The 268,854-nt window shown below is 43.9% G+C and overlaps 5 protein-coding genes across 12 annotated transcripts in view; 4 read left to right on the top strand and 1 right to left on the bottom strand.

The window, feature by feature from the left end:
- Positions 1–32,946: 32,946 nt before the first annotated feature.
- Positions 32,947–123,290, bottom strand: LOC115576950 (rho GTPase-activating protein 6). Of its 3 annotated transcripts, none has more exons than XM_030409657.1 (14): positions 122,577–123,290; positions 53,883–54,042; positions 48,616–48,687; positions 44,793–44,941; positions 44,385–44,513; positions 44,105–44,300; positions 43,923–43,978; positions 41,747–41,897; positions 41,479–41,627; positions 39,056–39,235; positions 37,578–37,669; positions 37,233–37,483; positions 36,804–36,887; positions 32,947–36,150 (listed from the first exon to the last, which is right to left on the bottom strand). In XM_030409657.1, the coding sequence occupies exons 1-14, from the start codon at positions 123,063–123,065 to the stop codon at positions 35,564–35,566; spliced, it is 2,745 nt and encodes a 914-aa protein (XP_030265517.1). In that variant the 5' UTR covers positions 123,066–123,290; the 3' UTR covers positions 32,947–35,563. The 3 variants fall into 3 exon arrangements, with proteins under 3 accessions (XP_030265517.1, XP_030265519.1, XP_030265518.1); XM_030409659.1 differs by lacking the exon at positions 122,577–123,290 and adding an exon at positions 84,496–84,945; XM_030409658.1 differs by lacking the exon at positions 122,577–123,290 and adding an exon at positions 83,627–83,832.
- A 3,028-nt stretch (positions 123,291–126,318) lies between these two features.
- Positions 126,319–136,166, top strand: LOC115576951 (male-specific lethal 3 homolog). Of its 2 annotated transcripts, none has more exons than XM_030409660.1 (14): positions 126,319–126,605; positions 127,968–128,050; positions 128,171–128,266; positions 128,563–128,657; positions 128,744–128,841; positions 129,084–129,212; positions 129,354–129,511; positions 129,676–129,834; positions 129,956–130,191; positions 130,309–130,398; positions 130,930–131,039; positions 131,267–131,366; positions 131,544–131,628; positions 134,376–136,166. In XM_030409660.1, the coding sequence occupies exons 1-14, from the start codon at positions 126,507–126,509 to the stop codon at positions 134,473–134,475; spliced, it is 1,638 nt and encodes a 545-aa protein (XP_030265520.1). In that variant the 5' UTR covers positions 126,319–126,506; the 3' UTR covers positions 134,476–136,166. The 2 variants fall into 2 exon arrangements, with proteins under 2 accessions (XP_030265520.1, XP_030265522.1); XM_030409662.1 differs by lacking the exon at positions 126,319–126,605 and adding an exon at positions 126,684–126,813.
- Positions 136,167–140,329: 4,163 nt separating this feature from the next.
- Positions 140,330–225,669, top strand: LOC115577197 (FERM and PDZ domain-containing protein 4-like). Of its 5 annotated transcripts, XM_030410133.1 has the most exons (17): positions 140,330–140,614; positions 196,260–196,382; positions 203,091–203,242; positions 204,224–204,326; positions 205,493–205,538; positions 207,297–207,401; positions 207,638–207,745; positions 209,342–209,473; positions 211,118–211,237; positions 211,794–211,930; positions 213,313–213,439; positions 216,654–216,743; positions 216,914–217,096; positions 217,239–217,377; positions 218,004–219,017; positions 221,197–222,444; positions 223,187–223,298. In XM_030410133.1, the coding sequence occupies exons 1-17, from the start codon at positions 140,343–140,345 to the stop codon at positions 223,189–223,191; spliced, it is 4,104 nt and encodes a 1,367-aa protein (XP_030265993.1). In that variant the 5' UTR covers positions 140,330–140,342; the 3' UTR covers positions 223,192–223,298. The 5 variants fall into 5 exon arrangements, with proteins under 5 accessions (XP_030265993.1, XP_030265989.1, XP_030265991.1 ...); XM_030410129.1 differs by having other exon boundaries at positions 221,197–225,669; XM_030410131.1 differs by lacking the exon at positions 140,330–140,614 and adding an exon at positions 151,813–152,020 and having other exon boundaries at positions 221,197–225,669.
- Positions 225,670–226,666: 997 nt separating this feature from the next.
- Positions 226,667–231,337, top strand: LOC115576787 (uncharacterized). The gene is made up of 6 exons (XM_030409352.1): positions 226,667–227,094; positions 227,465–227,569; positions 227,858–227,982; positions 228,125–228,286; positions 228,577–228,803; positions 230,535–231,337. Exons 1-6 carry the CDS (start codon positions 227,028–227,030, stop codon positions 230,635–230,637), a joined length of 789 nt encoding a protein of 262 aa, XP_030265212.1. The 5' UTR covers positions 226,667–227,027; the 3' UTR covers positions 230,638–231,337.
- A 21,000-nt stretch (positions 231,338–252,337) lies between these two features.
- The window catches only part of LOC115577155 (interleukin-1 receptor accessory protein-like 1), a 290,011-nt gene continuing 273,494 nt past the window's right edge, over positions 252,338–268,854 (top strand). The window contains exons 1-2 of the mRNA XM_030410011.1: positions 252,338–252,354; positions 252,446–252,532. The gene's annotated coding sequence lies outside the window, so the exon portion shown is untranslated. The remainder of the gene's footprint in view (positions 252,355–252,445; positions 252,533–268,854) is intronic.

The following is a 268,854-nucleotide window of genomic DNA, read 5'->3' as shown; positions in this document are numbered from 1 at the left end:
GTCCAACTCCCAGCTATGTCTAAGCTTCTGACCACATCCCACTGTGTCTTCTTTTATGAATGGAACCGGTTCAGGTTTCATCATGCTACCCATTTGTAGATCCACTGAGTGCACAAAATGCTGACGGAGATTATGAGTCTGAAAAGTGTAGCCAATGTCGAAGTGCCCTAAACCTGCATTCTTTCTGGTTTCCCCACTGGTTTCAAAACAAAGTCCGATTATATATAAACTTATGAGAAAATGACCCCACTTCTAATTCGATTTCTTGAAGGACCCCGAGGGACTATTGAGGAGCCACTATTGTTGCCATAATGAGGTGAATAGACACAAGTGAAAATCTGACACGTTGGAATATAGACAGATAAACAAACAGTTGTTACTTCTTGTGACACGGCTGCGCTGATGGTTATTTCAACTTTTTTTTTGTCCTCTTTATTAATAGAAACGTAAGGGTTCAAAGGCAGTGTGTGGGCATGTTCCCTTGATTGACAGGTGTCTCCGACTATCACGATCAAATGTGCTGTTTACCCCAGCGGAGCTCTAACCAGTGCTAGGATTATTTTGGTAGCTACAGCAAAGATGGTGAGAATGGATGTGCCCAGATCCAAGCTTCAAAACACTTAAACCTCAAATATGTCAAAACTTCCAGTCAGTTCTCTGCAGTCTGCGGCAGAAACCTTTTACTGACACACACTGCCCTCCCTCTGATGTCTCCGACCAGACTTGAAGGGACCTGAGGCTGCAAACCAGTCTGCAGGTCGGTGTACAGAGCTATCCACACAAAGCAGGCCAGTGAAATGTAACTCGGCACAAATGCATGAATGAGTCCTTTTCTTCTAGTTGGCATCGCTCTGCTGCCATTATGCAGCCAGGACAAACGTGTTTGTGGAGGAATTCAGATAGTTGGGCATAGAGATTAACCAATTTGCCCATAGTCTGCTTTAGGAAAGCAATTTGGACCCCACCCCCCCTGCTGACAGAGGGGCTGTTGGAACAGCTTAGGTCATTCAAATCCTAAACTAACAACATGATCAGCAGCTAAGTCAAGCTCCACCAGGGAGCCTAAGACTTGCTGATGAGGGCAGGCATGCCTAATCATCTGCTTCAGCGCTGGTGAAAAAAAACACCAACAAAAAAGACGATTAAAGTGAATACTGAATGACCGAATGTGCCATGCCTTTGAGTGACGACCAGTTGGTACCATGAAGATTACAGAGGACGTAGAGCCGATGTCTGAGTCTGTGCCCGCCTCCCTCGTGCCCATGGACATGTAGGGAGATAATCTTGAGATGTGCCGCTTTGCCAGGGAAGTGGTGGGATAATCTTACAGGCCACCCAGGAGAAGGCCTTCGGTCTGCCATGTGTTTCACCAAAGTCAGATTATGCACATGCATCCATTTGCCGTTTTTGCTGAAAGGGTAACTCACCTACAGCAAACGGCCCTTCTGTTGCACACCGGTTTGATAAGGGCTGCCCTGGTGTTCAATAAACAGCGCTGCGGTATCATGTGTGATCACTGAGGGAACAGACATAGCACAGGCCTAGCTCTTATGAAACATTCACACACGTTCCATCATTGCTTTCTGCAGGGTAGCAGCTGTCTATACCTCCCCAGGGCTCATAGATCAGTCTATATGTTGCATGCCAACCTCTGGCACTTTTCTAATGCTTCCATCCTTTCTTTCTTTCTGCAATGGAACATACTGTACTGTGAGAGGCCCGTTGTGTGTCACATTACTTCAACCTCGAGGTGAGTGGGCGAATTGGTTTCATTTTTATAACCAGCGTACCAGCTGTGTCAGGCTGCTGGAGTTTCAAGGTTTTTTTTAAAAAGAAACTTTTGTCACTTGTCCAGTTCTGGCTGAAGATTGAAATGGTGGGAAAAAATACAGATGGTAGATGCACAGTTACCCAGTACCTGAAAAGGTCCCTGAAGGGAAACTGTATGTGTGTCGCAATGAAGCTATTATGACTGAGGTTCAGGAACAAGACCATGCCACTCTGCCACCGTCACAAATTCAATATCCTGTGCAGACCTGTGTAGGTGACACCCTTTTCATCCCTCTCCTCGACCCCAATCATCTATTGAGCACAAGCGCTATCCATGTCTCGAATCTCCTAGAAAATACAAATATACTTTTATGCCATACATTGCTGGGCACTGACTGTAAAACAAATCAATTTTGGAAGTTGGTAAAGTCCTGTTCAGAAGTTCTGGAGGCAAGCTGCAATGCGATCCTTTGTGGAAATTGTGCAACGTCAACACATGGCCACTAAATGTGCCTGTTTTTGCAACAACTGACTGTGTCTGACTGTTATAGTTATATTAGTGTGTCTGACAACATCGTGGAAAGGAGCTTTGCTTGATTTCTTCGCCTCATTGGATGCCAGAAGTAATCTCAGTCAGACTGCAGATTCAATGTGCCAAAGTGCGGCTCGACATTCTGTCGGCGCAATTTGGAAATAAGCAAACATAATTATTTTTACCTTAGATGACACCAACTTGTGCTTTATGTTCTCCAACATTACAAACTCTTCATGGCACCACTCTGTCCAACTCTCTCTCAACTTTCCCCCGATGTCTTCCTGCAAGTTTAGGAAGACTTCAGAGCAATACTTTTCCTTCATGAAAGCTTCCTTAGACACAATAGCAAGGACAAAATCCCACCAAGCGAAAGGCAAAAAATAAGAAAACAAATGATTTCTCCATAGGGTTCTTTCCGTGAACCTGTTCTGCATATATAACTATATGTTATATGGTAATATATGTTAAACTAAATACAAGTGAAGTTAATGGTATATTTGTCCAAATAGAGATTGTTAGATACTTTAAATAATACACTGAAAGTACATCATAACATATTTTGATACATATGAAGATGACGCCTGTGTCAGCATACAACACACAGTGGATGTTGCGCCCTGAACAGTTACATCCCACAATTGCAAAAACATCCCTGGACCCCTGGAACAATTTCACTTCACTTCAACAAAATATGGGAAAAAGTTTGTCCAGATCGAAAACCACAAGTTACCCTTTAAGGTCAACTAAAAATGTAACTTCCTTAGCTTACATTTCTACACCTAAATAACAAGTGGTGGCTGCAGCATCCAAATAAAATGTGACAATGTGCTATAAACACAGACTTAGTGAAATAAATCAGGATTAACATGAAGCATGTAATGTAAACACCACTCATGCTTCCACTGAAGGGAGAATGAAATGAAATGAAAATCAGATCTTTGTGGATGGAAATGTACAATCATTTCATGTCTTTTGGGGATTTTTATGATTACTTGGTCAAATGTGTGCTATGGAAAGTTGACTTCTGTCGAAAGCCATCTGGTAAAACAAACATTTTTGTGTGATCCCTGTGTTTACATTCAAACCCAGCGGCCACAAAGTGAACTTTTCCCACCACACATGTGCGAAAAAAAAAAGGTATGTGTCGATGGAAGAAAAAAGGATGTGTTCTTCAGATTTCCTGGAAGTACAAGGGCAAAAACACAAACTTTTTTATCCCGACAACGTAAGTTGGAACAGAAGCTTCCGCCACATGAACTACCACGAGCCCCTCAGCAGAAACTTAAAAGTCGGGAAACTGCAGTTTAATTACGGCTTGTTTAGTTACTTCAGGGTCCTCGGGTGTCACCGCTCGCTACCCTGCCGCCTCGAGGCGCAAACCTGTCCTCGCACGGCATAGTTTATAACCTCCACAGTGCTACACATCAAAGAGATTAATTAATGCGATCAATATGCTCCAAAGTTAGTTTATTTCGGTGCTGGTGCACGGGTTCCAGCTGTGTACTGTGTACAGTTTGGAAGTGGAACAAACAGGTCAAGGCTGCTTTAAAGTGAGCGTCAGCAGCTTTTTTTTTTTTTTTTGCCTCTGCTGAGTCTCCACAGGCAGGCGGTCAGCTCTTTACCAGGAGGGAGTCACTGACACACATCCACCGTCTGTTGACCCATTTAGCCCATCTGTACGCCAGAGAAAAAGCAAAAAAAAGTGCATCGCTGGTATTTGGAGTTAATACAGTTGGGTCTTACGGGTCATGCTCATCAACATGGGCTGCCACATCTCCCGAATGAAATTGTCCCCTTTGAAAAGCATCCGCGAATGTTTATTTCCCATCACGCTCAGCGGTAGAGTTCAATTGTGGGTATTAAGGTGAGGTAGGGGGTAAACAGAGAATGTGATGGTGATGGGTGGCAACCGTTTAAAGGAGATGTATTGAAGATTTTTGTGGGTTTTTTTGAAAATCGACTAAAATTATCCCCAGAATGTGAATAAATACCAATGTTAATATTATTATGTTCATGTATTGTGTTGTAGAGATATCTGCAGAAGTTAGCATGCTAACCAGCTACCATTCCCAGCCTGTTTCAAAGCTCCAGACTCCCCTGGTTCCTTAGCTCCCTATCCGAACCACTAGCTGGATGGCTAACTGGGCTAACTAGCTCAGGGCAGCTCCAGCTAGTAGCAGTTAGTGCTAACTCTGGTAACTGCAGCACAATTTCAAGGAAACTTGATTCAATGAGAGGCAAGATTGTAATGTGTAATGTCAAAATAAAAGCATGGACATTACACAAGCTATCCACGCTACACTGCAAAGACGTTTCTCTTTTTCCCCTCTGAGAAAATAGAAGCCAATTTGTTTTTGTAACATACATTTACACTTAAACATGGTTACATTATGCCTTGCCACTGGGTCGTCTCATAAATATTCCACATACTGTATCAGCAGTGCTATTAAAAACAATTTCTATTGAACCAGCCAGCACATGGCTGACTGCAGAGGCAGCGGAGCGTCATGGCTGGGGGGGGGGGGGAGGGGGGATGCTGGGTGCAACGAAGGAAGCCAAATGGGAAATTGAATGTTTGTTTATACATTTTTCCGAAGAATTGTGCGACCAGAGACGGAGATGTTTCACATAACTCACATACTCGTCCCCCCCCCCCCCTTCTCCTCACTCCTTTCCTTACATAACTCGAAGAAATCAGCAGGAGTCAAAAGGTAAGAGGGCTGAGGGATGACTCAAAGCTCAAGAAGTCGCACTGTCCTCGGGGACTGATAATGGTAAGTAGAGGAGAAGACGAATGAGGCAAACTCCCAGACATCTGCATGACTGTGTTGCCTGTAGCCCCTGCAACCGCACATGGGTGACCTATTTGCTCATAGCGGTGCGATATGTCTAATTTTATTGTATGAACACTGAAAAACCCCACTCATCCAATGACACAATATTTTGTAAAAAAAAAAATACGAGAGCCGGGAGGTTTGGCAGACGATTCTTCTTCTCAAAGCCACGTTTGCACTATAAATATCGCACTCTGCTCACCGAAACAAAAGGGCAACAAGAAAGAGAAGGAAATGTCAAAAGGGACAAAATACATGAGCAGTCGGATGAACACACATGGTTCAACAAACCCGTGTCGGCCAAACTTATTTGAAGAAGCAAACAAAAAATATACAATAAATTACCAACATTTTGGGATATCTGAGGTATCCCAAAATGGGCTGGGGAGGCGGGATCGGGTAGGAGGGTTGTGGGTACAGAGTAGGGGATGGGAAAACGTCACCCCTGCTCTTCCACTGTCTTCATGGGCTTTGGCGATGGGCTGCCAATTCTTGACGGAGCTGGCCTGCCTCCACCTGCAAGCTAGTCACCACCTGCCCCTGTGGTGAGCACCTGCACAGAGAGAAGCATTGGTCTGTATCAAAAGCTTGCTGGTTCCCTGGATTTTATTGAAACCATTTTTCTGGGTTTTGACAGTGCAGGGCTGCACAGCGTGAGTTTGTAATGACTGTCCCGCTGTCAAAACCATGAGCTTCAGTTTCATACGGATTGGAATCTTTTGAGGCTTCATTACTGCCGACACGGAGCGGGCCGTGCTGTGTCCTGACCTCTCCCTGTCCTGAATGCTTTGGCTCCGTCGCTCTCTCCTCTCGTTCCGCTGCATTTTTCCCCTTCCCTACCACTGCGACGCAGCGCCACAACCGAAACCGGCACTTGCACTCTGCCTCTCCGTGCCCAGTCGTCCGTGGCTTTTTTTTTTCGCTTGCGTATTGTCGAGCGTGCATCTGCCTCCTCCCTGGGCCCTCATAACCCAGGGCGATGCCCCAGGGCTTCGGAACATGTGTAGGGGGGAAGGGAGCGCATGTCATGACCGCTTGCTACTCCGTGCCAGCTTCTCCCGCCCAACTCCCTTGACCCATGCGCCGCCTTTAATTATCCTATATGTGCTATGCTAGCAGGAGGCAGCGAGACTCAGCTGTGAGAGGCGAGCAAGCGAGCTGACCTGGAAAAAAGAATTCCTTCGCTCCGAAAGGACCCGGAGGGTTTAAAGGGCACTATCTAGGAGAGTGGCTGGCAGGGCTGAGAGCATTGGCAATATCGCGCCCATCGGCCCCAGCTGCGTCTGTTCACCATGAAACACGCATGCAAGCCTTCACGTGTTAGGCAGTCGCCGCTCTGCATTCACCCAAAGATTTTTTTTCTTTAATACTAAACCCAGATATTATAGGAGTAAGTGAAGGACTCGGAGGACACTTAAAGACCTTCGAGCGTCGCCGCGGCTCTTGCTCTCATTAGATAAGGGAGCGAACGCTTGCAAGGCTCTGCTTTACAGGCCTCTCTCCTACCGCTTCCTCCTCCTCGAGCGTGCGTGGTAATTTAATTAAGTCCACTGACTTTTCTAAAGGGCAACCGCGGGAACCAACACAATTAATAAAATGGGTGACTCCTCTGCTCTTTGTTGCTCTTTGTTCGCCTTTCCTCATTTGACTGGCTCGGCACAATACCCTCGCGGCCCCCCCGTCTCGATTTGCATTTAGAAAAGTCAAACCCGGCTTCTCTGCTACAATTATTCCTAAACTTTAAGTACAAAGTAAATAGCACACGAAGTATTCAGCGAGTGGAGTTCTGAGAATACTTCTCTCTGAGTGCCGGATTCATTTGTATGCGAGAGGCAGCGCACGGAGGCTGCAAAACAGAAGCTTTATGGTTAAACCCTTTAAAATACATGTGACGGAAGTGTTATTATATGCTAATGTGCGTGATCACACGGGCTCTATGGCGCGATCTAGAAACTTCACTGGCTCGGTGACAAGCGATGGCGTTAATGCCGTCAGATTGCGGCGCCAGCACATCCGCGCTCCTGCGGGAGTCTACTTATCCTTCTCAAATGTCAGCGTTTAACTGATGATGTCGCTACCAAAATGGTCGCCCCTCTTTGGGATTTCGCTCTAAAACCGAGGGTTATTAGCGCGCTGGCTGCGGCTCATAGATGGCCCGGGGGTCCCACAGGATAGTTCAAAGTGTAACGAGGTTAATTAGCAAGAATCACGACCCAGACGAAAGAAAACTGCTCATGATAATACGAGATAATGTGCGTGGGTAATTTATATCTGTTGTGTATTTTTAGACTTTCGACAAGGCGCTATATGAGTCAAGCAATGTGGTTTCAGCAAATGTGAAGTAGGCTTTGGCTGAAATGGGGTATTCAAGGCCACCGACGATATATTTTAGCAATTTATTTTGTTGAAAGTCATATTTTTGCACCGTTTCTCCCAGTTTAGCTTCTTAAGTCAAACAACTGTCACAGACAAATGTGTACTTTACATGATTTATATTTGCATCTAACCCAGCCGAGCACAGCTGAGCAAACATCATCCGCAGTGTGTATAGTGATGCCATACGTCGTTAAGGTTTAATCAACAAACCACTAAAACTGTCTTCCTATCCCCAAATGTCCAATAGATCCATTTCCGTAAGATATTTAGCCCACAACACAGCATTCCATCATTCAATGGTGGTAAAATGGCAAAAAACTGTGATTACAGATCCTTTTTTATGCTTTTTATCTGTAAAAAAAAAAGACTCTCTTGTAGACTAATTTCACAGCAACAGCCATTATCCCTCTACAAAGAAGCTCCTGAGATGAGTGACAGCACATAGTTTTAGCACATAAGAGCTTCTACGCCCTCCCTGGAGCCTACAACAGCCAATTATTATTATAATTATTATTATTGTTAGCAATTTTGAAATGACTTTGGGTGAAGGATCTTGCGTGCATTTCCAGGAATAAGAACAGGTTAAAGCCTCACCCTTACCAAGTGTTTGTTGTGCCTAAGCCTAACCAGAGCACAAGCAAAGGATTGTAACAACATGAAAAAAAAATATTTAACCCAAAAAATCAAAGTTGCAACATAAAGAAACAGAGACGTCCAACATGTCTGTGGTTTACAGGAACTTACATTGCCAACATTTATTCTGGCAATCGGATCAGTATGTCATCCATCATGTCAGACATGATTTATCGCACTTCACACTGGGCCAAAACGCAAATGCACATTTGGGATTAATCAGTGACAAACCAGGAAAAACAAAACAAAACAAAAAAAAACAAAAACAAAGTGCGATGTACAAGCTGTGCAAGTCTGGAAATTCTGAATCCGGACTGCTCATTTATTCAACATAATCCAGTCAGAAATCCCTGTCCACATGCCACCCACCCACACACACACACACACACACACACACACACACACACACACACACACACACACACACACACACACACACACACACAAGGTGGCCTGAGGAGAGGCTGGCCATGCAGTCACCAGTAGAAGGTCACCGTCTCGAGCACTGCTCCCCGTGGCAATAAAGAGCACGGTTCTGAGGTCAAACCCAGAACCAACACCCACACAGGGTCACGGGCAAAATATGCGTGCGGCCCCGTGGTCAGTTATTAACACACAATATTCCCTTCGCTGCACATTTCGGCATCTTGCTTTTTTTTCCTACCTGCGTGTGCTGCAGCGCTGACGCATGCGAGACATGTCGGGAGGATTACCGGTCTCCCGACCTCGCGGTATACCAACATGTGTTTTCCATCGCATGCCTTGAATAATGCAATCCCCCTCGCCTGCTTTTAGCACACAGGCAGCCGCGCCGCCTCACAAACATACAGTACATACGGTGCGTGTGTGTACATCTGCGTGTCTTCGATTCTTTAGTGTCGCGGTGCGCGGGAAAGGTGACTTGTGTTAAGCTTCGGCGGACTTTCGATTCATTATTCAAATCCACAGCGGTTATTTTCCCCCGATCTCGTCAAGCGGGTTTCTGTCGCGAGTCGGGAGCCGCGAAGGTTCGTCTGTTGTACCCATCTCATAAAAAGGCATTTCTATATTTGCTTTCTCGTCGGCCTCCAAATTCCCAATTGAGATCGTGTTGAGAGCTTTTCAAATAAAAAAGAAAGCAAAACCAGAGCATCCACTTCCCTCCATGTATATTTCATGCTCTCTGATTCTTGTACTGTATTTCTACATCTGTATAAGTCTATATTTTTACCTTTACCAAGCAGGTCCCCTGAACAATGCAGCCTCTGGCTCTCAGGAAGCATTAAGGTCTGTCAGATGAATCGGAAAAATCACGCTTGGAGAGGGAATGAAAAGCTCTCAAAAGCCACATGAAATCTTAAACACTTTTTCAGCTTTTCTCTCTTTTTTTTTTTTTTTTTCCTCTCTTCATTTGGCGAGTCAGGCTTGCAATGTACAAACCTCAAGGTCTTCCTCTCAGCGGGTGTGCAACGCCCGTGTTGTGTTTTGTAGCGCGTTTGACTTGTTTTCAGCATCGGGGCGAGAGACGCTGAATGTCAACGAGGCAGCGCTCAAAATCGCGAACGCCGAGAGTGAGCGTCGAATAAAGGGAGTTCGGGGGTTTTTTGTTTTTCTGAGACTCGGAAAAGTGTTTAAACCACTCAGCGTTCATGGCTTTGTGAATAAATTGGAAATCATAGTGCACTCAGTGACACTGACGCCTCAGAGAAATGTAATTGAGTCTTCCCTTTTTCCTTTTAAAAGGCCTCTCAGGGCCAAGTGTGCTCATGTGCAAACCTCTGTCACAATATTCCCCACCTAAATTTTCCACCTGTCTTCATTCTGCTTAAAAAAAACAAAAAAACATTTGGGTTGGATGGTGTCTTGCCTTCTTCAATTCGACTGAGCGGGCTTGCATCCGTTTATCTTTTTGTCCCAACCCTACTGTTAAAGCTTTGTGCGTCACAATCGGGTATTTGGCCTTTTAAAGTTTGTGGTGCCTTGTTTTTAAATGAGCCAGGATTCGTTTGGCAGACACGGAAAACCTGTTTGCAGAGCCTGTAAGTAACAATTTACAATGTCTGATGCTCATGACTATAGAAAAGAGGAGGAAACAGACTGCTGCTTCCTTTGATTACAATAAATTTAGTCGTGGTGGCCATTTTCCTCTGATGTCATACTCAGGGAAGGGAGCTGGAATGCGCTGTTGCGGTGTTCCAGGTTCCGAGTCATATAAACTTAGAGAATATGACTAATTGTTGTCATTTACCCACTTCCCAATAGATCAGCAATCTAAAATATGGTGGGTAGTGGAAAATTGGTAGGTAAAATTAAGGTAAAACAACATATTTGCTAACCAGTCAGCTAACGTTAGCGTTCAGCCACCTTTTTTTAGTAGTTTGATTACGTCCAGTGCGTTTCACTTTCAGGCCTTAAGGTCGATTGACGCGCCGGCGCATCAAAATCACGTGACTAATTTACGATGACGTAGCAGCGAGACGGAGCCTCCGTTCTGACTCTATGTGTTAGAGCAACCTTCAAACTATATGCCAGTTTTTAAATCGTGTTGATAGGCCAAGTAAAACCGGAGTTACGATGTATTATGTACGCCACACTTTTTCGCTAACGTTGCTGTCACGTTTGCTGCGCGTTTGGTGCAGGAAGAGACGGAAAAGAGATCGGGCTTTCCTCACGGACGTGTCCGCAAGCAGAAAGTGCAAGCAAAAAAAACATGTTCCTATTGGTGGAAAAAGGCACCACACCAGCCAATCACAAAATTACATGGCAAATCACGTGATTTGGTTGCTAAGGGCGGGGGGGAAGATTTGGAAGGGTCGGGGCAGAAAAGTGAAAGCAGCATGCCGGTCAGAGAGGCAGCGACAGAGATCGCGAGTTTGAGAGTTGGGAGATTTGTGACATTTAGCGTGTTTGGAGTGCATAGTTAGTGTGTTATGTTGTGTGTTTAGTGTGTAGTGGAGGCGTTTTTTGTGTTTAATGAGTCAAAACAACAAGAAGAGTGCCGAATGTGGAGCAGGCAGTGCAGCTTTTCATTGAGCTGGAGGAGCTCAGGCAGACCTGAGCCTGGGGCGTTGCCTGCATTTAAATGTAAATAGTTACATATAACTTTGTACATTTCAAAAACTTATGCACAGATTTAGCTAATAACAATTTATATTTGCATTATAAGTAATAAAAATGGTTCGTTGAGCATATTTGTGGTTTTCACAGTAAAAAACTAACTTTTTCCTACTCGGATTTTATTTTTTTTGTGAATTTAGGTCCATTGTGTTAATACAGTATGTCAAAATGAAAAAATAACTGTACAGTCACACATGTGAGGTTGTGGTGAAAATAATGACACCAAACAAGGCAAGGTAAACTGTTTTTAAGGTGAAATATAATGGTAAAATCAAAAATGGTCAAAACGGCCAATTATACCCCAGACCCCAGAGGGTTAATAAATGTGTCCAAGATGTGTGCTGAAAACAAACCTGTTCTTAAACCTTGACATGTGTTCACTCTCCATCGTCTTTTCAGTTGTTGATCAATCGGTAATAGGCGATGTGATAACGATTCATCAGATTGTCTAAGTACTTGCAACGTGGATTGTGCAATAGCGCATTTGAGCTGCTCACCCTGAGCATGATGTCCGAGCCGCCGTGTGAATATGCCTTGGACCCTCTTTACCCGTAACCCTTTGTGGTTTTCTTTAAAGCTTCATCAAGTGACCTTTTGGAAAGTGACAGTTCACCCAAAAATACATATTTTTATCTGCAATGCAGTTTAGTTGCCAAGTTTTTGGCATAACGTCCGTACAGATGTCTGCCTTCTCTTGAATATAATGGAACTAAAAGTCACTCGCCACTCGCTGCATTTGACTCTTTAGCTCATAAAAGCTCTTGTATTCCCCAGCCTGTCGCTAACTTGAAAGAGGCTAAAAAGCTCCGTAGAGCCGAGAAGAACTGCAGTGTCAGGTGATCGTTGTGTTTGGATTTGCTCGTACGAGCGACACATTGAACGTCACAGTCAGCTGATCACAGCTCACAAAAAAAGACTTTACTTAGCTTTGAAACGGCTCAGTGTTATCGACACGTTTAACTAATGCATGACTCATTACTTTGTGATTTAAATAGATCATCAGTTACAGAATGTTAATCTAAAGTCACTTTATAGCTTCAATTATACGCGTCAAGTTGCATGCATGAGCTGAGCAGCCCTATAAAGTGTTCCCCTCTATCTTTAAATGTCTGTTTACCTCTCAATTGCGGAATAAACTTACCTGAGGTGTGCAGTCAAAACGCTCCAAACATACCTCTATTGAACTCAACATTCACACATCAGCTCTAAGCGGCTGATTTCTAAATCCTTTGAAATACCTCAAAATATCTGTAAAACATCCCCCGGTGGGTCATTCAAAGGGCAATTTATGCAAACCTGTCCTAAAATTAGTTCCACCAGAAAAGTTTTGCTGAAAATCCTCTCGCAAGTGTTGATTTAATGAGCTTATATTTTTTTTTTCGTGCTGTTGCCACTGATATGGAAATGTTCTTTGGCAGATGGCGCACCCAAATATGTGGCACTCTCTCCGGGCATGCAGGACCTGCACAATATGCTTGTTTCCAGCCCTGATGAAGCTGACACACACACACACACACATACACAAGGGCACCTTCGCATGTCACGGGACACAGGCCAGCAGCTGCAGGCTGTTTGAAGTAACTGCGCAACTGAAGGGAAAATTGTAAAAATGATGTTTGGATCCGTTCGTAAAGAGGCCAAAACATCTGCTTTTTAAACTAACCAGCAGAGTAACACGGCGTTCCACCGCTCCGAGGCATATGGACCCACAGCGAGAGACAGGGCAAAGTCTCTCCACAGCACTGCGTCAGAAAACCAGTCTGTGAAAGATGAGGGGGAAAAAACAAATTACAGAACAAGTGAAAGGTAAAATCTGACCAGATTTAAATGCACATGAGGACGTAATCCTCTCCTGGGAATGATCCTAATATGGGATTCAGATCTTTGGCTCTTTGGACTCTTGGTCACACACACACAAACACACACACACCATGTTAGTCACTTTTTCCACTGTAGTTCCAGGAGCTTGTGGCTATCTAGAGCAGTTTTCTGGCAAGTCCAAAGCCAAACAATTTTCATGCGCTCCGATTTTCCCAGGAGTCATCTTCTGTCAACAATGAAGAGTCTCAAACATGAGGAGTATATCATTTCATCCCAGACATGTACGTTTTTTGGCAGCGCTCCGTCTCTTAGTCATGAATCTGGAATACCGGCGCAGTTGGTAGAGATGGCACAAAAGTTAAAGGATCGGTACTTTGGAAAAAGTGAGATTACCATGTTTTTTGGGAGTTTAAAAAGCAGGTTTAGGTGCTTGGTTAACTCTGTGAAGGGATCTAAATGTTTGGTCAATGAAGCAATGCACACAGCCTGTATTCAGAACACGCGCCTTCAATAAACGAGCCGTCGGGACTTCAGTTGTGACGTTGTGATGTCACAACTATACAGTCACCGCCCCCCCCCCCCAGCAATGTCCTCAGCACAGCCGTGGTTTTTACAGAAACAGCAGCAGTATTAATCTGGAAACAAGGTGGGTGGTGCTTGTTGAGCACCTGTGGTGCCTGTGAGAGCTGACCAATCAGAGCAGACAGGAAGGCTATGGCACAAACATTCTTGCAGTCTTAGCTTCATCATAGGATGAACACTTTTATTTATTCAGTCCTTTTATTAAGACCAAACGGCCCCAAAAATATTACAGACATTAGCACATTATGTTTACTCGACTACTACAAAACTTGTACATTTTAGCATGTTAAATGTTAAAATGAGATGGTAAATATGTTAGCTTTGTCATCGTTAGCCGTGGATCTGTTATGAGAATCAGCTGCTCAGTGGTGCGAGAAGCTAAACGAGGTCCACTTCCCGGGTATAAAAATTACAAAGATCTTCCACACTGTTGGGCCAACATGGCGCGAGCGCTAGAGACTTCAGCCAGCTGCGCCTGCTGACGCCCGGTTTTAACTGCTCCTCTTGACTTTGATGGAATGCATAAAATTTCGATTGTTGAACAAATCTTTCCCTGGAGACTGTGCTGCTCAAAACATGTCAAAAAATCCCTTGAAAGCTCCCCCTGGGGCCTGCTGTCAGCATGTCAATATGCTCAAGTTAGCATTTACCTTAAAGCAGCGCTGCACTTACAGCCTCACAGAGCAGCTAGCATGGCTGTATGCTCTCAAGTCTTGTTTCCTCCAAGGCTGTCGGAATGGGTTTATGTGAAAACAGTTCTAATGCATTCAGGGCTGCCACCTCATTATGGTCTGATGTTTTGTTTCAGAACTCAAAAATTGTGCCGTCTGAAGTCTGTAACGTCAGCTCAGTAGTCGGAGTCATTAAGCACGATCAACACCGGGAAAACTTTCAGCGCAATCCGACGCAAGATGGGTTTTCCCAGCATGTATAATTTAGCTGAGTAAAAGCTTGAACATACAAATTTGTATGAGATTGCACTCCACGAGGACAGTTTCTCACTCACTGAAAACACTGGATGACACTGCAGACTGAGGGCCTGGGAAAACGGCGCGTTGGACACAAATTGTCGACAGATGTGACTTACAACGGTGGGATTACCTGCTGGAACTCCGACCGAATGATCACTTTGGATTTCTGTCAGACGCTGACAGACCGAATGTTTGACATATTCAAACCTACAGCATCATGTGGCCGCGGTCACGGCGAAAACAATGAGTCGGTTGCGCTCTTGTCGGGGGGGGGAGCTGGGAAGCACTGGATGCTGATGCAGCCGTTTTTCGGACTGGGCGAAAGACCACAGATGTGGGCCGGCCCGCCCTGCCGTGACCACATGCTGGATATTTCCACCCACTGAGGACGTGAGGAATTTTAACTGGACTACTACAGGCCAAACTGAAAAAGTAAGGTTAGTGAGGGAGTATGATTTAATGTAACATTGATCATACAGCTTTTGCTGTGACGCATAAGGAGATAAATAATGCAGCAGTGTTCTTGTAATGCTCTTAAGGTATTACAAGCTGGGGTTTTTACTGAAAAACAACCTGGTGCAAAGAGAAAAGTGGTGTACTGTCGACTGAATGTGTATTTAGCGAACTAGGTTTCGATAAGGCAGGACAACACCCTTAAAAAAACTTTTCTGTTTCGCTTTGCTTTCCTGTCATTCATCATCGAATCATAACGTCCTCTGGAATATGGCATGGGATATTTAAAGAGCCCATAGAAGCGGCTTCATCCTCCATTAGCTTCATTCTAAGCTGGAATTCAGGTGCGATTGCAGGCGAAACTGTATCTCGAAAGCTCCTTTGAGACTTGGAATCGAAGGCCGAGGTGGTCTTTTACATGAAGCCGTAAAAGGGGAATACAAGAGGAGGTGTGAGACTGGATGAAAACAAGGTAAAGGTTAGATCAAGCCACAGGCTGCATTCGAGGACAACTTTAAAGTCCTTTTAGCTGAATTTACAGTCGATTTACTCGTCAGCCTCCGCGCTGTTAAGATGCCGACGCTCACTCCGGCTACAGTCGTGCCTCATTTGCACAGACAGAGCTGTTCACATAAATCGCAACCGTTATGGCGCCACGCGTACAACTTTTAACGTCGAGGCATTAATTTCCTGGACGTTTGTAAAAAAAAAATCACTGTAAACAAATAGCGACCTGGCCCAGGAGATCAGCAGCCATTAGTCATCTCGCTAAAAAAAAAAATCCATCCGGTGTCATTTGTAGCCAGAAAAGAAGATTACTGTTTTACAATGCAGGTGATAAACAACTTGACTGCAGCTGAGCTTCTGTAGCTGCAGAGTTTCAGCTTCACATTCGGCCGACCTCGTCCTTGAGAATCTGCTGCCAAAAGCTCTAAAGTCCTCGGTGCCTGCTCTTTAAAAGAAAAAGCGGCGTACAGGTGCGCAATAAGTGCATTTACGGGGAAACGCAGTCTTAAATTTATGAGAAACATCAGTTCCAAAGCTTTTTGTTCTATTTTAGTTTGTTTCTTCGCAGAGGATTTGGATTCCAACAACAGACAAGAATGCCTGGCGGAGAAGAGCAAAAAAATGCTTCGTCTCGTGCAGCACGAATTTAAAATTAAAAGGCGCTGGTGTGTCTCTGCCACTTAAATCACACATTTTTCAAACAAAACTAAGAGAATAGAGCCAGTCTAGTTTCCCTATGAGGCTGTCACGCACAACACTAGAGGAAATTACGATAATTGGATTGAAAAGTAGGGAAAAAATGGTAAAGTTAGGCCAGTTAAGGACGTGATTTACTCTACTGTCAGGTTCTACTATGCATTGTCTGCCCGCTCACCTTTGCAAACCTCAGTTGTCTGGTAACAGGCTGAATTACCAACTCGTTACTCACTGTTTCCGTCCTCAGTCTTGCAAAGCCGCCACTCACCCTGAATCGATATCCCCTAAACCAATCACTGGAGACCAATGTATGCGCCTCGAGACAATCTAATTTTGGTCGACGCCAATGCGTGGCCATGTCAACGTACTGCTTTTAAAAACGAAGTGAAAGCAGCATCTATCTCGCCTGTAGCTTGTTGTCACCATTGCCACTGCCTGACAACCCTTGACAATGGCATTAGTGGTCCTGCGGTGCTGATTGGCTAATCGTTAGTCCCATCCATGGATTTTATTGGGTTGTCTGCCATTTCAGACGGGAAACTGCTGTTTCATGCAACAATGCCAGATGACACAGTCAGCTAGACGGAGAGGACGGATTCGAAAGGTCTGGAGTTAGACGATTTTAGCCTCCACCATGATGGCGTGCATCTGCTACCTTTCAAGTGAAATGACCGGACGAAATGGCAAGAAAAAACATTGACATTGGACCATTTCGCAAAACCCCGACTGGACAAAGGACAAATTTAAATGTCCAAAACCGATTCTTGGTTGCGGTTCCGACAAATAGACAATTGTTTAGGTGTGGTCAAGGTAACTCCAACAAGGTTGAGCTCAGTGAAGGATTGTGCCCGATAGCAGAATTCAAGACGGCACATCCAATAGCTGTTGAAATATTTCACCAGTGGTCCCAAATGTTGGATTTACAGACTGGATGACTGCCTTCGCCGCCTATGTATCCGCAGCACTATCACAGCTATAAATAACTGCAAGGATCATATAAGAGATCACATCCCAGAGGGGAAAACCCCCATGTAAAGTTAGCCGTGCCATAACCAAAAAGCTCCATTGTAGATTACGAGCTTCTGCGGCTTCTATGCCTCACAGTTAAGTAATTCATGAGGAATCCGTTTTTCTTTCTCTTCAGCGAGAGAGCGGAGAAAAAGGGAAAAATTAAAGAAAAGGCGGAGGTTGGAGAAGACAGAAGGAAAAGGAGATGGAAAAAAAAAAGTAGAGAACAGACGACACGCAGCCCGCCAATGAAACATTAATATGCCCACTGTGCATGGCGTGGGCATCTCTGTACTTTTCCGTCAGACTCGTTTCCTGTTGTAAAAATGGAACCGCGCTTATAATACGCCGCACATATGAATCAGTTCAATACATTCCCACACAGCCGAATCTCTTTTACTGCAGGCATGTGCATTTTTGTGCAATTTCCTCAGGCTTCATAAACACGAGGCCCGCTGGCTCTCGGACAATGAAAATGTCAGTAAGTTTCCCCCCCAAACCGAAGAAAAAGCCAAAGCAGACACTTCCCCCTTGGATTCTTCCCCCAGCCGTGAATTCAGCAGCATGTGCTGAGACGCTAATTGTGGATGTTTTTTTTTCGCAAACGATTATTCAGATAGGGAATTGGCAGACGTGCTCGGAGGGTGACGCGGAGGGAGGAGGAAAGTATCGAGTTGCAGAAATAGAGGCGATAAGCGCGAGACATACGCTTGGGTTTTTTTTTTTGCGCAGCAAGTGTGGCTTTGTTATCAGCGTCTCTCTACGCTTGTTAGCATTATGAAATTTGCCGTTTCAGAAGAGATTCGCAGCGCCATCAAAGCGGAGCGTGTTAAGTTTTCCATCATTTGCAGACTGAGAAGATGAAGGGAGGGGGGGAAAGCAACAGAAGGAGTGTGATGTGCAAACTATATCCAGAGAAAATCAATGAGGATACTGAAAAGGATACTGAAAGAGGAGGGGGGGAGGTGTAGCGCAGCGAGGCAGCGTCACTCTAAAAGAGGAGCGGAAGTGACAGCCAGGTTCCTCGGATCCTATAATTATAGTACCGCTATCACTTCTCCTCTCTTCACCTCATGTCCGACCATTCCTCCTTTTTAACCCTCCCCCTCCCACCCGACTCTCACATCCTCTCCACTCTCCTCTCCTCTCCCTGCCTTCACACATCCTCCCTCCACTCCTGCCCTTGTCGTCTGTCATTTTCTTACCACTCGTCCCCTTGGCCTGCCTCTGCTGCTCCCGGTGAGATCTGGGCCACTTGACGTTCGCTGGGCCACTGGCTCGCCCAGCCGGGCGAAGAATGTCTTCAAACTGCGAGAGGGGACTGTTTTGTCACACACAACTGCTCGAGCAAGGCACAAATCGGGGTGAATCGAGGCCGACAGGTGCTCCGCTCAGGGCTCGAAGCCTCCCCGCTTGGGTATTTCCTTTTTGTAGTCATTAAAGGCGCTATATTTCACATTTTGATGCAGATACGTAACATGGCACATGAACTTATTGTTAAATATAATTATTAGAACGATACTTGAAAATAACATTATATGGTGTTTATAAACATGATAATAAAACAATGCAAAATAATTTACATACAATATCTTCCAAACATTGGACATTATATTTTAAGTCTGTTCTCGAGCAAACCTAATATGTATTGTATAGTACATGCACTACACTCAGTTGCCTAGGTTGATTATTTAGTAGTTTTCCTGCAGCTTTTAGTTTTATTGTCTAATCTGCATCAGCAAATTGAGTTATATCAGGAATTATATGACTACATCTCCATTACGTTTGAGGACTTTTTGGCCATGTTAGCAGAAAAGATGAGCTTCAAAGGTCTGTTTATTGGTTGTTCTAGAGCTTTTAAACACATCCCATCATCTTTAAAAGCAGACGGAGTTCGTCAGTTGTCAGTGTGGATGATTCCTAACTTCGACGTGGGGTTTTATTGGCATGATTCTCAACAGTTTCCTTCACCTCCAGGCTTTTGTGCCATTAAAGGGGCAATATGTAAGAAAAGGCCACCTGTCAAATCCATATTCAGAACAAATGAAGGGCGGCATAGCACCACATATCCGCTATCTGCTGCTAATTGTAGCTGCCTATAGCTAGTTAGCCCAGTTAGCTGTGAAGCTAGCGGTCCAGGACTGGGAGCTTGGGGACCGAGTGAGTGTTGCTGTTTAGACTGTGAGCGTTGGACCGAAATTGGCCAAGGCTAGCTAGTTAGCATGGTAACTTCAGTTAATATGACTGTAATGGCGTGAAAACTGTTATTACTTCACAGTCTGTTCATCATTTTAGATCATTTTGGAATGTTTTGAACTAAAAATTCTTCCACTAAATCTGATCAGAATTCAAATGTTTAAAGAGGCATTACATTAAGTATCAATCTCTCTGTACGGACTAATAGGATCTATGTCTTGTTTTGAAGTGTTGAGGAACCTTTGGCCAACATCAGACTAGATGTTTGCTTACCTAACCTAAAGTGTGTACTCTGTGTCTTCAGGATTATTAGTCGATCGGGGTAAAGAACATGAAAACTCCGCTCGCCTCCTACCAGCCGGGCTGCATCCACACAACAACTTTTTAAGTGGTGAATCAATATTTCACAAAGTCTCCTGTGCTGCGCCCTGGGCTGCAGTGGGCCTTCGCCGAACAATAGATTCCTGACCTGCATTATTCATCCCTCACTCATTCACTCCTCTCTGACTCAGACACACGGGGGAATTCAACTTTCCCAAACTAAACTTCAGATAAGAAAGCCTTTCAAAACATCTGCCCCTCCGTCCTCCAATCTCCGCGGTGCTTTGAGTCGCCTCCTACCATCCCTAATGATGTTAACCATGTTGAATAATGCATCGCCGACTCGTATCTCGCAGCCGAGCCCTGCCAGAAACCCCTCGGTTCGAGCGAATATCAATAAGCGCAGCACACAAAATTTCTTTGGACTTTTGACTAAACTCCTTCCCATCTATGGAGATTCCAGTGATTTCACTAGCAGCAAAACATCCATTTAATGTGCAAAAAATCATCCGTCCAAAATCCGTAATACGGATCTATCTTTAGGAGCACTCCAATCATCATTAAATCTAACTTTGGGGATCCAATAAGCGTAACTCTGTTATTACAAAATGGCTCAAATACCGGCAGCAGATTTTTTAATGAACTTGACATTTAATGCTTCATGGCTTTTAGAAGGTTTCCCCTAATGTCTTTTCATAACGTATAATTAGGCACGGACTTTAAATAACGTGTGCGTGCCAAGGTTTCCAAACTGAGGAGACGAGGATAACTCGGCCTCAATCAGTGTATTATCTCTGCTCCAGACCATTACTAAACGTGGCTGCTAAATAGCCTCTGAATTAGATGCGTAGCTGATTGCGCCTTGATTATAAGTGAATGAGGGCGGGGGGGGGTCTCAATGGCAATGTCCAAAGTGACTCTAAAAGACATAAAGAGGGCGACCAGGGGAGGATTTTTGTAAATTCAAAGCTGTGTCAGGATGGATTTTAGTGCTCAAGTCTGCCGCAAGATTTAACCTTATCTTTGATTTTTGTTAAAGTGGGGCCCAGCAGGAGTTAGGAGCTCAGTCTCGCTCTCAAAATTGGTTCGGCAGGAGACACACATTTCACTCTCACGCCTCACGCGGGCTGAAAACCTTCCACGGATCAGCTTTTTTTGTGAAAAAGCACCCAAAATATGCCAAGTACGTTTTTACAGTATAAAAGGTGAAACAGCCACCTATAAGCACTGAGTGTGTATTGTGCAATTAAATCTATATGACGACTTGCATTTCAGACATTCTCATTTTCAGGTTCAAATCTGTATTTTGGGCTGCTACTAAAATAATAACACCCTTTGAAAAGGGCACATTACTTAATATTGGTATATACAGGTACATTACAAAACATTAGTTAATGCAGTGTTCAACATTTAACAGTTAAATAATGTACCCATTAGTCACTAATTCCGTTCATTATATGATGATTTTCATAATATTTAAGGGAAATTGTTTCACAAGAAGGTTTGTTAACAGATATCTAATACCAATTTTCTTACCAAATAAGTGTTAGTTAATGCTTATTACTGTATTAACTAATAAGACCATAATTTTTAGGTCAGAATAGCAGCTGTCTCTTTAACGCCCCCTCCTGGAAAGCCCAGTCTGACCTCTGATTGGTCAGCTTTCACAAGCCTGAGCAGGCACTTGGCAGTAACAGGCAATACAATTTGCAGATGAAGCATGACAGCAATTCCTCTGAAAGTTTTCTTTTTTTAATGTGGAAGAAGAAAAAGTACCTGCTGTTGGGTAACAGGGACCAGATTTTGTCCCAAGTCTTACTTTTTGTTGTTTAAACTTAACCGAATCTTAACCACGTGAGAAAACTCTTCTGTGACTCGTTCTCGCGAGGGTCCTTTAGTGTCACCACTTTCCAAAGATTGCTGACAAAACCACAGATTTTGAAGATGTGAGCTATTGATGAGTGTGCTGCGCTGACAAGGACGGGGGGAGGAAACAGAGAGGGATGAAACGAAATGAGGAAACCTTTCACTGCAATCTGCTGAGGCATCAACTCTTCTCCTCCTTCTCTTTCATGCCCTTTTGTTTTTTTTTAGTCCGTCTTCCTCTCTGTCTCACCTCAAAGAGGAATTTAGAATTTAAGATTGTTTCCCTCTGCTCGGCCTCACAAAGTATATCACTGCAAGCCTCCAACACTTGAGTAATTCAACGAGTTTCTGGCGAGTGTCTCGCAAAGTTTCCGGGGTTAGGAACAGGTGTCACCCATGAGAGAATCAAGCTCATCCAGTGCGACCAAAGGGAAAACCGAGAGGAAGCAGTGATACCGTTGCATCAACATGACACCAGCCCCTGCTTCCTCTTAGCACCACTGCGTCAGGTGACAGGGAGGTGAGGTGACCTCGGCTGAGCTCTGTTTGGACAGCGGTATCGCGGGACACAATGCGAGAATCATAAGCCAGAAACGGGTCGGCTGTGATGATGTGCCAGAGACTCGCTGCAGACGGGATCTACTCGCTATCACAGCCCTGCACACAGCACAGCGGAGGATTCGACAGAAAAAAAAAAGAAAAAACCTAGCTGGCATCTGTGCTTAGAAAGCTCATCCATTGAAAGCGCACTTGGATGCTCAGTTCACAGACAATCTCCAAAAGGACCTTTTTTGGGGGGGAAAATATGTGCTCAATCATATATTTTTTTTTTTTTTTTTTTTTTGAGAATGACCGCACAAAAAAAAATGGCAAAGAGTTATAGAAGTAGATGCGATCACATGCACATCAGTTCATTTACTATATATAGAACGCCTACTGCCAGGAGTGTCACTTTTGCTTACATCAGCACGCGGCAGCGTAACATTGCATCTTGTTGCCTTCAAGTGCTGTGGGAAAAACGTGACAGCATGCAACAGCGGCTCGAATGGAGTAAACCAAAATTAAAACTTGCTTTTTGATGGGCTGTTAGTCCAAATGTACCTCCATAAAACATGCATGCAGATGCTGCAGCTAGTAGTATTTAAGGCTTATAAATGACGATGCTCCTCTTAAACCCTACACATATTAAACTGTGCTGACCCAGCTGTCTAATTAAACAGTCCCGCCAGTGAACTCGTCATCTGCAATTTATGAATCAAATGTTTTATTCAGCTACTATGATTTATTCACGCACATTTACGGATGACTACCAAAGATGTCTCACTTTCTGTCTCCCACACACACACACACACACACGTACAGTATGAATCACCAGCTGCACACATGTACAGGATGTGGAGTGAAATTACAGTCTTCAAGGACAGCAGTGTGACGGCCTTCACAAATGGCCAGATGTATTCTCTACACATGCTCATTTGTTGTGTATAGAGGTGCTACATGTGCTGTCTGCCCAAGGCCACACGAGGTCGTGTATTTCTAGTAAACAACAGTTTATGATCGTTGCTTTAGATTGCACTGTGGGACATTACGTTTTTGTTTTTTTAAATGAATGCTGGAGTTAATGTGTTTTTTTTACTGTAAATACAATATTTCCCTTTGACGACAGCAAAGACGTTTTGCTGTTGGTAAGACATTTATTTTCCATGACTTAAATTGAGACTATATGACTTCTACTGACCAGCAGCCAACATCTGAGCAAAATTAATTTAATTCCAATCCACTGCTAACAAAAGTTGAGGTGCTGTAAGTAGTAAGCGAATCTTGCGTGATGATAATTTGGTCAAACTATCCATTTCCAATGTCACAAATGAACTTTCACCTTAAAGAGTTATAAAGTCAACAAAATTCTACAGTTTAACCTTAGCTAACATTTAGCCATGTCAACCGCCACCGCAGCCTTGTGGTTAAAACACAGAATTATATATATTATATATATAAAGCAGGGGTTCTTACCTGTCCAGCAGAAAAGCAGCTAACTCTGCGCCGCTCTTGAGTCCTTACAAATCCCACAGCTCCCTCCACCTCTGAAATGACGCGCCTATATTCATCCTTGTTTTTTCTCTTGCTTTGTCCAGTTCTTTCTTGTTACACTGCTTTTCTTCGTCAGTCTTCTAATTTCTTCTCTTTGACGTGGGCAGTGGTGGGGCATTTTTCAGCTCTGTTGTTGTTGTCTGTTCTCCGCCATTGTTTACAGGTTGGGCTCGAACGTATCCGACGAGGTAAGAGCAATAATGATGTCATATTTTTTCTCTCACGTGGTTTTCCATCACCACAATGTGTTTTCACTTATTTAATCTTCCTCTGTTTGTCCAAACACACAGATCCACTTACAGCAGTTGCGCCTCCTCTCTCCGCTGAGCGCTCATTGATTGCACCTGTGCCTGGTGTATTCAAATGACCTGGAACAGTGGATCTGTGCGCACTGAGAGCTCTGTTGGCAACATCTCTGTAGTGAGATCAGAATCTCTGAGCAATGAAAATATCCTGAGGCTGTCTTTTTAATGTGTGTGAGGGGGGTCAACGTTTCAGTGGATGAAGCAGCGTCAAATCTGTTTAGTTTTTTTTTCCCAGCCCCTGTACTGCCACGGATGCAGAATGTTCTAACAAGAACACACAAGACCAAGCGTGACCTTGATAGAAACCCAGATGGATGGAAACAACAGATTAATAGTGACAGTTTATCTGTCGGTGTCCTCTAATGGAACTGGGCCATGTGGTCAGTGGATTGGCCCATTATTTTCTACGGAACTAAGCTGCTGACAAAGGCTGTGTGTGTGTGTGTGGGTGTCGGATGTGTGTGTGTGTGTGTGTGTGTGTGTGTGTGTGTGTGTGTGTGTGTGTGTGTGTGTGACAACACGTATTTCCGCTCCTGAGGGCAGATCAGTATATGTCATGGTTGGCTGGACAGTGTCCTCCTGTCATACATGATGATAATTTACACACACTGGTAGGAATGAAGCGTTTCTACAGTCACCTCAGGTTTAACATCACACTGTACACAGGCCAGTCAGTTGTTGTTTGTTATTTTTCAAGTTTGTGTGCCATTTGTCAGCCCAGTCATCTTGACTCATCTGCTCTTTGAAAACAAACATTTGATTGTTGCCATCATTAGATCAATGAATGGAAATTCTTTTCATTTTTAGGATTTTGTGTGCCCACACAGCCTGTAATCTGTAGGTGATGTGCATTGCATACAACCACTGAGGTCAGGTTCCATTTCCTGTGTTGTTAGTTTTTATTTTTTGAGGGGCACTATGTACGATATGAAAGAAAGAAAGTACAAAAGATAGAAAGAAAGAAAGAAAGAAAGAAAGAAAGAAAGAAAAACATTTTAATCATTTACCTTTTTTAGATGCCTGAACAAACTAAATAAACATGTTTTGTTTTCATGACTGAATAAACATCTAACCTTATAGGACAACGCAATGTCACACCGTTTCACTTCGTTTATATGTGGCGGACCCTGCTATTTTTCCAGCTCCGAGTTTTTTTCCATTTAGTCATGGATTTTGTCTGTCTGTTTGTATTGTTACAACGTAAAAATTACTAATATTAAAATTCTGGAGTTTTAATTTCTTCAAAACTAGGTAGTTCCCATTTAAGTCCTCATCTCAGAAGCTACGTTACATAACTTTGTACATTAGTTTAAAAGTGAGGGTACAGGCAAAGTAGAAAATGATGAGCAGATCAGGGAACATAGCCAACAATGAATTTGACCTGTAACAAGTACTGGCCTGACTCATGTGTGTTACAAGGCTTCATTGTTGTCCTTCCCTGGTTACGTAATCACAGATTGTGAGCCTGATGGATTACAAAAGAAACAATGTTTTTTTTTTAAATAGGTGGCTGGATGCCTTTGTTTGTTGAATGTGGTATGTTGTATGTTTTACTGTTGTTATTGATGCAGGAATTTTCCCGATACCCATGACAAATTTCTCCCTGGGGAGACAAAATAAAATGACTTTGACTTTGGCCCCATTTAAAAAATATATATATGGCATACAGATACTGGGCATGTCACGGACAGTGTGGAAGAGGTTAAGCATTGTAGGACGAGCGAACACACTGTGGGTTAGCTTTTTTTCCTTTAAAGGGTAACACCACAGGGGGCTGGGTGTGTGGAGGACTGGATGGTTGGTTGGAGGTTTGGGTGGGTGTTTGGAGGGTTGGAGGGATGGGCGTAGGTGTGTGGGCTGGGTGTTTGGATGGTTAGAGGGGTTGGTGTAGGTGTGTGGGGTGGGGGGTTGGAGGGGTGGGTGTAGGTGTGTGGGGTGGGGGGTTGGGTGGTTAGAGGGGTGGGTGTAGGTGTGTTAACAGGGCTTGGGGAGTACTAGTATATGTTAAAAAAAAAAAAAAAAGTTTTATAAAGCCTCTTGTGTCTCCAGAGGGAGCTGCATGTAATCTAATAAATTGCCTCCAGTGATGTCACTCAAGTTGCATTGTGGGTAATGTAAGAAGACATTGGGGGAAAAAAGGGATATCTCTTGGTCTGCTGCATCAATTTTAATAATTTGATTAAAACTATCCATGATGAGGGGAGAACAGGTGACTGTTTTTTTTTATCAAAATGTGGTGCCTACATTACCCACAATGCAGCACAGATTACAATCGGCTTCCTCTGGAGCCACAAAAAAAAAAAAAAACACCTTCTACTGCTTATTTCACGTATGCAGTCGTGCCTCCCGACACCTGTTAACACACTTTAATGTGTGAAAGTGTAAAAACGTTGTGGAGTTGCCCTTTAAGAACAGCAGCCCTGACCTTTAACATTGTGACAGGATGCTCTTGTACATCCATTTCATTTTCTAAAGAGCTACAAATGCTTGAATGAAAAAGGAAAACTTCCCACAGTCGTCTGGAACAGAGAGCTTTATTTTCTCATCATGTGTTGAGTCGACAGCAGACTGCAGCCTCAGTGAAGGCTGCCGAGCCCTCTGCTGGCTGTCGTCTATCCACGCATGATGGAGGATGCGCCGCCGCCGTGTGATGATCTTTTTCATTTCTCTCAGGCAAGTGATGCGACTCCATTCAACAATGATTTACAGATGGGTTAATTCAGGTCAGGAACCCATACCCGCGCTTCCTCACATTTGCATCCTCGGGGGCCAGTTTTTTTTTGGACTGCGTGACGAGAGCGAGCCGACCGCGCCTGCTAATGAGGACCTTGTGGGTACACATTCCTTTCAGGAGTGTTGACTGTGTGCGTCGGCATGTGTGGGCAGAAGGGAAAAAAAAAAAAAAAAAAAAGCACCGGGGCCCTTCAAAATGTGATAAAACAAAACGGATATCTACATTCTGTTTGCCGACATGCGTTCTCAAGTCTCTCCGGGAGTCGGGGCCGAGTTCTTGTCAATTACAAGTGTCTCTGTGAGGATGAGTTCATGCATGTGTGTGTTTCCCTGGCAAAATTGTCTTTCTCGCTTGGCCAACTGGATAACGTTACTCCGGGCCAAGTCATTAGCCGCTGAAATAAAGCAGCTTTGTTTTGTTGTCACGGTCCACGAAATTCTATTTAAAAATCCGGCTCCCTTCCAGAAACCGGCGAAATACAAAAAAAAAAAAGTGTGGGGTGTGGGGGGGTTAAGGGAAGAACAGAACCGCCACAGAACCTCTTGGAGCAGAACGCGACGTGCTCATTCGGCAACGTCGCAGAAAATGCAGCATTTTAATTAGCGTCGTAAGCCATGGACGTCTCGAGCGAGAGAGGGAAGTGAAGGAAGAGAGGGATCTGACAAAAAGAAAAAAAAGAGGAGAGAAATCCGACTGATGTAAAGGTCCTCGGGGGTCGCTCTGGCGGATCGAAAAAGACGCGTGAAAAGATTCTAATTGCTTTCCGAAGTTCCCAGACTTGATCGGCGTTGATCGGAGCCCCGATAAGCCGCGAGTGAGAGAATAGTTAAATCGACTTTTTTTATCTCATTACTCCCCCACACACACACTCCTGAGTGCATTACCAGGAATGAGAGAACGCAAGTGTCCGCGTTGAACATTATCTCTATTTCAATTATTAGCTCGCTCCCCCCATCTGTCAGTCACACACTCGGAGTTAGGTGCCCGAGCGCTCATCCATTACCTCTCCCAACGCGTCCGTAATGGCGCGCTCGCAGTTAATTCCACATCTCTAGGAGGGTGTGCGAGGTGATTTAATGTGCCATCGGCCGGCTTTAAAAGGAGAATTAAAAAAAAAAACGAAAGCAATGACATCTTCATCTCTTTTCCCCCTCCATCACAAAACATTAGCGTTACAGCGCTTATTCCTTAGTTAAGAGCCGAAGTGACACCTTCTGTAACTAGTTTTGCGTAATTCATTTGTTATCAGTTGCGGCACGTGCGCTTTTGCAATGAAGAAGGAGGGGAAAAAGGGGAGTTCATTTCACAGACAAAAGGGTTTCAAAACTTCCAAAAGCTGTGCAAGGCTCTTGGCCGACCTCTAGTGGTGGATATGCCAAGTTACACTCAAACACCCACTGATTCAGGATCAATGTCACAATGCCTTCCTCTGCTGTTTGAATGAGGCACACCCGTTTTCTATCAGATTTTAGTGGAATTTATTTATTTAGTGTCTTTATTTCATTAATATTTTAATGAAAAGTCTTTTTTTTTTTTTTTTTTTTCCAATAGCTTGTTGTGGAAAGAGCAGAGATTCCCCCAATGTCCTGATGTGAACAGGAATTGCTCAAGATCCAGGTCACAGGTGATCAGAAGCTAGTGGGTGCACCTGTGATGTTCTCCCTCAGCTGCCTGCAATCAGTCAGCTGGGAGGTGGGAGGTGTGGGAGTGTGTGTGTGTGTGTCGGTTGTGGGAGGGCCGGAACTCTACTCGGTAGATTTCGCGGCGCGTTTCAAGTTGAACTCCAGCTGACCTTCTGCAACAGCGAGATCTGCTGGCGACTGCAGGGGCGGGGATACAAGCGCTGCTATGGAGTCGGACACCCTACGTGACGGGGACGGAAAGGGCCGATAAGAGTGGATAGCGCACGTAACACTGGAGTTGAACCTGTGTTGTCTGCATGCAAGACGCACCACTTCTCTATCATCACAAGTAGGGTGACAGAACTCAGCAATTTATTGACGGCATCATCATCATCACATAATTGTAACGCTGTCTATTTATTTATTTTTTAAACTTTTTTTAATATACTTACATTGCACTAATGCCTTGTACTTTTAGCTTGTTCTTCTTACTCTATTTATGTTGTGTGAATAACCGGATGCTGCCAAAACTTCGTTGTACGCGGTGCAATGACAATAAAAAGGATTCTGATTCTGATCTTTCAGGGTTGTTGCGTTAAATGAAGGATTTCATCGGTTTTATTCATGTTGATAATCCCATAGGTGCGGCCACACGGCTGCTACTTATCTGAAAGTATGTGATATTTGAGTAGAAAAGAGGCAGAGGCGCTTATGGATATGGAAATTCATCAAAACACACGTCATGTGCGTCAGCGTAGATGAGAGCCAATTAGGGCAAAGTCCTGACGTCACGAAGGCGGGTCTAGGGTCGCGCAGCACCTGGACTCGCCTAACGCCATCGGAGGCATTGCTGGGAAAGAGGCGTGTGTCGGTCGGAGGCGTGTCGGTGGTGGCTGCGGTCGGAAGCATGTGTCGGAGGCGCGGCTGGGTCGGAGGCGGCTAGGTCAGAGGCGTGTGCTGGTGGTGTGGCTGACAACAAACATGGCAGCCACATTACAAAAGACATCCACCCGTGACTACAACGCCACCCAAAACTTTGAACAGACTTGTCATTTCTCTTTAATTGCCATTTGACTAAATGGGCTCAAATGAAATCGTCTTTCACGCAAACATTTCATTCATGTGAACAAAAGACTGTAGAATGTAGACAGGACAAAAAAAAAGGAAAAGAACTATTACTCACAAATACTCATTACTTTTGCGCATTAAAAGACAAAAGTGCAAAATAATCAAAATAATGACAGAATTGAAAACCATCAACGCCCAGTGGAGGTTGTTGACGAGGACAAATGACAGAACACCGTCGCCGTTGTCAAAGTTTCGCTGCAATAGCGTGAAATAAAAGATGATGATGATGATGATGATGAAGATAAATCTTCTCTGCAGTAAACGAAATCTCTCAGACTTGTTGACCGGCGTTCGCCCCGAGCCCCCCTGCAAAACACTTTTCTGCATTTTCAAGAGATGACTCATCCGACCCCCTGACACACTCACACACACACACACACACACACACATACACACACACACACACACACACACTGCTCACCAGACTATCGACTCCGTTCTGCGCGCCACTTCACTCGCGGTCATGTATCTTTCAGGTGTAATAAAGGGCTTGGCGCCGGCTCACACCTCTCTTTGACATTTACAGCCGAGTGACTCTCAGTTTTTTTTTGTTTTTTTTTTCCCTCGTCTGTTGTCTTCGCATCGCAACCCAGAGGCAGGTTTCGTGACGTATCCGTCTTGATAGGTGGTAACATGGACACAATCCTTCAGTGTGAGTGAAATCACTCTGATTAGAGTCATACATTACGTCGACGATAATGAGGTGATTAGATAAGATGTGCGTCTGCGTCATCCAAAGCATTCAATCAGAATTTAACTTTTTTTTTTTTTTTTTAACGCCTCAACCCATGTGCAGAAGCAAACGATCAGATTACACATTTACGTGGTAGTCGAGCGCCTATATCGTCCTGTTGGATGGATTAATCAAAAGGTTTTTCACTGCCTCTCTCGAAGCTGATGGACATTTCATTCAGATCAGGCCAGATCAGATGAGTCTCTTCCAACTCATGCGGCCGCAAGAGGCGTCTTTATTCAGATTGGGCTGTGATTCAGATTATAAGCGGAACATTAGAGTCCCTCTAAACACAGCTTCAGACTTTATACTGGAGGGAAACAGGGAAAAAACACCAGAAAAGTGAAATATAAGAAGACAGAATCGACAGGAGCGCGACATCATCTCCTCCTGCCTAATTATCCTTACCACCTCATTTCGTGATGAAAAGAAAAAACCCGTTAAGTTCATGCACTTAAGACCACACACCACAGAAAAAACAATGGCGGGGCCACCCCCCGGCAAAAAGTCTCCCAGCTATCCCCGAGCTACTGCAGGCGGACACACCCAGGACTTGTGGTAAATTTATGTCTCCTCGGGATCATGAAAAGTACCGAACGTGGGACCATTTCTTTTTAAAACCTAGTGTCTCAGAGAACTCGACACACTGCTCATTTACAGACCACAAAAGTGAGCGCCTCCGGTGGAAATGACTGGCACTTGTCCTGCCGGATGAAAGATAAATGGCACTGACACTCGCTCTGCGGGATGAAAAAGCGGTTATTATGAAGTCCACATCGACACGTGTGGCTGCCAGTAATACGTGTGTAAAAGTGTGCCTCAGGCATGTGATCTGAGGAAGCTCGAACAGCGTGCGACAGATGATGGACAGGTCGGTGGCAGGATGTGAGAATATCTGATTATAGTGTACCGACACACACGCGCCACATGGCAGCACATCATGACCAGGCCTACATATGCTGCAGTATCGTGGACCTATTAACACTGGTCCACGAGAGGACCTTTTGGTAGTTCCACCTAGGCTTTTCTGCAAGGCTCGGGGGCAGGAAATGACTAACAGGAGTCCACAAAGGTGTCAATTATGAAGCGAACCCTCTCTGTGAAGTGTGGTCTTTCATCATGTGGAGGAGCGTCTTCATCAGAGGTCGTACAGCTTAGATATGTCTGGTTGTCAGTGTGTGTATCCATGCATCTCTCATAGGGATGGGAGGAGATTCGGTGACGTAATGACCGCTCCTTCTGTTTTTTTGGCTTCGTCGGTTTGCGGTGCAGCGGTCCCATTATCTGGTGCTTGCTATCTTTTCATTTTAGCTGAAGTCGGAGCTCCTTTGCGTTGATTGGAGTATATCAAGATCACCTGTTGCACCCGCTGAGTGGAGACTGACCAGTTTAGGGCATTTTAAATCCTCACAGTGTGTTGGCGCCCTCTGGTGGAGGCCTTTCGTTCTTTCTTTCTGACTGAGGAGGACTTTTGAGCGTTCTGCACTCTATTTGATCAGAGCGGTCGCTGTTGAACCTAGATTACCTGCTCCAGGGCCATGCTTTATGGGAGTTACAGCCTGCCACCTGCATGTTTCATGTGTTTGTCTCCCCCTGAAATCCTTTATTGACTTTTCTTTTTCCATTTTATTTGATTAGCGAGACTTTAGAGGGAGGTAAAGAGAAGAAACAGATCTTAGTTTCATTGTTATTTGAAGATTCATATGTCTTCGTCATTGAAAAAACATTTTTTGAATATTAATATATTAAAATATTTCTTTACGTTGTTTGGAACTCCTTCCCAAACTCAGTATGGCATGTTAATTGGTGAGAAAAATTATTTTTTTTAAATCTAAGAATTAAGACGTTTCTCCATGCTTCCAGTCATTGTTGTCATGGTGCGTTCAATTGCAGGTCGGAAGTTGGAATTTTTCTCAGTCACTATTTCCTATTTAGAATCTAAAAGTGAACTTGGATGGCCGTTCCATTGCACTTCTGCATGTCGAGCGTCGTTTTTAGACTACAATGGGACACACTATAAGCGAACTGGCTACTAGCTTTTTATTCCCCTTCACAAAGCACCCTGGTAACCCCTAGAATCTGCCTGCACCAGTCATCTGTGTAGTGCCTGTCAGACTATACAATATTATTTATTAAACATATTACAACAAAGTATCTAAAAGTGTGCAATGGTGTATTGTGTTGTGGCATGCTGCACTCCTTTACCCAAAAGAGGTTTAATGAACTTTTGTCCGAAGCAGGTGTAAACTTTATCATGTTTTAATTCCATTGTAGCATATTGATGATGACACGCAGTACAAAAAGCAAAATGACCAGACATTCCAATTACAACTTGGACCCAGTAAAACCCCACCACAAATATCAACAACAAAACACCATAACACTAAGATTCTCTCAGTTTCATAGTGACGTCAACGAGACGAACGGGATCTCGTTTTTCTGGGGGGGACAAAGCTAGGACCGTTTTTTTTATTATTACCTCTCCTGTATTCCTTCTCCCCCCCCCCCCCCCCCCCCCCCCCCACCCCTTTGAATAAAAATCGTTATATAGTATTTATATATTACAACACTCAACAGAAAACAAGGTAATACAAAAAAAAAAATAAAATATGAATATTGAGCAATGCATGGAGAAAGAGAGCTTTTTATTAAGAGCAACACCTATGGCACGTTTTTTTTTATTGTTTCCTCGCGCATTTTCACAAAAAGGTGCTGATAATCACAAGCCGACTGGTTTTCTAAGCTGAGCACGCACGTGGTTCCGACGATAGATGGCGCCACAACCCCTCCCCACGATCCCCTTCCACTTCCTGCACTTGTAAAGGGGCTCCCTCCCTCCTCGGCATCCCGCACAAGTGACAAAACAAAATCAAAGGAAATTACACATTGACAGATTTAACGCCGACGAGGCTGCGAACGAGCAAATATTACGCCGTGACTTGAGAAAAATGTGAAATATTTGCCAGCAAATACCCACTTGGCTGTGACATTTGAAAGGATCTGGACAGGTTGTGTTCAGAAAGGGTTTGTTGTTTTTGTCTTTCTTTCTGAACAGAAATGAGAACATATCTGAACAAACTTTTTTTTTTTTTCCAGCACCTCAGTTGGACCTTTTTGTAGCTCGAGTCATGTTTTTGATGATTACTAGAAAATCCATCAAGCCTATTAGACAGGGAATGAGTCATACATCGGAGCATTCAGTCCAGTGCGAGGCGGGTGTGTTATATTTTATTGTGTTGTCATGAACCATGGCTCAGGTTAGGATCTTAGCTAAGTGCATACTTTAAATCATACCAGTACTTGCTGTGAGTCTGAACTTCGAACGTGGGAAATGACGTTCCGGACCGTAGTTCATATTTTGTTCCGTTTGCAACCAGTTTTAGGTCAAATGATACGCTCGGATATTTGTCGATTTTTAAACATCTCAGGCGATGTAATGGACAGGACTTTACGCATCCAGTTACAGTTCATTTCGACATGTGACACTGTTTTCCAGATTCTCAAAAATTCTTCACCTCTGGCCTCCCAGACATGATTACACAAGAGTAGGAGCTGAATGTTATTTGGCATGTAGTCAAACCTTAAAGGACAGGCTCACCCCAAAACAATGAAGATTCAGTCTTAATCTGCTCACTCCGAGAAACATTTCTGGAGCTTCACAGTAGAACAGCATTCTGCTAAACAGCTAATATAGATAGACTTGGTTTAAAACTTTAAAAAACCCCTGAAAAATAAGCACAAAATGGCTCCATACAGCTCCTCCAAACTCTAAAAGCCTGGAGATCCCGAAGTGGTTTGAAAAGATGTGATTCGCACCCTCAAGCTTGTGCACTGATCTCAGATGGGCTACACGCTAACACTTTTAGCTTAGCAGCTACGGTGAAGATTTTGGCTGCAGAAACGGCTGTAAAAGTCGGTTTAATTTGGGATCCTGGGGCTTCAAGACACTTGGATTAGCTGAATGAGCTGTAAGGAGTGATTTTATGTTTTTTCTCCGGTCCCCGATTTATTAAATTTGTACACTTTAAAACAAGTCCCCATCGACTTCAGCTGTTCAGGAGAATGGTGCAACACTGTCTTGCAGTGAAGCTCCAGAAATGTTTTGTGGACTACGAAACAAAAAGATGAATGACTGAGTTTAAATTTGTGGGTGAATTGTGGGTAAAACAATTTAAAACCATTTTTGGACATTTTAACATGCATTGCTAGGGCTCAATCTTCCTTTATATTAATTTGCGTCATCATGAAATAATCCCAAATATAATCCACACACCATCCTGAGGATGAAAATCTAAATGAGCCTCCTCATTGTTGTTCTGCTATGCTGAAATGCCAAGCTGTCACGCTATATCCAAAGCTGTCTTTATTCAGAAACTGAAACCAGATGAAGTGACTGTACGACAAATACCTTGAAGTAAAAAATAAAAGACACTTTGGCACACTGTTCCTGCGCTGCAGCAGGCGGCGAGAGCGCACGTAAGCAAAGTTCCAGCCGAGTGCTTTGTAATTAGGTCGAAGCATTTTACATTCAATGTTAAAGATGAGAAAGAGCAGTCCGACAAACACCACCATTTAGACTGCCAGTTAAAGGGCAGACTTACTTTGAGTAGATTTGAGGCAATTTATATACTTTACATGTCAATTTACATATATATCGGTTATGTATGTTTCTCAACAGTGTAACTGTGTATATATACAGCCATACATAATTTGATATTGAAACTCACCATTTGATCTTTTTTTTTTTTTCCGACCGATGTGGCTGAACTACATTACCAGCATGCACAAACACACAAACTCTACACTTAGCAGCAGTTACTAATACGTACATCTTAGTGTCTGTATGCTGGAGAAAGTTATAAAAAAATTTTTTAAAAATGTTGAAATGAAAATACAACAAACGTAAAAAGAAACAAATGCTTTCCTATTGTTCTCCGTTGAGATTTGTCATGGTAAGTTCTGAAGAGTGCTGAAAGGATAGGGGTTTTTTTTTTTTTGAGGTATTTCTTGTGGGCAAAAAAAAAAAAAATGAGCAAGGAACAGAAGCAACTTTTTAACATCCGTACTAAACAGGAAATACTAGTGGCTCTTGGATGTAAAAGTCTGCATAAGGCAGCAGCTGCACACGTAAACAACAACGCCAGGGCGCTAAGATGCAGGAGAATGTACAGAAGAGGGGGACGAAAGGCATGAGAAATATGAAGGTAGGGGGTAAGGAGCGATTGTCATTGGAGGGGGTTTGATCACGCCATCGCAGAATCTCTGCTGGAGTTCGTGGTCTGAGATCACACCAGGGTTTCAGGCAGTGCGTCGGCATTGTCCGAGGACAGCAGCTGCCAGATCTGCCACCGGTCCCTCTGCCAGTCCTGCCACTCCGGGCTTTGCGGCACCATCTGGCCGTCCGTCGTCGAGGCCGAGTTGCTCTGCGCCGCGCTCAGCCTCCCGTGCTGCAGAGGGGGTCGCTGAGCTGCCGCGAGCTGAGGTGAACTTTGGGAACTAGCCAGTCGATGGTGGGCAGTATACGGCGGAGGGCTGTGGCCGTCGTTGAGCGCAGCAGAGCCGCCGTCACCGGTGTTCGCCCCGCCCTGAGGCCTGGAGTTCGGGTTAAGTCCGCTTGCCCGATGGAGACCTTGCGTGCTGTTGAGGTTCGACATCATGGAGGGCTTGATGTTGAGCTGCAGGCGTGGCTGTCCGCTCTCCACATGAGAGCTGGTGCACACCCTGGTGACCGGCGGGTGGGGCCTGCACTCGGTGATGCCAGGCGCCGTTTGGGTCCGCTGGAGCGTTGCCTGCTGCCTGCCATCGGCGTGGAGACCGTCAAGACCTTCCTGTGAGCTGCGGGAGCTTCCTTCTGACATGTTGCCTTGGGAACCTGGAAAACAGAACAGCAACTAGATCAGTCGATTCTCCACCGATGCCGCCATTTTCAGGGCTCTGCAGATAACCTGATTGACCCCAGTGATGTCACTCGGTGGCCAAATTGCATTGTGGGTAATGTAGGCACAATGTTTTGAAAAGCAGTCCAGTGGATCTGGTACTGCACACAAATGATCAAAACTGAAACAGCAGAACCAGAGATCACATATTCCACTCATTCTTCTTTTTCAAAGCCTGGCGCCTACATTACCCACAGTGCATCTTAGCCCACCGAGGGCTGGTCTTGTTGCATCTTCAATGAAAAGATTAAACTTGCAAAATCACTGAACTGTTGCAGCTGTTGCATCCTGTGATAAACTGCTGATCATTTTCGCTCCTCCCAGCTTGTTAGTTAATTGAATGCATTCACCTGGCGTCACAAGTGTAAATCAGCTGCTAATTAGGTGGCTCAAAACGAATTAAAAAAAAAAAAGACAGGCAGAAACTGAAGTGGTTACTGAAGCTAGTCCTTGATTTTGAGTGTTCCCTCAGGTTTCTGTTCCGCCCTCAGTTATTAACCAGCAGCAGGTGTCAGGCTCTTACTGCTCTGGCTCATTAACCACTGGGAGCAAAGCTGCAGACTGCCTGGAGTGACGGAAAACTGTTTACCTGCGTATGGTTGGTCGTTGAGCGACGGTTTCAGAGTACTGTGCCACGTCCCCCAAATGTTAGCATGCTCCTCCGACACAGCGTCTGGAGGGAGCGAAACAGGGTCAGACTCCTCCACAAACTCATTTACAAAAAAATCAAAGAGCATGAGCAAACACGCGTCTTCAAAATTCTTCTGTACAACCGGCAAAGAAATCTCACTTTTAAACGCACCAACGTCCAAAATCAAAAGCCAGACATGAGAGACATTGAAGTTATATGGATAGTGTTGTATGAAATCTGTCAGTGGGACCCCTTTTCTACCAACATGGAACCAAAAATCGCAGGTTTTTCTTGACAAAGGTTAAACAAAACAAAAAAAAACTGTTCAAGGACATACAGTTAATTTTGTGGAAAAAAAAGCCAGAGAGACATATGTCATAAGTTCACCTTTGGAGCCCCAAGTCTCAGCTCCAGGCTCTCTACTCCAGCCGGCCACCTGCCCCACCAGACTGTACTGTTCTGGGACACGGAAGAGCTGCTCACTGCCCGGGCTCCCTGGTTCTCCTCTCCTCTCGCTCAGGACCGGGGAGTTGTTGTCATACGGGGACACCTCGCCGCTGGACGCCTTGTTGGAGTCGCTGGAGGAGCGGCGCTCGCTCAGGGTGAAGGGCTCCTCTGTCTGTAGCAGGTCTGGACTCCTGTGGGTAAGTATGGATGAAAAATAGGATAAAAAACCCCCCAAAAAAAAACAAACGGCTGACCTTACGCGTGTGAACGAATTGCGTAACTCACTGTGATGCTTTTCTCCTCAGGAGGTAATCCACCACATCTGGATCTGTCTCCAACAGACTCATCAGAACCTCATTTTGCAGATCAGGAGGCACCTGAAAAAAGAACAACAATTTGAGTAAATAATGGGGGTTTTCTTCTTTTTAAGGTTATCAAAAGAGATGCCTTTTGTAACTAGATGGGTTGTTTGCTGACGACTACCAAAACAATGGTACGTTGCGGAAAATTGAAGTACAAGCACCTCAAAGTTGTACTTAAGGACGGTACTTGGGTAAATGCACTTGGTTTGGTTAAGTTAGGTTCAGGCACTAAATCTACTTGGTTAGGTTTAGAAAAAGATTCGGGTTTGACTTAAAATGAGCACACTAACTAAAGTTACATGCCTGATTTTGTATATATGCGTTACACAAATCTACAATTGCTACTGACATTTTTTCAAAAAATAGGTCAAGCACAGATTTTCTTTTGTTAATATATATATTGCATTAATCTGAATGTGTCATATTAAAGTATTCTCGATCTCTAGTTAATGAACTCTACCTCCAAGCTCACCAAACATCTTTTCAGCGCTACCTTCAAAATAAGTGGTTTACTGCTCTTAAGAAACAATAAGGCAGCTGAGTGTCCGTCATTTCCAGTGCACTCCTTAATCCGATCTCCCGGTAATAATCAGAATTTCTACGCTCATTATGTGGATTATAAAGCCCAAACATCCACTCTCCACCAATAACTCTCATACCCAAATGCCCTGTTAGTAAAGGTTGCCAGATTTACGATTTAAGCATGTTACAAAACAACTTTCAGATGTCATTCACGGAGCTCCTTACCAATCTGTTTTTACTCACCAAGACTGAGCGAGTCAGTACCAATTCACTACGTGTGATTAATAGCTCTTCATTGGCTTACTGCAGGAATGTAAGCCCTCAGCGGAACAGCAGTGGCAGATTACAAAACATCACGGTTTAGGGTTTCGGACCCGAAATGACCTGAACTGCCTGTCTGCACTGTTTGAGGAACAGAGGAACAAAAGCAACTGATGAGGCACTAATCCGCGTGAAACCATGACCTCCTCTGACACCGCATGAAGGATTTCATGCTTCGATTTTCTGCTTTTTTATTTTGGAAAGACCAAGTTCAAGTATCTCGGTGAAAAGTTCCTGATGTTCCTGTCGGCCAACTGGCGGGACGTGACTTTATTTTTGTATCTACTCGCAAGAATTCTCATACGACTTCGACGGGAAAAAAAAAAAAAAACGCTTCCATCTGTCATCTTGCACTTCTCTTTGTTTTCTCTCACCTTCCTCTGTTTGCATTAACAAAGACACAACCATTGTCTGCTAAGCCAGGAGGGGATTGTCTTACTTTAAGCCTACACAAGAATGTGAGAGGGAAATAGTGCATGAGTGAATGTGAGACAGTGTGTGTTTAGTGGTAGGGTGAAAAGGATGAAAGAGGAGAAAGACACATGCTGAATGACTGACCATGAAGAGGGTCTGGTAGCTGGCGATCATCCTCTGCAGCACGGCGATGACGGCGGTGCTCTCCTCGGCCCGGGCCGAGCTCTGGACGCTGAACTCCTTGTCCGAGCTCTTCTGCTTGTGGAGCAGGTTGGGGCCGAAGATGGTGGCGAGGTTCAGAGACGTCATCTTGTTCCCTGTGATCTGAATTTGGAGAAAGAAAAACAGTGTTTTTTTCGATCAAATGAACCTTGTGGAGACGGTTTGAGCGAAATGTTGATGTCAGCAAGCTATCATTGTAACAATAACCATGCTAAAATGCTAATGTTAAGCAGGTAAATGACCTAATTCACCATCTCAGTGGGATGTTCAGGGTTTTCTCTACTACAATAAGAAACCTTAGTCGATTTGTGCACCACTCAAAACCCAATAAAAAACAAAAATATGCCATTGATGTGCCATGGAATCATTGGGACGCATGTCTCTATAAAATGTTGTGCCAATACATCAAGTAGATGCCGAGATATTTCGCAAATTAGCGGAAACTTTGTCCCGCTGGCGGTGGTGCATGACGTCAAAGCCAGCAGAATTCATCCCGTGTGGATCATGAACGTCTGTCAGAATCTCATGGCAATCTAATAGCTGTTGTGAGATTTCAGTCTCGGCCAAAGCGGCGGACCAACTGACAGACTAACACTGCCGACCGCAGAAAACGAATGGTGTCAACAGCAAAAAGAATTAAAGGCCGTGTTTGTAACACAAGACTGACACGGCATCAATAACAAATATCAATTTCAAAAAATCCTCAAAAGCACTGTAGAAATGACATCATAATGTTTTGCGGGACTTGCACCCTCCTTGCAGACATTTCCTCTCCTCCTCCTGACCTCTCTGCTCCAGTTCCCACTTACTTCTCCTCCTCCCTCCAACATTGTGTCTCTCTTGTCACATCTCCCCTCCCTGTTTTTGTCATTTTCTCACCTAGTGTTTGTTAACACCCGAAGGTGTTGGAGCGTATGACGGCTGAAGCTGTTTCGACCAGGGGTGGGTGATGGTGTGCATCCTGTGACCCAATTAGCAGCCATCCCCTCAGAGCTCGGACAGCTTTTTTTAGCGATAAATTCATTTTTTTCAGATTCTTTTCCTAGTTTCCTCCCTTTCCGCCCCCCCATTCCCAAAGGGGACGACGGGAGCCACAAACGCACAAAAAGTATTGATTGTGTTCACTCCCAGGCGAGTGTGAAGCGCTCCCACTTCCTGTCACGATCTCAGATACAGATACTGGAGTCGTGAAGGGGGGAAAAAAAAAAAAAAACGCGCACACACGTCAGTGTTGGAGACAATTCACATGTATACACACTAGACAACAAAACACACTTCCATCTGTGCTCACACCAGCCAAAACACACTTTTTTTCCTCACACATACACACACATAATGGTGAGATTACACATTGGCAGAAACACTAAAATAAACTTTCAGTCCTCACACACACACACACACACACACACACTGGATGAGTCCATGGTGTCTAAATCAAAAGGGGGTGTGGGACTGGAAAAGTAGAGAGACTATCATTAAACCATTCGGAATCACTGATCACGATGTCACTTCCTCTATTCCGATCTCTACCCCTCCCTTATGTCGACCATCCCAGTTTCTAACGCGGTGTTCCAGTCAATGTCGGAGGTCAGAATTTCCTAGATGAAGTTTCCAACTTCTGACCTCCAAACGTTCCAGGACGCTTCGCGACAACATAACATTAACAGAACACTTGGCCGACACCCTACGCCCATACCCATGGGTGCTGCCCTTGTTGTGTGCCGTCAAGACAACTTCTCCCCCGGTGAAGGCAGTGCAGGAGCAGTGTTCTCCGCACAGAAACGGCTGTTAAATCAAAGTAGGTGAAGCAGAACCGATCTGGTCCTGTCGCCAATTTCATTTAGCTCCCTTTGGCGCCACAAAAAGGCTTTAAACTGCTCTTTTCACATGTGCAGTCGTCTTCCCCAGCACCTGCACTGACCACTCGTGCAGTTTCAAGCCTGCCGGGCACAGAGAAATGTGTGTTCATACCAGCAACACAAACTGATTCCTATCACTTCTTTGGTAATTTCCTCCCAATGAGGTGGAAACACAGGGCAAAGAAAACGCAGCTAAGTGCTCCATATAAGCACGTGTTTGCACGCGCCGAAAAACAACTACATTTTGACGTTTTGGACATGTTTTGTCCTCTGATTCCACTTTTTTTGCGACTTAAAGGTCCAGTGTGTTGGAAATTTGTTTTGTTTATCTCAGAATAAGCCTTTTTTTATGCTACAGGGAAACAAATCTGCAACTTCACCACTAGATGACACTAAATCCTCCACACTGGACCTTTTTAAGTCAAGGATTTGACGGAGGATCTTTCTTTTTAGTCATATGTCCCGTTCGTCAAAATTGCCGCTCACCTCGTGCCCGTCTTTGTCCTGCCGGTCGTGGGCGTGGTCGGTCACGGTGGACAGAAACTCCAAGAGGCGGTGGAGGGTGTCACTGTTGCACGCTGGGAGCAGGTAGACCAGAAGTTGAGTGACATTCTGCTGCTCATCTGAGTCCAACACTGCAACACAGGTCAGGGTGGAGATGGTGAGAATGACACAACGAAAGGAAGAGAAACGGAAGGAAGATAAACACTGCACAAGGTGGAAGTCAGGGAAAGAAAGGGAAGTCGAGGCCTACACGTGGTGTTGATGAAGGCCGTGTAGAGCTCCTTGGTTAGAAGAGGGTCGGGCATGTCCCTGAGGAACTCCTTCAGCAGAGCAGCCACGTCGTGAATGCTGTGCTCCTCGTCCAGCTGGACGTCGACGCCGCGGTCAAACTCCTCGCGGAGCTGAAGGAGGGGACGAGAAGAAAAGAGAAGGAGGGAAATGGGGGGGGGGGGGATTAAGAAACATCCTCTTCATTTTACAATGGGTATTATTTTCTCAGAGGCTGCACACGCCCACGCACACTCGCTTCCTGTCGGCCCTGCGAGTGACCTGGTAGACTCCACGCTCAAACCAGTATTACAAGTGCGCGTTTTTTTTTTTTTTTATCTTTTACCATCTGACCTTTGGATGACTTCCAGAGAATCCGACCGCTGCATATCCATCACCACTGCCAACAATACACTCTCTATTCACTTTTCAGTTTTCAGATTACAAATGGTGGCAAATGCATAAATGTTGACACTGGGTTGTATCAACACAGGCCAAGCAGGGAACGTGGAATGGGTATTTACATTTGCGGCGCATACTGTACAGATGTGTGAATACAGGCAGTTTCAGTTAGTGAGTTTATAATAAAGAGGAGACGCATAAACACACACAGACGTAGAGTGGTCCATTTAACGACAATTAACACATGACTAATTAAGTATTTTATTTATTGGAGCCACTTTTAACAAGTCATTTTGGTCTATTTATTTCTCTTCTATTTGCCTCCTGTTCGTTAAGTGTTGATCTGCAAGTTCCCACATAGTGACAGTTTAGAAACTATATATATTTTTAGAGAGAGCACTACAGGATAGAAGCACAGTGATTGGATTTGAACATCACGTAGAAAGTGTTTAACCACTTTCATTGAGATTAGACAATTTTAATTAAAAAGAAGTCAGGCCTGTTGTCCAATAAAGCACACTTTACTGACATTTCTGCAGTTTTAACACAGATTTTACCAGAACAACCTTTTATGAAAACCATTGCAGAGTTAGTGAGTGGAGAAGTTCCAATGAGAAAGGAAAAAAAAATACAATTCTAAGAAATTGTTTTTTTTTTTTTAATTCTGAAAAATGTCATTTATTCAAAATTATGTTTATTCAAATGAGCACATTCACAGAAACAATTTCATAAAACATTTAGTTTTTTTCATTTTTGGAGTTGTTAAATGTCCTATGTTATGAACATTTTGAGTTTCATAATTTAATTCATACACATCTGGCTGCATTTTTTTGCCCACAATAAATAACACAAATATATTGTTTTTTACTAACTAGAAAGTTATGAGCTAAATAATCTTTTAAATACCTTCTGAAAAGTCAAGTCTGCTCTGATTGGACAGTGCTCATACGCCTGAGCCTACTGTGTTTCTGCAACACCAGCAGACATCATAACCCGAGCACAGTTTCTCAATACGCGCTGTGTGCATTTGTCCGCAGATTGAGCATTTTGATACTTTGACAATACTCATGCAGCACCTGGACCTGCTTCATGTTAAAAACACTGACATCACTTTTCTACAATATGGGAGCTTTTAAAGAGGGCCCCCCTGGACTCTACAGTGGTTAAATAATGATTCAGTTTAAAACAAATTGTACCTGAAGGTCTGTCTCATAGAGCTTTGTCTCCCGGGATCTTTTTGCAATGTGCTGCTCCGCTTTATTACTAAAAAAGCGTCCATGCAGTGTGATCGTACAATCGCATGTAGCCGTTTTATAAGCAACAAGTGTCTTCAGTTCAGTGTAACAGCTACAGTCTGAAGTCAGTGTTATTATAAAAAGATTCTGCAGACGCTAATGCTGCCCACACTGACTGACCCACGAAGCTTAACCCTCATTTACGTATTGTTTCGCTGTGTTTCTTTTCTCCGCCGTCAATAGATAATGAAAGGTGTAGGAGTAACTAGAATAATTTACTGCAAAATGTTGAGTACTGGGCTGGTCAGGATATATTTTCTTGAATAACAAATACGGCCTCAGGAGCGGCTCTGTTGGATCACTTTGTATGTGTGTCTTCAGAAATCCAAGAGGTATGTTGTTGGACCTGTGCTAGGCTCTTCAGAGGAACGTGTGGAGAGCAGTTTTCACGAAAACATTTAACTTTTCTGCAAATGGTGCTTGCAAGACTCCGAGTAAGGGGGAAATTCAGGAAACGCCCACCTGTCGGACTCTCTTCTTGGAGCTCCCCACTCTGAAGATCCCCACTGTCTGCAAACCTGATTGGGGAACAGGAAAAACACATAAAGTATGAAAAGGAGCTGTCTACCAGCTGTCAGTGCAACAGATAAAAGAACTACTGGATGAACAAATACGTTGGCCGCGGCGGTAAAGTAGCTGCTCACCGTATTTCTCGATGTGCTGACAGCAGCTGTCGACCACCCGGGGCACCTGGCGGTAGATGGGATTGAGGCTCAGCCGTTTGTCCCGGTGCTTCTCCTTTTTGCTCGGCGTCTCGGCGGGCAGGGAGAGCTGCAGCGCCTCAAGCAGGCGAGACTGGTTGTCGTCCAGGTCGGTGATGGAGTCCACTGACATGCCTCCCTGGAGGGCAGTAATTGTTTCATTCAGATTCAAAGGCCTTGACGTCGATCCGTTACTGCAATCAATCGTGTCATTCTGCCTTACCCTCCGGCGTGCTCGGGGTGCCGCCTCAGGCGTGTTGGGCGACGTCGACTCATTGGCTGTCTCGGACGTGGAGCTCAGGGAGGAGTTGCTGCTGGATAGCTCCTTATTGGACGGCCGCTTAGTGGCAAACTGCAGGATGGATGAAAGAGTTAGATACGTCAGAATCGGAAAACTAATGATTATTTTCATCATTGATTAACCTGATTATGTTTAGGATTAGTTGAGTAGTTATTTAAGTCTGTAAAATGTCAAAACATTGTGGAAAAAGGGCACATTATAATTTCCCTGAGCCCAAATTGATAATCAACGTTTGAAGTTCCCACACTGAGCATGTCAGAGGAAAATGGCCGTCGTTGTGAATGAGGTCAATTAAATATTGCCATTTAATAGACAGATGAGCTGACAGACCTGTAAAATGGACGAGACGAGGTCGGAGGAGTCCTTGTGCTCCTCGCGCTGCGGATGGTCCTGACGATAGCCGTCCTGGCGCTGCCGGTGCGTTCGGTCGTTAGCGATGACCTGGGAGAGCGGTATACTGAAGGCCTGGGGCATGCATTCTGGGTAAATAAAAATGGAGATGAAGGCAGAGGATCAGGGATGGAACAAAGAGGGTTGAATGAGACTTGCACTAGAAGAACGTTAGCCGCAAGAAGAGGAGGAAAGAAAGCTCTATTAGCAACTCCCAAAAATAGCTCTGAGCCCCTGTGAACATTAAACACCGACATCTAACACATCTTCAATTAAAACTCTTTATTACTTCTGCTGGAGGTTGCGATGAAAGCCGAAAAAGCACACGTTTACTATGTCAGTTAAAACTCTTACGGCACTTCTGCAGTCCTACATCTGTTTTCCAAAATAAGACATCACAGAAGGAAAGCTGGCAGGAACCTGGCAACGAACACCAATAATTACAGCGGCTTTGACCGAAATAACACACAACTTTGATGAATCTTTCCCACAAGTAAAGTCATGTAGGTCATTTTTAGAAGCTGCTCGGCGCTGACGCATATGTTCAGCTAGCATGATTTCTGGCCTGCACTCACTCCTTTGTTCCATTTTCTGTCTCTCGTGGAGTTTACTTTGGCAAGGCGCTGCAGGAGACGTATTCTGTTAGCGAAGCAAACCGTAGAGTTGTCGGAGATACACGCAGGGCTGGCCTCAGAGAGAAATTATGTCATACTGGGGCCATCGCCGGCTATATATTCAATTATACAGAATCCCAAAGGCCGCGCCAACAGCTGAGAGAAAACAGTCCAGCTGTTCTGGAGTGAGTGTGTGCGTTCATGTGTGTGTGTGTGGAGCGGAGGCCAAAGGAAAACAGAGGGAAAGAAAAGCAAAATGCATTCCACAACCACAAGCGGAGGGCTGCGGTTCGTGAACAACATGACCACTAACACCGTGACACAACGAATTTTGCTCTACAGCATCGCGGAGTTGACGCCGATTGCGTAACAGACACACAATCTGGATCGCACACTGCACAGTGATTTGCCAGCATAATGCACAGCACGGACAGAACACATTCATCAGGGCCGTGTCAGATTTTCATAAAAATCTCCGTTTTCCAGGCCTCGGGGTTAACAGCCGTTGGTTTTTTCAGAACTGTCTCATGCCCTTTTCCCATTCACGAGCGTGTAGTGTGGTTACATAAGCTGGATGTGATCCGAGTCCAAGGAGAAAGTCTCTCACCGCCTCGGGAAAGTTTGCAACGAACATGAAACATTTTGTCTTAATGTGCACAAAGTCCCCGATGGGTGAAGTTCACCACGCAGGACAAAGAAAAAGTCAGCGAAAAGAAAGTGCCAGAAAGTATCTCGGAGACCAATTAGTAAATCTTCACTGTGACTGACAATTTGCTTGATTTTATCAGAGGTAGAACGTCACCCATAAGCCACTCAGAGCAGATTATACCGGCCGTTAAACCTCATTCGCGGATGTAGTTTGACTGCGGTCTGGTCACAACATCTCAGAGCACTGTGGCTGCATCAAAAGAAGGCAACTTTCTGTGTCTCTCTCTCTCTCTCGCAGAGAAAAAAAAACTGAGCCTGCTTCAAAGTGAAGTGCGCGGCTGGTATTCAGGGACCCTGGGAGAAAATTAAACTTAGAATTCATTTGGCAAGTTGGACCACAGTTACATCTCAGCCATCTGCTCTGGAGAGGGGTGAAGACAGGCTTGCCGTGGAGGGAGAAAAAACAAGCCTGTACCTAGACCCACGAGCGCTACCCTGAGGTTAAATGTTACGTAATTTATAGAAGTGGAAGTATTTGTTCCAAAATGAACGTTGCTCTGGGAAATAAGGGCTGTTTGTTTTCCCTCATGATAGTCTACGTGTCATCTGGAGGTCTGACGTAACTTCACAATACGCTCACAGTTGCCACAGATGCCGCCGACAATATCGGGTTCCGATTGGCCAAATCATGAGCATTATTTTCAGACGAGGCAGCTGTGACATACTGTAGCAGCTCCATCATCATTCCAATATAAACCTCGGGGCTTGGCAGCTGTTTCTTGTGCTTATCGGAGCAGTAAATAATAATTATTCCGAGGCTGACAGAGAGAGGAATGACATTAGGTCGAATTGCTCCAAAATATGAGCTACTTTTTAAAAAAATCTTTGGCTGTGGTTCCAAGTCAGATGAAAACAGCTTTTTTGAAGAGTTACACACTTGGCTTTGCTCAAGTTACTCTATTTATCTTAGTGCATCTCAGTTAAGCTTCCTACAGCAATACAAAATTGCCTCTAGATTTGATTTTATGCAACTTCTGCTGAACTGCAGCAACTGTGGTGAACAGTAGCAATTAAGGCTAGGCTACAAGCAAATGCTAAAATGTAGTGCAACAGATGAGTAATTAAGTCAGCCAAGGCACTCAGTAAAGTAAGTTGCACAGCAATTTAAAGTTTGCTAGCACTGGCTAACATTAGCCATCATAAGGATGAAGCAACTAAGCAAAGAAAAAAAAAGCTGTTATGTTGTGGCATAATATTATATGGATTTCAGCTTTTTTTCAGCCCTCTTTCTGAAAAAGTAATGTATTAGTCACACTTTAAACCTGAGATTAAATAAAAAATGCCTTTATAACCCTTTACAGGTCACATACCCAGTCAAACTGTGCATATAGCCTATTATATACTATCACTTTTTTGTATTCTTGCATCAAAATGTTCCTGTGAAACACCAATTTCAACCAGCAATCGAAATCCAACCATCAATCAATCTTTAACTTTTAGCGGCACGGAGCTAAGATTCATTCGTTAGCGAGTTAGCTGGTGACGTTGTAGCACTTAGGCTTGTCTTTGGCTACTCAAAACCCCCAAAACTAAACTTAGAATGTATTCACTTTGAGAAAAAAATGCATTTTACAGTGGTCTGTTTCGGCAGCTGTTGCACATGGAGCCTACTAGCATGCCCACTTTTAAACATCAATCGGAAATATGTCACGATACGGAAGCTACTCCCGAAATGCCATTTCATCTGGACTATAAAGCCTACAGGATAGAGTTACTACTCCCCAAAAAAGAACTCTAAAAAAGTAGTAGTAGTAGACAAATTTCAATGCGAATACTGATTATAAGTTGTTATTTGCATACATAAATCACTGTTAGTTTGAATGATGAGATTTTCATAAACTGGTCAGACTGTTAACTACTGCCTTGGCGCTCCTTTTACAGGAGTGCAGTTGCTAAATCCCCCTAAACCCAGAGTATCACATTAATGCCAATTACCATTACTGACTCATTTGTACCGTATTAGTCAGTGACTTGAGAAAACTGCTGGCGAAGCAAAAAATCTGAACTGGCGTGCATGTTTTTGACATCGCGTATTTATCATAAACGAGACCCTTGGTTCAGCACTCTCTCAAACCTGACGAGAAAAAGCCCGACTCTGTTTATATACCTGCTCCTTTGACTAAAGATCCCTTTCTCTTTCTGCCAAATATGCTTGGCTTAGTGCAGCAGAATGAGTGGCCGCTCCACAGAGCCGGTCCCCTTACAAGGAGTCCCTTCACTTAGGCCAAATATAAACTGTCAAAGCCCAGTAAACAGAAACTGTTTTTATAACCTTGCCGTTCACCTGCCCGAGGGGCGGGGACCGCAGTCCGGCCCCGCGACTCACAGGCAGGAGAGCAAGATGTTCGAGTCGTGACAAAGAGAGGCTGAGAGAAGAACACAAAGAGGCAGAGATGGAGAGAAAAACGTTGTGAAGTGCGTGTCAAAAGAACTTGGCGTACCTTTGTCTTTACTCTTCTCCTTCGCTAAAGAGTCCAACTTCCTCCTCAGCGACTTTTTCCTCTTCTGTCCATCTGTGCCGTGGGAGAAAAAAAAGAAAGGAACAACAAGAAAATAAATCATCTGAAACAAATGGCTTCCATATCTGCAGTATCTTATCTGGATTATTTTATCTAATAAGCTTATGTCAGGAATGCAGATGTGAATTAACCACGGGGGGGGGGGGGGGCTGCCTATGAACTCAAATCCATTTAGCTGAAACGCCAGACAGGGTCAGCCACGGTATTAGTCATCCCAAAAAAACCTGTCAAAACATGTTAAATCGCTTATATTGTTTATCCACACTGGCTAATATGTGTCATGGATGTTCTCAGTTTGGATACTGGGAAATATTGCACTGCACATGGGTCTTCATAACATTTTCTTGGCCGGGTGTCCCATGAATAATACATTTTGGAATTTCAACCTTTTAGCATCGCCCAGGGTTACCGCACTTTGCTGCCAATGAAATATCAAAACGTTTCCGAGTTTTTTCCTCTGTGTGTCCTTTTTTAGATATCCTGCAATTACGCAAGTGTTATTTGTAAACTGATGCTCGTAAAACTTCAAAAATTGTTCATAAATAATGTGTAGTTGATCTATAAAATCAGTGACACTAGCTTGTAAGGGCGTGCAATATGTATGAATTTTCTAGTTGTAGACGTTAGAAAATTAACATAAATGATCAAAATAATGTACAAAAAATAGCAGTTTTGTATAATGTTGCAGAAATATTTACTGAGTTAGCGTGCTAGCCAGCTAGCCCCGGCACGTGATGGTCCAAAGCACCTGGGCTAGCAGTGTAGACTAGAACTATACTCCCCCGATCCATAAGCTTCCAGTCTGAACTGCTAGCTGCACAGCTAACTGAGCTAACTGGCAAACAGCAGCTACAGTTAGCAGTTGAAGTTAACACACATCCTTAGAACATAACAGGACACAACCACAACACTCAGAACATGTACAGAAAGTAATAAAACGTAATCTGTTCAGTAACTGTGGATCCACAGTAGCACCACAGCGCCATCTATGGACTAGTTTGGGTATAAACTTCACGCAAAGTCTGTATAACCAGTGTTAGATGATCCAAATGTTTACAAAAAATTAGGGGGGGGTGTCTGTTTACATAAAAAACTTAAAATGTGGCATTTCTAAGTCACTACATATGTATTTGAATGCTAATTATTACATATTTAACCTTCATTAAACACTATAAACCCTTTTTTATTGCTTGTTGACAGTGAAATAACTGGTAACCAAAGTCTAATTATCTCTGAATTAATGGTGCACCATGTAGTTTTGGGAAAGAAACCTCAAACTCAGTAATACTTACTATATTGATGAGGTAATACTACCAGTTCAAGTGTTAACATCCGCTGAAAGACTGGTGTACGTACATATAACAGGTCAACATATCTGATGAACAACAATGGCCAAATATGAAAGACAAATGTGCAAGCAATCACACTGGTTGCCCCGAAAAAGGCTGTTTAAAAGAGTGAGTGCGTGTGTGAGACGGCTGCACATCCAGGTTCTAGACCGGAGTGCTCTGAAAGGACGGGGAAGCCACTTTGTCAGCTGTCAACATGATGAACGACTCCCGAATTCGCTGATTAACGATCAGGAAAATGTGGAAATCGTGGCTTTTAAGTCTCGGGCCAGGATGTCGGCTCTTGAAACCTCAGCAACTTGTAACGCCGCCGCCCGGTCACTCCGCTCTCTTGCGCATCAGATTGTTTTGCGAGATGTCAGAGAGTCTTTTTTTTGTTGTTTTTTTGCCTTGATCTGCTGGTTTGGCAACCTCGGTTTGAACTCCCAGATGTTCCCCTCTCGCTGTATCAAGTGAGTCACTTGCGGTGCTGCAGGAAATTTCATCCAGCTCCCACAACACGCCCGGTGGCAGACTGTTACGTCAGGGAGCCGGTTCAGTCCCCCCCCCCCCCTCTCCCAATGTGTCCGAGCATTTCAGACAAATCTGAACAAGTTCGACAACGCCGCTGTTCTTTGATGCTCAATTTATTGCGGAGTGTAGTGATACGTGAGAAACCTTGCGTGTCCTTTCCGAGACTCTGACCTAGAAGGACGGGATGTGCAATCTTTGGGGTGTATGAGGGAAAAATAGGTGGGAAACAGTGAGGAGGGGGTGTGACATGGGAGAGAGAAAGCAGATGTTGTGATGGAGAGAGAGAGAGAGAGAGAGGGGAGAAGCTCAGATAGGAAATGGTTTGGATTTTTGAGAGATGGCTCCCAAAGCCGTACGGAAATCCCCCGAACCTCCGAACTTCCACTCCTCCCGACCCGTCGTGAAACTGTCTGAGGAACCTTTTTCGCTTCGTCCTTCTCATCGCACCCTCGTCCCATCTCACTTTGCCCTATCTATGTCTCTTTAATCTGTTTTTTTTTTGCGTTTCTTGCAAAAAACACTATCAACATGACCCCCGCCACTCCGGGTAAATACGAGAAACAGCAGGGCTTTAAAGTCCACATTAGTGGCGCTGAAATGGCGCACACACACGGTCTTACACACGAGTTGAAATATTTCTCCGGCGAGCACATGGCGGCCGTTAGGGGCTCTGGAATTCATAAGCAACACAGACAAGTACGTATTAAATCATGGTGGGGAGAGGTTTAACCTTCAGCTGGAATGCAAGGCCCCGGATAATCCACTGGCTGCACTGTACTGCTGCTACGGCGGCCACTCCGCTCCCATACAGTGCAGGGCAGAAACGCTGCACAGTGTGCATCTGTGCGAGCTCAGGATTAAACCTTGAACTAAAAGTTAAATAAAAATGTTGGTCGACCTCGACTCCGGTGTGTTTTTGATGAAATTATATTGCCGCGGGGGAAATGCATCAACAGCACCAGACGAGGGCACGAAACAAGGGCTGAGACAATAAGATGGGTTTTTAATCAAGCCAGTCGTGAGTGGTTCCCAGCCTAGGGGTCAAAAGGAAGATCGGAGGGGTCATGAGATGATTAACAGGACAGGAAAGGAGATATTGTTATATCTGCTACACTAAGTAGTGTTTTAGTTTTTTTCGAAATCTTAATTACTTGATATTTTTACCTTTTCAGACCTTTTAAAGGTGCGATGTGTGGGAATTTTAGCTTAAAACATTCCAAAAATTAACAAAAATGATCAACAGAATGTGACGTTGTTGTTGTGTTAGCGGTATAACCACCAACCCTCCCCTGGCACTAACCCAAACCCACTCCAGACAGAATCCTTTGTGCTAGCTGCACTGCTAACTAAGCTAACAAGCTAACATAAGCTACAGTTCTATGCAGGTAGTGGTTTCTCTTGTGATATGCTGCCCCCCGATTTGTGAGGAGTGGGAACTTGACAGGTGGCCAGTTCTTACTTATTGCACCTTTTTAACGAAAATGTATTTTTGGCCCACTCGTCCCCCGCTCACATCAACCTGTGACAAGAGAGGCCCTAAGCTGATACTGGTTCACTCTTAATATAATAATCTTAATATAACCATGTTATCTGAATGTAAAGGGAACACGCCCAAAAGTGTTTGAACAGGAACACTCTGGGCGCGCACACCTACCACAAGAACAGCAGATCAAAGATAAACCAGGAAAGCATCTATAGACTTATCTATAAAGGATGTTACAGTGATAGTTTGCTTGTACAACATCTTGTGTGGCTCTGGGGGGAGCTTTATAAAGTCTGTTTGGCTAAAGACTGTTTTTGAACATGGTGGCTGTATTACAAAATCAGAAGCATCGACCATCAAGACGTGCATTTATCAGGAATAAAAGATGCTGTTGAATTGCATTATGGGAAATGAAGCATCCCCTTTTTGGGGTATATAAGTCAGAAAAATGTGGCCTCTACTGCTGCCAGCACTAGAAGTCCAATACTAAATACTGGACGACTGTTTTAAGGGAGACCTATTATGCATTTCCAGTTTTTTTCTGTGTGTTTATATATGCTCTTGTGCATGTTAACGGTCTTGAAAGTTAAAAAAAAAAAAAAGCCAGAGAACTCTCCTTTACCACAGAAAAAAACTGATCCTGAAACGCCTCACTCTTGGTCCCGCCTTTAATTCCGTGACTTCTTGACATTTCACTTCGTTATTGCTTTTTTAGCGGTATAAGTGAAGCTAACTCAAAGCTGAAAACTTGACAGAGCCGACCGGAGCCACGGTGTGCTGTGCTGGCTCGGGCGTGTGTGAGCTGACCAATCAGAGCAGACTGGGTCTCCCGGAGCGGGGCCTTAAAGAGACAGGAGCTACGACGGAGCATCTCAGACAGAGGGGGGGATGTACTGCTGCAGTACAAGAAAACTGATTTAAGCAGGTAAACGTATTGTAGTAGTAACCCCAAATAAAAAAAAAAAATAGGTCTCCTTTAAAACTTTTCTGTTAGTCTGATCTCTTGTGTCATGCAGTATGGGACTACAAAAAAAGAAAGAAGCTGAAGTAAATTCCACTTTTGAAATGGGCACACTTGTTTCCTTTAGTGGCGGATTTTTGTGTATTTTTATTATCCATCTATAAACTATGATGCAGATGTAGACGTTTTTAGCATGGGCATGCCCAGTGGGACGCAAACCGCAAACTCCAGCAGCCACAGTGCCCAGCTTATTTCTGTAACATCTGGATTAATCTGTCACATTTATGGTTTGGTTTACAAGACCTAAATACAGCTGTTTAGGTTTCAAATAGGGCCACAAATACAAATACGGCCTGCTTCTGCAACACTTTTAATAGAGTCCACATGGTGACAAGTGGGGTGACTGCACTCAAGCCTCAAGGAAAGGGAGTCGCGTGTTATTACGAGGAGGGGGGTCAACAAATACCAAGTCAGACAGGAAGCGCCCGATCCCGATGTGAAGTGTGGTTTATATCTAGATCCGCATGTTGTCACGACTTCCCCAAACATAGACCCAACACGACTTCCCTTAAAGACACTTGAGGGATGGCAAGAGGATGTGGTCAGAGGCTTTACTTTATGGGACACTTGAAAAGTAGCTGCACAAGCTTACACAGCAAACCCGGGTTAAGAATATCAAATGGGAAGCGTTTTTGCAACAGTTCCGGAGCCGAACGCAGATGTGTTTCGCCACAGTTAACAGCCACGTAAATGTCAGGGGTCTTCAAAGTATGCCGGGGGCTGTAAAAATCCCGCCCCATCCGGAACTAACAAAACAAATGATGTAACAGCGCTTAACTAAGGTTTTGCAATATGCATAAACCAACACACGTGCCGCTCCCACCTTTTGGCATGGTTATCTGACAGCTGAGGTCATAGTCCTGGTGCAGGCGGGTGTAGGCCACTTCCTGCAGCCTGGCCCTCTCCAGCTCCGACAAGCTCTGGATGGCGACTGGCATCAGACGCACGCTCCGTCCCGACAGGCTGCTCCAGGTGAAATCACCCTGGGGTGGACAAAAGTATGAGAATGGTAAGAACATCTGAATATACGGCAGATACACAAACAGCTAACATTGGAAGCATGCTAGCTGTGTGCAACAACAACAACAATGCATGCATAACATTAAAGATGCATACGTCTTTTTGCAAAATATTTCACAAAAACTGGCTTCACACCTGAGGTAGGCTAAGTTAACTTCCTTTTTGCTCTTTTTTGGCTTCCGCCAGCTCCCGAAGAAAACACTTGGCGCATTAGCTGCTAAATGTTCAACTGCGTTAGCCAGCTTGTCGCTTTGTTTGCAAACAGCGAGCTTTTTAAAGGGGCGTCCTGTAGTTTTTAGAGAGGAAATTCAAACTCGAACAGGTGGCAGGGTCCGCCAAATATGAAAAAGTAAAACAGTGTGAAATTGTGTTGCTTATTTAGTTTGTTTGGGCATGAAAAACAAGTCAATGATTAACATGTGTGCCCATAAAACTGCATGGCATTGAGCATTTTCACTGCAGCAAAAGTCACAAAATAACACAAACTAACAAACCAATCGGGGCAGGGGTAGACCAGCGACTCCTGTGTCCTATGAGGCAAAATTACTGCTTTTTTCAATGGAGTCTGGTGGGTCTGAGCAGAGTCGACTTAACGGCTATTTATAGCTATAGGAAAATGGATTTCTACTATCCTCTCCATTATGTTGTCAGACACTTTTAATACAAATCTAAGTGTGCTACTTTGACGTTGCCCCCAAGGATTCCACTGCAGCCGAGGCGGCCCATTTTATCACTGCCGGCTGAAGTGATGTAATGGACCAATTCCACAACCTTTTGAACCTATTAGTCATTTAGACTAATGTAAAGGTATGTAAAAAAAAAAAAAAAAAATAGATTCCGGGTTTAAAAATACCAGAATGGGCCTTTAATGCATGTGAGGCCTCGGGCTAAAAAAAGTGTAATAAAAAAAGACAAGGATGATTTATTTTTTATGAGATTCTCACAGATGAGCAGATTATATAAGATAAAATGTAGTCTGAGCAACAATCCTTAAAAAATGGAGAACATAATGAAATATCGGGGGAAAAGTACAACGTGTGCCGGATGGTTGTTTTACAACAGCGGAACATAAGCCAAACTAAATGTATAAAATACACACAGAGAGATAAACAGCGAGACGGCCTGTGTCTCGGAAAAAAAAAAAAAAAAGAAGAAGAAGAAGAAAAACCCTGTCTTTCTCTTTCAGGTGCAAGCGGGGACATGGAGCAGCACTGATGGATTTGCAGTATGCTTTTCCACGCATAAACCATTCTTGTGAATGCATAGCACATGTGGAGGAGGGGATGCGGTAACTAAGGCGTACAGCAGTCTTGAGTCGCCGCGCTCAGACAGGTTACATTCTGCGGCTTTTGGGATTTTAATCCGTGATCAAGGTGGAACCGAATTGCCAGAGACCCGGAGACCGCACCGGCTTTGTACGCTCGAGTCGTCCCGAATCTCCGGTCATGCATTCCTCTCCCTGTGTCTACTGAGAGAGAGAGAGAGAGAGAGAGAGAGACAGAGAGAGAGGGGTCAGGGAGAGAGGTTAAGAAAGAAGGAGGGGAGACGCTGCTGCAATCTATCTAATGCCTTATCCAGACAGAGGGCTTACAAGTGTCCTCTCTAATGTGTCTGTGTTTATGTTCTGGTCTTGATTTTTGTTGGGTTCAGCTGCGAGCACAGAGAAACCGCTTTGCATCACGGTTTATATCTTTAAAAAAAAAATAAAAATCTAATGAAATCATCGCGTCGCTTTCTCCGTCCTCCTCGAGTCTTCTTGAGCCTTTACGTCAACAGCTTCGCTTTTTTTTTCACGACCGGGCCTCTATGAACAATATTTTCTGGCGGTTCTTCCTCCCCCGCTGTCGACCCTCTTGTTATTTGACCCCACTTAGTGCAGTGGAGCGACGGAGGCGTCGTTCAGCCGTGGACTGGGAAAACAGGACGACCTGGAGAGCCACCTGAGAGTGTGTGTGTGTGTGCACATGTGTCACGAGTCACAGGTCCGGCGGAATAAAGAAAGTTCCATGTTGCCCCTCTTAGTAGAGAATTTCTAGGCGGCACAGCTGTTGTATGTGCGCGCCAGTGTATGCCATTCCTTATCGCTGAGCTGAGGAAACCCGCTTTCCCCCTCCCGCTTGACCTCACACGCAGCTGGAGAGGGCGCACACACATGCACACACACACACACACACGCACGCACAGCAAAAGAAAAGACAAACAGTTTGAAAAGTTAAATAAGAAGGCCTCAACTCCGCGGAGCCCGGTTCTGCCCAGTAGGGGTGAGGATGAGGATGAGCGCCGCTTCTCAAGTGTCGGCCTACGAGACCCGCGGAATGCCGAGAGAAGAGCCGAGGGGGGGGGGGGCGGACTGAACCCTGATTCACAGCTGGACTCTGGCAACAATGAGCCGAAAGCCCGCACGACCCGCAGGGGACGCCATTGAAATCCACAAACCGAGACGCCCGTAAAGCCGACCCGCTCGGTTTGACTTTCGGCGAAAACAGATCCTTGTTTAATCCTGATGTCTTTATTTGTCTTCTACGTCTGAGAGGGTCCAAAAAGAAACACAGAACATCTGTAACCACCGGGTACTCCGTCATATTTCTTCACTCAATGTTAATTTTAGGTTAGATTATTTTGGCCACGGGCATGGTTGATGATAAGACTGTACATTTATCACAGATGGTGTATCAGCTGTCTGCACCCACCGCCATTCAGTCTCACTGCGCCGGCTAATGGCTCGCTACCTCTCTGGCTAATATTGTACATGAGCTCTGTGCCAACCAAAGCTGTTTGGTAGTTTTTTTCTTGATTGTTTACAGTCGCTGATGCATACCTTTACTTTGAAACAGCTAATTGAAACATCCAAATCCTATTTTTTGGTCTCAATGCGGACATAGATTTCACATGTTTTCTGCTTTTTTTCAGAGGCCTCTTCCTTTTAATAACCTATTGTAATAATATGTCATGCATACCTTTGTTTGCTCTCTTGGTGCCCTGAAGAAAACCCTTTTGGTTAGGATATCTTACCAAAACCATGGCTGAAGTGCATGAATTGCCATGAAAGTTGTAAAATATTTGTTTTGATTGATTTAGTTGTTAATTTGCACTTGCACGAATCCTTCTTTGCAGCCTTCTCCAGCAATGTTTCTCTTGTAGAGGAATACAAACACTTTTTTGGGCCCAAAAGTGCAAAAATCAGTCACATTTCTTGAGTGAAAAATGTCTGAAATCAGCCATAAAACACTCACCATATATATATATACATATGTACATATATATATATATATATATATATATATATATATATATATATATATATATATATATATATATTTTTATTTTTTTTTTTTTTTTTTTTTTTGCTGTAGAATAAAGAGAACTTTCCCATACGCTACTTAAACAAACCTCCAGCTCCCAAGACAAAATACCAGGAACATGACCTCAGTGTCCTCGCTGCTAGCTGCGGCCCTGCCCTACGCTAGATCAACAAAAGAAGAAGCCCCTGCAGAGAGGGAGAGACACATGAGTGCCTCGACTTTGTTACGCAAGACACGATGCAGAATTTGTGGAAAGTTACAGATTTTAGCTATAAATAAGAAAAACGAAAAAAACCTTTTCCACATCAGCGCTCCACTTAATGGAGCAAAAAAAAAAGTGCTTTGGATCCGTTTTGGCCTTGAAGGGATCTGGAGTCGAAAGCCAAGTTTACCTAATCGGACATCAGACAAGCCTGCGGCCTTAACAGCAGCAGACACAAACACAGGAGCCACGGCGAGGAGTAACTCTGAGTTCCAGATTAGATGTCTCAGACTGGAGATTCCGTCACAGTCATCTAATCAAGAGCTCATTTTCTCACTCTGAGGATAATGCTGGTCAGCTACAATAAATGCTCATTTGTTTGGCCGTGTCAGTGGAGTTAATGAGCTACAAAAGCACGCGGGTGACAATATTGCAACTGCCGTTGTTGTGAGGCCCGTCCAGGTTAATGAGATCACGCGTCGCTGGACCGCATCCATTCGCCGCTCAGATAGGACCGCTCATCTCGCAAAAAAATGTCACGCCCCAGCGCGCCGTGACGCCTGGACGCCTCTGGAACACACGACCGAAGCATTCATTGTCGGTGTGACGCCGCCGCTTAGTGAGACGCAGCACTGTTTGCACAGCCTGTATAGAGACAGATCTGCCACGCCGCTGCTGTCACGATCCCTTTAACTCCTAATGTTTGTCTCCAAAATATGCCTGGTTGCTAAGCCTTTCACACAACCGCCATCATCTGTTTTCCTCTTAGAACTATCGAACCCCCCTGGTCCCCCCCCACCGCACCGACACGGATGATGTTTGCTGGAATGGGCTGCGCAGATCTAATCAGATGATCCCCAGTTTAACAAATGATATTTTCTGCCAGTTCGCTTCACTTGATCCGATTTTGCGCCAGCAGGCATAAATCAGCACGGCGCAAACAGGACGGAGAGAAAAGGATTAGGACACATGTGGTAAAAGAATGCAAAGAGAGGTTTAAGTGCGCAGTTGCATCATTATATACATTACAAGGACATTTGAGAGTATTTACTGATTCAGTGTTTGTCTTCTTTGGAGATATGTCAATGATTACATCTGCATTTGACCATATTCTTAGTTTTTCATTAATGTTTCTACATCCAGTTACAGAGCTCATGCAACCGTCTTTAGAAATTGGTAGATTCAAAGTTAATTAAACTTTAGTCGAAAGTTATTTCACTTTTAACAAGCAATAACATGCTTTATAAAGCATTTATTAAGCAACAAACGGCTTCCAAATATCAGCCACAACTTCATCGTGGCTATACAAATAATGTTTTATGGAGAATTTGGTAGCGATGTCTTTGAGCGCCTTGTCTAAAATGCGGTACGAACATATTTTTAATGTGTAAGAATGCGCATACATATAACTTGTGCTGTTATAGTAATAAGCGTTCATTGATACTGAATGCATTATGAACATTAGAACAATTTGTTGTATGTTAGTGCCTGTTAAAAAGACAAATTATTGTGTTTTGTGTGCTGTTTTTGCTTTAACTTAATCTTTTTTTGTATTTACCGAAAGAAAAACATGACAACTTGTATTACAATTTTTTTTTTACTTATAACAAACTGTAATGTATTAAATCTGCCTATAACACAGGGATTTCATTACATAACTTAAAAGCACCCGATGGCCTCTTAAAGTAACTTGACATCATATTATAATGCAGTATAATAGTGATTATAATATGTTGTAAAATTGTGACGCTGTATTACAACAATAACAATTATCCTTAGAATTGAGTGTTCAGCACACATACATTTTTTGACACTTTACCTTGTAAGTCATTAAAAAATCATTGAACTGTGTTGTGATTATTGTTATAAATGTTCTGAATGATTGATTATAACTACGGGGTCACAATATTGAATCATAAGTATGTTTTTAATGCATAATGCATTATAGACATTGCTATAAAGTATTATGAGTATTCACAAAGTATTCTCATAACTGTGATTATACAGAGGTATGGGTGCTTTATGATGCATCATAAGAGTGTTTATAAAGTGTTACCAAGCATTTCATATTTGTTTGTTGTGTTTAATTCACTATAAATGTACAATTTATTAATGATGCATATTAAAAAAGTGTTACCTGAGTTATAGTTGTTAAAAAACACCAATAAAAGCTTAACAATTACAACTACATTATAGTCTGTTGTATGTGTTGAATGTAATGATCTGCTTCTAATCTGTATCGAAAATGTTATATAAAGCCTTGTTGTGAAGCTCCAGCTCAGCACGGGATCCATCACGTGTCTCTCCATGACAGATGTTACACCGGACAAATTGGTGACTTTGCTGGCACCAGTCATCCAGAGCTCTGCTGCATGTGCTTTTTTCTGTTCTATTTCTGACAAAGGAACAAATGGCACCAAAAAAATAAAAGCCACGGGGTCTAAAAAAAAAAATAAAAAAAAGAATATGTCAGTTTCCCTGGCAACGCAATACACAGAAAATCAAAAGGGCACAGGGAAGTGAAAGAAATATCGCTATGGTAACGCACCTGCAACACACACACACACCCAGGCAGTTCAGACACTTGTTGCTTTGGTGCACGGTGAGTAACATCTGTGTGTTGACATTGGTAATAACAATTAAACATGTGGATTTGCTGAAAATAAAATTCAATGCCACATGATGATTGTCCTCTCTGAATCATTACTGCGGTTGATGACTTATCGACAGCACTGTTCCGCGTTGCTGCAGACAATAAACAACCCAGCTACTCCTTTGCCACTCAATATTTCACATGCTGTGTGACTATTATTGACCTGGAGCGCCGTGGTATGGACGAGAGGGTTACAGCAAACCTCCTGCGTTATAGAATTATATGCATACTCACGATGCCTTCAAGTGCTTTTAGGTTTATCCGGGTTTACAACCCTGTACAACAGTAAACAGAAACAATTAAGAAAATCCTCTTTTCGTAGGAAAAAACTGTTCTAAAGCTTTTAATCCACTGGCCTGAGCAATGAACAGGGTGTAAATCCTCCAATGAGTTTTGACCTTAAGATCAGTGTCCACTATCCACTGATTAGAGGATTGAAATATCTAAAATTTTGTGCAGACATTCATGGTTTCCAGATGACGAATCCAAATTCCTTTGGTAACCTGCTCACTCGTCATTTAGTGCCACAAGTGAGTCAACGCTTTCATAAATCCACTGAAATATTCCAGCATCTACTTGATGGGTTGGCGTAAGATATTGTGCCGACGTTCATGGTTCCCAGAGGATGAATACCTAGTGACTTGACGTGATGGTATGCAGCTATGAGGCTGACGTTTGTGGTTCCGGGTGAAATGTCTCAACAACTAAGAGATAGATTGTCTTGAAATGTTGTACATACAGTCATGGTCCCCACACATTCAACTCTTAAACTTTAAATCTAGAACCATCACCAGCTCAAAGCTTTAAATTCTCTAATACGTTGGTTTATGACCCTATAACTGCAAGGCTAATAAGCTTCAGCCTCAGCCAATTTGCTAATGTTAGCATGCTAACACCTTAAACTATGATTGTGCACATTGGTAAACATTACACGTGCTGAACTTCAGCATGTTGATACTGTTATCATGAGCATGATAGCGCTTAGCTTAAAGCATTATCATGCAGAGATCTTTGCAGGGCTGCTAGTATGTACTACTAGGAAGACTCTCAGTCTTGTTTACAAAGAGGACTTGAATACATGTCAAATCATACAGTATTTAGCGTCGGAACCCATCAACAATTGTCTTGACCATCATTTAGCCTCCGGTGGATATGGCCAGCTGTTATTCAGATAAAAGATATCCGGGCCAAGACTTCCTCTCCCCGTCTGCAGGTCATCGTTTCAAGTCTGATTAGTGCGATTCCAGCGCAATAAATGCCAATAAAAAAGGTTTGTTAATGCGTTGAGAGATTGCAAGTTTGCTCCCCACGTGGACTGCACGACACCGAAGCCCACTCCAATGTGATTGTTTAAACCACTGACAGCAAGCTGGCTACAAACGGATACCGGAATGCTTCCAATGCCAAATATTTGTCCCTTGGGTTCAGACTGTGCGTTCATATTCAGATGACTGTTGACAGAGATAAAACAGCAGTGAAATTGTATCAATACGTTGACAGCAAGGTCGTCAATTAGATTTGCAGATGTCCCAGTGGAAAGAAAATACAGGTAGCAACTTAAAGGTTTATTTGTAAGAAAGTATATTTTGGGGTTTTTACTCCAAACTCTTCAAGTACTGACGCTTTGGGATGGTAGGTTGGGTCGGCTTCTATCTCAGAGCGTCAGCATTTGGCAAGTTGGGACGTTTAATTGTGTACTAATACTGCAGGAAGGTATCAGAGGCCCAGGAAAAGATCACCCGTGGCAAATAAAGACACAAAAGGAGCTTTCGAAAATTCCTCGCATTGTACTTTGGGCTTGTTTTTCTTTCTTTTCGTGTTGCAGCTGCCTTGAAATGACCCTTGAGCGGAGTTCCTGTGCCACAACACTGATCCAGAGGAATGCACAAGTATTTTTCAACACGTCTTTCTTTCCCCTCCTTTTTTTTTTTTTTTTTTTTTGTCTTTTTTACAGGTTGGCTCCACGCATGCATGTAATAGATTGCTTTCGCTGACCTGAAACCTCCTCACGGTTCACATCTGCTTGTAATTACTGACCACCTTTGCTCGTCAGCCAGTGCTGTGGGAGTGTGTGTGTGTGTGTGTGTGTGTATGTTTGTACATGTATCTGTCACACGCTAACGATTAATTGGCTTCCCCACCTGTTTTGGGTTGTCCCTGACACCGCCTGAGGGGGAAAAACTAACCACCAAATTATAGATCGCTGTTAGCCACACACAAGTTACATAACCCAGTGGGAAAGTAATTCAGTGGTATTAGGCTTATCGTTGGCTGTTAAATGTGAAGTTGTAGGCCTCCAGTATGGGCGGTCATGCAAACCGAGCGTTATGTGAAGAAAATAACCTGTTACGGCTGTAAAAGCAATTATCATTCCACCCGTTCCGATGCAGAGGAAAGGGCATGGTTAGCTGTAGATCAAGTGGATTAAGTCAAGAAGTAAAGGTCATATTGATAAAAAAAAAAAAATGTATGTAGACAAACCTTTCTTTTACATAATACATGTACAGAACTGGCAGAAAGGTGCAGAATAAAAACACTGTAAATCAATCATTTAACAAGGTTTGTCAGCCAATACTATGATGCTAATGATCAAGAGTCTCAATGGTTGCAAATTAAAAAAGAAAATAAAAATGACTGTATGCATAAATTACTGTAAGTCGCTTGGGGACAAAAGTGTCTGCTAAATGTAAACCTAAGTCTGTTGCTTCCAGGTCGTCAAATGTGAAGATTCGCTCCGTTTTTTTTCCTGTTTTCACATCAGTGTCCATTAAGAACATCTAAAGCTGTGACGTGAGGCTCCGTGAAAGAGTTTCTGACATTTGAAGCCAATTTTAAGGTGAACGTTGAGTCAAACTCGCTGCAGAATGTGCAAAGAGTTAGATTTCAGTTCAAAAATTCACATTTGGGTTCCATTTAGTGGATGAAAAACACAGATTTCGGATCAGTTGCGGCCGTCGAGCCAAATGCGGTCGGTGGGAAGGAGTATATGCATTCAGACGAACGTGCGCAGGTACAGACTGTTGTCAAACAGCATATACATTACGATTGCGTAAGCTGCATTTGTCTGGCCAAAAGAACAACGTGCTGTAATGAAATACAATTCCATTAAATCAGTAGGGGAAGAAAAAAACAAAAAAAAAAAACACAACCGCACTCACAAATTACTTACACAACTTTGAGCCAGCTTTTTGTCCTTTCCAGCAAGCATAATGGTGCAGGGGAGGACAATCTGTCCCACATTTTCCTCTAAGAATCACATTCTGACAACAAAAGCGCTGTTTACTTCAGCGCGCCGCCGTGATCGTTCATCTTGTTTTTCGAAGGCGGACTGAAATGCAAAAGCTTGGCCGAGCCGAACTGTCAAAACAACTTTTTTCGTGGCGACTTCCACACTTGATTTTGATTCACTGAGCAGCTCCGAAACATGCTCCGCGATGCACATTCTTCACGAGGTCTTACTGAACGTGTATGCGCTCTGTGGGAGTGTTTGACCGTGTTTTAAGCTTTCTTTTTCTTGCATATGCGACAATCACTGACTTTAGCTCAGGAATGCTCAATTACGACGTTCATTTCTGCGTGTTTTCAGGTGAAGCTGCTGAAGAACAACTCAAATGATCCTCTTTCTAAGTTTTTGGATCAGCTGTCGGGGGGGGGGGGGGGGACCATATACCAGCGAGGAAATCCACGTTTGGACAATTAGCACAAAGCATTCGTGTGGGGGTATCAGCTTTCACTGCGTGTTGTTTTTCCCTCTGCCTTTGCATTTAATGAGGCCCTCCTGGCTCGGTCGCAAGAGCAGAGCAACTTACTGAGTGTGTGTGCCCCAAATATTACTCCCAGTCATTGGCAGGCACATCTAAAGCCTCGGGCGGACTTCAAACATTTTAAAGACAGATTAATGCGAAGGGGGCCTGCGGCAATAATGAGGCCCGACCTTGAAGATTTGGGATCTTGCGTAATGGTTACGTAAGCTGCGAAAACAAAGGAAATCAGGTATTGTATCAACACCACAGTTGATAGTAGAAGGAGAAGTCGAGATAATGTGTGGGGTTGTGTGTGTGGATGGTGGATGGCAGTCCGGCCACATACCGCGTCCAAAAATCTGTCGGTGTATTTCTCTGTCAGCTGTCGCTGGCAGACCGGGTTTATGTCGGAGATGCTGAACTCCTGTTTGCAACAGTGGACTCAAATATGTTGCGTTCATGCTGGAGATCAAACTTGGGTCTAATCGTTTGCCTCTTCCTCACCACTGTCCGATATGCCGGTTCCTCGACTTTGTGATCGCTCGTCCATCGAGTCGAAGCCGGAGTGAGGGAGAGCACAGCTGTGTTGACCATGCGAGTGATTGCTCCTCGCCCCTACTTTGCCTTGCAAACCATTCATTTGCTTGCAAGGCGTGTTTGGGAAACCCTTCAAAATAGCTTTGGATAGTCCAGGAGCCGGACAACAACGAAATGGATAACTCCACTGTTTGATTCCTCTCTACATCCAGCGTTACCGCCCCTCTGCACTTTCTTCCACATCCAAGATTGTAATCTGAGTGAGGGGCTTTCCACTATTCACATTTTTGACCCTCGTTTTTTCACCATGTTTGAAAAAACACAGCAAAAGTGTGCTCCTGGATGGCCCCGGTGGTAGATAAAACGTGACGAAGTGACCCCTGGGGTGGGGGGAAAAAAGTGGTAAAGTACCCCTCAGATACAACTGGTGGCCCTTTTTATTTCTCCGCCCCTGCCCCTTAAACATCCTGAGTCCACCACTGCCATTCAGAGGTGCATTATGCAATTCTGGACAGAGGGAGGTTACTGCTAAATCTCACGCCTAACTCGTCAAACAGGTTACCAACTTTCGGGGCTGGCGAGCCTCCAGCTCAACGCCTCGGAATCTGATTTCATCGGAATGAGATCCAACAATCAGCTGTCTTTCTCCAGAAGCGATGACGCCCAAAAACGTCCCAAAGACTGAAAAAACAGGAACAAACAGACTTCTAGAGGGTCGTAGCTGATGACTGAGATGAATTCTTTCTCATTTTATTCATCTTTTGAGTCCAAACCTAGTTAGTAAAGAAAACCCTGGTTAGTATAGGTGTCAGCAGTCCACAAGTAATTATGAACTATTATGTGCCATTTTTTCATCGGCCAATATGTGGCCCTCTGGCATTGCATCTCGTTTCACACACACACACACACACACACACACACACACACACACACACCCAAGCCAAGCTCTATATATTATCCTCCTCTCTCTCTGACCATACTAGCCAACTGAGCTAATGAAGCTGGTTAATCATTACTAATCCTGTACGGAGAGGAGAGCTCTTATAGTGATTGGTGTCTGTGTGTGTGTGTGTGTGTGTGTGTGTGTGTGTGTGTGTGTGCGTGTGTGTGAGCGTGCAGATTGCAGGTCGGCGTGGTGGATCGTGAGTTTTCAACATAAATAAGTGGAAAGAAATGCGCCGCTCGTTCCACTCCAACTGAGACAAACCGATTGTGGCCTGGTGGCAGCGGTGGAGACGGCCTGAGCAATCGCCACTGACCAGCATGTGTGCGTGTGTGTGTGTGTGTGTGTGTGTGTGTTTATGTGAGTTCCTCCAGGCCTGCACGGTACAATGTGTGTGTGTTACGGAGTGATTTGAAGCTCAAATTAAGGTCGCAACTCAGCGGCAAGCCAAACCGCTGCCAAGCGGAGCTGAGCGGATGACAATCGCAGTCTTTCAGCGACCCAGAGGTGGGCACGGATTTAGTCAGACAGACACTCTGAGGCTGAAGGAATGGAAGGACGACCTGCCAGGAAAAAAGTGCCTCGCTCGGAGTGATGATCGCTATAAGATCGGTTTTCTTCGTCTTTTCATCGGCGGGTGTTTAATTCGGAGGCTGATCTCGCTTTAACAAATTGCAGAGGGATCTGTTATTCCACATTTCGGGCTTCTTGGCAGCAGCTCGAGACAATCAGGAAATAACAATCCCCAGAATGAAACTGCGGCTCATTACGCAGTGATGTAATGGCTGTGGCTCATGCATCAATTTCACTCATGCCATATCGAATTCCGAGACTGGATGGAAGAGACTCGCGCCGCCCCGCCCTGACGCAGCCGGCAAAAATACCATCCCTCGCATGGCCTCCCGGCTGTGCGTAATTACTCTCCTTAGGTGTGGTTGCTGCACATCAGGAACATTTAGCATTAAAAGACATTAAAACATTCATAAAAGCTCCCAGGGCTGTGATGGAAGCCTTTGATTTTACAAAGCTGGCCCCAAAGTACCAAAAGATCTCTGGTGCCAAAACTGAATGTTACTTAAACCTGTCACAATAAAAGTCTCCACTGACTCCCACAACTGTCCTTATTTTCATTATTGTTCCAGGACCAGATTTCACAAATTGAAATTCCTTCTCTTCTGACCAAAAGTTTGGAAACCTGAATAAATTCAGTTAGCTGCGATAGAACACAGGAAACAAAAACAGGAAATATTGACATTTGAGGAGCTGGAAAGTGAATTTGGGCCAATTCTTGCTTTAAAAAGGAGCTTGAAGGAGTCGTTTACTAAATCAAAAATAAATAAGTAATGGTCTCGTGCTCATTTTCAGGTCCATTATTTTATGTAAGATGTTTATTAACAGGCATTCATGTTACTATTAACCGCTTCATTTCCTCTATTTACTCCATGTCAGTGCCTATCTCTTTAAGGCCCTCCTCCTGTGTCTGCTCTGATTGGTCCGCTCTCGCAGGCCCGAGCAGGCATCGCCCACCGTTTTTTTTCCGCATCACCTCTGACAGGTATTCATAACGATCTGTGATCTTTAAGACTGAATAAGTTAGCATCTTTTTTCCTTTTCTGGACAAAACATTCAGTTCCAGCTGATTGGTAGATCAGTTTATCTCATTTTGCGGGCACATCTCTGATTGCGGCCGGTGGTTAGATTTGCTGCATCATTTCTTTTTCTCATCCAATTTTGCTGTATTCCCCGATGAATACCCCCAAAGATGTCTGATGTGAAAATAGCTGCATCTGCTCGCAGTGACTCAACAATTACGCAGCTGCAAAGTAGACTGACCTGGATACAGATAAGACTGTGGAATAGAACAGTCGGAGTCAGCACGCCTGCATTAACACAGGCGTTCAATACATATACAGTACGTGTGTGTGTGTGTGTGTGTGTGTCTGTGTGCTTTATCTGTCAATCAGTCAAAACGCTTGTGTAAGTAGCCCTGTGGGCATTACTTTCCCATCGAAGGTTTTTTTGCTGTCTGAGCACTCGACTATGTCGGCACCGTGAGAACGGGATCTTGTGCGCACACACACACACACACACACACATGCACATGCTTCACAGGAACAACTCCCAGGGAAATATTGTACCACTCCATCAATTCTGGAATGTTTAATAGATAGATCCCGAGATTAAAACTGGCATCTGTGCCAAAAAAGCTGTAACGCGTCAGGCCTCACATGCGAAGCCGGAATGCGACTCATGCGAGCCGGACGCGCCTTCTCTTATCCGCCACAAGTGTGAAGAGCAAAATCCAACATACCTAAAAGGCCTCCGATTGCTATCGTGGCTCCTTAATGTTCCTCGGTATATCAAACACCTTTTAAATGGCCCCAACTTCTTTGATTATCAAAGGTTTAAAGGTACAGTGTGTAAGAATTGGCCACCTGTTGAATTCACATTCCAAATAGGTGCGGCATATCACTGCTAACTGCTGCTAACTGTATTCTGCTTATCCGTCCATGACTATATCTACTGTTTGCTGTTAGCTCAGTTAGCCATGCAGCTAACCGGACTTCCGGGTGAGGAGAAAGCGTTTTTCCAGGCGTGGGGCTAGCTGGTTAGCATGCTAGTAGAAGTAGATCTTCAGTATACACAGTATCTCTACACGACATCACGTGGACGTCTTTGACATAATGTCAACTGTATTGTTTCTTTGCATTCTGTTGATAGTTTGAGTTCATTTTTGAGTATTTCGGACTAAAATTCTCACATGTTGCACCTTTAAAAAAGTAAGAAAAAGCACATGGGCACACACATAACAGAGACTCAGTCAACTTTGTACAGTTACTTCCTGTTGTCCAGACAGACACATGACAGTCGTGATGCTGGGAAAAAGACAGGAAGTGTTTCTTTTTTTCTTAGAGAAGAGCGACTTCACAAACACACAGCTAGCATTAGTGTTCCTGGTGTTCCTCGGAGAAGTCCCAAAGCTTGTAATAAATACGAGGATTTTTTTTTCCAATCAGTTCCTAATTCTAAGCAACTAGTGCCATTAATCTGTCACTTGTGTAACAGCTGCCATCCTCTGAAGACTTCCTGAGACCCTGAAGTCCTCAACATCTTTTCCCCGCACGTCACATCCCACAACAAACCCGATTTCATGCGATCATGTCAGTTGAAGGGGACGGTTTTGTAACCGTGGACTGCGCCTCCTCCTTGCTCAAGAAAGGTTTCCTCACAGAAAAAAAAACAGCCGAGGGAATAGGCTTTACGTGTGGGTTGCGTTCGCATCGTTTGAGGAAGTGGACTTCCAACTGTCGTTTTAAGATAAGCCCGACTCCTGAACCATCTCATCAGCACATTCTCACACTGGATGGATAGGAGTCTCATCCTCCTTCGCACATTTTCTACATTCATCCCAAACACCTTCCATTACAGCCGATCAGAGCGCAAAGTGTATTTACTTTAACACCTCTGTTTTTTACGTTTCCACTGATGCAAACGTGTCCGAGATTCTGATCCTATTAGGGGGATAGTTTGTTTTCCGCACAAATGGCTAGAACATGAGCCAAGAAAAGGTACGGCACATTCTCCTGTTCCCCCCCCCCTCTCTGTGCTTCTTCCACCGTATCCATTTAACACAGTGGGATCAGAGTAAAGTCTCCATAAGACTCTTTATTTTCCACGTGGGTGCCGGATCCCCCCCCCCCCAAACCCCCCTCCCAGTTAATCCTGCGAGGTAGTTAAAGAGCAGGGGGATTATAACTTGCCGAATCCGGACACGATGCTGAAGGCGAAGATGACAGAGTTTAAGGCAGAGCTGTGGTCACTTTGCGAGACACATGGCAGCGTTTTTTTACGCGTGCAACTTGAATGCAACGTGTGCACGGGAGCGTATGTGGAGGGGATTGCAAACGTGTGCTACGCTCCATGAAAAAGTATGTGCAGAGAAAAACATGCAAATGCGCCAATCGTGTCCCTGTAGTTGTATTATATATATATATATATGCATATGTATATGTACATATATATATCAAACCAAAAATATGTTGTTTGTGTTTTGACCACATCCTCACATGTGACACCTCACTCACAACAGCCACCGTGAAACATGTAATAATAGTTCTGTCTTGTGTCTTTGACAACGATGCCTTCACTGTCTCTCTCTCTTGTTGCTGTTATTCAGTCCGCGTCCCTGTGTTTTGCACATGACAATGTGATCAATGTGTTCCACTTTCTGTTTTGACTCCAAACAACATAAAGGGGCCCCTTTTTTCACGCCCCTAGGGCTCCGTCCTGCAGGAGGAGACGGAGTCCGGACTGACTCGGCAGCTTCCGATGGAGATTGAGAGTCTTCCATGACTGGACTGGAATGTATGACCGGGCTGAGACGCTGCAGATCTCAGGCCCTGAGGCTCTACTGATGGCTGGACTCGCTTTTTCTTCATGCTTGATACTCCACATCATGGCCATTACATCTGGCTATAGACTTTTGTCATGTGCATATATATATATATATATATATATATATATATATATATATATATATATATATATATATATATATATATATTTGTAGATATATATATATCTACCTATATCTTACACCTGTCCTTGTTTCTGTTCCTCCATGTTTCTATTCAATCTCCACTGTAAAGTTATAATCAGATAAAATGTCTGAGATTATGCTTGTTGTGCTGCAAAGTTTACGCTTTATGCTACGCTTAAAGCAGAACAATTGAGCACTGGTTAATGTTTTCCTGCGGACACTGTGGCGCATCGATCACAGCGTGTAATGTGTGTGGATATGTGTTGCACACAGAGCGGGACATCATTGGCCACAGGAAACGTCTATCAAAGCAAATAGAATTCAATGAAAGCTAAACTTTTAATATTGACAATATTGATGATGTTATAGTAGAAACTTTGGGCAGGGTCCGCCACACTATGAAATTGTGTTGTCTTGCTTTATGGTCATTTTGTTTATTCACTCTACTCAGTCATGAAAACAAAGACAGTTTGTTTATGTAGTTTGTTTAGAGATACAAAAGAAGCCAATGAGGATCTTTCCTTTGTGATTAACATTTCCTCCCCAAATCTACATAGTGCACCTTTAAATGATCAGTCATTTCTGAACCCGCCTTTTTTTTTTCAATTTCTATCACGTAAAAAAAAAGGAAATCATGCTAAAGTTTGAAGAACACAACAAGAAAAACACTTTGTAGAGCAAGCCTTTCATTTATTTTCCTTATATATTTAAAGGGACCTTGTGTAATTTGCACCTTCAATCTTAAGAATTTTGCAAAGATTTTGCTCGCTATTTTCCACCTTGTTCGGTACATTTTTTTAAGAGCACTGGCACATGAAGGAATCTGGGGATATTTCAATGAAAAGGGGTGAAAACTAAATAAACAACCAGCTTTAAAATACAACTGCACCGCCATAAACCGACTATGTTCAGTCTAATTCAATCTATAACAGTGTGATGGAAACCGGTCAAAAACAACAAAACCACTGCGCACGAGAGAAAACTCTTCAGAAGTAATTAAATTACTGTTTCAAACCGTCAGCCTCGTTTCAGTCCAGGAAGTTTTAGCCAAGTGTAACTTCCTGGACGCCACACCCGCCACTGCCCAGCGATGCTTTGTTCTCCCTGGACAGTGGATGTGACACTGCATGTGTGTGTTGGTGCGTGCATGGATGCGTGCATGCGTAGCACAGGTCAGAGGCGGGTCAGCCGCTCTATTATTGATTTCCTAGTGGAAAGAGGGTGAACCCAGCGCTCCGGTGCTGCCGTCCTGCCAAACACACTAACCAACCTTCAACTGACCGAAACGTGTGTGTGTGTGTGTGTGTGTGTGTGTGTGTGAACAAGTGCCAGCGCTGGATGCTGCATGCTGAAGTGTTAACAATAACGACTAGATGTAGAACACTTTAAACGCAGGCTGATAGGTGCTAATGGGGTGTTTAATTAGCATGGTCAACTACTTATCGCCATTCCGCTGGCACTGCTCCGCGAGAGCAATCAGAAGCCAAACAGAGACTGTTTCTCGCTGTGAGCTGTAGGTTGGATTACCGGTGAGGGCTGGAAACTAAACCAAACACAGTGCCGCGCCACAAGGTTTAAAAAAAAACAGTCCAGCGCTGAAAAACGATGACGCCGAAAATGATCCAAAATGTCTTTCAAGGTCGTTTGGCGACGCTTTGAGTGACAGCCGAAAATCGAGAATGTGAGAATGTTTCAGGGACCGTATGAAAAACATGTGCGGGGTTTCAAGCTAAACTCACCCCAGTGTTATTAACATTTGTCTGAATCTCTCATCTTAGAAAAACTGCAACACCTTCTAAACCCATATCTCACCTTTGCTGCCATTTTAAGCTAATACATTTAGCAGAACAATCACGTTAGCACATTGGGAGTTTAATTAGCAATTACGATTTTTTCTTCTTGTTTTTTTCCAACTTTCAAATTCTGTTTTCCAGCTGCTCTCTCTGGAGAACCAAGAGTGAATAAATAAACAGTTGTTAGCATTGCTACTGAAGAAGCTAGCTTAGACTTAGCATGCATTAGCTCGCAGGGTTTGTGGCTGCTGCTTCACCCACCGGCGCAACTGGTTGGGTTGTGCTGAACACGCATTATGTAACAGGTCGAACGTTACGCGAAGCATTTAAATATAGTTGTGTTATAACGCAAAATTAAGTGAAGGCGACCACCATCTAGAGGCAGACATGTAAGGCAGCGGCCTCTAGTGGCTGGAGTAATTATTACAGCTGCAAAGGAGGACGTTGGGAGAAGACGTCCATATAAGGAAGTCGCTGGTAAACTGCTAAACAAAGGGTCACATGGAAACAGTGAGATATGCTGTTTTCTTTTCAGGTACTGCACTTACATGAATTTAAAAAAAGAAAAAAAAAAACCTGGCACAGAGAAAAGTAAAATTTACACAAGCCACCTTTCCAGGGACTGTCAGTGTTTTCACTCAGGGGCTGTACTTTGAACAACGCTGCTCGTTGATGCCAACTATCAGTCAGCGCTGTGTTTATGAGTTACCGCGGAGCGCGAAGCTATTTACAAAGCACACAGGCGATTTCCCCTCTCCCTTTCCACCTGTTTCACATAATAAATAAACAGATAGAGCCTGGCGTGATCGCAAAAAAACTAAAAACACATTTTCAAAATAAAAAAAAGGACGCCTTGTGAGAATGTTGACACGGGTGGGGGGGGGGGGGGGGGGAACACTTACGAAAGAAGATATTCAGTTTCCCGGAATTTTTTTCACGCCGCAGAGTTTCGTCACCTGGTGTAACCCTGACCTTCACGAGAGATTGCGGGGAGATTAGGAAGAAATTGAAAACCTGTCTTTATCTTTACGAGCCTGTTTGCTCGGTTCTTTCTTGACCACAGGCACGAGATGTTGGTTTGTCGAGAGTATCACCCACAATACCTTCGGGGAGACGCTGGATGAACACACAATGGCTGTATTTCAGGGCTTACGTTCAAGGACAATTGCATTACCTGTGTACCGGTGCCTCTCGTGAATAAAATATGTAAAATAACGCATCATATTAAGTCTGTGAACTGTGAACACAAACACTGCTTGGTCCACTCATCCATCAGTCGACATGTGTAAGCACACACACACACACACACGCAGAGCCACTTCCTGTTTACACACGCTCATCATTTCACTATACACAAGTGTCTTGCAGCGCACGTGGTGATAATGCACCCCGGAGGACTTTCCCATCATTAGAGCTTTTGCATTCAGCCTTCATCATTTTCCGCTCATTTCTGCTCTTTTCCCTTCATGTTCAGAAGCGAAACGCAATGCCGGCGTCTTATTTTTGGGCGATTTTGATAGAAAAAGCGTACTTTTTGCGGAAAAAAAGTTGCTCTCTGCAACTTCACGGAATGAATAACCGACCGAAGTGCCGATAAATCTGCGTTTGCGTCCACGCCGAGCACACGTACACTGATGTAAATGATAAAAATAGCCACTTATTTCCTCTGCCAACAGCGCTGGTTTCATGAAATTCAATTACGCGCCGAGAGAGAAAGTAGACAGCGCGCAAGGGAGTGGAGGAATATTAATAGACTCTAATAGACTGGAAGGTAAACAGTGTGTGTGTGTGTGTGTGTGTGTGTGTGCGCCAAGTTGAAATGTGTGTGTGTGTGTGTGACACGTTGATCCTCACATTCCAGCGGCAGGCTTGAGAGCAGCTAATCCAGTCTTATTTCGAAGCCCCCCCCCCCCCCCCCCCCCGAACTCCGGGGGTCACACTCCTGCACACATGCTCACAAGTTAGGGGTTAAACGCATGGGCGCACGCTTTAAAAACGTCCTGTGTGCAAACATGTGCGTGCCAGGCGCGTCAACGCACCCCCGTACGCCGCGCATCTGCAGAGTGTGTCACGGAAATCTGTTATTCCTGGCACCGGCTGCGTTATTCCCTCTCCTCCGTCGGAACATTTCCTTCGTCGCTGCCTCTCGAGATGTCACCAGACTGGAAATTTGACTTCCAGCTTCGTGGCCTGCCGTCATCCGTCTCTATCTGTCCGGCCCTCGATTCCTATCTCGTCCACCTGTCTCCACGCGTCCCAACGCCTCTCTCGGAAGGCGCTCGCTAATGATGATCAGAGCGAGCGCCTCCAGGCCCCGGTCACGTACGCACGATCGCTGGGGCGACTTTATCCGCTGATCTCTGACAGGCCGGCCATTACTGACGTGACGGCGACAGAGAATGATGAGGTTTATTTAAAGCCGCCCATGCTGCCGTTCGCCTCGTGGCCTTCGTCTCCGCTCGTAGTAGCTCGTGAGATCGCCGCGTGCGCAGCTTTGCGCATTGTCACGTCGAGAGAGGCCGAACATCATTCATTCCAAACGTAGTGCCGACGCGCTGCCATCAGATCAGATGCCAAAACAATACAGCACAACCAGGAAGTTGTACACTGTTGTAAACACTTGGCTTCAGCTTGACAGAGGAGACAATTTTCACTTATTTTCCTCAAAGAAAGTTTCTTGTGATTGTGTTCCGTCCAAAAAATGATGATCACCAGGAGGACACTGTGGCCATGACTCATACTAATACTTGACATTCACCACTGCTGGGCCCTCTCTTTGTTCATGGGAACCAAAACCACCCACACCTCGCTACACATTTTGGTCACAATGGCACAATCCTCGCTGTTTTGGCAGTTTCGTCCACAAGAGCTCTGCCACGCTCCCACAGCAGCGTGGGCTGAATCGACAATAACACTTCGCCAAAATTGCAGGATAAGACGTGCATTAAGAGTTGCCGTCACACAATATCGTCAGGTAAGGGTGTTTTCGTGCCTCTGAGGTTGATTGCGCCTCTTTCCAAAGGACAAGCAATGTTTTGTTTTTCTTCAATGGAGGAGAAAGCGTTGCGAGATACGCTCAACTTTCAGATTCCTTGCCAAGGGTAAGACGAACCCCCCCCGGTCTACCTGCTGTAAAATTACAGAGTATCTATAGAAGCATGTTCAACAACCGATTGTGCGGTTCAAAAACGCAATATTGAACTTGTTTAACACTTTGTCGCTCTTCGGCCAGTCGGTGCATCCGATGCTGACAAATGGAGACATGGGGAGTGAAGACAGCAGAGATTAAAACTAAAAAGTTGTAAAGGTGGAGTTGGAACAGAGGGTAGTGGAAATGATAAAAAAAAAAAAAAAAAATAGGGGAGAAACAGTTTTACGGTGATGGATTACACACACTGCCGTACTGGAAGACCTTCATGGAAACGGCTGCTCCTTCAATACAAAGAAAAAAAAACAAATGAAAGCACCTGCAGATGCTCGATATTGTATTTTATATCTGATATGCAGTTTTTTCCTAACTCATTTTGGCTCAACTGCACGTGCTGACTTTGCAAAAAAATAAACCGACTTAGCCATAATAAAAGCGTCATCTTCTCGGCCTGTCACATCTGCAGAAATCTTCATTTCAGAACAATGCTGGCGCTCATTTTAAAAGCCTTTATCGCCTGATATCGAAGACGTGCCGACGTCTTCCTGCATCCCCTAAATAAAAAGCGGCGCTGAGTTACTGGAGCCGGTAGACCGGCAGTCGACTCAGATGTGATCCCAGGACTTTCGCTCTTATCAGCAGACGTGCTCCTGAACTGGATCTCCATTGCAAGAATAACAATTCCGTCATCCTACTGTGCTGTCCGTCTCATTAATGATTCTTCACGATTTGATACGCAGGCATCCACCCAGAGCTCTTACGGTTTTGTGGCACGGACTCATACGTGAGCGCACAAGAACACATGCACCTTGTTAGAGGCGAGCGCTCGCAGACACACTTCCCCCCCTGTGCTCCCTGACCTTCGGAGAAACACCGACGCAGTGAGACAGATGACACGATCTCTGATGCGAACCCGGTGCTTTCTGACCCGTCGACCTTCGGCGAAAGCTTTCCTGGAAATTTCTAACCTCGGGTAAAGAGTGAGGGTAATTGTTTTCACCCCAGCTTTTGAAATCTGTGAGCAGCACTCTTAAGAACGCTGTGAGATGCAAATACAAAAAAAATAAAAAATAATAAATGCTCAAGGCCGCAGAGTGTGTACGAGATTCAACAGCTTCGGCTGGTTTTTGGCACGGCCGTGTTTTTAAGGTCGACAAAGGGAGCAGCGGCTGTCTGAGGTGTTGAAAACACGAGCAGAGATGTCTCGGCCGGACAGCACGACCCGTTCTCATTATTTAGCATCCAGCTCTGCTGCTTGTGTGCATGACTCATGCGGTATGTGCGCACTCGTGCGTGGCTGAGTGCAAACATCAGCGTGCGAAGGTTACCCGGGATGGTAAACTCGATAAGTCCCGTCTGGCATCCAGTTCATTACACCATTCTGCGGCGCTTGCAAATCAGGGAGAACCTGCTGTAATGGTGCTTTTAAGATTCCCAAACCGTGATGTAATACCTCGGCACTTCACGCAGCAACACAGTGATTGACACCATGCCCTCATGGCTTTCGTACGAACGGGCCAAGAAACACGTCTAACCTTTTCCTGAACCGACCTACCCACTCTCTTAACTTTCCCCTCAAGAAAAGAAACACCTCCAGATGAGGTAATGATGAAACCAGGGCAAGGCTGTAAATCAAACTCCTTTTAAAACATCTAGAGTGCACATTTTTTTGCTCAGGCCCCTCAGAAAGGGCTCCTAGTAGCGCGTCTACCCCTGCGAAACGGCAGATCAGATCTCGCCAGAACTTTCTCTTCTGCGCTTCCTCCGCTGTGTTTTTTCCCCCCTCAGCCTTTCGACCATCTCCATAAAAAGACAAGTCTTGGGGAGGGCGGACTTCTCCTTTCGCTGTTGATAATAAAACAAGTGCCTTTCCCTGACAGGGTCTAGAAAAGAATAACGAGGGACGGACGGTGTTGTCATGACGAGCCAGAAGTGACGGCTGTGGAACGGCAAGAGGCGGTTTTCTCCCTTTTTTTTCCTGCAGGGCTGGAACTGCGCAAATCATGCAACAGCCAGAGCATGGATCCCTTCAAGTGTGAGGTTAATGGATGCAGAGGAATGTCATAACACATGACATACATGAGGAGAGGTCATCGAGCCCTGAGCGGGAGGGGTCATGAGACAGCGGGAGAAACAAAACGTTTCTCCCCCCCCCCCCCGAAACTGGACTGAAAGGCTCGGGTGATGAAACCAGAACAATTTTGAAATAATTCAGCATCCGTGCGCGTTACTAGCAGCCGCACTCCTGCGAACAAAATGTCCACTCCTGCGTAGCTCTCCCTCTGGGTCAGAGTGTGCTTAGGAAAACTTGTGATCAATGTAAATAAACTGCTGATGACTAAGGGGCCGCATGGATGGTTGATGCCATCCACCCTCCCACGCGCCCGCACACACACACACACACACACACACACAGACACACAAAGGCATGAGCACAGCTGTTCATTTCAGTCACTCAAGCACCAACAATGGGCATTCTCTTTTGGAGAACGCTTAAAATCAATAAAGATTGAGGCACAATCCCAATGCATCCATTGCTCTAAACCCTCTGTTTTTGCGTTCACACCCAGGGGGAGGGGTTGTCCTACTCCTTTCTCGGATAGATGCTTAGGGTGATGTGTTAGGGCCGAGAAATTGTGTCGTTTCAATGGCACGCATTCAACTGTGTTGCACAAAAGTGGGAGTTACCACCTCGCAATTGTATGCCTCCGTGCACCATTCAAGATGCTGTTCCTCGGCCACGGCCTCCAAATTGCTGATCAGCTGATCCTCCAGTCTAAGTGGACATTTGAAAGGGGCACCATGAAGTCGCGGTGAATTTGACCTGCTTCTAGTTTGCTGGTGTCTCCGTAGCTAACTGGCTAGAAAGCTAACGTTATTATTGTCATTGTCGAATCCCCCCACCCGTCTTTGATGGCATGTGACACCCATTCATTTTCAATTTGATGACTTGATAGTTATTTAAGTTTTTGGACTTTACGTCCATCTGATACACGGTAAATGGCATTGCGCTAAAACCACGATCACCAAACTGACTAACTGATGAAGTATAGGGTGTTAAAGAGTTGTCCTATTTCATTATGGGGGACTACACCCTAATCCTAAGCCCTGTAACTCTGCTGAGGGGCAAGGGCGAACTTGAAAATGAAGGGTGGGGGTATAAATAAAAAGTGTTACATATATGCATCCGATTATTCTGTAAAACCTGCAAAACACATGTTTCAGTTTGTCCCACGAGTGAAGCCTTCATGGCTTTTTATGCCGGAGCTGTTTGTGCTGGGAGTGGCACGGGAGCAGAGCAAACACACTCACCGCAACAGAACAAGGTCACCGATCGGCAGGTGAGGAGGCGACGGCGTGTTACAAAATGTTTGCTCTCAGCGCTACAGAGTTGGAGGAGGAGGTAAAAGAGGTCCCTCGAAGTTGCGAACAAACAGCGGAGAGCAGCGAAGTCAAATGTCAAGAGCCGCGGCAGAGGGGAGGACAATCGGAGACAAAAGTGGGGGAATTTGGTGCTTGTCGCAACAGGTAGCCGCATTCTGACAAGGGTCCCTGGAAGACAGAGCATTTTCTGTTCGGTCAGTGAAGAGAGACTCAAGCAGTCGGAGAAGAAACAAACGATAGTGGAGGGCAATCAATCATTTCATCAATACTCCCTTTGTGTTGCTCTCTGTCTGCTTTTCTGCTCCTCGGTGTCAGCTCATCTATCAATCCAGTGAAGCCTGAGCTGATTGAAAAGTCAATTGCAAAATCATTATCAATCTCTTATCGCACTCCGAGCTGATCTGCAGAGGGATGAAGCGCTGGCTTCTCAAATAAACCCTGTGTTTGACCGATAACCCACTTTAAAATGTGCACGTCGCGCCACTCTCTACACACAAAAAAAAACAAGACAAAGACGATCCTTATGTTGAGTACTGGCCTCTGCGCCGGCTGGCTCGTCACCAGGATTAGCTCACTCGCATCGAACCCGTGTGTTCTGAAACGGCCTTGTTCATTCATGTCTCTGTTGTCATTACGTGACATATTACTTCATGCCGCACACGACCTACGGCTCAACTCCGGTCGAGAACACTAATCAGTCAGTGCAAAACAGTGATGCAATGGTTAGACAGTTGTTCTTACGAATGCAGGTCAGGAGAGACAATAATTTTCAGTGTAGGCCCTCCAGAATGAACACGGCACATAAGGACAGATCACACATGGAATATTTAGTCGGACAGGACAAATCCTTACAGGAGCAGCTTATATAATCCACCTTGTGTAAGGTGTCAAATGTGATTAGTGTCTTTTTGTATCAGATGACAATCTCCCTGTGTAGCGGACGTACGTTTCCGGCCAGAATCGATGGAGGATTCATAATTTATTTGCAATGTTTGTTAAGCCGCTGAATAAACAAGTTAACAAGCTCGTCTGCGAAAGCTAAATACATTCACTGTGCTGAACAAACAGCTGGGAATTAGGAGGCCGATTCAAACTGTTAGGCTCACGTCGGTTCAAAGATTCATAGCTCATGTGACACGCCAACATTGCTCCGTGTGGCGTCGCTGGTTGAGCAACTGTACAATATGTTGCCATCAAATTGTTCTCAGAAAGTCCTGGTCTCCAGAGGATGAATCTGAATGACTTTTGCCAGCTTGGAGTTGACTGTTATGGGTTTTTTTGTGTGTTTATACAACACATCTGGTGTGGATTGGCACAAAATCTTCAGTAGACATTCATGGTTCCCAGATGATGTATCATGAGGACTTGGTGATCGCAAAGCATGACCATGAGGTTGCACCATCATCAGGTCAAAGTTATCATTTGTACGGTTCGTTGTTTTATAGCCAAACATCTGCAAAACAATGATATTCCCATTAGCGTTAGCTTGACTTTGTGTTTAGTGCTAATTAACCAATGGTAGCATGCTAACACATCAAAAAACATTGGTGGACATGGTGCATATTATTCCCAAAAAAATCTGCAATTTAGCATTGTCATTGTGAACAGGCTAGCATGCTGCAGTTAGCATGTAGTTTCAAGCACCACTCTATGACACACCAGAAAACAAATGGCCAACTGCCTGTTTATAGTCCTGTGACACCAGGGCCCCAATCTTGACTGTGTTTCCTAGAATACTAAGTTCAGTCTGCTGCATCACCACACTGTGATAAACACTAAGATATCTCATTGTTATAAAACCAGTCAATAAGTATATGTGCATGCTCTTGTACCCTGTTCCAACCATCCACAGAAAACCTCAGTGTAGTCTCAGACTGACATCTGTTCAGCCACAAGTTTGGCATTTCTGTGTCCGCAGATGCTCGTCCCTTTACAAACAACTGCACGGGTAGGATTGCGAGTCAGCACCGGTGATTGGTGGACATGTTGTAGATGAAAAGGAATAGCCCGCCTGTGTTCGAAAGCCAACAAGCATCAATTTGCCTCGTATTTTGTTTTCTTTTGCCCTGATAAACCATTTTACAAGGAATGATTTGTTCTTCCTGACGTTTATATCATCTCGCCCGCGTGTCATCCTCGTAATCCACCGCGGAGACCTGCAGACTGCAATACTTGAAAACAGATGACTTGAAAGACAGCAGCTGAGTGATGACTCCATACTGTTACATGTTATCGCCGATGGTGTTCCATTGGTACAATGCCTTGACGCCATGGGCAGAGCACATCACGCGTCACTGCAATTGGAACGAGTGTGAGGCTGGGAAGGAGAGGGGATTAAACGTTTACGCACTGGCGGCCGCAAGGTGCTGTTACACAACAACCCCACTTGCGCTCTGTACTCCCTCTCCATCTTTTCCATCCCTGTGTGTCTCCAGCCTGGTAACCTAGAATCTGAAATATGTATCTGCCCTGGCAGGAATGACGAAAGCCTGCGTTTGTTTACCATCTGCGGGACGGAGGGCGGCCTGAGGAGGCGTAATCACCCCATTAACACAAATGCATTTCGCTTTGGAACAGCTTCTTTGTCATATTTTAACTGCATTCTTGCATCAAGTTCAACTAAGTGTTGAGGATTTATGAGACAGCCGCGAGCAGCCCGGCTGCAAGTCCACTAGTGTTTGATTATGATGCACGGTCAGGACATAACTCTTGTGCCTTTACCTGCTGCTTTTTGCAATAAAGATGTGGTTTAAAGTTTCCTGAGGAAAGATTTCTTATATTTACAATTAATAGATGCTGTCCGAAAGAATTTCTTACCATATAAAGCCTCCACATAGACGATTACCCATCCGTGACTTTTGTTGAGACACATTTTCCAATGCAAACTATAGTTTCTTTTACGGCTTGGCACCGTCACAGTATGCACTCGAGACGCGATTACTAGATTTTTACTGCTTGCTCATGAAATGTGGAGTATCAACAGAAACTTTGCAGACGTGCACGTATGCCTCCAGCACACCCACATACTCTAGTGCGGCCTGAGGCTCAGGGACGGCTGGGAAAATAAGAAACAATCTGATAAATCAAAGAGGTGTGACACTGTCTCTAGGCCAAAGAGGAAAATGTGTTTGAAACTGAGAAAAAGGCACGATGTCTTATCAGATACCAAATCAGGCAACAGGGACAACACAAGTGGCACTGAATCCTCAACTACCCTTCCTAAGTATGTAAGATTTCTGCATTGAAATAACTAAAAACTAAAGGATCAGTTGACACGTCAGACAGAGAGGAGGTAAGCCGGCGAAACATGAACAAAACTGTAGAACATCACCTCGTCGTCCATGAGCATGTCTACCTCAGATCAGTCATATCAGATTGATTTTCATCAGCAGTGGCGGTTGCTTATCAGTGAAGACAACAGCTCACATGATCCCGTGCTACTACGATGTCATCAGACTGTGTCTTTTGTTTTCATTGTTTTGACCGACAGGCCGAGATTTTCGATTGCGGGCTTAATCTTTTTTATCCAAACAAGCACTTTGAGCTGTCTGATTTCCTACCGCAGTCACCAGAATGCAGCCTAGCCATAACGCTCACCTGGGTAATTGAAATTGAAACCTGAAAGTTTTGCTGATTAATCGATCAAAGCAAAGGAATCAGCAACTGCATGGATAACTGGTTGACTGGGTAAGTGATTCTTCAAGCAGAAATAGCCAAAATGCACTGGTGTTAGCTCCAGGGATTCATCCAGGAGACCAATGTTTGTGTCCGGTGTGAAACCAGAAGTCAAAGGTGAGTTCTTTTGACTTAATAACACAGTGAAGTAACGTCACATACATAAGGTGATGCATGTTCCCCCATAACCTAACCAAGTGTCTTTCCAGCCTAAACCTAACAAGTAGTTTTCTTGTGTTAGCCTAACCAAGTAGTCTTTTAGCCTAAACCTAACCTAGCAGATTTCTAGCCTACCCCTAACCAAGTAGAGTTCGAGCTTAAATCTGGCTAAGAAGTTTTCTAGCCTAAACCTTACAAAGTAGTTTTCTTGTCACTGGTAAACAGTTAAAAAAACATCCATCACAGTTTCCCATTGGCATCTTCAGATTTCTTGAATTTACTATAAAAGAGTACAACAAGCCATTACTCAACTGAAGTAGGGTTGTTTTAATCGTAGCACTATAAGTAAAAGAAAGAAATCAACTTTAAAAGCTTCAATCAATTATCAGAAAGTTTCTCATTCATTTCCTCTCGATTGACTAATTCACTTTTCCACTCCACTAAACCACATCAGCTCCACATTCAAAGGGCAACTGAGAGATTGCTCAAAGAGAAAGCTTTAATTGCGATATTGCAAGGCAAAGCAGCCCGCATGGCTTTCCTCGCTTCCCCCAGCTCTTCTTTGGGTATCTTGGGGGTATTCCCAAACCATGCAGGACATTTAATCCCTCTATTGTTTTTCTTGGTTAGCCCCAGGTATCCTCCCTCAACTGGAATACCTCCACATGGCGGCATCCAGCGCGGAACCGCAACCCACCGGATTCCGCTACCTCGGCTGACTCTGCTCATTCTGTCCGTCTGAGCTCTTCATCCTGACCCCGGGGGTGAGCCCAGGCGTTCAGCGAAGGATTTCGGATGCCTGTACTCGCAATCTCTTTCTTTGGGACACCACCCAAAAAAAAAATGTCAGTAACGTGGGGGAGCATGAATCTGCTGCATCTTTCGGCACGATTGTCTTCAGACATATTGTGGTTTTCAGCATGGTGTCGGAAAGGTGCCCTATCGGTTTTGGGCTTGAGTCCAATCAGATCACCCTTTTCGAAAGGCTGTAAGTATTATCAAGATTTAATCTGAACAAACAAATAGGCGCCCAGATGCATCGAGTTTCATTCCTCTGCCGATATGACAGGCAACGTCGTCGGCGAGTGACGCATAAAGAACAATTTGGCCGGAGCGCTGACGCCTCATCAGCCTGTGTTGGATGAATTTTAAAGAGCATCGCTGTGGGCCATGTGGCGACGGCTTTCACACCACACAGCCACGCTCCCAATAGCACAAACCCAGACCACAGCGCTCCGCCAGCCCAGCCAAAGAAAATTCCTTTGTTTTCCAATCAATTGCTCGTAGCTTTTACGAGGGGCTCTCAGCCACAGAAACATAAGTCATAAAGAGGAGACAGACCGCTGGAGCAGCGAAGCCGAGGATTCCTCACCACTGGGGAGGAGGAGAAGAGGGGACAGATGGAGGAGAGAGAGGGCAGATGATAAAGTAACACCACTACTACTCGGTTCCACACATTTGAATGAACCTGTTCTGCAGGCAACCTGTCGCTTCTTCCAGATAAAAGCTCTCCAATCATCGTCGGACGGGTAAAAGGCGAGCTCCGTAAACGCTGAGGGGTTTGGTTTTTGAAGGTGAGGTTCTCATTCCGTCATCGTCCCTCGCGGCCTTGACCCATAGCTGTGTGTTTTGCCCTCATCTGGCCAGGCGAGCTTCGAGGTGTAGAGTGTCAAACAAAACACCTGTGGCTCGCTGGCAGAGAGAGAGAGCAAGAGAGAGAGAGAGAGAGACAGCCCGCTGCAGCTAAATCTCCTCTTTGAGAACCAGGAAACATGTGTGGTCTTGTGTGGCTTGCATGTGTCTGCGCTCTATACGCCACATGTCACTTAAAATGCTCACATCACAGGAAGTTTCTCGCACGTAGGGGCCCCCCTCGAGCTCGGATTTCTATTTCTTTTCTACAGGGGAGATGCATTTATTTTGTTAAAATCCTAGAGTCACATTCACTTATTTCTTGCACATCTTAAAATTCATGCAATGCTTCAGCGTTAAAAGGAAAAGGTTGTGACTGTGTGAAATGGACAGAAATTCTGCAAACGCACTTTGAATGCATGCTGTTTGAGTTCCAGAGAGGCACAGGGGGGGTTTCAGATTCTATATGCAAAACTGTGTTAAAGTCGTCTTCGTGCAGGAAACAGACATCTCTCTCTGTTTCCCACACAAGCACACACACACACCCACACACACACACACACACACTCACTCACACACATACTGTACATGCACGCGCGTACGCTCAACAGACCACAGAAGATGCAAACCCCCAAAGCCTTATCAGTGCGCGCCCGAGAGTCGCTGTAATTAATTTATGGCCCAAGTAAACCCCCCAGTACTTACAAGATAGGAATTTTGCCTGTCGAGGAACACGGAGTCTCCCATGGTCCCGAATAAGTATCCACATATAAACAGCCCTCCTCCCCCCCCCCAAAAAAAAAAAAAAATTGCAGATGCAACAGATGATATCCCGTTTGGAAAACAATAAGTCCAGGAGAAGTGTGTGCGTGTGCGTCGGAGAAAAAAAAAAGAAAAAGAAAAAAGAAAGAAAGTCTCCACGAATCACTTGTGTCTCCCTCCTCTATCTACATTAAAGGCAGACAGAGACCTTGGGCTTCTTGATGTCGCCTGCTTTTAACAGTTCATGGCTTTATGCGAGTCACAAGCGCGTGTCTGGGAAGCATCTGTGCCAGACAGGACACCGCGGTGCGTAATGCGTAACGGATCCATACTGCGCGCTCCGCGGACTCTCTGCCGAAGACAGATGCTGAACCGAGCGCGTAGAAGCAGAGAGAGGTGGAGGGGGGGGGGAGTGTCAAGTCCGCGGGAGTGCGCGGCTTCCGGTAGAGATTTTCAGAATAACATCAGCTTTATTTTGTATTTCTGAACAGTTAGAAGGCAAGACGGTAACTGCGAGTACGACCTGAAGAAATCCTACTCAGTATCATTTTTTCAAATGACCCGAGATGGTGAGACTGTCTGAGGCAATGTCTTCTTCTTTTAAAAATGTATTTCTATGGCATATCTAGCGTATTTCCTGATTGCGTATTTTTTATTGTTGTAAATTTGTAAAATAAACAGACAGCTCGGATACATTGATGATAATAAAATAAATGATAACAACGCACATTATTCATACGAGATACCACGAAAGACACTAGATGTGCTCTTTTGACACTAAATACAGGCTTACAGTGTTTTTGTCGAAAATGATTGATAGTTTGACTTGTTTTTACGGAAGCCCTAAACGGTCATGGTCATGGTTTTTCTTCGTTTCTTCCATGCTAAACAATTTCGATTTGATTTGTTTTCTCAAGATCACAAGTTATCCATGCCACCATCGTAGAATAAGAAGTGTTACCATCCCCGATTAATCCATCTTCACAAGGAAAGAAAAGCTTGTTCCCTCTCATTAGTGAAAGCCTGCAATGTTTAAGAGCGCAGCAGTGCCATGCTGCATGTGCATGAAGAATTACTCGAAAAAAACATTCATGTGGTTTTGCTTTAAAACTACCCAAACCCCGACCCCACAGAGAAATGTGTGTGTGTGTGTGTGTGTCTTGGTCAACTTCTTGCGAATCTCATGGGACCATTTTTCTCCCGAATAACTGTCTCATTATCTTGGGAAAACCACATTTGCTATCTCTTGATAAGGACACAAGCAAGGTTTCCTTTTTCTCAAGATTTCAACAAAACGAGCTGCTTGTCTCTGGGGAGAGAAAAACATTTGGTATTCCGTAATGATGACATGAATTACTTGCGAATCAAATACAATTGAACTCACGAGGAAACTCGGCAAATAATATGTTTACTCAGTATCATAAAAATTGGTACTGAAATATGAATATCTGCTGGTTTTCTTATGGCCTTCTATCATAACAAACTAACTGTCTCTGGGTTTTGCACTAGTGATTGAAAAAGGGGGCTGTTGCAATGTTACCACAGCGTTTGGGACATCGCAATAGCCATTTTAATAGACTGCAACCGCCAATCGGTCTGTTAATCATCGATAATCATTTGAGGATAGTTTGGCGTGTCCATCAGAGATTCGTTGAGCTGAAGTGGAATCTCCAGACTTCTTCTTTAACTCACGATAACAGGAGACGAAGAAAACCTCCTTTCCTGGCTTTAAATACGTAGCTCCTGTCCTGATCTATTAATCGATCTATCCACCGATCATTTCAGCTCGACAGATGGAACGCCGGATAAATACTTACAGTCCCCACCCTCACATGCGCTCATAATCGTCCATAAGCATTTTATGTTCTCCATTCAGGCGCCATGGAAATGTGGCCGACAAGCCGCGACACATCAATGTTCCTTCGCACGCGGCAAACCCGTTAGTTCACCTCGGCCCCGCTTTTACGCATGTATAACGCATTCAGTGCGCTTTGACCGCGCTGATCAGCATATGGCATTTGGGGCTGAAAACTACAGCGAGGCAGAAGGGGGGGGGGGGGGCACCGACGGAGGAAGACGAGGAGCTGAAGAAGCTCTAGATTATCAGCAGCCAGGCCTGCTCGACTGTTTTCATGTGAGTGACCCACAAATGGAGCTTCGGGAGATAAGGTCTGACTCGGGAAGCTCCATGTAGGGAGATTGAAGCTTTTGGATAGTTTACAGTAAGGAACTAGGGCTGTTTTAAGAGTAGAGAGGAGGAAATGGAGTGGAGAGCGGCGTTTTTTGTGTTTTACCTTTTAGATAAGAGACATTAATGACAAAATCAATTCAAGGGGGATTCCTTTTCGTTCTGGGCCGATTCCCGTTGCGTGACGTAATCATCGAGACGAACAATATTGCATTGTAAAAAAAAAAAGGACAGGGACTTTTATTTACGAGCGCTACCCCCCTTTTTGCAAATGTGCTCTTAATGGGGCAACCGTGTCCACCGCTGGAAGAAACCGGAAAAGGAGGCTTGTCTGGGTTTTGCGTAATACTCTATATGGATCCGGCGTTGGGCAATCTGTGTCAAAGGACTCCACTCGCATCCAGCCCTGGAAGTAAAACAGAAGTATGCAAAATAAACACAGCATAAGCAGAGTTAATGAGTGAGAGACTCTGGATTCCTCCCCGCTTATCAGATCGTGCCGCAGCCGTTTAAAGAATGCCGAGAAGTTAAAGAGGAACACTCTGGAAATCTGGAGATAACAGGCTTGAGGACTGACTCAGCTCTCAGCGTGTGTCTCTCAGACAGGTCATCGCCAAAAAAACCCTGCCGTGTTATAAAGTTACGGCTGGAGGCAAACCTGTTCCTGCAGAGAATAGCTCCTTGATAGGCCGGCTGCTTATCAGATCACGTCTAAATGAGGTCCGCTCGAGCATCTGCGGGTGTTGTGTGTCGATCGAAGCGAAATCGGGGCAGGAGGTGGAGTCGCGCCGCGCTTTATTTTTGACCGCTCATTGTAGCTGCTGGCTTATATCCCAGTTTACAAAGCCACGGGTAGACACTCGCTCATATCTCCGTGCAGATCACCTGAATTGGGGTATGTTTGGAATGGGGAAGGAGAGGAAAACAGGAGGAACGTGCAAACAACACATCCGTGAGTCGTTATTTGAGGATGTGAAACAGAACTGGACAACACAATCACACTGATCCTCAGGTTTGGTCACCATTATGGCAAAAGCCTCCTTAAAGAGTCGTTAAAGCAACATTATGTCACTTTTAAACCTTAAAACAACAGCTTCAACGAGGTGGTGGGGCGCTAAATCACACATAATGCCAATTTCTACATAATGTTGCTTTAAAAAGAGTGTTAACAGGGGCCTAATAAAGGGTCGTTTAACGTCAATAAGGCGCTGTTCCGGCTTTACATCTGATCGCTGCGAAAAGTATAGATAACTGTTCATAAGTGCATATTTTACGGTAATCAGTGTTTCCCACACATACAGTTTGCGTGTATTTGGAGACACGTTTAAGCATTTGAAAGGCTACTTTTGTTTATTTTTTCATCCGTCCGCGAGAACGACAACATATGCAATTGATCAACTAGTTGACAATCCACCCTCGCTCCTCCCCTCCAGTCAACTGTCAATCACACATGCTCTGCGGACAGACACAGATACACTGTCTTGTATTTCATCCCTCACCTTGTGTTTATGCCGCTGCTTTGTACAAGTTTTTGAGCGCACCCGGCTGTTGCGATGCTGTTCAAAGCACGTCGGTCCTGATCGGCTATTGACGACGAAAGCAGATTGCGTTGCTGATAGAGAGGTAACAGAAAGGCGAGGCAAGCTAGTGTGCGTTCTTTAAGGTGGACAATTAAAGCACACTATGTAGGACTAATGTAGGCAAACTCTTAAAGCAAGACTGAAGAAAGTTGATTTTTGAGTCCCATTCTCAGGTCGTCATCTCCCCCCCAACTGGCTGCCACATCACAATCTTTTTCCTGTATTTTCAATCATAGGAAGTAATCTTTATCAGCAGCTTCAGTTGTCAGGAAAATGAATGTGGTGATATGTGAGCTCAGTAGCCATTACGATTTTGACTCCTAATCAGCCTGAGCAGGATAAACACAGCGTGACATAGCTAAAAAAAAAAAAATTCGCCATGTGATGCCGTCTTCGGTGTTCGACAAGAACAACATGCAAAAACAAAAATTAGTCCTGAGAAAACGGCGTGGAAAAACAGTGAGTTCCTGGGGATGACGTGGAGTAAGATGTACAGGGTTGTTGTTTTTCTTTTTTTTTCCGCCCTGAAAAACACCGACTCAAGTTCAGTCGTAAGGTTAGAAAGCTGTGTTTTATGGTCTTGTAGGAGGAGCCCATTGTCTCCTAAAATGGTGTTTCAATGGTCCCACTGTGACCATGGCTGACACACACACACACACACACAATACATGGAGCCTGTTGGAGAGAGAGCGAAGCATGGAGGAGAGGAGAAAGAGGCAGAGCCAGTGATACGTGGAGATGCAGTTTTTCATGCGTCTTGCAGGAAGCGGCCGTGACTGCACGTCAGAACGCGATCAAATCGCCAAAGCCGGGGCCGTCACCTCTCATATCATCTTGAGATTGTTAAAATGATGCCGAAATGAGGCTGCGTATGATCGTACATCAATTTCAAAGCACACTCAGGATTTTCCACTGTTGAATTTGGTACGGCCTGTTCGTGTTGATATATCACATCGCCGCTATTAGGTGTCGATCTAGAGAAGAAGCAGCTTGGAATTTAGACAACAGCAGTGAAATGAGGAGTATTTACAGCTATTTAAATCTGCCTTATGAATTTATTTTTTATTTTTATTTGTTTGTCTTTGTAATCCTTAATGTATTCTCAATCCAAAAAACAACAATCGGACACTCGCACGAGGCCAGCCGATAATTCCAGCGTTATACGGGGCTGCAAAACACCAATGTTTACATCGCTCCGTTGGGAGATGCGCCACCCTCCTCCCAGAGGCCAAATGCCTGAGTTGTGAAATCACCCCATCGAGTGGAAAGTATTCTGTTAAAGTGCTTTAAGACGATCCAGTAAATGACACTGAAAAATCCTTGCGAGGCCTTCGACCTGTTTAATAAACACTCGCAAAATAGATGTTGCAAGGCCCGGATCAAAGTGTTTGCATGCGTTGCATCACAGGCGCGACCTTGCCTCGCTCTCGGAGGATGCCGGGCGAAGACTGCGAGCTGAGGGTCAAGAATCATGTCTCATTGTAAATTCATAACTCAGCCCACATGTTGTTCATTGTTCACACTTTCGTATTTTTTTTTGCATTGCTTGTTGCATAGAATCAATGAAGAAAACAAATAAGGGAACAGGTTATTAAAGTTTCTTGTGTTCGTCATGCAGATGATGATCACCCGTTTCTATGGGCCTTAATTTAGTAATGCTAGAATGCATGGCTTTATAGGTGGCCTATTCAGTCAGTCTGTCGATAATTACATCCACTAATTTGGTCCAGACTTTCATGGTCCCCAGAGGATCAATCCTACTATCTTTGGTTTCCCCCTTGCATCACATGAAGGTAGACATTTTTTTTTTTTTTTTTTTTGCTGAAATGTCTTGAGAACTACTGCCAAGCCATGACAGTTGTTAGAGGATGAATCCAAACTATTTTGACAGTCCTCAACATTTCCTTTAGCACCACCTGCAGATTCAAGCTTACGCTTATCCAGCAAATATCGCAACATCTACCGCAGACATTCATGGTCCCCAGAAGTTCAATCCTAATGTCCCTGGTTCTGCTCATGGCTTCCCACAAGAATCACACGGTGCACATCATGAGCATCACATGGAGGTTAACATTTACTTGATCCATTTTTGCCAAATTTTGTGCAGACATTCGTCGTCTCCAGAGGATGAATCCTTATAAATAATGTTGATGATCCTTGACATTTTCAGCACAAGCAAAATATCCCAACATCTACTTGATTTATTGGCATATTTCAACTCTATTGGCGCTCCCTTGAATTTACTCTGGCGCCATTTATGACATTTGTGGTTTTCAGTGAAGCTTCTCAATACTTACATTTATGAGAAAATGTCTGCAACACTAATATGACCCGTTATCTGTTTTATGCTAATTTCTAACAGTTAGCTTGCTACAATACTCAACTAAGGTGGTAACCAAGGTAAATATTACCTGCTCAACATTAGCATGTTAACGCTGTCAATGTAAACATATCAACGTGCTGACATTAGCCCTTGTTTTTTAAAATGGTACAACTGGCTAACTATGGAGCTAACTATCATGTTAGCAATCTGCTCAGCTGCTACAGTAACTCAACAAAACAACAGCCCTGTGAGTAACCTCCACGTCAACAAGCTTCTACAACCAAATATTTTGCAAAGACGCACTGATTTGTTTTCCTGTGCACATCTTTTTTTTTTTTAGCATTTAGCCCGGTTATTATTGAAAGTAATTCACAAGAATTCACTTTATGATCCCATGCCAGTTTCTACGTGTTGCCTAATCAGACACAGCTGGTCAAGTTCAACGAAAAAACCCAAACTAAATAAGAAAATAAGCATAAATGAGTGGCAATGGGAGAGCTGATAAAAATGACAAAGGACCTTCGCCCTGTGTTTTCCTGCTTATTAGCTTTGTCTTCCTAATGTTTTCTCTCTCTCTCTTCCAGACGATGAACTCTGACCTCGGTTTCACAAGACAGCCCGAAGAACGGGTGTAAGAGAAAGAAAATGAGAGAAAGGGGAGAGGGTCGAGGGGGAATGGTAAAAAAAAAAAAAAAAAAAAAAAAAAAAAACTGGGCACACATAAACGAATTTACAGCAGGAGCTGCACAAAGCAGCTCCAGGGGATGACCTCAGAACTGGGGAATGTGTGTGTGTGCGCGTGTATGTGTGTGTGTGTGTGTGTGTGCGTGCGAGAGAGAGAGTAAAAGAGGGAGAGAGAAAGACAACGTGGGTTTGCTCCTTCACTTGGGAGGTAAATAAAGAAGACGCACACGCACACAAACACATTTTAACAAATTGTCTCATCAAGGGCCCCCAGACCGCCGTCTCCCTTCCAGAGACGACCCTCGTCCGGCGGGAAAAGATGTTTTTTTTAGAGGAACTGATCACTCAACATCCACCAAAACACAGGACACGCACACTCGCTCGCACACACAACGTGACGACAGCGCGGGTCTGGATTCAATCTGGACGCTTCCATCGTCAGGCCAGCCCATTTGTCCTAAATCTCCATACTGTGGCCTCAGGGCCAATAGACAGAGGGGAGGGGAGAGAGAGGCAGGGTGGATTGGGGGTAAGGAAGGAATTTTGGGTACTAGCCCGGCATGGCTATACGGCTTTCATCTCCATACCACCTCCATTAGACCATGCTTAAAGCGGCGGGCCAGTCAGGACTGTTCAGCAATGGAAATGCTCAGCTCTGACCTGAGGGCTACTAACCTTCTGCAAGATAGAGAAGTGTGTTTTGCAAGAGGAAGCGTTTAGAATGTGATAATATCAGAGTAGAGGCGTGTTGAATCTTTGGATTTATAGTCGCGGTTTAGATACAGATAACATCCACATGCCTCGGGTTGAATCATTCTTCCAGTGCTAGGTAGAGATACGACGGAGCTGCACAAATGAATCCAGTCAAGATGTAGATCAACAGTCTGCGTCTTTGTAAAGCCGTCTCTGATCTCACTAACACGCATATCTTTGAGTTTCAGAACCTTGGTGGGCCAGAGTGTGTGTGTGTGTGTGTGTGCCCACTCGCTTCAATCTGCGTACGACTTTAGGCTTCCGGCAGATTTTGTGCAGCACCAGCGCCAACCTAAAAATTTGCACGCAGGTGATTCGCCAATCTGATGCATGCACATACAAAGCATAAAACACTTCAGGTAACGTAGCATAAAGAGCGAGGAATGTCCGAGCAGGGCGGAAGTCGAGGTTGATGAAGGGTTAAACAAACAAAGGACCATTATCGAGGAAGGTGGGTGAGATCAGAAGTCAAAGTTGAATTATTTTAACATGAAACATAGCTTATTTAACTAAGTTTGTGTACAGAGTGCAACCTTTTCCTCAACCTAACCAAGAAGTTGTTACCAAAGTACCATTTTCTGTGGAAAAAAACAAACACTTTGACTGTATTCGTAGACATAATGTATCTTTTAAATGACTTTAAATCATTCCTGTCTATCATCTATACAATGTTGACTTGCAGTGCATTGTTGATGTTATCTTGAGTCATAGGTGTGTACTGCCAATTCAGTATGGTTGGCTTGTTGAAGCCAAACATGAGGCTAAAACTATTTCCCCAATGACACACCTGAGTCTTTTTGACATCTCTTTGCAACATCCGTTTGTCAAAGAGCCCATCTGGAGTAACATTCACTTCCATCCCATTTGTTATGTGCAAATGAATGTATACACTTGAGACATCCATTGGATCGCCATCAAAAATATTGTGTAAAGTGTCTAAAATCAACTGTGTCCCGATTTTTGGAAAGTGAATCTGAAATCTATTCAAAACTGCATTTAGAAATCCCCTCATTTAAAGAACCACGTGAAGAAACATTGAGCCTACTTTGCGCAGCAAGCAGAACCAATTCAATTTGAGCACTTTCGCAAAAATTCATCGTGACTAATCTTCCATCATTATTTATTTTCCTAACTGTTGAGCAATAACAAAAAATATCTTGATGTGAAAATTACTGGGGGAGAAATAAAACGGGCATTAAAAAGCCTCTGTAATGGTAAGAGTCCTGGAGCAGATGGATTCAGCATCGAATTCTATAAATGTTTTCAGGATACACTGATTCCATTACTTATTATACTATTCAATGATATAATCAGAGCTGAATCCATGCCAATAGCTATGCGCACAGCTGTCATCACATCAATACCAAAACCTGGAAGAGATCATGCGCAAATGAGCGACTTTATACCACATAGCTTACTTAACAATGACTACAAGCTCTTTGCAAAAATACTTGCAATGCGACTTGAGAGTGTGGTTCCCTCTCTTGTCCATTTTGAACAAGTAGGTTTTATTGCGGGCCGATCCGCCGCAAACAACATAAGACTCTTTCATGTCATGAACAGAGCTGCCTTATCTTATCTAAATGCTGAAAAAGCATTTGATCGGATTGAATGGCCGTACCTGTTCTACACATTAGAGAAATACGGCCTTGGTCCTGTGTGTATGCAGTGGATTCGTGCACTTTCTTACAAACCTCTTGCCCATGTAAAAACTAATGGTATTGTGTCTCAACATTTTGAACTATCTAGGTCAACTAGACAAGGATGTCCAGTCTCCCCGATAATTTTTATTTTAGTGTTGGAACCACTAGCGTGTGCTATCAGAGCTAACCAACAAATAGCAGGCATAAACATACATGGATATGATTTTAAAATAAATATTTATGCAGATGATATTTTGTTGACCCTCTCAAAACCAAATGTATCAATGCCTCATTTACTTACCACCATTAAAAAATGTGGTGACCTATCGGGCTATAAAGTCAAGTGGAATAAAAGCGAAGCAACTCCACTCAACCGCTTGACTTTTCCAATACATCTTGATACAACACAAATAGTGTGGAGGAAAGAAGGACTAAAATATCTGGGGATTACCATTATCTCTCCCATGGAGAAGATATTTGAACTGAATGGGCCCAAAATGTTAAAAATGACTAACACAGGTTCTTTGGGGCAATAAAAAGCCAAGAATTAGCCTTGACAAACTCTCCCATTATGAGAAAACCCTTAGTAATGAGACCTGGAAAAATTACAACATCCGGAATTTGGGTCAGATTGTAAAGCAGAATAAAATAATAAGTTTTCCTGTATTCAAAAACACATTTGCACTTAATGATACTGTTTTCTTACAGTATCTACAGATTAAATCAATTCTGAAGGAATATGTAACAAAAGGAATATCACTGGCTTCAGATGTGGAAACAGATAATAAACTGAAAGAAATCATAAAAAATCAAGGCACAGTATCTAAATTATATAGGTTTATTCATACCTCTTCCTGTAACATCTTGGGTAAAACTAAAACACAGTGGGAACAGGATTTGGGGAAAAACCTAACAACAGAGCAATGGGGAACTATAATGCAACGCACAAATGACTTACCAAAATGTATTAGGTACAAACTTATACAGATGAAAATTTTCCACCGAGCATATATAACACCACAGAGGCTGCATAAAATGATCCCAGATACATCTGACTTATGTTGGCACGGTGGAGAGAGAGGATCTCTGATACATTTGTTATGGCAATGTCCACAAATAAAACAACTCTGGGCCAGAGTGCAAAATATTCTATGCTCAATCCTAAATGTGGATGTATCTGTTTGTCCAGAAGTGTGTCTGTTGGGCCTGAAACTGGACGGAGTGGAATCCAAAGTATTGCAACACCTGTTATCATTGGCTTTTCTTTCTGTAAAAAGGATCATTCCGATGAACTGGAAAATAAGAAAACCAAATTGTTTTTGTTTAGATCATTTTACAGATCTGATAATGATGGAGCAAGCAGCCATTCCCCTGCTGGAATCCTACAGGGATAATGGACTAAACAATTTATGGACTTCTGTTCGGGAATATGTAGAGGAAAGACAATAAAAAAGCATTAGAAACTCGGATTTAATACACACCGAGAAATAAATGAATATCTTTTTGAAATGTAATTAATCTGTGCTCCCGTGACGCATGTACTGTTACTGTTGTGTTTGTATTGTCTGCATTGTTTTATATTATTATTATTAATTTTGATAGATTTTTCTTACGTCGAAGTCTTGTGTTATGCTGGGTTGTGTTAAATCATAAAATGTAAATGAAAAAAAAAACTGTTGAGTAATACTGTCAGCGATAGAAATTTCCAATTTTCCCTGTTGATTTTTTTTTTTTTGTTGTGTAGTTTGACTCATGTTTGCCCATTTTGTTAGCTCTCCAAATATTAGGAAAAAGTTACCACGAATCACGCGCGTCAACATTAATTCTATTTCTACTTTTGGCTCAGTCTTCTTTATTAAAACACAGATAAAGCAAAGTGTTTATCTTCCAAACACGGTCAGGCAGTAATGTGTGCTCGGCGTTGTTCCGGTCGAAGCATACCCTTTTTTAAAAACCAGCGCTGTTGACTCTGTCGCCTGGTCAGTGGACTGAATGAGTTTCTCCCTCAGTAACAGCCTCTCAAATATTGATTATAAGGGCAGTACTCTTAGTTAAGTGTTGTTTTTTTAAATGAATAAAAGTGCCCAACACATCACGTATTTCTACTATAAAAAAGAACAATAATCTGACTTTATTTATTGAAATGCTAATTGGATCCAGGACCAGCATGTGTTTCTCGACGTGTGTGTGTGTGTGTGTGTGCACAGGTGTTATTCATGTCAGCGTGCATGCCTCTCGGCCCCCCGTGTGTTTTCATCGCCCGGCGTTCGGTGACGTCATCGGCACTGCAGAAAAAGGAAATCGGGGGTTTTGTTGGCGCAGTCAGTCTTTCCACTCATCCCTTCACGTGTTTATCCGTGTCGGGTCTCGTCTGTCCGTGTCTTCGCTCGCTGTGTATATCTGGTGATCTGACCTTCCACCCCCTCTGCCCGGCTATCCATCTTCCTGCCTGCTGCTCTGTCAGCTTTGTTTGGCTGGCCGGCTGGCAGCTTTCTTGCTGAGATTCCCTGAGTAATGCTGGGTGGGTTTAAATCGTCAGCTTTGTTTATCAGTTACTATAAATCTTTAATATCCAATTTCTTAATAAGTCTTATTGGGGTTTAGCATAAGTCATACACATGTAGCCCCTGTGTCTATGTGCAGCAACTGAGCGAATAAACAGACAGCACAAAATGTGAAGTGAAGCTAAATCTAAACTGTGCTTGATACAGTGAAACACTTCGCTTATTATATATTCTATATGATTCTACGAAACTACAATAATACAACGACTGAGAAAAAAAAGAAGACAAAGACAGGACGAATACTATGAAGATGAATACTACAAATTCAAAGACAGAGAAGAAGAAGAAGACAAAGAAAAAGAAGAAGATGAATATGAATATGAAGAAAAAGACGAATATGAATAAGGATTCAAAGAGAAATACAAAGGTTACAGTACTGACGTATGCACACGTACAACCCATTCTGAAAAGAGACTGAAAAGGTCTGAATCTGGATATATTATATGGAATTAGTTTTATTCTATGTGAATGTGTGTCACTGTGTATGTGGGTGCCTGTGGGTTCAGTCCAGTGCAAAGCTGTAAAGAAAATAGACACCTTTTAAAAAAGGGGGTGAAAAAAATATCTATTGCATCTTGGGTAACTTGACTTTTGAGCCTTTATCTAAAGAGCCAAAGACAAACTGATGAAAGGTGCGACTTTGATTATAAAACCTGATACACTTGTGTCGTTCGAGTTCAAGCAAGTATTGTGATCAAAATTCCCTGGAGTCTGACAGTTGCCAGCCACAGACACAAGAGGAATTCCCGAAAGAATAATAAAGGAATATTACTACATTTATACATTTCGGTAAATTTGAAGATGTGGGCATTTGAGTTGTGCTTTTGAAATGTATAGGCAACAAAACATTTTAATGTGTTTTTGTGATGTCCATCATAGGAAATCAAGTATTGTTTTTGGCCTCTATGCATAAAAAATAATAATAAATCCCTTCTGGGTTTTTGATGGAACTGTATAAGTGATCCTCTTCTCACGCTGACGTGTTTCCATTTGCCCAGTTGTCCCTGACACGAACGTGACGAGGAATGACACCGCTCGACAAACACAACCCGCTTGTTCCCGTTTCTCACGTACAGATACCTCGTCTTTAAGCTCCGGCTCCTCCACCTTAATGCACACGTGCGCACGTACACACACACACACACACACACACACACCAACGCGCGCAGTGTCCTCCACCTCCCACGCCTCCTTAATGTTTTCTGCCACAACAGTTGCCATGGCGTCTCGGCTCGCCAGCTGTGCCGGACAGCACAATAACAAGGACGTGTGTGTTTCTGTGATAGCGCGTACGCATGTGTTTGCATGTCCACGTGTCAGCGTATCATCCGGTGCACTCGTGTAGTCCAACGTTACATTTATAACCCCGCCATGTGCCGTGATCCATCAGAAACCGTCCATTAACTCACACAGGGTCGGATATTTGCATAATGTCAAGTCCGACAAAATAATTGCAGACTTCTGTATTTTTTATGCCGCGTGATGCGCTTGCCGGCAGCAGGAGGGCAGAAGGCAGCCGTCACTTGTTGCCATAGCGCCGCAGTGAAAGCGTCATTATGGGAAACCGGGGGAGAGCGATGTGAGACCAACACTCTCACATGAGCTTCGACTCGCAGCAAAACGTCACAGAACTGTTGAGGTTTTTTTTTTTTTTTCAAATGGTTCTTAAAAATGATTGAATTCCAAACGTGTGTGCTGGAGTCGAGACACGCGATGAGACCATTCCTAGAAGAAACTAAAGTACACCCTGGGTTAAAAACACGCTTTTGGCTGAAGGGGAAATGACTTCACTCTTACGTCGGAATGCAAATTGGTCTTTCGTGTCAGATCCACAAATCACAGTGAGACATTTTAAGTTGTTTTCTCTCTTTTGCAAATTGGTCTTCTCTGCAAATTCAGACTTTTTTTTTTTTTTTTTTTTTTTTTAATAAAAAGTGTCAGAACTCGCTTCACACCTCAAGTTATCCCCGCTTTGGTTAAAAAACAAAGACAGAAAACTCCTTTTTCTTTTGGCTCTGTCCTCTTTCTTTTGTCACTGACACAGTTCTGCCTGACGTGCGGGGTTAGTGCCAGCTCTTGGGTAAACCGAAGCAGCAGCCGTTGAGGAGTCTCTCACTGTTGAGCAAATCTCAAGAGACGCCTCGGTGGAGGGTTTTGGAATAGCTCGGATAATAGAATAAAAATGTCCACTGAGTGATGTGATGCGAGCGTGTTGGCTTGGCCTCCTCCAGCTGAAGGATAGCGTCTCTCTCTCCCGTCTCTTTATCCAAACACTTTGCGTGACCGTGCGTGCGTGTCTGCACACACTGGCTTTTGTGTGTGTAAACCCCACCATCGTGGATGTTTGAGAGCTATTAGTGACCATTCTGGGACATTTGGAAGACTCTTTTATTCAGAGTGTTTAGCTCTGAGATGGAGGCAGTGAGAGTGTATGAACTTGTTTTACATGAACTCAAAGGAACCAGACCCTTCCTTTTGGTGACTCGGGTCAGATGTTGACCCGGGCCACATTAACAACCGGGCAAAGTTCCCCACGTTCCGGCGGAATCCAGAAATTCACTGTTTGCTAATTGTAATTTTGGAGTTGTTTGTTAAATTTGCTCGGAAGTTTACACTGCTTAAGTACATACTGACATACAACAGCGCTGACATCACTGCAAACACTTTAAGGCTAAAATCTAGTTCCAACACCAGTCTGGCTTTAGATTACATGACAGACTTAACCCAAGAGTAAATGCTAACCAAGTTGACATTTCTGCAAACTACAAACACGTTAAAACTTTACATTTGTTTGAAATTAATGTTGGGACAACATTGTGCTTCGAGGCCCAATAACAAATTGGCTAGGCCTAGGAATATATCATGTTTTGGATTACCTGGTTCCGTCAGTACAAACGCAGCTGGTAAAATGTTCCCCACATCTCGTTAAAAGTACCCAATGGTTTCACGCCTACAAACATTTAAATGCTGTCTTAACCACCCGTTTCTCATTAAAAACACCCACCTGTTTCGCCCTTACTAATGTTGAAATGCCTCCTCAAACACCCATTGCTCGTTGTAAACTACCCAGCGGTTTCGTGCTTACGAATGTTGAAACACCGTCACAAACATGCCGCCTCTTAAAGGTACCCAGCGGTTTCATGCTTCCACATGTGAAATGTCATTGGAAGTTGTGTCACTTGGACCTCTAGCGGTTTAGTCCAGCCATGATGATGACCCTGAGGACTTCAGGACACGACATTGTGCTTCGAGGCCCAATAACCAATTGGCTAGGCCTAGAAATAATTACCTGGATTACCTGGTTCCGTCAGTACAAACGCAGCTGGTCAAATGTTCCCCACATCTCGTTAAAAGTACCCAATGGTTTCACGCCTACAAACATTTAAATGCTGTCTTAACCACCCGTTTCTCATTAGAAACACCCACCTGTTTCGCCCTTACTAATTTTGAAATGCCACCTCAAACACCCATTGCTCGTTGTAAACTACCCAGCGGTTTCGTGCTTACGAATGTTGAAACACCGTCGCAAACATGCCGCCTCTTAAAGGTACCCAGCGGTTTCATGCTTCCACATGTGAAATGTCATTGGAAGTTGTGTCACTTAGACCTCTAGCGGTTTAGTCCAGCCATGATGATGACCCTGAGGACTTCAGGACATGACATTGTGCTTCGAGGCCCAATAACCAATTGGCTAGGCCTAGAAATAATTACCTGGATTACCTGGTTCCGTCAGTACAAACGCAGCTGGTCAAATGTTCCCCACATCTCGTTAAAAGTACCCAATGGTTTCATGCCTAAAAACATTTAAATGCTGTCTTAACCACCCGTTTCTCATTAAAAACACCCACCTGTTTCGCCCTTACTACTGTTGAAATGCCACCTCAAACACTCATTGCTCGTTGTAAACTACCCAGCGGTTTCGTGCTTACGAATGTTGAAAAACCGTCGCAAACATGCCGCCTCTTAAAGGTACCCAGCGGTTTCACGCTTCCACATGTGAAATGTCATTGGAAGCTGTGTCACTTGGACCTCTAGCGGTGTAGTCCAGTCATGAATATGACCCTGAGGACTTCAGGACACGACGTACTGAAAGATTCCTTATTGCACATGAGTATTGCACAGACGAGGAAGGATGGATGGCACAATGGATGATATTTTAGCTGTCTTGGGAATCATTTGAAACAAACCTTTTCCTACGTGAGACCACCGCCATGAGCAATCATTATTTCATTGACAGTGACTGATCCGCGTACATGGGGGGTGATCGGCGATCGCCCACCCAGTCGCCTGCCTGCATGCAAATCAATTAGCCTGTGTTGCCGGCCCTTTGTCTAATCGTGTTTTTTTATGCAAATCCAGCTCAAACAAAATCACGCGCGCGCCACGGGCAGCGGCGGGGACTTGTTGACAATATGGATCTAAATGGCTGGCCGTAACGTGCTTTGTTATCCTCTCGTTTCCTATGGTAATCAGCCCAATCTGCCGGCCGTTTCGCGTGTTTCCAATGCAAATCAGCTCGTCCGTGATCTTTCATGTGTCAGGTGCTGGCCGGAGCTAATGAAAGGGGCCACGTGGTTCCTGTATTTAGAATGATGCAAAATAAGAGAAAGCATCTTGGGCATCTTGGGAAAACGCCGGATTGTTCAAACGTGCAAGATGCGAGGACTTGTATGGGATGGACATATTTTCCACGACCTCTGCCCTCCTCCTCCTCCTCCTCCTCCTCCTTCTCCCTGGAGTTGTATCGCTTTCACCACCACACCTTCTCTTTTTACTTTCTTTATATTCAAACTCATCTGTCTTTCTTCGCGTGCCTTTCCGTCCCCAGCGGTTGGGCTTTCGGCACGGCCCGTCCCACCCGTTTACCCCGTCTCACCCCGTCTCCTCTGACAACTGCTTCTTCTGTTTGCAGAATGGGAGCCGACAGATACCGTATATGTCAGTGTTACACTACAGTTTACACTTTCTTTCTTGCTGCCATTGTTGCCTCGCTCCAGCCCCCTATGGGCGATGAACTCGTTCGAACCGCCGGAGCCATAACAAACGAGCGCAAAAGTGACACTGCTTGGACATTCCCTTCCATCTGTGTACGGATTCCCGAGATTTTTCCACTATTCAGTTTTTTCACTAGCATACGCGTACTGTATGTATGAATGCCCGCAGTGCACGGCCACATGTGTGCATTCACAGTGTGTGCAGGCGCGGCCATGTACAGCGTGTTTGTGTAGCTGTATACACAGTCTGTGAATGCGGCTGTGTGTGCGATCTCCGCGGCGTGTTAAGTCACCCTTTTGCCGCAAAAAAACATATCTAACCTTTATCAAAGTCAAACTGAGCAGCCTCAGTTCTTCTCAGTCCGGGCTGTAAATATTTGGTCCGCAGTATAAACACGGCAGCCTTCTAGGAATGCTCTGTTCAGAAGCGACAGGGACACTTTTATCCCTCCACTGATAATACGGGCGGGAGACGAAAAATTGTTGATTCATCCCAAATATGCAACACGTGCCTGTCACATTAGGTCTGAAGCAGTCCTCTGAGGTATGAGATCTGCTGTAACTTGACGCACGTCACTACCGGATATCTGCAATCTGACGAGAGCACCCACGCTCACTATCGCAACTTCCATACTAATACCTCAACATATGCTATAACATCTTCTTGGTATGATTCACTTTTATGGATGGGGATTACCATTATCTTTACAACGATGAAATGTGAAGTCGTAGCAGCCCCTAAAGATGAACGGTAGGTATTCGTAAATAATGTGTTGCTGATGTGTTTAAAGTAGGCTGGCAGATTCCATGTGAAATATTATAGTCTGAACTACTTTCCTTTTCCTGCTGGACGGCGGTAGATCATTTGCAGCAGCCTAAATTATTCAAAAAATCAAACCTATGAGCCGTAGTAAATGAGTGAATATACCATTTTTGATACAAATGTGTCTACTACAGTGTCAGTCTTTCTAATGCCCCTTTTCCACTGGTCAAAAATACCACTTACCACATACCACTTAGGAAGGAATTTGTCTATTGTTTCTTTTCTGTCACAACAATTTTGGTGGAAAAGCCGTATAACTTACTTTGGGTTATGCTGGTCTATGCTAATGCTCACTGTTTAGGCATTATCTGTTTAGCATCCAATAATGAAGTGAATGGATAGATGTCAGGCCAATCAATTCCAACCGAAGACAGTGAAAATGTGCCACAAATGTATGGTAACTGTGGTTTTTGTCACACGCCACTGAAACAACAGCAAATAGAGCAATTTTGGGGGGACTGTTTCCAGCGGTGGATGAATACACATTCAGTGTTCCTGTGAATATATATGCGGCAAAAGGACAGTGTAGGTGTTATTGACTCAGCCAAACTACAACGGCCCTGGAGATGGTGATGAAAATAAATGTCACATGGCTGAATTAAGTGTTTTGAATGGTTTTTGTACAACTTTTCATAGGAATTTTTCATTTCATAGGAAGATTTTCATGCACACACGCTCAAATGTTCAAAGGCTTTGTGCTCTGAGGAGGCGTTTTTAATTTCCCAGACAGCATTGTCATGTGGTCTGACATGAGCTTAGCCAGGCAGACTCAGTGTTTGTGTGTGTGTGCGTGTGCGTGTGCATGCGTGTGTGTGTTTGGGTGGAGGCGTAGGATGAGTAGAATGAGCAAGAAGTGGCAGAAGAAAGACAGGAGGCGGGGGTGGGTGGGGGGGTTGACGGATGCATCCCATCTCTTTTTCTTCCTCTGGAATGCAGCTGGAATCTAAGCTCAACTCCCCTGTTGGCTCCGCCCACACTCCCACCACCTCATATCATGCTACACACACACACACACACACACACACACACACACGCTGGCTTTGCCCTACTTGTTCCCATTGTTTGGTCATTTTAACCATGAAATACGCGGTTGCCTGTTCTAACCCGTCCAGCTGATATGTACCCTCATGTACTGTTGTGTGCATGTGTGTTCGCGACTGAGTGCCAACAAACTTCACCAACTCACCATTTCTTTCTCCCCTTGTGAACTCGTATTGTACGTCAGATGTTTTTACAAAAAAGTACTTTAGCATTTTTTTGTGGCCCGTATAAATGTCCCAATTTGCAACGCTAATGTGTTTACGACAAACGAGCGAACAATGAGGCCAGTGTGCCGCAGGCCTGAACACATGTGTGGTTTGTAAATCATGTGGAGAGCTGCTCTGGGTGTGGAGACGCAGTCAGGTTCGCATGTATTTCATGTGATTTGCACACAGGTGATAATGATCACCGTCGGATCCTCTGTTATTGTTCGACCCCGCAGCCAGACAGTCATCCATCAGCTTTATCTCAGCTTCTTGGGCGTTAGGTGGAAGATTTTCCCTTTGCGGCCTCGTAATATTTCAGTCAAAGTCAGATGAGTGGGTTTTTGGTGGGTCTTCCATGCTGTCAGCACGACTCGTTCTCAATTTATGCATTTTCTTCACGCAGCTCAATGCGGATTCTTGGTATTCAAGATCGCTGTTGTACGGCATTTCTTTCCGGCCTCAAGAAATTCTGAGTTTCAAATTTGATGTCCTTGAATCTTTATGTCGGACATATCTTTATTTCTGTAAAGGTAAACACAAAATGTCAGCGCCAGGTGGCAATTCAAACTAGAATTTAATGCAGTTAGGCTCTCAGGCATTCTGTATCGCTTTCAAGTATTTATTTTCCTGAGAAATGTTGTATATCTATTATTTATCTTATCGTAGACATTAAGTTACGTACGTAAATTATAATTAAGGAATTTTGAACTTCCCAAACTGTCAACAGATCATACGCTGCTGTTATTTTGACTGTCTTAGGACAGCTGCTGTGTATTTTACCACCACCACTGCTACCCTCAGGTTTCTGTTGGGGTCGTGTCCCCTGCGTCCCCCCCTGAAGTGACCGCCCATGTTCACCTCTGCCGGTTGAAAATCGAATGAGAGTTACGATCTCCCGGTGATTCAGGTTTCTTTTCCCGTAAAGCGTGACACACTGTCCACAGTTTGTTAGGAGTTACAAAGATCTGTAGCAAGAACTATAGAGGTCACGCAGAAATCATTGCCGAACCTGCGCTGCTCAAACCTGCAAATGTTCCATTAAGTGCCACTCTTTATCATCCCTATGCACAATATCATACAGCCGTAACGTCAGGTAAGGCATGAGGGATGGTTGCGGTAAATGGCGTTTTGCACCTCTCAACGTCTTTATTGCTATTTTCGCTTCTATTTATAATCACAGCCCGTGTTCCTCGCGTCTGATTTCTCTTTCCACTGCCGAGAACTCGCACGAACTGCGTCAGAGCCTTTGAACATATAAACTATCTCTTAATGCTTACGTTCGAGGGGGATGCTGTCTTTGTTCTCGCTCCTACAGCCAGGGTCAGCCGTGGTGTTTACATCACTGAGCTGTTGCCGCGGCAACAGACAGAGCCTCAGAGTCAGGGAGAGAGAGAGTGCGGAGGGCGACGCAGAAATCCTTGAAAGTGATGTGAAACAAAGGCAAAACAGGGTGGGATTCAGCGCAAATAAGGACGCTTTTGTGTTAACAATAATGTAGAGGGAAAACGTCAGATATGTGTTGAAAGCTCAGGTCCTCAGGCAGTTATGAGAGAGTAGTTAAATAACTGTTCAATGTTGAACATTTGAGAACTCCTGATCCCTAATGAATTCTGGTATTTGCAGCATAACAAATCACTTTCCAAGTAGCAACTAGCTCCTTGATAAGAGACTTGACTTGACAGTGCAAGTAAGCCGGGGGAAGGGCTGATAAGGAATCGAAGACTCCATTTTCCTATTGATATAAACTAACATACACACAGATTAGGGACCGCTTTTAAATGATGAGCCACATTTTCATTAAATTTGATAAACACTGCAATTTTTACGGCCCATAAACACCAGCGTTTGACAGCTGAGTAACCGCTGGCCAAACCAATAAAACTGCAAACGCAGATTGTCTAGATCAAGAATAGAAAGTCTGATGGATTTAAATTGTGGTGTTGATGGGCGGATGACTGAGGTCGCAGGTTACAGGAACTGCATCAGCATGGTCAACACAATGAGTCACTTTTATCTGATTATAAACAGCATATTGGTCTCCGGTGTTGCTTAGAAGTTACAAGAAGTCCCAGTACAATTATTCCAAGGATGCATTTCAAGCAAGTGTTTACCCAGTGTGACGTCGCCCTCGTGGGCTACAGTTTTGAAACCTCGAATTTGGGATCAGGGCTGTTGCCATCTTGGTTTATTTGAGCCAGATGTGACCATATTTGGTCAAGAGGGGGTTACTTTGGGAGGACACTGATTGGATTTGACCCTGAACCTGAGAACACAGGCGCCTAGTCATTCACAAGGTAGCCACACCCTGAAGTACACTGTCTGTTTACTCAACAATGGGACCATGATTTACAATATGAGCATCAGTCTGTGTTGAAGAAGACCTAACACTGGTGATAGAGACTATAAACTAATTAAGAAACCGTTTACTGACGTAACAAATCAAGTGAAAAGTAGGGTAATTTTCTCATATGCTTACATAAAACCTTCATTTTTCAAACCAGGGCCATTGGCTATACCATTAATTGGTGACAGATCTTTTCCAACCAAATGTATGCTCAATTCTGTTATCTACATCTTCGTTGGCCGGTATTCAATGATCGAATTTAAAACATTGATAAAGACATTTTCCTCAAAAATCCCAAATCAATCCGGCCTTGCTAGAACCACAGTGTACAGCAATGTAGGCTAAAGTATACCAGCACGCTTCAGTCCAATTCAACTTCCCCTATAAAAAAAAAAAAGCCTGTAAACACACTCAATGAACCGGATCCAAAAATCTATTTTGCGCCATTGTGACTGCCCAGTATGACGGCCCGGCGGACGGACGGAAACATGGCAAGTTAATGACTTTTTGAAGTCCGAGAGGCATGAGGACGTGCAGGTAAACACTCGGATCACAAACCCAATCACACGCCGCACATCTGCGCGCACAACGCCGCATGACTGCGGTAAGTCATTTCAGAGCCTATTAAATCTCCATTAACACACAGCCTCCCTGCTAGCCCGAGCTAATCCGACCCAGGTGTGTGTGCGTGTGTGTGTGTGTTTGCGAGTGTTTTTAACCGCCTCTCCCTCGTTCTCTTGGCCTTTCTCTTCCATTCCCTCTAATTTCTCCCAACTCTCTTCATACCTCCCCGTTTCATATCTCCTCTCCGTCAAAAAAAAAGCCCCGTTTCCCACACTCTCCGCTTAAACCTGGCAGCTCCGCGACAGCAAACCTCGTCCAATTAGGTCAAATTAAGGCAAATTGCTGCTCTCAGCGGGGAAACCAGACTGACACACCTCGTCTTGTTAAGCGCAGTCGTCTCTGTAGTCACAAACAAGCCGGTAAAGGCGGCCTCGGGTTTCTCCCCTCGCAGCCCAGGCTGAGGGGCTCTCATCCGTTATTTTACAGGCCTATGCTAATAGACGCCCACGTCTGTCGGTGAGCCGTTTCGACCCTTTTATCTTCGTTTCAAGTGTCTGAGTGGCAGACGAAAAAAACAGAACGAGACGAGGAGCTCGGAAAAAGACAAAGCGTCCGCTCCCTATTCAGCCGAGCGCCCGAATAACGAGGGAGAGAGATGCAACGGGGGTTATAAAATAGATGGAGGGGTGAAGTGAATGGATGTGGATGGACTGAACATAAAAGTGGCATACATAAGTAAAAGCTTCCTCTGTCTCAGGCCACGGTGGCTTTTGCTGCTTGTGTCACCCACCCGCTTCTTCTTCTTCTTCTTCTGTTTAATGCAAACAAACGTAGGACGCACCACTTCCTGCACTGGCGGAATTTGTTTTTTTTCCAGGAATTGATGCCAGGTGCTCGGAGAGGCTCATGCGTTATTGCAATCATCAATATGGGAAGCCAAATGAGCTTTGATTTCATAGAGAAAATAGTATATATAGCTTTTAGCTTCTTCATTTGGGTGTTTACACTTTCCCTATTCTTGGACCCGAGCCCAAACTCAGGCTCCGCAAGAACAAAACATCTTGTTCCACGGCACAAAAAGTAGGCCAGCAGTTCTCTTTCTTTTTTTTTTTCTTCTTCTCTTTTTTTTTATCTTGGGGACTACTGGATCTCAAAAAGTAATATCTTACACACACACAAACTCGCTCTCACTCGAACACACATGCACACACACACACACACACACACATTAATGTTCTGGGAAGGTACTCTGCAGGAGAGAATATGATCTCTGCTTGGAAGTGACGCTGTTCCCTACTAAAGCCGTACAAACACACATTGTTATGTTTGTAAGTGTGTGTGCGTGTGTGTGTGCGTGTGTGTGTGTGTGTGCGTGGACATGTGGGTGTTGGTGACAGTACAAACAGCTCCTCTCCACTGGAGACCTCTTATGAGAATACTTTGCAAGTGTGTAATAATAACAATGCTGTGGCCCCCCTCCACATTTACCAGAAGGGTTTATTGGTTAAATGGTTAGACTGTAAAGGGGGGGGGGGGGGGGGGGTGGGAATATATGCAGTTGTTTGATTGTTTAAGTGCTAGTATGTAAATGTTTGTGGTCCTAACGTGTCGTCGGCCTGTAAAATATCCTTTTAAAGTTAACGCGGGGAGCAAAACGGTCGGGCTTCCCTCGCCGTCCGATTGCATTTTAAACAGTTTGGTTTTGCCCCCCCCCCGCCCGCCGTGAAATATGTTAAGACCGCAGCTGGTATCGGCCATCGTAATGTTTTCATAAGACGCTTGTGACGGGGAGCCGGGCCCGAGGAGACAGATGTGCGCAGCTGTCACCGGGCCGCAAACGCAGCCCACCCACATTTTTACTGTGATTCATCATTTGCGTTCCGTGTGAGTGTTTGTGAGAGATACTTGCCGAATGTTCCCATAAACATTCAACGGAGGCTGACTGGCGCCCTCTGGTGGCGAACGCAACTCTTTACATTGACTCTCAATCTGCACTTTCAACGTAACATGACAATGCAGACTGTACATAATACTTTAATATCATTTCTGACCCTCTCACTGCTTTAAACAAGTCTCCAGGTGTGTGCTGGTGTTTGTGTGTTGATGTGTGCTTGTGGATTGACCTTTGTCTCTATTAGTGTGATACATTTTATAACGGTGCTGCATGTAATTTAATGTATTTAGTGTCTGGTGATGGTTCTGTCTGCACCTGCAGATGTGAGAGACGTGACAGTTGTGAGACACAAGTGGATGATATAGTACAGGGTAAAATGTCACCATTGTTTGACTTCCCGCAGTCAAAGACCACCAGCAAATAGATAAAGCGTATAGATAATGAGGTTGGGAACGCAAGAGCTTAGAGATTTAATAAAGGCTCCAGCAGCATACAGGATATTAATCTGTTTACATCCTCTGCTCCCACCCGTGCCCACGAAAAAAGTTTGTAAAATCCACAAAACATTTCATTCGTTTGCGTGTGCTGACTTAAACTGCAAGGCGCTGGATAGAGGACGAACGGCTGCACGCATGACCGGGAGACTGATCATCATGCGAAATGGTAATGAATGTCCACTAGATGGCATTAAAGCATTCGGCCGCCGCCTCCCACCCAACGCTCTGATCCTCGTGCCTTCCTGATAAGCAAACGCCTCGCAGCTCGCAGTGGTCTGCTCACATTGTTACCGTGCCGCAAACTTTGCACCATGAAGTTCAACTGACCCTAATGGAGCATCGCGTTTTAACAGTATGAGCATAAGCTGCCCGATCCCCAACACACACACACACACACACACACACCTGCAACCAATAGGGCTCTCGCTGCCTCTCCTCTGGAACTCGAGTGTTCCTCCGCTGAGCTATTTTTCTATTTATAGCCGGCGAGCTCCGGCTGTGTCTAAAATGCCTGCTGTCTCATTCTGTTTTCGCTTCCTTACTGTCTGACGGATCTGGGAGGACGGGGGGGGGGTTGGTGGGGTGAGAGGTCTTCCAGTTTAAATCACTTCGCTTTCTAGGGCCCCCGGAGTCATATTCATACATATCCACTCTCACGGAGGCTGCTGTGACGGGGCGGAGAGGCCCTCGGTGAGAATTGGAAGAGTTTGTCATACAGTGCATCTGATTTGATGCCAAACAGATGTTCAAATTACTGTAGAGCCATTAGAAAGTATAGTGTGTCTGCATCAGTGTCACTTCAGGATCTGCCTTAGCATGACTTCACTCCGTTCCTTTCACCCCGCTGACCTCTCGACCCCTTACGAGAAAACCTGCAGCAGATGTACGCAGCCCACCGACTCCCCCCCCCCCCCCCACTTTGTCACTTAAATCAATTTGCAGCAGCGTGGATGTTTATCCTCCCTATTTTATGGCTGGACAGAAATCCGAAAAGGAAAGCCAAAGTTTGTGCTGTGCTCCGTTGCGCACCGAGTTACAAATCAGCGTTGCTTTGGAGGCAGTCCCGAGGACGAGTCCAGCTGAATTTGGTGTTGACCAAAAGTTTGAGCCCTCGTTTGCTCCCGGCAGATGATAGCGTCTCCTACCAGGGCAGCCGAGAGGAGTGAGGAGATAAAAACCAGGGAGGAAGAGGACTCATTCAAGCGAACGCAGTGTGTGTGCGTCACCTTCAACTATTCTGCTCATTGTTTATCGTTATTGAGTCATTTCCTCGCAAAAAACATCCAATATTTGGTGCTCGCATCCTCTCAAATTTGTAAATAAGCTGCTTTTCCGCGTCTTACATTGCAGTAATCTGATTATCTTTAGGTCTTGGACTGAACCTGAACTGAAATAAAAACACCAGTGTGCGCTAAAAACTGTGATGTGACCCTAATCAGCGCCTTGAGATCATTACAAGTATAGCCAATAGTGACTTAGGATTAAAAGGCAAAGCCGTGAAATCAAGAAGATTTATCCACTTGTGAACCAGATTTCAATTGAGTCTGCCAAAAGTAAGATGACGTAACTTCTGTGCATTGTAAACATTGAAACAAAGTCATGCAGGGTCGTCCTCTGAGGAGCTTGAATGCTCAGTAAATGTGATGGCAAAAAGCCTCCAAGGTTTTGATGTTTTTTGTTGACTACATGTGGAGCCTTAGAGGTGCCCAGAAACATTAAGGGTCATCCTCTGTGGAGCTTGAACATGCTCAGTAAATGTAAAAGCAAAATGCTTAAAAGATTTTGATGTTTGTTCTCATCAGCAAGAGGAATTCTGGCTTGGGCGGTCTACTCAAACATTAAGATTTATCCTCTGAGGAGCTTCAACGCACTCAGTAAATATGATGGCAAAAACTAGAGTTTTATGTTTTATGTTGTCTACAGTTGGAACTTTGGCTTGAGCGGTCATCGAAAACACGAAGAGTCATCCTCTGGGGAGCTTGAACATGCTCAATGAATGTAATAGCAAAATGGCTCCAAGAGTTTGATGTTTTGTGTTGTCTACAAGTGAAATTTAGCTCAGACGGTCAACTAAAACATTAAGATTCATCCTCTGAGGAGCTTGCACATGCTCAGTTAATGTAATGGCAAAATGCCTCTGAGAGTTTTATGTTGTCTACAAGTGGAACTTTAGCCTCAGAGGTCATCAAAAGACTTAAGATTCATCCTCTGGGGACCACAAATATATCCACGCACTAACTCACGGTGATCTTGCTACTAATAAATTGAGGTTAGAAAGAGAAAATAGTGGAAGCCACAAAAACACTTTAAAGAGGGAGTTTTACTTGGCAGTTTGAAAGGTGACACTGATTTATCCGCCCTCAGCTCCTCAGCCAGGTCAGTTCAAAGCAGCCTCCATGTCAGAGAACAAATTGCTGCATGCTTTCAGTGTAATCTTCCTTTTGAAAGGGCAAAACTGGATCATTCCAGCAAACTCAGGCGGCGATCCCAACTTGGTTCATGTTTCTTCCAAAGTAGAACCGGGCCGGCGCGAGCTCGTGTTTTTTTGCCTAGGCCGCCTCATTTAGCGTAAGCCGGGGATTACGAAGAAGGAGGGCGTTTGTGAGGACGACATCGCCAGGACGTCTGTAAAAGTGAGTCAATAAAAAGTGAAGAATGGAGATGAGTGAGTGCCTGTGAGGAAAAATGAAACCAGCTGAGAAGAGATGGGTGAAGTGAAGAAGAGAGGAGAGGAAGTCGGCGGGGTCACACAGTCAGCGGCCACCCCACTTTTCAGTGGGAGCCCTGGGGCCTCGCCATGGAGCCCTGACCTGGAATTCCAAATAAATAATTCCTCAAACCTTCCCCGCCGAAGGAGACTCGCACACACATAAAGGAAGGGGTTGCACCAGCAGAAAAAAAAACAAAAACAATATTCTCCCAAACCGTGACTTATTCAGACCGGTTTTCCGAGTATTTGAGGGTATATTTGATCAACGGGCGCTCGATAATTCCGCGAGGTCATATCACACACACGTGCATGCGCCAAAGTGCACACGCTCACATTCTCCGAGCTTAGCTCTCAAAGTAGCCTAAATCCTGCATGTGTGAGCAGGAACATTCAGTTAATCCTTGCTAAATACAGCATGAAACAGTTTTATTCAGTGATAGATATCCGTGCAAAGGGAGGCGTGACATTAAGGTCAAACGCTCTGCGGCTTATACAAGTAATTAATATACACAGGACGCAGAGGGAGAGAGACGGGGTCACCGCCGGCGTCGTCATGGGTAAAACAGGCGAGGCTTTACCATGCAGAACAACAGAGACGATAAAGAAAGACAACGTGTCCTTTGCTGAACTCAAATGCACCAAGTTCACAAAAAAACAAACAACAGCATTGGGATGAAAACTGGAGCTTGATAAAAATCAAAAAACAAAATTGGATTTTGTTCCTTTGGGCTCATTTTTCAGCAACGGGACAGGATATGAAAATGCAGTGTCCTCTTTATGTTCCCTATGAAGGCTCACATGCGCACATACACACACACACACACTTGCTGAAACCTGTCCTGATGCCGGTGCTGCGGAGGGCTGTGAAGCTGTCCACACCGACGATAAAGAGTCAACTGTGGGAGTGAGGTTATTAGAGGCTAGATTTAGCTTGAAATAAAAATTATATTTATGATTGATTATGATAACAGTGTGCTCACCAAATGTGTTAAGATCTAGAACATGGTGACATCACTGCAATAAAGTCAGACAGAACAAGAAACATGGACTGAAACGAGCTTTCCTGGATGGAATGCTGGTATAGTAGTCCACCTGAAACCCGTCTGTTTTGAATATGAACAACCATTACGTTTGGTTACCTTGTTGGTTGACAGTCTGATCGCTGATGTTTCTTCTTAAATTCTGCGTCGAACCAACAACACCTGAGTGGGCTTCGGTTGCATGCAGGTAAACAGTCTATATGGAGAGCCAAGGAGGCAGAAAACATGGCCGATATGCCATCTCTGATCCATTTGCTATCGTTTCACGATGGCTTAGCTTTTTGTTAGCTTCTTAAAATGTTCTGCACTCGTAGGGACATCTGATTAGCCAAAATGTTGTATTGCGTCCAATCTCGTTTCTCAAGTAGCGTATCGAACTGTAAACAGTGACTGGTGCACGGACGAGGAGAGACCTGGCCCTGATATCCATTATCCAGAAGTCTTACCCCAAAACATTGGCCGTTGACCCTGAGACTAGATTGCTAGCTGATGGAGATTGCTCAGCAGTTAACTCGGTTAGCACAATGTTATTGATCAGTCAATCACAATCACAAGCTCTCCAAGTAGGCTAAAGAGTTTCATTCAATCAATCAAACAGGGCTAAAAACATATGCCAGCTAGCTCGATAAATGTCTGTTAGCAAGCTCATTAGCTTGATTGCTAATAGAGCGATAAGTTTAGACAGTTTGTTGCAAAGATTTGTACAATCAGTTCCTTTGTGGAGCACTTTTCCAGTTTCCAGTTTGTTTGTTTTTTTACTCTCCTGCTCTAAGAATGTCTAAGAAGCACACTTCCTATTTAATAATGATCAAAATGGACTTTTTCTTGTTGCATGTTTCGTCCTTCTTGTATGGAAATTTAGAACCACAGCAGTAAAAAAAAAAGAAACCTTACCAGAATTCTGGGGCAACATAAATATACTCAACCTTCTTTTTCTGTTTCTGTTCCAGGATCAGACAAAGACCTGGTGTGTCTGAGATGTTATGAAATGTTTTCACCCAGTGTGAGTATCAAATCGCCGCAGCTTACGCTGATTGAGACAAATACATAAATGGGAAGTTGTAAACTTAACACGCCGTGGCACATGTGAGAGGATCCTTCCCCCCCCGGCCCTTGCCAAACCACATTAGAGGAAACATTAGTGGACATGGGGGTCGCTGTAATGCACACACTCGAATACACAAGGGGGACGGACGTTTCTTTGCCTCCGAGACTCCAAAAAAGCGCGCAATTAGATCATCCTCCCGCTGCCTCTTTCGGATTCTCTCCCACACACACCCGCGCGCGCTAAAAGTAACTCAACACTGCTGCTTTCTCACTGGTGGAGAGGCTTTAATCTGCACCAGACAGAGAGAGATTCTGGCTGCGGAAATTAATGTTTACTTTTCAGCCGTCTCTATTTCAAACTGCTCTCTTTTTTCCCTCATTGTTGAGAAAACATCCCAAAGGAGATGTGAGATTGCCGAAGCGAAAGCGCTGCCAAACAAAACCCGCTGCTTCATATGGTTCTTCTCAAGCCTGTCAAAAAAATCGCCCCGTGAGGTGTCGCGTTTCTGTGTACAGACGAGAACGAGCTGGAGTTTTTTTTTTTTCTTCACACACATTATACAGTACGCCGGGATCCGTCTCAGGTAACTGTTACATCTCGTCGGAAACGAGCGTCGACGTCACGTCCCATTGGCCTCTGAAGTGCATTTCATGCTACGTGCTCTGCTTTGTCTGATTACTTCAAGGCGAAACGGCAGATCGCTTTCAAGCACGACACAAGAAAAGGGCGTTGGTATACTCTGAAAGTATGATTCATGAAACAAAAAATGCGTATTCATACGGCCAACAAATAGGAGGTGTGTATCACGAAAAGAACTGCGAACAACTGCATTCTTTTTAAACATCCAGGATTAGCCTGCTAGCTCAGTTAGCCGTGCAGCTAGCCAGCAGACGCCATCCGTGTGAAATCCTCGGATAAAGAGTTTTTGCTTGTTTTGCTTTGGAGAAGAAAAAAAAAAAATGCATCTGCTTGTGACAGATTCTTGAGTGATTTCCTGCTTTACGAAGTGGCAACATGCAAAGTAATAATCTTATAATAACCGGCCAAATAGCGCACTGTCAAAATGAAATATTCAAAGAGGTTTTTATGAGGTTTTTGCATCCCATTTGCAAGCGGGAGCAACAGGTTTTATGAGGATCTGCAGATACATTTATAGTCGTGCCGTGACGGATTACGGCATATTTTACTCACAGAGCCTATAGCTACACCGGGCCTGCCAAAATATGATTGGTCTGCATGGGTCGCTTGTGTTTTCGCTCACAATTAGTGAAATCTGACGGTGGGCTTTAAATCAAAAGCTACGGAGCGGGGATCCACTGCGGGGCTGCTGCAACGGCCGCCGTAAGCCCTTATAAAGTATAAATCCAGCTTAACACTGCGGTGAGTTAGTGAGGCGGTGAAATATTCTCATTTGTTTTGCTCCGTCATACCAAGCAACCAAGAGCGTTTCGACGGCAATGCGTTATAAATCCATGCACACTGGAAACCGTTCTGTTGCCCCCTTGAAACAGAGATCGGCCTGCTCCGTCAGTGTGCTGCACATGTTAACAACCAGGCCCATTAAATTTAATAAGGGGCCGTAATCAAACTACGGCCCATGCAGACTCGCTCGTATATGCCCAGAGGCTTCTCCCTGGAGGGGAGCTGTACCAGAACACGCCGCAGGGGTCATCTATACCATCACAAGGAATGTACTGCGGCGAGAAACAGTGCTACGCTGTGTGGGACTTGTTGAGTTTGCTCTGATAAAAAAAACTGGTCTTTTCAGCAGCGACACGACTTTAAAGTGAACATTTCAACACATGCAAAGAGGAGATCAAGCCTCGAAATCAGTCAACGCTGACAAGACCAATTAGCAAAGTGTTGTATGAGCGTGGTGGATCTCTAGTTCTCAAGGTCTTTAAATCCCGCATAGACCGGAATAGCTGACGTCGAGTTCCTTTGATTTACGGCGGCTCTGATTCATGATACCGTGAGATCGGACTGTGACTTTGAGGTGACTGTGAACAGATCCGAATCAGAAACCCCGCCGCCGCGGGCCAAGAGCACCAACCTGCACTCCGTCACAGTTTCACTGTTTTGACGGGAGGGCTCTTTAAACGTTGCGATGACATCCTATATTTGACTCCTGACTCTTTGATCGCGGTCCGGTAGCTCTTCGCTCGCTTGTCGCGGTGACGATGTTGGGCCAAAACAAAGCGTATGTCTTGATTTTTCAGGCGCTGCAAAAGTGGTGTGTGAACTTGTTTTGAGTGTACGCGCATTCCAAACATGTTGAACCATCAAGGTCTCATTCCTCCTCCTCAGTTTGAGGGAACGCAGGGAGGAAATCGGGGAGGAAAGGCAAAAATGGATAGCTGCTGAGGTCGCAAGTTCAAGCCTTCTCTGTTTCCCAGAGCACGTCCAAGAGGAAAAATGGATCGGAACAGGGAATCATGCATATCCAAATCTCAAATATGCAGTTTTTGTTTTGTTTTGTTTTGTTTTTTTTTTGTTTTTTTAAGTTGGAGTTGGAGACAGAGCATGTTTTCCAGGAACGCTTTGAAAAGGAGTGTCTCTGGTCATGAAACCGATTCTTAAGATTCATTTTGTGTTGATAAGGGGATATTCATCTAAAGGAGAGACAGACACAGTAGGGGAGAGTGAGTGTGGTCCTCCTTCCGTGATGAACTAGTAATGCCCTGTAGCAGGAGTGTCGCCATTTCAATTCTAAATCAGCAAAATCAGCGTTCAATTTCAATAATTAAAGTGATTCTTGTTTTATTTCTTTTTCAGAGATCCTCTATGCATTGGTACGAGGAGAGGGGTCCGCTGTTGCCTGATCTGAGAAACCAAACTTCGAAACACGCGGAAATTGTATATTTTGCTGTTTATTGTTGAATCCCTGAAGAGCTGTGGGGGTTTTTTTGTTTTGTTTGTTTTCTAGTTGAACTTGTTGAATCTGCATTTTGTGGTGACTAGCAATAGAACTCGCCAGACCCTGGCAAACAAAAAGCCACCAGGATAAACTCAAGCTGCTTTTTGGAAAGTACCCTTCTAACCCATATTTTCCCCAAATGACTGGTGAAAAAAGTTTATAAATTGAAAATTGATTGAATAGTGACACCCTCCCCCCCACCCTTTCAAAGAGCTGTTCAGAAGAAAAGCAGCAATTCTGACAAATGATGAATCAGTTAAGTTCTTTTTCAAGTACAACTGAACAAAATCCTCTGAAAACAGTTTCCAAAATGCAAAGTTCCGGGTTCCCTGTGTTCAAAAGGAGACGTCTGTGGACATCGAAATGCAATCAGGGAGACCGTAAGGGCGATTTAAACTATTATCTGATATGTAATAAACCAGAAGACTAATCAAGAAAATACTAGGCAGGTTATGTAAAGCTGCAGCATATTTCCAATTGAGGTAATAAAGTAGTCTCCAGTGCTCAGCCCCTGTGATATTACTGTTGTAAACACTTCAACGTGGGACTGCTTTTTAGTGAAAAAAAAAACACAACTGTTGGCTCCTGGCAGAGAGCCACGGCCCGTGTCGACGCCCCGGCTTGCATGGTCCACAGCAGAAGCAATGGCGAACATGTGCGGTGCGTTCAGACTGAAACGTGGAGGCCGAATCAGAATGCAAGATTTCTGATAAACGAAAGCGTTGCGCCGGCAGCTTCGACGTGTTTTCAAAGGAAGAGGCAGCTTGCAACACGAAATGTTTTTCGACGGGATGTTTGACATACCATGTGGGGGATTCTATCAAAATATACCCGAGCGATGATACACAGGAACTGGCCAGCAAACTGTCTTGAGATGGACAGGGCCCCCAGGGATGGCTGTGTTTGATTACTGCAACGGAGAGCGCTGTAAATCTTTACCTTTAAAGGAAGACGCGTTCACTCTGTCCTCACCGGTTTACTTTTACAGAAGTGTGCAGAGGAGTTTAGCTCAACGTGTTGGAGCGGTGTTAACCGAGCCACCGCCTTCATGACTGTCGAGGCGAGTCAGTAAATAGCTCATGCACACAGGTTATGAGCACAGTCGTACTTGTTACACAGTCCAGGGTTGACATGTGGACCAAACAGGGCATATGACGTTCATGTTATATGCTTATTAGACGCTGATTCCAGCAGGAGGTGGGGGGGAAGATGGTGGTGTCAGGACGAGCCAACAAGCCCGCCAAACTGGGACACCCTGTTTAAGGACACCCTGTGTAATTTCCCACATGGTATGTCAAACATCCCGTTGAAAAACATTTGTGTTGCAAGCTGTCTCTTCCTTTGAAAACACGTCGAAGCTGCCGGCGCAACGTTTCGTTTATCACAAATCTTGCATTCTGATTCAGCCTACGCGTTTCAGTACGAACGCGCCGTGTAATTTTCACCCATTTCGGTTAAAAGTGGGTGTTTTTTTAAGAAGAGCTGAGGACAATTTTGCCGTCTTTTTGTAGCGACCTCAACCGCGAAGTTGGACCATCTCCATCCGTTCCGGTATTTGAAGCCAAACCATGATGTTTTCCTAACCCTAACCGAGTGGTTGTTGTGCTTGAACCTTAACAGAGCATAAGCACACCACTGTGACAAAACTAAAATAGGATACTAAACCTAAACAAATGGAAATGTGTTTTAACTTTCCTGTGGTTTTGCAGAAAGTGCTAACTCGGCTAACATTCACTCTGGGGACCGCATTTGCCCTAAAAATCTACAACCACATTACAAAATCTGTTTTAGGCGTGGTCGTGCTTTGAGCTAAATGCTAACATCAGCATGCTCAGATGCTCACAGTGACGACGCTTATGTACTGATGTTTAGCTGGTAAAATGTTCAACACGCTCACCATCTTAGTTTTGTGTGTTAGCATGCTAACTAATTAGCCTCTACAAATTGTAGACTGTTGATGGGAATGTCATTAGATTTCCAGGTCAGAAACCAAACTATTAAACACCAAAAAAAATAAATAATAAAACCCGCAAAAGTCAGCAGATCATCAAAGTCATCGGGGTTCATCTTCCCTCTGGGAATCGTGAATGTTTTGACAATCCTGTCCGATGGATGTTGAGATATTCAGTGGCCGACCCGCGCTGCTATTTAAAGTGACGGGGCTAGCATGGCTGTGAAAACAAATTGAGTGATCTTAAGAAAGCAAATAACAGACTGGTTAGGCTTTTCTGCAAGTGTGTTTCTTTACTTCCATCTCCGAGTGCTGAGGGCTCTGACGTGGCCCAGCAGACATCCATAAACAGAAATCAACACGGGGGCATCTGGTGAATTTAAGGAATGCTAACAACGTGCGTGTAGAGCAACTATAACTCCAACTGTTAGCTACCCAAATGAGGTCGAGCGCTTTAAAACACAGAAATGATGTGCTTTTGCAAATGCCATCCAAACGAGCCATCTTCGTGAAACAATATGAAGTTGGCAACAGAAAATTCTAAATTCCAATTATCCAAATTCCCTGTTGTGCTGACCAGGGCTCGGTTACAAAGTCAATAGAAAAACCTCCTCCTGTATTATCGCGGGTGTCACTAAAACAATCAAAACAGATTAAAGTTCTGGATCAACAGCTCTCGCACGCCAGAGGACCAAACTCTGACCTCGAAGAGCCACTGCTGAATCGCTCTAAATCCTCTGTTAACAATCATTTAGTAGTTTTTTTTTCAACGGTGGAGATTTGAATTTGGACTGATTTTCTTCACTTAGCCTCTCCCGTAAAGCATTAAGGGTAAGTGGGTCTAAAAATAGGCCGCACAATGTCAACATTCTGGCGCCCCATAAACAACCCGGATCAAATTAGCCGACCACTGTTTCCTCCCCGAGCCTTTGCCTCACGTCTGTGTGTACTGGCGAGATATTGTCAGAAACTCTGCTCAGTGTTTCACACGCCGAAGTTACAAATTGCAGCGTGTCAACACTCCTGTAAGAAAAAAAAACCTGCGCTGTTTTCATACTTGTGCCGTTGTGCAAGAACGTGTGTTGATGTGACGCCCCGGCTCCAGGGCCGATCAATCCTCGAGGAGGAGGCCCCGACCCTCCTGCTGCAATAACACGGAGGATACTTTCTGATGATTTTTCTGCGTCATTGTTCTTTGAACATCAACAGCCCGGCCATGGAAACGGCTATTAAGCAATCATGGCCAATATAACTGTCAGACGCCTCTTTTTCTGTGTAAACCATTACATCTCCGGCTCGCCTCTGCCTCTGCCTTCCCACTCGATCTCGCTCTCACGTCTCCCTCCTTAAAAAGGCATAGCACGAGACTAATCTGCACAGGTTGCCGCACACACACACACACACACTCACACACACACAAAAAACATACTTAAAAAATCAACAGATCCAACTACTAAAGTGGCATTCATATGAAGATGAGGTACCGACGTCTCCACAGCTTTTAAAATCATGGGATTAGCTCAAATAGACAAGGTTGGTTAAAGGGTCAGTACACCACTGATTTTACAAGTGAAGTTCAGTGTACTATATTCGGCATTTTTAGTTCTATTCAGCTTGTAAAAACTCTCTTCTGTGGCTCTGGAGGAGCTTTATTGTGCCTTGACAAAATAACCCCCGATGATGTCATAGCAATGTCATTAGGGTTACATTGTCTTTGGCACGGACGCGAAACATTTGAGGAGAAACTTTGCGTCAGGAAATGAAGTTTGAAAGGGCCCAGTCCAAAGTGTGCAGGCAGCTTATTCCGTCCCATGTTGGCGACCTCTAGTCAAGGCAGCAAAGGAGGAAGTCGGGTGATGTGGTAGAAATAATGACAAAGTCTGCATGCGGAGGAGGCCATGGTGGATGGACGGGTGAAACAGGTGACACCCATACCCAAAGAGAGGGTCCTTCGCCTACACGATCACCCATTGGCTGTTGTCAGCTCTAGGGCAGGCATAGAAGCTCAAATGAGCTGTCAATCAAATGCCCATCTCAGGATCTCCAGTGTGGAGGGATAATGGCGCCTGCTGTGAAATGAGAAGAGTCTTTTTCCAGATTCCAGACCATTTTGTCACCATTTAATCATGGAATACTGAGCTTTGGACTAAAATATGTTACTGAAATGGATCCATTGGGCATTTTGGTAAGAAGAGCAGTCAGTTTTTGTCCGAGTTCGATGCACTGCTGGAACCCCCAGAGACTTTATTGCCGAGTTGGCAAAACTTAGTCTTTTCTGATGGGATTTTATCTTGAAATGGTTTGCACAAATAGAATCATGAGAATCTAAGCTTTCATGGTTCTGGCGTCCTAAGGGCCTTGGGAATCTCTAAGTTGGTAGAGGTGTGCGTTAAAGGACTGGGAATACGCCTGTAGGTAAATATGTAACCAAGCTTTTGAGGATTTTTTGTAAAGTCACCCAAAATCTCAACAGAATCAGTGTGTTGTGACTGAGAGCTCTCCCTGATGTCAACAAAACATCCTTCATCTTTCTTCAAATGACAGCTGATCAACCGGGCACACCCCCGAGGATGAGGACGGGATGGACACACCTGAACATACACGTGGGAAAAGTTTACGTAAATGTCCCTTGATTGGTACCGTGGGTCAGATTTAGCGGCATCTACGGCTTGCAACCAACGTACACCCCCCCCCCCCACCACATCTCCCCTCCGATGGCAGCCAGAAACGTGGACAGCGCTCTCCAAAAGTCAGCGCCTTTGTTTTACGCTTCATTTCAGGTTCCCGCTTCACACCCAACAGTGTGTGAAGCCTCCCGGCAGACCGGCAGCGCTCCTCGGCTCGGTATTTTTACAAACACCCGGAGGTGCAATAACTTCGCGGTCCAGATTGCGCTAACGACTCCGAACTGATGGCCTCATGTTATCCTCAGTGGGCCGCCGCGAGTGTGGGGGATGGGGGGGGGGGCGATGGAGGGGGAAACAGCATGGAAAAATAAGAGTTACAGCGGTGGGAAAACTCTGCTGAGTGAGAGCTTCTCGACATCTCCGAGAGGAAGAGAGGGAGGAGAGGAGAGTGTGGATGTGTGCCTGAGTGTGTGTGTGTGCGTGTGTGTGTGTGGAGGAAAAAGCGAAACACAGAGAGTGAAGCCGGAGCTGTTCTTTGTAATAGGAAATGATGGGAGAGCTGTTTGAGGGCCGCATGGTTTTGACCCTGTGACTGGTCGCAGTCGTGAGAACCGAATCCGGGGGCCATGTGTCCTCAAGGGCCTTGCATCAGCACACTGCTGCTGCACGTACACACACACACACACGCGCACACACACACACACACACATTATTACACCGAGCGCGGCAGAAAATACAGTTGGTCCGAGAAAGAAGCGGGGAAATTATCATACCTTTTCACCAGTGCATGTGGACTTGTGCCAAGTTATGCAGCCCCCCACCACCCCCACCCGCCACTCCACCCCTGCTGAAAATAAGTCGCCCAAGTATGTTTTGTTAAGGATTTCATATGCTTCTCCATCCCTTTATTCACACTCCATGTGAAGCCTGTGCGAACCAGCGGCAGTGACGACAGCGGTGGGAGGGAAAGGACCACCTTTGCAGTAAAAACCAGAAGCCCCTGTTCCCAGAGGTGTTCTCTAAGGTGTGACTCTCACGGGGGACTGAAAAACACAAGGTGGGTGACGTGAAGTGAAGTGAAGTGAAGCTGTCTCCCCTTCCCCCTGCTTAATTACCCACATGCCCTTGGGCAAGACGAGGATTGCGGGGTTGTAGCGTTACTGGGTTTAGTGCTGGGGACGACTTCCAGGTGCAGATGTCAGCGGCGGGTCAACAACGCTCCTTCCCTTCGTAAATCTTGCGCCATCTCCACCGTCCGACCGTGGTGTGACTGACTCCATACACAGTTGGATTTCAGGCAACTTTTACCGGCTTCCAGAGAATCACACTGCCTTGAGCCGAGGGGAGGTTCTCAGCAGATGTGACTCCTGGCTGACTCGCTTCTGGCTGAGATAAACATGTGTAAGGTCGGCTGATTGCTTTCCTTAATTGTTCCAGGGGCTGTCATAGAGACTTTATAATATGTTGGTCAAATGAAGGGATGGAGATGGAAGGCAGCTCTTTTTCTACACTGACAGCATGAAGATACAGGGAAGAAGACACAGTGGTCCCCTGTTGGTGGATGGTTGGTTTGCCTGCAGGATGAATTAAAACCACAGAAGAAGAAACACTGAAAAAGTTGTTGTTTTTTTACCTCTGACTTCCACACCGCGTACGCGTGAGAGCAGGACGGCTGCACCTTCCTCTGAAGCCACCTCCGCGGGGAGAAGAGCGTGCCGGTGCTCCCGGACGGCGCCGCGCCGGGTCCCCGCACCAGAAACGGTAAATCCCCGGCGGTATTCCTTTTGGCACGCTTCACTATGTCATAGTCGAAGTGGAAGTTGGAGGATGGAGAAACATCCAAAGGTATGGAGGGAGACGAGAGGGACGGGGAAATGGGCTCCTTTAGCGTCGGGATCTTGGTGCGTAAAGCCGGTTTCACGGCCGAGCGCTCCGGGGACGCACCTGCGTCCGCAGCGCTGGAAAGCGACGCGCCGCTCGCCGAATCTGTCCCGGTGCCACAGTGTCTGATGATAGCGGGGTCCAGGCTCCGGGTTTGGCGTAGCCGCCGTTTGGTCATGGCTTTGGACGCAGGAGAGGAGCAGGAGAAGACGCTGTTGAGAAGTCCTTGGGCGGCAGACATGGCTCCGTATTTTGGTTCTCACATCGGTGCTGCTCAGCGCGGCTCTCTAAAGCTCCCCCCCCCCCAACAACTGCGAGACACGAATTCAGAGTTCCCCCATTAACTGCGAGATCCGAGTGGAAGCTGGTGAGGAGCTGGAATGTGCTGCATTTGGCTGCAGACGCTGCGCAAAGTGGACAAAGAGCAAGGCTTCCTTTCCTCCCCGCGCGTTCCTCTGCGCGTTGGTCATTCCCAAACAGCAGTGTGTGCGTGTGTGTGTGTGTGTGTGTGTGTGGGAGGGGGGGGGGGGGGGGGGGTCAGAAAACTTGAGATAAGTGCTTGGTTTTTGTTTTTTCAACCGATTTCAATGTCAGAATAATCTTATCATTCACCACTTTGATTTGACTTTTCCAACTCTCCAGGTGAGTTTACATTTGAAAAAATGTAAACCCCCCTCCCCATGTCTCCCCCTTTTCTCCCTGAATGGCCATAAACGACCTCCAGATGATCATAATTGCCCGAGTCCAAACCCTCATGCGCCAGACTCCATTCACGAAACCCACGATTTTACCCCCAGTCTGACACTTCTAACTTTGTTTCCTTGGTGGCTTCCCAGTCAAAGATGTGAGGGCAGGGTTAAATCGAGTTTCTATAATTAATAAGTTAATTCCCATAAATGTAATTAGGCGAGCAGACACAAGGTCACACACACACACACACATAGAGAGACAGAGATGATTTAGCCAGGGGATGAAAATAGACATATTAATCCTCGTCTCCTATTAATCCACCTCGCTGTCTGGGAATAATAGGCCTATCGGTGGAGCCCTGCTGTGTGCTATTATTAGATAAACAATAAGTGAGCCGTGGGATTAATAATAGACGGTGCCTTTTTTCTTCATACACCTGTGCGAGAGGCTATATTGCAAGAACTTTTTTTGTTTACACAGATGCTTCTTGTGGATGAGGGGGTTTGTTGTCGAGATCGGCCTGAGCGTTGAGTGTGCCGGGAGAGAGTGTGTGTGTGTGTGTGTGAGGAGAGACGAGAGAGAGAGAGAGAGAGAGAGAGAGAGAAAGAGCAGGAGCATGTGTGGCCCCAGTGTGTGAAAGTATGGGGAAAATGAAAAGAGACAGCGGGAGTCCGGCAAGAGGAGGGTGCCCGGGACGGCTGATAAAGGAGCTTATGAAGCTGCTCGGCATGACACACTCTCTCTCTCTCACACACACACACACACACACACACGCGCGCGCACCCCGACACAGCACGACGCGACACTGATAACAGCTGAGATAGATTTGACCCTTCTAAAAACAGTCTGCATGGGGGGGAGAAAGAATGAGAGGGAAAACACAGGAGCAGGACGTGGTGTTTTGCATTAGTTTATGGAGAGTGGATGGAAAGGAGCCAGCGCTCGGGGCATTGTTGCCCTGAACTGTGCCCACCCTACTCCTCCAATGGGAACGAGCCAAGAACAACAGTTTTGTATGGAAACAACAGTGCGAGCGTAACCACAAGATCCCCCCCTTTTTTTTTTTTTTGCAGCATCCCTTCACTTTACATTTCGCTGCCTTCGAAGCTCCTCAACGTAGGCCTACACGTGGAAGCGGCTCACCTGAAACAGGCAAAAAACACATCAGAGAGAGCGGGGAAAACAGGAGAGAGAGCACCTCAACGGGCCCTACACTTCAGCCAGTCACGTTCAGCGTTATGTACACAGCCCATATTTGGTGCACAATGGCAGAGCAGCCGCTGCCTCCGAACCATTTTAAGCAAAATTGGCCCAGATTCGGCTACAGCTGTAGAGCCGCGGTTTCCTGTGCCGGGGGGGGGGGGGGGGAACAGTGTGCATTTCATTGTGCGAGCGTGTTTTCTTTTTTTGACAGATATGAATGGAAAAGGTCACGAGGTCGGGAGCAAAAGTGAATGGAATGACTTGGAGGGGCCTGGATATGGACTGTGAGACGATAAAACCAGCAACACAGGCCCTATTTTTTATCTGTTAAGGACAATTAATATTATATGTGGTGGAAACAGGAAAGAGATTACTATCCTAGATTTGTTACCTACAATTAAGTAATCATATGTCTTTAATTGGAGATGTAATTGAATACGTTGGAACATATAGGGGAGTCTCAAATAAAAGACGCGCTCGGTTTGTGGCCCGGAGCGGAGCAGAGACTCCACGTGTAAACATCCCCATACTGCGAGAGCCGCCATATTGTTCCAATAGAGGAAGATTAGATTATTGAGACATGGTGAATTATCTTGTACTGTATTTTGCCTCGAGGAGAAGGGGCTCTTTCCTTAAACTCTGTTAGCCGATCGCCACAAAAAAAAAAAAAAAACACGTTTTGCTCTGAGGTAGCCGGGTCGTATGATACCCAGGCTGCTTAATGTGTATAGATAGGGGTGGTTTAATATAGACATTTAATCTAAGAATTTGATCAGTGGAGTCCATTTGCGACAGTACTATACATCGCCTGGAGGCTTGCTATAATTCTCATGTCATAGGATCCCTAAACAGGCACAGATGTGGGACCTATTTTTCACATGGATGTGGGGATCTACAAGATGGAATTAAAATGTGAAATCAATAATGTGATAAAGCCCGGCGAATTACAGTTAAACATCTGTTTCCTCTGTTTGTAGGGTAAAAAAACTCCAATGAGATACTATAGGCTACCCTAAGTCGCATGGCTTGTGTTAGTTTATAGTGGAAAAGTGCTAATGAGCAGGCTAAAATCACGTATTAAAGCTAATTAAACAAATTAAACAAATGCAGGCCGGTGTTGACTTCGCAATCGAGGTAAAAGAGTTCATGCAGCCTGTTTTTGTGTTCGCATGCTGACATCTGTTGGCCGTAATTTGACATTGCATTACTAGTACGGTGTCCGCGAGAGGCCACTTCACCTTAGTGAATTGCGTTTCCCATGCCGTCTTCGCGGTTATAGGAAATATTAGAATTAAAAGTTGCGCGTCAATAAATTATCCTGCAAAGGATGGACATGGGGAACAACGGGGTGAGGAAGGGGGGAGAAATGTACATTAGCGTCTTTCTTTGTGTCTTATGAGTCTATTCAACTGCCCTCATAAATGAAATAATAATAATTTGCCGACCTCTTTAGATCTTTACATAAATTCTGGCGCTAATATTGCAATGCGACACACAATTTACGTGTGTGTGTGTGTGTGTGTTCATTTTCAAGCTTGGTGTTTAATAAAACTGTCTGGTAATAAGTCTGCTCCATGTACATCCACAGACAAACCTGGATCCGGAACTTACGAGCAGCCTGTGAAGGCGGCACTAGAATGGTTGCCTCGGTCCCGCAACAGCGCCATCCCTCCATAGTCTGTTTTTGGTGGAAGCCCCCTTTCACAGGGAAGCGTTTTGGCAAGGGAAGGGTTAAGGAGTTTATAGGGTCCAGATCGATGCCCCCTCTCCCACACGTCGCCATGAACAAATGAATTCGCGGGGAATTAAATATCAATTTCACAAAGGAGAAAGAGTCCTGTGCTTTGAACCCGACCCCACCAAGGCAAAAGTGTTGTACGACGCTAAGGTAATGTTTTTTGAGCAAGTAATTCAGCTCTTCTGGGGTTTTTTTTTTTCTTCGTCTTTGTACAAGGGAACAGTTTATATTGGAAAAGCGAGGTTGTTTCTGCAAGGTTTTGGGGGGGATATATGAATTGAGTGTGAAGGCCAAATAAGCCTCCCTGTAGCTCTTCGCGTAACGTTAGCGCGAAATTGATTTCTTGCATTGTTTCCGGGTACGTTTGATTTCACACGCCTCTTCTCGAAGCGCATGATTTGAACTAGTTAAGAAAACGAGTTTTTTTGGTATTTTGGAGCTGTTAGTTCGTTGTGAAACGATGCTGTTTGATAAGGCATTCGGCCCAAACTATAGCCAGTGCATGCTGTAATGTTATTTTCGAATTAACGTTAACATTACCGGTGTTTTATAGCACACTGAAGTAACGTTAGCAATAGCAGTAACTTAGTTTAATGCCAACTGCTAAATAATAAACAAACGCACCAACACATCTGCCCCGCTAACTTAGCCACCACTGACCATCGTAGTGTATCCGTCTGCTAACAATATTTCTGTCTAGCTCTTTAAAGACATTCTATGCGAGCTAAGGCGATATTGTTAATCTGTTTAGAGCAGATAAAAAAGCACTAACGTTACCCAAATTCGTGCATTATGTTGTTAGCGAAGTGCGCAATGCAGTTTCTGCTAGCTGGCTAGCTAACGCCAGGAGTCGGCTTGTTTACATCAACGCGCCCTAGCATGGCGTCTGCTAACTAATGTTAGCTAACACGTAGCATTGAATGTCGTTTAATTGCATGTTTGTGATTTTTGGTAGTGCAATACATTTCGAGGAGTTTACAGTAATCTGCTAGAATGCAGAATATCCAACTAGAAGTATAACGTAACGTGTGCTTTTCAACACGGTTTGCAGCAAACGTGAGCTAACGTTAGTATGACTTAACGTTAACGTTAAAGTGTCGGAGGCAAGTGAGGAGTTCTGTTTATTTTTGTGTAATGGAACATAAAAGCCCATGTCCTCTGATATTCCAAAGTTTTAAGCTCCCAGTTTCAAGGTGAACTGTGAATTAGCCGTAACTTGGCTTTCTCGTGTTTTCCAATGTGACGTTGTGTACATTCCTGATTTGCTAAAAGTATCGTGTAGCTGCAGCTGACAGCATGGCGAACAATGGTGCAAAACTATAACATGCAAATGCACGGAAGTAAAAGTATAAAGTCGTAAAACATGGAAATCCGTAAAGTACAGTGATTCACTTGAATATACATTGATTTGATCTCTCCTGGCTTGACCAAACATAGTGTTTGTGAGTGGGATCACTGACCTTCAAACCACATAAGCCACACTTATGTGCTCATTGTGTGTTCACATTACAGGTCCTTGATGTCTTGATAGGTACAGATGAACATGGAAGAAGAATCCCAAAGTACCTGATTCACTTCAATGGTTGGAACAGGAGGTAACATGTTATTGTGTGTCATAATGTAGCCAGTAAATGCTGCTGTCAATCCATGCAGGTGTGTGTGATTTTATTTATTTATTTATTTTTAAATGTGTGTGTGTGTGTGTGTTCGGGCAGCTGGGATCGTTGGGCTGCAGAGGATCATGTCCTAAGGGACACCGAGGAAAACCGAAAATTACAACATAAACTGGCTCGCAAAGCTCTGGGTCGCATGTAAGTTCATATTATGTGAATTTTTCAGTCACAAAGGTAAATACATCAAAATACGTAACAATTTCGAGTTTCTTACATGTGTATCACTTAAACTCTTGCAGTTTGTTAAGTGATTATAGTCAATTTGTCAATTTCAGACAGGCACAATGCTGTGAGTGAACATGTATGACATGTGTGGCTCAAATCAGTCCAGCGCACTCTATGAAAGTGTCTGGTCCTTGAATTGACCTCTCTGTTAGTTTGTATTATCTTCAGACGAAACTGACGACGTGTGTTTTGTTTTCTTCTGTTGGTAGGAAGAGAAAGGGATGGGCGAAGAGGCGCCGTCGTCAGTCTGGTACTAAATCCTCTCTGAAGACTCTCCCCAAGGAAGATGACAGCGATGACGCGTGTGAGAAATCTTTCTCCGTCTTTGTGCCTCGCTCCCAGGCTCCCTCAGCAATCAAATTAATCCGCTTGTATTCTTCCCGCCCGTAGGTTTGATTTCGTCTTCAGAGAGCAGTGACGGCGACGATTCTGACCCTGAGTCTTCAAATAGCGGGGACAGCACCTTCTCTGAGGATATCAACAAAATGGTGAGGTGGATCTGTTTTCAATTCAGACAAGGACATTTATAGATTAACTTGCATGAGGGCAAACAGAAAAAACACCTTCATTCCATTGTAATATCGAATTATAGTAAACCCACCTTTAACCCAATGTTTTTGAACAATTAAGCTGTTTCAGTTTTATGGCCATGGCTTCTGTCCATAGAAAACCACATCCTCTTAGTTTCTGTATAGCATGTACCTGAACGTTGATATCGCTTTTGTTCCAGAGGGTTGAACCGGACATCAGTGTTAAGAGGGAATGTGAGGAGAAGATCGTCCATGTTGACATCAACATTCCAGATGTTCTGAAGAAGAAGCTGGAGGACGACTGCTTCTACATCAACAAGAGGAAGAAGGTACATGCAGCAAATCTTCAGCACTGATAACACTGTTTTTCACATATTTGATAAGTCTGTCTTAAGTAGATGCAAGTCTACTGTAAAATGGTTGTTGTCATTATGTGTATGCTTCACATTTTCCGTGTTTTTCTCCCCAAGCTGGTGATGGTTCCCTGTCAGACGAATGTGGTGCACATCTTGGAATCCTACGTCAAACACTTTGCCATCAACAAAGCCTTCATGGCCAATGAGAGGTACCGGCGTCAGCAGAACACCACGCAGAGCAGCAGCCCACAGCCCATCCCTCCGGAGAAGAGGTTAGTCCACACACTTAAATAGAGGCAGTTCAGGCAGTAATTGAATATTACAGTATTTGTCTTCCTTTTCTGGTTGGATTCTTATTTTGGTAATTTCTTTATGATGGTTCACGGTTCCATGTCTAAATTAAATGAAATTACAATTTTATTTCCTTTTGTTTAAGCGAGGAGTTGTGTAAGGAGATGGTCGATGGCCTGAGGATCACATTCGACTTCACCTTACCCATGATCCTCCTCTACCCTTGTGAGCAAGCTCAGTTCAAAAAGGTCAGCTCCTCCAGGGTTTTCATGGCCATCAATGAGAGCTCACCCTGCTCCAGCAAGTAAGTGTGCCTCAATAATCATGTCTGATATGTTGTTTTAGAAACTACAGCTCGACTGTGATTTGACTTCTGGACCCTGCCATTAAGCTGTAAGCCTTTTTCCCTCAATTGTGTTTTGAAGTGCCCAACGGGAGCGCAGCCCGAGCCCGCTGGGACACAACCCACCCACCCCACAGTCCACAGACAGCCAACCAGCCCTGAGCGACATCTCTGCCACCACACCCACTGCACCAGCACCCACCCCGAAGCGCCGGCGCCACCCTGACATGGACTGCATCTCGTACCAATCGCAGTCACTCAGGCGCTCCACGAGAAACACATCTGGAGGTGACCGGCCAGCGGAAGGAAGCAGTGGAGGTAATCCATTTTGTGTTTTTATAATATAAAGAGAGTGTACTGTTTTTTATTGAATGCTTTATCTGTGCTGGGACTAAGCACTAAACACATTATTGTACTAATTATTGTACTAATCAGGTGGGGGCAGTGCCACAGCGTCCCCGCAGCTCAAACGCAGATTGATAGACCCCTCAGCCCAGCCCAAGTTCTTCCTCAACCTCGACAGAAGTAAGTTAACACTAATACAAAAATAAATACTTCAGGTACATCTTTGTTTTATTACTCACTGTAACATTCAGACTGGTCTTGTGGAGTTTTCTAACACAAGTACACCTTTTTGTCGGGGACTGTGAACGAGTTGGACTTCTCTCTGTTCAGTATGTGAAAAATCGACGTTTTCATCTTATATAAATGAGGCAGTATTTCCGTTAAGCCTTTACACTGGTTGTCATAGCAACAGAAGCACAGGTCAAGCCAAGCTGTACACAGTGAGACAAATATTTTGTTCTAATCATATCAATATAAAAAAAATGCCTTTCACAAAACAGTCAGTGTAGTGGCATGTTTTTTTTTTATAATTACCAGTTTGGTCCAGTAGATGGTGCTCTCCTACTTCTTTCCTCTCGCATTTATCCCTCCCCTGTCCTCAGAATGACTTTACACCATACAAACTTTTTTGTTTAGCCATGGTCCAGCAGCGCTAACCTACACAGCAAGGGCTTTATCTGTAAACATGTCGCGTTTTTTCCCTTTACCCAGAAACCCCCGTGCACAGCGGCTCGTCTTCCCCGTTGCCCTTGACGCCAAGCAAAGAGCGAAGCGGGCCTTTCTATGGCCTGGAGAGCCGGAGAAACAATGAGCTAAACGAGGTGATGGAATTGTGTGAGATGAATGGGCTGTTGGCTGTCTTGCAAAAGGACACTAGAAACTTTAAATACCCGCCGTCATTACAGAAAGCTGCATGTGTGAATTTAATTAATTTGGATCAAGCAAAATGTTCAGTGGATAATACCGGCTGGTTCTTTGTTTCTGGTTGTCAAAATGGAATATATGTATGTGAAAGTCCCTATTAAAGGTTTTTTTCTCTCCTCTTTAGGTCCTTAGTTGGAAGCTGACTCCTGATAACTACCCTCTGAATGACCAGCTTCCTCCACCCTCCTACTTGTACGGGGCACAGCACCTCCTGCGGCTTTTTGGTTGGTGTCCCCTATCATCTTTCTCTCACTGCTTCACATGTCATACAAGATTTAAGTGGTTGGATTGGAGTGGAGAAGAAAAGTCCCCTCTCATTTTATGATTTTGATCACATTCCCATCAGTTTCCTTCCCTCTGTGGGACTATTTCCACACTCACTGCCACGCTTTTCCTTTCAGTGAAGCTTCCTGAGATCCTTGGAAAGATGCAGATCCCCGAGAGGAATCTGCGAGCCCTGGTCAAGCATTTGGAACTCTTTCTCAGGTAAATCATAATAATTGAATTTAGATAAATTGCATCAGTGTTATTACCTTTTCATGCATCAGGTAAGTGCTTTACAAAGCAAGAGAGGGACAGAAACGAGTTAATTTAAATGGTGTACCGAGTACAGGTTTCAAGTGTCTTCAGGCTGTGCAGATGGGATAGTAATAATCTTCAGTTCACTCAGGCCTGAAGGCTTACAGTTTGTTCCCCGAAACATTCAGGCATAATATTGAAATCTCACCCCATTTTTGAAAAATGGATTGTGCTGTCAGACGGAAAGAAGCTGTGTAAAATCATGCATAATTTCCTCGGAGGATGAATCATTAAAAGTTTAGGTGGAGCATTTAATGAACGGGACATTAACTGAGAAGCATTCCGACTTAAAATATACCTCGCAAATAACCTGCCCGGTTCATTAACCAAGGTTTGACCTCGCAAACCGTTAAAGCTCAGTATTAACTGCCAGCTTTGAGCTGCAAGAAGTTCACACTTCACAACTGGAGAGGACACCTGGAAGCTACTGGTAGTCTCTAGAACAACCTTGACAAATTCATTTAATATCTGATGTAATGAAGTGTTTGGTAGCCTGCTTCACAGTAGCATAGTAAGAGCAAGAGATTTAAGGAGGAGGACAACAATAGTTTTCATCAAAAGACAAAAATATTGATTGTCAGGAAAATATCAGTACACTAGAATAATCCAGAAACACCGAAACAAAAAGGCAAGGAAATGTAAGTAAATGAGAGCGTGGAGGGGAGGGAGAGATGGAGTGAGAAAGAGCATGTGTTAGAGGGAGGGAGATGAGTGGGCGTTACACAAGCGCGGGAGTCTAATCTTTAAATCCTCCCGAGCGATCTTCAGTTCAGCCGGTCCCAAACCTGAGGGATTTAGGTCCTCTCATTCTCTAATCAAACACGCGCACTACCACCTTCTTCCACCGAGCAGTGCTGTGGAGCAGCACCTGAACACAGCACGGAGCGGGCACAGAGTCAAACCTGAGTCCCCTATCCTACCACTCAAGCAAGAGAAATGTATATAAATAAATAAACTGGAGCTCAGTATTTGGTGCCATAAAATCACGAGGTGGTCTTCTGAAAATAGCTCGAGCTGGCGTTCATGTCAGAGTGGTGTGCGCTATGAAAGGATTACGGCATTCAGCTACATATGTGATGCTTCTCCAGATTTATTTTTTTTTCTCACGTCGAGGCCGATTGGTTCTAAAACAGGATTGCTAAAACGGGACAGTAGCGCTGTGCAAATGCAGTGTCATCAGTAGTAGGCTCGGAACGTCTTTAGATTCAGTCCAGTCGCAGCGGACTGCAAATCACTGGTGCGCTTCTTTCCATCGAACATTATTCAGCTAAATGACACAGACAGTAACTTGGATGCAAAGACGAGTGAAGTCCTTAAAAGTGAATTAGTTTTGCAGGGTCGGTCTCCTCTATAGCTCTACTAGGCTGAACTATAAATTGGTAGGGCAGGATTTATGATATTCAAGAAACACTGACTTCTTTTCTTTCTCTGTGACTAATTAATATTTTCTGAGTTTTGGAGGCTCTACAGGACACTGGACACAAACTGAAATCTTTTGGGAAAGCCTTCTTGCCTTTTTTTTTTTTTCTTTCACTGTGAAATCAGCCTCGTGGCAGATTGTGCCGAGCGTGAAAAAAAAAAACCCTGATTGATGTCGCAGAGACTGAAGTGCAATGCATTCTGGGATTTGGCCACTGTTGATCTCTCACTCTCCTTTTCTCCGCAAGAATGATTATGATTAAGTGTGGGGCTGTGTGTGTGTGCACGTTATGCTGATTTACAATGTGTATGCCTAAAGCGGCTTGCCTTGTGTTATTACTGATCTTACAGCTATAAAGATTAGCACAAGCCTGAATTTCTGGCACCGAACTGCCGGGGAAAAATTATTTTCCAATTAATTAATATCCATGGAAACCTGTTCAGTGCATTTCAACGAACCTCTTTGAGTCAACTTTTTGTAGCTGTGCTGAAGAATAATGTTTGAATAAACGTAATTTCTTTAAAGAAAGTGTTTTCACCTTTGATTCATTCACCGCAGGGCTCTCACGTGTCTCCGTTATTGTCCCATTAATGTCGTCTTGTTTGTTATTCGTTGTCAAAGCATTCTTAAATTCTCTGATGAGGATAATTTGTTTGCATTGAGATTAGGAAGGCCGGTGGAGCTAAGATGAGATGGCAAGATTTAGAGGATTTGGCCGAGTAGCGGATACTAAGAAGATTCCGGATTAGTTTTCCCCGCTACTGATTAGATGGGAGGGTGGGGAGGAGGGGGGGCGGGGGATTTTTCACTCTTTCCCTCTCTGACTGTTGGTCGGTCATTCTCATGTTCTCTGTCATACTCTCATAGCGATTGGTTCTCTGGTGGTGGTATAGGGATGGATGAGGGGGCTTTGTCTCTGGCACATATACCCCCAGCAGAGGTCAAGGGGGCTCGGATTTATGTGGAATGAGCCAGGGATATCTAGGAAAACCAGAAGTCGCCGTGAACTGGGACATGTCATTTTAGAGACTTCCCTGTCATTGCTTTTTTTTTTTTTTTTTCTCTCTCTCCATGTAAGCCAGTCGGGTCCGTGCCGTTTTGTCATGTGGCAAACGGCTTATGTTGAATATTTAATGTGAACAGAGAGGACAGCTGAACATTGTCGGAATCAAAATATCTCACCAGATTTTCCCTCTCTTGTACTCCCCGCCCCCTTCCCCGCCCTCTCTCTTAGGTTTATGGCCGAGTTCCACGAGGATTTTTTCCCTGAGTCTGCATATGTGTCGGCGTCGGAGGCCCACTACAGCATGAAACAACCGAGGCCGGTTTATTGAAGGAAACGTCGGCCATTGTGTTTCCTTCCTTTGCTTGTCCCTACCCTGACCTACCCCTCAGTTTGTCTAGACTGACCTGTTTGGGCTCCTGGACAGAGGACTGAGTAACAGCTGTATTGTTTTCCTGGACCAACCTTGCTCCTTCTCCTCTGGTCTAATGTTAGTCTTCCTGCTGTTGCCCTGTGGAACCAGATGCTTTTTCCATGCCACTAACCCTCACCCATGCTCTGTTTTTGTGGGCCTGCCCTGCATGTCAAGCCGCCGTGCGCTGCTTTGCTTCAATGTACTGCTCTAAGGCATGTCGAGTGATGTGTGTTGGGCATGCTTTACCTGTCCGTAGGCCTCATATAGGGCAGGTATTGGCATTTTTGTTACCTGGTCTACACTTTGTAAGACCAGGCTAAGGCTGAAAACGTCTCCCAAGATGCCAAAATGAGACAGTTTTGAGTCACTCAGATGTGGAAGCAGACACAGTCAAAGCTGTCTGGTTCCCTTTTTTCTCCCACTCTGACTTTGTTGCTCCTCATAGCCACAGTTTGGAAATATTGTGACCTATTAAAAAAAGAGAAATGGGAAAACACCGATGGAACAGCCCCATTTTTTTTTTTTTTGTTCTACCTGCCCAATAGACTTATTTTGGAGACTTTGGTTTGCCTGTTTGGTCGCTTAGCTCCTCATTATGTAGTGACTTGAAAGCGCCTCCCCTGCAGCGTCGCCAGTGATCATCTTCCTGATAGGACTCTTCTAATATTACAGTAGGAATTTGTCTCCATTTTTTTGGAGATGCTTCGCTGCCTTCCCCAAGCATTTCTGCTTTACTGACTCTTTCAAACTTTCTATCAAAAATGTTGTTTCCCCTGTGGATTTGACACTTTTTGATGTGTAATGTCCACGGAGCGTCCATCAGAGAAATTTGACTCATTTCTTGAGTTGCTTTTCATGTCGTCCTGAGCATGTCTGATAAATGTCTAGCAGCTTTTTTTCAAATGTATTTTCTTTCTCCTGTCTTTTCCTTTCACTGTTGCCATCTTCTAACAAAAAGAATAATGCACAATGGCAAATGTGCTGTGTGTAACATATCAGAGAGTTAACCACATGTTGCTCGATGTCTCGATTGAAAGGTAATCTTTATCAGTAGGTGATCTAAAGTCGTAAAAAACTTGCGTCTTTGTGTAACAGAAAGATTGGACAATCCCTTCAATGTGGCAAAAACGAGATTAGCATACATTTACAACATAACGACTGACGCCATTTGCTATACATTTTCTAAGAAATAGAAACACATTACTTGTAAATACACCAAAAGTGATTCTTATATAGTTACTTCTCATATTGTGAAAATGTAAATAGCAAACACCTGTTGATCAGAATGTTATTTATTTGTCTTTGCGCACCAATGGCTCACTCTGTTCATATGTTGTTTTTTGAATTGGTTCTAAAATAATTGACAACGCCCTCTCCAGACCTAAAACACAAAGAATCTGTGCTGTTACTTGAACAAATCTATCCCTCTAAACAGCATCATATAAATCGTTGTATTGTAACACACTTGTACATATAATAAAATGTATCTGTTTCCTGTGTTATGTACAGAGGCTGTTTGCGTAGCCTCCTAAAACTTTTCTACCGTGTTCATTTTCAGGGATGTCAGTTTTCTTTAGCCCTGTTCAATAAAGACTTTCTGAAGCTCATCAACTCGCTCAAATATACATCAAGAACCATGATTATGGATGTCTGTACTCCCCTTCCAATTTGGACGATCAGTTTTTCTAATGTGAAGTATCACTTTGATAGATGTCGAGCTTTTCCCGCCTATGTACGTTCCACTGAAAGATGAATCAGCTGGGAGCAGGCCAATGGATTCAAATCACCCAAAAACCTTGCAAAGTACTCCCCTATTAAAAGTTAAAAGCAGGCAGGGGGATTTTATCAGCTACCTTGACCTTCCATGTCCCCGGACTATAGCTTATTATTTCGTAGACCCAAAAAAGGCAGTTGCCACTGCTTGACATTTTGAATCTGCAGTCCTTGTCAGCGTGGCTCTTCTATCGGTCTTCGAAGTGCTTAAAAGCAATCTCCCGTTGAAGTGGCACCCATATATAAAAACTTGACACTGCTTTGACATTATTTAATCAGAGATGATTAAAAGAAAAACTGCCATAATAAAAGCCAAATTGGCGAGACAGGGCTGCTATTCATGCACTGTGACGCGCTCATTGTTCCCCTGGCGAGCGCTTAAGAACAAGTTCAGGTTTGATCAAATTAATGTACCCTTGTCTGCTGAAGATGGATGGTGGCTTCCGATGCTTATTGTTCTAAGCAGACATGGACATGTTTTTGACCGAGATGTAAGTTCAGTACGCTGTGATTCAGATGCTTTTGGAACTGGTTGTCGTGTAACACCACTTTGTCCGGTGTCCAAAGCATTGTTATACTTCATTGATACCTATTCAGTGCAGATAAAGACCTGAAGGGTGTAGGCTTCTCAAACTTCAGACGTTTTTGAGGTTTTGAGGTCTGAGGTCTGGAAAAATTGGCATTTTGATATCTAACTTATAACAGATGTAGGCCTATATAGGTATTACACTAGTACTATATATTATGAGGTGCACTCAAACGCACCATGAAATCCATGTGGGACTGCGCCTGAATGCACTTTGTCAAACTTCAACATATAACAGATAACAGCAGAAGAAGTGTAGATGAATCTACGGAGCAAATTGACACTAAAACATGGTAGAGAGATGTAACCTTGTTCCGTAATAAATGACTTTCAGTGGAAACTGTCGGTGCAGTGGATAGAGATTTAACTGCCAAACGGAAAATATGCACAAATGTGGTGCTTTGTGGACTGTGATTCTGACTCAGACATGTCCTTACAACTACATTTACTCGGGTCGTAGAAGCCGTGTATGCCTACTGGAGAAAATGAGACACATGCAGCGTCTGCGATTTTGAAGCTGACAGCAAATTCTCTGGTGTGACGTGCATGAACTCGGCAGCAGCAAACACACAACACTCTCTCAGTCTCTCCAGCAGTGAACTCACCACAGTATCATGGACAGGGAAATAAGCCACATTAAAGCACAATAATCTGCTGACAGGATCGCTGTTAATGAACTCCCACGGCACTGTGTGTTCTACATCAGTGTAATTTATTGATTAATAAATATAAAATGATAAGGCTTCATGGCGTAGACCCATTTTTGTCCTGATTATACAAGGTGTGGACTAGGTCTGGGCCGAGTCTGTTCTTTGATAAGCTCTGCAATCATGTCATAGTCCCTCTTCGAACATCCAGTATTTTCTCCTCCAAAAGTGAGATGCATGAGGGAGTGAGACATGCACTTGAAGATCTAAGTATCCCTTGGTGGCAAAGTAAAACACTTTTGCCTTCAGGCATGGTAGGACAACACTGGCTTATCTGGAGCATGCCGATCCCTTTGGGCCCTTGTTTGGTTATACTTGAGTTCTGTCACTCTCTATCCAGTATAAAATATGGATGGAGCTTTCCGGACTGAAAAGTGAATCCAGTGCAGAAGTGCCTAAAACCTGCATTGCTTCTCATGGCCAGCAGGGGGTTCCCTTGATTCCAGTTGTTTAAAAAAGAAATCAGATTGTATGTAAGCTTATGAGAAAATGATGCTACTTCTAACTTGATATTTTACCTCAGTAAACAGTTTGTTAATGGGTTGATGATCTCAATTGGTAGTTTCAAGTCTTCCTCATTACAGCATGATATTCATTTAAGAAATAGTGCTCCCATTTAGAGAAAATTAGATAACAAAGTATGCTTTAGGGTGTGGCTACTCGATGTGATTGACAAGCTGCTACCACAGCATGTTACCTGTTTCTCAGTCAGGTCTTCAAGAGACATAGACTGTTGGTATGATAGGAGGCTAATGGCAGGCTGTGTGTTACTGATTTCAAACCCCCCCTTGCTACAGAAAACAACAACAACCTCCAAGCTAGCACCTAAACTCTCAAATTAGCTAAGTTACCCTACCCTAAACTGGTCGCTAATGTTATGAACCTCAACAAGCTAGCAGCTGCTAACTATTTCTTTTGATGCAATTCAGCCAATTTCATGGAAGGGCTTGCCTCACCTCAACAAGTCCCCCAAATAGTATTTTTAAGCGACTCTGTCACTATATCCTCAGCTGATAGCTGCCCAAGGATGATTGTGATAGGCTTAAAGGCCAGAGCGTTTTTTCTTCACCTATACCAGAATGAGAGTTGGTGCAACCCAGACCTTTCTCAAGTGCTGTGGTGATATCAGATGATTGGGATGTCACAGTAGGTTCACACCTGGTCTGGAAATGTGCTTCTTTGCTTGATGGCCACACTAGAAGATAAGACCATACCATTCTCTTGTGTCTTCATTAACTTTGGAGCTCAAGGGAATCAATTAGCTTAGCATAAAGACTGGAAATGGGGAAACAGCTAGCCACAACACCAGTAGACCACTTATAAAACAATTTAATTTAGTTCCAGCAGATAAACCCCAGGAAGTGACTGCAAATGACTTCTTTGCATTTCTGTTTGTGCATGCGTTAAACAAATGAGACAAAGTGTGTTAATGAATTAGCTCTAGAGGCGTTGCAGGGTATGCTTTTGAGGTTTGGAGTGTACCAGGGTAGCTCTTTTCCCCTGTATGCTAAGCTAAACTTAGCTAGTCCTGGCTCCAGCGTTGCCGTCAATGCATATGGATGGGAGAGGCATTGGTCTTCTCATCTAACTCTAAAACAAACAGTGAATAAGTCAATTCCATCCAACCTCATCATAACATAATTTTCGTCCATTTGTGAATTGAGCTGCTTCTCGGAAATATTAATTACAATGTAGAAGATCTGCTATCGTTTTATGTAGTTGGTGCGTCGATGGGGAAAATGGAAGCTGTTAGTGTAATGCCTATTAAACAGCTATCATGTGGATTGTGTTAATCATATATCAGTGTTTGTTTTATACACTCTAAGTACAGGAAATGTCTTATTCTATAGCTGCATGCCATAAAGGTAAGGTAAGTAAGTAAAAATGATCCTGGATGTTAATTTGAGGCATGCAACGTCTCTTCTCTTACACCAGTATATTATATCTTTACTGACTACAGAACTATGCTCTTAGTCTATTAACAGCGTACCTTTGGGAGGCTGGCTATGCCGGCCTCCCCACATCAGGGTCCTAATGGGTTTTAGCGGTGAGCCCTAATTGTATTTGGATTGGTTCAGACTTCTTGCCATGAACCGCTTATCGCTGCAACCCAAGACGGCTCTCTCTTGCCTGCCGCTATCATGTAGCCACAGAAGCCACCAGTTCAAGCCTCTCCATGCATCTCAAATCGATTTCCAGTCCCGCACCGTCTCTATCCACTTACCGCATGATTCAATTGTTGGGGGGAAAAATGGGATGTAATGAGATGTGAGCTATCTCCTCATAAGTGCTCCTGCCCGCACCTTATACCTGATTCCACCCTTTTTGTTCACTCTCTTCCATCTGCAGTGGCTGGTTCCTATCTTTCCGTCCCACTCTCTTGTCTTCGTGTCCGGCTTCTTCATAAGTCCCTGAGTGGTTTTTCTTTTCCTGCCCTTACATCCATATCTTAATCTCTATTGTCTAATGTTTCCTGTGATTGGTGTTTCGTCTTTTCCGTTCCTCTCCTTACTCTCCTCAGTAATGTACTGAGACAGAAGAGACTGAGAAGCTTTTGGCCAATGGGAGAGCACGGACATATCTCTTTTCGTTCATTCATCTAATTTGGAAGTGCCTTCGTTCTTTTCATCCACTGCAGACGTTATACTTCAACAAGACAGTCTTTTCCATCGTTTTTTCTCTTTGTCACCGATCTTAATCCTGTGGTCTCTTGCACCATGGATTTAAGAGATGGATTGCGAGAGCAGAAGATTGACAGCAGCCCCTCTGCCTCCTCTGACTCTTCTTGGACGTCTTTTGAACATAGCACTGACCTCACATCAATCAGCTCTGACCAAGTCTTGACTCCTTTGACAGCTCCCAGTTGCTGTAAACTGTTTGAGGACCAGGACCAGGACCTGAAGAAGAACTCTTCCTCAGCCAAGGTGTCTTCTGGAGTGCAGACCAGGGAGGTTACATGGAGAGAGACATCCTTTCTTGGAGATGATGAGTAAGTACATCATTGTAATAGCTAGGGCATTCATCTGGGACAAGGTGAAAATAAGTGAGAGCAAAACTTTAATGTGCAATCTACTGGTGCAAAAATAGAAATTTGGCAATTTTGTTTTTATCAGTATAATCAGATGACTTCATGCACAGAATATAATGCAAAATTAGTTAGGGCATTCCTGTGATATCTGAATAATTGGACAAATGAGAACAGAAACTTTATAAATCAAAGAACATCTTGGTACATTCCTTGGCAACTTTGACGTCAAATACGCTGAATCATTGCGGACCGAAACAAATGCTTGGTTGATGGGTAGAAAGTCTTCAGTTTGCTCACATGTAATTTGTAATTTGGTATGAGGTTGTAACCATTAACTGTTCACAGAGAGTGACCTAGATTAGTTACAGAAGATATTTATTAGCACAAACCCTGGTAGCAAGTCAGGTAAAGCAGTGTTGTAGTGGTTGTAGGGAATGCAGTGGTGCAGCAACAAGTGCCTTAGTTTTATACAACTTTAAACTTGATGGCGGTGCTTAAAGTCAGGATAATTTAAGTCATTAGGCTTCATCATCTGGCAATCATGAATGTCTGCATCAAACTTGCTGCCAACCCATCTAATAAATGCTAAGGCACATTTTGACTCGCTGATAACTCCAATGGGCACATTTTATTATGGGGTTGTGAGGGATGTAAATTTAGAAGATCACCAAAGTCAGCCAGGTTCATCCTCTGGGGACCCCTGAAAGTACCATAATACAAGGTAATTTGTTCAGCAGTAGTTATGATATTTCGCACCTTAAGTGGTTGACAGGCCAACCAATAGAGGCAAGAGGGACCAAACGGAAGTCAAAATGACTGCACGTCGGTGTCCTTGGGAACAAGACATCCTTCCTTTCACGCTCATGTGACTCCCTCTTGGTAAAATGCATGAGTGATTGCGTGTATTAGATTCAAATATAATCAAGGCAGCATTAAACATGCCATTCTTCACGATGCAGTCAGTTGTAAATAAGTGACCTCGGTCTGACCTGCGATGCTCTTCATCTTGTCAGCGTCTTTTAGTCAGCGCTCGATTACGAGTGCAGAATTATTTCCCTGCATTTTCAACAAAATTAAATCAGTGGATTGAATCTTTGTATGCTTCTCTATTAATATGTCGTGTATTACACTAATGTACACTGCAGTGTAATATAATGAGTCCCTTGTTGCAAATGCAAGGGCTGATCGATGCGTTTTCATGAAGCCCACCAATATCACTCTGTGGTTTTGCATGCTTTTTGAGCTCGTGATGGTACCCCTGTGACATTTTGATGAGGGCGTATGATCGTCTGAATCGTTAAAAAGTAAGTTGTATTCAGTGAAGGCGAGGTGTGTCCTTTTCCCCCTTCCTAATGAGAATTTAGTAGCAAGAAAAATAGCTCGAACTTCTCCAGAAAGGGCGGGAGACGGGAGGAAAAGCGGCATCTGTGCTAAAAGCGCACGTGTGTTCTCACTGAGACTTAGCTTTCAGCCCACAGTGGCGATGATTATCTGTTTCATCTGGTTTTAATCATGAGTGGGTCTGTAATGGGAGTCTGATTCCCAGTAGCAGGACTGTGTGAGAGCGGATAAAACAAGCCCCGCATTAGTTTTAGATAGAGACCATAAATCACCTCTGCTTGAATTCCTCAGAGATGCTCTGTCTCTGGCAAGAGGGAAGACCCAGCGTGTTGTTCATCAAGCCTCTCTCTCTTCTTTTTTTTCTTTCTCTTTGTTTCCCAGCTCCATCACTCCACCGCGCCTCGATATATATATATAATTACCCTTCCACAGAGAGACAAAAGTCTGAACCCACTCCCAGGCTGACACTCTCACCGTGTCTTTAAATCACCCTTAACTCTGCGATGTCTTCACTATCTTTACACGGGCACTGATTAAACTTTGGTTGAGGGGGGGGATACCAGAGCCAGCCGGGGAATATAAATGCATTGTGCGCTTCTTTTCTCTGTCTTTGTGTTCGATCTGTACAAAGGGAATATTTGAATAGAAACGGCAGGTGTCAGCTGGTGACAAAAACAAATCCTGTGTTTTCTTGCCAAGAGTTCAAAGAGAAGATCCCATATCTGTGCTGTTTCGCTTAGCTGAGCACAAAGACTGGTAGTAAACCGACACCTCCAAATTTCATTAAGAAAAATATAGTATCTTCTTTTATTCTCTGTTCCCCTTGTGCTGATGTCGGACACGGTAATGTGCAGGGGAACAGTTGAGGCTCTCCTGCTGTATTTAATGTGTAAAAAAGGTTAGAGCGGTCAGTTCACTTAAGCCCCATTGGATGATGCATTTAGGGAAGCTTAGCAGTAATTGGATCATCTGGAAAAGGATTGGATGCCTCACGTGAGGACGATGAGTCAAACATTTGCATAATTACCATTTTGTAACATCAATTCTGCAACTTACTGTTACTGTTTGTCTCATGTTGTGCCGCGTTTTTACGAACAAAACAAAAAAAACGTATCCCCAGACCTAAAGGAACGGGTTGAGGTTGAGAAAAAAAAAAAGAGGCGGCCTGTAGAGGATCACACCACAGAGGGGAGAGAGCTGGAGATGTGAAGAAAGGACGGCGGAGCAGATAAAGAGATTGAGCGCCTTTCTCCTCGCTGGTAAATCACCTGACCCCCATCATCACTCTTTCGGGGCCCTCTGCCCTTTACCCAGTGCTTTCTCCAGCTCTCATCATTCCCCTTTCTTCTCATTTCGGTTTTTCCCCTCTGCTATCTGGTATCTCGACTCAACTACACTTCATCCGTCACCCCGCCTCAACCCCCCACCACCACCCCGCTGTCTCAAACCTGGAGTCATTTTGCAGCAGTTGTGGTTATTGTTGTTGGAGCCAGCCGCGCTGCTGGTGGCAGCCTGAGGATAAGGATACAGTTGGGCAGAGAGATGCGAGCGCGATGGCACGCTGAGTTATGAGATAAGATACCATCTCATCCTCTGCGGCTATATCATGTACCGATGCGCTTTTTGTATAAGCGTACAGCGACTCTTCTGTCATTTCTGTCATCGATCTTCCTCTCTCGTGTCTTGGCTTTTTAATTCTTTCATTCGCTTTCGATTCCCTGTTGTCAGTCGTCCAGACCTTTCAGCATAAAATGCGGCATCTGTTTCATTTCACAGCGCAGGTGATTCAATCTAAGTGTGTTTCCATGTTTGAGCACACTCATTGCCTCATTTCATCTGATGAGAGGAGTCAAGATGGCCGTCCTGGAGAATTTTTGGGTGAAAGTTGCCTCTGTCTCTTCGGGGCGAGCACATTGTGTGTGGCAGACAGACATTTTCACAGCTGGGTGGAGGCACTCTGAGCGCAGCCCTCCCACTTATCTCGCCGTGCTAACTGCGTTTTCTACTTTCTTTCGAGCCCTGTGCTTTTTTTTTTGACAGAATTTGAGAGGATTTAAGGTCAGGATTTGGTTTGATGCTCCGCAGTGAGTCTGTAGGGCGGCTGCTGCCTAAAGCAGCAAACAGTGTATACACTCCTACTCCACAGCCTGGACTGACACGAGTAAACCGTTTGAACACTTATCACACCCTGTTTCACTTGAAGCATTAAAAATGTGATTGATTAAGTGTTTGATGAGCTTCACTACCAGTAGATAAACTTAACAGTGGGTACTGAAAATGATGTTGAATTGTTTTCTTCCCCATCTTGGCAGTAATTTAGTTTTTTTTCTCTGGTACCTGGTCATGATAAGCTGTTTTTATGAAGCCAAAGAAACCTATAAAACACTGCTTGGACTTAAAGCTGCACCGGCAAATCTTTCTTTTTTTTTTAGCGCTGACCCGAATGCTTTGAAGCTTCAAAGCTTTTCCCGTTACCATGGCAATCAGCATCCAAATCAGTATTTGAATGCTTCAGGGTTTCTATGCTTGTTTGTTGTTGTTTTTTTGAGGAGGAAGGAGTTTCATGCATCGGCTGCATCAAAAAGGGCGCATGAGACTGATAAAGAGTGAGAAATGGGGTTCATCTGTTAGTCTTGAATCCCATGCACATGTGTCCACAAATGTGACCCTAGCTCACACTTCAGGTAGACTTTTGAGACTTTGGGATTAAATGGACAGTGGCTGATTACTCCCTCCTGCCCTCAGACTATAATTACAGTAATAGGAAAGTATACACCAATCAGGCATTTGTGCTAAGGCCCCCCCCCCCAGCAGGACCAGGCACCCTGACACACCACAAAAACAGCTCAGGAATGGACCGAGGAGCGTGACAAAGATGTCAAGGCGTCAACCTGGCCTGCAAATTCCCACATCCCCAACCCGATCAAGTGTTCGTGAGATGTCCCTTAACAAGTCCGATCCATGGAGGGACCCATCGTGGATCAGAATTGGCTCTGTCATGTCACGGCATGGACACGGTCCCCCTGTGGTGTCTGGCACCCGAGTATTGGCATATATGAGATGTGTCACATGAAATTGTCGCTGTAGTGACAAACCCCGGAGAAGAATCACCTAACACAGCCCATATTTTTGGTTTAAGGGTCCACAAGTTTATTGTTTTAGGCCAGTCATATCAACTTGGTTTCTTTCCACAGCAGGCAGCTGAAAGTATCTAAAAGTCCCAATGTATGCTACCTGCCCAGTCCCAAATGTTAGTCACACAAAGATCAGGACTGTATACTAACCACATGTTAGTTGACTCCAGCTCAGAGCTGCAAGGAGATTGGATATTCTTCATCGCTTCACTTCAAATTACATCATTATGTCCAAGGGTCACAACAACCATTATAATTGTCATTACAGTGAATAATGGCAGCAAGGGTACCAGTATTGTGGAGACAGTTATGAAAGGATGTCAGCGAGGAATGGAAGCTGAGCTTTTAAAGACTCTGCCTTTTTACCTTATTAGAATTATGAGACTGTCCTTTGAGGCGGTGTGCTCCTTTCTCAATTAGTCTGAGGTTACACCATTACAATGTGTGCACACTAACATGGTTACACAGTGATATCAGCGTGCCTTATATCATCACGTCACACTAGATAACATTACATGGCAGGTCTTGATGCTTTAAAATCACATTTAGCTCCCGCTGGACGCTCAAAGACAGATATGAAATTGGTCAGACTGGAAGCATGAAACATGAGAGGTAATAAGATAAGTCAAGCATCTGTTTTTTTGGGCAGGGAGATGACTCGATCAGTTTCGTCTGATGCGTCGCATTTAAAATCTTAACCTTTAGTCGCCCTCATTGGACCACCAGTTGAATCTGTGTGCACAGCTCGATGCGTGTTGAATACAGAGTTGCGGGCCTATCAAAATGAGACATCTTGACATTTAATTACAGTGTTTTTTTGGGCGGGGTAATACATGTAAGATTCATCAAAAACTACTATATTGTCTTTTGGGCTAAATCCTGACCTTTAAGCAGCAATTAGATGTAGGGAAAAGATGTCGTAGTCACAGACAGTTGACAGTATGAAAAGAGTAGCACAGATTTTCGGTGCTGATCATCTGGCTGTTGGGTCAGTTAATTCACGGTGTATTATCTGACTAATTGGAGAGGATGTTATGAAGGAGAGAATGAATCTCGGTTCTGTTTTTAATGAAACAGTTAGGACCTTTGGCATTGAGTTATGAGCCGTCTGCCGCCAGATGAGACACTCCAAGGCATGAATGGACAGCTTATTACTTTTATTCTGCACAGTGACGACATCTGATTTTGTCAATCAACATTCCTACTTCCCAACTCCTTATCTTACCCTTCACAATCCATGTAATATTACACAGAATAGAGCTTGCGGTAGTAAATGGATAAAAAAATAAATTGCCTTTACTTAGGAGACTCTTTAGCTTGCTTTTCCCGGTAAACCATCGGGGTTACATAAAGTCTACAAAGCCTCCAGATGGACACAACCGAGGTCCAGTCATTTGGCTGGGAGTCATTTTTCAGCGCAATATGCGCACGCACGCACACAAACATACACACACCCACACACATATACACACACACAGACACACACCTGTATGTGTGTGCTCCTAGGCATTCTAGAAGCTTATTTTCATTCCTTAATCCCGTATTTGTTCCCTAAATGCTCACCTTTGCCAGTGCCTGACATTCACCTTCACAGCAACCTTATATTCACTTCAAATCTGAACATTTGAAGCAGAGGTGAGCGAACACATGCAATTTATTTAAATGTAGCATTCATTTTTAAGACACATAGCTGAATAAAGGAGTTAAGGAAGAATTAGGATGTATTTGCAGTTTTCCCTGCAGCAGTGGTCAGGGAGGAACCTTCATATCTGCAGTGGAACACTAGCCGGTTGAGATCTGATATCTCATGTTATTGCAATACACTGCATCAGCAGATATTTGAGTTTAACCTTAATATTTGTATCATGCTGTATTTTTAAAATTAGACACAGGGGCATCAACCAATCAGTGGTCAGGTCCCTGTAGACATGGCTATAGATAGCTGTTTGGCCAAGAGTCAGTGCCAGGTGGCATCTCAGAGGTAGCAAATGGAGCTGACCTCCTATGAAGAGGACTGTGCAGGGCAAGCATTATAATTGTAGATAGACTATAATAATTTGACTTGTTAGTTGATGGAATATTAAATAAAATTCTCATTAATCAGGACGATAGCGCTGGCCAGAACTGTCCCGTCGTGTCTTCAAAAGGCAGCTGATACCGCTCCATTTCCTTCCACTATAATTCATGTCATCGCATAATTCTGCAGAGCAGCCATTTGCATTTTGTTAGACAAAGAAACTGACACTGCAATATACAGAAGCCAAATTCAGCTGTCAAAAGAATGATGTACTCATCCGCAAAGGGTGACTGCAGAGGACGTCAGACCATTCAGCCATAAATCAGGAGGATAAGCAGACAGCCACACTTTTCACCAGCCGTATAGATGGTATAAAATGCAGTGTGTGAGTTTGAAGGCGCTGTTTATCAGTCGGGCTATCAAAGCAGTGCTTGCTATCCCGGGTGTTTTACCGAATGAAGCCAACAACACCTTGAAGGTGGAACATTCTGGTGTCTGTGAAACTTGCCAAATTAGTTGTCAATGCAGCTAGTCAGCTTCTTTACAGTAACATTAATTGCCGAACATTAGCATTAGCGTTATATCTTTATAACTAAAGGTTTTTCTCAATGGAAAAAATGAGTCTATTTTATCGACAGGGTTTGCTGGTGGTGGAACTCAACGGTCAATCTGATTGCTTGAAGTTAGCCTTGTGAGAGGCGGCGATAATAAGCAGATGGTTCGCCAACCACCTGCCAAGCAATTTTTTGAAAGAACCTGCCTTTCTCCAAACAGTTCCTAGCGGCACCTTCCCAGATCAATCAATCAATCAATCAATGTATTATTTAAAGTGCAAAATCACCATGGTACATGGTCTCAATACACTTTACAATAAAATCAAGTACAATAATATCAGACAGTAGTAAAACACCAGAGGAAAATGATAAAACGGTTAAGAATTAGTTTAAACCAAAATATTGGGTAAAGAGGTATGTTTTAAGACGGGACTTAAAAATTGCAGTGGATATAGCTTCTTTGATATCTAGTGGGAGGCCATTCCATAGAAGAGGAGCACGGTAAGAGAAGGCCCTGCCACCAGCTGACTTTTTATTGATTGATGGGATGACAAGGAGGTTTGAACTAAGAGAACGAAGAGGGCGTGATGGAATGTAGGGAGAAAGTAGTTCAGTTAAATAAGATGGTGCAAGTCCGTTTAAAGCCTTATAAGTTAAAAGAAGAACTTTAAAATCGGCTCTAGCCTGAATGGGCAGCCAATGTAATGATGCCAGGACAGGAGTTATGTGACAGAATGTTGTTTTTGTTAAAAGTCTGGCGGCTGAATTTTGCACAAGCTGAAGACTCCTAGTAGTATTGATGGGGAGGCCAGAAAAAAGGACATTACAGTAATCTAAACGGGAAGACACAAGGGCATGGATAACCACCTCGGCGCTACGCCGGGATAAAGCAGGGCGGATTTTGGCAATATTACGCAGGTGAAAGAAAGCCGTCTTGGTGATTTCCTTGATGTGAGTCTGGAAAGTCAAGGTTGGTTGCAAAGATAACACCTAGGTCTCTAATGTGCATGCTTTCAGAATTCGAACATCCATCGATATTAAGACAGAGACTCTCGGAAGAGAACTTCTAATTATTAGGCTTAATCACCAGCAAATCGGACTTAGCAGTATTAAGCATGAGAAAGTTATGACTTATCCAGATCCTGATTCGGTTTACACATGTTTCCAGATTTTGTATTTGAGAGGGGTCATTAGGCTGTAGTGGAATGTATAGCTGTGTGTCATCAGCATAGAAGTGGAATTTTATACCATATTCTTCAATTATCCTACCCAGAGGGAGCATATAAATACAGAACAACAGAAGGCCCAGGACAGACCCCTGGGGCACATCAGCAGTAACTGTAAAGGATTCAGACAAAGAGCTATTAAAACTAACGCATTGGGTTCTACTAGATAAGTAGGACTGGAACCATGAGAGTGCCAGCCCGTGAACACCAACATAATGCTCCAGTCAGTGTAGAACTACACAATGATCTACGAAGGCCGAACTTAAGTCAGGAATTAAAAGCAAGGAGGCTGATCCAAAGTCAGCAGTGACAAGTAGGTCATTAACTACTCTAGTTAGGGCAGTCTCGGTAGAGTGACAGGAGCGGAAACCCGACTGAAAATTGTCATAGAGATTATTGGCAGAAAGGTGGGCAGTCAGTTGATCAGCAACAATTCTCTCAAGTATTTTGGATAAAAAAGGGAGAGTGGAGACAGGTCGATAATTGGCAAGAACCAGTGGATCGCTATTGGGTTTCTTGAGGATTGGTTTAATGATAGCAGATTTATAGGTTAAGGGGACACACCCCTCAGAGAAGGAAGTGTTCAAGATGGCACGTATAGGGGCATTCAGAATAGGAAAAAGTTCCTTAAAGAGGTCAGAAGGGATGGGATCTAATGAACAAGTTGTTGGTTTTGAGGCGGCAACCATTGAGGCCAAGGCCTCAGCAGAAATGGGTTTGAACTGAGACCAAGATGCAGAGCGCTGGTTGGTCATGGTACTAGTGAGCTGCAGGCTAATGATATTGTTCCTTATTTGGGAGGTTCTATCAGTGAAAAACTCTAAAAAATCATTAGCTGTAAAACAAGGGCTCAGAACAGGTGAAGAGTGTGTAAGCCTGGCCACAGTATTAAATAGGACCCGATGATTGTTCTTATTGGTTTCAATCAAGTTGGAGAAATAAGAAGATCTGGCAGCAGAGAGTGCATGTTTATAACGTTTAAAGCTAAGAGTCCAGGCGACACGAGAGGGCTCTGATTTACAAGTGCGCCATTTGTCTTCAAGTCTACGGCAAGCCCGTTTTAATGAGCGAGTGAGGTCGGAGAACCAAGGCACAGATTTAGTTCGAGTGCCTCTACTAGTTCTAAGAGGAGCAAAAGACTCAAATGATTCTAACAGTGCACTGTTTAGGCTATCTGATCAATGATTGTGAAGCGATTCTCTGCGGTTGGAGCAGGCAACGTGGTTCCATGTAAGAAACGCTGCCGGCGCATCAGGTTATTTCCTCTGGTCAACATAAAACAATGCAACTTTAGAACAAAAATTGATGGAATATAGTATATTTCAGTCTAACATAATTATTTTCTGTCAGAGAAAAAAGATCCAGTCATCAATAAGTGTTTGGGCATTGTTTGTTGTTTGCTTACAGGTTAGACTGTGGGCAGCTGTCATCTCGACTGATCGTCGTAGGCTGAGCGTAAAAAGTAATATAACAAGCAAGGTCAATGGAATTGATTGAACTTCGAGCACAGCAGTGAGCTGTAAAAACCGTGCAGTGCTGCTTTTAAGGCGAGACTTTGTGTCTTCATGTTCTCCATAGAAAATAAATTCAGTGTGCTGCTCCAAACCCAAATCGAATATAAAAATCCAAATAATGAAAAGAAGGACTTGGGTAGTGCGTAGTGACCGCAGTATTTCTAAAATCTTGGCCACAGCCCTTTTCTCCTTTCCTTTGGCTTCATCGCAATTTACTCTGAGTTTTTTCCTGTGCAAACTGTGCCCTTGAATTTTTACATGGAAATGCAGAGGGAGTGAAGATTCTCAGCAATTATCCTCCTACTCTTCCTCTGACGGGCCAGTTATTGGCCAGTGCCCCACACACCCCCGCGCAGACCAGACAGCGTACCCCTGTCTTTAAGTAATTTAATGTATTTTTACGCTCACCTCTTGGCTGAGAGAAAAGGGAGGGAAAAAGTAGTTTATGTGATGGCAAGTGAATACATTTTCTTTCCCACTCCACACAATCAGATTTTATTGTTCCCAGTTCTTGTTTATCTCCTCTACTGAGTCAGCAAGGACAACCGCCCTATTGTGTGTCCCTCTCATATTGTATATACATTATTGTTGTGTTAATCTCTCGACCGCCTGCTGTATGCCCACAGGCACAGCTGACCTCTGCCTGCTCCAACCGAAGAGAATCGCTTCACAATCATTGATTCCCCACACATACAGTATACACACATATATAGCATTAATGTTTTTTCTATATGTCGCACACACACACACATCCTCGCTGTGCGGCATCAGGGTTTTAAGAGCCGCGTCAGACATCTTTGTGTCTGAGATACACACACACATGCTCGCTGTAAGTACAGATGCTGATGTCTGCGCTTAGTAGCAGCTCTAAAGTTGGCACACATCTGTTCATGCATTGATCCATCCGCTCTGTGTTGCAAGCTGTGTGTGGGGAAAGGGCGTGTGTGTGTGTGTGTGTGTGTGTCTCTCTCTGTGTGTGTGCTGGACACACTGTATAAAACACATCTTGTCATCTCTCTGATGCCGTGCAAGGGAGGGGGGGAGGTTTTCCCAGCATTGTCCCCCACGATCTGACACCGCATGACACTCTCTGCATTGCATGTGTGTGCGCCGGTGTCCGCGCATTTATGTGTGTGAGTGAGTGTGTGTGTGTGTGTGTGTGTGTGAGAGTGAATGGAGTTTATCCCCGCTGGCCCAGATGCCCCGGCTAAATCCATCACCAGCGGTGCTGCACAGCGGTGCTAAGCTGGAACATTTGGCACCAAGCTAGGAATGAAAAAAAAAAGAAAAAACAGGGACACACTCAGACATACACATATGCACACACACACATAGAAAATTGAGTTTGGGGATTTTTTTTTTTTTTTAAAGAGATTCAGAGGTGGATTTTTTAGCGGAGGAGTTGGACTCAGGGAGCGGGACAGGAGCTCTCTCTCCGACGCTCTGAGCCTTTTGGCGGTGGTGGGGCCGGGGCGTCCATCCCACTCTCTCCACCTGTTCGCTCCTGCATCTGTCCGGTCCGGCTGACAGGATGGAGCCATGCGACGACGACGACGAACTGGGGATGGTAACCGCTTTCCAGTAAGTCCCGGTGTCCCCTGGCGCTTCTTGTTGTTCGCTTGCTGCGGTCGTCGCACAGAACGCATGTCATCCGCACGCTGGACTCATTCAGAAAGTCGAATTTCTTTGAGTTTGAAGGTGCATTTTCAGCTGTCGCTGCCTCTTTTAACACTTCCTAATCGGGGTGTTAAAGCTTTTTAGCAAGGGCTTTATGTATAAAGCTCTTTGGGAAGTTTACATGGAGTTTGCTGCTGGTTCTTGGAGCCTGTCGGGGGGCCTCTTTCTCAGTGTCACAGATTCTTTATCAAAACTGTTTAAGACAGATTTTTGTTGATTGGTCTTTTTGGTGCCTTCCCTTATTGCTGTTTTTTGTTTTCATCTAAAACGTGTAGTGTACATGGATTATGTGTTTAGTGGATTAAGTGCATGCGTGTTTTTTTTATGTTGTTTGCCGAAAGCTGCTCTGACTTGTGTCGAATCGGTGTCACTTTGAGTGTTATTCAGAGCTAAATACTGAATCGTAAACTCGATGCAGTCAAATGTTTGGGAGCCGTTGACACGCTCTACAAAGCTGAATCACATGACCAAGCAGATATCAGAATGTAGTTATAATCAGTGGTGGAAGTATTGAAATCATTGACTTAAATAAAAGTGATACGACAGACCATTACAAGGGAAGTATTGCAAAACAAAATTACAAAATAGGTCAAAAGCAAAAGCATTGATAGAGTATGAAGAATAATCTCTATTAGTGTAACTCGGTAACATTATTGGATCATTACTGTTGATTTCTTAATATGTAAGCAATACTTTGATCAACTTCTTATACTGTCGGGTCGGCTAATAATGCATCACATTATATCATTGGATCATAGTTTTGTATGTTCTATCCTTAAAATAAAAGTACTTTCTTTGATGTAACTTTAATTGCTATTACTGTAGCCGGCAAATACTTTTAGTGGAGTGAGAAGTAGAATATTTATCTCTGAAATGGAGTTATGTAGAGTTACAAAGTAATTGTAATTATTACACAACATGTGCCTAGTTGCTTTCCATCAATGTTCTGCTTAGAATAGCTTTGTGAACTATTTCTATGTAAATTGTTTGTATTACAACGGACCCCAGTTTACAATTTTGCTTCCCTGATCAAATTGGAATGAAGGGGATGCAAAATGGCATTCACATATTGTCAGTATTTAAAGGTGCACTGTAGAAATTTGTATCAAAAGAGAAAGATCTTCATTGAGTGATTGAAAAAAAAAATGTTATGCCTCGGCAAACCTAATAAACAAACTCACTTCATTTTCATGAATGAATAAACAAACTGACTGTCAACACAATTTATAGTGAACTGCTTGGATATTCAGTTATGGAAAAGATAACTACTTCTGAGTTTTATTACCTTGTTGATATGGTAAATACTACTAATTCTGAGTTTTAATTTCTTCTCCAAAACCCCATACTGCCTCTTTCATAATGAATAAGGTAATTGTAAACTGATGTGTTAAATCCAACATGTCGTACCTGACTGACCGACTCGTGGTCTCCTTGGGGTTACTATCGTCACCATCTTTTCTTCGTCATCGTAGCCGGTCCAAGCAAGCCGATGGATTTAACGCGGGAATGTCTTGCTGCAGGCTTTAAAGCAGCCATATTGTAATCTTCCTCGCCGAATTGACGGCACGTGAGTCGTCTGTTACATAAGGCCGAGGTGGCTCCAAGCAGCGGAGGAATCCAGGACCTTGTAATTACTGAACACACTTGGAGATTACATCATGGATTGAGGGGGGTTTAGCTCGCTGGCTGCTGGGAAGTGTGGCCGTATGTGTGTGTGTGTGTGTAGTGTTGTCCTATAAAATGTTATTATCTTTCACATAAACTTGCATGCACGTTGCTTCCTTTACTGTGCATTTCCAGTAAATGCGCGCTCTATGTATGCGTTGTGTGTGTGTGCGGCAGGCTGTAACGTTACAGGAGTTGGCTTCACTTAGAATGCAGAGTAATTGAAGCTCAGGAGGGGATTTAATTGTTTTAATATTGTCTCTTCAACAGCCGGATGGTGTGTTTACTCTGACTCTGTCATTTGGAGTGATAATCCACAAATAAAACCCATGGAAGCAACAACATCATGTGGCTGACGGACATTCAGCAAAACAAATTTATATTGGAACGGATGTTAGAGGACATCATAACCTGGCAGTGATTCCCAACCATGGACAGATTGTGGAGTCGCTCAATGTATATACAAAAAGAGAATTCATGATTTGATTCTAAAAATGTATGTATATCATATAATTGAACGTGTTGAATTAGTAACACATAAACATGCCATGTTGAGAATGTGTGACAACTGATGAGCAAGCGAGAAACACAGAAACAGTTAGCTCAGAGCAGTGGATAAATGGTTCAGGTAGTTAGCTTAAAGGTGTAATATGTAAGAACTAACCACCTGTCAAATTAAAAAAGCATATCACTAGCTTAATCGCTAACTGCGGCTAACTGTAGTTGCTGTTCACTAATAACCCCAGTTAGCTGTGCAGCTTTGAGTGGGAGCTCAGACAACCAGGGAATGGTTCGTGTTTACACCGCTAGCACATGAGATAGCCTTTATACCAGGCTAGCTGGTTAGCGTGCTAAATGATTATAGATTTGCATTCTGTTTGCTTATTTAATTGAATGTTTTCAACAAAAGTCTTACATATCGCACCTTAAAGTAAAAACCATTGGGAAGGATATTGTCTAATGCTAAAAGTTCGTTAGCCAACCGTAATGGATTAACGGTTAAATTGTTAACAATAGAAAAACTTACTAAAACTAAAAGTAAAACAGTTGAAAAGGAGAGCTAAAAATGTTTGAGAAATCGTAAAATAGTGAGAAGAAATTGAATGCTTAAATAGTTAGCTATAAGCAAGAGATAAATGGTTCAATTAGTTAGCTATAAGTAAGAGATGAATTGAAACACATAGTTATTTCAGGAACTTGTTTGACACTAAACATTAATATACAGTATATATTTATATAATAGTTTATGAAAAAAATCATCACTGTTACAATAACAAAGGCCTAGTTAATATCTGTTAGATAACATCCAGTTTGAAACTGAAATTCAAATTAACATATTTAGAATTTGATATGACCGATGTGATGTGGCGGATTGTTTTGATGTTCTGATTGAGTTCATCTGACAGGGTTGTGGGGGGTATGTCTAAAATATTTATGGTTGGGAACACTGAACGATAGGATGTGATACTGTTTAGTTGCAAAGATATTATATCAATGTCTGAAATAGAAAAATGTTCGTCTAGAACTTGATATGGACCCAGTTTCCCTTGTTCTGGGTCTCACACACAGACGTGATCTAAAAAACATATAGAAAACATGTACAGTAAGTATACAGTATACTGTATTCTTACTTAACCTATGGGGAAAAACATATTTTGGCTGTGGATTAATGAGCACCAGTTGTCAAAGGCACGCACAGTGATGTTTGAGTTAGTGTCACTGGAACACTTACACGCACAAAAACGACTCTACAGTTCACATTGAGGTTGGTCGTATGGAGACGTGGGTTTCATAGTTAATTGGAGAGACTTCTTAAGGCACTTTTACTTGCAACAATGGAACATACATGCAAATTTGAAGCGTTGTAGTCCTGAACATGTTTGATTAACAGCACAACTCGTGTTTTCAGGGGTGGTGTTGATACGCAATTCACTTTACGTTTATTTTAACGACAGCAGTCGGAAGAGAAACATGAGGAAAAGAAGCATTTACCCTTCTGTCTCCCTATTTTTTTTTTCTTTCTACCTAAACATAAACCCATGCAGCTGCTGGTCAGCCAGCGGACTGCGAGATTGAGGAAGCGCCAGATCGCAGCATCATTGTCGAAGGATTACAGCAATGAGGTGATAGGTCATTGGCCAGGAAACATGTGGCCCAGAAAGCAGACAAATGAAATTTGATTCAGATTCAGACCCTGCACTGCTGTGTCAGTCAGACCGACAGACATGCAGGCGTGGACTGAGTTTTCTTTCTTTTTTTTTTTCTTTTTTTTATCTCTTCACCTGCTGTTCCTGGTTTTCAAACCATTGATATTCCAAATATTTGAATGTTGACTCAGCATCTGCAGAATGAGTGACACACATTGTGATCCAAGTGAAATCACCTGCTGTGCCACTTTTCTTATTCCTATTGTGCTATAGAAGGCTTTCAACAAAACAATTTGGTGTGTTTTTCAAACCCAGTTGACAATTTTAGGCTTTAGACATTCTCTTATTCAAAGGGATGTGTGCTAAGTTTTTGTGGTGTGTCTTTTTACCAGTGTCATTTTGTTTTTGGAACCATTTTGCGTTTGGCAGATACACCCGAGATGGCTTCTTTAATCAAAGACTAACATTGTGGGTGAAACTATGTCTGACTTATTTAGTTAATTGTTGTTGTTAATGAATGACATATAATAGCGGCCCAAGAATGGAACCCTGAGGCACACCACATTGTTATCACGCTTTGTTAGATCACAGCATTTAAACAAATTGGTTTTTTTTAGATTGAAAATATATTTGTTTGCACCATACATGTCCTGAAAACCATAGCATTATACAATATCGTGATTCGTGATGAAAAACAACAATTGCTTCACCTTTCTTTGCAGGGCTGTTCATTTAGTTGCAGAATACCAGAACTTAATGCATCTGATACATTTTAACAATTGACACAATAGAGAAGCCCCATAGAGTCTTCATAGAGAAATGAGAGTTCATTTCTTGACTGTGAAGCGCACCGCCAGCCTCCAAAACTCCCTTGGGAGATCTCTTTTTCATTTTTACCCAATTTCATTCTCATTGTTCATAAGAAACTAAAATTTTAGTGAAAACTGAAAAATGTGATAACATTCAGTTCAGAAAAACTCACCTTGGACTCTTTTTCAGAGACCAAATCCAACTCTCTCATTCTCAGCAGAGAACAGAGAAGTTGTGTGTCTAATGAAAGTGCTTGTCCTTTGAGTTTAATCTGCCGGCGCTCCACCTCTGTGCCCTGCTGCACCGCAGGATGTTTGCGCTTGGATTGGTTGGGTCAGGCTGGAAGGGCCTTGAGGCCAAATCGGTCATAGGCCGATTAGTTTGCTGGCAGGCGCCAAGGGTCTAGTCCTCCTCCTTCTCTTCTTCTTCTTCTTCCACCTCTCGAATGGAAATGCATGTAAATTCCTGTTTGGCGGCAGAAAGCAAACGGATATGATTTGGAATGCAACATGAAAGACAGCACCGTGACAAGCACCTACTCCACCCTTCCAGTTCAGGTTTAAAATACCCAGCATTTCTGGGAAGGAATATATGAAACACACACAACAACAATGTTTTAAATTGTCCAAACGCTTTTTGAATTTTATTCAAATCTGCTAACAGAAATGAGGTGTCAGCTTCCACTGTAGCTGTGATCTGATAGCAAGTGTCTGGTAAGCTGCCTGCTGCAGTTTGCATGCACACAGTCTGTGGCTGACTCTGACTGTTAAACTTTATGAATTCGGAAATCCTCCGAAAATTGCTGACAGCTTGCCAAAGTCAAACTCTATATCTAATTAGAAAAATGGAAATAATAACAAATATTGTATGTACGCTGCACGGATGAAAATCAAAACACACGCGATGAAAGTTCACGAAAAGGTCACAAGAACACATTCGACATACCTGCTGACATACAATGAGAAATTGTGGTTATGAATTCAGAAACATTTCTTCGAGTTTAGCATTTTACTGACATGGAGTGGTGCAGTGTTTTCACGCTGTTATCCCATGATGCATTTAGTGAGAAAGGCACAGCTGCTGTGAAAAACAACACCATGGTTAATGACCTTAATTGTTCCCCGAGAGTTTCCCGCTATGACGCTCAAACTCCTGTATCCAACTTCTGTATTAACACTTTCTTTTCCGTTTCATTGTGAGCTCGTACTCTGATACTTATCCCAATCTTGGGGCTAAGAAGTTATATAGTATAGGATTGGGGCATGAACTCAAGTACTTGCTGATACCATCTCCATCATGTTGGACTGCATTGGACAACCATGTATAGGAGGTGGTGATTATGTAGACAAGGCAATCGGAGCACAGTGGTGATCGTTTTGCTTGTCATTGTAGATCTCTCAGATCGCTCTAATTTCTCAGCTCTCTCCCTTTCGTTTCTTTTATTTACGAATTTTCATTTGTTACCTCTGTACTCGAGGAATTTTTGCATGTCACCACTCACAGTGTTACATCCGATGAAAAGGCGGATGACATCTGAAAATTGCCAGTGCTTCGACCATGCTCCTGAGCAGGTTCAATGGATGTTCTATTCGGACTTGTAGGATTAAAATTGCAAATAACCTTATGTGACATGCCAGCATTCACATTTTCTTTCCTTTTCTCTCCTCTCCTTTCTTTCCCTGCCGCAGTATGACGCACGATCAGAATTAAAAGCAAGTTACTTCCAGGCCCCGTGCTGTCTTTAGTGTGCTGCTGCACTTGCGCTGACATTTGTGTATGCGTCCTGTAAACGATGGACTTTTCACAAGACACGCCGTCACCAGAATAGCTGAATGTGCTATTGACCAACAAGACAGAACCATCAATACCAAATTACCAACTGAGGCCCCCTGTAGTGATAGTAAGTAACCAATGCTGGCAGGTATTGACATGGCGTCAGCAGGATGTTGGTTTGTTATGGTTCTGTTTATTTAGACTCATTGCTTTTTTCATCAAGGCCCTAACGGACGCAGATGATGATAATCTCGCTGGAAATGCCACTTATCACACACACGCGCACGCGCGCACACAATATCCATAGTCTGAGGTTTGTGTGTTGACACGTAGCCGCGCGTCGCACTAAGTGGGGGATTTGCGGCGCAAATCTGTCGCCTGTTTCCAAACAGTTGGGAGCTCTTTCATAAATGTCAGATCAGCTAATGTGCAAAGCGGCAATCCTTTAATGACCAAACGCAGATATGGCTCCTTGCCCCGCCGGTTAAAGAGCATTTACATTCAACGGGGGCTTATCACATGATGCTTATCCCGGCATGTCAACCATAGGAAGAGTCAGATTTCAAACATATGCCACTTAGTTTGCTTAGAGCTGTTTTCCCTACCGCAGATGGTTGATTTGGGTTAAGTTTTCTATCACCCTTGTCATTGCTGATTTACATGACACTGTTTTTGCGATACCTTTTATGTCACACTGATTAAAAACACGTATCGTGCGGCAGAGTTGCACTGAATAGCTCGAGCCGCGCTGCAGGAACGTGCTGAAAAAAAAAGAGATTTCTTTGCGTTTTTGCTTTATTAGCATTCAGGCCCGCCATAGAAATTCCGCATCAGTGAGCCGGCGGCAATAGCGAGCATCATTGAAGGTCTTTTTACTGCCCGTTCTCAAAGTCAGTATTTGTGCAAAGGGGGGGAATGTGATTTAGTGAAAACTACCTACAAAGCGAAAATTGCACAATAGCGTGTGCATCTCCTTTCCCCTTTGCACCGCGCCCGTACTGTGGGTGAAATATTCTGCACCTCAGCCAAAATTGAGGTTGACAAGACCATTCATTTTGAACTAAAAGCCGAATTTAGCGGTTGGAATGGAATATGTTTTTTGCTCTATAAAAGTACATGACCTAAGTACAACTCATTCACTTTGCTGCAGGGTATATCATGACCACTCTGGCTCAGATACGGGGCTCAGCGGAGGTGGCGTTCTTTTTGAACCTCAGGTGAATTAGAGATTGTAATTGCCCCAGCAGCTGGTTGTATAAAGATCTGCTAGCTGGTAAAAAGAGCCTAGGTTTACAAGTCAGGGTTCAGTTTACCTTCTTTATATTTTCAGGTATAGTTGAAGGTGAAGGATGCCTAATTTAATGAATCGTTTTTATTTTGGGCTCCATGGACAGGATTAAGCTTTCTGGAGTAGTAACTCTTCATGTGAGTCTTAGTAGCTCGTAGCTGAGAACTGAGAAGTTTAGCAGGTTCATAGAAGGTTAATGAAAAAAAGATAAATGGCATGCTTATTTGCTTTTTTGCCAAGTTAGAAGTGGAGATAACACTCTTAAATCTGTCTGTTAAAAAAAAGTATGAAGTAACCACCACCAGCCAGTTAGATTAGCTTAGCATAAATACTGGAAGCACAGAGAAACAGCTGGCAAAAAAGATAACATTATAAAACTCCCTAATTAACAGGTTAAATCTTGCTTGTTTAATTCATACAACAAACAAAGTGTACAGCTGACTACTTCTTAGACGAGCGCAGTAACTTCTTGGAGTGTGGATGTTCACAGATTCAGGGAATTCACTGCACCTCACCAAGAAACAGTCTCGCACATGTAAAACTCCCCTGTAAAATCACAACTTTTTAATACTTTAAATGTGTATTAAAGGTGCAATATGTGACCCTTTGAGTTTTAAAAATTCAAACGTTATCTAACATTATCAACTGAATGCGGTCGGCGATCTTGGTATTTTCACAGCCGGGAAGTCCAGCTTTTTTTTTGGCTTTAGAACACCACTGAGCAGCTTTATAGGAATGAACAGGGCTCTGCCTCCAACACTGTGTCCAGTAATAAAATGTCCTTAAATAGACTGCATCCCAAATACCTTCGTTATTTTCGTGCCACCACCAGATGTTGATGATGTGTCATCACATCACGTAGTGGAATTTAGCGTGGTCCCCTGGGTCATCCATTTAGATCAAAGCTGAGCTGATCCAGGGTGATAAAAACCTGAGTTTGACATTGCATATCTGATAGTTTCCCCCCCCATGTGCAGCCTTTGTGCAGCGCTAGGCTAACAGACAACTAGCTTCATATTTAGCGTACAGACATGAGAATGCTATTGATCTTACCATCTAATGCTCACGATTAAGCAATGAGTGTATTTTCCAAAATAACAAACTGGTCATTTAGATATGAAAAATTATAAGCATGTGAAATAGCATTAAACATTATGAATACAATCATTAACTAAACCTAATAGTGCCTTCAACTATCATTTACAGTTCATCATCACCACCTCTACATGCTTGGACACGCCTGGTTGTAGTGTATGTTACAGTCTGCCGGCATTTGTGGAAAAGTTCCATCATTCGTGTTGTTGCACAGCGTAACACACACCAGAGCGAACACGCTTCCGAAAGTAAGATTGCTTTTGAAGTGCAGCACAGAAAACATCCCAACATGGCTTCTCAGGTTTTGTTCCAGGAAACCTGTTATTTATTGCTTCCACTCGTGCCCAGAACACTTCCACCACTTCCACTGACTCTCTCTCTGTTTTCTTTTTTTTTTCGCTCTCTCATCACTGGAAGCGCTCCCCGCTTATGTCCAGCAACACTGGGACTGCTGCCCGAAACAAGAGGCCTGCGGGTCCTCTGTCATCACACATTATTGGTCCTCACCCTGGTAATCACACTATGAGTCCCGACGTTCTCCGAGCAGTAGCTTGTCACAAAAAAAAAAAAAAAAAAATGAAAAATTCTACTTGGTTGAGAATGACTGAAACTAGCTGTTACATTGTATTTTCTCATTTTCCATTTAATTAACATGTTTTGTTTTGGCTCGATATTTTCATGGGGTTTTAATTTTTGAAAAATTGTTGCATTAGTGCGCTCTTTATTATGCAGAAACGTCTCACTATAATGAGCTCCCTTAATAAAAAAGTGAGCTGTTCTCACTGAGACAGACTTGCGTGCAAATGTCTGTATCTAATTGCGCGCTTGTTTGTTTGTGTGTGCGTGTGTGTTTGTGTGAGCGAATTTGGCAGTCGGACTATTGGCTTTGCTGGTCGCCTGGAGAGATGTGGCTCATACACACACACACACACACACACACACACAGAAAGAGAAAAAAAAACATCTCTCGTCAGCATTCAAGCTCGGTGAGTGAGTGCATGTGTGCGTAATTAAATGTCACACAGGGCTTGAAGAATAGCTAATAGCATTTGATCAATTTGTTCAGTCTGCATACGGGTCTCCCGCCCTGCATTTTGATGTGCGTGCACACCGGGCATGACGAGAATATGTGAAAGCTCAGAGGAAAATGGAACTCGTGTGGGTTTTTTTTTGTGTGTGTGGAAGTGACCCCGACCCAAAAAAGCTCGGAGCAGCCGGCAGCTTTGCTGATACGCCGCGAGGTGACAAATAGCCCCCGTCGTTTCCCCACTCTGCCTTATCTCCTAAGTGTCTCCGACAAGCTCCCTTATGGAAGAGGGATGTTTAGTAGGCTGACAGCGGGGGGGGGGGGGGGGGGGGGGCGCGAGGAAAGCGGGAAAGATAGACGCAAAAAAAAGGACCCGAGCCAAATGTATTATTTGTTTAAGCCCACATGGAGCACTCAAACTGCGTCTGTTTGCTGCCAAGTACAGCAGGTAGATAAAAACTCTGGGAGAACATTAGACAAACTTTTAATATGAAAACAGGATTCTCACAGGCCCGTGGAGAAGTTTTGTGGGATGTTATCTTGAGGGTTGCCAAAAAGGCCTTAAAAGTTAAGAATGTTTTGAAATGAATTAGTGATATTTTTAATCAGACAACAGCACATGTAAATGTAACTTAACGTTATTTAACTTTTTCTTGACATTATCCAGGGGTATGCACTTTATCATTTACACTGCAAAATTCCCAACACGTGTGCCTATTTTGTGTGACAAGTGATCCAGAATATCTGGAAAAACTCCATTGATTCAGAAGGCTATTGAAACCACAGAAACCGCATGAAGGAAAATAATCTTAGTTGCCTTTTGAAGTCTCGATATTACACACTTCAGTAGTACATTTTACAAATTCTTAAACTTGAGTTTTTTGATTGAATGTGTGCTCTTTTAAAGAGAGTGTATTGATGTGCTTAATGAGTTTTAAGCAGTGCGGTTATAATTTTGAGGAAAGCTTCTTTTTTTTTGTTCCAGGCACAAAAGGAGGCGACGTCTGTTTATTGTGTTACAATAGCCACGAATATCCAACTTGGTTCACGCAATACTATATTAAAAAATTAACCGAAACAACCTTGGAGCAAAATCCGTTTCAAAGTCTCAGTATGCAAAGTACAACTTGCTCTCTGTAGCAACGTGATAGGCTTATAGTAGCTGGATGGCGTAACTGTAGCATATCAGACTGGCTGTGCATCAGATGTGGCTGACTGAAAGCAAAGAAACACCAACTTTGCCAGTATAATAATTATTGTAGAATAATATTATGCTATGTACAGCAGCCTGATCTGACCACTGGCCAGTTTTATTACTCAACTTCCTTGCAAAAGTTCCTATTGAACAAAAAACTGTTTTCAAAAATGGTCAACATTAGCCAAAAAGCTATTTTATCCATAATAATGCAACAGAAAAGTTGAACTTTGCAACACGAGACTGCACTCTCCCCCTCTTGCCCTTTTCCCATCGCTCTCATCCGTCCCATCCTTCATCCCCCTTCGCTCCCGATCCATCATCAACTCCCACATCACACCTCCATTTTACAACCCCTCACTTTTTCCGAATATCCATCTCTCTCTCCATCCATTTATCCTCCCTGACCTTTCTCTCCTCCTCCCGCTCGGCGCGCCTCCCTCTTCCCCCCCCGCCTGTTGTATCACTCTAGTCCACTGCTCCTCTTTCTCACACCCTCCTCCATCTATTCCCACCCACCCTCCCTTTCTTTCGGGTCGTCTGCCCTATCAGATTAGGCCCTGTGTCATAAGGAAAAGAGAGAGAGAGCGAGAGATTGCCTGTTGGATTAGAGGGGGTGCAGGAATGAAATTCTATGATCTCATTGTTGAGACGTGTCACATGAAGTCGGTGTGTGTGTGTGTGTGTGTGTGTGTGTGTGTGTTGGTGGGTGGCTGGGTGGCTGGGTGGCTGGGTGCGTGCGAAGTGCGGGCGCCCACTTTATCCCCTGTAATGACAAGGACCACACGGTTGCATGCTGGGAAAATCGTGTATGCGTGGCGTCGGGAAAGAGAGTTTAATGAATGACTGATTTGCACTTTTATTATATTCATCTATCACTGTGATGCAGTGTAGAGAGGGCAGCATATTCAATCAGTGTATGATGATGGGTCGGGCTGCAGAATCTGGACACTGCACAGCAATCCGGCGTACATTCTGATAATGTAAGGGGAAGGATTTAAGTTAAGGATGAGGGAATATGATCGAACGCCTCATGCTGTGGCGTGACCCAGCAAAGTGTGAAGTGATGTATATATATTTAAAAGAAGAAACTTCCTGTGAAATTCAAAGTGATTACTAAACAAACAGTGCAGTAACAAATTACTTTGAATGACTTTCTTGCCTAATAAAACATTTGTAAAGCCTTTTAAAGGCGCAAGTGTGCCATTTCCGCCACTCGGTGCCTCTCAATGAAAACAGTAACAAAGGATGGCGTTCGGTGACGTTGCGAGGTTGCTTGGGATCATGGGAGTTGTTGTCTTTTTTGTTAAACGAGGGGCATTGCAGATGAAAGTGAATAGCCGTGCTCCATCATGAGAGAGCAATAGAAACAATAGCGTGGCTCGCTAGCTAGTTTGCTGACTTACTTCCTCAGTCATCTGTTTATTTCTGGCTAGTAAGCCTTGGGATCATGGGAGTTGTTGTCTTTGTTGTTTCACAATCGTGAGTGCCTAACTAGTTTGCCCCAAACGAACAACCCCATTGAAATGCACCATTGCGTTGGATGCAATTTCTTACTTGTCTGGATTTAAACGTTGTTGGAGACACTTGGGATAATGTACGAACAAAACTCAACTAGATACGTGACAGGTCTGGCAGGTTTTATACAGTCAATGCAGATACGTCACATATTCTACTTTTAATGATTTTAACTTTGAAGTTGTGACACAACTTGCAGTCCTACTTTTCTCATTGCTAGAGTTATTGCATTGCTTTTCATTTACATATCCAACATCAGCTGCACACAACATACTAACATTACAGTGCATCAAAATATTGCTACTGTAGTGGCCAATTTAGTTACATAACACATGTTATTGTGTCATCAATTAAGACCTTTTTAAACAAATGTGAAATCATGATATAGTCCGATGAAGTGTATGATCTGCTGCTTTCTCCTCTCCCCTGCACCTCAAAACTGTACTGAAGACCAGTTCTTTGGTAACTACTTGGAGCAATTATGAGAGATTAGAGTTAAGCTTAGAGAAAGGTTGTTAAATCTTGAAAAAGCAACCATGTGTACCAACACATCAGACGCAGAATGCTAACGTCGGACAGCGGGGTCCTGTGCTTTGTATGCTCCACCAGCCGCCCCGACCTCCTCTCTGTGACAGTGTAGCGGGTGTCACATTTCATGAACTGATACAAAGCATCGCCAGGTAGCAATAAGGTTTCCGTCAAAACAGGATTTGCGGAGCAAATCAGGAGAACATTTCGAGCAGATAGGGGTTTGGCTCTGTATATATTCGCCAGCGGCCTGCAGAATACAGAGCAAGCAGTGAGGTGGCTGTTGCAAAGGTGACAGTGATTTATGTATGAGCGGCGCCACTCACCGGCTCGAGGGAATGTCAAAGTCATCACGTTCCAAATGGTGGGAAAGAAGCAAAGCTTTCTCATTTCATTATCTGTCATCAGCTGATCAGCCAGATGTTTTATTGTATGCTAGACATGCTTGAATACAGAACATCTCAACTACTTTATTGGTCCTGAAGCAGCCTCTGGTGAAAATCTCATTACAGGATGCTATCGTGACGGTTATTGTGTCGGACCGGCTTTTTTTTAAAGGAGATAGAAGAGATGTCTATATTCAGACACACCACACACGCGCGCACAGGTTAATGATAAACTCGACGTGTGTGTCAACGATCACAGACCCCCAAGGTGAAGGAGCCGCTGAATGCCAATGTGCTGTGTAATAATGCAGCACGCAAGCTTTTGTCTTACCCTGTTCTCTCGCGCACTCACACAGTCACCCACACTCGAATGGTGACCTTGGGCTATATTGTTATTCATTAGTGGACGGAGCGAGCAGACTGCCTCCCCTCCTCTTATCTCTGTGGGACACAAACCAGCTGTGGGATGCCAATGGCGTTCCTATCTGTCCTCACTGTAATAAGCATCGCTGTTTTAAATCAGCAGAGTGGAGAGATCAGACAGCAGCCTTGAGAGATAAAGGGAAGGTCCTGCTGCTCTGTCCGTCAGGTGCCTCACACTTTCATTGCAAAGATTACCTATTTTCTTAGAACAAAATCCTCTTTTCCATGAAGCAAACTTTGGGAAAAGCTGGGGATTGAAGGGATTACTTCATCTCCGTCACACTGAGCGCAAGCGAGCACCCCCGACAGTTTAACAGTCAGTTTTTTTTGTCACTTGCAGCAATAATCAGTGAGATTTTTTTTTTTTTACTTCAACACACTCGTTGATTGTTACCTCAAAATCAGCAAACTCGACACAAAAAGCGGATAATTGCTCATTTAGGTCTGACGAACGCCGCCTGTTTAATGCATTCATGACAAGTGATCGTCGGCATAATCAGCATCCCAAAATTGGTATGTAGGGCTTCCAGCTCCGCTCCACCCGTGGACACCTTTCATTCACAGAGAGGTTTTTTTCCCCCCACCGCAGAGCTCGGAGTTAGTGCGGTCGGAAAATATGCAGACAAAACCACAACATAATTCGCGGCGTCCGGAGCCAAGTGGGACCCGAAAATATGAATATCTTAGTCATTAAAGCATGGCTGTACTGTGACAGACAGGCACTGACATTAATTCAAAAACTCAGAGAGGGTCAAGGCGACTTGGTCACGGAGGTCTTTGAGATATTATGCGGAGGCTGATATAGGTGAAAAGAGGATGTTTCCTAGATAACAGCCTGCATATATCCACTGAGGCAGCTGCCGGAAGTGACAGAAATGTCCTTCTACATGCAGAGATGGATACTTTGCTATGCCTAGATATGAGAAGAAAAAAATAAAAGGCTATATTTAACTCTATTTATTTCGTACCTTGTAAAGACAAAGCTACAAAGTCCTTTACAGTCAGACAAGGAATAAAAAAAAAGAACGCAGCTGGTAAAAAGCCCGTGATGCTTATACAGAGCTAACGATAGCTACTGTTGCTCGTACAACAGGCCTGAAACGCTTCTGGATTTTGTCTGCACCTGAGAAAATGGAACGATCCAAACTCTCTCATATCCCTTTTACGTGCTACTCAAAGAACGACTGTTTGTTCAAGTCGCTCTAGCATTTTGAGCCCTTCATCAAACCAATTGCCGCTGAAACATTTTAAATAAGACACAGCGGGACAAGCGGTGCTGCAGCAATGCATATGAGAAAAATGCGTGTGCACCAAAGTGAGCTGTCGTGAAACAAAAAAGACGATTGCGTGATGATGGGAGCTGATCTTAAAAAGCACACAAAGCCGAAGTTGTAGGAAGAAAGTTGGCACTGTTCGAGTGCCTCTGAGAACTGTTCATCACATTTTTCAGAGGCGCTTTGGAAGTTGGCCGGGCGTGCGAGTCGCTGGAGGTGGATTCACTGAAGTGTGGAAGTAGATTGCAAGTTTAAAAGTAGAGGGGTCCTGCATGTCCTTCAGACAACCCACTCAAAAAGTTAAGAACGCAGGCTTATTCAATAAACCATAGTTGTCTTGCATATTTATTATGCACTTCTGCTCCAGTGTGCGTGTTTCGGTGAAAGGAATCGCTGTCCTTCCTACCTTTGTAGAAGGCAGGCTTGCAAAAAAGAAATCAGCATTGGTGTTACTGGCTCCGAAAGATTAGATTCAAGAAGAATGGGTTCGCCTGCAGTCTGAACCTAAATCTTTACAGGTTTGATTTGATATGGCACAGAGGCAATAGCACCTCACATTCCCTTCAAAGGGGTTAGTGAAAAAAGTAATGGGAATCAACAAACTCTTTGTGCCGTCTTGCATCCCCTTTATGAAACAAGCCATGATAATAAAATGGGGATTTGTGAACCTTGGCAAATGTTCATTCACTCTCCCTCATTTTCTTCAGTCGTTCCTCCCTTTCAGCCCTTATGCCTCTTGGCCCTTATCCATTCTCATAGATCCATGCTTCCCCTTTATTATCCTGTAAATTTAAAAATAGCCAACTCCTTCCTCAATCACTTCACCCAATCTCTAAATCGCGCCAGTACCACTCCTCACACTGACCCGCGCGGGGAACCAATCATTACTTAGCGTTTCTGTCGCCAATCCAATCAGCTCCCCCTGATCCGGACGCGACTTAGCACGAGTCCCGTCAAGACTCCATCTGAAACTTGATTTTGGCAGGGGTTGGAACATTACATTCAGCCGTTTTGGTTTGTTTCCATACTATCCCCCTGACTTCAAGTTGTCCACCCACAACCCAAGAAACATTCACACGAAGATCACAAGTCTGACACAAACATAAAAAAAAAAATTCTCACTTAATTTCAAAGCCAGATGATCGGGATTGATTCCCTGAAAGCTGTTATCCAAAAGCTCCAGTGATGCACAACAATAGATATCTCAAAATAGCTTCTGTCTGTAATAAATTCTGACAGGAAATTGAATGCGCTAACAGATGAAAGGGCCTTCATTCATTTGTCTCTCTTCCTGAGATGGGATGTGACCGAAACCAGTATGAAATTATGAGCGAGCAAATAGGCCTTTTGTATCCTGCCACCCACAAAGTGCATTTCATGTGCTTTCGTGTGTGCCCAAGGGAAGTCTAAGGTCATCAAAGAGTCTTTGCATCAAAGCTGCATGACGTAAATGTGCTGCGTTCTGACATTACTACTCTGCACCCAAAGAGAGGGGACACACATGACGCTTTTCATTTCCAGATATACACCAAACATACAGTAGATTTCCACGGGGACATGGTTAACTTCAACGATTGCACTGTCCCGAGATTTGTGAGCTCATTTACAGTAGAGGTTTGATTGAATTTCTTTCTTACAGGAAGCCAACGGTTTCCATTGATTTCTGTGTCATATGAAAATCTACTTCTGAACACCCAGAGAAAGACTCCTAATGACTTGCTGGTCCCTGACTTCCCCTCAAGTGACATCATGAGGTTGGCTTTTGTGATTTATGGGAAAATTATTTGGGATGGATTGTGATGGAATCTGGTACAGATATTGATTTCCCCCTCCAGAAGAGGATCAAAGATCCCATACGTGGAAAACAAAATTTAAAACTGGCATTCAGATGATCCTCACCTGTACTTTGTAAATAGTGTTAATCAGCCAACGTCAACAAGGCATCTTGACTAGGTAAACATTATGTAACATCAACATGTTGGCATTGTCATTGTTGGTGTTGCTCTGCATATACATCTTTATAATGCAGCTAGCTTGCTGTCAGATAACCTCATCATTCTTTGCTAAAACGGCTAAAAGTATGACTTCAATTAAATACCCATTCTCGACCAAGGCGGTTCAGGTGGCTGGTTTGGAGCCATTGCCTACTCTGGAACCAGTTCTTTGCGTTTCAGCAGTTTTTTTTCACTATGTACACCAGATCGAAGCAACAGTTGTCTGAAGACCACTCATGTTTTGGTGTAGGCATGCTAAGCTGGGAGCCATACTAAAGAGTTAATGTAGTCCGCCATTGTTGTTCCTGTATGACTGGGAAATTGGATATGTATACAGTGACAGAATGATGTGACTATGGTGACTCTCATGCCTGTGGAAAAGCAAATCAGTTCGCAGGTTGGACCAACTCAAAACCACCACTAGCACCAGCCCAGAACTAGCTCTGGTTCGCTTTGGGCGAAAGAGGGTCCCAAAGGTGCAAAGCAGGCCGACGACAGGAGCAAGACGTGACACTTTTTAAATGGGTATAGTAGGAATGAAAACAGATAGTTGCGGAGATGAGTTAATTTCCTGACTCCTTCTCACCTCCATACAGCTAGTGAATCACAGCGTGAAGTTGGTGAAAACTGTGGATTGTCAGTTTGTGGAAAGTTTAGCTGCATTCAGACCAAATCTGGCATCACTGCGACTGTGCGGTGTTGTGGATGGGCACAACTGCGAGAATACCATTGTTTGGACCATGAACAGCACTGGCAGACAGACTTTCAACAAGGTCTGCAGAGTATTTCTCCTCCCCTGCTATGCAGTCTCCTGGCAGCAGGTTGTTCTTTCAGGCACCAGGCAACATCAAAGAAACTCTCCGCAATTGGGTGCATTTCTGAATATTTGTGCAGGGGTCTTTTTTACCCAGTATCTGTTTCAAGCTTTTTGAACATCTGACAAGAACTGGCCCCGTGACCCTGAAGAGACACATTAAGCAAACAGGGGCAACACGACATCCAAAAGATCAGGTCATTACAGCCATCACAGCTTCTTGCGGTAAATTAACTGCAGAAGATAAATGGTCAGCTGAAACTTGTAGGAATGAAGGAAAAAAAAACTAAAATCTATAACACTATAACATGCCCATCAACAGCAACAAAACATATTCAAAATATCATGAGTCTCTGATTATTATGTGAGATGGAACATTGTGTTATGCAGTTCCTGTATCTTCCTGAAAACTTTTTTTCTTAAAAAAAGAATGTCTCGACTCAAACTTTTAATGTGATTGGGCAGTCTTCCATTGCTCCCTGGAGAAACGCTCACACGCTCATAAATAGTGATTAGACTGTGCTAAGCCATCAAGATAACTTTTATGAATTCCTAAATCTCGTGGCGTTCGCCCTGCGGATCTCTCCTTCCATTTCCCATTTATGTCTCCCCTCTGCCGTCCCTGATCTGACAGCTGTGTAACTACAATTTTAAGACAACGCCATGATTGACTCACATAATTATTGTCACTTAGGCTTGCCTGTTGACGTTGGCGACAACGGACCGGAGGGATGAAATAGCTCGCTAGCCTTCCCAGTGCGTCACGAAGTTACAAGCCTATGTCAAATTACGAGAGCAAAGAAAATGTACTGCTGACACTACCCGCCCATTTGAGTTGAGTTAGGCCTCACAGGACAGTAAACATACTTTCCGCCCCCTTTGCATTCAGTTAAAGTTTTATAATCACCACCGAGGTTCATTTGTAGTTCGTCCTTGGCCCCTCGTGGCATGGGGCCAGCAGGAGCAGCATCTCGCTAAGGCTGAACCATCTGTGCGCGTGCACACGTGCAAGCGCACACACACCCGAGGCTCAGACTTGTTGATGGGGTTCAGTGACATGCTCTGAGTGGATGTGTGTGTGTGTGTGTGTGTGTGTGTGTGTGTTTATGTAAGTGTATTTGTGCAACAAGAAAATACGAGCCCTCGGATGCTATTGTCGGAAACAAAAGGCAAGACGGTAAATGATCAACTGTGAGGTTCTTCTCTTGGATTAAGTCAGCGAAGACGCGGCTGTTTGTTTTTAAAAGGGTTTTTGAAATAATGGATAAAGATATCATGACGAGAAATCGCTGAAGATTTTATTTGTGCTTTGGAAACCCATCGAAAGGGGGCGAGAAGGACTTCCATTTCATCCACTCATTTTGAGGAAATGCAGCCTTATTTTCAGACAGAGCCAAATGTTTCTTCTGGAGGAGAATGAAGCTGCCTGTGGTCTACAAGAGCATGCGGCGTTAGTGTGCACATGCTCACTTAGTAAAACCAAACATGGGGGGGGGGGGGGGGGGGGGGGGGAGGAACCTGAGAGACGGGGTCTTGCTCCCATCAGCGTCCCGTTCTGCAGAGTCAGCGTTCCTCTGCCCATCACCGACCCCTCCCTCCTCTGTCTCTCTCTGTTGCTTTCTCTTTACAACCAAAGCACTTTTTTTTCCCTCTCCTCTCCGTCCCTCCTCCATCTTTCATCTTGGCTTCCCTGACTTGTGCCTCTGCATCCTCCGTCCTTCCCCCTGCCCTGCGAAGGGACCTGCAGCTTCCGATGAACGGAGGGCAAAGCCGGAGCCACGGAGCATCCGTCATCCATTCGCTTTGTCCTCCGGCGCCCCCCCCTCCCTCTCTCCCTCTCTATCCCATCCCTCTTCCATTCACTCCCCCTCCTCCTCTGTTCTCCCCGGCTTGCCGCGGCTAGGATCGTTGCACTTCTCCACGCGCTGCGATGGAGAGCGCACACAGTTGGGTTGCTGCAGCTGAGCTGAGCCAGGTGGAGAGCAGCAGGAAGGGCTGACTCGTCCCAGAGGGAGCAGAGAGGTGGGAGGTGACCCTCGCGGTCTCTGTCATCACTTAAGAACACAACACTGCTGAAAGACGGGGAATCGGACTGTCTGCGCACCAGATGGGACATTCAACAAGGGCGATACTTTCTGCCGTAAACTGAGAGAAATCTCTGAATTCTGTGTTTGAAAAAAAAAAAAAGCTTCTGTTGACTCCTGATATGGATCCCGGCTGAAAGTGGATTGTCTGGGTTTTCAGTGTGATGGGACTTGGATGTGGATTAGAATGCTGATGCGAAGCACCTGAGCTTCGGGACATAGCGCTCTGTAGCGGGACCACATGGACATGTTTGGTTTCTCCAAGATGCCAAAGCTGTCCGGGTGAGTGTGAGTGCGTGTGTGTGTGTGTGTGTGTGTGTGTGTGTGTGTTTGCTCTTCTACTGCTGTTTTCTGGGAGGGCGTCAAATCACGTGTTTTCCATTTGTCTATCACAGTTTCTCGACAAATGTTAAGAACAAAGTCAAGACGAGCCGTGCAAAAATGTTTTCTAGGTAAAATCATCCAGCTTGACGGGTCAGTTGCGTATTCAGTTGGGTATGCAAGTCATGTCCCACCCCCCCCCCAAGATTTCTACAGGGGAAAGCACTCTGCATTTACTTTGTCCACTGTTTTGCGTTTCACCCGGAAAGTTTTATGACTCTATAAAGATGGAAATGAAATTGTTTTCAACTGAGAGGCTCTGGCGATGGCGCTGGAAATGTTTGACGAAGGCCGAGCTAAAAAAAACGAATTTGTACAAACCAGACCCGTATGTGACCGGCGTGCGTGAGCAAGCAGAGGCCTTGTTGAGTTTTTGCCTCAACATTTGAGTGAGTAAAAGATAAAAAATATTGTGATCCGTAAGACACAAGTGCAATATCAACAGAAGGTCGGCAAATGCGGGAAGTGGAAGGTGGGATGGGATCAGATAGACCAAGGAACAACCAGATAGGTGCGAGGGGATTAAGAAAGAGATAAACAAGAGGGGACCGACAATGGTTACTGAAAAGGAGTGAGCCCGTGGAGCCAAAAGGAAGAGGTGTAACAAGACTACCAAGCGCTCAAGAGGAAAGCTTGGTTTAAAACTTTGTTCCAGAAAAGAACGTTTAGCCTGAGCAGTGCAAATACTGAGGCATTTTTTTTTTTTTCTTTCTTCCTCAAGGTGCTATTACCTCCTCTTTTTCTTCAATTAAACTACCCGGCGTAGCAGCTCTGCATCCCCAACACGTTCAATTCAACCAGCCTCGGGCCTGAGAAACTAAAGAAACACTAAGAAGTCTTAAGACAGCGGAGACTCTCAGCTGTAATGAAGAGCTCAGCACACAACAATCCCCCCCCCCCCGCTGTAATTTTAAATGCCACTCACACACACACACACATACACGCCGCACGATACGCCATGCGGAGACACGCGTACGTAAATACATGTTTGCATGATCCTTGACTCGTACGTGGTCCGATTGCTAAGCTCACTAAACATGGCTCATGACAAATCTTTTAAACCTACACATATACAGACCCAGAGGTTAGCATCTGGAGCGCTATTCTACTCTTCTCAGACGCCGAAAGAGCGAAAGAAAGTCAAGTCTCACATATTGTTCAGACTTGGTTGCTTCCACAAGTTCTTGTTGCATTGTTTTAAAGACAAATATACTTTGTGCTAACGATCTTAAACAGCTAGTAAGTCTGCCACACATTTTTTTTTGTTTTTTTGTTATTATTACAAGATTCGTCTGCTCATTATCTTCAAAACTAATCATTGAATTCATCCATAAAATGTCAAATTGAATCTCTAAAATGTCACGAAATTGTGAAAAAATGCTCGGCACATTTTCCAAGAGTCCAAAGTCTCTTCGCTTACCTTCACGGACGGCAAAGAAAAGCAGAATTTCAGAGGCTGCAAATGTTGCCACTCTGGCTTTAAGGAATGACTTAAAGGATGAATCAATTATCAAAACAGTTGGCAACTAATATGCTTTTGATCGATTGAGCACTTAATCGACTGAGACGGTCCGAGGAGGATATTTAAATCTCTTTTCACTGGCCGAAGACTCAGCCTGTGGAGGTTTGACTCACTGTACTGTACCTGCCGCTGGTAAATGGGCACTGTGATGCGGTAATGGATTATATTATGATTGCAAAACACGAAACTTAAGCCGACATCAAGATGCAAACTGGAGTGCGAATGTCTGTTTCCTTTAAATTTGAAAGTCCAACAGACTGAATCACTTGAATAAACTTTTAAGCATGACCACCATTGTTCCTTGACATTAAAATGGAACCATTTAAAGACGATGGTCCAGTGATAAATTTTTAATTTGTTTGACATGGACAAACTACATATTTTGTTGCTATGGCTCATGATCTTGTCATCCATCTGTGATTTAGTAACACACCACTCCATCTTTGTCTATCCTGTCCCGCTTTGCAATGTCCCAGAGCTGCAAAACTTTTAAAATACTTTTTTTTGACAAGTGAAACAAAACAAGGCTCCGGTTCTGTTATCAACTTACTTTAAATGCACAGGCGAAGCAAAAGCAACAAACTGTGCTCTCCAGTGCTTTTAATGCCTGCAAGGCATAGTATTACATCCAGAACCTTTCAGAATTATCCCTGTAAATCACGAGGGAGATAAACACTTGCTCAAAATGAGTTTTTCCCGGATTTCATTTCAATGAGTCTCCAAACAAACGCATAAAATGGCGAGCAACCGAATTTTGCACATTAATGCAGATGAATGTGTGACACGGCACAGCGCAAGCGCCCGAAGTGTGCATGCGTTGCATTTTATCACATCTTTATCTTTATTTGACTTCTGATTTGGATAAATAGCTCCCATTTCTCATAAGCGGTGCTTTCCTCCCCTTGTCTTTCCAAAGTTTTGACCTCCCGGGAAACACTTGCACTCCACCTCATGCCTCACCATTTTGTTCTGCCCGACAGTCAGAACGATCGCCACACCCGCTTTCACACATTTGGCTCCATCCGTCTTCGACAGACTGTTAAAATGGCGAAAATTAATCAAGGCGTAATGCTAACAGGCACCAGGAGTGCGTTTGCATCGCTGGCAGCTAACTTAGCTGCACTTTGCTCGCACCCAGATGGCCGCTGTGTATCCATGAGCTGTCATAGTACAATTTCGGAGCCTTCTGTTTGCAGATGGCATACAAGCCAAATTTGCGTCATAAACTTTTATGAGAACTTGTAGATCATTTATCACGTCTTAATTCTTGTGCTAAAGAATTAAGAATCGCATCACAATGAATGATTGTGATGCGAGGATGGGAAATAAAACAGCTGCAGCAGGTGAGAGGGACCTGTGATCTTTCCGGGTTTTTTTGTTTATACTCGAACTACGGAAGAGTTCCGTCATCACACACCTGGCTTTATTTCAGAATCATTAACCTAGTCTCTTTTTATTCCGAGCATCCTAAAAACAAAGACGGGACCTGTATCAGCGTTTGCAGTGTGGGAAAATGTTGGCTGTAGTGTGTCGGCATTTGGCAGCGAAACTAGCCAGCAGGGCTTGTTTGTGTTCTGCATATCAGATTACAATAATGCGTGCCAAATTGCCCTCTGCTTTATGCCAATGCATGCTGCTACTTCAGAGGGCAAAGTTCCATTCTACCGAGGGCCATCTGACAAGTCGTGGCGTCCTAAGGAGTGTTGCGGTTGATTTTCAGTTCTCAGAGTCGGGGCAGTCATCGCTCGTTATCACCTGTAAACATTTTTATAATCCCTTCAGACATTTTGATAAAAAAAAAAAAAAGTTACACATTTATACGGGGAACATCCACCTCCAATGTAGTCAATGATAAATACTTGTGACACATTTGATTATATAACGGCACAAGAGAGGGGAAGGGTTCTACAAATACATAAATGTAAGACCCCTTTTCTTTGTTTACAACAATGCTCTAAAGTTTTATTAAAAACCTAGAATGATAATGAATTTCTTTGGTTGTTCAATTCGCATGACATATTAAACGTCAAAAAGTATCGTCTAAATTGGTGTGACTACAACTCTTCATGGTGATTTACCAGCCGTATGTCGAGATTGTTGCACGATTCTGCAAAATCCACCGAGTGTGTTCAACGGCAATGTTTGGTGATGGTTTTTGAATTCACACTTTATCAGCGTTTCCGCATAGCAATAAAGGTACGTTTGATGATCGTTGATGGTAGATTAATCGGTTAAGGTTTGGTTATGGTAAGGTAATTAAAACACTTGGTTAAAGGCATCCTGCTCGCGGCGCTATTGAGTATTGTTTTCACACGTGGGTCCCCGTTTACCGGTTCAATTGTGTTTTTGTTTGTTAAGTAAAACTCCAAGGAGGCAACTTTAAAGTTAATGTAAGATTGATGGTACACACTCATCTAGCAACGTGACCGCCACACCCATATGTATTTTTCCCTGTCACACATGGGATGCCCTTCTTCCTGCGGCGGGCATGACTATTGGTAATTTTGTTTATCTTAATTTAATCGTACGTAGGTCTCATTGAAATCTGGATCTCCTTTTCAAGAGAGGCCATTGTACAAAACCATTAGCATACGCAGTTTTAGCAAGCAGACGCACATACACGTCCAAAGAAAAACAACCTTTTGGAATGTCCCAGTGAATTAAGAGAATGTAACGGGATGTTTTTTTTCGACCTCACTCCATTTGTATGCGGAACAGTATCTGAACCCACTTTTGCCAAGTTCAGCGTGAACAGCAGGTACAACCAATGCCAAAATATTCCCTGACCCGACATTGTAAGCACTGTGTTATAATTTCACCAGAGAGCAGAGGTAACTCAGCAAAGCAACCTGCCACTCCACAGACGGTGCGCCGCTGCGTTAGAAGTTTATCACCTGGGATGATGCGCCGTGCACACCGGGCTTTCAAAGTGAGAAGCGTGCATGTTTGCAATATCGCCATAATCAAGTGGAGACATGATTCTTTTTTTTTCATCATGTGCAGAATTGTCCAGTATTGGTATAACTCCTTAGGTAATGTAGCATTATTTTCATATCTGTCCAACTTGCCCTCAAATATACAAGTCCTTTCTGGTGCCAAATGGAGGATAACAACTCAGTAACTCCACTATTTACAGAGATATCATTATTAAGGAGGTCACAACACGAGAACAAAAAATGGTTTCCCAAACAATGAGAAAGTGAGGGCCACTTACCATGCCCATAAGTAAATGATAGTTGTTATTGGTTGCTCTCATCCTCCGGCCCTGCCTCCACAAACAGACTTTGGAATAGGAGACAAAATCAGTGTATTAATGCATTCTTGAAAAATCCAGCTACTTGCTTTCTTGCAAAGAGTCAGATAAGGAGATCAATATGGCTGTTTGCTAAATATCGAGCAAGAGCACAGTTCGCTTAGCTTAGCGTAAAAACAGGAAGAAGGGGTAAACAGCAAGGTCTATCTGGACAAACCTACATTAACCTTCCAGCCCTTATGTTAAACTAATGGCCAACTGGCTGTGGCCTCATATTAGTGTAAAAAAACCAAAAGAGTGGTCTCATCACCCAAAATGCCACACCGTTCTTTTACGTTTAGCTGAAGCTAATGTGCGATTAGCTGTGTACCTTCCAAAGTCAGTGCGGAGAAGAAATATGTCAAAACACACAAATATCAGAGAGGAGAACATCAGGTGACATCGCCACCACCACCACCACCACTCCATTTCTGTCTTTCTCACTCTCTGCCTGTAACCCTTAAAGTTGCACGATTTTTCTTGATTTGAGTCTGGATAATCCTCCTAAGGGATTTGGTCGGTGATCACTGCAGGAGGGGCTGGCAGGGTGAACACACTGTTGGCTGTTTTCATTCAGTATATGAAATCACATCACACACATCGCTGTCCCTCTCCCTCTCCCTCTCCCTCTCCCTCTCACCTATCTATCTGCTTTATACGGCAGCACATCCATCCTCTTATCTGTGTATCTACCCCCTGCCTGTAATTTAAACCAGGTACAGTCTGTCTGCCAGATACGATCCATCTCTCAAATTGACAAATTGAAACTGATATTTCCTATTGTGGCAAGGATGCTGAAATACACTTTAAGACGTGTTTTTTTTTTTTTTTTTTTGCAGAACATCCGTTTAAAAAGATGTTTTTTTTTTTCTTATTAGTTTAAAAACATGTTGGAAACTTTCATCTTAGCCCGGTAAAATAACACATTTTTTATCTCTCTGTGTTTATTGGATAGGGAAAAAAAAAACACATCTCAGAAATGCAACGCTTTAATCAGTCCTTCATTCTCTTCCGCAGAGATTCATTTCCTGGCGAACACTAATATTCTGTTATGTTATGATTACCGCATTTCGCTCCCAATAATTTCAGTCATCTCTCATGGCAGATAATACTGAGCGACCGGAGCGACGCGCCCCGTGCTTCCGCTTCTCTTTGACGAGAGAACAAATTTGATCAATTATGCAAATGAGGCAAAAACCCATTTTGTTCCCTTGCTCCTTGCTCGGATCCAAACTTCCTTCCCCATCGTCTCCGCTGCGCAGAAACAAATAACTTTTAGAACAGGCATCACCTCCCAATTACGCTTCAATTCTCAAACGGGGAGCGCACTGACATTCAGATGTGATATGCCAGCTGATCATTAATGCAAAAAGTGCGTCTTATTGAATTCCTGCCCACGGGACTGCGCAGCGGGTTCTGTAAATGTTAAGAGAGTTTGACATACAGCGTGTTTTTTTCTCTGTTAGCACTTTAACGTCTCTTGTATTCCGCATGGAACCTGGTTAGGAGGCAACGGTGCTTAGTGCATTATTCAATGACACGTTGGTACGTAGGCTTCTGCTGCGTAAACAGCCTCGCGGTAACCAAACCGTGACTGTGGAAGTTCGGTTCCAAAGTGTTTATTTCCCCAACGCCCATCGTAACAAGCATGTAAATGGTGCTTGGCCCTAGTTTGAACTCCCCGGGAACAAAGGCAATAAAACCACCGGCGTGTCCCAAGATAATTCAGTCAAGAGACGGATCTTCTTTCTGAAGTTTCTAACAATACAGTAGACTCTAGGTTGAGTTAGCCGGTTACAATACAGCTTTTCACTATTCTATCGCTGATGTATTCAGCGTTCAAATTGCTTCAGGAGGCATAATGTATAGAATGGCGATAAATTCAGGAAAAAAACTCCACTGCCACCAACATCATCAAAATGCAAAATTAAGGATTACGTTTTACAAGGATGATTTTCATCCCTCCAGCATGGTTCCAGAGTAAACCAATTGCCAAACTAAATGTTGGCAATATACGTTTCTGCAAACCTCGATCTGTTGAAACTCTTTCGGTTCAGTTTATTTTGTTGTGACAAGGTCTTGCTTTAGGCTGGTTAGGTTTAGGTTAGGGCGAGGAAAAGATTGCGTTTTGGTTTTTATTGCCACAAACACGGCTGGAAATGGCCCAACCTCCCGTCGGTCCATCAATATCTGCTTTTTGTCGCCACAAAAATGGCTGTAAAATTGTCCCAACATCTCCTTTAATCTATCCAGTAGTGTCACGCTTAGATATGTTCAAACCCCTTAACCCCTCTGCAATAATATCAAGTGGTTTAACGCTTAAGGATGTTAAAAAATGCAGTCATTGGCCTGCAGCCAACTCCTCTAGCTGTCACGTTACCATGGTCCTTCACTCCCTCTCTGACCGTAGATGTCGGCGCATGTTATCTGAAGGTAATATGGTATAGATTGTAGAAATGTTGATAAGAAGAGTACAAATGTAACATATCTGTGGTTTTCAGAAACAATGCCAACATTGCATTCCAATTTCCTGGGCGGTCCGGAGACTTTACCAAGGAGCACTGAAGCATGCTCATGGCGGCCGGACACCTCACCGAGACACTGCCAGTTTTATCTCGTAGTTCAGATTTATTCCCTTTGCACTTCACATAATACAGACTACAGACTTGGCCAAGCTTACCATTTCTTGGCTCCAGCCTCACACTAAGCATACAGACATGAGAGTGATATCGATTCATCTAATTCTCGACAAGAAAGCGATTAAAGTGTATTTCCAAACATCTCGAGCCGTTCCCTCACGCAGAAGAAATGATGACTACATGCGCGCGTTCTATTTGTACTCGTGTCCTATGCATTATGCTTTAAACCCTCGTGTTGTGTGTGCTTTATAGGTCACACAATTGGTCCCTGTACGAGGCGGATTCTCAAGGCAATGCTCACAGAAAACAGCTCTTTTCAAACATGTTACATTTCCAAGCGTGCGCACAGTGAAAGTGCACGCCACAATGTGCGGCGCCTTTGCCCCTCAACTTCCGTACCGTTTACCTTCCACCTGCCGTTGTTCCCTTCTCACACAAATACTCGCGGGTGCATTCACCACTAGCCCGGCGTGTGATAAAGTGTTAAAATGCCGAGGACACGCGGGTGATATTTGCATGCGTGTTCGTGTTATATATCGAGACACGTCAACTCGGAAAAACTACGTATTCTTTCAAGTGATCACGAAAGCGGAAAAATACAAAGATGTCTCCGCTGGTTTGACGACTAACATGCGGACGAGGCTGTTTCGCGAAGCCATACAGTCGTACTGTACGGTCCTCTTGGCGAGTGCACGCTCAATAATTGATCACTCTGGCTGTGTTTTACTACATGGAGTGAGCAATTCTGTGCTTGTAGGACAGCGGACAAGTTAAAAATATCTTCCACAGCTTACATTTTTCGATTCTCTCTCATGCATGCAGTTTGCAGCGGGAAAAAAGGAGTTGGAGGAAATGTTACATCAGTGAATCCTTGTCATTTATCTTTCATGCCGATTGCCGCATACATTTGTTTGTAAGTTTGTAAGTTGCCACTTGTGATGAAGTGGACAAAGTAGACTTTAAAATTCATTCATTTTTTATTAATTTGCTCCTGCTGTCTGAACGAGTGAAGGTTAGCTTATAAAGAAAAAGAGAGTCAGGTAAGAGGAAATGGGAGGCAAAGTGTCTAACAGGTTCAGTGGATTGACAAATGAAATTTGACTGTAGTGGAAACAGTGACGCGGCAGATGATGGACGAGCTCATGCTGACTCCTGCCAGTAGCCTGTTTGTTGATACATCTGTTCGCTAAAGAGGCTAGTGGAGTGATTAGTTCTGCTCCAAATACCATCACATAATACTTAAGTGCCACGGTGCATACTCAGAGCCACACGGTCAGACACACACACACACACACACACACACACACACACCTAATATACTGTAAATCCCCATACAGTACAGTACACAAACACACATATGTATACGCCGGCAAACGTGGCGTGTACATACGTACGTGGCAGCGTGAGGTCGAGATTCCCGACATCCATTCCCTCCACTGATTGAGCGCGACTATTACCTCCCATAACTGGAACCGAAATGAATTGACTAATTCAATTTGAAGCAAATTGAAAAAAGCCCGACATCCCCTTCAATCCCTCCTGCAGCGTGAAGCCGGGTTGGAAATGGATTACGAGCTTGCACATCTGCATTTTTCATGTGCAAGTGCGCAAATTCAAAAGACACTAAAGCGGCGGATCGTTACCAGATCAGAAACCTTGAATGCGTCGGAAGCAAACAGTGAGCAGTGACCGTCACAAGCAGCTGATGTGTAAAAATGCACCTTGAGCCCGTGGTCTGTAAAAGCTAGGGAATTATAATGAAATCAATTCATTTCAGTACTAAGTGCTTACATTGCTATGGCAGCTGCTGTTTTTAACACCACTGACTGTCAAGGGACACGCAGGCAAAGGTGTCATTTACACTGGGGGGACGCTGGGGACATGTTCCCCACCGCTGTTTGAAATGACTGATTTTTCCTCGCGTCGCTTGCTAAAAGCATAACTGTTAATTAAAAATGTGCTTAAAAAAAAATCTGCTTCTGCCAAGGAAATATTAACTAACAAATGATAATTGAGCTGCCAGTATGCAATTTTTTTCTCTCCCCTTAATTATCTACTCCGACCTCGTAGAAAGATTTGCTGAAAATTGCATGGGTTGAAAACTGTTTTTTCACCCGGGCCCTTACGTCCCCGCCCCCTTTCAACACAAGGTGAGGCCTGTGTGAGGTGCAGGCGGTTCTGGAATATAGGCACCTCGGAATTTGCAAGCAATTTACAAATCGACCCCATGAGGATGGATCCGACCGTACACAGATAAGAGGACGAGGGACAAAAAACGAAGCAATGATGCGGATTCCGCTTCAGTCAGTCAGTCCAGTGTTGGAGTTTTCCCCATTTGCCATTCCTCCTTCTATAGAGAAGGCCCAAACGTTCCTCAAAAGCATCCTCAGGACCACCCTGACCACACACGGTCGAGCCATGTGAAAGGTTTAGACCTAATCTTGTTCAGCTTTGGACGGAGTCAAGCTCGCTTTTCACCTTTCCAAGTCACGTCTGCTTGAGACTCCATCTCTCTACCTAACAAACAGACGTGAATTTGTATCCCACTCTCCGAAAGACAAGCAAATAGGCGTATTATGCAAACTTTTAAATCATTGCTTTTGTTTAAGGCTTTGCGGATTCATGTGCATAATTACTCGGAACACTTCGCAGTGCCGTGACATGTTTATCCGTGGCTCATCCGATCCCGCAGCACTTTATTACTTTCCTTTCCTCCTTTGTGCTGCGAATGCGCCAGCGCGCCGACGACGTCTCCATTCCGACATTATGATTCAAGAAACGAGACGTGAGCATAAGTGTTTCCTCATTCATCCTAATGATCACTATCCCCTCTGTGTAATCTTATTTTCGGAGCGTTTAGCGAAGCTTGTTCTGCGGCGGTATTTTTATCCCGCGGAATTATGCCTCAATGTCGGGTGCAGATGTTCCAGCCGGCTGTAACGTCTCTCAGCCTGTGTGTGTATTCGACGTGGGCTGAATGCACCCGGCGACAAATCAAACCACTCGAGTGCATTGAGCTCACAGCCGCAGTCACACACTCTCTGCAGCCACGGGTTCCTTTACGCGCTGCATGCGGCCGTGCGACCGCGCTCATCTTTAACCTTTACGATTGACTTGAACCAAATCGACGGAGGTAGTCAATGCCCGGTCGTCATCGCATCACGCGAGTGCGGCCAACCAACCAGAATCTGACTGGTGGTGAAACTCCCCGTGGGCATGACCTCGGTCACTACTCTGCGGTCCAGATTTGAGCAAGAATTAAGGGGCTTGGATGCAGCAAGTAAAAGTAAGTCAGAGGGAAAATCTGAGCCTTGACTTTTTTCTGTTGTTTACTTTATCACAGACTGGGAGGGGGAGGGCGACTGCTGAGTAATTGCCCTTTAAGTCATCTCTGGGGAGCCATCCGTTTTATCCCAGTCATCTCAGGGCTTATTGTTGATTCCTTAATGGACAGCCCAAAAGATGAAGGCTGCAGTAGAAATACATCATCTTGCTGGACTAGATTGAAAGCTGAACTTCATTTAACACGTGCGATAGACACAGAAAACTGAATGTCTGGGTTTATGTAGTGACACTGAATAAAGCTGCAGACGGATGATTCCGTCGCTGTACACTACTACTGTATGTGTTTTGGCAGCAACAGTGAGTTCAATTGCCGTTCCAGCGGAGCTTTAGGCCAAATACAGGGATCAATCGATTCGACAACGGCGCAAACATAATTCACGTGGCCAGCCACCGTTTTTTTTTTCTTTTTTGGGACTTGCAAAAACATCATTTAAAACTTTGCTCCACAGCCCCTTCATGTTTCCGGGCGCCTTGGCTCCGCCGCACTTTTTATGTGACATTTACAACGGAATCGATGGGGTGCTGTGCCGCGGACTGTGTTGTCCTGCGGAGATGTACCGCTGTGCTGCGAAAGGCTGAAAGGCAACACTGTAGAGCTGCCGCTGATACAGATAGAGTGGGAGCTAATAGTGTGTCACACAGTGGCAGGTTGTTGACACGAGTGCACTACAAGCGGGAGAGTTATTCCTTCAGCAACATGTTTTTCATCGCTTTTATGGAAGTCCGGATACAACCGGAGGCAGTTTTCTTGTCCTCGTTTCCTTCCCGCGACCCGTCCTTGACCCTCCTCGCATTTAGAGTTATTATTGCCAATAACATAAAATCACTAATAACATGAATAAATGCTAAGAAATGAATCAAGGTGGGATTTTTCCAGACAGGTCTTAAACTTGAAGGTAATTTATCATCTGAAGCAATACTTCTAGCTGAACAAGCCCGACCTCGTATTGCACAGTAAGGGTCGCGCTCTTTATCGATTGTTTCAGCTCCTCCGTTTTCATCACGCAGGCAATCCCGCCCGTCAATCAAAGCGCTGGCTTACATGGCTCCCAAAGGGCAACGCACGTTCTTACAATGCGGACTTTCAAAATGCAGTTTTGGGGAAGGCATTTTAATCGGGAGGGAATTTAATACCGAAAACAAACTCCCTTTGCTCGGTTTTCATGACCTGAATGAGCTGGATAAACAAAACTAACCTCAGAAGGACAGCACAATTTCGTACTGTTTCGCATTTGGCGGACCCTGCCACCTTTCTTGCTTCAAACAGCGTTCTGGGAACCTTGTTTATTCAGAGTTTGTGTTATTACCTCAATAATTTTGTGAACGTTAGAATTTGTTGAGATGGAGTTTCTTGCGTAGTGCCCCTTTAATGTAGGAATAAACACACATTTGCTCCACCTTACCAAATTTATCCTTATCCATAAAACAAATAATATGTGCGTTCACATTTAACTGAGTGAGATAAGTGCCCACGCTCTTTTCCCATCTTGTAGTTTATCTGCAATGTCAATCTATTCGACTCCTCGCATCTTTAAGTCCGTTTAATCCATCCGGCTTGTTTATATTCCCTGTCAGCGTCCTTCAGTTTCAGTGCTTAGTGCCCTGTTTCATCTGATATCACCTTATCTTCTAAATGAACACACTCGTAGGCGCAATCCAAACGCACCTCTCCCCCCTCGCAAAAATACTTTCACTCCTAAGTAAAAATGTGACCTTTCGACGCCCTTGCACGCTCGTCTCGAGCCGTCCGCGGTGCAGCTGTGGACTGCCACTGAGCAGAGATAAGTATACGTGTGTGTTGTTTTTTGCTAGAGTCTGGCCGGCAGCCTGTGCAGTCCAAACCTTTGCATTGGTAGAGGACAGGGTGTTCCCAGTTGTTGTCCGGTTACACACAGAGTGTAAACATTTGGAGACAATGGAGCCGGAGCCCTTGAAAGTCCATATTTTAAGTGATCCTGGCAGGGCGAGGTAACGAGGACGCGGTGGCTGGAGGTGTAACCGGGCCGGACAGCTGTGATTGATGCAGCTGACTGTGTACTTATTGATACAGCCCTGACACGTCTTTGTGCTCGTGTATTGCTTGTGTGTGTTTGTCGGGGATAAACAAGGATCACAGATTATGTTCTGCACTGTATCGAGGTAGAAATCAGTATTCCAACCCCGAGCGGGCGCTGTGTAACAGGAGCGGAGCTGTCCGCGGTCCTGAAACCAGCCGAGCAGAGGCAGCTCCCCTCGCTCACCTACTTTGATGTTTTTATAAGGAGTAGCTCTTTATGGCGAGCCTTTTTAATTGATTGCATCATCGCGCGCTGTTGGCATTTTTCCACATCAGCAAGGCCGGCCCGGTGTTTGTAAGGAGCTGAGTTTAATCTTGAGGGAACGTAAAGATCCAAATCCTACTCATCAGCTCAAGTACAGTTCAGTCTTTATGATGGTTTCAGACGACAGTTATTATGCAGGGAAAAGACTTTATAGTGTTCCAGTGCAGCGCGGTGCAACATGACAAATGCAACATCTACTCCCAACCATAAAATAGCACAATGGCGGTGACTCCCTGTCTCTGCGTGTGGCTAAATACAAATTATTGTATATAGTGGAGTGTGGAAACCGTGATCAGATGCCAGACTACAGTGAATAAATAACATTTTTGAAGGAAAATATCTTGAGAAATTGATTTAACATCATCCCTCACATTGATGACATGCTGACTGTGTATAATAGACCTTCTCCAGACCTCTGGATTGCTGCAGATATTTTTTTTAATTTAGAAATTCAAATAGTTCTGGTGTTGTGCTCAGTAACGGCTGTTTCTCTGTTCGAAAAAGGAAATCAAAAAGGGAATATCACGTGCCAGAGCCTGAAAATACATCCTTGAAAAACAGGCTGAGTCCACTCAGGTTTACAGAAATGACAACCCTTAAATCAACGCATTTCTTTGATTTTCGGTGGAAAAAAAATGTTGAGCTAAGGTTAGTGGAATATACTGTATATATCGCTTGACACTATTATTAATATGTTTAGGGTATAAAAGGCCCAAGCACACCATAAACTGACACAGTGACCGCTCACAGGGCTAGTGGGTAAGCTGCTCTAGCCATTAAGCTAATAAATAACTCTGCAGCAGTCAGTTACAGTAACTTTCAGTCTCTTACTGGCACCACACACCCACTGCATTTTGTTCTCGGGATTGTACATCAGTTCAATCAATAAAGAGTTAATGCAGACCTATAGCAAGCTCTCTAATCCACTGAGCTTGATAACTGACAGCTAAAATAATGCTAACAAACTAGCTATCAGGGCGATATCTTAATGTAGCAGTCAGTGAACTAGTTGTCAGTTGCCAATCTTGTTGACATAGAGAGCTATAAAACCCCTTAGGCTGGAGATATACTTACATTTAACAATGCGTTTGTACATTGTCTACACTAACAAATGGTTATAAAGCAACTATGTCAACTTACCCAACCGGCTTGGCAACCGCCAGGTAGCTAACTTACAGTCAACAAACTAGCTAACAGTACAGTAACTAAATAGAGAGCAGACGTCACGGCCCTTCTGGTGGACCACCATGTTGCCATATTCCAGCAAAAGTATTAATGGTAGTGACTGTTGAAAGACGAAGAGAGTAACTCTATGAGAGTAACTCTCCTTTGCCCAGAACTGCAGCTCTCAATAGGTCCAGACTTATTGTTTATGTGCCTAGGAGGCGGCCATGTTGGTATTGGTGGCATATATATTGTGCACAGTGATGTAGTTCACTGAGCGGCTTCACACAAAACTAAATTGTATTTTTAGGACTATCTATGACTTTCTTGACATGCAAAATTACCTCGCAAATTGTCAAACATCACATGTGTAAGTCATGCCATTGGCACACACCGCAAGGGGCGGGACTTTTGATTAAAGTCACTTTTTAAATGTTTGTTTAAATCATAAATCGAGACAACCCCCCTCACAAACAGACTTTGGCTTAAATGAACACAGAATACTGAAGCGAAACCAAATGGCAGGTCAGTCTGATTATCAGGCAGTTGAATGCTTCAGCTTTGTCGATGATCAACATTGTCCAAAGTCCTGATGGCCAAGTGCTAGTCATGGTTGCTGCAACTTGAAGTCTAAATGTGGCCTTTAAATGGTGCATTAGTTTTTCACTTTCAGATGGATGGACAAGGAAACTGGAATCATCTGGTTGGATGGATCCATTAACCGATTTCAGCGAGTCTTGAGTTGTTTTCGTCTGCATCCAGGGAATTTGTGTTTTATTTTGAAGTGTTTGCAAAGCCTCTGCCGCAATTAACAACTTTGTGAAGCTCTTGCAGTTTTTTTTTTTTTTTTTTTTTTTTTTTTTTTATTCCATTATGCTCGTTTAGCAAACATCCTCACTGTGCGGGATGTTCAGAGAGCATGCAGAATGAATCTCAGTGTTCAAGGGGCTACATAAAAAGAAACCGCGCGCGTACGTACTTGTGTGTACTCCCGTGCGCGCCCGGGTGCGTGAGAGCCAAAGCATGTTGTCATCAGGTTGTAAAGCTATATAAAGTGAAAGCACTTCCAGGGCAACTTTTAACAACGTGCACCGATGTTTCATTTATGAACAGCGCAGAGTCGTGGAGGAAGAGGGGGCGAGTAGGAAAAAAAAAAGCCAACAACCAGAGAGAGCATGTTGGATTGGGTGAGGGGATGGTCGGGCGATGGTTTGGAGTTTTGCTAGGAGCCTAGAGTGTGTTAATTTGGAGCATTAACGAGGAAGACGAAGAGGGGCGAAGCTGCATTTTGGAGGCAAATTAGGAAACTTCTTGTGACAGATTGATGCCAAGTCAGACAATTATGTTCTACTGGTTGCAGCATACAGAATGAAACACAGTGTTCAAGGGGGTGTACAGCGTGTGCTCGTATTTACGTGCACGTGTACTTGCCGTGCGGAAATGCACTGAGAGCCAAAGCATGTTGTCCTCAGACGGCGGAGCTATATAAAGTGTGAGCACTCCCAGGCAACTTTTAACAACGTGCACCCAATGTTTCATTTATGAACGGCGCAGAACCGCGGATTAAGAAGAGGGTCAGGCGATCGCCGCGGTTGTCATGCTAGGAGCTTGGAGTGTGTTAAGTCGGAGCATTAATGAGCATAATGAGGAAGACCGAGAGCAAAGAAGCTCCATTAGCAAGCAATTAGGACATTTCAAGCGACAGATCGATGGCAAAGTGGACGGTCCTTTTTTTCTACTGACTGCAGCACAAATCCAGTTAATTCGGCTTTAGGTGCATCCACTGTTCGATGTCCATAAAAGTGCCACATTATGTGCTGCTTATAGTCAACAAATCATGTGATATGAAGCTGCAACTGATGATTAATTTCATTCTTTTACTCTCTCTATCTTGTTAATCGTCCGTTAATTTGTCAATTCTTGGCACAAAATGGTGAAATAAGTCCAAAGTGACGTCTTTGAATTGTTTAAAGTCGAAACCCAAAACTATTTAGGTTACGGTCACATGTGATAAAGAAAAGCAGCAAAACTTAACATTTGAAAGGAAAAGACTTTGCACTTTTGCTTGTAACATTACTGAAAAGAGTACTTTGGCAGTTATGGCTTCAACATAATGCACTCTTGCATTCTTACGTATTGCACCTTCAAGACAACCTCACAGTACGTTGACTTTCTCAAGAAGTCTGCTGTGCTCCTTTGAAATTGACAATCGAGAGCGAAGCTTGGGGGAAATCTTTGGTCAGTGGTCGAAAACGGTGGTCTTCAAACACTTGATTCTCTGCTGCTCTTGTACATTATTGTGCTAGGATCCACGATCTAACATGCCTCGCCTGTTTTGCACGGACGCAGCCGCCTTTTTAACAGACTTGCGTCACAGAATCTGACGTTCAGCAAACCTGCCAGCTGTGCATATGAGGTTTAAGTCAGTTAGACCATTTTATTATGTGTCTCTCCATGGTAGTTTTTTTTTTTTTTGTTGTTGGTCTTCTTATTCTTGAAGTTTATGCCCAGAGCCAGAGTGTTTTAATGGAGCCTCCCGCTGAGTTTGAAGTTGATACACTCTTGAAACCCTTTGTGTTATTTCAGGCAAATAGTGAAGCTTTTGCAGAAGTTGCTGTTTTTCTTTTCTTCACCTGCTCGCTGAGATTTTATGCGATCCGCGGCGTGAAATCACGGCGAGTGAAAGCTGTCCCTTTGCCTCTCATCCCTTGAGCTGCTTGGATTGGAGTAGATTTTTTCTGAAGCACTCAAGTCATTACGCCGGTCCTTAAAAGCCAGACTGAGAGTGAACACTTTTTTCCATTTATTGCAGACTCAGCTGACATGCGAAAATGAATAAACTGGGAAGGAAGTGACCCAAACCCTGATTTACATTTTCTACGTGTCTTTCACACCGCTCCAACCGCCACTTAACGTACATGTCCTTGTATGCTGAGAAAGGCTCCTATGTTCCTCTAGCATGCAGGACACTCAGCAGCCGAGCTTTTAGAAAAGAAGGAAAAAAAAACAGTCTCCCATTGAATCGCGCTTGTGCTTAAATTACCCTAGTTGTTCCTTAGAGTGTAAAGTAGTGCGAATTGGCAGGGGGAGGTGGTTTTTACGCTACAGGCTGTTGTGAGCATTGTCATAATGTAGGCTAAAGCATCAAGGGAGAGCTCTTCGCTTTTTTTTTTTTTCGTGCAAATGCAGGCAGTCTGGGTAAAAGATCTCGAGGGGTTTACAAGATTTAATGTCCCCCGTTGAGAGTGCATGTGTGTGGTCTATTCAAAAAAATGAAGGTCAAGCTGAATCATTTTCACTCCTGGCACACTAAGTAGGCGTGCCATTGGCAGAAACAGTCCTTTAAAATGTCCTCAATCCCGAGGCTGGATTTTCTTTTGAAGTGCAGGAGCGTCTTGTTGAAATTATAAATTCAGTAGTCGGGATTTTGAAAATGTGTGTCAATAAAGGTCAACGCGGAAATGCCCCGGCGACTCTGATCCCTCTCTGGCGCTCTCCTGATGTCCCTTCAAAGAGACGGTCAGACTGATGCTGACTAATGCTAGGGCTCAGAGTCCAAACGTTAGTCACATATCAGGTCAAAACTGAAAAACAGAGAGACTGCGAGACCCCCGGAGGGTGGGAGAGGGAAAAAAATATCCCTACAAATGATCCAGATCTCAAGATTACATCTTAAAATATCTTTTTTGATCCGACCAGCAGCTCACAACCCAAATATATTCCATTTACAATCACGTAAATCAAAGAGAAAGAGCAAATCCTCACAGTGGGCAAGCTGCAACTACGGGATCTTTGAGGAATGACTTCGAGAACTGCCTATTAATTGACAATTTATTTCACAAAATCAATCCATCCAGCTGATGTCGAGTCACTCATCAGTGGACATGAAGACCAAAATTCTAATGGCTCGTGAGTTACATAATACGGAAAGCCACAATAATCATATTTACGGATGAAATGCAATAAATGTCCGAGAAAAGGGGGGATTATAATCTACTCTGATGATGTGTATGTGGTACTATGGATGTTACCCTTTCTGAGCCCGGCGATGGATTACTTTACTGGACAGTAACAATCGGAATCGGAGCTGCAGTGTATGAGAAATGAAACGTTTGCCGGGGATGCGCGCGGAGCTCAGCGTTCGGGGCTGTGCGTTGTTGCTGACTGGAGCATGTGGTGGCTGAGCAGGGGAGGTCCGCGCCAGCTGGCTCGACTGCTTTTCTGCGATAGGGGGGTCTGAAATATGATGCAGCAAAAAAAAACAAAAAAAAAAACCAACCTGACTAGTAGCTCCAGTAACGGCCGTCTTCGCTCCGAGTACGGATCATGTGCTTATGCAAGAGGTTATGCCTTGTTGTGCAGTACTGTGATCCAACCTTTGTTATTGGTGTTTTTTTGAACAACCCAATGAAAAGACAGAGAGGTTCGGTGTTTATAATGGGCGTCTGTTAAGGACCAGCCACGATAAATCAATCAGACAAGGGTGGTTTTACGAGGGGAGCAACCATCAGGATTCTAATTATTTGGAAAACACTGAAAAAGAAATACTGATAGCAAAAAAAAACCCCTTGGAATAGGCTTCATTCTTAGTTTGTCTCTGCTAATTCATCGCCAACTGCGCATATAAATCCTGTCTTTCCAGTGGCATAACTACATTGTGCCTGGAATATTGGATGGACTGACATAAAAGTTGGTTGACACTCATGGTCTCCAGAGGATGCATCACAATGACTTTGGTTATCCAGAAACTTCAGTACTTCAGGTTCATAATGTCTTGACATCTTGTGGATGCTTTGCCATTAAATGTCATAGATACTGAGAGTAAACTGATGGTCTTCTGAACTTTCATTAAATGCCATCATCGGATCAAAATTTTGCTGTTTAACACTACCTAGTAAACTTGTGCTAATTAGCAATTGTTGGCATGATAATACCTTTAACTAAGACGGTGAACATGGGGACAGCAGCCTACACACACGAAAACATCGCCATCTTGGCACTTTCATGGTGAGTATGTTAGCATGCTAACATTAGCATTTAGACAAAACCGACTAACCAATAACTGTTTCAAAAATATGTTTAGTGCTAAGTGGCAATTCATAGCATGCTGACATTTGAAACGGTGACCATTTTAAACACTCTCAGCATGCTAACGTTGCAAATATGAGTATGCTAACATCAGCATGTATCAAGAACTTTTTTCTTGACTTGCAGAATCATTTGCTATTTGTCTCTCTTTGACATACAGGAAGCAAGAAAATACTTACTCTTTTTTTTTTAGAAAGACCACAAGTAAGGAGTGAAATATTTAGTGATGCATTATTTTATGCTCACCTTTGGAGTTAGCTTGAAGCACCGCTCTGCCAAGTACCCTCGCAGGGCCGAAAGCTTGGCAGTAGCCCATTATGGAAGATGTCTCTCTTGTAATGGCAGCGTGTCAAAATTAATTAATCAATTATCTATAAGTATAATGTATCTATTAAGTCAATTACACGCCACAGTTTCAGTTGTCACTGCCTCATTTGCAAATGAGGTTTTTATATGTTACATTTTGTCCATAAATGTCATCCTGAAGCTAACTTAATCTATCGCATGGCATTAAACTTAAAAAACCCATTCGAATATATATTCAAAGATGTTCGTTAAAACCATGTTCCACATTTTCTCTGACGAATTGTGCTTGTCAGGGCATTTTTGTCGAGGAAAGAATGAGGAGTTGATTGAGTTAAGCGTTATGAAGTTCTGCTTCTGAGCAGTGCTGTGAAGGGCTCAGAGAAATTGATCCCTCTTTGAGAGGAGCGTGAATTGATTGTTCGGAAAAGAAAAAGTACTTTTTGAAAGCAGTACACTGGCCTTTGCTGCAAAGGCAACCCTAAGAAACCGGCATCCTGCTGCTTCTTTTTGAATGCATGTATTTGGATTTCTGATAAGCTGAGGGGAAACGGCATCAAACAGAGGGAAGCCGGGGGAAGGGCTTGTGTCAGCACAGCAAGTTTGTGATTCATCAGTTGGCGCACGGTTCAACGAGAAGGCACCTTTCATGGTGTGAAGGCAGGGGTTACGTTGCAACTTTGTACACGGTACTTTGTGCAGAAACTTTCTAACATTGGCACAACACAGATGTTTCAGCACAGCGAACACAACGACTATGTGCCCACATTCAGTACAGTGTGAGAGTGCTCGAACTTGAATCCACGTGTTCATCAACCATCCTAAGATACCTTATCTTATATACAGTTGGGTCAAATAGTGTATTTTCTTGCCACTGGGAATGGCAATGTCAGCCTGTCGGTGGCTTGGTCTGGCCGCGAAATCGGTCCATGCTGAAATGTCCGAGCAGTTATGATTACATCTTGTACACTTAGACCTCCGTGATGTGCAGACGATTTATCAGAATTCCCTTTCTCGTCTGCTACCACCGTGCGGTTGACCTTTATTGATTTTGAGTGAAATATCTAAAATAGCTTTTGGATGGATCACCACAGAATTTTTAGTACAGACACTCAGTGTCCCCGGAAGGTGAATCTGAAACACACAATGAACAGGTTCCATGATGTGACTATAGTATAGCTGCAAGAGGGAATTTGATCAACTCAAACAGATATAATTGAGTTATACTTCAGCCTAGCAGGTACATTTAGATAAGGATATGTAGAGACAGCTGTGGAGGACTGTTGGCCCTCTGGTTGATCACCTGACTTTCCTTGTCCTTGTTTATTTAGTACTTAAACGTCTTCAGATACTGACGCTTTGGGTCTGGCGCCAAGCCGAAGCGTCAGTATCTGAAGACCTGGTTATGAGACTCAACTTTCAACTGCCTTTCTCCGGGAAGTTACAGTTTTGTTGCTTTAATTTATGACCAACTACCCGAACAACTAATTACACTCTCTCTGGCTGTGCCATGTGTTTGGTGCTGATAAGCAAATTTTAGCACGCCAATACACTAAATTACGATGGCGGAAACGTTACCCGCTGAATATCGACGCGTTAGCGTTGTCATTCAGAGCGGGGTTGCCGTCGCAACGTTAACATTGAGCCTGTAGGCAAACCATCTCAAAGACATTTTCTCGACTCAACTGTCATTTTTGTCTGACTGACAAAGCAATCCGCCCTCTTTTAGTGTCATTCGTTCTCTTTTGCCGGAGGGAAAAACATAAGGCGATGAATGACATATCAATTCTACCCAGGTGAACTTTAGGAGTCAGTTTACACTTCCTGCTTCCTGCTGCGAGCCTCCAGCTTCGAGATGCTGCTGTGTTTCCATACACGCCGCCGCTCTCCGAAAATCCTCTTATTCCGCACACACATTCGCACACTTCCTCACATATACATGCACAGCCGCACACCCTGCTGTCTCTCTCTCTCTCATACACATGCATACACAGATACTCATACTTACACACACACACACACACACACACACACACACAGAAACGCACACATACACACACACACACACAGCGTGGATTTGTTTTCTCTGTGATGAGAGGGATTATGGGATAAAGGAGGCGAGGCCACGCCAGTTTAGTTCAGTTTGGACCGAAGCTGCTCTCAGCAGCAGCACAATGACAAACACAGATGAATGTCTGGCCACACACTGGAGATGTGCGCAGCCGTTAACGCCGCGGCCTCTGTATATTTGGAGCTCAGGAGCCTTTGATTGGGATTCTGAAGTGGATGTGTTTTTCTTTCGGATCACTGAAGATCAGAAGAAAAGCAAACGTCTGGCTGAAATCCACGGATGGCAACAGAATCGAGAGGAGCTAAACCCAAAAGCCGGAGTGTTGAAATGGATCTATTGCTTCTCAGGATGTCTTGAATATCAGCTGTTTCGTGCTTGGGTTTTTCTTTGCAGCTGGTGTTGATGGAATCTCTATTCTTTTTTTTTTTTTTTTTTTTTTCTCTCCACTGTGACAACTTCTCGGCGGGATGACTGAGAGCGTCTGACACTTTCACCCGCAGCTTGGCTGTACTCCGGTGGAGCTTGTTACACACTTCTAATCGAAGGCCAATTTTCTTTTTCACACCCTGGAAGCTATGACATGATTCACTGATGTATTCAGCCCATCAGCAGCAGAATATGGGAATCGATCGGCTGGATTGTTACGGCGATGACGTCCTCCTCTTGTACGCATCTTCTCCTTTTTTTTTTAAGAAGTTGTATTAGGAAACGACTCAATTACTCTGGGCCTTGACATGTCACTCTTTTCGACGGTAAAGGCCTGCGATGTTTGATGTTTCTGATGCGAAGCACATAGCGGAGAATATGCTGAGTAACAGAATATTATTTTAGAATCTTGGCACTCGGTTGCCATTCATCATTCCATTGTTACTGCAACTATGCATCAGCTTGCCATCACGGATTTGAGGTCAGGACAATAAACTCGTCCCGGTGGTTTATGGCTGTGGGAGGGAGTGCTCTCCAAAATAAATGAAATATGAAAATGAAGCGCATAGATGCTTAAATTCGGCGGCATTTCTCCGGGCTTTATGATCTTTTATTGCGTCTGTGATTACTGCTGTGGAGACGGGCGCCTTATGGTCTGTGCATGATTAGTCCTCGTGGAGTGTGCGCGAGACGTTGACTCACAGCTGATTCGGGAGGACGGTCTGTTCGGTTCTCACCGAAGCGAAGCTGCTCTCCCGTCTCCCTCCCCCCTTCTCTCGAGACGGTGCCACTCTCCTGACATCCTCATTGACACGGTCTGAGTTAACCGCATTAGCCCAATCAGCTGTCACATCAGCGCTTTTCCCTCGCCGCACGTGAGCAATTTTGCAGAGCGACCAACGCAACGCTGCCCCTACATGCGGCCGCTGATCGCCCTATCTACGAACCCGATGAGCCGTTATTCGGCCGCGGTCGATTGCACTAAGCAGTGTTGTCTTACACTGCAAGCCACACACCGAGAGACAAGAAGTCACACTAATTGGACTGGAAAGGATCAGACAAGCACTGTTCTGAGTTTTTTTTTTTTAACCGAAGAGGGCAATAAAGATTTATTAAATCACCTTTCATTCTTCTCTTGGACGGATTAACTCTTGGAATAAGTAGACACAGGTGCTGCGATGTTTATGAATGAGTTCCGTTCTCTGTGGCTCGCCTCCCCACGTAAAGAAAAACCTTTTAGTTCATCTGAAGGTTTGTTCTAGCTTTTCAGAGACGTCTAAACCAGCGCTTCTGTCTAAATGTGGTTAAATGTCAATTTGCAGGTGGAGAGAGACAGTTCTGTGCGCTCAGTTTCGCGACGATTAGGCACGATCTTCCCAAGATTCAAGACAGTGGTCCTCGTTTCTCCAAAATCCCTTAAACAAAAGTGAAACCGCTTCCGATCAGACGGGTTTACATCACTGCTGAGACGACTGCGGGACTTGATTTCATTATGTTCCTTGAACCAAAAAACAAATGTTTGATCACACGCGATAATCAGACGCTGACTTTCCCTTCCTCTGTCTTTCAGCCATAAGAACAAAATGTCGGGCTGGCCTCCCCCCGGCCCGGGCTCCTGGGGTGGACTGCAGGGGCCCCCGTACAGCTGGGACAGCATGAACAGCACCAGGGAGGGACGGGACGGCCTCACCAGGTACCTACAGTTTGATCGCATGTGTTCCCACAGTTGCATCACGGCTGGAGCGTTACTGTCCAGTCAGGTATTTGTTAATAGATAACAAAGGTGAGATGTCCCAACGGGATAAGATAAGCCGGTCAGACTACACTGTTATATTCAAGTCTTTGTCAGACGTCTACAACCTAAGACCCAAGAGCAAAGAGACATATGGCGTGTGATGATCATACAAATCAATTGATGCACAGAGATATGAATTTACCCTGCATCTGCCATGTATATTCGTTTTTTAAAAATCCTTACCGTTTACTTGTTGCTGTGTTATTCCCCAAAACCGTTCTTCGTAATTATTTCACTTGTATGAAATCCTTTTTTTTTTTTTTCAGGCCGATTAAGTTGCGTAATTGAAAACAATCTGACAATTTCACTGTAGAATGTGCAGATGTAGAAACGGCGACAGTGACAGTAAATTGGCTGAAGTTGAAAGAGAGCTCCGCTGCAAGACAGACTCTGTCAGCGGAGAAATGTTACATAAATCACATTATAAGGATAATTTAGTACCACAATTTCAGACCGTGATGGTTTATGAAAGGCGATTGCGTACGGAATCAATGCTAGATGTATTCTTTTTCGCTCTCACCCCGTCAAGTGGTGTAACGTTCCATTAAATTGTAAACTGAATTGAAATAACAGGATAAAAATCCCTCTGATTATTCACGGCCCTTTTATGTGCCCGTGTATGATAATGAAAGCTGGAGATTATGACAGGGGAGGCGTAGAGAGAGGGGCAACAAAAGGCCGCGGGTCAGAATCAGCCGCACGGGGCGCACGCACAGTTAGTCTGTTCTTACTTATGCTACTTCAGTGGATGAATAATTCATTATCGCCAGTCATGTTTTGTATGCTCACCTTCTATAGCCATCTAATATCTAACCTCAATTAAGTTAGAGACCACTTGAGCTATCGAACACTTCTATGTCCTGGAAAAAAATGCCAAGTTATACAAGCTGACTTTAATAGGAATCAGACAGTACAGATACACTCTTGAGATTTTTTTTTTTTTTGCGAATACTCTTAATGAGCCAGTCTTGTTAGAATGTTTTTTTTTATCTTCCCCTTCCTCCCAACATGCACCAATAGTAGCCATTGTTTCAGGCCATTTCGCATTCTACCTGATGCGTGCAGTACCTGGTTGTGTGACTCTGCCCTGCAGGAGGAAACTTTCAGTCAGGCAAACATGCAGATCTTCAATTTGGACTGGCATCTAAGGCGGCTTAGCATACGGAGCATTATGCATGATAAATCAAGTGCAAAAACAAATCTCTGTATATATGAATAGTGTTCGGAAATACATTGGACAAAAAAATAAAAATCTCATACCCAAGTTGTACTGCTGCTAAAACTTCATGCACGTTAAGTAATGTACTCCTGGCATCATTTCTCTTACTGACTGTGGACGGAATGGGGTTGCCGGCAGAGCCAGTGCCAAGGAATTGCTTTAGGCGGATGTGTCCGATTTTTGATAAGCTGTGCCGCAATTAACTTGTGTCGACACAACGTGTTTTGATACCCAAATTGCTCTACGTGATGTGCATGGTGTCTCCTTCTCCTCTTATTCTTTCTGATGCCTTTCCTCGCCTCCTTTTTGCCCCTTTCACCCTTCTTTGTATCTCCTCTCGTTGTCTCTTAGTTTCATCTCTCGCCTTTACTGCCCCTTTCCCCCTTTTTGTCGGTGCTCCATTAGATTCTCGCCCTCCTCCCTTTGTGACGGGTTAGGTTAATATGACAAGGGGGACAGCTCCTGTTATGTGGCTTTGTTCCCTGAGAAAAAAAAGCTATTGGCTTAAGGGGAGGCGACACAGATTGAGTATCACAATTGGATTTCTGTGCGATGGAGAAAGGGAGAGAAAAGAGAGCGAGAGTGAGCAAAAGCCGATGATTGATTTAACTACATTGGACAGATAGGTTCCCTTAACCTTTACCTATCATGATCTGGCAGGTTTTGCAACGCTATTATTTGCTCAAGTATCAGTATGTTTGAAATCCCTGACTCCATGTTGCATGCAAAACTGCCCCAGTGCGGTCTCTGGCACCTCGTATCGGCTCCCTTTATCCTTTAAGGATTCCCTTGATGTTATATAGTCAGAGGTCCAGTGGGGGGTCTGGCGAGGAAAGTCCTCTCAGGAGATGAGGAGTGTCTGAATAAGTACCGGGGCCAATGTTTCAGTTGTTATCATCACAGGGTACCAACTGCATCCCTTTCCCTGAAGGATTACAACCTAATCTGTGAGTTTCCTCCACCGGGGTTCCAAATTAGAGGAGTGACAGGTTTAGAAGGTCTGCCTGAACAAAGTAAAGGAACTGATGCTAATGCTGCCAATCTAACATCGTCATAATTGAGTCCCTATCATTGATTTGCTAGACAAAGCCACAGAGGCGTGGCTAGAGAAAGGGAGACATTTTTAAAAAATATTTGTCAGGTGATTGGACGAAACTTCCAACACATCCATCTATTATTGTCTATTATCGGCTGAGCCCCAGTTGTTAAATCAAACTCTTACCAAAGCCAGTCGAAGGTAGAGGAAAAAACGTATTTTCCATTGTCCATCATCCATGTCTACTCAGTTGGTTATTCCTGTAACATTTGTCAGTGTCTGTGTAGGCATCTCAAACCACAGGGAAGAATTGACTAAATGACAAAGCTACTGATGTGACCAAGACAAGAGCCTAGGAGAGTGCGCTCCCTATCCCCCACCATGACTCGCAGCACCACCAGAATTTGACCTTTTGGATCTAGTTTTCTCCCTGACCCCCCTGACATCCCAGCCCAGCCCTGCCACGGGATTAAACACCACCGACCCTGACAAGTTGGATGAGCCTGCATCGCGTATTGGTTCCTCGCTCTCATTACGGACAGATTTAGTTTGAGATTTCTGCACCATATGTACAATGCAGATCAATGCCATGATGAGAGATTGAGAGTAGGAAAGCGCAAGAGGGAGGCGAAGGCTGGAGGTTGGGCAGAGATCAGGACTGATCCGGATTGGTTGGAGATAAAGTCGCATCCTGGGTAGGTCGGAACACGATTGTCATCAGGGCAGATTTAGGCAAACCTGCAGGTTTATAACTAGATGAAAAAAAACCATGGGTGAAGCGGAACTGATCATGCAAAATTACCTGATTAAACAAAAGAGGGACTTTCGTTCCAAAACCAATGTAGTGTGCACGAATTTCCGACCGCATTCGCAAACTATTTGTGACAATGTGAAGGATGGGATGTCCGAGCCAGGAACATCATAGCCTCTGCTGTATAGACAGTAATGGCACACAACGATGGAATTGATGTCAGCCAGGTAACAATAGACACAATGTACTGGAGAGGAAGAGGGGAAGCAACAGCTGCCAAGGGAGCTTTAGAAGCTGTGGACGAGGGAGGGAGGGAGAAATATAGATGGAGAGGGAACGAGTTAACCCCACTGAAAGCCCATATCACCTCTTAATTAACAGGCACTCTGCATTCTCAGTGTCCCGGTCGAGACAGACGTCTGAGGTTCAGCGGGCAGGAGGGTTTGATTTAATACAGAGCATTTACATTTTAGTGGTGCTCTCATCCTAAGTGACTTGCAATAAGGAAAAGAGAAGGACAGGGTGACATTTTTGCCAATTTTAACCTACATTTAAGCGGCATTAAACGTTGGTGGCTGCGGCGATCCTCGTAAAAGTCATCCATCGGACAAATCGTCAAGGGGTTTTAGCGCCAGTCCCTCAAATAGATGGAGCAAAAGAAGGTGGGCCCAAGTGCAGGAGAAAGCATGCAGGATGATCAGCGGGGGAAGTTTTAGTCAAGTCGAAACACGCTTAACACAAAGGAACATCAGGAACGGGAAAACGCGACAGCGGGATCGGGGAAATTAAACAGATGAAGAGACGAAGACTGAACAATACCGGACATAAATACAAAATGAACTAATGAGGGGGTGAGGTGCAGGTGGAGGTGGAGGGAGGCGGAGAAACACAGGTGAGGGTAATGAGTGGAAGAACACGAGAAACAGGGAAGGAACTGGGAAAAAACACCGGTTTACCTGCTCCACCTCAGCTCCACCGCTGTTCTAAACCATACAGTACACTCCGCTTTTTGGTTGTTTTAATTGCCCACCTGATATGAACTCTAATCGTTGTTGTAATGCGACCGTGTACTTCACAAATAGAGTCCTGTCCATCTGTGGGACTGCACTCATGGGTGCGTGGTGTGATTAGGTGGGGGCTGAGTACGCGGCCTTGGGGGCCTCCTGTGACGAGCGCTAAAGCACAGGATGTGCGACTGCCAATTTGAACTGTCTTTGGACTGCTTATATTTATTTTTACATTTATTTTACGTATGTGAAGTGGCTGTGGCCCAGGAGGTAGAGAAGGTTGGCCACTAATTGATGGGTTTCCCAGCTCTGGCTGCAGGTCAGAATGTCCTTTGGCAAGATACTGAACCTGAAAGTTTTCCCGATGGCTGTTCCATCTGAGTGTTTGTGAATGGATGAGCATAGAAATATTGTCAGGATGCCCTCATTTGCTCCTGATGAGCAGGTAGGAACTTTGCATGGAAGCCTCTTCCCTCAGTATTGAATTGCTATGTCTATGTAAGTATAAATCCATATACTTGGCTATAATTGATGTCCATTCGTGGATGGAATCAAAATTCGACGCTGCAGAAATTATGTAGTGATCTTTGAAAGAGCAAACCACGACGCTGAACTGGAAGCGTCTTCCTTTATTGCTCAGGCCATGCAATGTCATGCAACATATGGCGAGATATGGCGTTATCTCCATGACTTTGTAAACACACAGTCTGTGGCTGCCCTTTAAGGTTTCCAGCGACTCATTTCAAATAAAGAGCCTTGAAGGCCACATACATGCTATAGTGCCAGTAACGCTCGAGGTAAAGCTGAATGTCTGAGTAAGACAGCGTCAGTTAGCAAGACATGAATGCGTTTTGTGCTTACGTTAAAGAAGACAAATGCACCATTAAATCCATTCCTAACTGTGGAGTGTGATATATTTGTATTCAAATTTACCGCATTAATCGTAGCTAACCGCTGATCATAAAACACTTTCTCCGAAGCGTTCAGGGAAGTAGCGGTAAAGCAGAGAACAGGCGCTTCGAGCACATGTAGAAGTAATTGCCCACCTGATATGAACTCTAATCGTTGTTGTAATGCGACCGTGTACTTCACAAATAGAGTCCTGTCCATCTGTGGCACTGCACTCATGGGTGCGTGGTGTGATTAGGTGGGGGCTGAGTACGCGGCCTTGGGGGCCTCCTGTGACGAGCGCTCAAGCACAGGATGTGCGACTTCCAATTTGAACTGTCTTTGGACTGCTTATATTTATTTTTACATTTATTTTACATATGTGAAGTGGCTGTGGCCCAGGAGGTAGAGAAGGTTGGCCACTAATTGATGGGTTTCCCAGCTCTGGCTGCATGTCAAAATGTCCTTTGGCAAGATACTGAACCTGAAAGTTTTCCCGATGGCTGTTCCATCTGAGTGTTTGTGAATGGATGAGCATAGAAATATTGTCAGGATGCCCTCATTTGCTCCTGATGAGCAGGTAGGAACTTTGCATGGAAGCCTCTGCCCTCACTATTGAATTGTTATGTCTATGTAAGTGCAAATCCATATACTTGGCTATAATTGATGTCCATTCGTGGATGGAATCAAAATTCGATGCTGCAGAAATTATGTAGTGATCTTTGAAAGAGCAAACCACAACGCTGAACTTGAAGCGTCTTCCTTTATTGCTCAGGCCATGCAATGTCATGCAACATATGGCGAGATATGGCGTTATCTCCGTGACTTTGTAAACACACAGTCTGTGGCTGACTATTTAAGGTTTCCAGCGACTCATTTCAAATTAAGAGCCTTGAAGGCCACATACATGCTATAGTGCCAGTAACGCCCGAGGCAAAGCTGAACGTCTGAGTAAGACAGCGTCAGTTAGCAAGACATGAAAGCGTTTCGTGCTTACGTTAAAGAAGACAAATGCACCATTAAATCCATTCCTAACTGTGGAGTGTGATATATTTGTATTCAAATTTACCGCATTAATCGTAGCTAACCGCTGATCATAAAACACTTTCTCCGAAGCGTTCAGGGAAGTAGCGGTAAAGCAGAGAACAGGCGCTTCGAGCACATGTAGAAGTAGACGAACATGGTAAAAATAGATATGCAAGCTCTTTAAACTGGAGAGCTGTGACTTGATAACATGATCAGTGCACTTTTGTTTGGAATAGTCTGCAGACTTTCATGTGGGTGGTAGAGTCAGATAGGTTCAAGATGGCAAATCCAAGGCCTTTTATGAATGCAGGACCTGTGCTCTCTTTTTATAAGTGGCTCTTAAGCATGGAGTGTTGTGCTAATGACCAAACCTTAGCCAAGGCTCTGATTTATGAACCGCTGATCAGATAACTCTAATCCTTCATTCGGAAATTTAATGTTATCTCTCCGAGCTAAAACGTACTTCTCCTGTAGGGACGAACGCATTGATTGGATTTTAAATGTGCACTATGTCATCATTTTTTAAGAGACCTCCCTTTAACACGTCTGACAGGTTCGACCCCCGTAACAGTCATCGTGCCCATTACCCACTGCGCGTCGGCCCGAAGTGAAACTATTTGCTGACTCACTCGACGAACTTCTCCTAGTCACCGCGCTCCTCCTCTCCTGTGTTTTCCAGCCAAGTGTCCCAGAGCAGCTCCCTGGAGGAGGTTCACCTGGACGGGGTCCCTCCCGCCCCTCGCTTGGTGGAGATGAGGCGGGACCCGATCCTGGGTTTCGGCTTCGTGGCGGGCAGCGAGAAACCGGTGGTCGTCCGCTCTGTCACACCAGGTAGGCTTTCTTTCTGCTCTCCTTATTGAATGTAAACTGTTTCAGGGTTTTTTTTTTTACTCTTTACTACAGTCTTGACTTGATCTCAAAACTGCTCCGACTTTGACTCGTCCTTCACTCTGCCGTGGTCCTGATTGCAGCCCTGACTTCAGCTGCATTGGTATTCCCAAAGCATAACACCTGGATCCAGTGACAGAGGACTTTTTAAAGGGATTACTTCCAGATGCTAAAGTCCATTCATTCATATTAATGTCAAATGACTGATGCCAGAATAGTAATATGCAAAAGTCTGTACTACAAACCCTCGACACTGGCTCCATGTTGAAATACTTCACGAACAACTGACAGAAAATAAGATACCTGGAGCAAAGTCCAGGAAACAAAGCCCTGATATCTTAATAAGCCCGACAATCTGAGAGTTTGCACACTGAATGGCTGCGCTGAGCAATTTCATTAGGTCCTCCTCGCTGTTTGAAGAGTCGGTGCAAACAGTTGCTGTAATGATTGTTTAGAAGGAGACCATGCAGACGAAAGTCTTCTCCAGCCTACGACTGAACAATTAAGTGGTATTGATCCAATACAAGAAAGAAAATAAACACAGATTAGTTTGTTATGTTCCTGTTAAGTATTAGATGATTGCCAAATTACTGCCAAACCACTGCTTACAGCCCCTATCACCTGCCAGCTCCAGTGTCTGCACAGACACACACAGTGATTAGGAATCTCAATAATCAATGAGCTGCTGAATTCCAAGCAGACAATTGAGCTAATGCATATTCAATTTCAAGTTGCTGGCAGAGGAAAGGAATACGCAGTATGCGCTCGAGGACACCGCGGTTTGTTAACGCTCCCACCCTATAAGATGTGTCAGCAGACACGCCCAAGCAAGGTCGATGCTTTTACAAAAATGACCCGACACATGTTAGCATCTGTTCCGGCGCCGATTCAGTCATAGATAATCTCTTCTTTGCTTGTGTGTAGGTGGTCCATCGGAGGGGAAGCTGTTGCCAGGCGATGAGATCATCATGATCAACGATGAACCCGTCAGCTCGGCCCCGAGGGAGCGAGTCATCGACCTCGTCAGGTGGGCTCGGAAACCTCGCGGATCATCCAAACCTCGTTGATGACCTGAAATTTAAAGGACCAATTCACTCCCATAAGAAATATATGATGCCCTGCTAGTTCTAATGCATTCCAGCCATGAACATACAGTTGTTTGGGGTTTTATTTGTCTGAATTTCGAGATATTCCCCTCTGAGATTTCTGCCTCCTCCCTAGGCAAACGGTTGAATTAATTTTTGGTGCTCACAGCAGTAGGAAAAAAAAAAAAGGTATACAAAATTCAACAGCAGCATCCATTCCAACCCTTCCAAGGAAAATAATGCCTCAGAAAGTTCTAAATAAAGTGTTTTTCCGGATAGTCTGCAGGCCTTATTGTTGAAATTCTTTCACTGATGTTTCTGAAGAAATGGCCCCAACAAAACAAAAAAAAAAAAACAGCTTACATGGTTTTTGCGGGGATAAGAAGTTAAATTACCACATTAGAAACATTAGAAAGGCCTCTACTCCATGGTGAGTGGGAAATGATTCAACTGTTTAAACCTGTCATAGGCAATAAAATCGTTGGCGTGAGCCCGAGGCATGTTCAGATTTGAAGCATAACGTGGCTTCATGTGATTTATTTAAGGCACATCTGGGCGACATTTGTAATTTAGAAAAATGTAAATGAAATGTCAGGTCTAATCCTGATCAAACATTAAGAACGGGGCCAGATAAAAATCACAGTGAAGCAAATTCATTCTCGTTCATTCGCCTTTGGGATCTTTTTAAAAAAAATCGCATGTTTAATTTCGCAAAAACAATGTGAAACTCTAATGAACTGCCTGCTAAGTGTCAGTCATGCTTTACACCCCGACGCCTGGCTGAAAACCTCGAACTTTTTGCTAATTCGATGCAGGCGATTGCGCTCGGAAATCATGTTTCACGTCGCCAGAAATACTGTCACATGTTTCTTTTAAATGGGAAACTAATGGGTGTCCTGTATGTGTGTGTGTGTGTGTGTGTCTGTGCGTGTGTTTGTGCTTTTAACGGCGTCTTCTAAGCGGTGATTGCCAGAGGCATCTCATTCCATTTCAGCCAAGCTAATCAAGTTCTAGTTGCTTATCTGCCGCTGTTGTTCTCTGTGATTGTTGTTGTTGTTTTTTTCTGATGATTCTGTTGACTCTGTGATTCGCCCTCTTCTCGCTTCAGGAGCTGCAAAGAATCCATCATGTTGACTGTTGTCCAACCGTATCCTGTGAGTAGATCAGCTCTTCTTTTTTTTTTTTGGTTCTCGGACCACAGCGCAACTACTCTATGTATCAGATATACTGAAGAAAAAATAGATTGTCGCTACCTTTATATCATCGGAAACATGAACGGGGTGGTGGTGACTTAGTATCTGTCCCTCTGAATCTTCATAACCTTTCTCTTGAAAAGTAATTTCAGCTCTGTAAAGGACATTATCTGCCCTTGACATTTTATTCGGAGAGGATAGATTTGTGGCTTGTAACTCCAGTGTCCTCTCAGTAAACACAGGCTCGGGCTCCCCTCCAGGCCTGTTAAACTCCTGTATTTAAAGGATAAAAACTGGCGATATTCCATATTTGTCTTGTTCTCAAAACCTCTGGTGAAATCCAGCAAGGAATCGATCCAAAATAGCACTTATTGTCGACTTCGTCTGTGCCATTGTTGTCGCAAAACTGTTATCACACGACAGTGAGCCACTCCATCACACTAGATTTGAAACCCAACTGACGATGAAGACCATTTGTTTTGAGTGAAAAGCTCCAGAGCGGCTCTGAACGTAACCTTGAGGTGAGCGTTTCTTGTCAGCTGCTGCCTCCAAGGTCAAGAATGAAACTCTAAACAGTTGTTTATGTTGATTCAATCCCACTCTCACCGACCTGCTGCTGTAAAAACTCATTAGAGAAGGAAGTGGTCGTTAATCCACGGCTAAAAATAGTCCCCAACAAATGCTAGCTTTACTCACCATTTGAGCAACATTTGCTGTAAAGCACCTTACCTAGAAACTTTAGGAAATGATTGCGGAGCATTGTGAATCCATTTTTTTTTTTCTTTTTTTTTTTGTTTCTTTAATTAAACTACATATTCTACAAATTATTCAGTCACGAAAATACGATAATTTGTTCATCTGGTTTGTTTAAGCATGAAAATCTATTTCTTTTCCGATTAAAATTTCCTCCCCAAAACTACATACTGCACCTTTAAGTCCAACCTTAAGGCACAGTTATTATTCTTGATTACTCTTAATTTCAATTTACATTATTTTATAATTCCACTCAGAAATACAATATTTGCCTCCATATTGTAATTTCACTCAACGACATTTATTTGATAGCTAAAGTCACAAGTTTCTTTACAATTTAAAAAATATTAAAACAAATACAATCAACTCATACATCGCTATAGCTTATATTTATATTCATGTGATGTACACGTTTGTGCGCCATTGGTTATCATTATCGTATTCAATTTCATATTCATCATCTATTACTCTGAAATGGGCCATTCTGCATAATGAGTGCTGTAACTTTTGTGCTTTAAATAAGATCGTGAATTCAGGACTTTTACTTGCACTTTGCTACTTTTACTACAAGAAAAATACAGAGAAACACTTTTAATTAGAAGGAGATGAAAGGACGGCCTTATATTCCTGCTCCATTCACTTTCTTTGACTATGAATGCATTGCACCACGCTTGTGTTTGAGGGAACCAAAATGTAATTGATAAATAAATACATTGCTTGTGTATGGTTTGCACTTTTCCAATTATAAGGGAATTAGAGGTTTTTCTGTTAATAAGATTTGCAAATGTAACATGTTGAGCTAACGTGCTGGAAATCTGTGTTGTTGTTTTTTTTTCCATTCCTCCGTTTGTGCATGTGCAATCTCTTTATCTCTCTTTCTCTCATGTGTCTTCCTCCTCTCTCTCTCTCTCTCCCCTCTCTCCCTATCTCGCCCTACCTCTCTCTCGTTGGACGCTTGCCTCTTAGTCCCCTAAATCAGCGTTCATCAGTGCAGCCAAAAAAGCCATGCTCAAGTCCAATCCGGTCAAAGTGCGCTTTGCAGCGGAGGTCATCATAAACGGCCAGGTTCCAGTGAGTTCTACCACACACACACACACACACACACACATACAAACACACACACGCGCACACCATCATGTATGACCTATATAAGCAGTGCCAGATGGTTGCCACTTACATCATTAAGACAGAGAGTTCAGTGAACGCCAGACAGATAAGACACTTTATGAATTCCTTTTTTCGCATATCAAACCTCATCTGTTCGCTGGGAAACTGAAAAACGCTGATCACATGGCCTCCTTTCGCAGAACCCGGTGAAGGACAACTCTCTCCTGTTCATGCCAAATGTCCTGAAGGTCTACCTGGAGAACGGGCAGACAAAGTCTTTTCGCTTCGACTGCGGCACCTCTATCAAGGTGTGTGCCCGTTGTATTGTGTGTGTTCTACCCCACTTCCACCCCACACCCCCCCGGCAGGCACGCTCAAACGGAATTAGCAGTCTCCGCAGCGTCTATAATTACAAAGGCAGAAATTCATTTGGAGTGCAAATGAGTGTGTCTCGGTGCGCGCACACACAGACCATGAAATTCATTTTTTGAGTTCCGTTTGTTTGAGCGGCTCATTTATTCAGGCGACGTGGCGAATTTTTTTTCACTTTCTGACTTGTGGATTCAGATATAATCCAGCGAGTCTCGTCTCCTCACCCTCTGCATTAATATTCTGATGTTATCTTAACAAGGCCTGTCATCTAATATTGATCAATAAAATCAATTTTTGTATTAAAAGTAAAATTCCGGTATTTTTCAACCCCGGGTCCTAGATATACATATTATGCACAAAATGACAGAATTGGTCCAGTTTAGTTACCTCAGCTGGCAGCTGTGGGCTGGGCTGCAGTGGCCAGAATGTAATTGTGGGCTAAATCCTGGTTCAGGCTTTATTTTTTTCTGCCAAATAAAGAGATTGTGCTGCCCTGTCACGCAATTGTTACCACGGTTACAGCTCGCCCGCTCCCCCTGATTACAGACATTTTCACAGTCTGGATGACCGTGAAAAAAAAAAGGCGGTCTCCAGCACACAATGATATAACATGAAAATAAACGTATGGGTATACTTTTTATATGTAAGGTTAAGCGTGCACAGGAAAGTAACAAGTAGTCTTTGTGTTGTGTTCAGGTGTTATCGTGTAAATATCAAATCCCAGCTCTTAACAGGACACATAGCCCAGACGCAGACAGTACCCAGCGAGCGAAAGACTTCATTTAGAGGGTAGTTGCATCACTTATTATCAGTTATTTCTTGGCCATATGTGTCCCGATGGGGAAGAGTTGGGCACCCATGCTCTATTGTTGGCAGTGGCGGTTCTAGACCAGTTTTAATAGGGGGGCCAGGTTGGGGCCGGCTTTTTTGTTAGGGGGCACATACAACCCGTAAAAAAGGATAAATCCCTCATTCAGACAAAGCAGTGTTTACAATTTCAGCAATTTTGATTGGGTAGTAAACTGCTGAGACACTTTATTTCTGCCTTTCCCTTCAGAACAAAATCATAGCAAGAAATCTGTCATTGTATTATTAATGCAGACTCACTGTCAGGGGGGGCCACAGGGGGGTCCAGACTCAGAGTTACAGGGGCACTGGCCCCTGTTGCCCCTCCCCCCCCCCCCCCAGAACCGCCCCTGATTGTTGGCAACTTTATCCGTTAAAGTGCCTCTTTTTTTTGCCACCGACAGGCTCATATTGTCTTCTAAGTCTCTGACAGCATTAGGGGAAAGGATCCCTACAGAGATAGACCTCCTTAATGAGCTACAATTAGCAATTCTATCATCGTGGAGCTCACATCATTCAGACTAGACAGAAACATCATCAACAATCTTCTTGTTTCACCTTACCACTGTCCTAGTGAAAGCACATGTATGTCTTGTTCCTCCCATGGCAGTATTCTATGATGCACGTGCACACAGGGAGCATGTGCCGTAATGAAAGGACTATCCGTGTGGCATCTTTATTTTCAGGACGTGCTCCTGACCCTGCAAGAGAAGCTGTCGATCAAATGCATCGAGCACTTCTCCCTCGTGCTGGAGCAGAGGACGGAAGGCTCTGGAAGCAAACTGCTTCTCCTGCACGAACAGGAGATGCTCTCTCAGGTGAGGAGATGTTTCCTCTCCTTCTTCTGCTCGCTTCGTCTCATTTTCCCATCTGTCTCACACACACACACACACACACACACACACACACACACTCCTGCTCTGTATTCAAGAAGCATTTGTACCCCGGCGTCGTTTATCAGCACTGGCACAGCAGGGGCGACAGCTCACATTACACCTACCCTCTCACGAGCGCTTGCAGATACCCCACAAATGCCCAGCCGCCACACACACACCCACCCACACACACACGCACGCACACACTCACTCGCCCACAGTGCCCGCTCCATTCTAATGAGGATGCAGGATCACAAGAGGACAATTTTGATATTCACACCGCACAGTTCAGATGTGAAGCTGAGCACATGGCGCACTCAGTGGCAGATGAATGTTTAAGAGTCACTCCCCCCCCCACCCCACCCCCCGTCACGCTTGATAAAACACACAATATACTGTAATACACCTGAGTGTCAATCCCGGTGACAGGTGTAGAGGAGGAAAAACTGCTCGTCCCGGAATTAGAAAATAGACTCTCTCTCTGTCTCCCGCTCTCTTGCCCTCTCAACGCTCGCACGTTAAATAATTCACAAAACATAATCAATATTTAAGAGACGACGCTGGTCTTGTGGTTTTGTCTTGAATAAGAAATGGAGTCAAATGCACAGACGGCCACGAGCAAGCAAGTGCGCTTTTTTTTTTTTTTTCTGGGTTGCTGCTGCTGAATTACACAGCCGGGTCTTGAGGTTGTAGAGTGGTTTGAACAACATCTGACGCCACTGCTATGAATTTATTCTATAGTTGAGGATTTGATTGATGCTAATTTAGACTTTTCATACATTTCAAAGGCAAATATTGTACTTTTTTTACTCCACTGTACTTATATGTCAATTAGTTTGCAGATTTTATAGAATATTATATGTGATGATATGCCGACAGTGTTGTATAAAGTGCCAATCTTACAGTATCTGATATAAGCTGCACTTGCAAATCAAAAGTACAAGCAAAAGTAAATGTTGTGGGTTTCTTTTGTTTATTTATCAGACTGCTGATCAAATAAATCCATTATTAATCATCACTTTGGCTCTGGCGCGGCCTGTAATCTGCAAAGTATCTAGTTACTAAAGTTAGCAAATAAACATTTTAGAGTAAAGTACAATATTTGAAGTATGAAGTAGCAGAAAATGGAAACTTAAGCACAGTGCTTTAGTAAATGCACTCTGTTACCCTCAATCACTGGCTGCTGCTGTTGTAAAACCAGGTGCATCAGCGGACTCGTCTGTTACTCGGGCGACCCTCAAGGTTTTTCAAAATAAGTCCGTCGCAAGATCCTCTCCTACTTTAATAACTCCCTATTTCTTTGTGAAATACTGGATTGATTTAGCCTTTCAGACGCCTGAAAAGATTTTAAGCAAACAATTTGAAGGGGGGAAATCACTTACAACTAACAGACATGTTAAACCTGTGAGACATACAGTGAGATACAAGAAGGTACGCCATTCTGCTGGTACATTTTACTGGACTTGCATTAATGAGTGAAATACGGGACTTTATCTGGTAATGGATTTTGTTTCCATCGCGTTATAGCGAGCGCTTCATCAGCTTTCTATTGTATCTCTCTTCCTCTCGTCCCGTCTGTGTGCCCAGGTGACCCAGAGGCCCGGCTCTGACAAGATGAAGTGTTTCTTCAGAGTCAGCTTCGTGCCCAGAGACCCCGTGGAGCTGCTCCGGAGAGACGCCGTGGCATTTGAATACCTCTATGTACAGGTGGGCAGAAGTCGCCAGGAAGGCTTCTTAAACTGATTCTGATCATGACAGGAACTAAAGCTCGCTTGGCTTCTTGATCAGAAGGTGACAAATGGAAAAACCAGATGTCAACCTTTACAATCTACCAGGCGGTTTGGAAGTGATTTTTTTTAGTTGATAAAAAAGTAAATTGGCTCTTGTTTAAACAAAAAAGCTCATTAGCAAATAAAGTCTTCAACTACAGCTGCTCCCCTATAGATTACTTCTCTCTTCCCCATAGGATTCTTTTGATAATTAGTCACGTCGAGTAGCCTGGGAGGAGAAAAGCCCATCTTTTTTTTTTTTTCCCTGTCAGATTTCACCTTTTTGCGCTTCCCAGTCCTTCATCCAGGACCGGAAACTGTATCCCTTTGAAGGACTCTCGCGCCACAAAGGCCGAGAACTTCATTCAGCTGAGGGAGGATGCACTCCTGCTGCCCGAGCTGCTCGGCGGACAGATGAAACGCTCCTCACAAGCCCTAAAAACAGACGTCGGGATTCTCATGAAAACTTTGCTTTCCCACCTTTTCCCCCGCAGAGTTGTAACGACGTGTGCTTGGAGCGGTTCGGGCCGGAGCTGAAGTACGACGCCGCGCTCCGACTGGCCGCGCTGCAGATGTACATCCTCACCATGACCACCAGGCAGAGCCAGAAGGTCTCGCTCAAGTACATCCAGTAAGTGCGGCTGTGGGTGTTTTTTTTTTTTGGTTTTTGCCACCGCAAACATGATCTGTAATGTTAAACTGTTGTACAACCTGGAGCTGAGCCATCAATAATAAATGACATTCCTCTTCTCTGAGAGTTTTTTTGATGAGTTTAGAGAAGTTTGTCAGGGAGAGACGGATTCACAAAACCTCCAAACACTGATCCTCATGCGAGAGCCACTCATACAGACAGATTTGTTGTAGTGAAATGTGACTAAACTTTATAAACTAGACTACCCAATAGTTTATGTAGTAAAGTAAAGCTGAAACAGGTCATTTTTAGCTATTTTGCTAGATGTTAAAGTGAATTTTCGTGTTGGACAATTTGTTTTTTTTTTGAAAACCTTTCATTCCTTTGTGGTATTATTAATGTTTGGATTGTTGGTTGGACAAAACAAGCATCGTGAAGTTATCAGTTTGGGGGTAATTATTATAATCTTTACAAACCAGAGAAAATAATCAGCTGATGAATCCATAATGAACATGATCATTAGTCACAGTCATATACAAATTAACTAGCTCTGCCTCAGCCAACTACAGCATTGAAATGCTGCTTTTCCATTAATGCAAAAGTAATAATCTAATGATGTTATATGTATATGTAATGTATTGGAGACAGTTTCCTTTTTTTTCGATTGAGCACTTTTACCTGTAATACTTTCACATTATGCTTACATACTTTTGCTTAACATTTTCAGTACAGAACTTTTACTTGTACCGAGCATTTGTACAGTGTGGTATTAGTGCTTTTACTAAAGGATCTGAATAGTTCCTCCATCGCTGCAGGTTTGTTCGTAAGTTGCACTCTATTACTATTTACAATTTTTTTTCTTTTCTCTTTTTTTTTCTTTTTTTTTTTTTTTTTTTTGATCACGATGTCTTAATCTGAATGGATGTGGAGTTTAGTGTGATACAGAAATGGCAAACCAAAACTGAATTACATAAACAAAACACTTAATGGAAAACAATATTTTGTTCACGGGTATCATGGTCATATCATACCATAGTATCACCATTTTTTCACGATTGTTTGATATTTTATAAGCCAAATGATCAATCGACTCATCAGGAAAAAAATCGATAATGTATTTTATCATTATTGCCCAAATTACAGCAAGGTTTACAGACTAGAGTAGTCATTTCAGCAGTTGTTAGAAAGACACTGACATTTTTGTGAATGAAGTCCACTTTCCAAAGAGAACACTCTCCTCCTTAAAGTCACTTCAGCGACTGTCTGAGAGGGAAAGTCATCCAATTTCCGGCTCTTAACCGCAGATATTTAACCAAAGGGTGGAAGAAATACTTCTTCCGAGGGCGACCTCACGCTGAAATCAATCTCTCCCCCCTCAACAGAAAGGAGTGGGGTCTGCCGCTGTTCCTGCCTCCCGCCGTGCTGTCCAGCATGAAGGAGAAAAACATCAAGAAGGCTCTGACGCACATCCTCAAAACCAACCAGAACCTCGTGCCTCCGGGGAAAAAAGTAGGCAGCCCTCTTTTGTGTTGTCTTTGCCCTTGTTAATAAACTTCTGACACGCACACACACACACACACACACACACACACACACACACACAACAAACACACCGTCTCTTTGTTTTCTGATGCAATATCCAAAAATAGCGCCGCTGCCATGCGCAGCCTTGTAAAGGTTCTCACCCTTGTCAACCTAAGACCCTTTGTCGAGCTAGACCTTGAATGCTAATGTGAATAATAAGCAAAGTGCATGTCAAACTGTGTGCATAATAAGATATTCATATTCACACACACACACACACACACACACACACAGAGACATGCCTCCGATCCGACTTCAGCGGAACTTTGTGAAACTACTTTCATAATACAGGCAGCTGCTGATCTCTTTATTCCGCGGCACCCAAATTCACTTCGACGCGCACAAATCAGCCGAGCGGCAAAACAGAATTAACCCGGGCAGCGGTTTCAACGCAATAGAGTGATTTACCATCAGCTGTCATGCAAATGAGGTTAGCCGGTGGATCTCAGTCAGACAATCGGAATAGAGGGATGATGTTTTCGTCCCGGAGGAGACAGAAACTCTTTCCAAACTGAATTATAACGACCTGTGGGCGAGGCGAGAGACTGTACGTCGCAAAAAAGTCAACGGCATGTCCGCGCGGGATCCTCGCTGTTGTTGTGAATAAGTCACGGTTTGTTATTTTTCTTTATTCTCAGACGGCACGAGACGCGGCTGCTCGGTTGCAAAAAAAAAAACCCAAAGTGTTAGAGCCCCGAACTGAACAACAGAAAAAGACACTGAAGCTCAACTGGTGGCCAAACACCGGCCAAGACAGGGCTCCAACAGTCCACTGGAATCCTTCGAGGGGGAGAAATCAACTTCAAAATCTTTTGAATTTGATGTTTAAGTATGTGTGTGAACCCTGCTGAGAAGACGTTGCACTGGGTGACTCGTCCCTCCATTGTGACGAACACGAGCACTGTTTATTTTGAGACAATCCCACACACACAAAGTCCTGCTGCCGAAAATACTCACAAGAGCACCAAATATGAATTAATCCCTCAATATTATTTCTCCTTACTTCTGTGAACCACAGATCCCGGCTGTTTTAGGAAATTGCTCGGTCTAAAAATATGACACTGTATAGTTTTGACCCGTTTTTAAAAGACGGACATCGTTCCAATTGACGACTTTGCCCTTTTTGTGGAATTTTGTAATAAGAAAATGTAGAGTAACAAGTTTTATCCCACGTCTAGCAATTTTTCATCCTGGATAGCAACATTTCACAACATTTAAAGCTCTCTTTGCGTCTGTACTTTTGCCATAAAAATGAAATACGATGTGTATTCAGAGTGCAATCTGCGGTTTCCCATGTCAATAAACCTACAGAGTGGTAAGGTCAACATGTTTGTGCGCTAAAATCCATCAGAGTTTGCGCGATACCGACAGATTAAACCGGCCGTTGTGATAGTGCCACTCTTCCAGCTGAAGCCGGTGGATGTTTGGATGTCAAACCAACGTTACACACACGGTAAAGCATATTTATAGTTGCGGTGCCTTTAAGTGACGGAGAAAAAAATCACGCGTGGTCTCTTAATTTATCCCCAACGTATGCAATCAATGAGCCATGAAGTACTCACGGCAACTGAAACAACATCCCCCCATCAGCAGGCAAATCAGTGCTGCTTCATGCCCAACTCGCTCTGCTTAATGCGGCCTCGTGTCTTGGATGAAGGGAATGCAGTTCATGTTTAAAACACGCCTTTACTCCCTGCATGTGCATACGTGTGTACACAGTGTACATAACGCCGGTCATGCTAACGGGATATCGATTTCTTCCCCTCTGCGCCCTCGAACGGTGTGATGCGCCGGCTCGTCATTTGCATTCACAGTTGGCGCTGGATATCCACTCTGTTCATTAGGGGTGGAGCACTAGCTGAGCAGCGCCAGCGAACCGGCGCGTGACTCAAAACGTCGAGGCTCCAAATTAGCTTTCTCGTTACCGTCTTGAAGTTGTCACTCAGCCCCTCGCGCCAAAAAAAGAGGGCTGCTCGCTCGGCTCTTGCGAGGAGACGGCGGTTGAGACCGGGCAGGAATTTCGTGAAAACAAAAATGGATGTTCTTTTTTTTTTAATGGGGAGGTCTGGTTTTCAAATAGCAAGGTCAGACATTCCATTAGCTCTTTTTTGCTGAGACTGACCGGCGAGGGAAATGATTACAGCATTAGTCTGTGGACTAGTTGTGCTCTTAAACGTAGGTGCAACAAATCTGAGGAGTGTACAGTACTGTAGATGTACCCTCGTAAAGGAGCAGTTCATCTAAAAGTGAAAAATCAGCCATTACCTCCTCACCCCAATGCCAGTGGAAAGTTGGGGGAAGTTTAGTATGACGAGAAGCAGTCCTGGAGCTTGACGTGGCAGCAATCTGAGCTGAGGACTTGTTTTAAAATGTAAAAAATTCAACCGAGGGCTTCCAGAGACTTAGATTACATCAGACAAGCTCTATGGAGCCATTTTATGTTCGATTTATTCAGCTTTAAAACAAGTCTCCAGATACTTTAGTTGTTTTCGGAGAATGCTGCAACCTGAAGCTCCAGAAATGTGTTTTTATGGACTACAAAACCTTGACCTGACTTTCCATCGGCACGGGGTGAAAACATGATGACGGAATTGTGTATTTTTGGGTGAAGTGTTTGTTTAAGGGCGATGAGCATTGTAAGCGGTTGTGAAGCATATATCAGTGTGATGATTTTTTATCCAACTGCTTTTTCCGTCCCTTGGCGTGGAGTAGTTAAATAGCAGATAACGCGCAATTTGCTCTGCGTTAAAGTGAAGAAATGAGCGATGAACATATCAAACGTGTCAGTCAGAGATATGTGTGTGTGTGTGTGTGTGTGTGTGTTATTGCGGTGAAAGCGTCAGTACTTTGCACAAATGATTTCGCTGCTTGCAGGTTCGAGCTTTGAAAAATCCCATTGACCCCTGAATGGCTTGAGAGGCACACACATCCACACGAGCGAACCATAAAGAGCGCTTCGGATTTGGATCGGGTTTAAATGACATGATGGGATATAATGGAAAATCAGCAGCCCACATCAGAATGGCCCAGGAGTGCTTTACATCCGTACATTAGAGGACAAATACGTCTGCTCAGGTTGATGTGATTTCTTTTTTTCGGGGCGATGCTCACTAATGTATTTCACTTCTTCTCTGTGCAGCTGACTGCTTTGCAGGCCAAGGTGCATTACCTGAGGTACCTCAGCGAACTCAGACTGTATGGAGGGAGGGAGTTCAAATCAATACTTTTGGTAAGGCCATTAGCTCTGGAGAGGATCTGTGAAAGCTTGAGAGCAGACTCCAGTTTGGTTTGTCACTGCGTGTCTGTCATCGTTAAAAAACTTTCAGGAAAAGACTTTGCCAAGTTGTTCTTGAATTGCTTTCAGCGGTCACTGACTGCGTACGCGTCTTCTTCTTGCAGCAAGGGGAGAAACAGACGGACGTGACGCTGTTGGTGGGCCCGCGTTACGGCATCAGTCACGTCATCAACGCCCGGACCAACCTGGTGGCCCTGTTGGCCGACTTCAGCCACGTCAACCGCATCGAGATCCTCACCGAGGACGACACCAACGTCCGGCTGGAGCTGCACGTGCTGGACGTCAGGGTGAGAGCGCGCTCTTGCCTGAAAACAGAAACACAGGCAGATCTTATTTTAATCCCGCTCAATTGAAAAGCATCTGTTTTTTTGTTTGTTCTCCCTCGTTACACCTTCCCTCCTCCCTGCCTCCTTCACTTAATATTCACAGCCCATCACACTGATCATGGAGTCGAGTGACGCAATGAACCTGGCCTGTTTAACAGCGGGCTACTACCGCCTCCTGGTGGACGCGAGGAGATCTATCTTCAGCATGCCCCACTGCAATAGCACTGGAGGGGACGACAACAGTGAGTCTTTATTGGCTGCGCGTGCGTGCGTCTGTGTGTGTGTGTGTGTGTGGCCGAGATAATATGGATTCAAATAATCATAATGAAAGCACAGGTCCCTCCGGGGCAAATTATGCTGCCTATTTATCCCCGGCTGCGGTCTCACGCGCTAACACGCAATATGGGAGTAGGTAATTATTTTCTGATTAAAAACTGTTTGCTCTGGTTCAGCTGTTATTTAGATGATCAGGCATGTCTTAACTTTTAATTTCGAGAGGGCATTCACAGTTCAAGTTTTCAGTAGTTAAAAGTTTTTCAAGGAAAAGGATTTGCATTTAGGTGAGACAATTTGTGTTTTTTTCTACCAGCAAAGTTTGGACTTTGGTCTGGAATGATGTAGAAACAAGCTGCGAGATCTTTGTCCCGGAAGGCAGCACGCGCATCGGAGGCTGAGGATTCCTCGCGCTATGACACGTTTTTAGGGAAAAAAGACTCGTGGCTTAAAGATTTATGCTACACAGCGCAGAAAAAAACGCAACAATCTTAAATAGGAGCAGCGAAGAAGAGGCAGACGCTTTAAAATTTAATCAACGTAAAATATAAAACGCTAAAAAAGTAATAAGGCCTTGTGTTGCTGCTGTCCGCAGGTCAGGATCGTGTCTTGGAGTGGCCGTACAGCACATCTTTGGGGAACAATGAGGAGCCGTCACTCAGGCAGGAGGAGGTCTACGGCAGGGACTCTGAGTATCCAGACAATGGGCAGAGAGAAAACAGCATCTCCCCCTACTTCCATGAACCTCAAAACCCCGACCTCGGGCCTCAGAGAAGTCCGCTGCCCCCTCCTCTTCCCCCTGCCACCAGACACAAAACCCAAGACTCGCCACGGAGCGCCAAAGTGTCGTTTATTTTCGGGGGGGACCCGCCCTTGAACAAGGCTAAGAACTTGGGCTATGAAAGACTGCTGGAGAGCCCTGAGGTGCCCGAGCACAGACCGCCCTACATGCACAACAACACAGACTTTCGGCCACAGGACAGGGTGCCATTTCAGTTCAGTGGCCTCACGCACGTCTATAGTAACATTATAAGTGAGGAGGGGGGCGAAGAGCCACTGCTAAGGGACCTGTTTTATCGTGACACAACTGACGACGCGGAGGATGACGACGACGCCTCCTGCGAAGAGGACTCCACAGGTGGAACGCCGGTGGGCGACGACAGAGGAGGAGGAGAAAACTGCGGGAACCAAGGAGGAGGGTTAGCCACGGCCGCCGGCAAATCGACTTTCCTGACGCTCTCCGGTTCCACCGATGACATCATCGACCTGACGTCACTGCCTCCTCCCGAGGGAGACGACGGCGTCGACGAGGAAGACGACGACACCCTTCTGGAGACGCTCAACCTCGCCATCGCAGCTCCGCCGCCAGGCTTTCGGGACAGCTCGGATGAGGACGCAGCCCCCGAGGGAAGGCCACTGAGCACGCGCGACAATGACGACATCCCAGTGTCGTTAATTGACGCCATTCCAACACACGGGGAGGGGGAAGGGAGCATGGGAGGGGAGAGGAGGCTGGAGAATGCGGTCGTGAATACTCTCCAGGCACTGGAAGCTTTGTCTGTCTCCGAGCAGAGGCCTCCCCCGCCACCACCCAACAGTAACAACCCAGGTCTGTTGAATACTAATGCAAGCACAGTTATGTTTAATCACCACAAAGTCACTGTTTATTATTTGTTTTTTGGATCCTTTTACGCGGTGCAACCAACCCCAAATAAAGCACCTTCTCTCTACCATCCAGCTTTAACTCTCAGTGTCCCCTTTAAAGTTCCCATGAAGACAAAGGCAATGTTTATGTGTTTTTTACTACATCTGTCTTGCTCACTATCTCACCTGTACCAGTAGGTATAACAAAAAACATTCTGTATGTATTCTTACAGGCATTTTCGAGTTTGTAACTTCCTGGAAAATGATAAGAAAAGAAAATAACCGTTATTCATCGTGCATCCAGTAAACACTCTCTTGAAGTTTTATGACACTGCCACTGATGTATAAGAGAGGACACCGCCACAGTGCAGTGTTCCTTGGGACCAGGCATCACGGAGTGCTGTACAGAAACACAGCTTTATCACTGAAGGCTTATAACTTCACTTGTTTTGGTGAAACTGAATCATATTTTATGGAGGAACGACTTTCCTCCATAAAATAAATATATCGCCTGCTGTCCTTTGGCTACTCTGCTCTGGACACATAGCTTTACTTGTGGCGAAAGTCACCCCTTACTACTGCCAGCCATTAGCCTCTCAGTGTTCACCTGTGGAACTGGGATGTACGCAACCTCCAATGACAACAACGGTTAGTAAACAACACCAAGTTGATTTATGGAGTTTCCTGATGGACAGATACTAGAGGCTTTGTGGCTCAGGTCGCTCACTAATTGCTGATAAATGTAGCTGCCATGAGGTAGTGGGCTTAGTTAGCTAGGCAGCTAAGTGAGCTGTCGTATTTGCTGACCCAGCTCCAGGGTGTCAGGAGCCAAAGAGCCAGCCTGCAAGAAAACCACACTGGTACTGTTTTCCCTGTTGTCCTGATCCGGTCGTGTTCACCGGTGGGTGTTATTCCAGTGGCATTATTGGCCACACCGAGTCAAACCGAGTTACTGCGATTTTGCATTTCCAGACTGGCAGTTTTACATCGCTGGGTTGGGCTGACCAACGCTCAGGATGTATGCTCTCCAAAGTGTGCCCGCTCTGCCTCATGGTAGCGCCTCGTGATCGCGAGCAAGCCATGAGGACCCGTGTCTGTCCTTCAAACAAAGTGTGATTTCGATTTTTGCAGTATTCGACTGTTTCATTGCGTTCACTTTCACATTCAGCTTATTCAATCAATCAATCAATCAACTTTATTTATAAAGCACTTTTCATACATGAGTATGTAGCACAAAGTGCTTTACACAGGAAACATAAAACAATAATAAAGAAAGCCCCTCCCTCCCACCCTCTGTACTATATACATGCACACATACGTACACACACACACACACACACACACTCACACTCTTACTACAGGAAATAAGGAGACATGGCAAGGCACTGAGGATTGAGGAAACACCACCTTTGGGGCCGTCCACACTGGGAGGAGTCACAGGCTGTGCCACGGGGGGGGCACCAGTGCCCAGGCCCCCCGACCCTGACAGACAACAACTGGCTGGGCCAAAGGGACCCAAGGACAGCACCCCCAGCAGCATCCCAGACACAGCTCCCAGTGTGGGGGACCCCCCTGAGGAAACTCTGGAGTTAACCCTTAAAAACTAAAAACATAAGATAGGATAAAAACCCTGACAAAAGATAATTAAATGAAGTGAACAGTTAAAGGGATAAAATGCATAAGATAATAATAAATAAAATAAAATAGTATCGAAGATAAATTAAAAAAAGAATTATTTAAGATGAAAATAGTTTAAAAAAAAAACAAGAAAAAAAAAACAAGATAGAACTTGTGTTAAGTTACTGCTGGTGAAAGCCCACACATTTCCTAATTTTTCGGAAATAATTGGCTGTGGCTGCTGACTGCTGTAAACGCCAATCAATGTCCACGTTCCTCCCTTGCTGCCTCTTGAAACACATGTTGATGCTGAAGCAAATAGCATACCACCAGCCATTTCATGAGAACTCTAAATGAGCACACTAACAAAACACATCCACGACGCCTGAAAAGAATCCTGTACAACTTTGTGTAACGTGCCTTCTTAGAAATTGCAAATATGGTCATGTGATATGAAATACAGTTCACATTAAACAAAAGTTAACTTTTCATTACCCATATTTAATTGTGTCTCTCTTACCTTTTAGGGGTGTACGTGTCTCGAGGCTTTAGCCCAGAGTCGTCCTCGGATTCTGGCAATGAGACCAACTCCTCGGAGATGACTGAAATCTCTGAATTGGCTGCTACTCACAGGCTCAGTGAGAGCCACATGCGTCTTCTAGTGGCCACAAGGGAGGGGTACCAACCTTTGCTTGAGGAGAAAACAGAATTCCCCGTCTCACCCAGTACGGGAGGAACGATCCAGAAGAAGCCCCGCAGTCCAACACGGCACCTTCAGCCTCCAGCGGTTCCTCCGAGACGGAGCCCCCTATTGGACACCGCATCGTCGGGGTCAAACAGCTTGGAGGTGAGGTCCCAGACCAACTTCTCGTCCACTCTCCAGCGCCCTAGTTCCACCACACCGGGGGGCAAGCATCACAAAAAATCTGCAGACTCCAGCGGGAAATACAACACTTTCAGCACGAGGGATTTGCATCGAGGTGAGAGCAGTGGGAGCCGAAGTCGCCTTGACTTGGACCAGCGCACGTCGTTTTGCGAGCGAGGGGACGGCCAAAGAAGGCAGAGTGCTTTTTTGGCAGAAAATTGTGCGGCCGAGGGCCTCGCCATGAATAGCCTTTCCCGCGACCATCACAGAGCTCCCCGCCCTCCTTCCTCTACCTCTGATAATATGTTAGATGTGGCCAACATGGGAAACTGTAATGTCGACAACGGCGCCTCAGCAGTGGAGCAAGATGAACATCTAGTTGTGGCGTCACTGCTGTCCCCAACCAAAAAATCCAGACCAGGGGGGTCTGACCAGGGATCGGACGTACAGAGTGACCATCAGCCAATTTCTAGACAGCAGAGTGTTGCGCGGCTGTGTGAGTACCATCTAGCGAAAAGGATTTCAAATTTGCAAGGAGAAGCCCACAGTTCACTGCAGGGTTCCCTGTGCTCGTCCCTAGATGCCGGCGGCAGCACAAACAGCAGTGCCTGTGCCACCCCAACTGACTCGCCACTCGGCCCCGGTGCGGTTGAATCAAAACACCACCACTTGCAAAGGCACCCGCTTTCTAGTTCCTCCTCCTCGTTACTCAGGGTGCTAAACTATGACGATAACAAACCTGGAATCCCCCGCGGCATCCCTGTCCAGGGCACTCAGGGAAAGGACCTCCACCCCCATGCAGACCCTGCCCTCCTTCGGAAAATGCTGCCCAACATTCACCCTCCTGCTGCGGGGGGTGAGCCAGGGCGCCCTTCTTCAGCCACGCCGTCTAAGCATAAAGAGACCACAGGTACTGGAAGCAAAAGATCCAACAATGAACTGCATGCTAAACAACAGGCCTGTCTCAAGGGGCTGAACCAGAAGGAAGGCAGTGAGGCCTACAGACAGCTGATTAACTATCTAACAGTCAGCCAGATGCATCAGGGAGGGAAGCTGCATAGTGCAGGCATGGGAGGGGCAGTAAAAAAGGACACCAGGCGCTTTATCACTAGCAACCCTCAGCTTGTCGAAATGGTAAAGAATAGGGGGAATACTATTGCTCGCTGCCCGTGTATGCCTTCCTCCATATCATCCCCGTTCCTCAGTCCAAATTTAGTCAACCCCAATACAGCCGCCATGCAGCTGGCAAATAAAAGTCAACGGCCATACCATTCGGCCACGCTTCCTGCCAAGCTCAAGAGAAGTCCTGACATGCATGCTCAGAGAGTGAATGACACTCTAGATTTCAGGCCAGATACTGCTGAGAGGAGGAGCTCCTTTTCTGGCCTGGAAAGTGAACTAGAGAGGAGTGGTTTGGACCCAGAGCACTTCCTGTCATTGTATAAGAGAGAGGGCTGTATCAGCCGTGACGGTGGATTTATTCCAGGTGGAAACCGCGAGGGTGGGGGCACCACTAACCGTGCCCCGCCTCGGTCAAGAAGCCAGCCTAGCGGCACCACAGAGGACTGGTTCAGATCAGATCCGAGAGCAAAGCATGCTGTCCGTCAGTCTTCTCGTCCTAACGATTCTCTTTGTTTCTCTGCTGCCCCCAGTGTAAGTGGTCAACGAGCAGACCTCAACACCATCACACTAGGAAGGGGAGACCATCCTTCAGCTTTTATCAGACAGACATCTACCGGCAATAGGGCTTGCATTACATCTCCGACTCCCAACTCGCAATCTCATCCTCCTCCACCACCTCCCCCGCCGCCTCCTCCATTGCCTCTTTCCATGCAAGCCAACGTTAGCTCCGCCAACTCAGGATGCGCACAGAACTCCATCCATTCCATCCAGTCCCGGCCGAATCAGAACCACATTCATTCCGTCACCCCGACCCGGCAACAGACAGATCCCTTCAGCAATAATCTGCAACGGGGCCGGGAGCTCAAACGCAGCTCCAGCAACGTGACTGCCAATTCCGGTAGCGTGGAAGTTCTGTTTGATAAGCCCAGCCGAAGCCGGAGCCAGCAGCCCTTGATGCCATCCGTGCCCCAGCAAGGTGAGACCAAAGTCCAGCGGAGGCCAACGAGGAAGCGGCTCTCCAAGAGCTATTCCCAGGGCTCCGTGTCTTCTCATACCACGTGCTGGTCTACAGGCAATAGGGTGGACAGTAGAAGGGCGTCCGTGGCATTTCCATTGCAGAAGGATGCCAAGCACATGAAGGGCTCTCAAAAACTGGACAACAGCCCCTGGAGATGCAATGGGCCTTTTAGCTACTGTTTCTTTAAACGTAAGAGCGAGGGTGAAGATGATGAGATTGAGTGGGAGAGGCCAAGACGCAGCCGTGGCGATATTGATCATGATGATCCAGCGGCGGCCATATTGCCCTGTGGCTCAGCCGTGGATGCAGCTGGGGAGCAGCTGTACGGGGAGGTCCTCAACAACATGAGCTTCAGCGACCGCCTCGCGCGAATCAACGCGCTGAAGGACCGCATGTATGGCTACCCATCCGGCTTCACTGACGTCCGCCGCGACGCCAGTGAGCTCATCGCGCTGGTGAGATCCAGCATAGGCCGCTGCGACCGCGGACCCCAGATGCCTCTGCAGGATGTGTCCCAGTACAAGCAGCTCCTCTCTGTCGAGTCGAAAGAGTTAGGCCGGGCATGCCGGCGGATGGCACAGGCCCACGGTAGTCCCGAGGAGATGCTGCTAGCTGTCACCTGTAGCTTCCAGGTGCTGTGCTGTCTCTGCGAAGCTTGCATGTGTCTGGTTAGGGGTCTCGGGGCCTCGGCCTCACATCAACAGAGAGAGGTTGTGGCGAAGGTTGACGAGGTCGTCATGAACTACATCTGTTTGCTCAAAGCAGCAGAGGTTGCCACTGTTGGAGCACCAGGGGAGCACAGTGTGAAAGCCCTGGTCCGCCACTCGAGCACCATGTCGGCCATTGCTAACGCACTCACCCGCTCCCTTAAAACGCTGCTTAGCAAGTAGAGGCTACTCCTTATGCTTTATAGTGTGGCCTACACGGTCAGCATAAGTCTGTCTTTAAGCATTTTGCTATTTTTGAGTCTGCTTGAAGAGTCATATATTTTTCGTATACGGTCTGGATGGGCTCCATATAAAAATCTACAAAGTGTGCGACTCGTTGCAGTAAAACTCAAAGTTAACATGACATATAACTCACACTGTAAAAATGAGTAAGATGCTGAAAGGCAGTCATATCTGACTGCACTTGCTTCTTCTGATGACATTATTGTAATGTATATTTACAAAGCCATACTGTCACAGAACGTTGTAATATGACATGTACCTAATAGATACCCTTTTACCTGTGCATTATGTAACTTATTTAAAAGATGTATATAATGTACATAAATACAATATGGTTATATTGTTTGCCGTAGCAGTTTCAAGAAGCCGTGGAGTTTCAGTTTAATTTGCTCTAACATTGTTCAGGGCTGGAGTGAATTCACTTTTTAGTTCAATCAGTTCATAAAAGTGCAGTTTTACTACAGATATTTATAGTTGTGATTATAATAATTTACCTGTAGAAATGTAAGTAAAAATGTTTCACTGTCAAGTCCAGTGATTTTATTCACACTATAAATATTAGCTTGAATTTCTGATTTCATCCGTGTTGCATTGCAATGCAGGTTTTTTATTTTTTTTGGGAGGATGGGAGGAACATTTGTTAGAATTGCTGGAAATACAGGGACGCTAGAATTGCACTGCATTTACCACTGCTTCATATTTTACCACATAGTAATATTTTCTGAGAAGAATGATAACAGTAAATATAAAAATATTCCCCCGGAAAAAATAAATATATAAAACTATAATAATACTAAGATATTTACAATTTAGAAAAGAGATAATTTATGCAGATTGACCGCTGTGTTAATTATATGATTATTTTTAAGTTATTGTGTTTTATTATCATGTGTTTTGGAATAAGTTCTGTGCTTGAATGATTTATTATTCCACACTATGTATCAAGGTACAGTAATGACTCTTGACACAATAAATTCAATTCCTTTTTTGTTTTTTTTTGTTTTTTCAACGATCCACAAATCTATTAAAAAACATTTTACAGATATGTTTACGTCTCTCACTGTGTGTCTTTTGGTTTTACTGTTTCACTGTAGCATACAGTCAGCACCGGCATGCTCTGAGTGTGAGTCCATCCTAGAGTAAAAGTGTGACCGCAGATCATTTAAATGTCACTTCCATAAAACTGCTACATCAGAGCTCTCTCATTTCAACATAACGCATAATATTATCGCACATAATTGGTAAGGCAGTTCACTTTGAAAGATCAGATACTCTGTGAATGAACCCTCCACTTTTCATACCATTTTTCTTACTTATGTCATATTTTTATTCAGTGTCAGATAGCTAGTCATTAAAAGGCATTCGAGATGAATGGAGGAAGGAAGTTTAAATGTGCCTTTTACTGATCTTTATCTGTATCGAGGGTCTGTGACAGCAAAAAGAGCTTCAGATGGTCCCGGACTTCATGCCTCTCCGTTGGCCTATTGTGTCTAAATCGAGGAGATTTTGGGGAAAAAAAAAAAAAAACTGTCTGATTAAAAGTTCATTCATGTCAGTTCATCCACTCCTGCTCAGACTGAACTGCCCTCCGACCGGGGGAGTCCGGGTTCCTGTTTTGTCAAGCACCCCTCAGCATGAGAAGAGAATGCTGAAGCTGCACCTGACAAGAGGGAATTCCAAAAGATCAACCTCATACAGGCTGGAAGCAAGCATAAAATGAAGAAAACAATACAAATATGTGTTTTAAATGTGTGTTGTTTTGTAAGATCAAGATTCTTATAAGACACAAAATGAACGTTTAGTGTATAAAAGTGTATGAAGTGTATGAAACTGATTATAAACATATGACCACTGAATAAAGAATTACACACTATGGGGTGTGTGTGTGTGTGTGTGTGTGTGAGAGAGGCGCGCGCACGGGTGTTCACGTGACCTTTTACCCCCCTTGCAGCAGAGGAGATATGGGGGGAGGACATCGATGACCTCATTTGCATATTGGGCGCCTCTTCCACACACGCCGCGACGTCCGCCAATCAGGTCGCGGCGTGCGGCAACTCGTGTGTCGCGCGCCTCGGCAGCATTGTACTGGCGCCCGGAGCCAACAGAAGTTAGTTTGTCCCACACTTTAGCAGGCTTCATCCGCGGAGGGCTTTTTGTTGTAGTCTTTTTTTTTTTTGTTCAATTCAAGCAGGTTCGTCTTCGACGTGGATATTAGCGAGCTCGACTGCTGCATTGACGCTATTTGAAGGAGCCGCCGACCGCCGAGTAAACCCGCAGAAGCCGACTCCTGCCGTGGAAAAGTTATTGTTGTGTGCACCCGTGGGGTTTAAAGTTCAGCTAACAGTAGCGTCACCGGCTACCTAGCAGGTAGTTAGCTCCAGAAAAAAACTTTGGAAAGTCGCAATGGCAGCTGTGTGCCAACCAAGACGTGCCTTGGTGGAAATACCTGCCCCACAGCCTAAAATTGCAGGCAAGTCTCGTTAAATGACAGCTTTTTCTTTTTGGGGGGTGCTCATTAGCTGCAATGTTAACTTTTTTTGTGGCGGGGACGCCACTTTGCTATCATGCTAATGTTATCACGAGCGCGCGTCCACAGGAATAACAGGTCAGGTTAGCCGGTAACATATCTCTGTTAGCAGCGACCTTAATGTGGACGAGTGCGTTAACTTTGCACAATAACGTGAACATTTTGTCATGGAAATGCAGTTGACAGTCGAGGGATACGTTGAGTCTTTGTGATGTGTTTAGCAGGCACATTCTATGAAATGATATAACGAGCCACTGTCTTTACAGGACAAGCACAGTTTACATTTTCTGTTTTTTTTCCCCCCCTTCCACAGCTCGAATGAGGAGATCATACCTAGAAATTCTAAGTGCTCGTCTGGATCCTTCTCCAGCTCCAAGAGGGAGACACTCGGCTACAAACCCAAAGCGTGTGCAGTCATGTAAGTAGCCAGTGTCTGTCCAACTGTAAAACAATTGAGTGGTTTAGTTTTGTGAGTTGACTTTTTATAGGAAGGTAAATGGAACAAGAAACTGAGTGTGATGATGGAAAATAGTGTGCGAGTGTAAAGACTGGTGTTTGTCTGTTTCTCTCGCCATTTAGTGCTGGGGAATATGAATGCTTATATCAGGGAACAGTCTCTAGATATTCCCACTTAGTTTAATCACTGCTTGCTGTCCTTGGTTGATTGTCCTAATCTCCCCCCCCCCCCCTTTCTTTTTTCTTGCAGTGGACTTTGGTGCCATGTGGAGTCGGGGGATAGAGGAGCAGTGTGAGAAAATGGATGAGCACCATACCCCCCTCTCCAAACAGCAGCTTGTACAGCTCATCAGATCCCTCATCTTAGTCGAACAGGTACCCATCCATCCCATTTTAACATGAGCCTATTGCTGCAGAAAAATGGATGCACTGTTTTTGTCATCCCGAGTTGAGCTTTACTATCCAAGATGTAAAACAAAGTATAATCTCATATATGATGTGTTGCATTGCACCCTAGAGTCAAGAGCCCAGGATCCTGGCGTCAGATCTGAAGTATCTCCAGGAAGACCTACAGCTGAAGAAAACAAATGTTTACAGGTCGATACCCTACTCACGGTTTGGATCCAACAGGGACGCTCACTGCTACAGAAAAGCATATCCGCACCTGGTGTCATTTAAGGTGAGTATCAGTGGTGTTGTGGCATGTTAGTATAAATGACTGCACTGTTTTGGAAACCAGATGATTTACTTAAACTGCAGGAATGTGGTTTTATTTTAGTCTTTAAAGAGTCATTGTTGGCTCTTTCAGCCCCCCCCCCCCTCGCTGTTCTTTTCTAATTGAGCTTTATTTTTTATCATAAAGGGAATTTTTCTCACAGATGTATTAAAAACTGTTCATAATGTTACCCCTATGAAACTGAGTGTTTCATTGTGTCATCCTAATCCATACCTCCTTATCCTCCCCCTCAGGTTTCGTGTCAAGAGTGGGGCCAGGTTCTCCTGAGGAACAAAGAGTGGGACGCTGTGTTGGAACACACACTGATGGCGTGGCGCTACACCAGTGAGTTGCCGCAGTGGGACACCGTGAACCACAATGCACTGAGAGAACAGTGTTACAGCATTTTGGCAGCTCACAGCCTGACTGCTCTGCAGCATTACCACCCTGAACCCATCAGAGGACGCGAGCTGCTCAGAAGGTATGACTGTGCACTGTACATGCGAATCTTAAACTGCTCATACACACACTGGTGGCCTGTCAACATTTATTCTATATCATTATCATTGGATTTGAGTAGAGCTGTCCCAAACGATTATTTTTCAAACGATTAATCTAACGATTATTTTTTCAATTAGTCGACTAATCTAACGATTAATTTAACGTTACATGACCAAACAAAAGTAACGTTGTAACTGTCGTTGCTAACTTATATGAGGAAAAAAATACCGCAGTTGTAGGCGGAGCAGCATCTGTCCTCCCGCCTGTCCTACCAACTCTTCGTCACATTTTTGCCCGAAAAACAGCGTCTGTCAGCGGCAAAAACCTTTAACTCACTCAAGTGGTTGTGTCACTGCGATGGTCAGCCCTCCCGACCGAGACTTCAGTGAACTTTCCCCCAGAAAACAGCCTCCGTCCCCGCAAGTGACAGTCACGCAGCGACCTGTTTACTGATGGCGATTATGTAATAATGTAATTTAGCACGAAAAACGTAACTCTTTCACCTTCCAGGATGTTAAGGGGGCCGGCTTCTCAATCACTACTCATTATAAACGGTCCGCAGGTTTAGATCGACAGGGGAAACGCCCTGACGTCATCATCATGACGTGTACCGCCGGGTCTCTTTAGGAGCGGCAGCGCAGCTTTCTGTGTGAATTACATGGTGCCGCCGCTGCAGCGTTAATGCAGCGTCTCTGTGTGAGTGGGGCTATTCTCAGCCTCCACAGGTACTACCACTTCCTTTTTGGGACGATGCGTAGACGCAAATTATTCATGTCGACGAACTTCTGTCGTCGATTACGTCAATGCGTCGTCCCAGCCCTAGATTTGAGGCAATACTCGGCAAGGAAACATGTTAACACCTCAGCTTGATTACAGTGTAACATTTTCAGTCAGTCTTTATTATTTTGGTGTGTAATTTAATTTATCTCAGTGTTTTGCCTTCATGCACACACATCTGAAAGGCAACAGAGCAAACAAGATGCTCAGTAATGTGCTGGTACACCAATCAAGTCACTTAATTTCCTTCATTTTGTTGCACAAATAAGCTGCCCACAATAACCTGATCTTTACACAAACGACGAGTTGAGTTACTGAGGGTATCAGGTTGCAGTCAACCTTGCCAGAGAAATCATTTATTATGGCCCATATTTGTTTTCTGCATTTTTGACCTCTGCAGCACAGAGAAATCTCAAAACAAATTCACAGCTCAAACTTAATGTGATGTAGCGCTGGTTCGCTGCGTTCCCTTTGCTGGCAACAAATAGCTGACTTTATTATCCAGCTGAAGCAATGCAACATGGGCATCTTAGTGGAGTCCTCGCTTGCCAACTGTAGAATGTAAGTTCACTTGACTGTCAGCTCTGGGTTGGTAAACCATCTCCTGAGGAACTTCAGATTGGTCTCTTTGCCTTTCTAGAACTTCCACTTTTTTCACCACCTTGGTGTTTAAATCAGCTCTCACTGGAATGTATAACATGTTTGTGTGTGATGCTTTCAGTCATTTAAAAAATGTTTGCTTACATTCGGAAGGAGCTGTTTAAGTAATTTTACTAATAAGGAATTCGCCTTCTGTTAAAACAAACTTCTGACACTTGCCTGGTGTTCTGGATTAGTTAAGGTAATCAGTTCATTAGCCATTGTTGGTGTTAAGAGTTGTGAAGGTTACCAGGGGTTACCTCTCTAACTGATGAATCTTCTGTTTCTGTCTCAGGTTGAAGATGGCTCAGTTGCACAGCCAGTCTGTTGTGCCCTGTATTCAGGAGTTGCAGAGGGTTCTGGGATGTGCTGATGATTCCTCCATGGACACAAAATAACATGAGAAACACTATGTAACCAGCAGCCTACTCCCCAGTGGAAATGTGCTTTATAGACGACCCAAATGATTTGTGTGGTTAAGGGTCAAAATGTTTTACATTGTTTCCTCCAAAGGGTAGGGTCGGAACTGAAAATATAATGAGTGCCAGGTAATGCAGCTTTCAAAAGGTCATGGAAAACCGCTTTTTTACTGGTTGAAAATGCAATCAAACCTCTTATTTAATCTCAATGCATTTTCACATCAACTGGAAAGTGTTGTTACGAGAGTAACAAGTGTTGCGTGGCCTTGCCTCATAATGTATTCATCATTGGTTACCCAACAGCTTTAAAAACAAAACATATTTTCTTTCCAGAAGAACATTTGCATTGTCATAAATGTAGAGTTATCAATATAATTAAAATGTATATTTTTAGTATTTTGTATAGAATAACTTTTGCATTGACCATTGAAATGTGAAATGGCTGTTGTTACCTAATGAGGGTGTTTGTGTGTGTGTATATATGTTCTTGTTACTATTCAAAATACTTGAAATTGTGGCCCTTGTTGTGTTGTCACTGTAGTTATGTTGTATATGTTTGTCTAGTTTATAGGGAATTGTCCTCGTCTCTGATTGCACTGTCGCTGTTTGTCCTGAAAACTTGAAGATTTTTGATAAAATAGACCCTTAATTTCAATAAAGTAACTTTATACTTGCAAAAGTCTTGTTCATCTGTGTGTTCTGGTCTTGTACCCATTGTAAACCAAACAGGAAGTTGGAACTGCTTTAATCTGCCTGGTGTCTATAACTGACTTTTAAGTGTTCATACGTTGCTCTAAATGTCAGGTAGTTGAATTAAGCAGCTGGTGAGACTTGAAATTACACAAAAAGGCTAATAAGCACCTAAAATTGCTGATGTGTCAAGATGCAAAAATTACACTAAAAATCCTTTGTGAGGAGAATCTCTTCAATCTATTTATAAAGTAGTTAACTGAGGGTCCTCTGGAAGCTCGTTCCTTGCTGTCACAGCAGGAAGTGTGAAGTTTTTTCTCATTTCAGCAGAACACTTAAGGGGGATCATTTCCCTCCAAACTCATCCCCCAGTCTCAGCACTGATGTCCCACGAACACACTTATAGACATTAATCAAGTCTCTTCTTATGTCTGCTTTATACAAGAGTTGGCAATTAATTTTCTTAACCTCTCTTCATATGACATCTTAGTTCAGCAGCTCTTCTCTGAACTTGCTTTTTTTAAATTTTTAGGGACACGAGACTGAACTTGGAAATTCATGACCATATCTCTTTAATGATATTTATAATGGTGAAAATATATTTTAAATATAGCCATCATAGAATATGCTCTTTTTTAGCTTTCAGTTTTTTCTGCAATATGAGTGGAAATCATGTGAATTTCTTACTTTTTTTTTCAACCATCCTAATAATCTGTACGCACTGTCACTTTGTAGTAGGTTAGTTCTGGTTTAAAGCTGGTGTTTATGCTCTGGGCACTGATTAGCAGGCTGCGACGGCTGATTTGGAGACTTTGGAGTTTGCAAAGCCCCTTTGAACGGAGGCTGCTGCTTCTTAAAGATGGGCCATTGTTGTAGATAACAGGACTGATTGATCAGTGGATTGACCAAATGCACATTGTGGCACTGGTTTCCATCTGCTACCACTAGGTGGAGCCCACGTTGCGCTGCCATCCACCGTCGCCATCAGCCTTGCTGGCTTCGGTGGACGAGCGCCTTTAATACACCACTGTAGAAGACAGCTGTTGCCATGGTATCTGTAGAGTGAATATTAAATACATATTAAATGCTATTTATGGTTCAAGATAATCAACGGGGGGGGGAGGCTGATGGGGTGAGAGGCTGTTGGATGACACGCAGAGTACCTGCTGTGCAATTTCTCTCAAAATAAAGCTCATTAAAGGACCCTGTCGTGATATTATTGTCCTTTGGGGACTTTGATCTCCTGTGACATCTGTAGCACGTGATATTTTTGTACGGAGATATGTTGTACCTTTACTGTCTGGTGATGAAATGAAAAAAAAAAATAAAATAATTAGGAGTTATACAATTATTTCTTCGCAGGCTACTGCAGGGGAGAGGAGGAAAGTAATATCACAGCTATGACAATATATGGAAACGTGGCCAGCCCACTCACCAAGATATGTGGTGCTAATTTGTAATCTGTAAATTGGACATGAAATTGGCGGGCCGGCGGTGGTTCAGACTCCCACAGTTTAGCCCACATGTGCCGGCCCACGTGGATCCCCCCTCAGGAGTCTTTCTCGCTCCCCTTCTGTCTCGCTGTATTTGGTCGCCTCCTGTTACACAAAGCAAAACGTGATGACACGGGCGACGGTGCCACAGAGCGCTCGTCTGGGCCATCAAAATAAATCAGCTTTCATTGCCCGTTCTTGGAGCGACATCATTGAAATTTGATGGCGATAATGTCAAAATTACCGCCGCAAATTGTCCCTTTTTTCCAAAATGCTCAGTTGTGCAACATCATGGCCTAGTTCTTACCTGGTTTACAAAGTGGGGTCCAGAACTGATCCTGGGTGTGTTGAAGAAGAAAAAAAAACCTGTTTTAAAGAGGCACACTGAAGTAGTGTAGAAGATAAAATGCCTTTATTATGACGTGGCTGCAAAGATAATAATACAAAAAAAAGCAAAAAATAAAATAAAAAAACAGTCAATGCGTTACAGCTCCCCTGTGCCTTGCATGTGTTCTTTGAGGTTGCCCTTGCGGCTGCACCGAGATCAGACAGCTACCAGCTACAAAGACAGACCACCCGGTTTGTTTTGCCTCTCTGCATAGCTGTTGCCCTTTCACAGAGCTGCAAAAGTAGGTATTTTTACCTCTACCTCTGTCTGTGAGCGCCCCAAACACTGCTCCGTTTAGCTTATCCCAAATCGGCGACAGTTTCGTGTTCCAAATACATCTCACTATCTCCCAAATAGCTCTATAGATAGTTACTCGGATCTGTATGAAGCCAGATTTAACAAACAAACCAAATGGTTGTTTCAGGTTTTTGCCGTTTCAGATGGAATACAGTAGTTGTTCGTGACTACGGCAAGAACTCCGATGCAAAGGCACGTCTGATTCGTTGGAGCAAACAGCCCCGTCCACCTATGATTTACACCGTCCTCTGTCGTGAAATGTTTAACGGAGGCAGCACCTGAGCTGCAACGCAAATTAAGCTCGAGCGTGCTCTCAAGACGCTGGAAAAAAGCAGATAATCACAAACCGGGGGAGTGGATGAGGCAGCGTGAAGGAAATTAGGTGTCCCAAAAATAAGTAAGTTGCCACACGCCGTTCCAAAATAGCTCCTGCGACGGCTCGAGCGTCGCAGATGGTTTGTGTTGCTGAGGAATGACTAATTTCCTCTTGGTAGAATGTGAAGTTTACATTGGTGGGTTTTTTTTTTTTTTTTTTTTTTTGGTTTAATTTGGTTTGAATTGAAGGATTCACAGCTGTGCTGCTTTTCATCCGTCTTCACCTGTCTACAAAAAAAAGGGCCGATCCACACCTGGGATGCCAGGTGAGTGTAATCAACGGCAATTAACTAGCTGTGAACATGGACGGAAAACCAGCGCTGCAAAGACTGAGATGGCGAGCGAACGTGGTGACCGAGTGTTTGTGCACGACTCGAACAGTCCCGCGTTGCTAAATTCCTCTCGTAGGCATCTGTAGCGACGTTTAAACATCTGCCGTTTCAGCATGGGCAAAACAGAGTGGAGCGGCGGTGATATTGCACTGATGAATCCTAGGACCAAGGACACTGATCGGTGATGACAAAAAACTTGCTGCCACAATGCTGGAGATGCCCTTTACAGCCTTATAGTCTTAAAGTTTAACAGTGTTTTACAACAGTAGGCTTTTGCGGCAAAGCAGCAGGGCCCTGAGCCAGCTACCCATGTTATTTCATTCCCCAAGTGATCACTTCGATAGAATGCATCTATTAGTCATGTTCACCGTTTCTCCATCGGTGACCTTTTTGTAGAAACAGTTGTAGCTTTGGGAGAAAATGCCAGTAACCATCAGATTCATATTAGAATATGCTTTTGGGGTCGAGTTTGATTGGTAGGTACTCAATGCTGTCTGGAAAGGATTAAGGGCTGGAATTCATGAGGGACGGTTACAGTGAGAGGAAAAAAAAAAAAAAAAACGGATGAAAATTAATTAGAGCAGTGTGAAATAGTCTGAATACCGATCCCCGGGGCATTCATTTATTTCACTTCTTCTGAAATTAGTCGATAGCCTTTTCTTCACATGAGACATTTTGACATGTCACAGCAAGGTAAAAAACCACAGGTAATGACATTAATGATGGTCTCATTCTATTTTAAGTGCCCTAGTAAGACGTGAAAGTTGGCCGGTGCTGCTCAGCGGATCGTTCGCGGCGACGTTTTGAGGTGTCGCGTCAGGACAAACAAAAGCAAAAGAAAAAAAAAACGCCTCAATTTCATCAATGTGTAGAAGTTTGAAGGCCCCATTGCGCGCGCTGGCCTGCTGTCTCGGCCTTCACTTAAATGGAGCCATTGTGCACGTTGATAGGTTGTGCTTTTCCTGCTGCGACAAGTCGGCGTTCAAGTTCCGTCCTTTACTCCGCGGCCCTGATTCATGGCAGAACATAACGATGTGAAGATAAAAACAGAACGCTGCTTTTGACTGAGCTTTTAATCGATGCCCCTTTCATACCCAATCCTAACCTGTTTTCGTGTGGAATGTTCCAAACAGGGGACCTTTTGCCCACAGTTGTGACGCCTACAAAAACCCCAAGAGAGCCATTTGGAAGAGGTAACAGAACACACGGGAAGATGTGTCTCGAACGGAAAGGTCACGATGACGCGATCGCCGTTGAGAAAGAGGACATTGTGGCAAATCTCGGTGGATTAAAAATCCGAGTTGCTCAAGGTCATTATAAGATAAGACCCCAGCAATGCAAGGCTTATTGGATTGTGAAAAGTTATTGGTAAAAGGAATAATTCGATATCTCGGGAAACATGTTTATCCACCTTAACGGAAATCGATGTGTAAAATCAGTTTGTGGTTTTACAGGTGGGGGGGTGGGGGGCGTTATGCGTGGGACTATTTCCTGGCCAGTGTTTGCACTGATAACTGACGACCAGCTGTACAACACGTTATCCGTTGCGCATTAGAGGTTGCTCGGAGTTGATCTTTGTGCCAGGCTCGCCGCTATCTCCGGCTTCGTAATGAATATCGAGTGCACAGATGCGAGAGCGATACCGATCTTTTCATCCGAGTCACGCCGAGGAAGCCAACGCCAAACCATTTTTTATTTTTTTTTTTAATCAGTACGAGCAACAATGTTTCGACTCCCTATCTCAAATCAAAATAATCATTTTAAGATTTCATATGCAAATGTAATCAGAGGCCCCTCCATCAGCTTCACTTTCAAACTACTATTTTACCAACACGTCCGTTTTTATCTCATCGGTGTTTGAGTCTTTGGTGTCAGGCTGTTTTGAGCATTTGATAAAACATTCCATTCATTCCCTATCCGTGGATATTTCCAGTGAGTGAGCCCAGTATTTATTTATTTATATATGTTCTTTTTTTTGGGTTGAGAGCAGCTGGGTTTTTTTTTTTTTTTTTTTCAGTTACAGAAGCGCGAAGCAATTTGTTCCGTGGCAAAAAGGTCAAGAGCAATGAGCGAGCTCTATCAAATCCTGAAAACGAATCCGGCCCCCGAATCAAAACACACAATAATGTGTGGTTTTTACAAAGAGGTCTGCCCCCTCCCCCAAAGTTTTTTTTTACATAATTTTTTTTTTCAAGACCCCTTGAGCGGACAAGACGGTGGAGAAAGGGAATGAGGAATTACACGTAACAAAGGTCACCGAGTCTTGTTTAAACCCGCGGTCTTGCACTCTTGTCCAACCAAGTAATGTCTCTCTTCTCCTGAATATAAATCGCAGTGGGGTTTTGTCTGAGGGTAGCATGTTGGGCAAAGGAATTACCTTTGTTTTTTTTAAGCCCGCGAAGGGTCATCGCGTTACCCTCTCTCCCATCTGCCTCGGCCGATATCGAAGACGGGTGATATTTACGCGACTTCCAGAGTTTCTGTTTGCTGCATTTGTATATTTGTGTATTTAACGGGCGTTTGTCTAGGCCCGAAATGGCGAGACGAGAACGCAAAAGCTTAAACCATCAATTTAATGAATCGGAGGTTTGTTTTTCTGTGGGTCCTGTATCTGCGACCAGTTGCAAAGACATTCATGAAAGCTTGTAGCTCTTCCTCTGCAACCCAATTTTCAACAGAGCACATTTAAAAAAAATTTATCATTTATTTTTTTGCACAAATAATTACTTTTGGCAGCAGAGCTGCACAATTAATTGAAATATTATTAAAAACCGCACCATGGCCAGCTTCAATATCCAAAATGCAAAAGCTGTATTTTGGAATTTTTTGATAAAGGTCAATTGTGTGACAAAACAGCATTGCAGTGAAGCGCCGTGGTGCTGCAGAGATGCTCGGTCATACAAATCTGGTTCTCCACATGTAAGGAGGCGCAATGATGTGCAGCCCTGTTTGGCAGTGAACGCAACGCTGACTTGTGTTGAGCCAAACTGGGCAAAGATCAACAGCAGCGTTCGGTGTCGTTCCATTGCGACGCAGCATATGGATGGCGGTGCAGGAGTGCACCTTAAACACCTGGTTTCAATTCAGACTTAAGTATACATCGATCATACTTTAGCTGCAGCCGTGATGATAACACTGGGCGACTGTGGTGGCAGTGCGTGAATGCTTTTTTTTTTTTTAACGGAATCAAAATGTGGGAGGAGGCGTCCGCTGAAGCGTCTTGGCTGGCAAATGTGTTACATTTCCCTCGCGCGTTATCGATTTTTCCTTCTAAATTCATCTGTTGATTATTTTCTTGATGAATCGATTAGTTGCGTGGGCTTTTAAAAGCATCAGAAGAGGGTGAAAACGTCCTCAGGTGTCTTGTTTCTGCCAAAACCCAAACATATTCAGTTCACTGTCATAGAAGAGGAAGGAAACCAGAAACCATTCACATTCAAGAAACGTACAAAAGCGATAGTTTACAACCAATCAAATGATCGGGTCATCGTTGCAGCTCTGCGTGATAGCCAGTCTAATTAGAAGATACCAGATCACACTGCTGGTTGTGGGAGGGATGCACGTCGTTCACTCGTTCCTGTGATCCAAATTCCGAATGTGTGTTTGCTTTGACTTCTGGGTATAAAACCCCCGCAACATGCATATCGCCTCCATACCTGAAAATGTTGCTTCAGAGCGAACACATCGAAATTCATCTCAAATACGTGTTTGATGGTGTCATATCTTATAGATAGCAAAACTAGAAAATGAAAACACAATCAAGTATGTATACATTTCACATATTTATCTCCGCAACGCAAATCGACGGCCTGCTTCCACCCCGGAAGTTGCAGCCTATAGGTGAAAGCACTTTTTTGCCTTGCGACCATATGTGACTTCGCCTTTTGTTCATGGTTGGCGCGCCGCTGTTAAATCATTTAGCATCGGACCGTGTGAGGAGAAAAAAACATTGAGCGCTGACTTAGACGGTGGGTTTTGAGAGCTGGAGTCCTCAGCAGCTGGTGGCTGGCATTCATCACCACGCTATCAGCCCTGGCGAGTATATGACGGTAATTGGGTGCGGTGGGCGACCAGGAAATATCCCGACTGTGGCCTCGGAGTTGGCGATGTCCTCGGGTTTCTGAAGGCACCTTTTAAATCACGGAGTCAGATTAATGGTCGGAGCTGACTTTGTGCACAACAGTGCCTTTTTTTTCTTCTTTTTTTTTCTTAAACTGCCACAAAGACGTGTTCCCATTGACTTCACTTATAAGTGTCATACTAGCTTTTCTAAAATGCAGCCTAATTGCCGTCTTAGGTTAGTGTTTTAGATGAGAAAGCCTTGTCACAGTTCTCTTCAGACACATGAATAAAACAAAAATAAAAAAAAACGGTATTACAGAACACATCAGAAACACATAAAAAAAAAAAACCTTGCTGCTATTACCCAGAACATTGCTCTAATAGCGGGAGCCAGACAGGTGAGCACCCTCGGGTTCACTTTGCTCCGAGGGATTGCTGCGTGTGTGTGCGCGAGGGTGAGCGAGAGGCAACAGAGATGGACAGCATAATGGTGGGTGGCGAGGTCTTAAAATGACAGTGGCGAGCCGCTGACCAGCACACCCCCCCCCCGAGGGGCCGCCGTCCCAGGGTCATGTGTCATTAGCGCGGGGCCGATTCGGTGGCAGACTCCGACACAGCCGTGCAGCGGGGACAGTTTTCATGGCTGAGTGGAAAGCGCTCGCGGCCAGCGCCTGTCCTCAGTTCGCCTTCTCTGCGACGGGATGAGCTCCGCGCAGGCAGCGTCAGGCGGGCGGAAGATTCCTCCCACACCATCGGATGCGTGCGAAGATACTCTCGCCTTATTTTGGTGAGAGTGGATGAGAAAGAAATTAAAAAAAAAATGTTGGTGTTAATTTGATTCAGGGCACAAGAATCACCCGTGTTTGAATTTGCCTTCTTCCGTTTAACACATCCGAGCGCGTTTTAGCCGAGCTAGCCCGAAGCTAAATGGGCTGAATGATGAACCACTGGCTTTTTTTTTTTTTTTTTTCTTTTTCCCAGCCAATTCTTATCAAGTGCAAATTGAGACAAGACAAATGAACTCTTCTCACAAATAACACCTCCAGTCCCGGACTCTGAAAACAACACATTCTGGGCGATGGAGTCAACATTCGCCAATCTGTCTCTCTCTCTCTCTCTCTCAGTCGTAGCGGCGATTTCCTATTTAAATTTAGATCATGAGTCACGCTGATAGGCGTGAAAGATCTGGAGTGAAAGCTAAATTACTGCCACGGAACCTGAGCGCAGAAGTGCTGATGGTGCTGGAAGTGGAAACACAAAAGTAGAGAGCTGTCAGGGCTATAAAATTACACTGCGAGGCCGGGTGAAAAGATGATTACGGGCAATTATGCGGCGAGCAAATGCCCTCTGACGGGAAGACCTTCCGCGTTTTCGGAGGCGCTTCGGAAACGGACACACAAATAGCAACAGAGCATCTGCTGCGTTCGTCCATGACAACTGCGATCGCTCACATATGAAGGCAATTAACCGCAAGTGGTTCTGTATGATGAAGAGTATACGTTATATAGCATTAAGCGCAATGGATCGTTTCTTTTGGGCACTGGCAGAGGATGTATGATACATGTACAGTAGGCTTGTTTGCACAATGGCCAAAGTGCGTCCCCCTTTGTTTATCTGCCATTTCCTCTGTCAGGCCTGCAGTGGCAGGAGGAGTGCTGGGGGGACAGAGGGGTTGTTTGGTGGATGAATGTGTTGTTATAGTCTTCCTCATTCGTTGATCCGTAATCCAGTCGTTTAGACGCATGACTTTGCTGCCTATTGATAAATCCACGGTGCTGCCCGCGACGAAGTAGCAGACGGACAGAAATCACCCGCCAAAATATTCGATATCATTTCCGTGTTTGTTCGTCCTGCAACAGGTGTCCTCTGTCTTGTTTCCCCCACTTCATTCCCTGTGTTCCTGCCCGTGTTCCCAGTGTTTCTTTGGGTTTTTCTCAATTTAGTTTTTTGTATTTTTTCTACTTCTTTATAGACTTCCTAATACGCACCTGCCAGCTTCTATGTTTTTTGTTTTTTTTTGCCACCTGCCTTTTTTTTTGTGTGTTACATCTCAGATTCGTCTGTGTTTGGACTCCCCGCCCTGTCGCTGAAGGTCGCCTTTCATTCTTCTTCCACCTGCCTGCCTCCAGGGGTGTCTTGCGTTTCGGGGGCCTCCCAACTGTATTGGCCGCACGTGACCGTACCTTTCTTCTCCTCGGATGCCGAGCCGAGCGAATCAAACTGACACGAGACGCAGTTGAAATTTACAACTCATAAATTAAGACATGAAACAGCTTAACTTCAAACATAGCATCGTCTCCGTAAGGACCGCAACATTCACGCTCGTAACAGATGTCGCTGGATGTATTAACACATATATTGCTTTTAAGTGCTCAGTACTTAATTAAAAATGTTGTATAATTAAGTGTATTTGTTTTTGTAGCGCTGCAGTTCCTATATATTTTGATTTAACATCAGATATTTCTATAATCCCCGACTGGCTGTGCTTGTAGGAATTCAATGAAGTAGCAAAACTAATGACATTTTCCATTAAAGCGTCTTCTATAAAAGTGACAGCTTTGTGTTTTCAAAAACAAAAGCCACTGAAATGTGCCATTTCTTCCCCCCTCCCGCTGGGAACAGAATATGAAACACATTCGTCTTGCCGTTAGAGGCAGCAGATATGGATTTCAGGTGCAATGTCACGGAGAAGACCGATTTCTTTAATCAGCGTCCCCCTATTTGAAACTTCAAACGGCCCACTTTGAGGATTCATTCGACTGTTGCTTCATGAGAGGCCTCCGCAAACGGACGCGCTTTTTTCACATAAGAGAGCGTGAACATCCACTGTTTTTCCCCACTCCCGGCGGGCCCTTTCATGTTTTCAAACGGATGGCGCGTCTCAGCCCTCCCCGCACGCCAGTCTTCCTTCCCAGACAGGAAGTCATTACAGGGGCTCTCAACCCCATCACAGATGGCCATTTAACACATCGCTGGCAACTGCAAATGAACCAGGGGTGGCAGCCGCTTGACTAGACCCGGCCGACTTTCCACAAATGTTTATCTCTCACTCACCTGCTGTGCTGGGATGGGAGGTGCTCTCCAACCCCGGCTCCGTTTTGCCACTTTATTTATTTATTTATTTATTTATTTTCCATTTGTTTGTCGCGGGGAGCTGACACTTTAAATCCAGCTCGGAGGGTTTTGCGCGGCCGCTACCATTTTTTGTTTTGTTTTTTATTGTCCCTCGCACCTTGCAGAACAAACACCATTTAGCGCGGTTTTCAAGCGAATCCGCGCGGCCTCGCTTGAGGACTTCGCCTTTTGTTTATTTTCCTTTTTCTATCTTTTTTTTTATGCTTCTTTGAGGAAGCCGGAGAAGAGAAGATTTTTTTATTTATTTTTTTTCCCTCCCCTTAAATCTCCCTCTTCGCAGCGCCGTCGGAAAATTTGTAATAGCCATATTTGCTCTGTCAAGCTGCCTTAGCCTCTCGGCGCGTTCGGAGTTCCATCGGCGATAAAACAGATAAAGCCGCCCTGACAAGTTAAAAATGAGAAAGCAATCGCGGCTGACACTCTGGAGACAGCTGCCCTCTCTCTCTCTCTCCCTCTCTCTCTCTCTCGCTGTGTTCTGTTTGCTCCTGTTCTCTTGAAACGCCTCGCTTGTTATTTACTATCTCTACCGGGTAAAATATTAACGAAGGCACCTCTTGAGGATGTTTGCGAGTGCCGAGCGCTACGACTGTAGCCCTGCTATTAAGGGGAGAAGAGCCTGAGCGCTGAGGAATGCAAACACGGTGCCTGTTCATTAGCCCCGTCCTATCATTCCGCTCCTGATACGCCATGTTCACTTGGCCTGTCTGCCGCAGGATCCTGTGATTTCTTTATTGTGATTATGCACGAGTGTAAAGGTGCGACGCTGTTTACTTCATCGGTTGAACCGGATGGACGGCGGGGACGTGCGGACCGAAAGACATTCGAACGAGAGGGGAAGGAAAGAGGGGGTAAATAGAGCAGCGCTGGCAAGGCCGGGTGTCTAAATCACGGCTTGGAATGGACCCTCGGCGCGGCGATTGGCCGTGACAGCCACAGATGGAGGACGGCGCCCACAGGAAAAGGATAAACTGTCTGATAAGCGCACGGCGAGGTACAGGGCTTTCTGCTGGCAGACAGGCTCTTGAGAGGGAAGGAGAGGGGGGGAGGGGGGGAGCAAGAAGATGGGAATAGAAAAGGAAAACGAGTCAAGAGGGAACAGGCAACAGATGAATCTCCATCTGTGTTCAGAGGCGAGCGGGGACAGAAGCGAGAAAACAAGCCAAACAACCGCCGAGGTGCAGCTCTGGGCTCATACCTCTTGTGGGCTTACCTCTCCAAAGCAACACTTAAGTGCATTTTTGATATTTCCCGCGTCCGCAGAGGGACGGCCAGCGCTCACGTCCGTAATAACGAGCTGGGACGAGTGGCATCAATCAGCCGCTTCAGAGAGGGAGAGCGGCTCGGCAGCTGCAGCGGGGGCCACGAGGCCGCGCCGCGCGTCGTATCTGATCGAGACTAAAAGGCGGCGAGCGGGAGCGACACATGACAACTGATCTCTGAATTACGAGGATTAGCGACGACGCGGGGAGAGGCAAATGCTAAACGTCTCCGAGATCACATCAGACCGATCCTCCGCTTTGTCGCGGCCTGCCTCTCGCAGACTGCTCACCCACTCGCAGGTTGGCAGCGCTCTCTGGCCACCCTTCGGCCAAGCTGGGAGATGAACCCGCACAGACCTTTGGCCGAGGAGCCGGCCAGCGAGCGAGCGGGAGGCAGCCATGAGAGGCTCTCGAGCAAGTGGTTTATCTATCATGGTTTCAACTCAGCGTGGCACATCTGTATGGGATCTGATGAGCATACAATTTGCATGGGACTGAGGCTATGCTACATGAGTTCTACCTCTAGTTTCAGTTAAATACGCAAAATAAGGGGAGACTTTCAAAATAAAGCTCGCCGACGGACGCTTCTCACTTTTACGACAGATTGCGGCTTTTTGGAATGTTATTAACCTTGCGGAATGATCGCAGTTCGGTTAGGTTTAGGCACAGAAACTAGGAAGACACATTCATACCGTAGCATTATATAACACACGAAGTTTCAGCTGAAAGACAGGTATGGTATGGCGGAAAATGCGTCCGTAACGAAACGTAATAATATCCCTTCGGTAACACACGGGGATCTGCGAACGAATCCAAATACAAATACCTCCCAGATTGACGGAGCGTTGTCTGTTATTCCCACAGCCTGTTTTGGGTTAACCAGCTTTCCCTCCGCCTAAGTCCAAGCTGTATGGAGTTGGCTCCAGAAAGACGGTGCTCGTCTCTTGATGTGGCTGTCTGTTTGTAATATAATATGAATTATGGAGCCACCTAATATCGCTACATCCAATAAAGTGACCTTAAAGTGTTATTGCCCACCAGAAGATGAGCAAAGGAGAGGGAAACAATAAAAGCAGCGGCTGTTACCAACACAGAAATTGCAAGTCAATATTTACGTGTTTGGTTTTTTTTTTTCCTCCCTGTTTCATAATCTTTTTTTTTTGCTCACCGTTTGCCAAACATTTACGGGGGTCATTTTGCGTAGAACTAAATTACCGATGAAGAAAAGACGTTTTGTTTGTATGCCGTGCAAAATTCAATACACCGCACACTGGGGAGCATTATTGTGTGGCCCGGAATACACAAAATAACACACAGAGCAAGTGTGGAGAAAAACGCATTTAAAACACAATACTTACTGTACTAAATCAATTCCAAGATCTGTATCTCGTGTGTCACGTGTGCTCCTATTCGTGCTTTATTAAAAATCTCGTCTCAATATCAGATGAAAGGGCATAAAGAAGACACTCGGCTGAGACAAACGTTTGGCCTCAATTAATCTTGTGTGTGAGTCATATAGAGCCTTAAGACTGCTGGCTATCTGATGTTTATCACCCCCGCCTCTTTTTCATGAAAATGTGCATGTTAGCATGTAATTGTTGGATCTTATCTTGCTTTATATATATACATATATATATATACACACATTTTTACATTTTTCTCTTTTATACCAATTCGCCGGACTCCCTCCTTTGCTGCTGTAATAACTACTACGGCCACAAGAGGTCGCCACTTAGCAACAAGTAAAATATGGATTGAACCCTTACCGGTCCACCTACGCTCTCCTGATGGGTGCGGGCTGAGAAATCTCCTCTTCCGTCGCACTTACACACAGCAAGCTTTCCAGTTATGTTCCTATCTATATTCTGATGGTTTCCGCAGGCGGGTTTTAATCATTCATAGCCAGATTTATAGATTTATAGATACTGATGTATTTTTTACCTATTCACCTGCAGTGTCTCCCTTTTTAATATTCAGGCCAAGTAATTTTTTCTCCACAGTGGTGACCTGGGACTTTTGCAAATATATACATTGCAATATATCATCAAACAGAGAACTTAGGGGCGGGCGGGGGGGGGACATTTCCTGCAAAACTGAAGCATGGCAGGCAGGAGCTAATATCCTGAGCCAACATCTGAGACCTTATTCTATTAAGATGAAGGCCATCCTATTTTAAGTCAGGGTGGCCTAGTCCAGAAAAGGAAAAAAAAACAAAAAACCCCTCAAAGTTATTTTAGAAAAGAATCCCAATATCAACAGAGCAGAGTCAGGGTTGTGCGGTTAACACACTCTTCACCACCTCCTCTGCGGAAGGAGATGAGTTTTGTTGAAGGTGGTGTCGGAGGTGAGAAGCTCGAGAGGCTGGAGTCATTTACATTCACGTAAAACAACGGAGGCGTCCGGCCCGGGCTCGCTTGACTATGACTGTGCGGATCAGGATTACAGGGCGGCAATGACAAAACAGTAAGTCCTGGCAGAGATCGAATGCTATTGCTGCATTCATGTTTCACACAGTGAAATCACAAGCAGACAGACACAGTGTCGGGCTACTTTTCCAGTCTCCGGGTTACCTTTACGTGGCCACTTTAAGGACTGACGTTTGTCACTCCCGACCGTGCTTTAGAGTGCACTCTCAGTAAGTAACCGGAGGACGCTAGTTTGTGCCGGCCGGGCCCAGGCATTGTCATTGAGCCCACATACGTGCGTGGACAATGTTTCTGGACTCACCGGCTCTTATGTGAAAGTTTGAAAGTTCTCCCCATTACGCTCACATGGTTGCGACTGCAGCCCATACCACAGCTGACACCTGTCATGGCAGTCATGGCGGTAATGGCGAAGTCAGCGGAGGGTAAGTCACATAAAGGTGGGCACGGTGAAAGCAGCAGCTCTCGCTCCTCCGCTCGCTTGAGTGCAGCGCGGTGACTCAGGTAATTGACCCTCAAAGTACAGTCGCCAAAATCGAGACTTCCGTGAGGACGAATGAAAATCGCCCTCGTTTCAGATCTCAGAAAGCCCCGTGAAATCCTGACAAAGAAGCCAGGAAATCGGAAATCAACGCCGAAAAAGGAAAAAGGCAAAAGGAAAAAAGAAGAAGTTGAACTGAATTAAACTGATTAGAAAGCCACAAAGTCATTAAGAACTGCACACTTCCATTGCCAATTAAAACGCATGGAGGTGTGCCAAGTAACGCCAAACATCCACCAGACATACGTATTGAAAGCTGCTCCTCCTCAAACGGGGAAAGCAAAAAATGTTTTTCCCGTTCCTGACGGAGGATCACACTGTACCAACACAGTCGCAAAGCTGAGTCACATGTTGACACTTGGAATCGTTCATGTGCATGCTCTTGAACAGTTTGATCACTAGTTAAGCCAAAAGGAATTTCGGCTGAAGTGGTAAAAAAAGCGTGTGTCACTGAAACCGAATTAGCCCCTCAACGCCCATAGGCTCCAAACTACATGTTTAAGCACGAGTTCACGCTGTCGACTCTCTATTATTCTGTCTCAATAGCAGCTAAATGAAGCTTAGCCCGAGTTCAATCAGGAAGATTGCCTCATTCACAAAATCTGTGCCCTCTGCTCTTTCGTTCCTCGCTCCTCTCTAATCGGTTCAAGCGGAAATTTCTTCCCACGAGCCAGTTTGTTTGAGTTGCAGACTGGAGTCGTGTCTGACGTGCGGGATTAGACGTGACTCATCCCGAACACGCTTTACATTATTAGTTTGATGTCGTGTCAGCGGGGAGCGTAATCTGTGAGTCTCTTCTCAACTGAACGAGAGCGCCGCGTTACGTTGTATCGGCATGTAAACGCTCGCTCTCCATGGCGATGCTTGTGATCTTAGGTTCACAGTGCACGTGCACTACCTCTTATAGGATAAATGAATGAAGTCAGGATCGTTATTTGTGGCAGGGGACGGGCCATGAAGCAGTCTCGTGTTGAGTCATCAGAGCAAAAAGTGAGTAACTGCGGGTTTTTTTTTTTTTGGGGGGGGGGGGGGCAGCAGAAACAAGTTGTGAACACAACATTGACTCACCGACAACTTTTTGAATTGATGTGGTGAACATTTTTACACATCCAACAGTAACAGACCCATGTAAAAATAACTTCTTACCTAATAAACCTCATAAACGCGTGATTAATGTAGGAAAATGTACAAATTCAAACTACAATGTACTTTGCTATCGCCATTTTTATGATAACTTTTATCACAGTTATAAGACATAAGAAATGTACAAATAAATCAAATGCTTCAGATACGTTATACACCTTTTTTTTGGATTCATGTGTCAGGTTATTGGTGAGTGTTAGTGCAGTAGACGCTCTTTTAGCTCTATCTTTGGTCTCCACCAACCCCCGAAAAGTGCCCCCATGTTCACCAGTTAGCCAGTTAGGCGTGTCCGCCTGCTGTTTGGCGCCGAGCAGGTGGTGTGTAGGGGTCTTTTTAGAGCTCTTTAACTGAAATAGCCAAAGAGCAATAAACTCTCAAGCAACTCCTCCCGTACATTGAAAACTGTTGCGAGGACCTCTGACATCAAGTGGAAACCGAGGATTACGCTTTGTAGAAACCTTATTAAACATCCAACGCCTTGCTGGAACTAAATGGGCATTTTAGTATTCAGAGCCATTTGCAATGCCAAAGAAATATGAAATATTATATTGATACACTTATAGAGGCCATAAATCGTCTAAAAAGCTCCTGTTTTATTGTGTGCTCATACCAGAACGGAGAAGCGTCGCCGCATGACAATGTTAGAACCGGTTCAGTTCAGGTCTGCGTGCACATCAGTCGTCAGAACATTTAATTCCACCCAAGTACTTCAAGAGATGAGCTTTGAGCGCGAGGTATTTTCCCGAGCTTCTACACTGATGGTGTGTCCATGCTTTGATGCTGGAGAACGAGGAGAAAACAAAAGAAGTAGAAATAGCCAGCAGTCATTCCCGAATCCAAATCCACACCTGATTCCACGGCCGTAAATAATGATAACCAAAAAAAAAGAAGAACGCTTGCTGTTTCTTGGGTTTGCAATGTTTAACAAAATGCCAGCAATCCATTCCCACTTTTTTATTGTCACAGGATGAGGGGGTTCTCTCCTCCTTTTTTAATACCAGCTGTACATGTTGATAGCAGTCAGTTAGATGCTGTTCGCAGGACACTTATTCCAGCATCCCTCGGCGATACTGTACGTCAGGAGATGGGATGCGCAATATTCTCAGGCCGAGAAATGAATCCACGGAGGTTCCTTTGTGGCCTGTCCAGATAATCCTTTCGGTCAAAGAAAAAGAAAACCCTCTGCTTTCGCTGGAGGCGTTTAAAGAGGGGATTCATTTCAATTTGCGGCCTGTGCTTGTCGCGTGTGTTTGCCGTGGTGCGATCCGGTTTAAAGATACGGAGTGGATGGCTTGGGCGCTCGAGAAGAAAGCAGTTTAGGTAAATTGACAGAAATCTGTTCTAGGACACGCTTTTTCAGTTTTTTTTTTATATTAATGATGTGCTCAGAAATGTCAAGATGAGGGGAAGGAAAGAGAGGAAAGGAAAGGAAAGGGAAGGAGAGGAAAGGAAAGGTAAAGGAAAGACAATTCCCTCTGCAATTTACTGTCTAGGGAGGAGTAAATATCTCTCTTTCATTATTTAAGTTCCCTCTGGCTGTCAACATCCAAAACCACCAACGTATAAGCTGAAAAAATATTGTCTTATGCGGCCTGAATGCTGAATAAAAAACCGTTTCCTTATCCGAGATGTTTTCATGTCGGGATACTGTGTGTGTGTGTGTGTGTGTTTATGCTTATGGGCATGCATACAGGCGTGGTTGTGTGTGACAAGGCACCGAGTTGCTCCCATTCCTGGAAGCCCCCCCGGGCGCTGGGGGAGCATCTGCAGCCCCTCGCTTTTCCATATGCCCCGCGCCTTCTCAGTCTCACTCAATCATTAATTCAACGTGATTACGAATTAACAAGCCGCCATCACTCTTGGCCCCGTCAAATCGGCCCTGATCTTTTTTCCTTGCTTTTTTTTAATCATTATTATTTTTTTTATTATTATTATGATTTCAGCATTAAAAGAGAGCTTCTAATTATGTAGGCAAAACCGTCTCAGGTGGATGGTTTGGCATGATTACGCCGCGGATTCGGTTTTCTATAGCGCTCCAAGATTTTTCAATTAGAAAAATGCGTTGCTAGATGATGGTCCCTTTGGAGATTCTCAGTCTGGGTGTGCAGTGGAGGTAAAGGATGTGGCATTCACGGAAATTTCACCCTAAATTCGGGCTGATAAGGCAACCCAAGGTCACGTAATGAGGGATTTTGTGAATGTCGGGACGCCAAACAAGCCCGATGTGGCTGCTATGAACTGTGGGCGGAAACAAAATATGTCTTGAAAAGGAAATGTGGCCACAAATTGGTTTTAGTGATGTATGGTGTGTGCCAGAATGCTGCAGAAACACACAATCCACAGAGCACAAGCTCATCTCCCCTAAAGTTGTCGTGACTGCCATCGAAATCCTTCCCAGGTGGCGAGGAGGACAGACCTCGTGGGCGTGGGGCTCACCGTGTCGCCCGCGACACACACAAACACACACGCGACAATGGGACAGATGCTTGCCAACACGGGGGCCCAAGTGCAGCATCCTCCAGTTGAAGGGCGGTCTCCTTAATCAACACGACACCCCGCTGCTCTGTTGTTTTGGCATAACAATGTCGAAGCGAGCAGACAGAGCAAAACTTGATTGGATATGTTCTGTCGGGAGCGAGATTTACAAGCTTCAAGCTGCTCTTTCGGGGTGTCTGACTCTGACACGAGATCACAGGAAAAATTGCACGACATTAAATTGAGCTTGAACAACAGGGTTTTTGGTTCGCATTGTTGATTATTCAGATTTAATCAACCTACACAGGCTTACACTATTAATTAATGTTATTTACACCCCGGATAATGCATTTAGCGTAGCAGCCACATACAGATTTTGGCTTAAAAAGGGTGTAAAATACATCCAGACTTCACTGCAAGATCCACAAATACATCCAGACCATAAGCAAGACCTAGATACAAATACATCATATGATGATAAATTAAATGTAAAGTTACATTCATGATGTCTTACTGTGGCTTGTAAGTAGATTTTATAAAAAACTTTGAGAGGGACTTAAAACAGAAAGGTTCCAGCGGTGTTCTGAACATTAATTTGTAGTTTGACCCCTCGTATTCTCATGTGAAGTGAAACTGGGTTAATTCTTTTTTTTTTCCATGAATATCAAATAGGAATAGGTGTGCCTCTGTTCCAGTTCCACGGCAATATAGCACAGGGACATTACTCACAAAATCAGCCCTTTTACTTTAACTTCATCAGCTTTAATAAAACTCGTTAACACCTGTCCAAATGGAAAACACCTTAGGCTACAGGCACTGGGGGGGGTCCAGGTTGTTGTAATAAGCTTTGACTCCAAAAGGGGAAGACAATTCAACAGCTCAGTTAACAAAAATAATAATAAAAAAATAATAAAAATAAACACATGTATGACGGCTCATATTTGTCGCCACCTGCTGGACCGGACCAGCACTGTCGGCAATGGCTTGTATTGCGTCAGTGGCTTGTTTGTCCTACACAGGCTGCCGTAGTGTATGTCAACATCGATGGACTATATTTATTGATAGCTTCACTGATAGCTTGATAATACAAAATGCAGGCTACCTTGTGTGAGTTCGTCTGACCTTTTTTTTATTTTCTTTTTTAATTTCACTCTTTAATGTAATTTCTCTCACACCCATTTACTTGTTAAACATGCTCAGTTTAATATGCAGGCTAATAATTTATTAAGCTCGCTAACTGGATTAAGCTCCTGGTTGGTGGGGAGCCGCACGTGCAGGTCCATTGGCCAGCTCCAACGGTTATTAATTAATATAGTTCGCATTCAGGTGTGTTTTCTGTAAAAACACACAAAAAAAATGTGTATGTTTGGACGTTTTCTTCCCTTTTTTTACCATAAAATTTGATAAAAACCTAATATCAAGAATGAAGGAAAATGCATAAATTTAAGCAGAGTTGCATTCAAAACCGACTTAAAAGACGGCTGCGTCCTCAGCAAAAGGTGAGCGCTTTCATTAGGCTTGTAAATGGTTAAATTATACATGTTAAGCTAGCACCACATTTTGTTTCACTGTAACAGTTAGCAACTGGGGCGTTAACGGTCAGTAGCTTTTCAAACCCAGGGTAAATGACAACTTTTCTTTAACGTGGCTAAAGTTGCGCAACTATAATGGCATGATAGACTATATTTTAGTTGATATGAAAAAAAAAATTCAAGGCTCAAAAATGACAGGGGTCCAGACACATGTTGGGGTTAGGCTACATTGGGTGGTAGGCTGTGATACACTGTATTTTAAAGGCACTGCGGACCCACACAGGTGTTCCCGATTACACCTCTGCTCTGCTAAAAAAAAACTCGACGTGGTCGAAGTGACCATTGTGTGATGTCACCATACAGCGGTAGGATGATGGAGATGTCAGTCAAGCAGATCCACGCCCACACAGTCCTGACTCCTGACACCTGTCCAGATTCAACATGGGTTGTAACTTAAGTGTTTTTGCACATACATATGCCTCTGGCCCTTTCATGTATGAGTCATTCAAGCATTAACTTATTTTCCAGTGAATCTGGATAGAAGTTTTTAACATCTTGTATATTTGAAAGTAATTGTTTTAGAGGATTTAAATGTTATCCCAAAGGTACTTGCTACATCGTATCTTATAATGAAATGAAATGAAATGATCTGTTAGTTAGACTTAGATCTAACAGTGATATAGATATTTAAAATCTTGCAACCTTCTTTTAGGATGAATTCTATCATCTCAACAACATGTACCTCTGAAGTGATACATGTCAAGTCTTTTTTTTTCTTTCCCCAGAAAACTGCCTCTTGGTTGGGAGTATTTTGTATTGTTTGCTGCTGGTTCAAAATAGAAATAGGCTCTAAATCTAGATTGAGCTTTACTGAACTGTAGAACTTGATCATGAGATTCATATTTACTGGGGAAATCTTTTAAACAGACATGATATGTGGATGAGGATTAGATTTGTTCTTTTCACAAAGTTTGAGCAGTAGACCTGACCCGTGTTTTAAAGCGCGATCCCTGCTCCCGCTGCTTTCAGCACCATATCTGACCACATCTGGAGGATTTTCCGCAGCGCACGGTCAGCCCCTGCAATCCTCTGCATTGAGCCTTGCCCGCCAGCTCACAATCTGTCATCTGTGCCGCACACCACTTTCATTTCACAAAATGGTTTTTGATTGGGGAAAAAAAAAAAAGGTTCCAATAAATGTTGTTTGAGTGTGACAGATGTATACAAATAGCACTTTGGTGCTATTTCTTTTAATGTGCAAACAGTCGACTGCCTAGTACATTGATTCCTGGTGAAAGGAAGAAAAGAAAGTCTTTGCTGGTGACATCTGCTGTCAGTCTGGCGGGACAGAGCCAGCCCGCCCTATGCAGACCTCTATTACCAGGTTTTGATGTTGCCATAAGGCTCTGTGAGATGAAAACATCCAGCACTACTTATGTATGTAGATGGTTTTACTTTTGGGTTAATATTTCTCACAGATCTCAAGGACGCTGCAGCTCTCCAGTGTACAGCAAGTGAGACTTTCTACATTTGACACCAGTTGAGTTGAAGGTAAGAAACTTTTTTTTAAATGTAGCTTTTCAATTTTGAGAAGTAAAAATACATTGAAAATAAGACATTAAAATGTTCTTGTTCATCACAGGAAATGATAATCGCAAGCAAAGAAGCCAAACTGTCTTGCTGTGCTGGTTCAGCACTTGGCCTGAGCACGCTGCTATACATGCATTTGGTGAGTTGATGCTCCCATGGGGCTCTAACTAAGTTAGACTAGAAATGTAGAGAAAACCCAATGATAGAGTGTATGGGCAATGGAGTAGTGGTGAACTAACTCCCAAAGGACTCAGAAAATGGATCCAACAGAAAGGCTCATTCAATTCGTTGTATTGCTGTAGGAGCTCTGGAGTGCTCACGTGTATTTTGAGGTGACATTTTGAAACAATGGGCCAACCTTAAAGGATGAGCAGCAGCCTGACTCGCAGGACAAACTACAGCGGTCCAGTGTGCTGTAATGAGCTGCAGGGGCTTGACTTGCTGAGGTTGCAGTAGTTGTCTCACTCAAATGACAAACCACAGGGTTCTGGCAGAGATGGCCTGTGTATTCGTCTTCTTCCACTGATTCTTATTGCTTCTCAGGTTCAAAATCTCTCATCACATTATCAGCTGCCAACATCTCACAGCCATATTGTTCCCAGCCAACTCGCCCAGTGTCATATCATCTTTGGTATTCTAGAAACACTCAGCAGCTTATTTAACAAGGGACGAGGGGGTTGCCATCTCCCTTGTTGTAAAATGACCAAAATGCATCCTCCTTGTGAACCTACCACCTTTTTACATGAAAACAGTTGATGGAGTCTGGTGTATTCGTCTCACTTGCGTTAATTTTGTTAACAAAAACTATGTTGGAATGTGTTCATCAATGCTCTCCTTCTGTGGTTGAAATGTGATGTTGTGAAGACTGAACCAGGTCATTTAACTCTGTGACTTTACCAACATGCAATATTGTTGACGAAAAACATGGTATTTAAATGTAGTTTATACGATAAACACTTTACCAAATCTCTCTATTTGTTGAAAAAAGAGCAGACAAAAATGAAAGGGTCAGATTTCCTTTTTCAGTGGAGTAGTTTGGTTTCCTCTGTGCAGTACATGCTTTCAGGACCACACAAGCAGCACACAGGCAGGACTTGGTGACTGTGCATTCAGAGATGTGTGTGCACGTGCGTGTGTGTGTGTGTGTGTGTGTCATGTGCAGGTGGGAAATGCTGATATTTCAGCAAGGTTGCAAGTTTATTTTAAGCAGCATTTGGAGCTTCAGTATAACCCTAGCAAGCTAACTAGCTAAAAGCCAGTCACCCTACAGTCATAAACAAAAACACACAATACCTCAGCAGCTTTTTATTTTATTTATTTTTTATATATATGTATATATCTGTTTGGTGATTAGTTCTGGTTTGGCATCAAAATTAATCAAAATACATTACCTTTTAAATAATGCAAGGCTGCTTTCTTGATCATTCACATGTGTTTTTCAAACATAGTAGTCACATAGTTGAATTGTTAAGGACTAGATTAGACCCAAGTGTCGAATGTTATCTGATGAAAAAAAGACTGAACTGTCTCAAAAGGCAAAAAAAAAAAATAAATAAAATGAAATTGAAAAGCCTCAAATGCCTGAAATGACCTAAAATTACTTTTGTCTTCAAATACCAGGCTACATAAAAATCAGGATACGGTTGACTGCATATGATTAAAAAAAAAACCCAAAATAGCGAGGTTAATTGACACATGAATTAGACTAAATACATATTTATATGATATATCGAAGTCTGTATTTGATAAGCCACTGCCAAGTACAAGGCACACATATCCAAACGCCATCAGGAGTGAAAAAAAGAAGGATATTTAAAACATAACTATAATGCACACAGTTATCACACAATAGGAAGTACTGAGAAGCATAAATAAGGAGGGAGCCAGAGGGAGAGACAGCAACAGCAACATGCAAGGTTATTTAAAATCTTCCACATCATCCAATTTAAAATGTGCCCACACATTTAAACTCAACTTTCCTTTGCATAGCTCAAGTCCTGCATACAAATAATCTAGGAAAGTGTGTACCCAGGAGTGTGCATCCTGGCAGTAAGCTAAACAATACTTAGGAATTGGAACAATTCTGATTCAGCTCTTACTGGGAGCAAATATGCACGTTCAAACCTTAGTGAGCTACAATGTAATGTACAGTTTATAAGTGATTGTTTTTTTAAGATAATTACTCTCTTATATGAAGGTTTAAAGAGTTGATGGCCTGTATTATTTAAACAATAAGCTAAAATGCTCAAGGTCCACTTCCTGTATAGTAGCATGTTCCAGAATTTGCCCAAATATGTATGGAAGTAGAGATTATTGGACAGGAATGAAGTTATGAGATTTTTTTGAGCGATTGTAGGACTAGATGTCCGTGTTCTTTGAGTGTCGTGGCTCGAAAGGTTGCGGTCTGTGATTAAATCTATTGTATCTTTTAAATGCAGCTACTTTCCAGATACTACAGAATATCACTGAAACTGTCACTGCAATTTTGGTTGCCCAGAAAACACACATACTTCATAGTCTTTTGTCTTGATCAGACAACTTTCCAAAGGAATCTTAAATTGGTCGATTCTGTTGCACTCTGACTGCTAATGTGTTAAATGGATGTGTTTTAATCACTTTCTAGCTTCAATCTTTGGTCCTCTGTGTGTAAGTGATAACATTTTTTATGAAATCCATAGTGGGATTGTAGATGATAGGAAGTCCCAGGTCAGAACCCCTTCCTTTTTTGCTAACCTTTTTATTTGAAATGATCTGCTCAGTTGATACATAATCCCTTCATATGAGGATAGTTTTCATGTCTAAACAGGCAATCTTCCCTTTTTTGGAAAGTGCATTGTACCACGATCAGAGCTAACAGTGGGATTTCATACACATAAAAGGGGTGGTTATATATGTCCTTATCCTTTTATCTATGTTGTTAATTCATGCAATTTTCAAAGGACATTCTGTTGCACAGCCAGTTTTGGTAAAATTATAGAGTTGTGTAATCATACCGCTGTTAGAGCCTTCTTCGTACATTCTCCCACATGCTGTCCTTGAGATAAAAAAAGCACTGCTTAGTGAGAGCTGCTCACCTTGGATGTGATGAATTGTCGTTCAATTTAGAGAGCTTATGATAGTGGCTGCCCCTGCACCTGGTTTGAATGGGGTCGTGTATCTGCTGGGCCTTTTTTTCCCCTCCACACGTGAACTCCCCAGTTCCCTCCTACAATGCATCTCTCTGGGTTTATTTCACTTTTGCGAGGAGCACGTCCATAGATAGTTTGATTCAGACAAGGGAAACCATTAGGGGCACTGTAATGCAGTTTTTGGCAAGAGAGAGATCCAAGCATTCATTATTCTGGTCCTTCTTTATTTCGGAGCAACTTCATCAGCAAACCCTTGTCATTTAAGGACAAAAAAGCAGTTCAAAAAATGTTATTTGTTTTTTTATGGACTAGTTGCCAGCAGGAGAAAAATAGAACAGCATTTCAAATCTACCTTCTTCATCGCTGCAGTGTCGGTCATGATCAATTAAGGAACGATCCACAGTTTAGTTTTCTTTTTCTCTGGCTTTTGTCCCCTTTTGTAAAATAAATTGGGCAGCCTGTTCAAGCCTAAATTATGCATTTAATTTTTCGCTCGATGGAATTACACTCATAAAACACAGTGCTGAAGTGGAGATTTTTTTACATGCCAAATGTAGCTATAAGAAAATGGATTGCTCAAACCAAAAAGGAGAACACAAAAGTTCACCACTTATCTGAGAATATGTCGGTGGCACTACAATTTTCCAGTTTAAGGCTGTGGCATCCATTGTTATTCGTATTTATGAGAGTGGCTTTTAGCTTGGGATCTAAAGTATTTGACAGCACTAATACACAGTATTCCTCTGTTGACATGAAAATGAACTCCATGTACCAAATGAGCATCTGTATTCCTTTTCCCCACACACTCTGCTCGCTCTGAGGGCCTTGTCCTGAAAGTGCTGCTTGCTCATAGCAGCCTCTTTCCTCGTGATGTGATCTTCTAATCCATCTTCAAAACCCCCCTCCCCACGAACCGTCTTTCGCTCTCCTGGGTTAACGTAGGTGGATGTGCTGTAGCCCGAATATCATATGCATGAAAAACTTGCCGTCCCTGCATTTTTTTGCTTCGTATGTTGCCGCACAGCAGTTGATGGATAGAACGTGTCACTTGGTGCAGTGCTCATGGCAAGAGGCATGCTTTTTGGAGGTGGGCGTTGATCCCGGAGAGTCAGGGGACTGAGAACTGGAAAGCAAAGGCCAAGGACCTGGCTGCTTTGTTCGTGTTAACTACCACGACCTGACAGGGACACAAAATGCACGAGAGACTGACGTGTCTCTAGATTATCTCGGCTGAGGTCCCAGACAAGAACATCTATTATTTAAGCCCAGTTGCTAAATCTGAAAAACTGTACTGAACTTTTTCTGCACAGACAACAGCTTTAATTTGTCTTTCTCTCCTTAAAAAAATACATAAATATATTCCTTGTTATTATAGTTAAGTTATAGCAGTTCAACTGTATCATTACAAATGTATCAAAATCATCAATGTTATGATCTGTTCGACGAGCGGCTGCTTTGAGCATGAGAAAATGCGTAACAGTTTTTGTAAGTGTGGTGCAATCATCTTGCGAGCGATTTAAAGTATGCAGGCAACCATAATTATATTTCATTGGCTACATGTTATACAAAGAATTATAAGTTAAGCTTTGGGTAATGACACATTCTAGACAAATGCAAAAGAATGGTATTAATAGCAATTTAGTATATGGTGACTTAAAAGATCTTTTGACTGCTCTGAAATTGAATGCTCATCGGTTTCTGATTTACAATAAAAATGTTGACACCCTTAACATATACGCTATATATGTTGTTCACATATTTTGTAATCAATTTTAGGTATGCTGGGCCCCTTCTGGGATGTATGTGGCCAGTGGCCAGCATTATAAGTTTGCCAAATGATACGCAATGCTGACGTGACCCTATTTAATTTAAGGCATTAACTGATGATCACCTTTTTTTGCTAAATTGATAAGTATTGTAATCCATTCGAAGTCCAAAACTCAAATATTATATAATTTCCAATGATGTAAAACTATATTTTTAACTAATTTGATGAAATCCATACTGCACTAAACTGGCACTTGAGCAGCACTGCAGTGTCGTCCCGGTTTTGCAAGTTATTCCATTCAGGAACGAACCTGGCCTCCGAGCTGACAGGTCAGATTCAGAGGGTTTCCATGGCACGCTATTCCGAGCAGGCAATGGGCAAGGCGGCCTTCAGCACTTACGGGTCCTGATGATATTATTTCAACAGGCTCTCAGTGGTGTGGAGAGTCATTGCAGTGGTTGAGAGCTAATGGGCCAGATGTAAGAGCCACCTGGCCAGCACCAGGCCTCCGTATGCTGCCGTCGATGGAGCCAGTCATGCACAGCCTAGGCTCGGCTGTCTGCTGCTTGCCGTTTCTCCGGCACAAGGCTTAATTCAGCTCATTTAGCAGAGCGACTGTGCTCATCACGGTGACATTCTTCTGCAACTTTTTTTGTGTGCCTGAGTGTGGAATCTGCACTGGCATTTAAAAGTAAGTCTTCTGGTAATTATGACTTAAAGCCAGTATTAATGTATTTTTTTCTTGTTATCATGACATTAGCACAGCTTGACCTGTAAAAATAGAGGTCACACTGCAGAGCTCTGAAACAAAAATCCATCACTCTGAATCGGCTCCAGGCAACGTAGGAACGCACTCCAAATTTCTGTCCATACATACCTGAGTCGTAGACACTCTGCTATATCTGGTATGTGGAATGAGCAATGCTTTTGGCAGCCTGCCCATTTAATTCATTTAACACTGAGGAAAACAGAGCACCTCTGGCAAACAGGGCGGTAGAAAATAGAGCCGTGAATCTTGATTGTGGAGGTAAATGAACAGATAGGTCTGGAGGTGTGTCATCTGTCTGTGAGCAGAGATGCATTAGTGTGGATACACCCCGTCACTTCTGTGTCCCCAGTAACCTCCCAGAGAAAACGACATAGAGTGGTTTTGGATATTTTCTCGTCTTATATGTCATCAGAATGTGTCTGGATATACTGAAGTTGTAATGGAAAATGTCCACAGTTTCACTTCCTGAGACAAAGGCATAATTCAAAAGTTACTTCAGGCAGCATTCTAGGCAATGGATGGCAGCCTGGTATGTATGTATACTTGTTTAAATATTCATGGCGAGAGGGCAGGAGTGGTGTGTGGCTGGAGTGTGATTTACACCAGCAATAAGTTTGTGTCAGCGCAGAGGTCGACAATACCCCCAAGCAAACTTGCAGAGCTGTGAATAGTAGATGATAGCCTCCCACCAGTGATGACCTCTTAAACTGCTCAGTTATTCAAAATACTCTGACCTGTAAGCCAGAAGCTTTTATATGAATTCATCACCTATTGGTCTGTAAACTAAGCAGCAAGTGTATCTCGATAATTGTCATCAAGCTTTGTAAAGGTTATCAGAAGTTATATAGATTATTATTATATTAACTACATTTGGAGCATACACAGTTCTTTATATGAAGTATTACAATTACTACAACATTAGTGCATCCCGGGATATCTTAACGGCAGGTTTGATGGATTTAAAACTCTGTCAGTGTGCAGTATTATTTGGTTATGAAACAATAAAGGGGGAAACTTGAAAAGCACAAACACAGGAAAATTATGAAACCAGGAATAACACCAAAAGTATAATAAATACAAATAACAACATTCATCAAGAAGGAAACTGGTTTTTGATTACCATAATTTCAGACAGGCCACAGTATTGGTCATTTGTGTAAAAAAACCATAATACAACCTTATTTTTTGAGATTTTTCTGACATGTGACCTTTTCTGGTCATGCATATAATAACTGTTCTCTCTCAGAAGCAAAGTTGCAAATACTGCGTCGCACAACCTTTTGGGATCGGCTCTGGGTAGATGGTTGGCTCAATAAAGCGTGTGACTTGAAATGGAACATCAGGGTTCACAACTTAGTTTCCTGCATACGGTGAAATTTGCTTTGTTTTACCCACGACTGTGATTTTAAGGGCTGTGTGATTAATTTAATTTTACTATTGATTTTGGCTTCCAATTTTGACCTGTAATAATTAGAATGATTATAATTTTTGGCATAATCAATCACTTATCTGATGTATGTATTAGGTGTGCACATTCTTACTATATGTCCTTCTATCTAGGCAATGCAGTGTCTAATCTTGCAGCAAATTGTATACTTAGCATTTGGCTTGCATTAGCACAAGCAAAGGTTGCTGATTTTCTTGTTGTGCACTTTCTTTACATAGTTGATATAAATGTTTAGATGTTTCACCCACAGTGCTGAGTTTCAGATCAAAACAGAAAGGAAGTATATTCAGTTTATGTAATTTAGGAGGCAAACATAGCTGAAAACATTACATATTGATGCTATTATGAGATGTTTTAATATTGATATTATTAATATTAAAAAATTAATGGGCTTTCCTGAAAAAGGTATGCATCTTACCATACCTGTCTCTAAAAGAAAAAAAAAATGTTTAAAAGGAACCAGAAAGCACCAATGCCCTTCTCACCCTGAACCATTTAAAGTGCCTCAGTCAAGAGAACAAACTGCTCTTGGGAGATGTGCAGGGGAGACATAAACACCGAGGTACATCAGCCCTGTGTGCATCTCTGGCACTCTGTCACCCATCACTGTCTGGGCCTTCCCCTCAGTCTTTAAATCTGGAGCGACAGGGTGTCACTGGGAAAACCCATTGAGCACACTGCAGGACGATGGCTGCACGCCCTTCTCCATCACACCTTTGTTCCATCCTCCACTCCAAGCCATGACAAGGTAGGGAACGAGTTATCACACCCGTCAGCTTTATGAGTCCCCGTCTGCCTGTGCCGCGGTAATAAAGCCATTGTGCTGCTTCTTCAAAATGGGGTGAGTCAGAGCAAGTGATGGGAAATTGGTCAGCAGAGTGTCGTTGAGGGGCAAAAAAGTACATTCTGTGCCAGTGGCTTCTTTGGATGCATTGTTGGTTTGATTAATAATATGAGAAGAAACCCCTCATTCCTCTTGAGTATTTTCCACCTGAGAGTCAGGCCATAAAAGCCCAAAATAGCCCAGAATCTCTCAAAGCTTGATGAGAGGAGAATTTAAAATGTGTTATGTGAATAGTGAATATTCCTATTTAAATTAGTCCATATTAAGACGGTTGCAGGAATAAAAAGTATATTAACTTAGATGAAAATTCAAATGACATTTTTTAGAGTGACTGTAAATAAATACTGTCTTATCTACTTACACACTGTTGTCAATCATAAACTGAAATCTCCATGTCACTTCTAGTTGGTCCAAATACACTATTTACCAGTTTGACAGCTTAAAATGCCCTGAAGAGAATTCCGTCATTTCAGCAGAGCTCTGGAGATTTTTTGTGAGAGACACGTTTGACAGAATGTGAACCTAACGGCCTGCTGTGCACTGCGAGGAGTAGTAATTGTCTGAGCAGTAATTGCACTCTCTGCATCTGCTAGAGAGAATAAGGGCCGTCATTGGGTCAGATGCCTGCCGCCTCCAGGAACATTTAGTCAGCTGTGGCACATGTGAACACTAACTTCACTGGATATGTACAGTATGCAGAGTAGTGACAAGATTATATCTCTCATCCATGCAGATTCAGATCCCTTTGTACTAAAACTATCCACTAATGTTCAAGTAAATGTGCGTGACCATATGCATTTACAGAATTGCTCTGTGAGTTGTTTTTGATGGTGCACCCAAATGATTCAATGGCCATTTTGTGCTTGGCCCACCTCTGCCAGAAGTTCATTGAGAGGGTAGTTTGTCAAGAGCATTACATTAATTGTTAAAGTTGCAGGGGGTGTTGTGCACCTGGAAATGAGGCCATTAGTATTACCTGTCATGTAACTTTGTGCAAAAAATAAAAAGCATAAAATTGGCTGGAAATTACCACCCCACTGGAAGTAATAGGACGTGGTTAAGAGGTTTTTTTATGCTGATGCATAAACAATACATGTGTTACGCTTTTAAGATGCAGTATATGCTCATGAAAACACATACACAACATAAAAACATTATATTGATAACCAATATCAGTTTGAAGGAATTGGGCATTTAATTGACACAAGGTTTGACAACTTGTGTCATTTAAGTAAGAGTAGCAGATCTGACTATTTTAGATCGCAATTGACCATGAGGGCATCCACAATCTATGCATGGTCTACTATGATGTATTTAAAAATTCCATCTCACTTCAGTTTCCAAACTACACATCACTTAATTTACAAGTGGATGTGCCCAACATTAATACAGCAATTGAGTGATGTAGCCAAAGGTTATGATGTTTCCTTTCCAAATGGGAGAATTTGTATTTTTTCCCTGTTGTCTAGGATTGTAAATGAATATGTGTTTTTTTTGGTGCCGTTGATAGGACTAAACAAGCAGTTTGAAGACATAACCCTGGTCTCAAAGAACTGGTGATGGGCATATTTTTTACAATTCCGCCCTCATTTTTTCACTCATTTAAAAACAAATAATCAGCAGATTAAAAAGACAGGTAATGAAAATGATCATTCATTGCAGCCCTAAACAAGAGGATGAAAGTCAATTTCCATTTGGTCTATCAAAAACTGAACGCTCAAATAAGAATATGCCCTAAAACATAATCTCTCTCCTGATGCAAGACAGTTCAGTCAGTGTTTGTGACAGTTGAAGCCATCTTCCAAAAATAGAAGGCTCAAATATGTCATACTGTCAAAATATCAATCCTGAAGGAGTGCTACTGACAGATTAGGACGCTGCATTTACATACTGTCGCCTTCTGGACCAGAAAAAGATGACAGATTCCTTTCTCACTGTGTCTGCATGAGTCTCTAATTTTATTATCAACTAAAGGATTTTTGTAATATCAATTCGCAAATCTGCTTTGAACATTATAAAAAGTCACAGTAATAGAATATCTATTGTTTTGGGTGTTTTTACAGCATGTTGTTTCATTTATTCTGAATGGTGGATGGATTCCAAATGCCAGAGGCAGTACATGCTCTACAAAGGGAACTAGATTGGAGGCAATTGGAACAGCATCTAACACAGTGGACCCAGCTGACTGGATCAGTTTGTTCATATCACTCTTGATGAAGTGAGACCGAAAAGCCACCAAGGGTCATTTATGTTAGTCTGGTTTTGTAATGGCTTCGGTATTTGGAATTTGTACTTTAAATCAGCAATGGCTGCGACGTGTCTTGCTGAAACATTAACTTGTAGCTTTTCTAGAACAGAATGTAATTTTTTGAGATAGATATATGAGGCCTGAGCCAAATTAATGCATTTGATAACAACCACAAGAGTTCAACGCAATGTTCTTTTCAACCAGATTTCTTTAAATAAGTGGATAAAAGCACTGTGTGTATATTCATCACATTTTGTCAACTTTTTACCTCCTTTCTTCCTTCCAATCTGTCTGAACACTTGACAAGAAACAAAGGCTGTAGCTTGCAGGGCAGGGGCCTCCTGCAGAGCCAGAGATTGATGCAAATTTACCTGTTCAGTCTCTTTCTTCTGAAGCCTAAGATATTGTATATTAGAGTTAACAGCCAACCAGAGCAACTATCCTTTCAATAGCAGCACTCTAGGGTACCACTGATGAGTAGAGGTGACTGTAGAGGTCAGTAGAAATGGCACATGTTGCTGGAAATGGTCCATAAAAGCTCTTTCTGACATGACAGAGTAGCCCTGGATTCCTTCCAATGGACACTTTCGCACAGTAGAACCCTCACAGTAGAACCCTGCAGTGTCTGTCAGGTCTGGGGTCAATTCAGTGTGATTTAGTGCAGGAGCCAAACTGCTATTTGTTTATTGGGAACCAATGCCCAGTTAGTAAACCATCTCTTCTGGCAACTAAATGTGAAAATGATACAGTTTATTTGGTTTGGATATAGTACAAAATTGCATGATTGATTTTCTGTTCCTGACAAAATCTAATCCTGAACCTGACACTGCTTACTTCAGAGGAAGCTGCAAAGAAACACTAGGTTAATTGTCTTGAATAGTGACAAAAGCTGTGTTTGGCATGTTTGGCATTGTATTGGAAAGAAAGCTACTCCGAGCTGGCGTGTCTCCATGCCCCTTTTCTGCACTCCTTCAAGGAGGAGCACAGCACATATGGCCCCCTGGGCAGTATGGATGGGTCGCTGCAATCAAAGTGGGAGGACATGAGCACGAGAAGTATCCCATCTGTCATAATGTCCTCTCTCTCTAAAATGGATTAATAACGGTTGGGAAGAGAACAGTGAGCAGAGTAAAAGCATCATAATTATCTGCAACAGAACGAGGGAACTCACAGGGCACATGACAGTTCTAGCAAAAATCAGTTTGTTATTGCTCGATTTGGGCTGTCGTTAGTCATCCCATCTAGTTACCATATTTTTGTCTATCACAGCGTGAAAGTGCCCCAACATTTTTTTTTAAATGCATAACCAGGCATTCGTCTGCAATGCGTCTGCACCACAGCTGCTCACTCTGAATAATATGGTATGCACTGCTAACAAGCCACAGTGGAAAGTTGTTGTGAAATATTTTCTAATTTCCTTGAAATACTTTAGTTTTGTCTCACAACTGTTCCTCTATTTTTTCATAATACTGAGAGCTCCCCCGGGCTTTGGCAGTGCACGCATAATACTGGCACTGCTACACAGGAAGATGATGTTATCTGATGGCCTGATGATGTGTGAAGCCCACACCTGTGAGTCTCGTCCGAGTCATGCAAGGGTGTTTTTGAATGTAATGTTAAGACTGCTTCTGTCGCCATGGAATATGCTGCAGTTCAACAGCAGCGCAAATATAACATCATATTTCGTGGTGCATATTCATTAGTGAATTCCCAGGCTAAAACGAAACGGGCTATTTTCTTTATATAACACAATTCATACACCAGGCAGTTTGAAGGTGCTTTTCAAAGCATTTAGAGTTTTGAAGGAATTGGAAACAGACTTTAAATGTTTGTTAGCTCTAACACACTCTTAGGATTGGAACTCTGATGATTGGCCTGTGTACTTTTCATCATTTTTTATACTTTTAGATCTGGCTGATCACATGGTTTCCAGTATCAGAATTACCCCAGTACAGTACTTGAGAAAACTGTACTCAGTAACATTCCATTGCTAGTTATTTTTCTCTGCAAATGTATATCACTATCCTGAGGTGGTGCTGTCCACACAACTGTGGTGCTGAATTATTTTCATATACCGCAGCTTGATTTAATTCCCATCCTTGTTTGTTTATTTGTTTGTTTTATTAAATGCACAGAGTCTTGTGTTGTTTGCTAATTAGAATACGTTATATGTTCTGTCAGTGTTTCCAACAGGATTTCATGAGACTATAAGGAGTGTACCTTGGCATGCTCCCCCACAAGAACATTTTGCAAAAATTATCTCATAAATAACAAAATTGTGGAAAATATCAAATGTAGACAATAATAATGTAACGCTAAGCTTTGGCTCTGCTCACTGATGACTTGTCCAGTTTTTCTCTACTCTGCAGCTGTACAACGTTTTTGTCTTATGATCTGTAGTCAGTATCAATCTATTGCTTTTAATCTTGTAGCCATTAGTCCTGACTTTAAATTCACGTTGACTGAAAGACCAGATAATCATTGTCTTGTTCTAAAATTATGAGTGCGTCAGTTCCATCTTAACTATATATTGTTTGGTCTGTGTGGTTTAGGTTGCTGCTAGAAAACGTGATGTTGGAGATTGTCAGCGCTATTATGAAAGGTGAAAAACATGTCTGGATCAATATGAGACCATGGCGCAGCAAATTAGAGTATGTTGGGCTGCCAGAGTCTCATTAACTTATTGGAAACACTGGCTCTATATGTTAGAAGAAGCCAAAGTCTAAATGGGACTTCTTCTCAAAGCTAAATGCCTCATCAAAGCTCTCAGTTGTCATTATAATGGTGCACAAGAAAGTGACATTTATGGCACTGTAAAAACATAATGCTTGGATTATGTTAAACTTCAAAGGAAGATGATAGCACAATACAGCTTTGTAAGCATGTCTGCTAAACATGTAAACATGATGTTTACTCTACTTAAGCTGATAAGAAATTGCTTTTTCAAAGTAATGGATAAAAGGTGCCATACAGGAGTCTAAAAAACTACTTCAAGGGAGTGAAGAAGTTCCTCTATGACGGTTCTTCTCCCTGTAGAATTATTGTCATTGGAAAAATAAGTTATTAGTAGCATTAAAAGCTGTACAAGAAAGCTAACATACACTGTTAATCTAAATGGCAACAAAATAATTGACACTGGCCACAACATGTTCATTTTCTACCAACCTGGACTGGCTCTCATTGCAAGTTTTGATCGTACTCTGTGTGTGAGTGGAGGCTTGTCCATACCAACCACCAACATAGCTCGAAAAAGGGCTGGGCAAATGATGCTTATAATACACGACCATCTAGCCTAGTATATCTTGAATCTACTGGGAACAATGATGTTTCAGTAAAACAAATATAATCTCCTCTATCCCGGAGGGTTCTCTGCCCACTTTAGATGGCAAGTCCTTGCCAGAAAACTATTTCAACCTCTCCCTCTGATCAAACCCCTATCACTTACATTTTATTGTGTGGCTGTCCTTGCCGACTCAAGTGAATTTGTAGACGTTATTTATGGAGGGCTCACAGCCCTTTTTTCCCAGCACCAATCCATTCAAGAGTGCACTTGCCTGTTGCATCTGCCTGATCAGAGTCAGGAGGTTTAATATGCTGCTTCTCCTGGTGGAATCGGTAAATAATCAAATAATGATTTTTACTCTGCAGTCAGTGTGCTGAAAAAGAGGGTGTTTTTTATTAGTGGTAATGAAAGCCATAGTGCCACATCTCCACCTTAATCATGAGGTGAATATTTTTAGTAGCCAAGAAAAAGAGCAGAGGGGAAATTCATATTAATCTAAGCCAGTGTTACTGACTGTAAGCTATGCTAAAGGGGGCTCAGGTACAGAAATAGCACATTGTGTGAACAATGAAATTAAAATGGGATAAGAGTGAGGGATTTGTTTCATTTTGGGAATATTTTTTTAATCACTGATAAATGATGAGTGAAATTAATGTATTACGTTAAGGTAAAGTAATTATTGCTTATTGGAACTGAATGGAAGAGTCCGGAAAAAATGCAAACTAAAAATGGTCTGTATCCAATTAAAATGCTAATATGCACTGTAGGTTATTATAAACAATTAACTGAAGCACAGCATCTTCCCTTCGTTTACTGAGGTGAATACCAAATATGGAATCCGTGTAAGTGGTGTTTCCACATTTTTATAACAAATTATAGTAACAGCAGGAGAAGACGTGCTGCCCACACACCTTTCTGAGTGTTTCACATCAGTTGTGCCGAATGAGCTAAAGGCAAAGGCAGACATATCAAATGTATTATAATTTTCAATTTTGACAAAGCCGAATCTCATATCATCTTGGTGTAGGAAGCCGCCCACGCAGAGGACACATTGAGATGTGAGGCTGCGCTGCAATTATTCAGCTTCACGTGGCTGGCAGTGAGTATATGAGAAGAAAATAAACTGTAATGCCCTTTTTAGATTATATTCAACTGTATTGTCATTGTCGAATTACTGAGACAACAAGATACAGTTTAGCATCTGAACAGAAGTGCTAAAAGCAGGAAACTGCAGGGTAATGTTCATTGCTCGTGAGAAAAATAATTGCCAGTGCTATGCACTAAGAATACTACAATATTAACGGTATTAACAGAAATGAAGATATTTACAGCATGTGTAGCAGTTACAGTCAGTTATTGCAGGTATAATTGTAAAATACATTACAGGTGTAAGAATAAATAATGCTAGTATTAGACAAACACAATAAAGATCTGGATATGAATACAGTATACACCAATAAGTCAGATATAAGATATAAGTATACTATAGATGGCAGTCATAACATGAATACACTATAGGAAAGATGTAGACAGCATGGATAGTAGTATTCTTTTCGTCATCCTTTCATTATACTTGGCATTTCAACTGGCTGGATGAGCATGAACCATTAGTTCTCCATTTCACCAACCAGGTTTAAAGCCCTGAGCGACCCTCTTTCAAAGGTTCCATTTCAAAGCAGTCCTGCTGCCACTTGACACTTGATCAAGCCAGCGCTCAGCTTTTAATGTTTAAGTGGACAGTCACTGCTGCTCACTGGTTCCCTTGTCTTCGGGGAATCAGTTATTTTTGTGGCCGACATGAGTAGCAATCTGAGCCAAAAGTGAACAGGCAGTCAACGCCCAAGCTGTGGTAGTACTATGTAATATGATAATGTATACACTCAACTGTTAAGTGCATACTGATGCAAATCTTACCAAGATCACAGGAGACTGTGATGTTGTCGCTTTTAAATTTGTCAATATCTGAATGGTTATGTTACCATGCAGAGTATACCAACAATGGTCAGAGAACAAGGAGAGAACTGTCTAGGTTTTTCAAGAGACACATGGGAATGTCTGGGAATAACTTGCACCGCTAGAGCCAGGAAGATAAGAGAAAACTACTGTTGTTAAAAGAGAATCTTTGTAAAATTCTGTTGACTTTAAAGTCACACAGTTTTTTAAAATGTAAAATAGAAGTCCTTGCAGCCTAGGTCCCAAACCAGGTTTGTCACAGAGAGACATGTAGGCCTAAAGACTGACACATGTAACTGGTCAAATATTTTCTGCTGTTAACTATTGACATTAATAGTACAAATCCAAATTATCTAGTGCTATTGTGGGCCTTCAAAGTCTGCTGTGATTATACAAGATACTTAGCTAAACAAATACATTTCACTCTTTTGAGAACACAGGAAATAAAACACTGTATGCTCATCAGTTCAGTCCACCTCATTTCACCTCTTTATCCAAGCTCTTCCCACATGGTGTGTCCGTCTGACACCAGCTGGTATCACTGATTAAAAGCCTGCTATTTAACAAGCCTACAAAGTAAATCATTGGTAAGGGTTACAGTTTGATGACTGGTGTTGATATACCGCCAGGCATAATTCCAAAAGCACAAAGCCAGAGGAAGAAATGATAGAATGAGAAGTGTGGATGCTGGATATATTGATCGATCTCAGCTAGACAGATTTAACTTCATCTTCTGACATGATTATTCAATTCTTAGTAAAAAAGCATCTTGTACAATTACACATGTGCCCATTTCTGATCATTATCTTTCGATAGCCGTTGATTGTAAGGGCAACTTAGGTCAGTGACAATAATGCAAGAAGTACAATCTCTGAATCTTTCCCATTTTTTTCACACACACACACACACACCTACTGGATCTGAAGCTCTCCTTATCTGTGTACTCTCAAGGTTGTCAGGTATGATGTAGGAATAATGACAGCTGTTGTTCTGAAGCATTTCTTCCGCTCATCCAAGTAGT

Source organism: Sparus aurata, chromosome 24 (genome assembly GCF_900880675.1).
Source record: "Sparus aurata chromosome 24, fSpaAur1.1, whole genome shotgun sequence".
NCBI classification, from domain to species: domain Eukaryota; kingdom Metazoa; phylum Chordata; class Actinopteri; order Spariformes; family Sparidae; genus Sparus; species Sparus aurata.
The sequence above is the reverse complement of the archived record's forward strand: the minus strand, read 5'-3'. Positions and strand labels throughout refer to the sequence as shown.

Coding starts and splice junctions, on each gene's coding strand:
- LOC115576951 (XM_030409660.1), top strand. CDS start 126,507: ATGAATTCGCGGGGAATTAAATATCAATTTCACAAAGGAGAAAGAGTC. Junction 129,512..129,675: donor CCCATCCCTCCGGAGAAGAG/GTTAGTCCACAC, acceptor CTTTTGTTTAAG/CGAGGAGTTGTGTAAGGAGA. Junction 131,629..134,375: donor CATTTGGAACTCTTTCTCAG/GTAAATCATAAT, acceptor CCTCTCTCTTAG/GTTTATGGCCGAGTTCCACG.
- LOC115577197 (XM_030410129.1), top strand. CDS start 140,343: ATGGATTTAAGAGATGGATTGCGAGAGCAGAAGATTGACAGCAGCCCC. Junction 203,243..204,223: donor CGTCCGCTCTGTCACACCAG/GTAGGCTTTCTT, acceptor GCTTGTGTGTAG/GTGGTCCATCGGAGGGGAAG. Junction 211,238..211,793: donor TTGAATACCTCTATGTACAG/GTGGGCAGAAGT, acceptor TTTCCCCCGCAG/AGTTGTAACGACGTGTGCTT.
- LOC115576787 (XM_030409352.1), top strand. CDS start 227,028: ATGGCAGCTGTGTGCCAACCAAGACGTGCCTTGGTGGAAATACCTGCC. Junction 227,095..227,464: donor CCCACAGCCTAAAATTGCAG/GCAAGTCTCGTT, acceptor CCCCTTCCACAG/CTCGAATGAGGAGATCATAC. Junction 228,287..228,576: donor CGCACCTGGTGTCATTTAAG/GTGAGTATCAGT, acceptor CCTCCCCCTCAG/GTTTCGTGTCAAGAGTGGGG.
- LOC115576950 (XM_030409657.1), bottom strand. CDS start 123,065: ATGTCTGCCGCCCAAGGACTTCTCAACAGCGTCTTCTCCTGCTCCTCT. Junction 43,979..44,104: donor TCAGCACATCGAGAAATACG/GTGAGCAGCTAC, acceptor TTCCCCAATCAG/GTTTGCAGACAGTGGGGATC. Junction 36,888..37,232: donor TGAGACTTGGGGCTCCAAAG/GTGAACTTATGA, acceptor CGCTCCCTCCAG/ACGCTGTGTCGGAGGAGCAT.